This window comes from Mobula hypostoma, chromosome 3, assembly GCF_963921235.1.
Source record: "Mobula hypostoma chromosome 3, sMobHyp1.1, whole genome shotgun sequence".
In the NCBI taxonomy this organism is placed as follows: Eukaryota; Metazoa; Chordata; class Chondrichthyes; order Myliobatiformes; family Myliobatidae; genus Mobula; species Mobula hypostoma.
The window spans coordinates 150,408,759-150,697,116 of NC_086099.1; the positions used below are offsets into that span (position 1 = coordinate 150,408,759).

Sequence of the window (288,358 nt, forward strand, 5' to 3'; positions counted from 1 at the left end):
TCCGCAAACTTGGAGATGCTGCATTTAATTCCCTCATCCAAGTCATTAATATATATTGTAAACAACTGGGGTCCCAGCACTGAGCCTTGCGGTACCCCACTAGTCACCGCCTGCCATTCTGAAAAGGTCCCGTTTATTCCCACTCTTTGCTTCCTGTCTGCTAACCAATTCTCCACCCACACCAATACCTTACCCCCAATACCGTGTGCTTTAAGTTTGCACACTAATCTCCTATGTGGGACCTTGTCAAAAGCCTTTTGAAAATCCAAATATACCACATCCACTGGTTCTCCCCTATCCACTCTACTAGTTACATCCTCAAAAAATTCTATGAGATTCGTCAGACATGATTTTCCTTTCACAAATCCATGCTGACTTTGTCCGATCATTTCACCGCTTTCCAAATGTGCTGTTATCACATCCTTGATAACTGACTCCAGCAGTTTCCCCACCACCGACGTTAGGCTAACCGGCCTATAATTCCCCGGTTTCTCTCTCCCTCCTTTTTTAAAAAGTGGGGTTACATTAGCCACCCTCCAATCCTCAGGAACTAGTCCAGAATCTAACGAGTTTTGAAAAATTATCACTAATGCATCCACTATTTCTTGGGCCACTTCCTTAAGCACTCTGGGATGCAGACCATCTGGCCCTGGGGATTTATCTGCCTTCAATCCCTTCAATTTACCTAACACCACTTCCCTACTAACATGTATTTCGCTCAGTTCCTCCATCTCACTGGACCCTCTGTCCCTTACTATTTCTGGAAGATTATTTATGTCCTCCTTAGTGAAGACAGAACCAAAGTAATTATTCAATTGGTCTGCCATGTCCTTGCTCCCCATAATCAATTCACCTGTTTCTGTTTGCAGGGGACCTACATTTGTCTTTATCAGTCTTTTCCTTTTTACATATCTATAAAAGCTTTTACAGTCCGTTTTTATGTTCTCTGCCAGTTTTCTCTCATAATCTTTTTTCCCCTTCCTAATTAAGCCCTTTGTCCTCCTCTGCTGAACTCTGAATTTCTCCCAGTCCTCAGGTGAGCCACTTTCTCTGGCTAATTTGTATGCTACTTCTTTGGAATTGATACTATCCCTAATTTCTCTTGTCAGCCACGGGTGCACTACCTTCCTTGATTTATTCTTTTGCCAAACTGGGATGAACAATTGTTGTAGTTCATCCATGCAACCTTTAAATGCCTGCCATTGCATATCCACCGTCAATCCTTGAAGTGTCATTTGCCAGTCTATCTTAGCTAATTCATGTCTCATACCTTCAAAGTTACCCCTCTTTAAGTTCAGAACCTTTGTTTCTGAATTAACTACGTCACTCTCCATGTTAATGAAGAATTCCACCATATTATGGTCACTCTTACCCAAGGGGCCTCTCACGACAAGATCGCTAATTAACCCTTCCTCATTGCTCAAAACCCAGTCCAGAATAGCCTGCTCTCTAGTCGGTTCCTCGACATGTTGGTTCAAAAAACCATCCCGCATACATTCCAAGAAATCCTCTTACTCAGCACCTTTACCAATTTGGTTCACCCAGTCTACATGTAGATTGAAGTCACCCATTATAACTGCTGTTCCTTTATTGCACACATTTCTAATTTCCTGTTTAATACCATCTCCGACCTCACTACTACTGTTAGGTGGCCTGTACACAACTCCCACCAGCGTCTTCTGCCCCTTAGTGTTACGCAGCTCTACCCATATCGATTCCACATCTTCCCGGCTTATGTCCTTCCTTTCTATTGCGTTAATCTCTTTTTTAACCAGCAACGCCACCCCACCTCCCCTTCCTTCGTGTCTATCCCTCCTGAATATTGAATATCCCTGAACGTTGAGCTCCCATCCCTGGTCACCCTGGAGCCATGTCTCTGTGATCCCAACTATATCATAATCATTAATAACAATCTGCACTTTCAATTCATCCACCTTATTACGAATGCTCCTTGCATTGACACATAAAGCCTTCAGGCACTCTTTTACAACTCTCTTAGCCCTTTTTAATGCTTGCCCTGGATTTGTCGGCCTGCCACTTTTACTTTTCCCCTTTGTACTTTTTGCTTCTACGCTCACTTTACACCCCTCTGTCTCTCTGCACTGGTTCCCATCCCTCTGTTGTGAACTAACCTCCTCACACCTAGCCGCTTTAATTTGATTCCCCCCCCCCAACCATTCTAGTTTAAAGTCACCTCAGTAGCCCCCGCTAATCTCCCTGCCAGGATATTGGTCCCCCGAGGATTTAAGTGTAACCCGTCCTTTTTGTACAGGTCACACCTGCGCCAAAAGAGGTCCCAATGATCCAAAAACTTGAATCCCTGCCCCCTGCTCCAATCCCTCAGCCACGCATTTATCCTCCACCTCATCGCATTCCTACTCTCACTGTCGCGTGGCACAGGCAGTAATCCCGAGATTACTACCTTTGCGGTCCTTTTTCTCAACTCCCTTCCTAGCTCCCTATATTCTTCTTTCAGGACCTCATCCCTTTTCCTACCTATGTCATTGGTACCTATATGTACCAGGACCTCTGGCTCTTCACCCTCCCACTTCAGGATATCTTGGACACAATCAGAAATATCCCGGACCCTGGCACCAGGGAGGCAAACTACCATCCGAGTCTCTGGACTGCGTCCACAGAATCGCCTATCTGACCCCCTTACTATCGAGTCCCCTATCACAACTGCCCTCCTCTTCCTTGCCCTACCCTTCTGAGCTACAGGGCCAGACTCTGTGCCGGAGGCAGGGCCACTGTCGCTTCCCCCGGGTAAGCTGTCCCCCCCAACAGTACTCAAACAGGAGTACCTGTTGTTAAGGGGCACAGCCGCCGGGGTACTCCCCATCACCTTCCTTTTCCCCTTCCCCCTCCTAACCGTGACCCACTTGTCTGCCTCCCGTGGCCCCGGCGTGACCACCTGCCTTCCACTCCTCTCTATCACCTCCTCACTCTCCCTGACCAGACGAAGGTCATCGAGCTGCAGCTCCAGTTCCGTAACGCGGTCCCTTAGGAGCTGCATCTCGATGCACTTGGCGCAGATGTAGACGTCCGGGAGGCTTGGAGACTCCAGGGCCTCCCACATCCGACACCGAGAACAGCAAACTGCCCTCACAGTCATAATGCCCCTCTCCTCAAATAGCAACAGAAAATGAATGTCAAACCTTCCTCGCCTCACCCGCTTCCGCCTAAGCCCGGTGAGCCGAAGCCCTTAAGTCTTCACTCTGCTCCCGGCTCACTCCGCCGCCCGCAAACTACGCTGCCCGCTCTATGAGGCTCTGTTCCTTTTAAATCTGCCGCGCTGCACTGCCCTACGTCAGTTTTAAAATAGTTATAAAAAGGTACAAATCTGGTTCATAGGTTCATGTTCCAAATAGAGGCAAGGCGAATTTTGATCATGTGAGAAAGATTGCATACAAAGATTGATTGCAGTAAACTGTTTGTGGGCAAATGCACCACAGACAAGTGAGAGGCTTTTACAATTGAGATAGTGGGAGCTCAAGATCTGCATGTTCCTGTCAGATTGAAGAGCAAGTCTGGTAGGAGAAGGGAATCCTAGAATGATGAGGGATATTGCAGCCTTGGCCAGGAAGAGGAAGGAATGCGTCAGGTACAGGCAGCTGGGAACAAATGACTTCCTGGATGAGTATAAAGGATATGAGATGCGCTCAAGAAGGAAATCAGGAGGGCAAACAGGGGACATGAGATAACTTTTGCAGAGAAGATTAAGGAAAATCCAAAGAGATTTTATAATTATATTGAAGGTAAAAGTGTTCATCTTCAAAAAGCTAAGAAGAATGGAGTTTTAGCCTTACCCAATTTTAGGTTTTATTACTGGGCAGTCAATGTACGGAATCTTACGTTTTGGTTATATTATATTAATCGAGAGGACTGTCCGGTCTGGGTTTCTTTAGAAGCTAATTCTGTTAATAAATTTTCTATCATTTCTCTTCTTGGATCCTCAATTCCTTTATCTTTTAAATAATTTAACTGATAATTTTGTAGTTAAACACACTTTGAGGATTTGGTACAATTTACAACATTTTTTGGTTTATTGAGTGTTTCACTTTCGAGTGTGACGAGAATACACATAAATTAAGATATTAGCTGGCCTGGGCTGGCACCAGTGGGATCAGCAGTTGGTCTGCCACCTGTCTTCAGGAGAAAGAGAGATAAGGAAAACAATGGAGCAGCATTTGGAGATGTTAATGAAGGGACGGGAGAGAGTAACAGAAGGAGAGCTGTCAAGATCGGCTCCCCCTTTGAACCCTGAACTGTTTGAAGTGATGGACAGGCGATACCCCAGCAGGGGGATAAAAAGGGACAGGTTCGCTAAGGCAAGACACACGACATCCCGAGGTAACGAGATCCTGGAAGCGGTGCATCTCCCACAAGTCGGTGGGAAGTTTTGGACAGCTGGTCGCGGGACAAGCCATAGATGCACAGAGTGGAAAGGCACGATCGGCAGGAACCTGGTGTGTGTCCACCCTTGCCTGGGTGCCAGGTTCACCGCAGAGAAACGATCAAATCTGGAAACGGAGGGGTCACGGTCAGTGACCTCAGATGACATCACAAAAGGGCTCGCACGAAAGCTGACTGCGAAGAATATCGAAAGTCTGTGTGGAAGCCGTTTTGAATATTCATTCATTTTGCTCTCTCTCTCCTTCCCCCCACTGTCCATTTCCCACGGCAGCGATTACTGCGAACTGAACTGAACTAAATTTAACTGAACTTTGCGTCACTTTGAAACTGGTCATTTACCCCTAGACAACGATAGAGCTTGATTGATCCTGTTATCTTAATTCTGTGTACATGTGTGTTTATCATTGCTGAACTGTTGCATTTATTATCCTTTTGATTAGAGTACTGTGTTGCTTGTTTCTTTAATAAAACTTTCTTAGTTCTGGTAATCCAGACTCCAACTGAGTGATCCATTTCTGCTGGTTTGGCAACCCAGTTACGGGGTACGTAACACGAGTCATTTTTAAAGAGTGGAACAGATTGGGCATGAAATGTTTTCAGGATTTGTTGGTTGGAGATAGTCTCTCTTCATTTGAACAACTGTCAGCTAAGTATAGCCTACCCAAAACCCACTTTTTTCGATATTTACAAATTAGAGACTTTTTGCGTTCTCAAGTACATACATTTCCTGAAAGCCCAGATAAGAATTTACTTGATACAGTTTTTAACTTGAAACCCTTCCATAATGGACCTATATCTAATATTGATGGTATGTTGTTGAGAATGAGAAATATTCCTTTAGACAAAATTAAAAATCTCTGGGAACAAGATTTACAGATTCCAGTTTCTGAGGATACTTAGATTGAAATTTTTAAATGGGTTAACATCTCATCGTTATGTGCCCGTCATTCCCTTCTACAATTTAAACTGGTTCATAGGGCCCACATGACTAAAGATAAGCTCTCTCGTTTTTATTCAGATATATCTCCCTATTGTGATAGATGTAACAATGGTGAAGCTTCACTAATTCATACGTTTTGGACTCGTCCGAGTCTTGAAAAATATTGGAAGGAAGTATTCCAAACTTTTTCGGTGCTTTTTAAATTAAATTTTAAACCTAATCCTTTGACTGCCTTATTTGGTATTGTTGGAGGAAATGATATTATTTTGGAGACACATGATCTGCATATTTTGGCCCTTATTTCTCTTACAGCCAGGAGGGTATTGTTGCTTTAGTGGAAGGATGCCTCTCTGCCTACTGATACTCATTGGTTACATGATGTTATGTCTTGTTTAAATTTAGAGAAGATTCGCTGTTCAATTTCTGAACCTAGACAAGATTTTTTAACATTGCGGGGACCTTTTCTGAATTATTTTCAAAATCTTTGATTTGCTATTAAGCACAGATGTTGGCTAACAATATGTTTTACTATATGATAAGGATTTTTTTTCCTTTTTTTTTAACCAAACAGCTGTTTTCTTGCCAGAGAAAGCAGGATCTCCCAGTGGCCACACATTTTAATTCCACATCCCATTCCCATTCTGATATGTCTATCCACCGCCTCCTCTACTGTAAAGATGAAGCCACACTCAGGTTGGAGGAACAACACCTTATATTCCGTCTAGGTAGCCTCCAAACTGATGGCATGAACATTGACTTCTCTGACTTCCGCTAATGCCCCACCTCCCCGTCATACCCCATCCGTTATTTATTTATTTCCACACATTCTTTCTCTCTCTCTCCTTTTTCTCCCTCTGTCCCTCTGACTACACCCCTTGCTCATCCTCTGGGTTTTTTCCCCTCTCCCCCTTTTCTTTCTCCCTGGGCCTCCTGTCCCATGATCCTCTCATATCCCTTTTGCCAATCAACTGTCCAGCTCTCGGCTCCATCCCTCCCCCTCCTGTCTTCACCAATCATTTTGGATCTCCCCCTCCCCCTCCCACTTTCAAATCTCTTACTATCTCTTCTTTCAGTTAGTCCTGACGAAGGGTCTCGGCCCAAAACGTCGACTGTAGCTTTTCCTAGAGATGCTGCCTGGCCTGCTGCGTTCACCAGCAACTTTGATGTGTGTTTTTTTTTTGGTAGTGGGTTTAGATTTTTTTGTATAATAAAATTATCTCCTTTCAATATCATGTTTAAATTTAATTTATATGGATATGGGGTAATGAGACTATATTTGTGATTCCAATATATTGTAATCGATATATATTATATCCTACTGTACTCTGTATGCTTTTTATGTAAGAAATCAATAAAAATATTGAAAAAGAAAGAAGTGTGACAGAGAGAGAATAGGGGCTTAGAAAGGGGACATCTTTATGTGGACCTGCAAGAGATGGGGAAGATCCTTAACAAATATTTCTCCTGATTTTAATTTGAAGAGACACCGACAGCAGGAAAAGTAAATGGGTGGGGAGTCCTGTTGATAGTCTGTATTACAGTAGAGAATCGGCATCTTTTAAAAGGCATGAGGGGGAGACAAACCTTTATGCCCAGACCATGTACATCTGAGAACATGGTAGGACATTAGAGAAGAAATTGCAGAATGGATGGATAGGTATATGGATGGAAAAGGTTTATTAAGTTATGGCCCACACATTAACAAATTGGGCCTAACTTGGTTGGCATAGGGCCAGTTGGGCTGAAGAGATTGTTTCTGAACTGTCCAATTCTATGGCTCTCAGTGTAAATCAGAGCAAATGCTGACATCTATCTTCTGTGCATTTACTTTCATCTGGAAATGCACTTGGAAAGCTCAGGATTTGCTTGAGCCAACAAATGCCATACTGTTCTTCACTGCCCCCTATGGTACTAAATGAGGTTCCGGCCCGAAACGTCGACCGATCTTTTCCACTGATGCTGCCCGACCTGCTGAGTTCCTCCAGCGCCTTGTGACTGTTGCTTTGACCCCAGCATCGGAAGATTATTTGGAGTTTGAGTTTCTCACTTTGCGCACATTGCGGGGTGACGTCATACGCCGAATGGTCTTCTGTGCGTATCGCGTCATTAATCCCATGGTTTCACTCCAACTCGCGAGCGCTGTGACGCGACGCCGCTGGGGCGGGAGGCATTTTGTTTTGCTTTTGTGCCTAGGTTGCAGTCACCATGAACCGGCTGTTTGGAAGAGCAAAGCCCAAAGCACCTCCGCCTAACCTGACGGACTGCATCGGCAATGTGAGTGTTCCAGCACCGGGCGGGTCGATCAGGATTTTCGAGCACACGGGGCCCGGTAAAGGCCGCTTGGGCCGGGTGTTTGCGAGCTGGGCGCCGGGGAGCGGCCTGACTCGGGCGTTCCTGGGGAGGGATCCAGGATGGAGCCTCATCTTCCCTGGAGGCCTTCCTTCAGACCGGGTTTCCGCCGAGAGTACGGAAACGTCTAGAGTCATTGCTTTTTGTCTGGTTTCAATATCTTCCTCCTTTACCTCTGTGGACATTTCTTGGCGATTACCCCACATTTTCCATATTTATGGTGGATGTATTGATACGTTTGGAATTAACAGTTGCAAACTTATTAAAAAACACTTCCTCCACATTGGGCCGTTTCTCCTGATGGGTATAATACAACACCCATCAATTGTCATCCTTGTAAATCTTGTGTTTTCTCCAGTGCCTCTATAGCTTTTTAAATTCCCCTCAGGCAGTCCCTCTGGAATCAGGATGACTTGAACCTCGCCTGGTTTTGTGGTTTCTACAGTGACTGACTGTCTGAACGGTAGACACCCCCACAGATGTGATAGGCGATACCTGTTGGGGCAACTGAGTGGTCAGAATCAGATTTACTGTCGCTGACGTATATCATGACATTTGTTTTGCGACAGCTATACATTGCAAGAAATAAAAGTTACTGTTACAACAATTCATAAATAGTGAGAGATGAGTTAAGAGGTACAGTGATTCAGATTTATTTAGCTTGTGAAAGTGGGCACATCTGTCATTTATGTCGGGTTCTTTCTTTGTGTTCCTTAATCATTGACCCAATGCATCTTTTCCACTTTAGGCCAGGGGTTTCCAAGAATCAGTGGAAACACTGTACCCTTTTAAAGGAGGTATTCAGCACATTTTTTTCTGTGTGCTTGTCTTTCTGTGACAAAACTCAATGCCTGGAGTTGGCTCGTGCATGGATATTGACAGTGGTTTGCTCATCTTTCTGGTGTATTTGGGAAATTTTGCAGCTATTGTGTTTTGGGGGTGCTTGCTGTAGATAGTCCATGCCTCAGTGTACTGTAGGTCTCTGACCATGAGTTTGGTACAAAGGTGGGGATCTTGACTTAGTGCACCTCTTCCCTCAATTAATCAAAGTTTGTGCATTGGCTTTGAAGATAATTTGGGATTTCATCATCCACGTTCATTTTTGCTAGAAAGTGGCTTCTTTTATGTGAGAATTAGTCTACATTTTCCATGAACCTTTCTTGTCAGAGGGCAGCATTGTAGAGAGGGGCAGGTTGGTCAGAACATTTCTATTGCATGTATTGAGTGTACTCCCACCATTGTATGATTTGGTTTCAGTGAATGTGTCCACAGTAGTTATTAAGTCAGCCTGCAAACACAAGTACCTGTGTGCCGCATCCCAACTAATGTTTGAATGGTCAGGCTTGTGAAGTGTAGACTGAATAGTTCCCAATCAGTTCTGATGATTAACTCCACTCCTGTAAAGTTCTTGTATTGTGACCAGATCTATAGAAAGTAATCTAAATGCAATCTGACCAAGCTTTTCAATTTTTTCTCTTTAGAAAACAATTCTCTTGTTTGGTTTCGCAAACACGAGGAAATCTGCAGGTGCTGGAATTTCAAGCAACACGCATAAAAATTGCTGGTGAATGCAGCAGGCCAGGCAGGATCTATAGGAGGAGGTACAGTTGACATTTTGGGCCGAGACCCTTCGTCAGGACTAACTGGAAGAAGAGAGTAAGAGATAGACTTTCAAGTCTCTTACTGTCTTCTTTCAGTTAGTCCTGACGAAGGGTCTTGGCCCAAAATGTCGACTGTACCTCTTCCTTCCTATAGATGCTGCCTGGCCTGTTGCGTTCACCGGCAATTTTTATGTGTGCCTCTTGTTTGATTTTCTTTTTTTTAAACTGATCTGCTAATTTTTGTAATAATCTACTCCCAAATTCTTTTGCTTCCCTGATGTCTTCAGATTTATATTTTTGCTACCTGATATTTTCTTTACATAATATAATACCTTTCATTTAATAAAATACAGTAATGTTTAGATATTAAGATTTAGTATTACAGGAAAAGCTAAAGGTAACTAATTACTCATACAGGAATTTTAACTCCTCCCTGTCCTACCCCACCCCAGTGTGATTTGAAGTTGGAGTGTCATCTGATCCTGTGAGATACAGGAGTGTAACTTGAGATTTAAAGGAAGTGGAAGAAGTGTTTAACTTGGACATAGACATTTTTACCTTTCTTATGATAATGTTGACATAAGCTTTTCATTTTCAGTATTTTGCCCACCCAGTAGCTTTGATACTCACGTTTGTGCTTAATGTTGGTTGTTCCGCACTGGGAACTTTACACAGAAAATTCTGGAAATACTAAGGAGGTTGGAAAACAGCTGCGGATGAAATGGACAAGTTTGTTTCTCTGTTGCAGTGTTAGATCTGAACTTTGAGGTATTGCAGATGAGTCACATTTAAAATTCAAAAGGAAGGAGACAGACTTACTAGCACCTCTGAGGTAATCTTTCAGATGTATCCAAGATCCTTGATGAAAAAGATTGAGAAGTTAAAGACAGTTGCACAATCCAGTGATTTGAGAAGCTGACGACGTAGATTTTGCACTATGAGTAAGATTACAGAGGATGGGGACGAATAGGATGACAGCAAGGGTACATCCTGCTCTGTCAACTCAGAACTCAGAGAGAGCCTAAGTACAATACCATTTCCTTTACGTCTGGCCCCAAAAAACTAGAAAACACATTGCATGTTACAGGTGCTTTATTGTTCAGAACAAAACATCAGGGAAAGATCTAAAATGGGAAGTTAGTAAAGTTGGCTTTAAATCAGGAAGGTGAGGCTAAAACTGATGGGCGAGGATAGGAATTGATACCATAAGGTCATAACACACAGGAGCAGAATTAGGCCATTTGGCCCATCAAGTCTGCTCTACCATTTCATCATGGCTGATTTATTCTTCTTCTTAACCTCATTCTCCTGCTTCTCCCCATAACCTTTGACACCCTTACTAATCAGGAACCTATCAGCTTCCCCTTTAAGTATACCCAATGTTTTAGTTTCCACAGCAGTCTGTGGCAATGAATTCCACAGAGTGACCACCCTCTGGCTAAAGTAATTACATTCGCATCTCTAAAGAGACTTACTCTGTTCTGAGGCTGTGGCCTCTGGACCAAAGACTCCCCCATGTAGGAAACATCCTCTCCATATCCGCTATCTAGGCCTTTCAATATTCAATAGGCTTCAAAGAATTTGCCCCCACGCCCATTCTTTTAATCTCCAGCGAGTTCAGGGTCAGAGTCATTAAACCTTTCTCCTACGTTAACCTTTTCATTCCCGGGGTCATTGTTGTGAACATCCTCTGGACCGTCTCCAATCTCAGTACATCCTTTCTTAGATAAGGGGCCTAAAACTGCTCTAAATACTCCAAGTATGATCTGACCAATGTCTTATAAAGCCTCAGCATTATATCCTTGCTCTTGTATTCTAGTCTTCTTGAAATGAATGCTAGCATTACATTTGCCTTCCTTACCACTGACTTAGCTTGCAAGTTAACCTTTAGGGAATCTTGTGTGAGGATGCTCAAGTCCCTTTGCACCTCTGATTTCTAAATTTTTTCCCCATTTAGAAAATAGTCTATGCCTTTATTCCTTGCACCAAAGTGCACGACCATACACTTCCTGACACTGTGTGCATCTGTCAGTTCTTTTCCCATTCTCTTAATTTGTTTAAGTCCTTGTGCAGACTCTTTGCTTCCTTAACGTTGCTTGCCACTCCACTATCTTTGTATCATCTTCAAAATTGTCTACAAAGCCATCAATTCATTCATCCAGACCATTGACATATAATATGAAAATAAGCAGTACCAACGTCGACCCCTGCAGAACACCACCGGTCACTGGCAGCCAAGCAGAAAGGTTGTCCTTTATTCCCACTCTTGTCACCTGCCAGTCACAATCTTCAGTCCATGCTAGTATCTTCCCTGTAATACCATGGCCTCTTAACTTGTTTAGCAGCGCATGTGCGCCATCTTGTCGAAGGCCTTATGAAAATACAAGTAAACAACATCCACTAACTCTTGTCTGTTATTTCCTCTTATGTAAAAGAAACAAGGTTGATTTTTGCCTATTTTATCTTGTGCATCCAAGTGCCCTGAAACCTTATCCTTAATAATGGAGTTCAACATTTTGCCAACCGCTGAAGTCGGGCTCACTGGCCGAAAATTTCCTGTTGTTTGCCTCCCTCCCTCCTTAAATAATGGAGTGACATTTGTAATTTTCCAGTACTCCAGAGCCATTCCAGAATCAAGTGATTCTTGAGAGATCACTACTAATGCCTCCACAATTTCTTCGGCTACCTCTCTCAGAACTCTGACTTATCATAATATAAGTCAGACTGACTTATCTCTCTTTAGACCCTTCAGCTTCCTAAGCACCGTCTCCTTAGTAATAGCAACTACAGTCATTTCTGCCCCCGACACACACTAATTTCTGGCATACTGCTGGTATCTTCCACAGTGAAGACTAATGCAAAATCCCAATCCTCCAGCTTTCCACTAATTTTTGCTATATTTATATGCCCTCTCTTTTGTTTTTATGTTGTCATTAACTTTCCTTGTCAGCCATGGTTGCCTCATCCTCCCTTTAGAATACTACTACTTTGGGATCTATTCTATACCTTCTGAATTGCTCCCAGAAACCTGAGCCATTACTGTTCTGATGATATCCCTGCTTGTGTTCCCTTCCAAACAAATTTGCCCAGTTCCTCTTTCACACCTCTGTAATTCCCTTTACCGCAGGGTAATATGGATGCATCTCATTTTAGCTTCTCACTCTCAAACTGCAGCATGAATTCTATCATATTATGATCATTGCCTCCAAAGAGTTACTTTACCTTAAGCTCCCTAATTAAAACTGGTTCATTACGCAACACCCAATCCTAACACAACTTTTCCCTCATGGGCTCACCAACAAGCTGCTCTAAAGTGCCAATCTGTAGGATTTCTACAAATTCCTTCTCTTGGGATTCAACACCAACCTGATTTTCCCAATCTACCTCCATATTGAAATCCCCCATGACTATTGTAATGTTCCCCTTTTTAGATGCCTTTTCTATCTCCAGTTGTAATTTGTACCCCACATCCAGGCTACTGTTCGGAGGCGTGTATACATTTCCCATTAGGAGCTTTTTACCTTTGCATTTTCTTAACTCTACCCACAAAGGTTCTACATCTTCCCATGCTGTGTCACCTCTTTTGAAGGATCTGATTTCATTTTTTTTTTAACCAACAGAGCCACCCTTCGCCTACCTCCCTGTCCTTTTGATACAATGTGCTTCCCAACTACGATCTTCTTTCAGCCTTGACTCAGTGATGCCACAACGTCTAGCTGTGCTACAAGATCATCTACCTTATTCCGTATACTGTGTGCGTTCAACTATAACACCTTCAGTGTTGTATTCATCACTCTTTTTGACATTTGCCCTGTTGCACTTCAACTCATCTCACTGATTGCATTTTTGGCCTATCATCTGCCCAACCTTCCTCGCTGTGTCACTGCATTGACTTGTATACCAACTGCCCCATCCTCAGCCCTATCACTCCAGTTCTTATTACTCTGCAAACTAGTTTAAACTCTCCCCAACAGCTCTAGCTAACCTGCCTGCAAGGATGTTGATCCCCTTCAAGTTCAGGTGTAATCCATCCTTTTTGTACAAGTCATACCTTCCATAGAAAAGTTGCCAATTTCTGCTTGTGGTTTAAAAATGTTAATTTGTGTGAGCTGATGCTTCAAGATGGATGTGGGCACTTCTGGATGATGTTCTGTTCACATTCATATCTGGATGAATGTAATGTTGGGATGAGACCGACAAACAAATATACAGACTACACTACTCCCTTTGCTTCAAAGAATTAAAGATATCAGCACCAACAAACTTGCACATTTGGCACATCAGATTAATACTGTACTTTTACTTTTTTAAATCCTTTGATTTTTGCCTTATTTTGTTGTCTTTGCTTCATCTTTGTTTCCTTATTTTTATCATGTAAAAGAGAAACACAGGTCACTTAATGCAAGAAGCTCAATTGGATTCGGTATGGCAGTTTTTTGAATGAAGTGTGACTTGGATCATTTGCTGTAGAACTACAGATCATTGCTTATTGCTTCCATTTGGATTGTGGTTTCGGAACAAGTTTTGATTAAAGAACTGTAATTTGCTTGCCAGTTACAAAAATTAAGATTTAAACACATGATAAAATCAATATTTCAGAGAAAGGTCACATTTTAAGATTATAGAATTGGGTACAATGCAAATAATGTCTCTCTTCCTTTCATTCTAAATCATTTTAAGGAACTGGCACCTCAGTTTTATGATATGTTTTTAGTTGATTGGATGTTCAGTCAACACAAGGGTAATGTTAATTGACAAAAGCTTTTAGTGTTGGGAACTCGGGTGGGGAATGGTGGGAATCCAGTAGGTAGGTTTCTGAATCAAAATGATAATTAGGAACATGTGCAACTATCACAATTGATGGTAAAATAACTAAAAATAAAACCAGAACTTAAGATTTTTGATAAAACAAACCAGCGACATTTTCCAGCAGTGATTATAATTGTTTACATTTGGGTAAACCTTATTGTTTTCACAATAGAAGCTTCAAGTTCTACCTATAAAGCTCACTATGCCATGTAAACAATGGCTGAATCATTTTGAAGCAGTGACTGCTAGTAACTGGTAGCTTTCTCCTTGCATCCATTACCAGAGAACACTGATATCCATTCATTCAGTGGAGTTCTGGATGTTGTCAGATAAGCATTGATTTTCAAATATTGTATTTTTATATCGGAGTGCCCACACTGATTCCAGAAAACTTTTTCTGTTAATTAAAGTTTTGCTAAAGTGTAATTTGATTTGCATTGATGTATCATGATGTTTTTATTTAATCAAAAGTTAGTCTATGTTAGCATAATTTGTACTTGTTCTAACTGGTTCCCAGAAACTGTAGATTCTGCTTGCAAGTGGTTTCATTTGTCAGCTTTACCCTTGTATAAAGCAGTGTTTGTAAAAGAATCTTATTAATATTTCAGCCACACAAGCACAACAATAGATTCACATTTCTGATTTGATTCTCACAAGATGTGAGTACCTCTGCTATAAATAACTGAAAGCACTTTCAAAAGTCAAAGTCTGTATACTGTACACAGCCTTAAGATTTGTCTGCTCACAGGCAGCCACAAAATAAACCCAGAAGGATCCATTTTTATAAAAAGACAGTAAAACATCCAGTATGCAGGGGGGGAAAAGCATCATGCAAACAATAGAAGCAAGCAAGTAGCATTCAGAACTGAAGTTTACAAGAGTGAGCCCACAGCCACGAATGACCCATGACTCTGTGAAGCAGAGTGCACAACAGCCCCTGATGTCCTTTTGGTACTGCAGTCTTCCTCTGAGGTCTTCAGTGTTACTTTTTAGAGACTGTACTTCTGGGCCCTAAGCTTCAGCTTTACCTGGAATTCATATTTTCTGAGACAATGGACATGTTACCTGACCTTTCAGCTGTTTCACTCACTCCATGGGTGGTCTGGAGTCCTGAGTCTGCCAGTCCTGAAGACCACTAGTTCACATAAATGGATTGGGAAAGAAACGTTACTTACTGCCGTTCTCTATGGCTGCCGATTTCATTTGTGATAGTTGTAAATGAGAATATTTGATGATTCATCTGGGAACTACACATAAAAAGTCACTTCTCTTGGGCCACAAACTGCATCTCTATTGTGGAATCAGTTCTTTGTACTCTAGTGCCAGAAGCTGAATTGACGGGGCAACAAAGAATGTGCTGGAGGAACTTTGGGTCATGCCGCATCGGCGGGAGAGAAGAGGTTGTCAGCATTTTGGGTCAAAACCTTGCATCAGCATATTTTGACCCAAAATGTTGACAGTTTCTTTCCTTGCACACATGCTGTGTGACCCAGGGATCCTCAGGTTCCAGCACAGGCAGCCTCTTGTGTCTTTGCTGAATTGATGGGAGTGCACCTTAAGCTGATGCTGATACTTTTAAAGTATATGGATACTGATGGGAAGGGGTGTATTTCTTTTCATAGTCCAAGAGAACTGAGGCCAACTTGGTGTAGCATTTTCCTGTTCGAAAGCAGTATTGTTAGTACATTATAATTGATCAGAATCAGGTTTAATATCACAGGCATATGTTGTGAAATTTGTTGTTTAGTGGCAGCAGTATATTGTAATACTTTAAAGTTGTAAATTACAGTAAGTACATATAAAAAAGAAAATTAAATTAAGTAGTTCAAAAAGAAAAATTGCAGAGGAAGTGTTGATGGGTTCATGGTCCATTCAGAAATCTGGCGGAGGGAACGAAGCTGTTCCTGAGATGTTGATATCAGCTGATCTTACTTTCTTTTTCCTGATTTAACTCTGTTGGCATTTATTTGGTGTGTCTAGGAGCATCTGAAAGTCATTCCAAGTGTCATACTATCCAAAAATTCATTATTAGTATTTTGAGCAGCTGTAGCAAGATCCACTAAATATAAGGTGTTGCTCATCCAGCCTTAGTGTGGCCTCATCACGGCAGTAGAGGAAGCCATGGTCTGGCGTGTCGGAATGGGAATGGAAGTAGAGTTGAAATGGGTGGCTACAAGGAGATCCAGTTTTTTCTGGTGGATGGAGCGGAGGTGCTTGGCGAAGCTGTCTCCCAATCTAGGTCGTGTCAGCCATATACAGGGGGCCACACCAGGAGCACCAGATACAGTAGATCAGCGGTCCCCAACCACCGGGCCGCAAAGCATACGCTACCGGGCTGTGAGGAAACGATATGATTTGGCAATATGAGTCAGCTGCACCTTTCCTCATTCCCTGTCACGGCCACTGTTGAGCCATTACGCATGCGAGGTCATTACCCACGTGTCATCCATGTCAGCGCGGGAAGGAGATCAACTCCTCAAGCTTGCAAATGACGGCGGGCTGAAAAGTATGTTTGACATAACATCTCTGCCGGCATTCCGGATCAAAGTCAAGTCTAAATATCCTGAGATAGCCACAAAAGCACTGAAAACATCACTTCGCAGAAATATGTTGGAAGCAGAGTTTTCTGCAATGAATGCAACGAAAATTAAACTGCGGAATAGACTGGACATAAGGAACCCCCTTCGAGTATCGCTGTCTCCCGTCACCCCTCGACGGGACCATCTTGTTGCAGGAAAACAAGCCCAGGGCTCCCACTGATTCAGCGATATTGGTGTGTTGCAATGATTTTATATGTTCATACGCGGAAAATATGTGCTGTGTGTTTAATATCCAAACGTTACTTAAAATGTTATGATGCTATTGACTTATATAACCATATAACAATTACAGCACGGAAACAGGCCATCTCTGCTAGTCTTAACTGGTCCCACCGGCCTGCACTCAGCCCATAATCCTCCATTCCTTTCCTGTCCATATACCTATCCAATTTTTCTTTAAATGATAATATCGAACCTGCCTCTACCACTTCCACTGGAAGTTCGTTCAACACTTACTTCAAGCTCCCCGATAATTGACTTATCACTATATTCATGCGAGGAAAATATGCGTTGTGTGTTTAATATTAAATTCGTTAGATAAACCCTTTTAGAAACAAAACTGAGTATATTAGCCACTTATCACCTATATTCTGGTCGTGATTAACACCCCCTCCCCCCGAACAGAATCGCCAAAACGATTTGCAGAAAAAATAGTGGGGAGGCGCACGCATGCGCACTGGTGCCCGCACAAGGCTTCATGGTCATTGTAGCCTTTCTCTGGGTAAACACAACGTATTTGACTGCTACTCTTGTCCGTTGGTAACCCTACCCCCCCCCCCCCCCCGGGTCGGCTGGTCTGCAAGAATATTGTCAACATTAAACCGGTCCTCAGTGCAAAAAAGGTTGGGGACCCCTGCGGTAGATGACCCCCCAACAGTCTCGCAGGTGGTGTACGTTAGTAAATTTGTAGCTGAACCTTCACTAGTAAAGTGAAGATGTATACATTCAGTGGTCACTATTAGATACACTTGCTCATTAATGCATTAATCTAATAAACTAATGTGGCAGCAACTCAATGTACAAAGCATTCAGACACAGTCAAATTGTTCAGACTAAACATCAGAATGGGGAAGCAATGTGATAAAGTGACTGATCGTGGAAGGATTATTGGTGCTAGATGGGTGGTTTGAGTATCTCAGAAACTGCTGATCTCCTGGGATTTTCATGCACAACAAACTCTGGAGTTTACAGAAGATGGTACAAAAAACATCCAGTGAGTGGCAGTTCCAAGGATAAAAACATCTGTTAATGAGGGAGGTCAGAGGAAAATGGCCAGGCTAGTTCAGGTTGATGGGAAGGCGACAGTAACTCAAATAACCACGCCTTACAACAGTGATGAGCAGAAGAGCATCTTTGAGTGTAGAGTACATCGAACCTGGAAGTGACTGGCTGCAGCAGCAGAAGCCCATGAACATCTACTCAGTGGCCACTTCATTAGATACAGGGGGTGCCTAATAAACTGGTCACTGAGTGTATTTCTGCAAGATGTTACTACATAAAGTTATCATACCACTGTCAAGCATACTGCTTTCCATATAATTTATTATCCCTTTCTCAGTTTTCTTTTTTAACACCTTTCATTGGGAATTAATGAACCCACTGTTAGGGTTGTCTGTGCTGTTTTGCTTGAGTGTTCTAGTGTTCCTTTTGCTTTGCCCCCCTACCCAATGTAATATTACAAGTTAATGTCCTTTCTCTTCCACTGTAGTGAAGAAATGGGAGAAACTAAGTCTTTGGTGTTTTTCTTGTTCAGGTTGATGGAAGAGCAGAATCCATTGATAAGAAAATTGCCAGGCTTGATGTTGAATTAGCCAAATACAAAGACCAGATGAAGAAAATGAGAGAGGGTGCATCAAAGGCAAGTATTTAAAATATCTTGGTGTGGAAAAATTACCTTTTGAGCACCGCCTATCATTACTTATCAGCATGAGATGAAAATGTATTCTATTTGATGAGATTTAGAATTTGAGACACACATTGACTAATAGTCTATTAACTATAACTAAACAGTGTCAGGTGGCATTTAATTAATTATTGATTATTTGAGGATTAAATTCAGTGCTTCAGAAAGATCCATTCTTGAGATCTGGCTCTAATTTCATTTAGAGGAGTACCACGAGTTTCTTGTGGAAACCCAGCAGTTGGGATTAACAATAAAAATACTCAAATTTGGCTGTTTACTTTCCAGAACATGGTAAAGCAAAAAGCAATGCGAGTTTTAAAGCAGAAGAGAATGTGAGTATTTTTCTTCAAATATAGGTTAGTGTGTTCAAAATAATTTATCCAGTAAATGTTTTGAATGTATCTGGTTTTCATTAATAGGTATGAACAACAGAGGGACAACCTGATGCAGCAGTCATTTAACATGGAGCAGGCCAACTATACTATTCAGTCATTGAAAGACACAAAGACTACGGTAACAGTGGAATATCTCAGCTTGCCTTTGCTGCTTCCCTGTTGTAATAGAATAAATCATGTTTAATCTGAGCACAATACAGGGAGTAGAATATGGTAAACAGAAAAGTACATCTTTGTTAATGTCATGATCTAAACTCTCTGGTTAATTTCTATAATGATAATGGATTGCAACTTACTGAAATAGTGGAGTAAGGCTGAATTACATTGAATGATGCAATACTATGGTTTCTGACATCTGATCTGTTGTGCAGGTGGAAGCAATGAAAACTGGTGTCAAAGAAATGAAGAAAGCTTACAAACAAGTCAAAATTGATCAGATTGAGGTGATGTATATTTCTGTTTAGAAATTGATGCAAATGACAGGGTTAAGAAATTGTGTACATTGTAAACTTGAATTGTTTATAATGTAGTTAAAATATCTTTAAGAAATCTCTAGGAGTAGGCTATTCAGCCCCTCAGCCCAGTTTTGCCATTTAGATGACGGCTGAATTGTGTCCACCAACCAGTTTGACATACTTATTTCTAGTGCAAATGTATTAGTCTTAAATGTAAAGTCAACTTGGTGAGCATCCACTAGTTTTGCTTTAAAGTGTTTCAGTTGTCAAGAACTTTCTGGAAAAAAAATCTTCCCTGTTTTTTTTCTTTTTATTGGTCAATCCTTTGTATTATAATAATCTGATTTCTTGTGTGTTTCAATTGTTTCTATTTTGTATTACTGCAACTTGTGGCTCAAATATATTCTTCACTGAGAAAGCAGCCAGATGATTTGCTTTCTGGAAGGTCTCAGTGAATCACGCAGCATCTGGGAGAGTGGGGAGGTAGCAGGGGGTGAGGGAAAGAATTGTTGATGTAAAAGTCTTTCTCACAGATGCTGCTTGACCCTCTGAGTTCCTCGAGCAGGTTGTTTATCACTCTAGATTTCAGTGTCTTTTATCTCCTGATTTGCGTTAAAGTCTTGTGACCCAGACTTTGTCTTGAGTAGCAATATTCTATCAGCTAAAATAGATTAATTCATCCCCATCTGGGTTTATTGCTTATTAACATGATTTTTCAGATCAAGTTATTTAGGTAGAGGTGGGAGTCATTTTTGTGTTGTAGTTATTACTACTACACAGAGGAAAAATGAGCCAGGATACGAAGGAAACTGCTTCTTCCTGAAGTGGTCTTGGGATTTTCTACACCTTCTTGAACCACCTGAACAAACAGCATTGGTTTGGCACGATTGGAAGTGTAATGATATTTAGATAATGCTCTAAAAATGTATAGATATAAATCCGCTTAGAGGGTTGAAGCCCCTGTTTTTTCTCCTCCATTGATAACATCTATTTATGTCAAACACTTACCAACTTTGTCTCTTAAACAAATTTGAAGGCAATTTAGCAGCATTAATTTCCTTTTCTTAATTACAAATAATTTAATAATTACATTTTCTGCATTAAACTCAAAACCATTATCCTGTTAACTGTTTGTAAGCTGCTCACTGTTACCTAAAGGATATGAACATCCAGTAGCTCAAGTTAACTGAACATTTTCCAGATGTAATTTATGCAAATGTCTAAGTTGCCAAGTAGTTTAAAACTTTGAACTTGTTTTTCCACATTTAAATGTGGCTAATTGGTGCATGCTCCTGGGACTTTAGTTGATAATGGAGGCCTTTGGATCTCCACGTGAGAATTGTTGTCTACAGTCTCTGGTCTTGGTGATCATATGGATATGATGCTGATTAAATTCATGGAAGGGTATCTATCCAACCAAAGCTAGATCGGGTCACAGAAAGCTTCAACTATTTGTTATTGGAAAGTGAATATTTTTTTAAATCACCTGAACTCCTCTGGTTGCCCTCCACACTGCTTAAATGTAAGGCTAGCAAGTTTAGTAGTTTGCCTCAAACTGTCTACCGTTGCTTTTTTCAGTTGGTTTGTTATGTGCTGTAGCTGTATCATGTCATTACGTGTTAAGAGATTAGCTATTGATTACATTTACAAAATGAAGGATCCTGATGGCCTTCTCTAGGTGCTTTTACATAATGCTGAACACAGTTTGCTCCTTCTCGGCACTCATCTGCTATATACAAATGATATCTACATGAGGGCAAATTATTTCATTGCTGCCCACTACTTGGCTTTGAGAAGCCACAAAACATAATTTTGGACTCTTGTAGCTGTTCTAATATTTGAATTGACTTTTTTTTGCATTATTACAGAAGATAAACTTTTGAGATAAGCAAGATAACATTTTGTAGACTTGGTGTGGCAAATTATTTTTGTTTTCTGAATAATCAGCATTTAGCAGAAGATCTAATCTATCCACTATTGTTCTCTACAGAACTTGCAAGATCAATTAGAAGACATGATGGAAGAAGCAAATGATGTGCAAGAAGCTTTGAGTCGTAGTTATGGAACACCAGAAATTGATGAGGATGATCTGGAAGCAGGTGAACATAGAACAGGAGTGCACAGGAGCAGACCCTTCAGCCCACAATTCTGTGCTGACCCAATGACATTAGTAATGGAATTTCCAACCAAACAAATTCTCCATCTGCCATATTAGCAACTGATCTATATCCTGCTGTATTTTTTTTTGCCAGTCATCTATCAGCCAGAACATGGTCAATCTTGGTGCCATCTGAAAGCTTACTAATCCACCAATCTACATTTTCATCCAAGTCATTTATATACGTCACTAAGAGCAGAGGTCCCAGTACAGACCCCTGTGGAACACCACTAATCACAGACCTCCAGCTAGAATAAGTCCTTCGACCACTACCTTCTGTCTTCTATGGGCAAGTCAGTTCTGAATCTAAATGGCCAATAGATCATGAATCCCATCCATCTAAATCTTCTGGATGAGCCTCCCACGAGGGACCTTGTCAAACACCTTACTAAAATCTGTGTTGACAACATCCACAGCTCTACCTTCATCAATCACCATCATCAAAAAAACTCAATCATTAGTAAGACACAACTTGAGCTAAACAAAGCCATGCTGGCTCTCCCTAATGAGGCCATGGTTTTCCAAATGTTCATAAATCCTATGCTAAGAATTCTCCATGGTAACTTCCCTACTGTTGATGTGAGACTCACTGGTCTATAGTTTCCAGGATTGTACCTGGTTCCCTTTTTGAATAATCGAACAACATTAGTTACTCACCATTTCTCCAGGACGTTGCCTGTGACTAGAGAGGGACAGATAGTGGTCAAAGCCCCAGCAATCTCTTCACTTGCCTCTCTCATAACTTGGGATATACTCCATCAGGTCCTGGAGACTTAGCCACCTTAACGCTCTTTAAAAGACCCAATAGTCCCTCCTCCCTCCTCTACTTCAAAGTACCCTAGCATAATAGTACTCTCAGCACTGATCTCCCTATTCTTCAATAGGCATCCGTTAGTCTAGTGAGAGCATAGACTTGTGCCTTGGAAGGTTTCCAGGGTGCAGGCCTGGGCAAGGTTGTATGGAAGACCGGCAGTTGCCCATGTTGCAAATCTCCCCTCTCCACGCCACCGATGTTGTCCAAGGGAAGGGCACTAGGGCCGATAACAGCTTGACACTGGTGTCGTCGCAGAGCAATGTGTGGTTAAGTGCCTTGCTCAAGGACGCACACGCTGCCTCAGCCAAGGCTCGAACTAGTGACCTTCAGATCGCTATACCGACGCCTTAACCACTTGGCCGCGTGCCAACATCCCTATTCTTCACATCCAAGCAAATAATCCCCCTCTATCCTGGAGTGGTCTTACTTTCTCCCTCATTATCATGTTGCTCCTGATGTATGTATAGAGTGCTATGGGATTCTTTAATCCTACTTGCAAAGGACTTTTCATGGTCCTTCCTAGCTTTCCTAATTCCTTTCTTGAGTTCTGTTGTGAGGATGAACTCTCCATAGTTTATCATAGCTGTGCATAATAAAAATATACTTCCACGAGGCTCCCTGCCAGAGTGTATTTTAGAGCTGTGGTGTTATAGTACCATAACCTTATCCTTGCGTTGGTCAGTTTTAACTATCCATTGTAGAGCCCCCTGTCCACCTCAGTGCAGCTTCCGTGCATGTTAGGATGTCCTCCACTGCATATTTGTAGAGGGTATCAGTGTGTTTAAACCAGCTCTCTTCAGCATCCTCAGAAAGTAGAGGTGTTGGTGAATTTTGACTGTGGAGGATGTGTTCTGGGACCATAAGAGATGCAAGGTGTGCACTCTGAGGATTTTGAAACTGCTTGCACCAACCTACCCATCATCAAGGACCTACAGTATATACAGAAAGGGGCTGGTAAAAGGCCAGCAAAATTATGAAGGATCCCACACACCCTGCTTATGGACTGCCCCACTCCTATCAGGGAAGAGGCAACACAACGTCCACGCCAGAACCACCAGACTCAAAAAAAAAGGTTACTTTCCCCAATCAAGCTGATCAACACCTCCACCCCACCACCCCCCATTAATTTCACATCACCTAGCATCACTATATGTACATACAGTCAGTATATATAACAGTTACTTATACATTATGTTTTATAGGATTGTTTTTATATTTGTATATTTTTTGTTTATTGTGTTCATTATGCTTATTGTTTTTTTTTGCTACATTGGATCTGGAGCAACAATCATTTCAATCTCCTTTACCCTAAAAAGAATGACAATAAACAATCTTGAATCTTTAACACCCTATTTGCATGTGTCCCTCTGTTCATCGACACTCCATCTGAGTTTTATTCTACTTAGAATGATCTTTATAAAATTAGTACAGGTGATATTTATTCCACAAGAGTGCATTTTTATTCCCTATCTTTGAATTGTTTTGGTAATGAATTGTGAATTCTAAAATGATGATTGCTCATTATTGAAACAGACATAACTTTGAAGTCTCTATATACTCTGAAGTGGGCTGTCTAGGCATTATATTAGTGGTTTTGTCTGCATGTGCATTTGTTCCTCACACATAACTAGTTGATCATTTTCGCCCATCTATCTGACAGACTAGCCTTGAATTCTAGATGCTGTGTCACATGGGATTTAAAATTTTGTGTTGTAGGGAAAGGATTTGGGTTGGGGGAGAGATTGTTTATCCATTCAACATGTGTGTATTAAATATGTTTCTTTACTCTGTACTGTCTCATTTTATACATTTAGAGCTGGATGCTCTAGGTGATGAACTTCTAGCTGATGAAGACTCGTCCTATTTAGATGAGGCTGCATCTGCACCATCTATTCCTGAAGGTGTTCCAAGTGACGCTAAAACTAACAAGGTATGTTTCATAATCTGCTAGTGTATTCCTGTTTCCAATCAAGCATTGCTATTGTTGCAGGTGTATTTTACTGTATGAGAATTTTAAAATCTTATTTAATACTGCCACATGTGACATGTTGACATCATGGAGCATTGGGTTCATCTTCATCTTCATCTCCATTTGTATTAAGTAATGCAAAAGCAGCATTTTAGAATTAATAAGTGAAAATCAATTTTCGCATTTTATTATCTGCACCTTGTCAGTCTTTCAGCAAGCTAAACAGTTAAATATGCTCTGTTGGCTGTACGTATCAGAAGTAAAGTGTTTTTTGTCACTAACCAATACAAAGTATTATTTGTTTTCAGGATGGTGTATTAGTGGATGAATTTGGATTGCCACAGATTCCTGCAACTTAACACAGGTTCTCAAGCAAATTTGTAGTCAAGATGTTATTTGTACATAATTGGCCATTTCTCAAGGTTCTCAAAATCAAAAATTTAATTACCTTCACTGCATTACGGAATAGAGCATGGAAACATCTTGGATATCATTGTGGGCTTTTAAGTTTCTATTTAATTTCTTTTAAATAATGTGTAAGAAATACCATGTAGAATTGACCCCTTACTGTCTGTGTACTTTCAATCATTAATTGCACTGTGTACTAATTTGCTTGCAATGGATGCTGAGCATGACAATACGGAAAAGTGGCTTGTGGAAATTGTTGTGTAGAATCCAATTCAGCTAACTTGTACTTTAATAAACTTGCTGCAGAATCAGGTATTTAAGCTCTGTAAATCATTTTCCCTTTTTATTATTGCAATAAATTATTTTCAGACAGTTGTAGTCTTGTAATTAATAAACACACTTTTGCAACTGAAGAACAGGTTTCTAATCAGCTTTGCTGAAAATAAAACTTGCTTGTGTAAAAGTATTGAAAATCTGTTTGGTGAGGTAAAATATATTGGTATTTTAATGTGGGCCAACCAAAATAAGCAAGATAGAAGTTTTTACTCCCAAGACTTCAATGAAACTAGTTTTGACTGCGGCTTTCCAGTTCTCAATTACCATGTGCTCTCAGTAATTTATTTTCTGAAATATTTTAATGTAAAGGAACATTGGCTCAGCACCATTTTTTTTCTTCACATGAACACTGTCCATTTTTTTCAATTAATGAAAAATATTCTTTTAGCTATATTCTTGCCGCTACATAGGTGAAGATTTGTCAAACCTTTTATTTCATTTTTTTTGTAGGAAACTAAATTGTCCATGATCTGAAATGGGTGCAGTTTTAATGGAGGAATTGAGCTAACGGTTTGTTTACAAATAAGGCAGATTTATTTCACATCTGGCAATTATTTCTTGCACTGGGACTATTTGATATTAAATATGCTGTAATACTGATTATCTCTTGCCTTCTGTGAGGACATACTTTATTAACATACAATAATAGGACTGTAATCCTAAAGTAACTTAAGTGTAAAACTAAAGGCCTCAGATATGTTAACAAATGAAAAAGTTTTTAGTGAATTTTTGGTTCAGACCTTTAGTTTTTATTGAAATAAAACAAGTATTTCAGCTTCAAATAAAAAAAAAGTTGAACTGTTATTCTCTTGTTTCCCTGGCTACCCAAAAATGGCTGTTAAATCAGGATACAGTTTTTATCTATGTACAGAAGTCAAATAAGCACAGTTTGTATGTAATGTATAATAAATTTTAACACTGCTAATAAATCTAACGTATTCTATAATAGAACTACAAGTATATTGTTTTATGCTGGCTATTCACTTGATAGATTTATAATTTTCGTGTCATTTGTCCACTATAGTGGATCTTGATTAATTGGGCCATTGGTTAATCAGGGCAGCTGCTTATTTGGGACACTATCCCACTTAATTGTTTCAGAAGACTGTTGCTGAAAAGTTTCTAACTAGCGTTGCAGTTAAACACTACACCATGCTTAAAGTGAACAGTTTTTAAATGACACCATTTGCATCTGCTTGTGTTTAAAAGCAGTGATTTGTGTCACTGATAGTTGGCAGGAAATGCCAGATAGGGCGATCAGACCTGAAGATTTCTCGATTCACAGAATGGATCAAACTGCTAATTCAGAAAATACAGAGGTGTATAAACTGGGTGGTGTTCCTGTGTGGAGGTGTGGAACTTGTGTTCCCCCAACCTTGAACACCTAATGGTCAAATACTGCCTGTTTTACTTACTTAGAGTTCTATTCCATAACCCTGACCACAGTTTACATACCACCAGCAGCTGACTATAATTAAGTGCTTGACATAGTGCATGAGGCAGTCTCCAAACAAGAAACAATCCATCCCAGCACATTTCAGATCATAATTGTAGACTTCAACCAGGTTTGTTTGAGGAAAATCTTGCCCAGTTACCATCAGCATGTAATCTGTAGCACCAGAGGTCCCAACACACTAAACCAGTGTTAGACTAAGATGAGGAAAGCCTACCATTCGATCGTGCCACTTTTCGGTAAATCTGATCACTTGGCTGTCCTACCTGTAAAGAGCAAAGCTCCAGAGATTAGGACAACAAAGGGATGGTTACAGGAGGCAGAGGATCAGAAATGGGATTGCTTTGAGTTGGTGGACTGGGCTGTGTTCAGGGACTCAAAGTCCAAGATACACCTGTTGTCAAAGTACATATTCATTATATAACCTTGAGATTTGTATTCTTAGCAGACAGCCGGAAAGCAAAGAAACCCAAAAGAACCCATTTAAAAAAAAAATCAGACTGTCAAACACCCAATGTGCAGAGAATTAAGCAAGCAATAAAGCAAGCAAATAGCATTCAGAATGAAAGTGAGTCTACAGACATGAATCTAGGCATCACTGTAGCTGGAAAAGGCCACAGCCTCAGTTCAGCACAGAGCCAAGCAACGAGCAGGACCAGCCCAACCCTTGCCTCTGATCCCAACACCCTGCCTGGCATTTAAATCATCCGAGCATCGGGTCGTTCCTTGCTCTATGACCAAGCCCTGTCACTTCAATAAGCTCTGTCACTTCAATGTGCTCTGGTCCAGGAGTTTGCCACCATATTTTGTCCCATAATCAACCTTTCCATTTTGATTAAGTAATCAAACCTTAGGTCTTTCCATGCTATCAGTTTAGTGGACAGACCTCACCTCGACTTTGCCTCAGCTTTGTGCTCATTCACCTCACCTCTGCCTACCTCTCCATTGTTTGCGGTGATCATTTACAAAAGATTTTACCAGCAAAAGTGTTATCAATAAAGTAATCTGTTGTGTTATTGTTTTGTTTGCCACTGTTAAGTAATCACAAGGCTTCACCAGCGCCATCTTAAACAGGAATCCCAAGTGGATCTGAATGAATACACCATGTTGTCGCAGATTTTACTAAAATAGTTGTAGGTGAGTGTGTCCTGCAAATCATTGAGATTCTTCCCAACCACAAGCTTTGGATGAAACTTGACATTCGCTATCTGAAGAGGGCCAGGTCAGAGGCATTCAAGTCTAGTAACCAAGAAAGTTACAAGAGGTCCAGTTACAATCTCCAGAAAGCCATTTCACAGGCAAAGTGGCAATTCCAGACTAAACTTGAATCAAAGAAGGATGCTTGACAGTTGTGGCAGGGCTTGAAGACTATCACCTCATAAAGTTAAATCAAGTGGCATAGGCAATATCTGGGTTTTGTTCCCAGATGAGCTCAATGCCACCTTTGCTCGTTTTAATCGTCAAAATGTGGAAGAACCATCACAAACTTCCACAGCCCCCAATATTCCTGTGATTTCAGTCTCTGAGGTTGACGGAAAGAGGGTGAACCCATGAAAAGCATCCAACCTAGACGGGGTAACTGGCTAAGTGCTAAAAACTTAGTGCTCATCATCTGGCTAGACTGAGCACTGAGATCTTTAACCTATCACTTTAGCAGTCTGAAGTATCCACCTGCTTCAAGGAGGCTTCAATTATACTGATGCCTTAGAAGTTGGTAAACTGCCTCGATGAGAACCATCCACTGATGAAGTGTTTTGAAAAGTTAGTGATGGAACATATCAACTCCTGCCTGAGAAACGACTTGGATTCACTCCAGTTTGCCCAATGGAGCAACAAGTCCACAGATGCCATCTCATAGGCTCTTCACTCAACCCTGGAACATTTGGACATTTGACATGCATCAGGATGCTCTTTTATTGGCCACAGCTCAGCTTTCAATACCATCATCCCCTCAAAATTAATTATGAAGTTTCAAGACCTTGGCCTCAATACCTCCTTGAGCAATTGGATGCTCTGTTTCCTCACTTGCAGACCCCAGTCAGTTCCGATTGGCAACAACATTTCCACGACCTCCATCAGCACAGGTGCACCACAAGGCTCTGTGCTTGGACCTCTGCTCTACTCTAGGTAATTTCTGAAGTAAGTACATGTTTGGCACGGCATTGTGGGCCGAAGAGCCTGTATTGTGCTGTAGATTCTATGTTTCTATACTTATGACTGTGTAGCGATGCACAGTTCCAATGCCTCATTGAAGTTTGCTGACGACACCACTATCATAAGCCGAATCAAAGGTGGTAATGAATCAGCATATAGAGGAGTATCTGTCCTGGGCTCAGCACATTAGTGTTATTATGAAGAAAGCACAGCAGTCCCTCTGCTTCCTTAAAGGTTTGTAAAGATTCGGCATGGCATCTAACACTTTGACAAACTTCTATAGATGTGCAATGGAGGGTATATTGACTGGCTTCATCACAGTCTGGTATGGAACCACCAAGGCCCTTGAATGGAAAATCCTACAAAAATTAGTGGATACTGCCCAGACTTATCACAGGCATCCCACCACTGAGCACGTCACACAAAGCCTTGCAGGAAAGCAGCAATCATCATCAGGACCCCCACTGCCCAGGCTATGCTTTCTTCTCACTGCTGCCATCAGGATGAAGGTACAGGAGTCTCTGTCATAAGGAGGTGGGGTGTTGGGAATGGACCCAAAAACAAGACACAGACACTAAAGTCCTAGGAACAGGGCCGGACAAAGCTAAAGGACGGGGCCGGACAAAGCTAAAGGACGGGACAGGACGCAGACTAGGAGTAGGGACAGGAACACAGGCTAGGCTAGCGGAGCAGGACCAGGACAAGGGACTGGGAACAAGGAACCTGGGCGTGGACTCTGAGCCAGAGACTGGACAAGGACCCGGAACCTGGGTCTTGAATTGGGCTTGGACCCCAAAACTAGGCGAGGACATGACGAGGCTAGGATACTTGGAGACTAGGCAAGGACGTGATGAGGCTCGGGTTCTTGGAAGCTAGACGAGGACATGACGGGGCAAGGGTACTACGAGGCAACTCCTGGACAGGATGCGGGACTCTACCCCATGAAGGCAAGGACAGGGAGGGATAGACCCAACCGCAGGGTAATGGCAAATGGCCTGGCTTACCCAATGGAGGCAAGGGACAGGAAGGGACCTAGGTCCAGGGTGGCTCCAAGACTCAAGGCGGCTGGTAACCTCGGCGGGCTACAGAACAGCCAAAACCATATCTCGATGACTGCACCAGCCTTCCACCGGTGGGCTGTTCCAAGGGGAGACTAATGAGATGAACCAGCACCCACACTTGATCCCAGGGCCACTTATATTCCCAGCCCCAAGATGAACATCAGGTGCTTATGGTTAAGTCCAACCAAAACCAGGGACAGCCAGAAGAGCAGGAGTCTGGAGTCCGTGAACCAGAATGCGGATTTAGGACCGGAACATGACAGTCTCAAGACTCACAGCGTCAGGTTCAGGAACAGTTATTACCCCTCACCCATCAGGCTCTTGAAACAAAGGGGATAATTCACTCAACTTCAATTGCCCCTCATTGAAATGTTCCCACAACTTATGAACTCAGTCCCAAAGACTCGTCACCTCATGTTCTCAATATTTATTGTTAATTTATTTATTATTTTTTCTTTTTGTATTTGCAAAGTGTTATTTTCTGCACACTGTTTGAATGCCCAAGTTGGTGCAGCCTTTCATTGATTCCATTATGGCTATTATTCTGTTATGGAATTATTGAGTATGTCCAGAAGAAAATGAATCTCAGGGTTGCATATTGTACTTTGATAATAAATTTACTTTGAAGTTTGAAATTTACGTTGAACTTTGAGAAAGCAGTAAGACAATTCAGAACTGTTTTGGCCATTGTGGTTTCAAGCTTTCAGGCTTGGAGATGCCAGAAATGGCCAGAAGTGAAAATGAAACAATTTCACTACTTCAGTAGTTTAGGAACTACCAGGAATTTGGAAGTATCGACAATTGTCTTGATTGTTACATTGAAAATGAAAATTTAATTGATCAAAAAAGTTGTTTGAAGGCAGTCCATTGTCTGCACTAGGTGTCTCCTCCAATTTTGTTCAATCAAAAGAATATGGTTACAAACACAGGATGAAGTCTTCTACAATAACTATTGAGAATTAATGTGCAGTTTTATAGTACTGTAGTACTATAGTACAGTTTTATTGAAAAGTCAGCTCTGACGGACTGGCTGGATGAGCTCCACAGTGAGATTCAATGTCTAGGAAGACGGTTCTGCAATACTCCGTGGAAGGTAAAATGCAAGACAGGCGCTGAAGTAATAGTCATCCACTGCAACCAAGGAAAACCCCAATTGTGACCATAACTCATACCACTGGACTTGGGCTTCGGAGGCTGATAGAGTAGACCTGCTCCAGTGTAACACCTTAAAAACTCTCCTGCACAGGTTTCTTGTCGGATACGGCAGACAACCACCACCACAGTACTGGTAGTGCTCTAATTTGTTCTGTATTTCATCTTAATAGATAATTTGTTACTCAGTTAAACAGTAGTTTTTTATACCTTTTTTAACTATTTCCATGAAACATCGGCTAATTGGGCTAAAATGTACTGGTTCCACTGTGTCCCAATTAACTAGAATCCACGGTATTTGATATACTTACAGTATACAGTGCCTATGAAAAATTCCCCCCCCCCCACTTTTAAGTTTTCATGTTTTATTGTTTTACAACATTGAATCACAGTGGATTTAATTTGGCTTTTTTGACACCAATCAACAGAAAGACTCTTCGTTTCAAGGTGAAAACAGATCTCTACAAAGTGATCTACATTAATTACAAATGTAAAACACAAAATAATTGATTGTATAAGTATTCACCTCCTTTAATATGACACACCGAATCATCACTGCTGCAGCCAATTGGTATTTAAAGTCACATAATTAGTTAAATGGAGATCTGTGTTTGGATACAGACAGACAGACAGAGACCTTGTGCAGTCAAGGCGTTTCAATTGATTGTAGTAAAAATACACCTGTATCTGGAAGGTTCAGCTGCTGTTGAGTCAGTTTCCTGGCAAAATCTACACCATGGAGACAAAAGAATACTTCAAGCTACTCTGCAAACAGGTTATTGAAAAGCACAAATCAGGAGATGGATACAAGAGAATTTCCAAGTCACTGAATATCCCTGGGAGTACTGTTAATTCAATCATCAAGAAATGGAAAGAATATGGCACAGCTGTAAATCTGCCTATAGCAGACTGTCCTCAAAAACAGAGTGACCATGCAAGACGGGGACTAGTGCGGGAGGCCACCAAGAGGCATGTGACAACTCTGGAGGAGTTACAAGCCTCTGTGGCAGAGATGGGAGAGACTGCATATACAACAACTGTTGCCCGAGGGCTTCACAAGTCACAGCTTTATGGGAGAGTGGAAAAGGGAAAGCCACTGTTGAAAAAAACACATGAAATCTCAGCTAGAGTTTGCCAGAAGGCATGTGGAAGACTCTGAAGCATGGTGGTGGCTGCATCATGCTGTAGGAATGCTTCACTGCAGCAAGCCTTGGAAGGCTTGTGAAGGTAGAGGGTAAAATTAATGCAGCAAAAAAAAGGAAAATCATGAGGAAAACTTGATACAGTCTGCAAGAGAACTGTGCTTCCTTTCATCACTGTGCTATTCACTTCAATTTTCTTCCATCCTGCCTCAGAATAATTGCTACAGGGATCCCTTGTTTGTAACTTTGCCTTCTCCAGTGCTCTCTACACACTAGCCAACATTCTGCTGCCATATCCTAAGGCAAGCCCTGTCACACACTTTACCTGGATGACTGTGGAAAATGGCTGTGTCTGGTGCTTCGCAGTTAAACCTTATCCTCGTGTTTAAATCCTTCCTTGCCAATCTCCAAGGTATCGCTCATTTCACTCAAGTATTGGTGCTTTTTCTCAGCTGTTTCTGTAAGCTTGAAGATTGGATGGCATGCAATCAAAAATTTAGATAATAATAAAGTCATATTGCCAACTGCACACATTTTCCAGCATGGCAAACTGGACTTTGTGCAGGACTGGAAATAGCTGACTTCCATTGAAAAACTCTGATAAAGAATGACTTCCATAAAATATACATTTTAATACTATTACAAAACCAGCAACGTCTTCAAAATGCATGAAGAATTAATGTTTTGTATTCCGTCTCAGAAAGGTCCAAATAACAGCAAATCATTGTTTAATATTGCAACCTGGATTCATAGCACTACTGCAGTTAACTCCAATAAACTTCTGTTTGATGAACAGAAAGCTTAGCCCAGTGGTGCAAACAGGAAGTTAATCTAGAAAGTGCTTAACATTGCACTGGTTTTACCAAAGTTAGAGTCATAAAGAAATACAGCACAGTAACAGGCTCTTGGGCCCATTGATTTCATTCTGAGCATCAAGCTCCCACTCTAATCACACTTTACTGTTTCTCATTCCCATCAGTGCACCCCACCCACCTACATACAATGGCCAATTAATCTACCAACTACATACTTAGGATGTGAGAGAATTTTGGAGCATTAAGAAAAAAAATACAATCACAGGGATAGATACAAACTCCACAAACACAGCAGCAGAGGTTAGGATTGAACCTGGGTCTCTTGCCCTGTGTGATAGTGGCTCTACTAGTTGCTCCATTGTGCCACACAGTACTAACAAATTATACCTAAGTTCCTACTGAAATTCATCAATGTAAATTTGAATCTATAATGACTTTTTAATTAATGCAATCAAGAAGGGCCATCTTCATCATTATGTGCCATGTCATATCACGAGAGGGATCATGTTTTCCATGTATGACCGTAAATGTTTTGGCAAATTTTTCCACAAAAGTGGTCTGCTATCACCTTCTTCTGGGTAGCGTCTTTACGAGACAGGTGACGCTAGCCATTATCAACAGTCTTTGGAGATTGTCTACTTGGCGTCTGTGGTTGCATAACCAGGACTTGTGATATGCACCAGTTGTTCATACAACGATCCACCACCTGCTCCCATGGCTTCATGTGACCCTGATCAGGGGGCTAAGCAGGTGCTACATATTGTCCCAGAGTGATGTGCAGGCTAGCAGAAGGAAGGAGCTCCCAAGATGTATCTCCAACCCGCCACCCTGCAATCAGAAAGGACGTTGCTTATGAATTCATTAGTGACTGGGCATGCCATAGTAGGATATTCTGTAATGCCATGCAAAAGGGTGATGTGACAGGAAACATCTGACTGGATCTGAATGTTCTTGAGCTTCCTTCAGTTAAGTACTTCATGGTTGCTAATTATATCCATTGATTCAAATTGTCTCATTTGATCGGTTTACAAACTAGTTTAAACAGTCCTAAGAGCTCAAGAATTTAGACGCAACCTACAGCAAATTTTGAAGTAGATACTGGTTTGATGAAGGGATATTTGAAACTATGTGCTTACGAAATCTCTTGTGTTGGTGGCTTAGAATGCTGCAGGCTTTTTCATTTAATAAGATGAGAAAATCTACGTGACTTCCTTGTCCATTCGTTCCTTCCCACTGATCTCCCTCCTGGCAAGAAGGGCAAGTGCTACACCTGCCCCTACACCACCTCCCTCACTACCATTCAGGGCCCCAAATAGTCCTTCCAGATGAGGCGACACTTCACTTGCGAGACGATTGGGGTCATTTACTGTGTCTGGTGGTCTCGGTGTGGCCCTCTGTATGTCGGTGAGACCGAGATAGATTGGGAGACCGGTGAAATCCGGACATGCCTGTCCGAGCATGCAAAGTCAGCTTCTGCGAACTGAGTGGATGAGACCTATAGTGAGACCCAACTGCCAGGATGGCGATACTGCAACGCTGAGAGAGCGCAGGGTATGACAGGGGACAGAAGTGGGTCCATCGACTGCAACCAAGGAAGACCCCGGTTTGTGACGCTTGGTCGTACCACTGGGTCTGGACTTCTGAAGTCGAGAGAGTGGAACTTTCCCAGTGCAACGGCTTTTCTACTTTAAAAACGCTCCTGCACAGGTTTATTGTCATTTTCAGACATGATAGACAAGACCATAAGAGATATTGTTGAGACCACACCTGGAGTACCATAACAGTGTTTGTCTCGGTATTTTAAGGAAAGGTGTTAATGCATTGGAAATAGTTCAGAGAAGGTTTATTAGATCATGATCTAGAATGGGTGGGTTATAGGGAAAGGTTAACCAGGCTATCGGCTGTGGTTTAAAAGAATGAGAGGGGATCTGATTGAAGCATGATCCTAAAGTGTGGAGAGGGTGTTTCCTCCTGTGGGAAAATCTAGAATCAGGAGTTATCTTTTAAAAATAAACAATTTCTTAATACTTTGGAATTTTTTGGTTCAGAGGATTACGACCCTTTGAAACTCTGTGCCTCAAGAGCGTAGTGGAAGCAAAGTCTTTACACATTTTAAGGCAGATGTTGATAGGCTCTTGGTGGAAGATCACTGGGTGTAGATTGAAATGTGGAAATAGACAATAGACAATAGGTGCAGCAGTAGGTCATTCAGCCCTTCGAGCCAGCACTGCCATTCACTGTGATCATGGCTGATCATCCACAATCAGTACCCTTTTCCTGCCTTCTCCCCATATCCCTTGACTCTGCTATCATTAAGAGCTCTATCTAACTCTTTCTTGAAAGCATCCAGAAAATTGGCCTCCACTGCCTTCTGAGGCAGAGCATTCCACAGATCCACAACTCTCTGGGTGAAAAAGTTTCACCCCGAGGTAAATGAGGTAACAATTAGATCACCATGGTCTGGTTAAATGTGAGTGGCCTCCTCCTAATTTGTAAGCATTTAATAGCTTGTAAACTGTAAAGGAGCCAAGCCCCAATCTAACTGGTTGGCTTTGATTAGATACTGGCGTAGCTAACAAGTGACAATGTGTGCAGAGGCCCTACCGATCCTTGGTGCTGCCAAGGATGGACATGAACGTGTTGTTCAATTCGGTTGGGCCACCTGTTCCTTGTAGAAATATTTCTTCCGATAACCACCTTCAACCACAATCTAATCAGGTAGTAATCTGCACAGAATGTCCTCGCAGACCTCCGGGAACAGGAGACAGGTGATCATGGGGACGGTTCCCAAGCAGAGTGCCTCATCGCCAGTACTTTCAGATGAACATCAAGAATGCTGGCTTGGCCGATGGTCTCTTCGTGCGCGCTCAGAATGTCAATCCCACTGCAATCTCTCTGCGAGATGGCTGCCCTGTGGACGAGACTCTCGATCACCTTCTGGACAGTACATCCGCTCCATAAGTCTGGAAAGGGCTCCAGTGTTTTTTTTTTATGGCGGCTTGTTGGCAGCAGCTGTGAAATCTTCAAGTGCTGCATCATTACTATATTATCATCTACTTTTCCTGATTATCCTTTCTGCGGTAAAGTATGGGCACCCTGATCATTTTTCAGTACAGGTATCAGCTTAAGAGTAGGCAGGCCTGACTTGAGGAATTTCTTGTCCTTAATGAGTTCTGCAGTTGCCTGATTGCCCCCTCTCCAGCGTAGAGGGCCATTCGCTCTTTTCGGTTCTATACAGAACAATTAATGCCACAGTTACAAAATGTTTACCTAGTCCCTTTAATCATTACAGAAACGGGAGCTCTCACACTGACTGTTTCTTCGTTAAATCATAAAGAACGTAGTTTTCCTTCTTCCACTATTAATGTTGCCTTCACCTGCATCCACTCCATTTCCCGAACATCCACGCTCACCCCATCCTCCCACCGCCTGAACAGTGATAGAGTTCCTCTTGTCCTTACCTACCACCTAAAGAACCTCTGCATCTAACACATCATCCTCCACAACTTTCACCACCTCCAAAGCGAACCTACTACTAAACATATCTATACCTTAAACCCCCCCCCCCCATCCGCAGGGATCGTTCCCTCTGCCTTGTCCATTCGTCCCTCCCCACTAATCTCCTTCCCAGCGCTTGTCCCTGCAAGCGGCCAAAGTGTTACACCTGTCCATTCACCTCCTCCCTCACCTCCATTCAGGGCCCCAAACAGTCCATCCAGGTGAGGCAACACTTCACCTGCGAATCTTTCTGGGGTCGACTATTGTGTCCGGTGCTCCTGATGCGGCCGCCTCCACATTGGTGAGACGCGTTAAAAATTGAGGGACCACTTCGTCGAGCACTTCCGCATCATCCGCCAAAAGCGGGACTTCCCGGTGGTCAAACAATTTAATTCGGATTCCCATTCTCCCTCCGACCAGTCGGTCCATGGCCTCCTCTTCTGCCACGATGAGGCCATCCCCTTTTATTGCGTCTGGGTAGCTTCCAACCTGATCGCATGTATATCGACTTCTCCTTCTGGTAAAGAAAACCTCCCCATCCTCTCTTCTTCCATTCCCCACTCTGGCCTTTTACCTTTTCGCACCCGCCTATCACCTTCCTCTGGGCCCGTCCTCCTTCCCTTTCTGCTAGGGTCCACTCGCTCTCCTTCCTTCCTTTCCAGCCCTCAATCTTTCCCACCCCCCTGGCTTCACCTATCACCTTCCCCTCCCTCCCCTTTTTATTCTGGCGTCTTCCCCCTTCCTTTTCAGTCCCGAAGGGGGGTCTCGCCCGAAATGTCGACTGCTTATTCCATTTCCTTAGATGCTGCCTGCCTTGCTGAGTTCCTCCAGCATTTCGCGTGTGTGTGTTGCTTTGGATTTCCAGCATCTGCAGATGGTAACCGCGTTTCCTTCGGTGCAGCCCCCACCTGCACAGCCGAACGGCCCTGCCAAGGGTCAAAGACTGCTGAGTATTTGACAGAGTGGGACCGGGGCGTTGGACCCGCGCCAGCTCAGCGTCGAGCCGGCATTTAACTTTGGTCTGCTGGAGGCCGATACAATACTACTCCACCCGATGTTCAACTCAACCCACCTGTCACGTTTCACTTTGACATCGCCCCTGTAGTGACGACCTGCCTTCTTTCACAGAAGGGCAATGGCAGTTGCAGCCGAACCCAACCGATATTTGGGCGCAGTTCGATCTCCTACACCACACCTACAGCATAACGGTTTTGCAGCAGCACGAACACTGTACACACGGGGCGGGAAATATCGGCGTCGTCTCCAAGCGCCCTTGCCATGAAGGAAATACCGCAGTTTGTCACGGCCACAGAATCTGTGGAAACTCCCCGTCTTTGCGCGTTTGAACATGGGGCATTGAAATGAGCTGAGCTGATTAGGCTGAATAAAGGGTACCAGGCACAAACAAGAGAAAAACTGCAGATGCTGGAAGTCCAAGCAACATCCACAAAATGCTAGAGGAACTCAGCAGGCCAGGCGGCACCTATGGCCTGGCCAGCTGAGTGCCTCCAGCATTTTGTGTGCGTTAAAAGTGTACTAGTCACTATTTTTATTGTGGAGAGGTTTCTGCTCTCTCCCCGTTAACAATAACCACGGGGTTTATAAAGTAATAAACTTTATAATTTTTATAAAGTAATTTATAAACATAGTCCGTGCACGAACAACGTGGTAAGTATGCGCCATATAACCAGATATAAAATCATACTTCACATTGGGACATAGGGATTTGGAATAGCTGCAACATGCTATTTAGAACCGGAGGTAGCAGGGAGGGAGGGGTGGACACAGTTGTTTCTGGAGTGCGAAAGTACGGGCGAGAACACGAAGATCTGGAGAAGGAAAACAAAAATTCAGGCCCAAGCGTTTAGCAGCAGGGGTTCAATGTGATCGAGGGAATACGGATCTTTGATGAATTCCTGGATGGGTTCTCCTCCCTACTTTTCTATGGCTAAACAAAGAGACAAAGAGATATCAAGCCAAACTGAATGTTTTGTTTTAAGTTTTCAGGGTTTTTTTTTGTTTTCAATGGCTAACCAAAGCAGTATCAAACCAAACTGAATGTTTTGTTTTAAGGTAAACGAAGTGAAGAAAATGTTAAGCTTAACTTCCACTCCTGACACTTTTCATTCGATGTTGGTATTACAGTCCAGATATTGCACGTTCATTCCAATATATGCATACCATTAAATTGTATGGGGACAAGTTTAAGTAAATATAGAAATTTAACGTAAGAATTAGATTTAAAAAAAATCAGAACTGCATATACTGGAAACAGTCAACCGGTCTGGCAGTATCTATGGAAAAAGAAACGGAATCGAAGACCCTTCATCAGAACTCTTCAGTAACTGGAAATCCAAAAGCTGCAGATATTGAAAGACTGAAATAATATACAAAGCCAGTAACTCAGGTCATAGATACCATGTGACTTTCTGGGTGTTTCTAAGTGTTCCAGCATCTGCCATTGTTTTAATGTTTATAATTGCGTTTGCTTTTGTAATTTTAATATTCTTTGCCAGTCGCTACCGGTCAGGGAAAACTCTGAGCAGCTGCTTCCTCGTTTGTGAGAAAAGGGAAGGTCTTCTGCATTCGCCAGGTAGGTTCACGCAACACAACCCTCTCCATCCCTCCAGTTGTAAACTCCCACCCGCCTCTACATGCCCATCACAGAGCCGTCAGTTTTGCCCCGCACAAAGATGGTGTCCGCTGCGGGGGTTCTTTCACGTCCGCGCGGGCGATCGTTTCCGCTGCGAAGCGGAAATTGTACTCGGGTGCGCGCGGAGTTGCAATGGCTGGCGATGTGGTGGGGCTCACACTCATACACGGTAATGGGAGTGTCTGCTGTCTGCAGTAGATGGCGGGAGTGGTGACCTTCAGAGTAACTTAGGGCCCGGGCAGCTCTTCTGCAGCATGATTGCAGAATCTGTCCTCTCCAGCTGTTAGCACAAGGAGCAGGGCGGCATGAATCTTGCCCCGTCGCTGGCTGCACGTTGGGTCCGGCCTCATCCACTGTCACCTAAATTGTTAATGTACAAACCAATCTGCATTTGAAGAAATTTTTGGTGGTGGGGTGGTGTGAACAGTCGTCGTAAAAAGAGAGGGAGAAATAAACAGTAAATTTAAACATCCCTAAATGTGGTAAACAAATCGGCAGATTTGCTGATGGCACTAAGATTCGGGGCATAGTGGCTGGTGAGGAAGCCTGTCAAAGACTGCATTGTGATCTGGACCAGCTGGGCAAGTGGGCTAACAAATGGCAGGTGATATTCAATGCAGACAAGTGTGAGGTGTTGCACTTTAGAGGACAAACCAGGGTAGGACTTGCACAGTTAAATGTTAGGGCACTGAGGGGTGTGGTAAATCTTAGAGTACATAATTTCTTGGAAGTAGCACCATTAGGTCATAGAGAGCTTTTGGCACATTGACCTTCATAAATCAGAGTATTGAGTACAGGAGTCAGAATGTTATGTTAAAGTTATATAAGATGTTGGTGAGGCCAAATATGGAGTATTGTGTGCAGTTCTAGTCACCTACCTGCAGGAAAGATATCAATAAGATTGAAAAAGTAGAGCAACCATTTACATGGATGTTGCCAACACTTGAGGGCTTGAGTTCTAGGGAAAGGTTGAATAGATTGGGGCTTTAATATCTGGAGTGTAGGAGAGTGAGAGGAGATCAGATAGAGGCATATAAAATTGAGGGGTATAGATAGGGTAAATGCAAGCAGGCTTTTTCCACTGATGGGTGAGACTAGAACTAGAGGTCATAGGTAAAGGGGGAAATATTTAAGGGAAATATGAGGGGGGACTTCATTCAAAAGGCTGTGAGAGCATGGAAGGAGCCAGTGGAAGTGGTGGATGCAGGTTCACTTGTAATATTTTAGAGAAGTTGGGTTAGTACATGGATGGGAAGGGTTTAGAGGGCTATGAACCAGGTGCTGGTGGATGGGCTGAAGGGCCTGTGCCTGTGCTGCCCTGCTCTGTAACTAAACGTTTATTGTTTTGCAGTGTATGGCAATAATGGCACTGCAGTATACTTTTCAAAAGCTTTGTTATATAATGTATTAAAATACAGTGCAAAGATGTCTGCTGACCTGGATGTACATTTCATTATTAGGTAGTTCGAAACACAAGATCGAGATTTCAGCAGAACGGGAAGGTTGTGAGCCAACACTACAGGACATGGCAGCAGTGATTGCGCAAGTTACTGGGGTACCCCAGCAATTACAGAAACTAATTTTTAAAGGTTTGCTGCTAGAATGCACTGTGTTTATGATAACTTGCGTTAATCCTTGGTGATTGTAGCGAGATCTGTGTTCCTGAAATTGGACTCATCTGTGAATTAGTGATAAGGATATTTAGACAATTATTGTTGGTTTTTGATGCAGAAAACCTGTTACCTGGGAGGCCATTCGGCAAATATTGCTGTTAATTAAAAAAAGGATTCACCAGTCCACAACTTTTATGTGTGTTGTTCCAATTGAATGCAGCTTTTACTAATAGGCTGATTTTATTTTACTCTTGCAAATTCAGTGTTTTGGATTGGAGCTGTCTTGATGTAACTTTAGCAGTGAACTATCTCAATGGGGAAATTTGCCTGTGACAGTGTTTAGTTATGCTCAGACAGTTTGTAAATGTGGTCAAAGAGAAGAGTTGCATTCACATCTCTGACTTGTATGCAAAAATGTGCAAACTTACCTTTTTGCATTATGTAAACAACAGGAATTCTGCAGATGCTGGAAATTCAAGCAACACACATCAAAGTTGCTGGTGAACGCAGCAGGCCAGGCAGCATCTGTAGGAAGAGGTGCAGTCGACGTTTCAGGCCGAGACCCTTCGTCAGGACTAACTGAAGGACTCTTCCTTCAGTTAGTCCTGACGAAGGGTCTCAGTCTGAAACGTCGACTGCACCTCTTCCTACAGATGCTGCCTGGCCTGCTGCGTTCACCAGCAACTTTTTGCATTATGTAATTGTTATAAAATATAACACAGTTTAAAGTTTTTATTGGTTATACTTCAAGCCTCTCGATTGCATGATCAATTCAAAAGATTATATATTGTTATTTGAGTTGTGGCCTGTTGTGACCTAAGCAAGATCACTGAACCTGTCGTCTTACGTTGTGTTGCACAAAAGAATGCAGGTTGCTTTAATGGACAGTTTTCTCTTGCACAGAGGCAATGTTAATCCCCAGATTACATGTCTGTGTGTAACAGCAGTGTTGCTGCAGGTAGTGCAACTGTCTCACAGCTCCAGTAACCAAAGTTCAGTTATGATCTCCAGTCCTATGTACTCCTGTGATTGTGTGGCTTTCCCTCTTATTCCAAAGATGTGCTGGTTGTTAGTGAAATTGCTACTGTAAATTACACCTAGTTAATTGGTGAGAGAATATGTTCCAGGCAAATAAGTGTGGGATGGGATTGATCTGAGAGATGATCACTGGTGATTGGTTTACTATCTGAAAGTAACAGCTGTTCAGCTCCATTCCACAGATGATGTTGCCTCTTCTGTTTTAATTATATTTTTAAAATGTTCTTTTAAAATCCATCTCCAAAAGTTTCACCTGAACCTGAGATGTCATGTTGCACAATGTCTCTCCTCCCACCATTGTAATAGAGAAGTAAAGAATTCCATTTTTCCCCTCTGTCCCTGGACGCTTCTTTAGACCAACAAATTACTTTGGTATCCCTAAGTAAAATAGTGGAGATGCTGGAAATATGAAATAAAACCTGAAAATGATGATAATAGTTGGTTGGCAAGACAGAATTGATAGGGAACAATCTTAGATCTCAGATCAGTGACTTTTCATAACCTGAAAGGTTAACCCTATTTCTCCCTCCATAGATATTGCATGATCTGTTACGTATTCCCAACAGTTTCTGTTATTTCAAATCCCTAGGCTGTACTTGGTGATATCATCCGATCCTTGTTATACTATTCCTTTCGTAATTCAAAGGCACATGCTGAATGTTAGTCCAGTTTTTTAACAGTGTGCCAAAATATTGGGAATGCATGCAGTATTTGAAGTAAATGATCAATAATATTTCCAAAAATGTGCAAGTGGAATTAACAACATTTTAATATTTCCTATTTTCTTTGTCATGTAGGTAAATCTCTGAAAGATATGGAACAACCATTGTCAGTTCTTGGTGTTAAAAATGGCTGTAAAATAATGATGATTGGTAAAAAGGTACAAATTTATCATTCTATGCTTCGAATAATTTTCCAGACAAATGTTATAGAACATGTGTGAGATTTTTCCTGAGCATTGTTAAACAATTTATGTGTTACAATTTATAATTACTTTTCTCTTTGTTTCTTCCTTCACTTATTTTTATCTGAGATAGCTCTACGCTTTTGCCAGGTCTGAGGCTCTATCTTCATAAAAAGTACACAAGTATAGTCTGGGGTGACGTGGCCTTTGTTGTTGTCCCATTTCCTTTGGTGAAATCGTGCACGACTGAAATATCTACCTCAATCTATGTACGTACTGGGGAAGAGTTCTGTTACAAAGTAATGTCCAGTTCAATCAACATATCTCTGTTACACACAGACACTGCGAAAGTTTCTTACGGATTAAAACTTGTGCTCTTATCAGGCATTTCTTCCAGTGAGAGAAACAATATTGCTACTCCCTCTGGTGAAAGAAAAAGAAAACAATATTTTAAATAGTAACCTAGGAAACATTAGTGTATGTGGTTTCTGCCGTGAAAACAGAAAGTTCATATACAACTGTAAAGAAGACAAATACCATGTTGTCTTTTATTGCAAATGTTTTTATTGAGTGGCAGTGTAGGCAGGGCTGGATTTAGTGGGGCCAGGGCCCCTGCCGACTTCGTAAAATGCTGCTGTGCCAAGCAAAAAAAGGCAGGAACAAGAGCTAAGGTCGTACTGGTCTAAATATCAAAACTGTGGACCGAGACATTTGTTTAGTACAACACGTAGGCTATAAACTTACAGGCCTTAAGAGAGAGGACCAAAAGTAATGCAGATTCTTAGTTTGAAGGACAGCATCTAAAGCACTCAAAAATTGACCTAGACTTAGATCTCTGACAGAACTTGATCGTTCATGAGCTCAATAAACTCCTCACATGTTTTAGGTGAAAGATATGAAGGGGTGTCTGATCCTGCATTTCCAAATTTCTGTATGTGCACCTTCAAAAACAGGTCAAACTCACTTATTACCTCTAGAATGCCCATGTAGTTGCCGTTATCAGGCCTGCCAAATATGTCACTGGACTGACAGTTACCATCACTGAAGATGCGGCATGCAAAACAAAACACACAGCCAGTGGAAGGGGAATATAAGAGCCATTGCCTTGATATGTACTCACCATTTACGAGCTTCCGTTTGAAGTGAAATTTGGAGGAAAAAATGTCTCTGCTGTGTGTATACTCGTTCTGAAGCTTTGATATCCACATCCTTATTCTGGCAGGACTCCAACCGTTTCTTAGCCCAGTACGCTCGGACTGAATCAGCTAACGTTTCCTTTCCCCAGCAAGCAGGGTCAGTGCTGTAAGGATCCACAGTAACGTTAACATTAATGGCGGCCCGACTTGGTTGTTCGGAGGGCTCTGTAGTCGGGAATCCCAAAGTCATGCTCTCTGCCTCTTCAACGTTAACTGCTGACTGTGGCAAGGACGGTGGTCCTGTGCTGACGTTGATGCTAGTGCTGGCTGTTCAAGTCTCCATTTGTCCACCGGTCTCAAACTATGACAAGAGCAATGGTACTGCTGCATCATCGAGAGCAAGTTTTAAAAATTCTGTCAATTTCAATGTCTTTCTTAAGGCTTCTTTCTCACGGTCCTCTTTCTCTTGTTTCTTTTTTCTTTTCTGTGCTCCACTCGTATTTTTTTTTTGTCCATGATGATAGCTACTTGTACTTTTGTTCATCTTTTGGCATTCATACCTCAGGGTCAGAATGTTATTATCACTGCCTCAAATTTGTAGGGAACTTACAGTAAGGACAAAATTGGTCCTCAGGAGATCAGACTGGTAATCTATGCGTGGAGCCAAAAGAGAAGGATTTTTTTGTATCTGCATTTGCTCAGGAGTGGGACCCAGAGTCTATAGAAGTGGGGCAAAGCAGCAGCGAGGTCATAGACCCTATGCGGATTACAGAGGACAAGATGTTTGCTGTCTTGAGGTGAATTAGGTTGGACAAATCCCCTTGAATCCTGTGGGAGGCAAGTGCAGAAATTGCAGGGGCCGTAGCAAAGATTTAAATCATCTTTAGTAACAGATGTACTGGAAGATAGCTGATGTTCTGTTTTTTAAGAAAGACTCTAAAAGTAAACCAGGAAATTATAGGTATAGGCCGGTGAGCCTGATAATCAGTATTAGAAAAATTATTGGAAGGTATTCTAAAGGACCAGATATATTAGTATTTGGATAGATAGGGACTGATTAGGGATAGTCGGCATGGCTTTGTGCATGGTAGGTCATGTCTAACCAATCTTAGAGTTTTTCGAGGAAGTTGCTAGGAAACTTGATGAAGGCAAGGCAATGGATGTTGTCTACATGGACTTCAGCAAGGCACTTGACAAGCTCCCACTTGGGAGAGTGCTCAAGAGGGTTCAGTGGCTTGGCATTCCAGATGAGGTAGTAAATTGGATTAGACATTGGCTTTGCAGGAAAAGCTGGAGAGTGGTAGTAGATGGCTGCTCTTTGACTGGTGGCCCGCAGGGATCATTACTGGGTCTATTGTTGTTTGTCATCTATATCAATGATCTGGATGATAATGTGGTTAACTGGACCATCAGATTTGCAGATGACTTCAGGATTGGGGGTGTAGTAGACAGCAAGGAAGACAGTCAAAGCTTGCAGCGGGATCTGGACCAGATGGAAAAATGGGCTGAAAAATTGCAGATGGAATTTAATGCAGAGAGGTGTGAGGTGTTGCTCTCTGGGAGGACCAATCAGCTGGGGTAGGTCTTACACAGTGAACGGTAGAGCACCGAGGAGTTGATAGAACAAAGGGATCTGGGTACACAGATCCTTAATTCATTGAAAGCGCTGTCACAGGTAGATAGGGTCGTAAAGAAAGCTTTTGGCATATTGGCCTTCATCAATCAAAGTATTGAGTATAGGTGTTGGGATGTTATATTGACATTGTATAAGATATTGATGTGCCTTAATTTGGAGTATTGTGTACAGTTTTGGTCACCTACCTACAGAAAAGATGTAAACAAGGTTGAAAGAGTATAGAGAATACTTACAACGATGTTGCTGGGACTTGAACCTGTGCTATAAGGAAAGATTGAATAGGTTAGAACTCTATTGCCTCGAATGTAGAATATTGAGGGGAGATTGGATAGAAGTATACAAAATTGTGAGGAGTATAGATAGGGTAAATGCAAGCAGGCTTTTTCCACTATGTTTGGATGAGACTACAACTAGAGGCCATGGGTTAAGGGTGAAAGGTGAAATGTTTAAGGCGAACATGAGTGGAAACTACTTCACTCAGAGGGTGGTGAGAGTGTGAGCTGGCAGCACAAGTGCTAGATTTGATTTTGATTTCATATTTAAGAGAAGTTTGGATAGGTACAGTGATGTGAGGGGTATAGAGGGCTGTGGGCTGGGTGTAGTGAATGGAACTCGGCAATTTAAATGGCTTGGCACGAACTATATGAGCCGATGGGCCTATTTTTGTGCTGTAGTTTTCTATGACTGACTTCCATGAACGTTCGGAGGTGCTGAAGTTGGTAGTCTTTTGTTCTTTTTCTTGCTATTAGATTCTATTGATGAACTTCTTGTGGAATGTGGTCTTAAAATCAAAGAATAAGGTGTTCCCTTATTTCAATGAAAAGCAAAAATTTGGAAGAATGTTATTTTTCTAGTAACAGTTTTGAATGACAAAATCATAGTGCTTGACTGCAGGATACATAGCTAGGCTGAGAAGGATTTTATAAAATTGATTTCATTCAGCTTGTTTCTGAGAACTGTCTCTTGCAATGATTGCATTTTCTGGACCATTATTTTGTCTGGTACATCATGAGAATATTAGAGGAAAATTATCCAATGAAACAATACACAAACAAACAATACACTAGGACCTAATGTATGTTCTACTAGTTTACAGGAATAGTAAATAATTTAATTTAGAAAAGCAGGGAAATTTGGGCAATATTCTGCCATTATCAAAGACAAATGCATTGGTTAACTTCATCAGTGTTTGTAGGAATTTATTACATGAAAAGTGTGATTGCCTAATCTGTTAAGTGAAAGTGAAATAGTAATTCATTTCTTAAAATAATGAAGTACCAAAGTTCTTTGAATAGAATGCTAAATCCTTAATGAATCGATCTATCTTGGCTTGGTTGTTTTCTCTGAATTCACAGAACAGTCCTGAAGAGGAAGCTGAATTAAAGAAGTTAAAGGATTTGGAAAAATCCACAGAACAATTATCCCATAAACTTGAAGAAATTAGCACTGAGCTGACAGGCATTCAAAATGTGAGAATATTTTCTGCTTCCAAACACTTTCCTCCTTTTGCTATCTGAAATGAAAATAATGAAGCTGTTGCTTTGGGTTTATTTGTGCTAACCTGTCAATAATTGTTTCTGTTTTTACCTCACTGGCAGTGATAGGAGGTACATGGTTAAAGCTTTCACTTCTTTTGAGAGCAGATTAATATAATAACCTGTATTTCAAGTTCAAGTTTAATTGTCATTCAACCGTACACTTACATACAGCTAAACAAAACAGTTCCCTGGGATCAGGGTGCAAAACACAATAATTTCAGTAGAAACTCTACATTTGGATAGACAACTATAAGCTTTGTCAAAGACCTTAGCTTGACCATTGTCAGTGTCAGATCACTGTCACTGGCCAAATCAAAGGTGGTGATGAATCAGCACATAGGAAGGAGATTGAAAATCTGGCTGAGTGGTGCCACAACAACAACAACCTCTCACTCAATGTCAGCAAGACCAAGGAGCTGATTGTTGACTTCAGAAGGAGAAAACTGCAGGTACTTGAGCCAATCCTCATTGGGCTTCGGAGCTGGAGAGGGTCAGAAACTTTAAATTCCTGTGTGTTATCAATTCAGAAGATCTGTCCTGGGTCCAGCATGCAAGTGCCATTGTGAAGAAAGCATGTCACCCAAAACTTTGACAAACTTCTGTAGGTGTTTGGTGATATTGACAAGTTGTATCATGGCCTGGTATGGAAACAACAATGTCCTTGAACGGAAGAGCCTACAAAAAGTAGTGGATATGGTCTGGTCCCATCATTGAGCACATCTACACAGAGCAATGTCACAGGAAAGCAGCATCCACCATCAAGGAGCCCCCACTATCCAAGCCACACTCCTCCTTTCTGCTGCCATCAGGAAGAGGCACAGAAGCCTCAGGACCCACACCACCAAGTTCAGGAATTGTTATTACCCCTCAACCATCAGGCTTTTGAACTAGAGGGGATAACTTCACTCACCTCATCACTGAACTTTTCTCACAACCTATGGACTCACTTTCATGTTCTCAATATTTTGTTGGTTGGTTGGTTTGTTTATTTATGTATGTATGTATTTGCAGTGTGTTGTCTTTTGTACATTGGTTGGGAGTGGTCTTTCATTGATTCTATTGTGTTTCTTGTATTTACCATGAATGCCCTCAAGAAAATGAATCTCACAGTTGTATATGGCAACATATAAATTTGCAAGAAAACGTTTGTGAACCCTTTGAAATTATCTGGTTTTCTCCATTAATCACTCATAAAATGTGGTCTGATCTTTGTCTAAGTCATAATAATAGACAAACACGATCTGCCTAAACTAATAACACACAACCAATTGTACTTTTCATGTCTTTATTGACCACATTTTTTAATCATTCACAGTCCAAGCTGGAAAACATATGTGAACCCTTTAGTAACTGGTAGAACCTCTTTTAGCAGCAATAACCTCCACCAAATGTTTCCTGTAGCTGCTGATCAGACTCACACAATGGTGAGGAGGAATCTTAGACCATTCCCCCATACAAAACTGTATCAGTTCATCAATATTTCTGGGATACCTTGAATGAACAGCCCTCTTCAGGTCATGCCACAGCATCTCAATTATGTTGAGGTCTGGACTGACTTGGCCATTCCAAAACACAATTTTTCTTCTTTTTAAACCATCAATTGATTTACTGTTGTATTTCTGATCATTGTGTTGTTGCAATTTCTATTAAGCTTCAGGTGAAGGGCCGCTACCCTAACGTTCTCAGTAAAATGTCTTGATAGAGTTTTGAATTCATTGTTCCCTCAATAAATGCAAGCTGTCCTGGCCCTGAGGCAGTAAAGCAGCCCCAAACCATGATGTTCCTTCCACCATGCTTCACAGTTGGGAAGTGGTTTTGGTGTTGGTGTGCAGTGTTCTTTTTTTCTCCAAACATAGCGATGTGCATTTCTGCCAAAAAGTTCAAATTTGTTTCATCTGTCCACAGAACGTTGTCCCAGAAGCATTGTGGAACATTCAGGTGGCATTACCCCAGAGGTTCACATACTTTTTTGAACCTAGACTGTGATTGTTGAAATCTCGTATTCAGTATTGATGAGAAGAATTGCAATTGTTTGTTATTAGTTTAGGAAGATTGTGTTTGTCTATTATTGTGACTTAGATGAAGATCAGTGCACATTTTATGAGTAATTAATGCAGAAAACCAGGAAGTTGCAAAGGGTTCACAAACTTTTTCTTGCTAATAAATCTACTTTGAACTTTAAGAATATCTTAAAGTAGAAAAGAGAGTTTGAAAAGCAAAGAGATTTAGGGAGTGAGTTCCAGATCCCAAAGTTTTAACATCAAAAGTGGCAAGGTTTGGGTATGCTCTTGAGATCAGAAGTATAAGGTATCATGGAGACCTGTTGGAAATTACAAAAATGGTGTCTGGGGTGCAAAGCCATGGATGGATTTGAAAATGCCTGTCCTGCTTACTTAGGAAGTTCCAGATAATCCCATGGTAAAGGGATGTTGAATGAGGGAGATTGGTCGGGACAAATAGGCAGATTTTGGTAAAAAAAAAATCAAGGGGAAAGTTATGAATTCCAGCAGTGGTAGGTTTTTGGGCAGAGTTATGGTAATATCTGGTCTGTAGCTCATCTTCAAGATTCAAGATTGTTTAGTCATTTCCAGTACGCAAGTGTAAAGGAGAATGAAATAATTGTTACATCATATCTGATGCAGCACCAGAAAAGCACTATAAAAACACAATAATAAAAACACAGTACAGGTATGTGTCGCTTAACGTCCACGATACGTTCTGTGAAATCGGACGTTATGTGATTTGGACATTGTGTGAACACCATATATACTTAGCAAACCTATAAGGAGTACTATAGTGTACCTGTATTGACTAAATCCACGTCATTAGCAATTTCTCCATATCCAACGTAGGTCCCTCTCACATTTTCATGAGCCTTGTAGTTTTCAGTGAAGCCGATCCTTACAGCTTTGAGAATTTTTTTCTTTGTTTTTCAGGATCGTTGTGATTGTCGAGTGTGACATGCCTAAACCCTGAGCAATAGCATTCACTAGTTTTCCACCTTCATATTGTTTAATAACCAACTGTTTCAATTCCAAATCAATATTTTTCCTTTGCCTCTTGCTGCTGCTACCACTAGGAGTGGTTTTGCTGCATTTGGAAGCCGTGATGCACTTTATGGTTATATTTTCGAAAGAAAATTTAACAGAGAGATAACGCTACTACACTCAAGAGTTGCGCGATACACGTGATTGGTTACGTCCACTATGTCACGTTCTCCGATCGGGACTACGGAAGTATATGCGATTGGACGTTGTCCGAATGGACGTTAAGTGGCGCACACCTCTATATATGAAAGTATATAGCTTATACACATTGATTGTATGTCTATAAAGTGACGCTAGGCACAGGAGTGTCAGTATGCAAGGTGACCTTGACACAAAATGATAAAGTAGTGGTGATGGGAAGGATTAGTGGGTGAAGGTGTTGATGAGCATTACTGCTTAGGAAAAGTAACTTTTTGAGTCTGGTGGTCCTGGGGTAGATGCTGCATAGCCTCCTTACCGATGGGAGTCGGACATCTTGTGGTCTGATGTAATATTAAAAATGCAAAACAAATCTGTTTGGTCTGGAGTTATGAGTCAGAAGGATAGCAGGTCGCCAAGGAACAAAGTTTACTACAAGGACTGATGATTTTGGCTTTGGTTTTTTCAATTTATATTTAGAAGAAAATTCAACTCATCAGTGCTATTTGTTGGATTAGCCTTGGCAATCTGAAGACAATGTAGAGACAATTGACGTGTAGGTGATGTTAATAGTGAGGTAGAACTGGCTATCACCAATGTAGATGAAGAAACTTGAATTATGGATGCTATTGCCTGAGTTGTTATGTGAATGAGAAATAGATGGTCAAGTATATATCAAATGGACACGAGATTAACAGCATTGGCATAGGACGAGCAGCCATTGTTGGTGACACATCAATGAGCTAGTTTTATTTGTTGTGATAGTGGTTGGAGAAGACGGTGGAGATGGATTTAATGATGATGGACAGCCAAGCACATATGTCATTAATGGTGAAAGTCAGACTTGGTATCTTCAATATAAGGGTCCTCTATACACAGCCCTGTAGTAGAGCTTAATGGTGAGAGCTAGGGGACTGTTGGCCACTTCCCATATCTTGGGATGCACATCTCATTGAAGGCAGGCTTCAGTGATGAAATGCACCATTGTCTTTGATGTATCATTACAGCCTCTGATACACTCTGGAAAAAGATGTTTGAAGTTCGAGGCTTCAGTTTGGCTACAAAACATAGATTACTGGGTGGCAATATTCCTTGCCCTCATGTATGCTTCTGGAATATGACCAGGTGGCTCCTCAGGTCACTGGAAATATTATTACCAACATTGTCTCTGCAAAATCCTCCAAATTTACTGACAAGATAGGGGAAATACCATTAGCATCCTCCCTCAGGCCAGCATCCCAACCCTGAAAAACAGATTTCTCTGTCTCCCAGTTCTGACAAGTGGTCATCAACAAAAATAAATAAATAAATAAATCCCAGAAGCGACAGATGCTAGAAATCTGAAATAGAAACAGAAAATGCTGGAAGTGTCCAGCAGAGCAGGCACCATCTATGGAAAAAGAATCAAGAGTTAGTGTTTCCAGCAGTTTTGGTTTTTATTTCAGATTTCCAGCAGCTATGCTTCTGGATTTTTTTTCTTTTTTGTTCTTTACATGCTTGCCATCCTAATTCTTGAACTCTATTTTATGTCATGGGAAGAAAAGATTCAAGGAATAAGTTCAAAGCCTCCATGAAAAAAATGTAACAACCTGCTTATCCTTGAGAGTTCTTGACCTATGATCCCTGAAAGAGGGAAGTGAGAAAGAGGAAGGTGTTGATAACATTGAAGCAATGCATTGGGAGTATAAAGAAGTTCTGCATAAACCACAAGCAGTGTCCTATCTCAGAGTACTTACCTGCCTTCTCTCATCAGGTATTCTCTGCCTCAGCTGTAGAAGAATCTTAAGGTTCTCACATTAATTTTTCAGTTACCTCAGGATTTGTCAGAATTAAATTCCATTTGCCAATGTTCTGCCTGACTTTCCAACCAATCTGTATCCTGCCTTGAGTAACTTCTGTTTCACACAATGACATGGTATGCTCGTGTCCAATATCATTCCTTTAACCTAAAGAGCATGCAGTTTTGGAAATTTACTTAAAGAATATTTTGGTTTAGCTTGTTATATTGGATATATGAAGGTGCTGTTGGAAAGAATTTTGAGTTGATAACTTTTTTCTCATCACCCAGGGGTTCTTAGCCCATGATCTCCGATCTTCTGCATTAAGCAAGTTAGAGAAGAAAGCGAAAAGCATATCTGAACAGTATATGAAGTTTCTTGAACAGATTGATGCAATGGTGGGTAAGAGAATAGGTACAGTGCTTATTAATGATTAATACATTAATTGCTTTGCGGGTAAATGTTTATTTAAAAGAATGCTTCTCAGTAGTTTCAGTTCAATGTTTTCGATCAAGGCATTAATTTTAAACTCATCAGGCACTTTTTTGAAATCTTTTCAAGATGGATGGGAATTACTTTTGAGATATTTGTGTGTTGATAATTCATTTCAGTGTAAAAATAATTTTGGGTGTGTTGGCAATACATTTTAAGACATGATGAAATATGCTGAATTTTAGATAAGCCAAGTAACGTTTGAACTGTTAGTGCTACAATTAACTGTTCATGCAATGTAATTTTCTGGAATTTATAATCCTGCTTTCTAATGTTAAAATGCCTTTTCCACAAGGAAGTAAATAATTATAGGTACTATTATTGTTAAATGTCCAGTTAAGTATAATTTCTCCTTGTTTAAAGTATTAGTTACCTTATATCTCATCAAATTTTATTTTATTGTAGATAGTTTAACTTGGGAAATACAACCACTCTCTATTTACTTGAGTCACGCCATATGAAAATCATAGTTATCTGACACAAAGATTGTTTGGATTTGTGGAGGAGGAGTAAATTGTCCACATTTACAGAAACATACAAAGTGTGTGGTTGAAACAAGTGGCTGGGAACTATCAGATATAGTGTGGCTAAATAGGAATATGTCAGGTATGGATTCACAAAGGGCAAATCAAATTACTTTCTGAAGGTGAGAAGTAAGGTGCAGTATGGATGATATCCATGTATACAAATTGGACCCATGTAGGGATTAAGTATTAAAGTGTTATGTTTGCAACCAGCATTCTCGAGGCCTATGCTGATGATCCAGAGATGTGTTCAAATCTCATCATGGCAGCTGAAGAGTTTACATTTATTTAATTAATACATGTTGAATAAAATGCTAGTATCAGTGTGAAACTACTGGATTGTTCTTTAAAAATCCACCTGGTTCACTGATGGCCTGTGTGTAACTCCAGACCCACAGTACTGTGGTTGACTCAACTGACCTACCAAACCATAGAGTTGTATCAAACTGCTGCAAGCAAGCAAGAAGGGGGCTCCCCACCACCAGCTCAGGGGAAAAACCAGATGGGCAAAAAATGCTGGTCTTCCCTTTTAAGAAAAAGCTGAAGTAATGTTGGCATCCATCTCAAGTGCTGGAGTTCAAAAATGAGGAGGTAATATTTTAGTTGTACAAAACTTTGATCAGAACTCATCGAGCAATATGGAGGAAAAGCAGGTAAATGGAGTTGAGGCACTATTCATCTGTTATCCGGTAGAGTGGTGGGCCAGGTTGGGAAATTGAGGGACTGCCTTATCTATGATTTGCCTCCATTGCAACTTTGTGTGTGATACTCAATTCCATTTATCAATAATTTATATATGTTGGGCATAATTTTCCAGAGAACTTGTCTACTAGTGTTTTTACTTTTTTCTGTAACTATATCGTATACTTTTAAATATGACTTTTCTTTTAAAGAAAAAGCCTTCCTAGTAATACTTGACATCTAACAAATTGATTGCAGTGAATGATGGTTCAGTTGATTGATGCAGAAATACATACTGTAACATTATATTCTTAGCCTTAAATGTTTTACCTATCGTAAATATTGAATTGATACCATATATTTAATGCTTGATGGTTAAACATGAGGTGTAAAAATTCATCAAAAATTATCTAACTGATGGGTAATTGGTGCTGTTTTGGATCGCAAGGAAGTTTACCTAAGACAAGGTACAGATTGGTTGGAGAGTAGGGTGGAACGTTAGCAGATGTAATTTAATTATGACAAGTCCAGGGTGATGGATTTTGGGAAGTCAACTAGTAAATGGTAGAGCACAAAGGAATATTGATGAACAGAGAGACATTGGGGTTCAAGTCAATAGTTCCCTGAAAGTAGCAACATTGATTGATAGGGTGGTGAAGGCAGTATATGGCATGTTTGCTTTCATACGTTAGGGCATAGAATATAAGAGCTGGGATGTTGCAACTTTATAAGAGTTAGGCATATTGTGTGCTGTTCTCATTGTCACACTAAAGGAAGTACGTGACTGTGCCAAAGAGAGAGTACTCACCAGGCTGCTGCCTGGATTGGAGGACTGTATTATATGGAGAGATTTGATAAGCTGGGCTTGTTTTCCCCAGACGAAAGGAGTCTGAGGGTTGTACTGATGGAAGTTTATAGGATTTTGACAGCCATCAGTATTAAAGGGGATTTGGGGATGTTATTTTTTAAAAACACAATGTGTTATTGATATGAAATGTGCCAAACAAGAATGTGGTGGAATCAGATGCATCATACAGCATTTAAGCAGACACTTATATAGTCAAGATACAGGATATGGCCCTAATGTGGGATAACAAGATTAGGGGAGGACATTGTGGGCAGAAGGGCTTTTTTTCTGTTCTGTGCAACTCTGAATCAATTAACAATGAACACATTGAGAAAAGGATATATTTTTGAAGCATAGTATTAATTTTAAACAGGAATAACATTCATGTCCTTTGTGCTGTTAATTCTTTACAAACAATATTTTATTTTCAGAGTTTGCCTGACGATTTTACTGACTGTAGACACAGAAGAAAAGGTATAGTAAAGAATATACAGGTGAGATTTTCTTTTTGTATGCTGTGGTTTTCTTTCTCTGATAACAAGTGCTGATTCCTAGACTGTGACACACTTTGTTCAGAATGAAGGAGATATCCTCCTTTTTCAAAGAAAGGGGCTTCCCTTCCTCCACCACCAACGCTGCCCTCAACCACGTATCTTCCATTCATGTACGTCTGCTCTTACCCCATCATCCCGCCACCATACCAGGGATAGGGTTCCTCTTGTCCTCACCTACCACCTCACTAGCCTCTGCGTCCAGCACATAATTCTTCGAAACTTCCGCCACCTCCAATGGGATCCCATCACGAAGCACACCCTTCCCTCCCCCCTACTTTCTGCAGGGATCACTTCCTACGCAACTGCCTTGTCCATTCGTCTCTCCCCACTGATCTCCAATCTGGCAGTTATCCTTGCAAGTGGAACAAGTGCTACACCTGCCCCTAAGCCTCCTCCCTCACTACCATTCAGGACCCTAAACAGTCCTTCCAGGTGAGGCGACATGTCACTTGCAAGTCTGTTGGGGTATATACTGTGTTCGGTGCTCCCAGTTTGGCCTCCTGTATATCAATGAGACCCAACGTAGATTGGGAGACCACTTCGCTGAGCATCTACGCTATGCTGGCAGAACACCCAGTGGCCACCCATTTCAATTCCACTTCCCATTCCTGTTCTGATATGTCCATCCTTGGCCTCCTCCATTGTTGTGCTGAGGCCACACTTCAGTTGGAGGAACAACACTTTACATTCTGTATGGGTAGCCTCCAACCTAATGGCATGAACATCGATTTTTCAGACTTCTGGTAATGCCCCCCCCCCCCACCATCACCATTGCCCATCCCCTTTTCCCCCCTCTCACCTTATCTCCTTTCCCGCCCATTGCCTCCCTCTGGTGCTCCTCCCCTCTTCTTTCTTCCATGGCTTTCTGTCTATTTCACCAATCAACTTCCAGGCTCTTTACTTCATCCCTTCTTCTCCAGGTTTCACGTATCACCTTGTGTTTCTCTCTCCCCCACCCCCACCTGTTGGAAATCTACTCCTCAGCATTTTTTCTCCAGTCCTGCCGAAGGGTCTCAGCTTGAAACATCAACTGTATTAGGTGCTGCCTGGCCTGCTGAGTTCCTCCAGCATTTTGTGTGTGTTGCTCAGAAAAAATGCTACTTGGAATTCACAATAGCATCTGCAACTGAGAGGTTTGTACGTACAGGAAATGGCCATTGGAATATTTTCAAAATCCACAATATTCAAATTTATATGTTTACTGTTATGTGGGCAGTGTACGTTGCTGGCAAGACTAGCATTAGTTCCAAATTGTCCTTGAGAAGTCACTTTGCAGTCCTTCTGGTAACAGTGGCATGGGATGGAATTCCATGAACCAAACCCAATAATGAAGGAATGCAATGTTTTTGCAAGTTGAAATTGCATGTGGTTTAGAGGAAAACCAGTTGTGTATGGTGTTCTCATGTGCCTGTTGTCTGTGGCACTTCGGCTGTTGGAATTTGTGTCAAAAATTTAAAGTAGAAGCAAAAACTATTGGTTTGGATTTCTTGGCTTGGCGGGGCGGGGGGGAGATCAAAGAAATGAACTTAAAAATGATACGAGAGTGAAAGAAATTAGAAGATGTTTGGAATATTTAATTGAAAGAACAGAAAGAGGAGACTGTTTTTAAACATAAATTTAGGATTAATTCTGTAAGTTTAGAAAAATGTGATAACAGAATCCTTGGAATATGGAAAAGATATGATATGAAATTTCCTGATTGGGTGAATTAAGTCAAAATAGGTTTCTTGTTTGTAATGATCTTTTCTGCAAATCCAGATACATCCTACATATTTTAAGTGCCATGATGTCTGGCTAATTTTCATCTCCAGATACAAATAACAAAATCTCTGTGGCCATAATCACTATAATTTGAAGTGTCTTGTGTTTAAGCACATTGTAAAATTTTGATGTTCTTGTAGTAAATATTAATTTGCACTTTAGTTATAACTCAAATAATCAAGAGATCTTACATGTCAACTGTGAGATGGAAGATGAGGAAGTTTTGCAATTTTACCATCTATCATCATCCATGTATCTGGATACTTCAAATTTGCTGCACTTACCACAGTGACACCTAGTAGGTTTATTATTTGATATGACTCAGAGTAACCTGTTTCCCAATTCATAACACAAGATCTCTGCATTAGAATATATTCAGGTATTCAGTGGGTAAGTACAGGACACCAGAGGAAATAAGTACTCCCCTGAATTCACCTACTTCTCAAGCTCAGTTACATATTCCCACTACTTCTGTACTCATCCCAAACAGCAAAACTTATATAGCAAGACGTTGTTGTTGGCTTAAGAGGAACAGAAAAAAAAGTGTTGTTATTAAATCTGCCATGCATTGCCTAGAAATGGTAGGTGGAGTTCTGGCAACAGAATGGCATTGAAATTTATGGACTAGTGCATTTGTTGACCAATTAGGAATATAATTGAACTGGTATTCCTAGCATGTTATAAGTCAGTAATACTAAATTTATTTGACCTCTCGAAAATTTTGTTCCCTGGCTACCAATAATATATTTTGTGTTAATCTTAAAAAAAATAGTGAATAAAGATACCTCAATGATTTTTTTTGATGTATGACTTTTTTTTGGCAACAGACTCACTTGGCTCGTTGTGACATCATTGAAACACACATTGCACAGGAACTAGAGAAACTTCAATCAAAGGGTTAAAGGGTCAGCACAACTTTGTGGGCAGAAGGGCCTGCACTGTGCTGCACTCTAATATATTCTTAAAAAAAACTTTGCCCTTGCTAACTGACTGTATAAAAATAACATAATAGAACAAACCAATCCACAAAACATAAATTATTACTTACATTATTTTGTATATAAATTAAGAATAGAACACTTTGCAATAAAATGCAATCAGCCACTTTCATGGAGAATTATGTGTCTATTGTAATTTTGACTTCATTGTGACTCCAGAAAGTTATCTGCTTTCCTGGGTTTAAAATTGCTTAGTGTGTGTTATGAATAATAAATACCTGAACTTATGACCAAAGTACATGTATAATATTGTTTTTATTTTAGTAGTGCTTGCATGTAGCTACTCAAAATACAATTTGCGTTCAATAAAACACTTCGCTCTATTCATTTATTATGTACTTCAATTATAAAAAGCAATTGTAAATCAATAAATATGTCTAGAATTGTTTTCAAAGGATTGGTGCTAAGTACGAGTGCTCATTCATCCTATAAACTTGTACACAGCTTTTTTAGTATGAATATAAAGATGGTAAAATCTACTGCCATTTGGGTTTCTGATGTGGTGATCGGCTTTTCATTTTCTTTTCTTCACCAAGCAAGTCTGTAGCTGTGTGGAAACATCTTCTTGTGAAGATATCCAACCATCTCCTCTTGGGTCTGCAGCTGGTCAAATTCATAGAATTGAATCTAGATCAAACAAATTAAAACTTTTGCCATTATACTTAAAGGGCATAGTTTTAGAAGTTTAAGATGAGGTACCTAACCAGCGTGCATACCTGAACAACATCATAGCCTAGCAGCTGCAGCTGCCTCTGTTTAATAGCTTCTTTTCCAAGGAGATTTTGACTATTTATGGTGAATCTTTTTTGGTCATCAATGCACAGTGCTATTCTGAAAAAGAACCAGTATCCATAGTTTCAACAACAACATTTGTGATTGCTTTACTTCAAAACTAGCCATTGATGTTGTTCAAATGAAACCAAGATTTCCACAGTACCACAACTGTCTGAGTTAGAGTTACTGCAAAATAGGATGACAAGACTAGAGTCAGGGCTGAGACACATGGAAGCGAGTATAGAGCTGGGTCATAACCTGTTTCATTTATTAAATTTAACAGTTCAATATCTACATCTGCTAGAGGATAGTGCCTTCATGTCCTCAATTGATTTAGGAATAAATTATATGTTGATGGCAAATCATGCAAATTTTATGTTCTTAATTAATAAACTGCAATATGTGTAATTTTATATCTAAAAGTAATCAGTATTTTAGAAAAATACTGAAAATATGCAAAATACTTAAATATAACTACTGATCCCAATTCAACAATTTCAAGTAACCTACCTTTTCTGTTTGTCAGAACACAACAGTTCTGCTACAAGACCATGTACATTTGCAAGAAAAAAAGTTTGTGAACAGTTTGCAATTACCTGGTTTTCTGCATTAATTACTCAAAATGTGGTCTGATTTGTATCTAAATCATGATAATAGACAAACACAATCTGCCTAAACTAATAACACACAAACAACTGTACTTTTCATGTCTTTATTGAACAAATTGTTTAATCATTCAGTGCAGGTTGGAAAAAGTATGTGAACCGTTGTATTTAATTACTGGTAGAACCTCTTCTAGCAGCAGTAACCCACACAAAACACATCCTGTAGCTGCTGATCAGACTTGCACAACAGCGAGGAGGAATTTTAGATCATTCGTCCTTACAAAACTGTTTCAGTTCATCAATATTTCTGGGATACCTTGCATGAACAGCCCTCTTCAGGACATGCCACAGCATCTCAATTGGGTTAAGGGTGGACTCTGACTTGGACATTCTAGAACACAGATATTCTTCTTTTCAAACCATTCTGTTGCTGATTTACTCTTGTCTTTTGGATCATTGTCTTATTGCATAACCAACTTCTATTAAATTTCAGGTGATGGATCATTACCCTGACATTCTCCTGTAAAATGTCTCAATAGAAATTTGAATTCATTGTTCCCTCAGTGATTGCAAGCTGTCCAGGCCCTGAGGCAGCAAAGCAGTACCAAACCATGATGCTCCTTCCACCTTGCTTCACAGTTGGGATGAAGTTTTGGTATTGGTCTAGGCCTGAGTTGACGTAGTAGTAGTTTGGTGTTGGTCTGCAGAGCCCTTTTTCCTGCAAATATAACGCTGTACATTTCTGCCAAAAAGTTCCCAACTTTTGTCTCATCTGTCCACAGAACAATGTTCCAGAAGTGTTGTGGAACATCCAGGTGGTGTTCTGTAAACTTGAGACGTGCAGCAATGTCTTTTTTTTGAGAGCAGTGGTTTCCTCTGTGGAGTTCTTCAATGAACACCATGCTTGTTCGTTTTTTTTCCAAGAGTGGACACAGGAACAGATTTCAGCAAATTCTAGAGATTCCTGTACATCGTTTGCAGTTACCCTTGTGTTTTTTTCACCTCCTTCAGCATTGCACTTTGTCCTCTTGATGTGATCTTTGCAAGAAGCCCACTCCTAGGGAGAGGAACAACAGTCCTGAATTTCCTCCATTTGTAGACAGTTTCTCTTACTGTGGACTGATGAACACTCAGGTCTTTAAAAATGCTTCTGCAGCCTTTTCCAGCTTAATGCATCTCTACAATTCTTCAAATGTCCTCTGAAAGTTGTTTTGATCAAGGCATGTTGCGCATAGACAGATCTTTCTTGAGAAGAGCAGGCTCTGTCAGTAACCTGACTTTGTGTGTCCTTTTTGTAGGGCAGGGGACATCTGTAATCCACGCCTCTAATCTCATCGACTGGAACATCTGACTCCAAATAGCTTTTGTAGAACCCAGAGGTTCATGTAATTTTTTGAACCTAGACTGATTGTTTAAATGGTGTACTCAGTATTGACAAGACAAAGTACAATTGTTTGTAAGTTATTTGTTTAGGCAGATGGTGTTTGTGTATTATTGTGACTTAGATGAAAATCAGGCCCCATTTTATGAGTAATTAATGCAGAAAACCAGGTAACTGCAAAAGGTTCAGAGACTTCTTCCTGCAAATGTACCTCTAAGGATAACTCTCCACAGGCACTACCTGATCTGTTGGATATTTTCAGCATTTTCTTTCTGATTTCCAATCATATATTTTTCTAACTGCTGACCATGTTGCCAAGACAACCTTGGTCTGCACTCTATTCCAGATATTCCCTCTCTACAACTCAAATACACTTGAATTTGAACTTTTTCAGCTCAAATGAAGGATTACTGAACTGAAACAAATGATTTATAAATATTAAAGTTAAGGAAAAAGAGTGGATCATTAATTGCCTCAATGTACTTAGAATGTAGCTGACCTTAAAGACATTGAATACAGTAGAACTCTAATAACGTAGCATTTGACTGTTTGTAAATCTGGATGATTTTGAATCTTGTGCACACTAAGCCAGAGGGGAGTGTTGCATGTAGCCAAAGCTACTGCTGGGATCCAAAGGGTTTGTGTATTTGCTGCTCAAACTCAAAGTTTGACTGAAAAACTGACAGTCTTACTCTGTGACATGAAAGTGAAGATAGTGTCTTGTACATTAATTGCAGTAGTATTCAAAAACCCATAAGATTTAGTAATCTGGCATCAAAGTCCTCAGGGTAACAGATTATCAGAATTTAACAGTAGGGAAACATCACACTTTCACTAGTGGTTGTTAATGATTTTCACGATCTTTCAGAAATCTCAACTAATGCCATCTAGTGCCATAACTTGGTTTTACACTGAACGATTCAGGTTACAATATTTACATTCTGGTCATTCAAGTGGCATTTTAAACCTAACTTTCTGTTTGTACTGTATTCACTATGATTTGATAGAGCTCATTAAAGATGTAAAGAAAAACCCAATGTAATTTTGGGCTATAAATTGCTGTAATAGATTTGCTCTTACGCATTTGTCAATGATCCAGGGGCTCACAACCTGGGGTCTACAGACCCCTTGCTTCACAGTATTGATCTATGGCACAATAAAGGTTGGGAACCCCTACTTTATTTCTAGGGTAGAGACAAAACAAGTGAATTTCCACTTTTAGGGAAGCAGATAACAAAAGAACTGTTGTTGGATTGTGGTTAATGTGGAAAGGCAGTATGATAGAAATGAAGGTTGCTCAGGCAACAATGCTTTTAGTGCAGTTACTTTTTATGGAGAAGTAACTGTTAGCTTAGTGAATATAAAAGTGATCCAAAGTCATGTAAACAATTAGAAACATTGCCTTGGAAAGCTGGTGAAAACCAATCTATAATATGCTTTCAAGTTAAAATTAATAAGCTACAACAGTACTGATAACAGAAATCCTTCTTTTGAACTCTGGCATAATGTTACAAAACCAATGTAATCCAAAATCCTACAGACCAGCAAAATTAGACCTTTGCCTACTGAAAAACCTGGATATCCAGTGTATACAAACATATGATATGAATATTTTAGTGGCTACTATAGGAATGCAAGAGCTACTCAGTTGCACTTTAACATAAAGGGATAGAATTTCCTTGATTGTGGAACTCAGCTGAAGCTGAGAAATCCAACAGAATGTATAGTGACATTATAATATGTCTACCAGTGTCCCACAATGCACACGTTGAAGAATGTCCATTAAAATTTGAGGTTTATGTCAATTCCAGGTTGTCATTAACACAGCATGCATTTTAGTCATGGAAACCCAAACTAAACAAGTCACTAAACTTAAAAGACTACTGTATAGGAGAGTAAAAGCTACATGGGTTCGCACCTCTCCTGTCTGTATTAACTGTGGAATGCAAGAATTGCTCTTTGTATGCAGAAAATAAAATACAAGATAAAGTACTGGATTAAGTTAAAAGATTTGATTTATAGCAGTACAATTTACACCCCCTCAACTGGAATAAATTTATAACAAGTCCTTGTATCGCAGTTTTCTGCCATCTGCACTGTTTTTAATGCCACCTCTTTTACTACGCTGCATTCTGATGTCAAAATATTAAAAAAATTCTGACGGCTAATAGCTTCCTAAATTCAAACAAATTAAGATTCTCACCTCCTAAATACCTCATCATGCCAGGAGGCAGGAAGCACATATCCTTCCTCATCCAGTTTAATCTCAGCATCTTAAAAAAAAACAATTGAACAGATTTATTTGAAAACAGTAAAACCACATTCAAACTTAGCTGCTCTGTGGATAGTTGGTCAAAACCCAATTCAAGATAATAATGCAGTACAACTGGGCTGCTGCATGTGGACAGAACAGCTGTAGAACAGAGGTTAAACACTTTCCAAATCAAGGTAAAGATGGGGGAAAGAGTAATAATTGCTTCTGCAAAACTTATTTCTAAATGGAGTGACCGCAACAGCATGCGAAATTAATGAAAAGTTTTAAATAGCTGCAATATGACTTCCTTAACTTTAGTACTCAAAATGAAGGCAAGCATTCTATTCTTTACCTGTATGGCCATTTTCAGTGAACTATGGAATTTGACCATAAGGTTCTTTGTACTTCAATGCTATTAAGGGATTTAGCGTTAACTGTATACTTCCTCCTTTCATTTGACCTCCCAAAGTGCAACACCTCACACTCGTCTCAAACTCCATCTGCCACTTCTCTATCCATAGCTGTAACTGATCTATATCATGCTGTATTCTTTGATAGTCCTTTATACTGCTCACAACTCCACCGATCTTGGTGTCATCCGAAAATCTGCTTATCCACTTTGTCAGCATAGTTTCCTATAGTTCCATCCATGTTGTCATCAATGGTTTCCTTGCCTGACAAATCTGTTGGAATTCTTCGAACAGAAAGGACAGACAAAGATAGTCTATGAATGTTGTTTATTTGGATTTTCAGATGGCCTTTCACAAGATGTAACACGAGTACACCTAAGAAATAAATCAGGAGGGCTAAAACAGGGCACGAGGTTGCTCTAGCAGACAAAGTGAAGGAAAACCCTTAGGGCTTCTACAGATATGCCAAGAGTAAATGGATTGTAAGGAGAAAAATTGGTCCTCTGGAAGATCAGAATGGTAACCTATGCAGGGAGCCAAAATAGATGGGGTAGATCTTAAATGGATTTTTGGCACCTGTATTTACCTGGGAGATAGACAGAGTCTATAGAAGTGTGGCAAAGCAGTAGCGAGGTTATGGACCCTATACAGATTACAGAGAAGGAGGTGTTTGCTATCTCAAGCCAAATTAGGGTGGACAAATCCCCAAGGCCAGACAAGGTGTTCCCTTGGACCCTGTGGGAGGCGTGCAGAAATTGCAGGGGCCCTAGCAGAGATATTTAAATCATCCTTAGCAACAGGTATTCCAGTATTTGTATAGACAGGGATTGATTAGGGATAGTCAGCATGACTTTGTGTGTCGTAGGTTGTGTCTAAACAACCTTACAAAGTTTTTTGAGGAAATTACCAGGAAAGTTGATAAAGGCATGGCAGTGGATGTTGTCTACATGGACTTAAGCAAGGCATTTCACAAGGTCCTGCATAGGAGGTTGGTCAAGAAGGTTCAGTTGCTTGGCATTCAAGATGAGGTAGTTAATTGGATTATATATTGGCTTTGCGGAAGAAGCCAGAGAGAGGTAGTAGATGATTGCCTCTCCGACTGGAGGCCTGTGGCGAGTGGAGTACTGCGAGGAATAGTGCTGTGTCCGTTGTTGTTTGTCATCTGTATCAATGATATTGATATTAATGTTAACTGGATCAGCAAATTTGCAGATGACATCAAGTAGTGGACAGTAAAGAAGACCATCAAAGCTTTCTGTGGGATCTGGACCAGCTGGAAAAATGGGCTGAAAAATGGAAGATGGAAATTAATGCAGAAAGATGTGAGGCATTGCACTTTGGGAGAACCAACCAGCCAGCATAGGTCTCACAGTGAGTGGTCGGGCACTGAGGAGTGCAGTAGATCAAAGTAATCTGGGATTACAGGTCAATAATTCATTGAAAGTGGTGTCACAGGTAGATAGAACCATAGAACACTACAGCACAGAAAACAGGCCATTCAGCCCTTCTAGTCTGTGTCGAAACATTATTCCGCTAGCCCCATTGACCTGCATCCAGTCCATAACCCTCCAGACCTCTCCCACCCATGTATCTATCCAATTTATTCTTAAAACTTAAGAGTGAGCCCGCATTTACCACGTCAGATGGCAGCTTGTTCCACACTCCCACCAGTCTCTGAGTGAAGAAGTTCCTCCAATGTTCCCCCTAAACTTTTCCCCTTTCACCCTAAAGCCATGTCCTCTCGTATTTATCTCTCCTAATCTAAGTGGAAAGAGCCTATTCACATTTACTCTGTCTATACCCCTCATAATTTTGTATATCTCCCCTCATTCTTCTACGCTCCAAGGAATAAGGTCCTAACCTGTTCAATCTTTCCCTATAACTCAACTCCTGAAGACCCGGCAACATCCTAGTAAATCTTCTCTGCACTTTTTCAATCTTACTGATATCCTTCCTATAGTTAGGTGACCAGAACTGTACACAATACTCCAAAATTGGCCTCAGCAATGTCTTATACAACCTCCCTATAACATCCCAACTCCTATACTCAAAACTTTGATTTATGAATGCCAGGATACCAAAAGCCTTCTTTACAACCCTGTCTACCTGTGACACCACTTTCAGGGAATTATGTATCTGAACGCCCAGAATTCTTTGTCCTCCGCACTCCTCAGTGCCCTACCATTTACTGAGTATGTCCTGTCTTGATTTGTCCTTCCAAAATGCAGCACCTCACACTTGTCTGTATTAAATTCCATCTGCCATTTTCTGGCCCATTTTTCCAGTTGGTCCAAATCCCTCTGCAAGCATTGAAAGCTTTCCTCGCTGTCCACAACGCCTCCAATCTTAGTGTCATCAGCAAACTTGCTGATCCAATTTACCACATTATTATCTAGATCATTAATATAGACAACAAACAACAATGGTCCCAGCACAGATCCTTGAGGCACACCACTCGTCACAGGCCTCCAGTCTGATAAGCAATCATCCACTACCACTCTCTGTCTTCTCCCACACAGCCAATTTCGAATCCAGTTTACAACCTCTCCATGGATACCTAGTGTCTGAACCTTCTGAACTAACCTCCCATGTGAGACCTTGTCAAAGGCCTTACTAAAGTCCATGTAAAGGCAGCTTTGGCATATTAGTCTTCATAGATCAAAGTATTGAATACAGGAGTTGGGATGTTATGTTGAAGTTGTATAAGACTTTGGTGAGGCCCACTTTGGAGTATTTTGAGCAACACACATCAAAGTTGCTGGTGAACGCAGCAGGCCAGGCAGCATCTCCAGGAAGAGGTACAGTCGACGTTTCGGGCCGAGACCCTTCGTCAGGAAATTCCAGCATCTGCAGATTTCCTCGTGTTTGTGTTGGAGTATTTTGTGCAGTTCTGGTCACGTACTGACAGAAAAGATATAAATAAGACTGAAAGAGTACAGAGAAAATTTATAGATATTGGTGGGACTGCAAAACCCGAGTTATAAGGAAAAATTGAATAGGTTAGAACTTTACTCCCTAGAATGTAGAAGATTGAGGGGAAATTTGATAGAGGTGTACAAAATTATGAGGGGTATAGATAAGATAAATGCAAGCAGGCTTTTTCCAGGTGAGACTACAACTAGAAGTCACGCGTTAAGGATGAAAGGTGAAATGTTTGAGGGGAACATGAGGGTAAACTTCTGCATTCAGGGGTTGGAGAGAGTGTGGAATAAGCTGCCAGTGCAAGTGCTAGATGTGATATTCATTTCAATGTTTAAGAGAAGTTTGGATGGATACATTGATGGGAGGAGTACGGAGGGCCACGGTCCAGTTGCAGGTCAATGGGGCTGGACAGTTTAAAAGGGTTGGCATGGACTAGATGGGTTGAAGGGCCTGTTTCTGTGCTGTAGATTTCTACGACTATGAGACTACTAAACAAGAGAGGAGCCCGTGGTATTGCAGGAAAGATATTCATATGGACAGAAGATTGACTAGTAGAAGGCAAAGAGTGATGTATAAAGTGAGCCTTCTTTGGTTGCCTGCTGATGATGGATGACTGGTATTCCCCAGGAGTAAGTATTGGGTCTGCTAATTTTCACGTCACCTGTTAGTGATCTGGATGATGAAATTATGGCTTTGTGGCCAAGTTTCTGGATGATATGAGGGTAGGGTTGAGGAAGAAGGGGGTCTGCAGAAGGACTTAGAGAAGGAGAATGGGCAAAGAAGCGGCAGATAGAAAATATTGCAGGGAAGTTAATGGTCATGCACTTTGATAGAATAACAACACAGACTACCTTTTAAATGGGAAGAGAATTATGAAATCAGAGGTGCAAAGGGACTTGAAGGTATTAGTGCAGGATTCCCTAAAAGTTAACTGGTAGATTGAGTTAGTAGTAAGGTAGACAAATGCAATGCAGCAACCATTTCCAGAGGTCTAGAATGTAACAAGAAGAACATAATCTTCTGAGGATATAAAAGGTATTGGGCAGACCACATTTGGAGTATTGGGAACAGTTATAGGCCCCATTGTCTAAAGAAAGATGTGCTGGTGTTGGAAAGAATCCAGTGGAGGTTTATGAGAATGGTCCTGGGGATGAAAGGATTATTGTATGAGGAAAATTTGATGGCGATGGGCCCGTATTTGCTGGAGTTTAGAAGGATGACGGGGTACCTCATTGAAGCCTACTGAATACTGAAAGACCTGGTGGAGTATTCATGGACAGGATATTTCCAGTAGTGGGAAAGTCTAGGACCAGAGAGCACAGTCTCGGGATAAAAACATGGCCCTACAGAACATAAGGAGGAGCAGAACATAAGGATTAGTCAGAGGATGGTGAATCTGTGAGGGCTATGGAGGCCAAGTTATTGGGTATATTTAAAGCGGTTAATAGGTAAGGCTGTCAGAAGTCGTGGGAGGAGGCAGGAGAATGGGATTAAGAAGAAATAATAATCAATCATAATTGAATGGCAGAGCAGATTTGATGGATTGAATGGACTAATTCTGCTCCCAAGTCTTATGGTTTTATTTAATTCATCCAAATCATTGATATCTATCATAAATAACAGAGGTCCCAACACCGATCTTCATGGAACACCACAGGTCATGGACCTCCAGCCAGAATAACAGCCTACCACCCCTGCTCTATCTTACAAATCCATAGTTCCAAATCCTAACTTGCAATTTACTCTGGATCCCATGCATCATCTTTATCTTCTGAATCAACCTAGCATGAGGGATCCTACCATATGCCTTACTAAAGTCCATCAAGATAATGCCGACTGTCTTATCCTCAAGCTCCTTTACCACTTCAGCAAACTCAAATCAAGTCTGCCCTGCACAAAGCCGAACACTGTCCCTATAAAGCCATGCTTTTCCAAATATGCATAAATCTTATCTCTCAGTATTATCTCCAATAGCTTCTCTACGTTAATATGAGACTTCATGTCCTCATCTTATTCTTGAATAAAGTCTCAATATTTGCTACTCTCCATTATTTCACAATCTTGCCTGTTATTTGTGAGAATACAAATACCTTTGTCAAAGCCCCAGCAATCTCCTCACTTTATCTTTTCAATATTCTAGTATATGTGCCATCAGGCTAAGGGAATTTATCCACCTTGAAGATTTTCATAAGACGCATTACCTACTCTATCTCAGAACAACCCAACAGATTATCATGCTCCATCTGCTGTCACTATCCTCCAAATCCTTCTTCTTGGTAAATACTGATGCAAAGTACTCATTTAGTAACAGAACATGCTGATCCTGAACTCGGATCCCTTCTCTTTAACCAGTTTCCACACGTCAGACATAGACTTGTCCAACAGGAGCAGCTCCCAATCAACACCCCTTAGCTCTTGTCATAACTTACTCTCCCCCAATTTAGTACTTTCCTGCAAGATCCCATTTTATCCTTATTCATAACTATCCTAAAACATCATGTGTGTGGTCAGTATTCCCAAAATGTTCACCCACTTTTCAGATCTGTCACTTGACTTTGCTCATTTTCCAAAACTAGCACCATAGGTTCTCTCCTCTAGTTGTACTCTCCACCTGCTCTTTCAACAACTCTTCTTATATGCACTGATGAAGTCCTGCCCCATCTCTATGCCTCTTGTATTAAGTAAGTTCCAATTGGGTGGTTAAAGCTCCCTCCTCCCCACCCCCATGACAACCTTGCTGTTTCTGCACCTTTCCATAATCTTCCTAGATATCTGTTTCTTCACCTGTCAATGGTTACTGTGGGGTCTATAGTATAATCCCATCTGTGTAATTGTATTTTTAAAAAAAATTAGAACACCATCTAAATTGCCTCTGTGAATGAGCCCTCCTGTAAAGTACTGTTGTGATATTCTCATTTATTAATAGCGCAGTCCCTCCATCTCTTTTAACATCCACTCTATCAGATATAAAGCAATGAAAACAAGGAACGTTGAGCTGCGAATCCTGTCTCTCTAGAAACTACGTTTCTGTAATGACAACAACATCATAAATCTACGTACTGATCCAGACTCTACATTCACCCTTTTTGTACTTGTTCATAACAAATATTCAACATTTAAAAAAAAATCTGATACACCATTTAGACTTATAGGAAAAGCAACTTTCCCCAAATTTGTACCGGGATATATGTTACATGTTCTGGAGGCACTGAAACAAAATCCTACAGATCCCATGCTTTTTAGCGTGCATATAATTTCCAAAAGATTTGACGTATACTTGCAGTACCTAATATATAGCCGTAGGGTGTCAGCACCCGAGAGGCAAAGTAATTCCTCGCTCCTAGAAGATCTGTCAGAGCATTCTTAACTTTGCCATAGAGAGATTCATCTACTAAGCTTTCAAGCGAACGTCCTGGTGTGAAAAATGATTTTACCCGATACTTGGGAGGAAGACTGGGACCCTGTTGAGAAACAGCAATAGTTTATTTGTATATCCAAAGTGCCATTACACAACTGTTAGGTTATTGCAATAAAGAACAATCCCATTGCCACAAGCTAAAAACTTTTAGACCACAATTTTATCAGTATATACAATTATTTCTTATAAGATTTGTACTAACAGCACATAATGTTATAAAATGGTACACTGTGAAAACCCCAAAATGTTACAGAATATATACGCCCATTAAAAAATACCGCTCTGTAAGTGCTTTGGGCAGCATTCATCGATCTTTGTGTTGCAGCACAAGGGAAAGAGCAAAAACTGTTGAATTTTAAGCTGAGATTTTCAGCTTCTATGCTAGCTACCAAAGATTTTCCATTCCTCATTTTCACCATCCCTTCTGATCCGTAATGAACACTCATGAATTCTGACACTGATATGACCTTGAACTCTTCTTCCTCTGCACCTATTTCTTGGTCCAGCAGATTCAGATCTACTTTTCCAACCTCTTCCAGTACATGTTTGACTGCATTCATGTTCCTGCATGAACTCATGCAGAACTTCTCACTTCTGCTGTTTCCACCTTGTTCTTACCTACACATGGTCTCTCTCGGACTCTTCCCTCTCTTGATTCTTGCATATCTCAGGTGATAAGCTAGCCCACAAATTATGCTTTCTTTACCCTACCACCCAGAGTCTTAACTTTACATGTATAAGAAAAATAACAGATATTTAACGAAAACGTTAGATACCTCATACATTCGGCACTCTAGTTTCATCGTCATGAACAGCTGGGTTAGCTGGGCAAGAACAAACTTGTCTAGTCCATTTCCTTGGGCTTTAGTGAAAATAGAAAGCAGTAAAATTAAAATTATCAAGCCAAATGAAAATATCATTAATAACAGTACTGTTTTTATAAAGTCAAACTGTCCTAAAATCAACATGTCAATGGCCAGCAAAGAGAAGTTCATCAGGATGTTGTTTGGATTGTTGAGTACCAGCTAGAAGGAGGGGTTTTCTAATAAAAGTTCAAAGTAAATTTTATTATCAAAGTACTTATATACCAGCGGTCCCCAACCACCGGGCTGCAAAGCATGCACTACCGGGCCGCGAGGAAATGATATGATTTGGCCATATGAGTCAGCTGCACCTTTCCTCATTCCCTTTCACGCCCACTGTTGAACTTGAACGCATGTGAGGTCATTATCCACGCATCATCCATTTCAGCGCGGGAAGGAGATCAACTCCTCGAGCTGGTGAATGACGGTGGGCTGAAAAGTATGTTTGACATAACATCTCTGCCGGCATTCCGGATCAAAGTCAAGGCTGAATATCCTGAGGTAGCCATGAAAGCACTGAAAACGTTGTTTCCAACATATTTCTGCGAAGCAGAGTTTTCTGCAATGAATGCAACGAAAACTAAATTGCGGAATAGACTGGACATAAGGGACCCTGTTCGAGTATTGCTGTCTCCCATCACCCCTCGATAGGACCGTCTTGTTGCAGGAAAACAAGCCCAGGGCTCGCACTGATTCAGCGATATTGGTGTGTTGCAATGATTTTATATGTTCATACGGGGAAAATATGCGCTGTGTGTTTAATATCCAAACGTAACTTAAAATGTTATGATGCTATTGACGTACTTATATAACCATATAACAATTACAGCACGGAAACAGGCCACCTCTGCCCTTCTAGTCCGTGCCGAACGCTACTCTCATCTAGTCCCACCGACCTGCACTCAGTCCATAACCCTCCATTCCTTTCCTGTCCATATACCTATCCAATTTTTCTTTAAATGATAATATCGAACCTGTTTCTGCCACTTTTACTGGAAGTTCGTTCAACACTTACTTCAAGCTCCCCGTCCTCACCTGATAATTGACCTGTCACTGTATTCATGCGAGGAAAATATGCTCTGTGTGTTTCATATTAAATTCATTAGATAAACCCTTTTAGAAACGAAACAGAGTGTATTAGCCACTTATCACCGCTATTCCGGTCATGATTAACATCCCCCTCCCCCCGAACAGAATTGCCAAAATCGATTTGTGGGGGGGTGAAATCGGCAGGCACACGCATGCGCACTGGTGCCCACGCAAGGCTTCATGGTCATTGTAGTCTTTCTCAGGGTAAACACAACGTATTTGACTGCTACGTTGGCAATCCTCCCCCCCGCCCCCCGGTCGGCTGGTCCGCAAAAATATTGTCTATATTAAACCGGTCCGCAGTGCAAAAAAGGTTGGAGACCCCTGGTATATACCACCATACACCACCCCGAGATTCACTTTCCTGTGGGCATCCTCAGCAAACCTATAGAACAGTAACTATAAGAGGATCAATGAAAGATCAACCAGAGTGCAAAAGACAACAAGCTGTGCAAATACTAATATCAATAAATAGTAATAAAAAACGAGAACATGAGACAGTGCATAAAGAGTCCTTAAGGTGAGGTCACTGGTTGTAGGAACATTTCAACGATGGGGCAAGTGAGTGTAGGTGACAGTGGCTGAGACAGCAAAAGTTTGAAGGATCTACAAGGCAACTTTTTTTAAAAATCAGAGTGGTACGTGCCTGGAACACACTGCCAGGAGAGATGCTGGAAGCAGATACAACAGCAACATTTAAAAGCTATTTAGCCAGGCTCACGAACATGCAGGGGATGGGGGAACTCCTGAATCAATAGTAGGTAGATGGGATTATATTAAACTTGCATCATTGTCAGCACAAGGACAGGCCCTTCTGCCCACGATGCTTGTGCTAACAATGGCCTGTTCTTGTGCTGTACTCTTCTATGTTCAAGTTGTTAGCTGGAGAGGGTGAAGAAAATTTGAAGTTTCCTGCCTCCTTCCTACAGGTGAGTTTGTGGCCTTACTCATCACAGATCGTTCATCCACTTCTTCGTCCATCAACCCTCCCTACCCTCGAGGCAACTTGAAACTAGTTAGTTTTCCCTCTCTTCCCATTCTTATTAAAGGTATTGGATCTTCCTTCCCTGGGTGTTTCCTGTATTTTGTGTTCTTATTCATGGAAATAAAAAAAAGTTAAACTAGGAGTATCTGCGCAGGAAGATGACTCTCAGGGTTGTATTTGGTACTTTGACAAACAAGTTTACTTTGAACTTTGGAAAGGTGGGATTTATGTCTAGTGCCAGTGGAAGTGGCTGAGGTAAATGAGGAATTTGCATTTGTGTTTACCAAGGAAAAGGATGTTGACAGAGATCAGTGAGAGGCATGTTGATATTCAGAAGGAGGAGGTGTTGAAACACTTGAGTAACATTACTTTGATATCAGTTTCCTAAATTTTGGACATACTTCCTCTTTTTCTTTTTCACTAAGCTTACAAAATCTCTTGTCATCCAAGGTCACAAATCTTACCATCCTGATCTTTCATCTTCAGAGGATGATGCTGCTCATGGATTTTAACCAGCTGTGGGTTTACTCAATAACTAGCGTTCCAAATCTACTCCCTTTAGTTCCTGATGAATACTGTTGTATTTAGCCCTCCTGAAGTTTAGCATCTCTTCCCCCTTCCCTCCACCACCCTCTCCCCCTCCTGTCAAGTCTTATTTGTATCCGTAACCATCTTCAATCATATTATCACTACTCCCAAAATAATTTCCCACTGAAACTTCAAACATCTATTCAGGCTCATTTCTCAATACAAGGTCTAATATATTCGCTCATTTTCTAGCCCCATATCCTCCCAGTACCTTCCCCTCTCCTCAACCACCTTCCACAAAAGCACTACTATCTGCTGGAATATTGTTTCAAATCTGTCTCTTGCTGAAATGTCCAGCAATTAAATACATTCCTAAAGAACAAAACAAAGTTGCATTATACCAAAACAAATTTTTCAAATTTTTCCAGTTTACCACAATTTTCAGAATTACTCTCCCTTCCAAATTAAGTAGCACATGCATTTTAGTAATATGACTTTGTCATAGCAAGATCACTCAATTCTTTGGGTGGTGGGGAGAGTGGAATCAATAGCAGGAGAAACCCAAGTCATAAAATCCACTAGCATGCAGAAAAAATCCACACCAAGTACTTTATCAATGGTAGTTGTAACCACAAAGTACAACTGTGCATCTTAATCAGGATTGGGACAAACTTACAAGCCTTCCAAAAAATCTCCAATAATTTAATGATCAAAATGTTACTTTACATTTATAATCTGAAATAGTTCATATTCCACAGAGGCATAAATTAATAAAAGAGCACTTCAAACCAGAAAGGTAAGCAAGATTGGAGAAGTTTGTAACTACACAAATAGACTCACCTTCTAGCAGCTGCAGAAAGTAGGGACTAAAAACCTTGGATACAAAGTTCACAGGAAATCGTCCTACTAGTATACAGGAATGAAGCAGATCCAGCAGAGTATGAGGCTGAAATTGGGAAAACCGGTCCCTTAATAGGCTTTCAATCTTTCGAAACAACTGACCTGCATTTGGAGGCAAATAATTTAACCGGCCAAATGGTACTATTTGTAAGGCAATTTCTTTGGTTGTAAAGTTGTCTGAATTGTAAACAAAACTCTCAGCAACTGCATCAAATATGGGTGGTGAAAGGATGCGTAGCTGGTTGCAATATTGCATCACCTTACTGATTGCTTCAGGCTGCATGACAAAGGCTTTTTTGGGGATATTGCGTTCCAGGGCATCAATAAAAAAACGGTCACTGAGTCCAAAGCACATTAGAGCGTTCAGTACTGGTACGAGCTCCTGGTCTGAGAAATGAGGAACATGTCGCACTGAATGCTTACAGAGGCTAATTACCAAAGGAATTGCCTGGGTTTGCTTGAGAACAACCATTGCATTGAGTATGTCACTTTTGGCTTTATGACTCAGCCTTGAAGCTAAATGAAGTAAACAGGAATTCATTTTGTTTAGCAGCTCTTGGTAATTTCCTCCTTCTCCCACACCAGCCGCCAGCAGGTTATAAACCATTATGAATTCTTCAGGTGTCCAGATATCCATTTTCAGTCCTTGAATTTGCTCCATTATTTGCTCAAGTATTTCAGATCTCGGGCCCTCCAATTCCAGAAAGGCCTTGCCCAGCAAACACAAGTCCTTAATGAGCATCTGACCTTTGCCAAGCCTCTCTCGGCTTTCAGACAACAATCTCATCATGAGGGTGCTCTGTGGGTCCACGTACAATTGGACACAAGCACACAGTGCAGTAGCCAGTGCTCGAATGCTCAGCCTCTCTGACTCTTGGTCGAACTGGAAGCACAATGCCTTGACTGTTTCATTCTCCAGCAGTACTGCAGGGTTTCTCAGCCCACTGTCATCTTTTTCAACCTGTGATATTTTAAGCAAGGCTGAAGCAGCCATTATGTCTGTAATGCACTTCAATGATTTCAGCAGTTTAAAAATCTGTTTGGCAGTTTTACTATCGTTCAATGTTTTTAAAAACTCCTCTTCGAAAGAGGACTGCTCCTGTTCGCTGCTCATTTCAATGCTGCCCCCCGCATCTCCATGGAGACACACTGTCCCTGGAGTGGAACCAGGCTGATCTCTGACTGCACTGTGGTATCCTTTATGAGGGATCCATTGATGGTATATCTTCAGATATCCTTTTGATAAAATCTGGCCACATTGTGGATACAAAACTTTGTTGAAGTTTTTGCAAGGGTAAAATTTCCATTTCACAATTTGTAAGATGTTGCAAGTATGAAATTTAGATGAAACGTAATTAAAGAGTCTTAATAAATCCAACGCCATAGCAACTTGAGGAATTTTATTTCAGTGTCCTGTAAAAAAGAAGGGGAAAATGTGATTTAGGAAGAGCCAAAGGTTTTTACTCACTTGTACTGCAGTAATAATTTTCAGCTATTTTTAAGAAAATCAAAAACATGAGTACAAAAAGCACCTTCTAAATATTCCATACAATTTGTTCAATGATTCTAATTAAATAATTTTCCACAGAACCTTTATCACCAAAAATTACAATGCTAGTTGTACAATGGATGTTGATGAATACAGAATGAATAAGCTGGCCAGCTGCTGCTTATACACCACAACAATGTGCTGGAGGAACTCAGCAGATCAAGCATCTGTAGGAAGAAAGAAATTGTTAATGTTTTGGGTTGAAATTCTACATCAGGAGTGAGAGTGAAGAGACAAGATGGCCAGCAGAGAGAAAGGAAGAAAAGATTCTGAGGTGATTGGGGGACTGAGGGGGGGTATAAGACAATGGGCAGGTTGTTCCAGGTAGGGGAGGTGAGTGGGGTGGAGATGGAAATCTGCGACAGGTGAATGATAGATGGATGCAGACAGATAGAGGAAAAAAATACATGGAGCAAGGTGAGGGGAGGTTTTAATAGAACTGAGTGTGACTTCATACTGGTGTTTGGAGGGTGACACCATTCCCTCCCTTGCAGCTTGGTGCCACATTTAGTGTCAAGTTTCTACAAGTTTCATTCATGGCATTGATTTCACCAGTCTTCAGTGGCAAAAGAAATATCCCCAAAAATCCAAAAGCTTCAGATGCTGAAAATCTGTAATAAAAATCAGAGAATACTAGAAACAGTCAGCAGGTGTGGAAAGAGAAACATAGTTAACATTTCAGGGGGAAAAACAACCACAACTTCTCTAGTCTTTCCACATAACTATAATCCTGGCACTATTCTGCACATTAAAAGGCCTTATCATTCTTTCTGTGATCTGGTACTGAAAACTGAACACAACATTCCAGTCAGCATCTAATTCCATCAGTTTTCAATCAGAGTACAGTAAGAGTAGTACCTTTATTTAAAAGAAGGCAGCATGGATAAACGAGGTAATTAAGAGTGGCATGGAAATCATTGGGAATGAGTTCTAAGGGACAGGAATAATCTGTATTTGGAAAGATAGGGTTTAATCAAGAACAGTATAATTTTGTTCAGGGGAAATCCTATCTGAACTTTTCAAAGAGATGGTGATGGATGCTGACATGAGTATTAGTTGATGTAATTGACTTAGACTTCATTAAAGACTTAGACTTCATTTTTGACAACGTCATCTATGGGACATCGATCCAATGCGAAAGAGCCAAAGAGATCCAGGGCAATTTGGCAAATTAGATCCAAAGTTATCTTAGTAAATGACAGAGTACAATGGTCAATAGTTACATTTGCAATTGCAAGTCTGTAATCAGCGGTGTACCAAAAGGATCAGAGTTGGGATCTTTTTTTGATATATACATTAATGAACTCCATACCACTGTCAGAAGTATAGAACAAAGGACCCTACGGAGAATCCTGGCAATTCTGGACAATGTTTCTTACCCTCTGCATGCCACCTTGGCTGAACAGAGGGTATCTTTAGCAATAGACTAAGACAACTCTGCTGCTCCAAAGAGTGCTATACAAGGTCATTCTTACCCTCAGCCATTAGACTCTATAACGAGTCAACCTATAACAGGGGAAGTGATGACCCCTCCTGTTAGACTGTTTGAGGTAATTTTTTTTTTATTCTTTCTTCCTTCTCTTCTAATATTTGTATATCTGTGCACTTGTCATAGCATTTCCTTTGGGATCAATAAAGTATCTATTTCTTTAGTGCATGGATGATACGAAAATTGGTGGTTCTGTTGATAATCAGCTTCAGATTAATACTGATGAGTTGGTAAGACAGACTGAGCAATAATGGATGGAATTCAATCTTGAAAAATGTTACACATTTTGGGAAGGCTATCAGGGCTAGTATGGTTGGTTGGTGATGATTGGTAGGTCCGTATGAAATACCGAGGAAACAAAAGTGCTGGAATACATGCCCAACAATCCTTGATTAAGAAATCATATAGGACACTTATCTTCAAGAGAACTGGAAGGTTTATGTACAGACTTATTAACCATTAGCTGGGCCACAGCTGGAGCACTATGTGCAGTTTGGGTCACCAAACTACAGGAGGGTATGAGTACTGGGTTAGCTCTTCTTGGAGCAGAGAAGGCTGACAAAGGAAATGATAGAAGTGTACAAAATTATGAGAAGCACAGATTGGGTGGGCAGTACGCATCTTACCCCTCCTCGGGAGATGTGTGTGAGATCAGAGAGCATATTATTAAGCTGAGGAATGTGGTTTAGAGAGGAAGCGATCAGGCTGGTTGTGACTGGAATAAGCTGCCCAAGGGTTGATGGAGGTGGAGACCCCCACCAAACCTTTAAGGCTGATTTATACTTGTGTGTCAAATGAACGCCGTAACCTACGCAAGTGGCCTACGCGCGTTGTGAGCATTTATACTTGTGCGTTGGTGTGTCTGCGTCACTCTGCAATTTGGGCACGTCACGCATGCGCACACACTTGCCTGTGCGAGGCTTCATGGTCATGGTAGTCTTTCTCGGGGTAAACAAATTTAAAGTGATCGTCTTTTTTCGTAGAAGTGAAATGTGTCCTCCACAATTTCGGAGGTCTGTAAAGCTTTATGGAAAGCATTGCAGCCAGAGTTCCTTCCCTGCCCTTCAGTCGCCCAATGGGAAGCTATTGCAGCGTAGGAGGAAATGCGATGCTACTAAGTGGACCAATCACAGTTGTTGCAGTCTGCGTTGCTGTGACGCGTAGTTACATTTTGGGAGAGGTACGTGTCAGGCTACGGCGTAGGGATCTGCATAGGGTTCGCAGCGACGCCGTAACGCAGAAGTATAAATCAGCCTTTAGGCTGAAGGGGCTGTTTCTGTGCTGCGCGATTTCATGTTAACATTGATTCTCTCTCCCCACAGAATGTTTCCAGTACCATGTGCCAATAGAAAAAGGCCCAAGAGGTTTGCAGACCCGTTGTCTTGTCCTTCCTGGACTGACCCAACCTTCCCTGGCATCCCTGCCTAGAATCTGCCCCTCCGCCATTCAGCCCTGCCCTGCTTTGCAAACAGCCAGTTTGTCATTGGTCCAGATATAGGATCTTCCCGCACCCACCCCCCACCCCGAGATGTTCCTCAACGCAGTGAGTTTGTTTTTGCCAGTAATTTCCAGATTTATGCTGGAAAATTTGCTTTAGTTTAGACTTGCTTTGGCTCAGTTAAGACAATCTGCCTTGGCTGAGACTAGAACCCAGGACCTTCAGATGGTGAGCCCACACACCACACTACATTGGCTCAGTAACTCTCTGAATTTCAGTGGCGGGACACCACCAATGGAGAAAGCCAAGTTTCAAGTAATTTACATTTTTGAAAACAGTTTACTTCAATATTAATTAAGTATTTAATTTAATTGACTTTTCTAGTCATCAAATACATTTTAGACTAAGATTATTTTTAGGACACAAATGAATTGAGGGCTGTTGTGGACTGGACTGGACTGGACAAATGATTATCAGCTATGATTATACTAAATCATACAACAATTTCAATTATCTTATGTTCCAATGATTTATGTTTTCATACAAGTAATGTACATCTGGATGAGTTACAGAAAATCTGTTAAGAGTCACGGAACTCTCTCCCAATATCTGTGGTTATAAGAAAAGGAAATAAAAAGCACACCATTTCTACAAGGTCAAAATAATATCTCCCACAGTTAGCGATAAAATAGGGTCATGGTTCACACAAATTTCAAGAAAAGGGAGGAGCGTTTTAAAAATTCCTATCTGGAGTTTCCACTTTTCTGGTTTGATATGATAAGGAAAACCAAATCGCATATTCACATCTGTTAATAACACACATAGCTGAAAACAAGCATTTTAAAAGTACATAAACATGACCAAACTGCAGTGAATGTTTACTGTACATAATTTTAATCACTTTATAGTAAGAATGCAACATATTAAAAATCAATAGCTGTTGAAAATGGAGCAATTCTTCATATTTTGTGATTCATCATCTACTGTGCTTATTAAGATAGAATGTTGCATATATCCGAATTGTCAAGTTCCTGCACACCCAAATGAGTATTTATTCATTTGTGCTTTAATTTAAAATTATTCACGTAAGACATTAATGAAGACATGAAAAATCTGATTCTAGATATAACAAATCAAGTAATTACAGGAAATAGGCGTAGAATCCTAGAATTGTCTGGAAGAAGTCCATCAGCTAAACCAGCTCTCTGCAACAGCAGTCAGCTCCACTCCATCCAGACAAAACTGAGAAATTAAACAGAATAGGGGTGGGGGATGGGAAGGAGGACAAACAGGCAGGTGATAGGTGAAACCAGGTGAGCGGGAGGTTGAGAGGGTGGGGGATGGGAAGGAGGACAAGCTGGCAGGTGATAGGTGAAACCAGGTGAGCGGGAGGTTGAGAGGGTGGGGGATGGGAAGGAGGACAAACAGGCAGGTGATAGGTGAAACCAGGTGAGCGGGAGGTTGAGAGGGTGGGGGATGGGAAGGAGGACAAGCTGGCAGGTGATAGGTGAAACCAGGTGAGCGGGAGGTTGAGAGGGTGGGGGATGGGAAGGAGGACAAGCTGGCAGGTGATAGGTGAAACCAGGTGAGCGGGAGGTTGAGAGGGTGGGGGATGGGAAGGAGGACAAGCTGGCAGGTGATAGGTGAAACCAGGTGAGCGGGAGGTTGAGAGGGTGGGGACAGGTGAAATAAGAAGCTGGGAAGCTTCTTTATCCTTCCTATAGTAAACAGAGCAGAACTGAACACAATACAGTATTCCAAGAGTGGTCTAACCAGGGTTTTATAGAGTTCTTACGTTACTTTGTGGCTTTTGAACTCAATCCCCAGACTAATGAAGGCCAACACATCACACACCTTCTTTATTAACCTATTAATTTGAGGAGCAACTTTGAGGAATCTATGGATGTGGGCCCCAAATTCCCTTTGTTCCTCCACATTAAGAATCAGAATGAATCAGAATCAGGTTTATTATCACCGGCATGTGTCATGAAATTTGAAATCGGTTAACTTAGCAGCAGCAGTTCAAAGCAATACATGATAATACTGAAAGAACAATAAATAAATCGATTACAGTAACTATATACACACACACACTCTAAATAGTTAGATTAAAAAATAGTGCAAAAGAGAAATATATATTAAAAAAAGTGAGGTAGTGTTCATGGGTTCAATGTCCATTTATGTCCATTTAGGAATCAGAAGAAAGAGGGGAAGAAGCTGTTCCTGATTCGCTAAGTGTGTACCTCCTTCCTGAGTGTGACAGTTTGAAAAGGGCACGCCCTGGGTGATGGGGGTCCTTAATAATGGATACAGTACCGCCTTTCTCAGGCACCGCTCCCCAAAGACGCCCGAAATACTATGGAGTCTAGTACCCAAGATGGAGCTGACTAACTTTACAACTTTCTGTAGCATCTTTCGAACCAGTGCAGCAGCCTCCCCCATACCATACATTTTTGCAGCCTGTCAGAATGCTCTCCACGGTACATATACATAAGTTTTCAAGAGATTTAGTTGACAAACCAAATCTCTTCAAACTCCTAATGAATTATAGCTGCTGTCTTGCCTTCTTTATAGCTGCATCAATATGTTGGGACCAGGTCAGATCCTCAAAGATCTTAACATTCAGGAATTTGAAGTTGCTCACTCTCTCTACTTCTGATCCCTCTATGAGGATTGGTTTGTGTTCCCTAACCCTACCCTTCCTGAAATCCACAATTTATCTTTTATCTTACTGACGTTGAGTGACAGGTTATTGCTGTGACACCACTCCACTAGCTGTTATATCCCTTGCCCTCTCAACTCCATCTGAGATTCTACCAACAATAGTTGTATCATCAGCAAATCTATAGATGGCATTTGAGCTATGCTTTGCCACACAGTCATGGGTATAGAGCAAGTAGAGCAGTGGGCTAAGCACACACCCCTGATGTGCGCCAGTTTTGATTATCAGCGAAGAGGAGATATTATTGTCAATCTGCACAGATTGTGGACTTTCAGTTATGAAATCAAGGATCCAATTGCAGAGGGAGGTATAGAGACCCATGTTCTGTAGCTTATTGATCAGGACTATGGAAATGATGGTGTTAAACGCTGAGCTATAGTCAATGAACAGCATCCTGACAGGTGTTTGTATTGTTCAGGAGAGCCATTGAGATTGTGTCCGCCGTGGACCTATTGTGGCAATAAGCAAACTTCAGTGAGTCCAGGCACTTCCTGAGGCAAAAGTTGATTCTAGCCACGATCAACCTCTTGAAGCATTTCATCATAGTAGATGTGAGTGCTACTGGATGATAGTCATTAAGACAGCTTATACTACTCTTCTTAGGCACTGGTATAATTGTTGCCTTTTTTGAAGCAGGTGGGAACTTCCACCTGTAGCAGTGAGAGGTTGAAAGTGTCCTTGAATACTCCCGCCAGTTGGTTGGCACAAGTTTTCAGAGCCTTACCTGGTACTCCATCGGGGCCTGATGCCTTGCGAGGGTTCATTCTCCTGAAAGACAGCCTGACATTGTTCTTGGAGACAGAGATCACAGGGTCACTGAGTACAGCAGGGATCTTCACAGCTGTAGTTATATTCTCCCTTTCAAAGTGGGCATAGAAGGTGTTGAGATCATCTGGTAGTGAAGCATCGCTGCCATTCATGCTAACAACAGGAATTCTGCAGATGCTGGAAATTCAAGCAACACACATCAAAGTTGCTGGTGAACGCAGCAGGCCAAGGAGCATCTATAGGAAGAGGCGCAGTCGATGTTTCAGGCCGAGACCCTTCGACAGGCGCAGTCCTGACGAAGGGTCTCGGCCTGAAACATCGACTGCGCCTCTTCCTATAGATGCTCCTTGGCCTGCTGCGTTCACCAGCAACTTTGATGAGTGTTGCTGCCATTCATGCTATTGGGTTTTGCTTTGTAGGAAGTAACGTCCTGCAAACCCTGTCAGAGTTGACGTGCATCTGATGTCGCTTCCAACCTCGCTCAGAATTGTTTCTTCGCTCTTGAAATCGCCCTCCACAAGTCATACCTGCTTTTCGTGTACAGCTCTGGGTCACCAGAATGCCACAGATCTATCCCTCAGCAGACGATGAGCTTCCTGATTCAACCATGGCCTTCTGTTTGTGAATATATAGCAAGTTTTCGTAGGCACACACTCATCCACACAGGTTTTAATGAAGTCAGTAACAACTGCAGCATACTCATCCAGGTTCGAAGATGAATCCCCGAATACAGGGATCTTGCCATTAACCCGGTATTTTGCCTTCAAATTCGACCTTCCAAAGTGAATCACTTGACACTTTTCTGGATTGAACTCAATCTGCCAATTCTCAGCCCAACTCTGCATCTTTTCAATGCCCTGTTGTAACCCATGACAACCTTCTACACCATCCACAACTCCACCAACCTCAGTGTGATCTGCAAACTTACTAACCCACCCTTCCACTTCCTCATCCAAGTTACAAAGAAAATCACAAAGAGCAGGGGTCTCAGAACAGATCCCTACAGATCATCACAGGCAGAAGATGTCCACCTACTACCACCCTCACTGCCTTCTATGGGCAAGCTACTTCTGAATCCATAGAGCCAAATTTCCCTGTATTCTATGTCTCCAGTCTTTCTGAATGAGCCTGCCATGGGGAACCTTATTAAGCACCTTAGTAAAATTCAGATTCACCACATCCACTACTTTACCTTCAACAAGGCACTTTGTCACATCCTCAAAGAATTCAGTCATGCTCGTGAGGCATGACCCGACCCTCATAAAGCTATGCTGACTGTTCCTAATCAGACTATAATTCTCCAAATGCTCATAAATCTTGTCTTTAAGAACCATTTTTTGAAGTAAAGCTCACTGGTCTATAATACCCAGGGTTACACCTACTCCCTTTCTTAATCAAAGGAATAATACCTGACACTCTCCAATCATCTGACACTACTCCTGTGGCCAGTGAGGATGCAAAGATCATCGCCAAGGTGGAGGAATCTCTTTCCTCACTTCCCATTGTAACCTGGGGTATATCCCGTCCAGCTCTGAAGACTTATTTATCCTAATGTTTTTTAAAAGTTCCTGCAATTCCTCTTCTTTAAAGTCAAGTTTATCAGCCTTTTTTACGCTGTCCTCGCAAACGTCAAGGTCCCTCTCACTGGTTAATACAAAGTAAAGTATTCACTAAGGACCTCCCCTACCTCCTCCAACTCCAGGTACGTCTCCTCTTCTATCCTGATCAGTCCTATCCTCACTCTAGTCCTCTTTCTGTTCTTCACATGTGCAGAGAATGCCTGAGGGTCTCCTTCATCCTACTCACCGAGGCCTTTTTATGCCTCCTTCTGGCTCTCTTAGGTCCATTCTTAAGCTTCTTCCGGGTTACCTTGTAACTTTCTGGAGCCCTGTCTGATCCCTGCTTCCTAAATCTTAAGCAAGCTTCTTTCTTCCTTGACTAGATGTTCCACATCTCTTGTCAACCATGGATCCTTCCCCCTACCACCCTTTCCCTGTCTCAATGGGACAAACCTACCCAGAACCTCATGCAATTGGTGCAACTGCTCCCCAAGCAGACGTCACATTTTCATTGTGCATTTCCCCAAGTATCTCTGTTCCCAATTTATGTTTCTAAATTCCTGCCTAATACGTAGTAGAATTCCCCTCCCTCAGTTATATACTTTCCCATACTGTCTGCTCCGAACACCTTCCAGGGTCAAGGTAAAAGTCACAGTCTGAACAGAACACAATATGGCCACCTAATCTCTCGTCATGTGACAGCTGTCATATACTCACTCACCAATGTTTAGCTTGAGCAACGATCTCACTGAAACATGCAAAATTCTTTAAAAATTGACATGAATGATACAGAATTAATGTTATCCCTGGCAGCGGTGGCCAGAACCAATAGTAGTTTATTCAGGACAGTAAGAAAGAAAAACTTCACCCAGAGGGTCATAAATCTACGGATTGTTTTTAGAAGGCAGCACCGGTGAAAGGACTATGACGACGTGGATGGCAGAGACGAAGGACTGAAGTCAGGACTGCTTCAAGTCAGTGGAGAGGACAACTTTTTTTTAATAGTTAGAGAAACAGCACAGTAACCAGTCCTTTCGTCCCAATGAGCCCCTGCCACCCGATTATACCCACGTGACCAATTAACCTACTGACCCGTACCTCTCCGGAATGTGGGAGGAAACAGAGCACCCGGAGGAAACCCACACAGTCATGGGGAGAACAGTTCGACTGAGCGCAGTCGTTGGCGCTGCAACAAAATTATGCAAATCACTACGCCACCAAGTCACCCGCATGTTCCGATTGTCAGTGGAACTAGATGAATATGCCACAGCCATCGCAGACTTCAGAAGTACATGCACTGGGTGAGTGTGTATCCACAAAAAACACTGTGCGTCTTCCCTGGATGCTCTTCATTGACCACAGCTCAGCGTTCAACACCATCATCCCCACAAAACTAATTACAAGGCTCTCTTCTGTGCAACTGGATCCTCAATTTCCTCACCCAGTTATTATGGAGTGACGACAACATCTCCTCCACACCCACCATCAGCACCAGTGCCCCACAGGACTGTGTCTTAGCCCCCTGCTTTATTCACTTTATACACAGGATTTGGTGGCTAAGCTCAGCTCCCAAGCTCTACCTACGTTTGCTGATGGCACCTCTGTTGCCGGCCAAATCAAAGGTGGTCATGAATTGGCATATGGGAGGGAGATTTAAAACCTGTTTGAGAGGTGCTACACAACAACCTATCGCTCAATGTCAGCAAAACCAAAGAGCTGATTATCGACTACAAGAAGAAGAAGCCGGTGGTGTTTATGAGCCAGACCTCATTATGGGAACAGAGTGAGAAGGGTAAGAAGCCTTAAATTCCTTGGCTTTAACATATCAAAGGATTGGTCCTGGGACCAGCACGTAAATGTCATCACAAAGAAGGTTTGACAGTGCCTCTACTTTCATAGAATTTTGCGTAGATTTAGCACATCACCAAAAACTTTGGATAAACTTTTATAGATGCAAAGTGGTTGTGGAAACATCAAAGCCCAGAAACAGAAAAGGCTACAGAAGTTGGTGGAACGGCCCAGTTCCTCACAGGCTGAGCCCTCTCCACTAGCGAATACACTTATGTGGAGTGCTGTTATAAGAAAGCGGCATCCGTCTTCAAAGCACCCCACCGTCCAGTCCATGTCCTCTTCTCACTACGACCACTGAGCAGAAGATACAGAAGCTTTAGGTCCCACACCACCAGATTCAGGAACAGTAATTACCCTACCGCCATCAGGCTCCTGAACTGCTGTGGATAACTTCGATCACCACCACTGTGAACTGGTTCAATATCCACATGAATCACTGTCAAGGGCTCTTTACAACTCATGTTCTCAGCGTTATCTCTATTCGCACAGTTTGTCCTCTGTTGTACATAGGCTGTTTGCAGCCTTTGTTTATGTATAGTCTTTTTGTGAATTTTCATTTTACTTTATTTGGAGATACAACATGGAAGGATCATTGAGGACCCAAGTCACCCCAACCACAAACTGTTCCAGCTGCTACCACCCGGGAAACGGTACTGCAGCATAAAAGCCAGGACCAACAGGCTCCGGGACAGCTTCTTCCACCAGGCCATCAGACTGATTAACTCATGCTGATACAATTGTATATTGACTGTCCTATTGTACATACTATTTATTATAAATTACTATAAATTGCACATTTAGACAGAGACGTAATGTAAAGATTTTTACTCCTTGTGTACGTGAAGGATGTAAGTAATAAAGTCAATTGCTAAGCTACCCGGGTGTCTCTCATGTATTTCTCTTTGTGTTGTAGATGCCCGCAAGCAAGTGAACCTCAAGATAGTATTGCAATTTCAGATTAAACTGAAATCACAGATGGACACTCAAGCAGCGGTAGCAGGGTTTGAACAATATGACTTCCTGCAAGGCAGGATTGGTTGGCACAACAGGCAATAACCATTACTTGTAAATGAGCTCAATGCCTTTTTGTGCATTCTTTGACAGGGAGAACCATGAGACACCCACATCTCCAGATGACGTCAGTCTCTGGGGACCTTCAACAGCGTGGATCCATGAAAGGCATCTGGTCCAGATGGCTTTCTAAGCTGAGAACTAAAGATATATGCGTACTGACTGGCTGGAGTATTTATGGACATATTAAACCCCTTGCTCTGCAGCTGGAGGGTCCCACCTGCTTCAGAAATGATTCTATTCTACTGGCGCCCAGGAGGAGCGTAGTGACTTGCCTCACTGACTACTGCCTGGTAGTAGTTACACCAACTGTAATGAGGAGCTTTGAGAGGTTGGTAAACACACGAGTCAACTTCTACCACGGGGATGACCTGAACCCACTCCAATTTGCCTAACACCACAGCAGGCCAGCAGCAGGTGCCGGTTCCTTTCTGGTTCTTCACTCTGCTCAGAACCGTCTGGACAGCAACAATTCATAAATCAGGCTGCTGTTCCTCAACTGGAGCACATCTGTACACACGGCTGCATGGCTAAGGTCATCTCTGTGCCACAGCAGAACACACATCATAGTACAATAGTCTCTGTTTTATTATTTCGTACATTATCATTGCGTAGTATTGTACATTGTTGCACATCAGTAAATTATTGTTGTGTATATTATTATTCACAATATTATATATTGTGTATATTATTGTGGTCAGCCCGTGTAGCAGTTGATGAGGCAGAGTCTAGATTGAAGCACAAGGAGACAGTTGGGGCTATCCAGCTAGGCCGCCAGGGACTTGGATGGACAACCTACATCTTCTACAGGTAAGGAGCGCCGTGAGCTTGTAACACAAGAGATAGAAGAGGAGAAGAGGTTAGCTAAAACAGCTGGCCTGGCCAAACAAGGGGCTTGGACCCGGTGGGAAAGTGTTGGATGACGACATCTATCTTGGAATGTTCTGTGGCAGATGGAACCGCTCCGCATTTCTTTTCTATGCAGAGCAGCGTACGATCTGCTCCCAACACCTGCCAACCTCAGCACCCGGTATGAAGATAAGACAGACAGGTGTGCTGTTTGTGACGACAAGGGAACACTTCAACATATTTTGAGTGCATGCAGAGTCAATCTTTCCAGCGGCATGTACACTTGGAGACATAACAATGTTCTCAAAGTTGTAACAGAAGCGGTTGAGCAGAGAGTACTGCAGCACAACGTATCTCATGCCCCATGCTGCACAGAACATTGCATATCATTTGTGAAAGTAGGCTCCAAGTCAAGGGTGTACAGCGCAGGCTCACGATCAAGCATACTTTCTTCAGCCAATGATTGGTGTGTCGAGGCCAACCTGGACGGGAAAGGCAATTTCCCGGAGCAAATAGCTTTCACCACATTGCATCCAGATATAATCGTATGGTCTGACACCAGTAGAGAAGTGGTTATTGGTGAACTCACAGTCCCCTGGGAAGACAACATCGATGAAGCCCATGAGCGCAAGTTAACCAAGTATGCAGAATTAAGATCAGAGTGCAGAGACAGAGGGTGGAAGGTCTCATGCTATCCACTCGAAGTAGGCTGCCGTGGGTTTATTGTGTTCACTCTCCAGAAGTGGCTGCGTGACCTTGGCTTCACTAGAAGAGAGATCAAGTCAGCCAGCAGGACTGTAGCTGAGGCAACAGAGAAAGGATCAGCATGGGTGTGGACCAAGTATGTCCAGAGGGGCAGATAGTCAGACAGTGTATACATATCTTGCAAACCCTTCAGTAGTTGCATAGACACCTGAAGAGCAGACTATCTGTTGGATGGAAGTGACCAACAACTCTGATAGAGGTAGATGCCAAGTTTTTAAGCTCACCAGTGGGAGGTGGTGCTTTAACACTGCTGGCCCACCGCCTCGAGGGAGTCTTGATCATAAGCGGGCCGAAACTCCTGAAGACAGGTGGCAGATCAACTGATGACCCCACTGGATAGCACAGGACAGTTAACATCTTAGTCCATGTGTATTTTTTAACTCTATTCTGTGATTTATTAGTTAATATTATTATAATATTTATTACTATTGCCAAGTGTGTTTTTAAATGTTGCTGCTGGAAGAAATAATTTCCCACTCCGGATCAATAAAGTAATTATTATTAAGCACAGCTTTGAGTTCACCAGTAGCTTTATTGTTGTTGGACAAATCACAGGTGGAGACGAGTCAGTGGGATAGGACACCTGGCAACAACAACCTCTCGTTCAATGTCAGCAAAACTAAAGAGCTTGCTTGAAGAAATCTTTGCCCAATTACCATCAGCATATAACCAGAAGACCCAATACACGGCACCATTGTTGTACAGTACTAAGATAAGGCATTCTGCCTGTCAGGCTGCCCATCTAAAGTTACTCACCGGAGAAGAATGGCAATTGTAAGAGAAGTTACTGTGACGCTAACAGTCACTCTGAGTGAGCTACAGAAGTTAGCTCAGAACTGGAGATGAAGTTCCGGCCTCCACAATCTCTAAGGCTGCACAAAACGGGGATCTAGGGAAGAGTGGCGAGAAGGCTTGGCTAAAAAATAAAGCATATCCTTGTCTGTGAAGACTTTGCAAAGCCTCACTTACAAGTTGCTGTAAGTATTTGGAAAAGGTCTTGTGGTTGGATGACACTAAAGTAAAGCTTTATGGCCTTAAAACTAAGCAGTGCGAGTGGGGTAAATTTAACTTGTTGAATCTATTTTAACTACTGAACTGACTCCCTTCAATCCAATGCAGGACCCTGTTTGATATTATCTGAGTTTGTGTATCCAATTTACTGATGTCAACTTGAATCCCAAAAGTGGTTCCTGTGTACCTCTGATGAACTACAACTGTTTCAGTCCCCACAGAGGCTGAGTGCTACCCGAACTTCCCACATATCCCAACATCTGTGATATTTTATTTACTTTTGTACCTACACGCAACCCTCTCTTTTTAAGCATGCGGAAACATCTTTATTCTGCCAGTCACATAAGTTAGAAATGATGTTAAACAGTAAAATTATACCTGTATTTATAATGCACCTTTTGTACAGATCATGTAACACGGAACAACGTCCCGCCAATCCGGCAAGTAGATAAACCTCCAGCTGCTAACGTAATCGGGAAACGTTTTGTCCTATTCTGTTTTCCAGGTATCATCTGACATAGCTTCATGAAAAACAAACTTTGCAGCCAGGTTTGAGATAGCAGCCCCTGCTTGGTCTGCGATAGCCCCGGGATTACGTCATTCCTCCTACCGGGAACTCACGCGCGCATGACGCATCAACGCCCAGCCTTCATTCATTAGCTGACTATTTTTTGCGTTCGAGCCAGGATTGGCTAGTTGTGCTGCCTGAGTGGGCGGGGCGTTGGGCACTTCCGCCGCGTGCTGATGTTGAGACCGAGTGGAACCTTTAAAGTATCCAGCGGGAGTAGCCGTGGGTTCAGGCTGCTTGTCCACCGGCTGCCGGTAAACTGGAACCGCGTCCTCCGCTGCCCTGCCTCTCAGCCCAGGAGATTTTGTGATCATTTACCATTTCCCACTCTAAGAGGTGTTCTTACTGCGGCTCTCACAAAACGGACTTTGGTTACTATCAGTCCGCCAACGTAAGTAGCATTCCGTGTTTTTTGCCTTTCACTGAGTATTGTGGTTTACGTTACGCTAAATCTTTGGAATAATCGGTGATACGCCAGGATTCACTTGCAATAAATAACTTACTCTTTTAAACCTGATACTCCATCCCTTGATATTTGATTCACATTGCACTTTATATATCACTTAGCCAATCTAACACAGTGTTCTGCACTGCCTAAATTGCTAGTGAATGTTAAATAAGCGGAGCATGTAAGAGGGACGTGGAAGTTATATAATATGCATATAGTACAAAGTTGTAGTTCAGGTGTATGTGTCCATATGTTGGTACTAGTGAATCAACAGGTAGACGTTCCTTAACCAGTGTTAGGTGTAATTGGTGACATTGCCGGCTTTATTACTACAGTCAACAAACATGCCCGATGCTTACGGAAGATTTGCATAAATATCCACAAATTAATTAACAAACTGCAGTGTCGTCAGCTCATCACTACGAATGATTTGTGCATTAGAATCAGGATTATCATTGAAATCTGAAGTGAAGTTTGTTTTGTGGCAACAGTATAATGCAAGAAATGGTGCACAGAGCAATAGAGAGGTTGTATTTCCCAAGTGACTTTTCAGAAATCTAACGGCAGACAGGGAAGAAGCTGTTCCTAAAATGTTAAGTGTGTGTCTTCAGTCCTTTGTACTACAGTACTTTCCTGATGGTACCAATGAGAAAAGGGCATGCCCTAGATTGTGAGGGCCCTTCCTTGGGCACTGTCTTTTGAAGATGTCCTCAGTGGTGGGGAGGGTTGTGGCCACAATGAAGTTGGCTGAGTCTACAACCATCTGTGGCCCTTCCCATCCTGTGCATTGAAGTCTCCACACCAGGCAGGGATGCAACCTGTCAGGATGCTCTCCAAGGTATAGCGATAGAAATGTGCTTCACAGGGGACTGTCTTGTCTCCCTTTCTCTTCACCATTTACATCTCGGACTTCAACTACTGCACAGAGTCTTGTCATCTTCAGTAGTTTTCGGATGACTCTGCCATAGTTGGATGCATCAACAAGGGAGATGAGGCTGAGTACAGGGCTACGGTAGGAAACTTTGTCACATGGTGTGAGCAGAATTATCTGCAGCTTAATGTGAAAAAGACTAAGGAGCTGGTGGTAGACCTGAGGAGAGCTAAGGTACCGGTGCCATCCAGGGGGTCAGTGTGGACATGGAGGATTACAAATACCTGGGGATACGAATTGACAATAAACTGGACTGGTCAAAGAACACTGAGGCTGTCTACAAGAAGGGTCAGAGCCGTCTCTATTTCCTGAGGAGTCTGAGGTCCTTTAACATCTGCCAGACGATGCTGAGGATGTTCTACGAGTCTGTGGTGGCCAGTGCTATCATGTTTGCTGTTGTGTGCTGGGGCAGCAGGCTGAGGACAGCAGACACCAACAGAATCAACAAACTCATTTGTAAGGCCAGTGATGTTGTGGGGATGGAACTGGACTCCCTGACGGTGGTGTCTGAAAAGAGGATGCTGTCTAAGTTGCATGCCAACTTGGTCGATATCTCCCATCCACTACATAATGTACTGGTTGGGCACAGGAGTACATTCAGCCAGAGACTCATTCCACTGAGATGCAGCACAGAGCATCATAGGAAGTCATTCCTGCCTGTGGCCATCAAACTTTACAACTCCTCCCTTGGAGGGTCAGACACCCTGAGCCAATAGGCCGGTCCTGGACTTATTTCATAATTTACTGGCATAATTTACATATTACTATTTAACTATTTATGGTTCTATTACTATTTATTATTTATGGTGCAACTGTAACGAAAACCAATTTCCCCCGGGATCAATAAAGTATGACTAATCTTTAGTGACAAAGATATCTAGTGAAGTATAGCTGCCTTGTTTGTGATTGCAGGTGAGATGAGGAGCATTGAAGGAAAGGCAATTCAGGGATTGGGGGGTAGGAACAGTAGAAGACAAGGTGGGTAAAGGAAGAGGAGGCAGTGGGTGAGGATGTCTCTGCTTGAGCCCACAAAGGAGTTAATACACGTGTGGGAGTGAGTACCTGCTGTAGCTCACTTTTCTAGTACATGCCAGTTGTGGGCGTGCGTGCGCGCGTCAATGTCTATGCAGCAGTATAGCAGAACTTGGTCTCCAGTTAAACTGAATCCTTTTCCTACTGGGTCAAGACCTTGATCTATCAAATGCATATGGTACCTGATATGCAATGGCCATTCCAAGTTATAGGAAGTCATATGCAAGTAATTTCCGTTCTTCAGTGAGAAAGCCCATGGACAGACATAACTGTAACAAACCCAAGATTCATTCTGCTATTCCAGAAGATTTAATATTGACATCACTACCCTGGAGTTTCACAAAATGTTCAGGAGATGGCTATCTCAAAGAACCAAATGGTTGTATCTTCTTTTCCAGGGGCAAATTAGAAGAACATTATCTTTCTCAGACAGATTCTGTCCTCAAATATGAACTACATCCCTGTAGATTTACTAAACACCTGTGACCTTTGTGCTCCCTGGAATGCAGAAACAGTGCACTACAGTCAACACCAAATAAGGCCCCTCCCCATAAGCTAGAGGGGAGGCCAAGGAAGTCATCTACTCTCATCTGGATGAGCCTGTGCCCATGTCTCAAGAAGGAGACAAATTGGTCTTTTTTGATATCACCAGTACCAGAATCAAAAAAAGTTACAATTTTCTGTACAGATGAGATTCTGAAAATGAGACTACAATGAAAACTAACTCTCAAAATTTCCACCTTATGATGAAATGATTGGAGCATGGTCTTGTGACCAACCCCGTTTCGTTAGAAAGATGAGTACAAGTTCATTGCACACTCCCAGATTAGGCACTGTTGGGCTGTATCATTGGTGAATTGAGGGACTGCACAGACATCTGCATTACCTGCACTGCACCAGGTATCAATGATGAATCACTCTGCAGTCCACTAACTGAAGTCCATCTCCTTCGGTTCTACCTCCACTCATCCCATCACAAACTACAATAGTAATTTAAATACTGTTGCAGAATAATAATATTGAATCTTTTAAAGATCCTCAAAAATGCCTCTTCTGAGATAGCGTTCTATGGGCAGGAACTGCAGAGAGTCCACCATAATGTACAACATAATGTGAAGAAGCCAGTAAATGTGGTGTTCGTAGTTGCCTGAATTGTAGTCGTAAAAGTGGACTGAAGAATTGTGGATTTTTTTTTTGCTATACATGAGGAACCATGGTCCTACCATGTTCAGTTTCTGAATACTATGTGTAAGGAGCAGCTGTGCATATTTCAAATTGCACTATGTTTATTACTAGTATGTGTGCAGGAGAATCGATCATTCAGTAGGGGAAGCTTTTCTCTTTGATATGAGAGGGAATTGAAGACTTGTGCCAGAATTTTGAGGTCCTTCAATCTAGGTTGCCACTCTGGTGTGGGAATGCCATGGTTCTTAAAACCCAGACCAAGCCTGAATGATAGTTTCTTCCATTTCCTACCTGATCTAGAGTCTTTGCAGAAAATGTCATCCAATGTTAGATGTACATTGTAGTTAATCAAGCACAAAGGAGGTATGTCAAGTAACTCATCCTTGCCTGGATAAATCATTGGCCAGGCTAGCAATCGTCAGACTGGCCGATCCTGACAATATCTGGAATGTTTTATCAAACCATCAAAACCAAAGATTCTATCCAACTTAAGGAAACAGCATTAAAGTCAGAAGGCGAGTCTGAAGGTTGATGAAATTATTATAAACTTGCTATAATGGCTAATAAGAATAAAAGAGTTAGACAGAAATAATATAAAATGTTTCTATAGAAAATTTTTAAAAAGTTAGTAAACATTGGTCCTATAAAAAGCAAGTTTGGGAAATTAATAAAGGGAAATAAAGAGATAACAGGTGAATTAAACTCGTATTGTGTATCTCTGCTCATAGCAGAGGATATTAATAACATCCTAGAAATAACAGAAAATCAGAAATTAGTAGGAATTGAGGAGCCAGAGGAAAATGACAATACAAGGGAAGTGGAACTGATTCATTTGTTGGAGCAGGATCCTGATGATTTTTATCCAAGTCATAAGAGAAGTGGACACAGGTGTCTCCTGCTTTTCGAATGTTCACTTTATGAAACCTCACTGTTACGAAAGACCTACATTAGTACCCTGTTTTCACTTTCAGAAGGTGTTTTCACTGTTACGAAAAAAAATTCAGCGTGCGATAAAAAGCAACGCGCGCCCCAAGCAGCCGCTCTCCCCGGATTCGGAACGGCGTTCTCACCGGCATTGCTTTAACAGGAGCCTGTGAGCAGTCGTTTGCAAGATGAGTTCTATGGTGTTGAAAAAGCCTGAAAGAGCTTGTAAGGGTGTTACACTTAGTGTAAAACTAGACATAATTAAGCGTTTCAATCATGGTGAACGAAGCAAGGACAAAATGAGTTTGGCTTGTGGAAGCTGGCGAAGATGATGTTGAAGAGGTTTTGGCATCCCATGACCAAGAACTGATAAATGAAGAGCTGATGCAATTGGAAGAGGAAAGGATAACAATCGAAACCGAATGAGTAATGATAAAGTACGACTTTAATTTTGAAAGGGTACGTCTGTTTAGGAGATATTTGCAGGATGGTTTGAGTCCTTATTAAAGAACTGTGTGATAGAAAAATGCGCGAGGCTCAGCAGTCAAGCAAGCCTTCCACATCAGCCACAGCATACGACGAACCTCGATCTTCGACATCGAGGCGGGCAGTCATAGGAGAAGATGAGCTGCCTGCCCTGATCGACGATGAGATGACACCCCCATGTCCCACCACCCCAACACCCGGGCCCCGGACAGATACTGTACGAATTCGCGGAGAATGCAGTAGTAGCCGGGAGGCACACAGCACATCTTTAAGAAAAAAGCCGAAATAAGCATGCTAATTAATTTGATGCCGCTCCACATGTAATTGTCGGCCCAGACCAGGGGCGGTGCAATCGGCACTAATCTGGCCTGACAATTACATGTCGGGCAGCACGTAATTAATTAGCTTGTTTATTTCGGCTTTTTTCTTAAAGATGTGCTGGGTGCGTCCCGACTACCGTTGGACCCCTGCACGCTTCGCGGATAGGTATCAGTTGGTGGCCTGGAGGGTGGGGGCCACTGCACCACCCAGCTTGCGACAACTCAGCCTAACACACCATCATCAGTGTGCTCTGCCCTGTCCCGATTCTGGTAAGTGATACTACACTGTACATGCATTATTTCTACTTTATATTGGCTGTGTATTTTTACATGTTATTTGGTATGATTTGGCTGCTTCATAGTTTAAAGATTACTGTGGAGCGCTTGCGCTGAGTTCTTGCCAACAGCGTTTGCGCTGTGTTTCTGTCGATGGCACTTGCGTGAGATTTTCGCTACGGAGATCTGTGCCGGCAATGATTGTGGAAAAGTATTTCTACTTTATATAGGCTGTGTATTTATCATATCATTCCTGCTTTTACTATATGTTACTGTTATTTTAGGCTTTATGTGTTATTTGGCATGATTTGGTAGGTTATTTTTGGGTCTGCGAACGCTCACAAAATTTTCCCATATAAATAAATGGTAATTGCTTCTTCGCTTTACGACATTTCGGCTTATGAACCGTTTCATAGGAACGCTCTACCTTCGGATGGCAGGGGAAACCTGTAATGGGATAGTTGATGAGTTGGTTTAATTTTCATTTTGACCTTCAGGAAAGGTTCCATTAGATTGGAGTAAGTGAAGGAGAAAAGAAATGGTGAAAACTATATGCCACTTAACTTGGGTCATTGGGAAAATGTTGGTTGTTATCAAATTTCACTTTATATAAAAGAAAACTTACTTCAAGGACATTAATGTTCTGTTAAAAATAGGAATTTACAACACGTGACTGATGGGGGTGGGGTGGGAGGGGGAGAGAAAGGATTTGCCTTATTGGAAGTCACAATAATGAAAGGTTTGCAGTCCTCGGATTTTCAGTAAGCACATGATAATATGCCAATCAAAGGTTATTGGGAAATGGAATAACTCATGGATTGAAAGGTGGTACAGGTGTCCCCCGCTTTTTGAACGTTCGCTTTACGAAACCTCGCTGTTATGAAAGACCTACATTAGTTACCTGTTTTCGCTAACAGAAGGTGTTTTCACTGTTTTGAAAAAGGCAGCGTGCGAAAAAATGCAGCGCGCGCCCCGAGCAGCCAAGCTCCTCCCCCGGAACTGCATTCTAGCCGGCATTGCTTCAACACGTGCCTGTGAGCAGCCGTTAGCAAGATGAGTTCTACAGTATCAGAAAAGCCTAAAAGAGCTCGTAAGGGTGTTACACTTAGCATAAAACTAGACATAATTAAGCATTTCGAGATAGAAGAAGATGACCTGCCTGCCCTGATGGAAACAGACGACGATGAGATGATCGCCTCTGATCTGGGCTGACATTTACGTGCCGGGCGGCACCTAATTAATTAGCTTGTTTATTTCGGCTTTTTTCTTAAAGATGTGCTGGGTGCATCCCGGCTACCACTGTACCCCTGCATGCTTCGCGAATTGGTATCGGTTCACTGCCTGGAGGGTGGGGACCACTGCACCACCCCAGCCTCCGACGACTCAGCCTAACACACCATCATCGGTGTGCTTGGCGCTGTCCCGATTCCAGTAAGTGATACTACACTGTGCATACATTATTTCTACTTTATATCGGCTGTGTATTTTTATGTGTTATTTGGTATGATTTGGCAGCTTCATAGCTTAAAGGTTACTAGAGAAAGTGTTTCTGCCGAGAGCACTTGTGTGAGATTTTCACTACAGTGGACAGTGCGGCAATGATTGTAGAAAAGTATTTCTACTTTATATAGGCTGTATATTTATCATATCATTCCTGTTTTTACTATATGTTACTGTTGTTTTAGGCTTTATGTGTTATTTGGCATGATTTGGTCGGTTATTTTTTGGGTCTGCGAATGCTCACAAATTTTTACCATTTATATAAATGGTAATTGCTTCTTCACTTTACAACATTCCAGCTTACGAACCATTTCATAGGAATGCTCTACCTTCGGATGGCAGGGGAAACCTGTACTTTGTTGTGGATAGAAGATTGGAGAACTAATAGAAGTTTTTTTTAGCAAGATGTAACAAATAGCCACAGGGGTTGTAATTTTTTACAGTTTATATAAATGATGTGGATAAAGACAAGATATGGTTTCAGGATTTCAAGGGTACATTTAATGTCAGAGAAATGTATACAATATACATCCTGAAATGCTTTTTCTTTGCAACCATCCACAAGAACAGAGGAGTGCCCCAAAGAATGAAAGACAGTTAAATGTTAGAACCCCAAAGTCTCCCCCGCCCCCCCAGCTCCCCTCCCTCCCGTGCATAAGCGGCAGCCAGCACAATCCCCCCTCCCCCTACCGGCAAAAAAAAGTGTCGGTACCATCAAGCACTCAAGCGTGTGCAAAGCAACTATAAAGACTCAGGCTTGCAGTACTGCAAAGACTACAGTGTTCATCCAGCATTTGACATAACCACAGGCTCTTTCTGTCCCTAATAGGGGAGAAAGGTGTCTCAGTTTCATAGCGAGAGGGGAGACATAACAAACAACTCTGACAGAGGCGGAATTAAGATGGCGCTAAACGGCGATTCCTTTGCTTACATCTTCGGAAACAGCTCTATTTCCATCTTTAATATCTTTATTTTTCCTTTTCAGGGTTCTTTTGAAGACCCTGACCTAGAGTTACATGCTGACTTCGGTTCTTTGCGGGAACGGGAGCCGTTCTTGGGGTTTCAGGACCGGCCGATGTTCGGCACTCCAAGGGGTCGGCCTGAGAGGCAGCCTAGTGTTTGGAAGCCTAAGATCTCGGGGCTCTGGAGACAGGCTGATCGAGGGTCGGTGTCACAGTAGGAGACTCGTGTGTCATGAGGAGGGCAGAAAATCTTTTGCTGTGGGCCCAAGGACCCGAGATCTTTGCGATCTTCGGGCACAGAGCTTGTAAAAAGTGATGAAACAGACTTTTTAACATAGTAAACCAGCAGATTGTTGTTATGTCTCCCGCTCACTGTGAAAATGGGGGACACCTCCCTCTCCCTTGCTAGGGAGAGAGAGAACCTGTGGGTTGCCGAATGCCGGATGAATTGCGATAGTCTTTGGGGTAACTGCAAGGTCTGTGTCTTTGCTATCGCTTGGCTCACGCTTGTGCTCGGTAGTGGGTGCGCTTTTTATTTTTGCAGGTGGGGGGGATTGTTGCTCGCCGCCGCTTACGAGTGGGAGGGGGGACCTGGGGGGGTACTTTGGGGTTCTCACGTTTAACTGTCATTCATTCTCTGGGGCACTTCTGTTTTCGTGGATGCTTGTGAAGAAAAAGCATTTCAGGATGTATGTTGATACATTCCTCTGACATTAAATTGAACCTTTCAACTGGCTGGTTTATGATGTTAGAAGGCCATTGTGTCACTTTTTCAAGCCCTGTGCCCAAATATCTCAGGTCTCTGGGCACACAGCCGAAGATGATCCAGCTCCCACGATACACCTGTCTGGGACACCGACCTTTCATCCGCCTGTCTCCAGAGCCCTGAGATCCTAGGCCTCCAAAGCCGACCCGAACTCTTAGACTGAGCCCTTGGCGTGCCGAACAATGGCCGGTTGTGAAACCCCGAGAGCGGGTCCCATTCCTGCAAAGAACTGTAGTCAGCGTGTAACTCCAGGTCAGGGTCTTCAAAAGAACCCTGAAAGAGAACGATATTAAAGATGGAAATAGAGCTGTTTCTGAAGATGCAAACAAAGGAATCGCCGTTTAGCGCCATCATCACTTCACTCCGCCTCCAGTTCATGGTTGCAGTATGGTAGGTAGGAAGGCGAGTTATGAAGAAAAGTTGGAGGCTACATGTAGATGGATTCATTGAGTGGGGAAAATCACCCGACAAACAAGTGTGTGGGAGGGGGTGAGGGTGAAATGGTCCATTTTCGCAGGGGAAAAAAACCATAATTGAAATGATGAGATTGTGGAGATGGCCAAGGTATTCGTACGTGTTCACAAAAGGTGAGTGTGGAGCTGCAATGAATAATTGGGAAACATAACAAAACAGCATCATTTATTGTTAAAGGAATGAGTATAGAAGTAGGGAGTTTGTACTTCAGTTGTATCATGTATTAGTGAGACCATGCCTGGAATACTACATAGAGCATTGGCTTCCTTCTTTAACAAAGAATGTTAAGGCATTGGAGAGATATCAGTGAACGCTACTACTCGATTAGTGCCTAATTGGGTGAGTTACTTTATGGGAACAAGCTTGTTTTGAATATGCTGGAGTTTAACAGAGTGAGAGGGGACTTGAGTGAAACATGAGATCCTAAAAGAATATGGAAGAAATGTTTCCTGCTGATAGTTGAAAAGCAGGAATTATTGTTTTCAAAATACTTAAAATATGGATTGCTATTACCTAGTAGCTGTGTAGTACAAATACAACTTGCCATTTATCAACTTAAACCCAAATGTTGTTGAGATCCAGGTGTATGTAGGCATGGAATGGTTTAAAAGTCACTATCACCAGGAAATCCTTTGTAAGTGATTGCCCTCCAACAAGCAGAAACATTTATTTTTGTGGTTGGTATGATTCTTGTTAATGGAGAGTTTTCTGTGTCTGATTTATTACTCAGTGAAGGCTTCAACTCCATTGACCATATTTAGACCAAGACTGGGAGTTGAGTGGTCCCAACAGAAAACAAACTGAGGAATTGTAAACATATTATAGTTTAGATAAATGAGTAATTGTTTATTAATAATGCATTTAATCGTTGCGGTTAATTAAGAATGTCTGAAGGAACACACAGTGACTGGATTGGTTTTGTCCTGAGCAGTGTTTCACACTGTGTTGGGTTGATATTGTCTTGTATCTATGTTGGAACAAGCAGCTTCATAGCTAAGATACTGTAACATGACAAAGTTTTTATTTTGCTCAATCCGATACACTTTTTTTTTGACACTGCATTTTGATTTGAATTGACTGAAGACTGGCTTTCATGATGTAAGAGTTCTGTAGGATGCAGTTGAAATGGATTATGTGTTCAGCACCTCTTCCTCAAAGTGGTTGTTAAGTGTTTCAGCCTTATTTTCTCATTGACACATTGGATTTTACCATACATTGAAAGTTAAAATGTTCTGGACCCACCTCTTTCCCTCCTGCCCCTAATCCTCACTCATAGCCCATTTGCTATGTCATTTTTGACCACTGCTTACGAAGAGAACTACGATGATATCAAGGAGACACGGGGGATTAGAATTAAAGGAGCTTCGGAATCTTGAATCTGCAGGAGATTAGAAATGGGAAGCTCTTTGAGGGTTTAAGGAACAAGGATGAAAATTTTAAAATTGAGCTGTTTAGTGAAAAGCTGGATTGCTGAAACAGGTTGTCAAGTCATCTACTTCACTATTTGAAGGACTTTGCAGTGTGCAAATTGATGGCTGTATTTAAATACAGACTACAATTCAGCAATACTTTGGGATTCCGCTTTCTTTTTCTCAGTAAGTATGCTACTTGAGTGAGACATTTTTCATGCATTGAACGAACTTCATCTGTTGAATGTTCTGCAACTGGAAATAATAATCATTGTGACTGGCAAATAATTTTCTCTACCTACAGCTGGTGCAGTACGATGCCATTAGATGCCAAATACCGATTCTTGTTGCTTTATGCCACTGAAAAAGGACAAGCAAAAGCAATTGCTGAAGAAATTACTGAAAATGCAGATGGAAAAGGATTTGTAGCTGATCTACATTGTCTAAGCCAAATGGAAGAGGTAACTGAAAAATAACCTTGTGATAACATTTGTTGAATTATGCTGCCTGTACTTTGAGCAAAGGGGTATAAAATATAGGAGCAGAATTAGGCCATCAGCCCACTGAGTCTGATTTATATTCCCTCTCAATTCCATGTTGCTGGGTTCTCCCTGTGATCTTTCATGCCCTTACTAATCAAGGACCTGTCAACCACAATATAGATACAACATCAGGGGTTTCAAAAGGGAATTGTATTGGTGGTTGATATAATAATTCAAGTACAGGAAAAGAGTAGGTAGTGACACTGACAGGATTGTCCTACAAGTTGGGTGATACGTCTGTTGTGTTACAGTAGGTTGATTCTATGAAAGTTTACTAACTCCATATAATCTATGTCTAATGCTAGATTTCCCATTCTCAGTGTTAAGTAATCACCTTGAGTAACCAAAACACTCACTCTTAAAATGCAATTAGGAAGATGGTGGGCAATTACTTGAGGGAAAACTATGCTTCCATTTTGGTTTTAACCATCGCAAGAAAGTCTTATAGATTGGTGGGGAAAAAATGGGTGGTGAATGAGTTCTTCTTTTGCTTTCTGGTAAGGATCCTTTTTCTGAGGGGGGAGGCTGACTCATAAAACCATCTGTCAAGGTAATTCCTTGTGTTTTGCTCCTTGTTAGTAGAACTCTGTAGTCTGGTACAATCTAATACATTAATTCGAGTTCAGCCTCTCGTAGGAACTGTTTTAAAATGGGTATGTGTTGGATATGAAGTGGCACATGAACGAGTGATGTGTTGGATATCATTTTATTATCCCAACCACTGATTCACTTACCTGAATTCCCTCTTTAGTGTGGCTTCCCATGTGGAGTACAGTTGGTTTGAATTTGCGCAGTCTCTTTAAATGTTTTGTCCTTCATTATGACAGCACTATTGACTATATATCTTATGACATGTCTTTGAGAGTAAGCGATTTTTAAGATCTTTTATGAAGGACTGCTAAAAGAGCATAATGTTGGGAAATATTCTGGTGCATGTGGCGAGAATTAAGTTGATTATTAATTCTGATTGACAGCCTGAGATTAGCAAAAGAAACAGATTTTTAATGACTGAATAAATGTAATTTCATTTTCTTATTACTTGTTCAGTTTAACTTGGAGAAAGAACATGCTCCAGTTGTTATAATTACCTCCACGACTGGTAGTGGGGAGCTCCCAGAGACAGCAAAGCAGTTTTTCCAGGAAGTTAGTGGCATCTCAGCACCTCATCATTATGCACACATAAAATATGCAGTATTAGGTAAGCAAAATCCTGACTTCTGTAGATTGTTAACAACTATGCCTATAATTTTTTTTGTATTAATTTAAAATAATGTATTCTCTATAGCTCTTGGAGACTCAAGTTACACATTTTTTGCCAATGGTGGGAAGATGATTGACGAGCAGCTTCAGCGGCTTGGTGCAGTTCACTTCTATGCGACTGGATATGCAGATGATAGTGTAGGGTAAGGCAAATATGAGTAACTTTTTCCAGCTACCGTTCAGTTCTGCAAGAAGAATGTTATTTTTGTTACCCACATCTTCTGAGAGCGCAAGAGTATGGAATATTTCAAAGATAATCCACCATTGATGGCTGATCTGTAAATTGACTTCTATCAGAACGAGAACTAACACCTAGTTGTGAGTTTTGTCTGCTCAAATCAATCCATCTTAGATTTTAAAATCAACTTGCCATCAATTGCCAATCATAAGCGCATTGCCAGCTTTTTTTTTAACACTTTCTGTTGGAAGTAATTGCTAACTCAGACTGGTCGCTGATGAAATCCTTTGAACCAACTCGTTAACTTTTCTCAAGGAAAATGACTGCTTCCCTTGCCTAAATGATTTTGTTTCAGTGTAAATCTCCTTTTCCCTTTTGTTTAATGTTTCAATTAGTTTTATTTACTTTTAGGTTGGAGTTGGTTGTCAGTCCTTGGACTGATGGTCTTTGGGATGCCTTGAAGAGCGCATGTCACAAGCGTGTAGAAAGGAACAGTGATGGAGAGGGAATGTCTGAAACAACTGATGGTTCAGGGATAAGTAAACTTCATGCCAGCGATCCTGGTCTTTCATCAGAAATGAAATTATTGAAATTAGATGCAACCGTTTCAGCAGAGGTTGACAATTCAACTACCACACCTGAGAACTTGGAACAGAGCACATTGGTGGCAGGATCACGGGAGTATTTACCAGGGCCAGCCTGGGTACGCTCTGAGAAACCACTGTCAGAAGCTCCTCTGAATATCCCTACCCTGCCAATAGAGTATCTCAATGTGGAATTTCAGAAGTGTACAGAACAGGTAAGCCTACTTATACCAAACAGTTTCCCTTCTTTTTGTTAGCATCATTTAAGTACTTGAACGAACTTCGAAAGAATTTCAAACCAGTTTTGCTAAACACTGATGCCAGCTGATTGGTTGAAATGTCCCACCAATTATGTCCATTGTTTCTGAACTTCAGATACTTGCCTATACATTTGTACAAAAAGCAAAAAAAAACTGTAGATGTGATAATAAAAATAAAAAATGCTGAACACACTGAGCAGATCTGTGAAGGGAAATATAGTTTGCACTTAACTGACTAACTGATTTTACATTCGTATGTCTGTGTACTTTTAATGCTACTATAGCACTGTAATTTCCTTTGGGATCATTAAAGTATCTATCTATCAACACTTCATGATCCAGGTACTCAAAGTTCTTGTAGAATAACATGCAGTCAATCCCAAGTGCTAGCCTCTTGCTGGTATCTCGTATGTTCTTAAGCACTTAATGTATCTCCCTTCCCTTGCCAGCTTCCATATTATTCTGAAAAATCTTGGCAGCACTCGCTGGTGAATATATTGTTTATTTATTTCTAATGGTTAGGATACTAATAGGACCTTTGGAGCCCTTTTGCTTAGACTGTCAAACCTTGCCAGTTGCAGACAGATATGAAAGTAGTCTATCATATAATATCAGATGTCTGTATAATTTTTTATATAGTAGTCCTACTATGTCTAAGATTTTTTTTAATCAGTTCTTCATAAAGGAGATGATGTAATACTAAGTTTAATTGTATGTATTCCGGATGCATCGTTAGCTGGGGGTGGGGGAGGATTGTGGTTGTAGAGTTAATTTCTAGGTTGGGCTTTGTATTTGTTTGTAAAGCTATCATAATTTCTGAGATCATCGCCTTTTAAAAAAAAAGGACATTTACATTGTCATTGTAAAGATAAGAGGTTGGATTTTTAGTTTTGACGAAATTGATGAACCAATTCCCAATTTTGTTCTTTTTGAAGATGTTTGTTTTTCTTGAATTACTTCATGAATATTTGCCCCAGATCCCTTGCCAATCAAGAATATTGTCCCACTGCATAATAAATCCCATATTAAATAGAAATAAAGATCATACTGTGGTTTCTACTTTGGTTCAAGAAATGTAGCTTTCGTGAAATACCAGGCAGGAAAGGCTGTTGTGCTATTAGAATTTCTTTATGACGTGGTTAAATCGCTACCTGCAAATAATGAAAAAAAGCTAACTTGAAGAAAATGTAGATATCTGTTGACTGTATTGCAGAGATTGTAATTTACTATGAAAGAATAAATATTGAAATGCTTTAAAGGACTCAAACAAGTAAAACAAACAACTGTAAAGTTGATTAAGTGACTGACAGAACCCCTCTATGATAGATGCTATAGCATCTGTCATGCACCTGGAAAACAAGGACACATGTTGGAATGCTGTTACTGGGCTTCAGTTCTGCATTCAACACTACTGTCCCATAGATCTTGGTGAACAAACTCCTACTCCTTGATCTGAATACACCACTGTGCAACTGAGTGTTGACTTCCTAACCAACAGTCCTCTGATAGTTAGGAAGCACAACCGGTCCTCTTTCCACATCATCCGCAACATGTTTGCCCCTCTGGGGCTGTGCGCTGAGCCCACTACTGTACACTCTGCTCACACGTGAGTGCACGGCCAAACGCCCGAGCAATCACATTGTCAAGTTTGCCGATGACACGATAGTGGTGAGTCTCATTGCCAACAGCAGTGAGATAGCCTACAGAGAGGAGGTTGAAGAGCTCGAGGCCTGGTTCCAGGTATATAACCTCTTCTTCAATGTCAGCAAGACAAAGCAGGTGGTCATTGACTTTAGGAGAACTCTCACCATGTACCTCTTTAAGTAGATGGGCAATGGAAACTGCGAGCTGTTTCAAACTTCTGGGAGTGCATATCTCACAACCTCCCAAGGCCCCAGAACATGTCCTACACAATCAGTAAAGCCCATCAACACCTCTGCTTTGAGGAGGCTGAAGAGAGCTGGACTTTGCATGTCCATACCCATTTCCTTCTACAGATGTGTAGTAAAGAGCACTGGTCAAGTTTGGTATGAAAACTGCAATGTAGCGGACAGAAAGGCTCTGCAATAGGTATTCAGAACTGCCCAATGCATCACTGGCACTCGCTTACCTGCCATCAAGGACATGTATGCAAAGAGTTTCCAGAAAAGGGCCAGTAACATCATGAAGGGTCCCACCCACCCTGCTCATGGATAGTTTGTCCCACTCCCATCAAGGAGGAGGTTACGTAGCATCCATGCCAGGACCACCAGACTCAAAAGCATTTACTTTCCCCAGGCAGTAAGGCTGATCAACACCCCCACCCACTAACTCAACCATTGCTTTATTATTTCCTGTCAGTCACCTTATGTCCAGCCTAGTGTCACTTCATTGACATGTAACCCTTCACCGGGCTCGAATGCAAACTTGGCTTTGCAAACAGCCACGGGACTCAGCAGTGAGAAGGGCACCTTTCATAAACAATGTACATCTAGGGTCAGTATGATTTAGGTTCAACCAAAGAGGAAAGTTCAGATGTTTCAATTAGCGAAACCCGGATTTGAGCGAATGGGCTGTGTAAATGCTGGCCATGCCCAATTATCTGTCAGCAAGAAATAACAGATTGTACATTACATACAATTATAAATAAAGTGTATTTACTAATTTCAGCTTTATCAAACAGAAAAAAAGAAAAAATAAATAAAAGATTCCATTACATTTATACTAGTCTAAATCTGCATATGATGTTGGAGCTCGAATTGTCCAAAAGCTGGGTATGACCGTTGCATATCACCAATCACCGGTAGAACTTCCCGTCTTGGAGTCCTTCATCTCACGAAGCACTCATTGCAATTGCGTCTTCTCGTCGGATCTAATCCTACGGCTGCCTCTGCCAATCTTCTCTCTGCATCTCCTGCCAAAAATCATGAACCCCACCAGTGTCTGTCACAAATCTCTCTCCATCCAGCATTCTCTGGAACCTTCTGTCATTTCCACCATGCTGATTGGCTGTCACAGCAGTCCTAAGTTGAACATCATAGCCCTTTTAGCTGAAACCAAAACATTCTACCAGTAGGACACATTGCTTCTACCGAAAGCTATTAAATGAAATACCTTACAGCATTAGCAGTAAAAATCTTAATCGGGGCATTACAGACATACAGTCAATCTATGTGTAGGTAAGTGATCTTGTGCATTCATCTTTATTGTCTTTTTTTTTAAAAGTACTGTTCTTTATATTTTTTTGTCACGTCGGATCCGGAGTAACAATTATAGCTTTCTCCTTCACACTTTGTACAGGAAATGACATTGAACAATCTTTAATTTTTGAAACTTGAAATGAGGGGCTACTTCTAGGTCTTGTATTTTTAAGCATATTTAATCTTTAGTTGCATGAAACATAGCTTTTGGTTAAAATCCTTGGTTTATATTATTCTTGGCTAATTGCAAAGTAAAACCGCAGGGGGCAGACCAGTGTTGAGATCATTTTACTAATATAATTCTTACTAGTTGAAAGTTGTCATGCAGCATGTTCCATTCTGTGACAAAGATACAGTATAGTATGTCCCTTGAAAACTGGGAGATTTTCAAAAAAGTATTTTGAATTCTGCTTGGCCTGGAAAGAATAGAAATCCTGAATAGTGCAAATGGGGAGGTGTAGGGTTCAGGTTGTAATTGGGTTGAAAGTGGGAGATGTGGCGTTCAGGTTGCATTTGGTTTGAATGTGGGAGGTGTGGGGTTCAGGTTGCAATGGGTTGAATGTGGGAGGTAGTAAGCAAATTATCACCAGTACATTGCAGGCACTTGAAGTTGGGAGTATGTCTGTTCTTTCTAAATCTTTCTCCCCGATCATTGTTTCTTCCTCAGGATTCTTCGCAAGAATGTTTCTCCCTTGTACCAGGCTCCAATGTGTTTCGGGTACCAGTGACCAAAGCAATTACTCTGACCCGGGAGGACGCAGTGAAAACTGCACTACTCATAGAACTTGATATTTCTGTAAGTTCTGTTAATGTACCTTTTGGAGTTTCCATCAGAATTAAAACCTAATGTATGTTGCATAGAGCAGTGGACCACAAAGTTCTATAGATGGAGATTGTTAATTTCCTTTGTGTCGTTTTTCAGAATAACTGAAACAAATTATCTGGTCATTGTTCTCATTCTTATCTGTGAACCCTTGTTGTGTGTAAATTGGTTGAAAATGTTCCTGTGTTAGTGTAGTGATCCCATTGCTTAATTGACATTGGGAAGGTTCATTCCTATACTCATTGTGCTTACTGAAGGTGGTAATCAGGAAATAAAGGGGAAAAAGTGGTGTTGCAAATTATAGGCACAGAGCTGAACTCGGTGATATGGTGCTATGAACTTTGTGTCAAAATAATCTGCTTGACCTTCTATCTTAACACAGTTCTTTGCAGGCTTTGGTTTGTAAAACAGTCACTTTGCTTTGTTAATGTCTCAGTCTTTCCTGCATTCAAATCTGGTCACAAACCATAAACTTGAGCCTCACATACTAACTCTGACATTGAAGTATCCATCTTGGTGAGGTGATTGCTGGCATTGCTAGATTAACAATTTAGATGCCCAGGGCAAAGTCCTGGTGACTTTAGGTTTGAATCCTACCATGGCACATTGTGATAAATTCAAATTTGAATTCGGGATTTAGAGGTTCCAAAAATGATCATGAAAACCATTGTGAATTGCTGTAAAGACCATCTGGTCCTATAGGGGAGGAAATCTGCCGTCCTTACCTGGTCTGGTTTACATGTGACACCAGACCCACATCAGTGATTGTTTACTGCCTTCTGAAGTGACTCAGCAAGCCATTCAGTTGTAATAAACTGCTAGAATGTGCAATTTAGCATGAGGCAAAGATTAGAGAGTCTGGTAGAGTGGTTATCTGTCTCGAAATAGTCACTGCATGGTTTTCCAGCACTGATGGATTGAAAATTGTTTTGTTTCTCCCTGGAATAACAATTTCCATGTTGTTTCATGCCTCTCTGGAAGCTATAAACATGGAAGTTGCCCTCCTGTCTTTGATGTGAATTTTTTTTTATGAGGGATATGTGCTTATTCTGCGGCATTTTGGGGGAGCCTGGCCTTGTCTTTTTATTTCTTTGTTTAGCCACTCGTGGGGTAACCTATCAGGATGGGATAGGGACCACTTAGGTTCTTTGTACAACACTGCACTCCCTACTAATCCCGATCTCCATTCCAGCCAGGCACCAACATCCAGCCCTATTGCGTGATCTAAGGGCTGTGAGGCCAAGGGCTAAATGTTGCTTCCTCACCATCCCCAACCCCAACATTTTTGTGGCCCAGGAAGTGACTACACTTCCACAGATACTGATAACAAGGCCTAGATATCCCTTCCCTACCCTCCCCAACCCCAACTTTTTGAGGCCCAGGCAGTGATGTCGCCACTCCTGCACAATCCATCCAGGCCCAGGCACGGATCCTGATCCTTGGAGATATTTCACATTCCCTTCTCTGCAATTTGTTCAGGTCACACTTGCTGCAGTGCCTAACTACAGAGCCGTAGCACGGATCGGCTGAAGCCGATGAATACTGAACACCCTGAAATGGTGCTTTCTTTGCCTCCCACCACTCCCCAGATATTCCACTTGCACTTCCACCTGCTCATCAGAATCAGCCCTGTGTATAACTGTTGGACATCAAAGAGAAGGTAGGGATAGTTGAAAACCTGGTTGTTCTTAAAGTAAATAAGTCTTCCTGATACCAATGGTATTTAGTTTGGGTTGCTGAGGAAGGTAGAGATGAATATTAGGGAAGGACTCCTTTAATCTTTCTCTACTGCCCAGATACATTGGAGGTGGGAGAAGGCTGGATCATGACAAAAATGATGTCCTTAATCAAGAAGGAAAGATAAAACATGCCCGTCTGGTTTACTGTGGTGGCAGAGGAACACGTAAAACTCTTGGTGCTGCTGTCTTGCAGCTCCCACGACCGTGGTTCAATCCTGATCTGTTTCTGCCCGTGTTCTCACGTAACCCGGGTGGGTTTTGTCTTATGATCCACTTCCCTCTGACATTTGGTAAGCTAATTGATGGTCTGAAATTGCCCCTCGTGTGGTTAGGTGGCAGGAGAACAGGAAGAATAAAATAACACTAAAATAAATAAAATTCAGTCGGAAATGAAGCTAGTGCCAGTTTGGAGTTTGATTTTTTTTAATCACATTGTCTTTTACTAATCTAATTGAAATTTTTTGAATGAAATTAAATTTTTAAATAACCAAAGGAATGCAGTAGAAATCACCTATATGGACTTTCAGAAGGCATTAAATCACACCAGTTGTTTTTAACAAAAAAAAGATTGTTTAGCGGAATTCATGTCTATGGAATGAGAACAAAGTCATGATAAACAGATATGTTTCCAAATGGGGGGTAAAATTAGGCACATTGGTTGAAAACTGCACTGTCTGTTTCCAGCATTTCTTATGCCTTTCCCTTTCATGTCTCTCCTGTCCTGATGGTATTAAATAAGAATGCACATTGTTTCCGTGGGCAGCAATAACTCTTTGGTGTAGTCCAGAAAATATCTGCCACTGGTGGGAATGCGTTTCTGGAAAGGTTTGCTTCGTAGGGCTTTGTTCAGTTGGTCAGTGCTGACACTGCACTGGTAATTCTTTAATTGAACGGTGTCAAGAGCAAGAATCAATATATTACCCTATCTGTGAGGCAGCACACAGGATATAGCTGTGAATTTCATTTCTCTCTTGGGTAGAACCTATAATCTTTTCTTGTTCCTCATGAACTCTGTTATCTTCCTTGCCATAATCCTTTATGTTGCGAGAGGCAACAGTCCTCTGTTATTTCCAAAAAAAAAGATAACTATGACAAAATCATAATCACACACAATATGTGTGTGTGTGTATGTATAATTTTTTTTTTGAAATAACAGAAGACTGTAGCCTCTCGCAACATGAAGGATTAAGGGAAGTTTCTCCAGCAATTTGTGTTTGTTGACCATGACAAAATTGCTTTTCTTGATAGTTTCCCATCATTTGCAGAGATATAAGATTCTGATGTACTTTTCAAATATGACATTGTTCTCTGCTTCACTGCAGTCTTCCTTGGTTCTTGATCTATTTTCAGTACTTTGAAATTGAGGAGCATTTTATCTATCAAGAAATCCTAATTTTGGATTTATTCTCTATAGTAATTTTATAATCAGAAATAAGACCACAACCTAGCACATTCAACAGCAATACAGCTAAACTTTAAAACTGAAAAGTGAAACAGGGAGATTGGTTATATTTCAGTGAATCCCAAGTATACCTGACTGCTTTGAGAGAGACAAATAGATATTTCTGATACGGATACCATTTTTGTCTCAAATTGATTTTTACTTGGCTCCCAATATCAGCCAGTTGGTTTGAAAGTATAAAAGCAGTTTATTTTGTAGAAAAGTAATTCCCTCAGAATACTGGGCTCTTTTGACCCTAAATGTACATCTATACCTGAATTGTTACAGTTTGCTGTATGATGATTGGGAATGAGATTACTTTTTGGCCTGCTGCGTTCACCAGCAACTTTTATGTGTGTTGCTTGAAATTCCAGCATCTGCAGATTTCCTCGTGTTTGCATTACTATTTTTCTGTTTGTTCTCCACCATAGGCAAGCTGAGGCTAACTACTCAGCCTCGCTGATGAGCAGTGTAGACCAGTAATGAGTTAAGTTCTCTTTTTGGAGGGTGGTAAAGTTGCAGTCTAGCAGTTTTGATGATTATTTCACTTAATATAATTCTGCAAATCCACTTGATTTAATTTAAAATCCCAAATCTGCTTGTTTGCATTTGAGCACACGCAGCCTCAAGCCTATTACAGAGGTTTGACAAGAATGGCTGCTGGGATGTTCTGGAGTGTGGAAATTTCAAATGGGATAGGGAGGAAGGTGAAAGGAGTGACGGAATGCCATTGCTAATCAGGGTTAGTATCACAAATGCAGAAAGGGAGGATGCTGTGGAGGGATAGGTTACTGAGTCAGTGTGCGTGGAAGTCCGAAACAGGAAGGGAGCAATCACTCCATTGGGAAATTTTACAGGACTCCACCACCTCAATAATAGCAGGTACACTGAGGAGCAGATTTTGGAAAGGTGCAAAAAAAGCAGGGTTGTTGTCACAGGTCACTTCATCTTCCCTAATATTGATTGGCATCTCCATAATACAAAAGGGTTAGATGTTTGTTACGTTTCCAGGAAGCATTCCTGACACAATATATGGATAGGGCGACTGGAGCAGAGGCCATACTGGATCTGGTACCAGGCAATAAAGCTGGTCAGCTATCAGATCTCTTGGGTGAGCATTTCGGAGACAGTGATCACACTCCCTGATCTTTACCATATCCTTGTACAGGGATAGGAGCACACGTTATGGAAAAATTTTTAGTTGGGAGGATGCGAATTATGATGCTATTATCAGGGACATTGGAGCATAAGTTAGGAATAGATGCACAACAGAAATGTAGAGACTGTTTAGGAGGCAATTGCATGGGGTTCTGGATAGATCTGTTAATTGAGATGGGGAAAGGATGATGGTGTGAAGCAGCCATGGTTGACAAGAGAAGTGGATCATCTGGTGGAGATGCAGAAAAAAACTTATTTAAGGTTTAGGAAGCAAGGATTACACAGGGCTCTAAGGAGTTGTGAGGTAGTCAGGAAGCAGTTTGAGGGTTCTTGGGAGAGTTAGAAGGGGACATGAGAGGATTTAACAGGTAGGATTAAGAAACCCCCCCCCCCACCCCCAAGGCATTCTACATGTGTGAAGAACAGAAGGATGACTAGAATGAGAGTAGGGTCTAACAGGGGTAGAGGGAACGTGCCTGGAGTCAGAGGAGATAGGGGAGGTCCTTAATGAATACTTTGCTTCAGTATTCACCAGTGAGAGGGACTTTGAATGTGAGAACAATGTAGAACAGGCTAATGTGCTGGAACATGTTGGTGTTACAGAGGATGTGCTGGAACTTTCGGAAAAACATTAGGATAGACAAGGCCCTCGGGCCAGACAGGATGTTACGACAGGGAGGGAGGGAAGAGATCGCTGCACCTTTGATCTTTGGTTCCTCCTGGGCCACAGGAGTAGTACCAGATGATTGGACAGTAGCAAATGTTATTCCTTTGTTCAAGGAAGTAAAGATCACCCTGGGAATTGTAGACGTGTGATTCTTGCTTCATTCGTAGGCAAACTGTTAGAGAGGTATGATTCTGGATTTATGAGCAGTTAGAGAAGCTTAGACAGACTGAGGATAATCAGTTTGGCTTTGAGAGGTAGCTTGTGCCTCACAAGCCTGTTGAATTCTTCAAGGAAGTGACATATATATATATGTGTCTCTCTGTCTCTCTGTCTCTCTGTGTCTCTGTCTCTCTGTGTCTCTGTGTCTCTGTGTCTCTGTGTCTCTGTGTCTCTGTGTCTCTGTGTCTCTGTGTCTCTCTGTCATGAGGAAGTAGAAAGGAGGGTTAGTGAGTGTGCAGGTGACATGATGTTTGGTGGTGTTGTGGATGACGTAGAAGGTTGTCATGGGTTACAACAGAACATTGATATGATGCAGAGCTGGGCTAAGAAGTGGCAGATGGAGTTCAATACAGAAAAGTATGAAGTGATTTAATCATGGTAATATCCTCAATGCATTTTCCTTTATAGCCTGTCACTGAACCCGCATATTCATCAACATGATGATTGTAGATAGTTGCCTCCCTAATTATGCTCCAGGCCTTGCTTTCAAAACAGCAATGCAGTGGTGAGGTGGCACCTGGCCAGGCCCTGAACACTCTGTGAACCTCTTTGACTTGTTTAACCAGTGCTCTGTATGCAGAGATAGGCAGAGTGGACATGAGGTTTGAGTAGCTGAGGTGAGGGTGAGGACCAACCTTGTAGGCTCCATGAACATTGGGATAAACCAGGTCTAACATATTCTCTTCTCCGATTGTGAAGTTAACATGCTGGTAGAACTTTGGCAGGATTGTTTTGAAGTTGGCGTGACTGAAGTCACCAGCAACAATGAAGAAACCATCAGGGAGAGTGGCTTCAGGGCTGCAGATGGCACCGTAAGAGTTTCTGCAGCACTTCCCCAGCACTAGCGCAGGGTGAGGGGAGATGTAAACAGCAACAATCACAATCACAAAATACGCAAGGGCCTAACCTTTCCTTGGTAAGGTTAGACTCTTGTATCTTTTAATAAAGTCAACTTTTCTTAACTTCAAGCTATAGAGACCCAAACTGTGTGGCCTGTCACTCAGTAAAACTCTGGTTAAGTTCTGTGCCTGGTTCAGCAGACACTGTTTCCATTGATCCTTTGAGACACAGCAAAGCCTCATTTCCTGCAGTCCCTTTCAACGAAGCTGGCCTTGTTTTTCACACTAACTGTGTTCACTGAAAATATCTATTGCCTTTTGTGTACCATTTAAAAAAAAATTAATAGTGCTGGTACATTAAAAGTAGTAACATCATGGGAGCACAATGATGTATACAGTATTTAGGTGTTCGCAACCCGAGAAACAGCTGTACTTCGGGATTGATTCAGCATTTACAATATTCGAGCATCCATCAGAATATTAGATCACTGACATTTTGTTACTGTCCTGAAAACAATTTTGTACAATTATTGCAATTATTTAAACTATTTCAAACTTAAAGATAACATGATAAAGTTTAATAATCAGCTTGCCCTCATTCTGGTATCATATGCACATAAAGTGCATACTTATCTATTTTGCACTCAACTTAAAGTAACAGTGGAAGAAGCAGAAGGTTCAGGACCAATCAAAGTACCTGAAGAGTTCAACTGCTTCAAGGCATTCAATCAATTCCAACAACCGGCCGAAGGTGATAAGAGGATAAATCTAAGAATGGCCGTGTTTATTAAGGTCATGCAAGAGGTTACTGAATATTTTTACATTTTTCTACTCAATTCTGTAGTTCTTGGAGCAGAACTGCAGAGCCAATGAATCTATCGAGGAAGATAAGTTGCATTCTTAGCTAAACATTGGATAAAACAGCAGAGGAATTAGCCTTTCAGCCCACGATATCTGTGCCAGCCAAGATGCCAATATAAATGTGCCTGCAAGTGGTCTACATGCACCTTTCTCCCCGTCTGTCCATGTGCCTGCCTAAATGCCCCTTGCATATTTCTATTGTATCTGCTTCCAACACTCCCCGACAGAACTTTCCAGGCACTTAACACACCCTGCATTTAAATAAAAATATCTTGCCTCTCCAATCTTATTTCAACATCCCCTCTCATCTTAAATCTATGGCTTTTCTTATTTGATGTTTCTGTCCTGGGGAGAAAGGCTTTGACTATCTACCATGTGTATGCCTGTCATAATTTTATACACTTCTGTCAGGTTACTCCTCAACCTCTGACGCTGCAGAAGAAACTTTCTTTATATTGGTAAACTCATTGTATAAGTGTTAAACTTTTCGTGTTCATATCAGTGCAGAAAATGCAGAATATTTAATCATTTTTGTTTAAACTTTATTTTAATAGTTAAGGATAACTGAAGTATTTCAAAATATTCTTTTAAATTCACCCATTAAATTCTGTTGTAAATGAGGGTCTCTTCCTTAAGCTTGCCTTGAGGATAGAAATGGCTGTAGATTGGATGGGGAATTTATAATGGCAGGCAACTGGAAAGTTCAGGATCACTTCTGTGGGCTGAGTGCAGCTATTCTGTACAGCATTCACTCCATCTGCAGTTGGTTTCTCCAATGCAGAAGGGATCACATTGTGACCACTGAATGCTGTACATTGTGTTGGGAGTAAGTATAAGTGAATCTGGAAGGACTGGATTCTGGGAAGGTGCAGAGTGAAGAGACAGCTTTACACATTTGTGAGAAAGCACAACGAGGAGAGTGTTTGGTGTGGATGGGAGTTGCAAAGCGAATAGTGTGCTTTGAAATACAAAATGTGCAGATAATCAGTGAGTGCAGAAGCTGGTAAGGACAAAAGAACCCTATCCTCCCTCTGACTGTGAAGAGAGGGATAACAGCAGAACTGAGGAAAATAGATAAGATGCAGACAAGGGCCTTGTCATTTCTGGTAGAGGTTAGCCGATGGTTAGGAAATAAGGAAGACATCTCCGAGGCATCATCGGAACTTCTCGGTAAGAATTGCAGGCGTAGAGGAACAGAGATAATGGAATGGAGCCTCTGCAGGAAACAAGATGGGAGGAATTGCAGTTGAGATGGTTGCAGGAGTCTGGGAGATATTGGTGGTTAACCTGTCCCATGAGATGGAGACAGAGAAACCCAGAAAAGGAGAAGTCAGAAATGGACCGTGTTAAAGTAATTGTGCCTTCACTGTGTTCTTGTACGAAGATTTGATCAGACCAGGCTCCCTTCAATATGTCAAATGAAATTGTAAACTGCTGCAGTTTTTAAATTGTGTGGACATATGCTATTAGAAATAATAAAGGAGCTCTTGTTCGATGAATTAAAGTTAAACAATACTTTTCTTCGGATATCCTGCACTCCCTCTTAGCCAACAAACTTGACTGAGAACATATTATCTCTGGAATAATCTATGGGTCAATATAATAGTAGTAATTCAGGTGTGTTATTACGTTGCAGAATACATCAATAACATATGAGCCTGGTGATGCTTTCAGTGTTATATGTCCTAATTGTGAAAGTGAAGTGGAATACCTAATTCAAAGGCTTGGGCTTGGAGACAAGAGAGACCACATTGTTGATTTCTACATCCAACCAAACACCAAGAAAAAAGGTATCTGAAAATAAAAACAAAATCAAAATAAATATCTGTAATGTTCTAATGTTTGTATTTGTTGAAGGGTCTGTATTGTGCTGTAGGTTTTCTATATTTCTAAGCTTACTGACTCAATTGATAGAATGTGGTATGCCTTTTGAAGAATAAATCATTAATTATCCGACTTTGTTTGCTCAGCAGAAGGCTATTGGAAGCGGAGAATTTTCCCCAGTTAGTTAACAGACGCATTTATTTGCTTGGCTAATGTTGAAAAAGTGACGCTGTCACTTGGCTATTTAAGGTTGGGTAGTAAAGGGTATAACAAATAAGTGACCGCAGATCAATTAATAGGATGCCATGGGATTGAAATTGTATTTTTATATGTTGATGTTACAGAATAGCTATTACTTCAATATATGTAAATCAGTAATTAGATCACAGAATACACATGGTCAACAAAAAGCAGCAAGAATCTGATGGTTTATAAACAATCTACAAGAAGGATATCGGTTACTGAAAAAAGATCGCTTGTGTTTTAGTTGGAAGGTGTGAAGCTGAGGGAAGACCTCATTGACATGCATGGGTATCTTGAGAGGCTTGGTGAAGGTTGTTCCTACCCATTATTCCTCTGTCAGTAGAGATGTTGATAACTTGGGACACAGGTTTAAGTAACTGGAATTGCCTTCAGTCTTTGAAGCAGCAAGGTCGTGGTAGTCATCGCTGCCCAGAAATCCAACTAAACCAACCTCACAAATCCTGCTGTTTCATAAGCGTGCTGGAGACTGGCGATCCTGCCGCAAATGACTCGTCTGCTCATGATCTGAAGCATTTCCACTGTCCAGGATGCTCTTCAGCTTAAGATTGTTTTATCTAACTTCATCAACATGAGGACAGTATTCCAAGACACTCCTGAATTATGATCTAGCCAAAGTGTCTTGACTGGAGTACCTTCATATTTGTGTTCTCCACTAGAAGGTATTTAGGCACCTCAGGTGGGCCTACTCTAGATGAATTAATAGAGATTGATTTCCTTAATTAGCCACCAACATTTGTTGTGCTATTTAATTTCTAGGATATTGTGAAGTGAACTCAGCAGATAATGTTGCATCTCCCGCAACTGCACTGGAAATGTTGTAGGAGGAGGAGTAATTCATGGGGATTGAAGAGTAGATGAGGAAATTATTGAAGGGACAGAGATTTTTTCTGGTTCTCATCTTCCACCCCACTGGTCTTCCGAGTTTAACTGGTTATTCTTTGTGGTTTTCCCCCCAGCTTCATTTTCCCCTTTCTACCTTTCGTGCCTTCCCAGTCTGCTCTTCTGACCCACTAGATGGTTGGCTTCTCATGGCACTTTCCCATCCAATTGCAGGACGTGCAACACCTGTCCTTTTTCCCTCTTCCCTTCCCACCATCGAGGGACTAAAATAGTCCTACCAAGTGAGGCAGTAATTCTCTTCCACTCCATCCAATCTAATGCACCGTACTCCGTGTCCACCATGTGATCTCTTGTACATCGGGGAAATCAAGTGCGTATTCTGTGCCTGCTTTGCAATTCAGTCCACAGAGGCAATTCAGAGCTTCAGTTGCCTGTAATTTTAAAATCTCTATCTCACTCCTATTCTGATATCTGTCTATGGCATACACACAGTAATAATAAATAAGTTTCAGGAACAGCACACCATCCTTCTGGACATGTTGAAATCTTCTGGACTCTTTCGAATAAAACAATTTTCGGTAAACTGAGAGCAGGAGCAGGAAACCTGGTGCCTCAAGCCTGCTTTGCTATTCAGTACAGTTATGGCTGACTTAGCCCAGGTCTCAAGTTGACTTCTGAGCCAATTCCACCAGGCCCTTGAATCCCTGATCTTTCAATAAAAATATCATCTTTTAATACCTCTATTGATCTAGCACCATAACCCATTGGGGCAGAAAATTGAGAAAGGATCTTGCAATATTTCAGTAAGATCACCCTTCATTCTTCTAAACTTCAAACGATACAGGTCTAACCTTTTCAGAATCCGGTATAATATCACTGGCATATGCCATGAACTTTGCTGTTTTGTGGCAGCAGTATATTGCAATACACAATAAAAACTATAAATGACTAAGTATGTATAAATTTAAAATTAAGTAAGTAGTGCAAAAAGAGAAGGAAAAATATTGGGGTAGTGTTCATGGATTCATAGTCCATTCAGAAATCTGATGGCGGAGGGGGAAGAAGCTGTCGTTGAAATGTGTATGTGTCTTCAGGCTCCTGTACCACCACCTTGCTGGTAGCAATGAGCAGAGGACATGTCCTGGGTGATGGGGGTCCTTAATGATGGATCTTGCCTTCTGGAGGCATCACCTTTTGAAGATATACTAGATGTTGAGGCTAGTGCCAAGATGGAGCTGGCTATTTGCTCCTGTCAGTAGCTTTATCCAATCCTGTGCAGTGGCTTCTGCGTGCTAAATGGTGATGCAACCAGTCAGAATGCTGTCCCAGTACATTTGTAGAAACTTGAGGATGTGTTTAGTGACATACCAATTCTCCTCAAACTCCTAATGAAGTACAGTGCCTTGAAAAAGTACTTGGCCCCCAATGCTTTGTTCACATAAATGAGTATTACAATTAGGGATTTTAATCAATTTAACTGAGAATTTTATTTGTGAATCACATGTTCCTTTTTCTCCCCCCACAGTAGAGCCCAAAAAAATCAGGGAAAATTGTGAAGCATGCAAAACAAAAAATTCAAAACCTGTAATATTGGAAGTTCAATAGTATTCATCATCATGAAGAAAGCTAATGGCATACTGGCTTTCATAACAAGGGGAGTTGAGTATAAGAGCAAAGAGGTCCTTCTGCAGCTGTACAAGGCCCTGGTGAGACCACACCTGGAGTACTGTGTGCAGTTTTGGTCTCCAAATTTGAGGAAAGACATTCTTGCTATTGAGGGAGTGCAGCGTAGGTTCACAAGGTTAATTCTTGGGATGGCGGGACTGTCATATGTTGAAAGATTGGAGCAACTGGGCTTGTATACACTGGAATTTAGAAGGCCGAGAGGGAATCTTATTGAAACATATGAGATTATTAAGGGGTTGGACACGCTGGAGGCAGGAAGCATGTTCCCGCTGATGGGTGAGTCCAGAACCAGAGGTCACAGTTTAAGAATAAGGGGTAGGCCATTTAGAACGGAGTTGAGGAAAAACTTTGTCACCCAGAGAGTGGTAGATGTATGGAATGCTCTGCCCCAGAAGGCAGTGGAGGCCAAGTCTCTGGATACTTTCAAGAAAGAGATGGATAGAGCTCTTAAAGATAGTGGAATCAAAGGTTATGGGGATAAGGCAGGAACTGGATACTGATTGTGGATGATCAGCCATGATCACAGTGAATGGTGGTGCTGGCTCAAAGGGCTGAATGGCCTACTCCTGCACCTATTGTCTATTGTCTTTCCTTTGTTCAGTAGTTAGTTGATCCACCTCTCACAGCTATTACAGTCAGTAGTCTTTTTGGACAAGTCTCTATTGTGATGGAGCAAGATTTGCCCATTTCTCCTCGGAAAATTGCTCAAACTGTGCCAGATTTGGGGAGTGGCAGTGGACAGCAATCTTGAGACCTCACCAGAGATATTCAGTCGGATTAAGGCCAGGACTCTGAATGGGCCACTCAGGAACACAATTTTCTTCATTTACAGCCACTCCAGAATTGCTCTGGCAGTGTGCTTTGGGTCATTGTCCTGCTGAAAGACTAACTTCTTCCCTCGTCTAAGCTTTCTGGCAGAGGTTAGCAGGTTTTAATCCAGGATCTTGCTCTGTATTTAGCAGCATTCACCTTCACATCAATCCTGATTTCCAATCCCCGCTGCTGAAAAGCAACTCCATAGCATGATGTTGCTTCCACCATACTTTACCGTAGGGTTGATGTTACCTGGCTGATATACAATATTAGAGTTACGCCACACATACCACTTAGTGTTGAGTTCCACTTTAATCTCATCAAATCAAATTACCTTTCTTCCACATCTTTACAGTATCTTTTAAGTGACGCTTTGCAGTCTTTACGCGTAAGGATGTGCTCCACTTTTTGTGATTTTTATTAACGACCTGGATGTGGGGGTAGAAGGGTGGGTTGGCAAGTTTGCAGACGACACAAAGGTTGGTGGTGTTATAGATAGTGTGGAGGATTTTTGAAGATTGCAGAGAGACATTGATAGGATGCAGAAGTGGGCTGAGAAGTGGCAGATGGAGTTCAACCCGGAGAAGTGTGAGGTGGTACACTTTGAAAGGACAAACTCCAAGGCAGAGTACAAAGTAAATGGCAGGCTACTTAGTAGTGTGGAGGAGCAGAGGGATCTGGGGGTACATGTCCACAGATCCCTGAAAGTTGCCTCACAGGTGGATAGGATAGTTAAGAAAGCTTATGGGGTGTTAGCTTTCCTAAGTCAAGGGGTAGAGTTTAAGAGTCATGATGTAATGATGCAGCTCTATAAAACTCTGGTTAGGCCACACTTGGAGTACTGTGTCCAGTTCTGGTCACCTCACTATAGGAAAGATGTGGAAGCATTGGAAAGGGTACAGAGGAGATTTACCAGGATGCTACCTGGTTTAGAGAGTATGCATTATGATCAGAGATTAAGGGAGCTAGGGCGTTACTCTTTGGAGAGAAGGAGGATGAGAGGAGACATGATAGAGGTGTACAAGATAATAAGAGGAATAGATAGAGTGGATAGCCAGTGCCTCTTCCCCAGGGCACCACTGCTCAATACAAGAGGACATGGCTTTAAGGTAAGGGGTGGGAAGTTCAAGGGGGATATTAGAGGAAGGTTTTTTACTCAGAGAGTGGTTGGTGCGTGGAATGTACTGCCCAAGTCAGTGGTGGAGGCAGATACACTCGTGAAGTTTAAGAGACTACTAGACAGGTATATGGAGGAATTTAAGGTGGGGGGGGGGTTATATGGGAGGCAGGGTTTGAGGTCGGCACAACATTGTGGGCCAAAGGGCCTGTAATGTGCTGTACTATTCTACGTTCTATGAATGCAATCTCACTGGCTCTCCCATCGGCCTTTAGCTACCTAGACAATACTAATACCTATGTGAGGCTGCTGTTTATTGACTACAGCTCAGTGTTCAACACATTGATACCCTCAGTTCTGATCAACAAGCTCCAAAACCTCGGCCTCTGTACCTCCTGCTGCAAATGGATCTTTAACTTCCTCACTGTGAGACCACATTCTTTGCGGATCAGAAATAACATTTCCAAGCTGAAAATCAACACTAACACATCTTGAGGATGCATGCTTAGCCAACTGCTCTACTCCCTCTAAACCCATAATTTTGTGGCTAGTCACGGCTCAAACACCATCTACACATTTGCCGACGATATAACTATTGCTGGCAAAATTTCAGATGGTGACAGGGAGGTGCACACAAGTGAAATAGATCAGCTGGCTGAGTGCTGGTGCAGAAACACCCTTGCACTCAACATTAGTAAGGCCAACGAATTATTTGTGGACTTCAGGAAGGGAAAGTGGAGGCGACACACAACAGTCCTCATCAAGGGATCAGAAATGGAAAGAGTGAGTAGTTTCAAGTTCCTGGGTGTCACCATCTCTGAGGATCTATCTCAGGCTGCTGGTGACTAGTGGTGTTCTGCAGGGGTCAGTGTTGGGATCGCTTTTCATGTTTTATGTCAATGGTTTGGGTGATGGAATTCACAGCTTTGTGGATGATATGAGTATTGGTGGAGGTGCAGGTAGCGTTGAGGAAGCAGGGAGTCTGAAGGAGTTAGACAGATTAGAAGAATGGGCAAAGAAGTGGCAGATGGAACATAGTGTAGGGAACTGTATGGTTATGCACTTACCATAGACTATTTTCTAAATGGAGAGAAAATTCAAAAATCAGAGGTGCGAAGAGACTTGGAAATTCTTGTGTGGCATTCCCTAAGGGTTAACTTGCCAGTGATGAGGAAAACAAGTGCAATGTTAGCATTCATTTTGACAGGAGTAGAATATAGAAACAAGAACATAATTCTGAGGCTTTACAGGGTATTGGTCAGACTGCCGTTGGAGTATTGTGGCCAGGAGAATGGGATTGAGAAGGATAATAAATCAGCTGTGATGGAATGGCAGAGCAGACTCGGTGGGTCAGATTACCTAATTCTGTTCCCATTTCTTATGGTCTTATTGTCCCTCTCCCATACAACTTATCCCTGTGCAAACCTCTCCTCACTCAATCCATTCCTTCCCCCAACCTCTCAGTAATATAAGATTAACCTGTTTTCTCTCATCTCCAGTACAGAGGAGGGGAATTTTCTTTTCATATTGGCTCTGTTTCTCCTGCTTGATTACAGTGTGTGATTTTTCTTTCTCGTTATTACTCTTATATTAATCCAATATGTGACTGATGTCATTTCGAGATAGCTTCTTTAACCCACATGTTTTGGTCATGTCCCTTGTTGGAGAAATATTGGAAAGATATTTTTGATATTATTTCAACGGTCCTAAACATAGACTTACAACCTCATCCAATTACCGCTATCTTTGGACTACCAATGATAGACTTAAATAATTTAACCTCTTCATCACGAAGGATGATTGCATTTCTTACTTTAATGGCTAGAAGGTCCATTCTGTTGAGTTGGAAAGAGATTAACCCTCCTAAGGTATTTCATTGGTTTTCACAAACTATGGTGTGTTTGAATTTGGAGAAAATTAGAAGTGCAGTTTATGACCCCTCCATTAAGTTTGAAAAAACTTGGAGGCCATTCATTCAGCATTTTCATTTGATGTAATTTGATCATTTCCAAACTTGTTTTATCTCTCTGTACTGTTGTTGGAAGGGAATGGAGTCGTCGACACTAAGGTTTTCTTCTTTTCCATTTTTAAGTTGTTAGTTTTGCCCAAGTCTTTAGTTTAGTTGATTAATTTTGTTTTTCTTTGGGAATGGGGTTTTTTTTTTGGTTTTGTTTATTTTTCTTTTTCACGATTTTTTTTCCAGTTTTTTTTGATTTGTATTATCCGTTGTCAGTTCTACATGATTGGGAGCTTTGTTAACTTACACTATTTGATTTTACAATTACTTTTCCTAAGTGTAACAATATATCTCCTACTATTTGTATTATTGCTATGTTTTGTTTCTATACTTCAAAATTAATAAAAAGATTGAAAAAGAAAAGATTTTTCTTTCAGATCCTGAACAATTAAACTTTAATTTGGGTTGTTTTTCATTCAACAATGATATGTACATTGAATCAATGCTCACTGCATTTTATGGCAAAAGAGGTGCTCCTATTGCCACAAACAACATGGCTAGTTCTCTTACTGGCTGTGGAATTTTAACCAAATGATTTTCAAGTGTCAATTTCACATCACTGCACAGGCATTTGCCCAGTTCAAGAACCTGTATTGTATTATGTGGAAGTGTTAGGAAGGATTTATGGATCAGTTGACTTGATTCAATGCTAATAATGTATAAACATCTGGTTAAATATTAATTTTGGAATTAGAGACAAACATATTTTATGATTTAAGCAAAGTTTTGTGTTCATTGTTGAAATTAAAATTCATGTTGCTGTTTTTATTGTTGTGTGAATTCTGTTTGAAAGGCTTAGCAAAATATGTACATTATTTTTAAGGTGCACACCTGCCCAATTACATACCAAAAAGCAGAACACTGCAGTTCACTCTGACTTGGTGCCTGGAAATACGAGCAGTTCCTAAAAAGGTATGTGACTACACTTTGTAGAAATGCTGTACTGGAAAGGACTGATTTGAATTTGTCACTAATGGCCATCGTTAGGTTCTCATCTGTTTGCTCGTTTGTTATATATTATATGGGCAATCATGTCTTTCCTTGACCGTGATTGTTCTTGGCAAATTTTTCTGCAGAAGCGGTTTGCCATTTGTTGCCTTCTGGGCAGTGTCTTCACAAGATAGGTCACTCCAGCCATTATCAATGCTCTTCAGAGCTTGTCTGCCTGGCATCAGTGGTCGCATAACCAGGACTTGTGATATGCACCAACTGCTCATACAACCATCTACCACCTACTACCTGCTCCCATGGCTTCACTTGACCCTGACTGGGGACGAAGCAGGTGCTGCACCTTGCCCAAGGGTGACCTGCAGGCTAGCGGAGGGAAGGAGCACCTTACACCTCCTTTGGTAGAGACATATCTCCACCCTGCCACCCATCTGTATGGTACATATGAAGTCAAAAATTATATTTTAGCGGTGGTCTTCAATCAACCAAATATCATCTGGAAAACTAGAAATAATTCCAGGATGAAATGATATTTACTAAAAACACATGAATTCTCTTTAATGCAAAAGAAACACACGCTAGAACTCCCAGTGGCATTTAAAAGGCGATGGATCTTCAGCAGACAAGCTGAACCAGCTTAAAACAAATAGATTTCTCTGGGGTATTGCAGTGAATGGCCATTTATTTCGGAGCAAGTTCAGTTGATTAGAAACTGATTAATGAGTTGTCCATATATAAATGTAGTGACAAATCACACAGGCAAACTATTCCAAATATATTAATGGCTGTAGGAAGAGAACAAGCAACATTATAACAGCTGCCAAACGAAGTGCAGGAATTAACTCCCAGTGCTCAAAGAACCATATGTTGAGTTCCATAACCAAAATAAAGAATACTAACTATCTGATTTTCATAATACATTAAAATACTGATAATCTAATCTGCAGTTGTTTAAAAATACAGATGATTTGGTTCACCAGACAATCTTTCCAACCTTCCCTTGAAATACACCAGGCTCCATTTCCCACCTTCCACTGAAACTTGCTGGGGCACTGTTCCCTAATCTCTATTGAAATTTGGTTCACTGGAGGATTTATGTTACGGCCGGAAGCTATCTAATTAGTAGGATTAACATTTTCTGGACTCAAAGATGTGCCTTTCTTGTACCAGTAACATTCTGAATGTGCTGAATTAAAGGAAGTTTCCTGTCGTGACTTCTCTTAAAGAAACAAATGAATCGGGGCAGGCCACCCATCCTAGGCTCAGTGCTAATCTTGGTGAAGATATCCTAGTTATTCCTGCAGAATTTTCCTCACCTCTGGAAGCCAGTGCCAGGTTTTGGAGAGCAGTTCTAAGGATAAATGGAGCAACAGAACGCTGCTCCTTTCAGGCAAAGTCCTGCTCACCTGTTGTCAGCATGCCCTCTGTATCTTCAGGGCAGACTGACATGAGTGGTAGCACTGATCTTGATCTAGGGATAAAGTGAAAGTTGACTTTAGCCTCAATTAGTTCTCATGAAAAATTATGCCCATCTGTTTATCATCTTTTGTCGTCTTTAATCAGTCAATTTTTTGTCAATGCCATGTGAAATAACCCTCGAGGTATTAAGGGTAAAGGAAGTATCCTGAAGGAAGATTTTAATGTTTATTCCAAGTGTAGCTAAGTGGCATCACTATTTGCCAAGTGTGTCAAATCCCAACAGATTGGCTGCCTGGCTTGGGTCATGGTGGATGGTGAAATAGCAGGCATCAGGGATAATCCTTTTGGCATCCATCCTTGCTCTTTGATCTTTTTCCAATGCATCTGCCCATAATGAAACCCATCAATTATATTTAAAAAATAATTAATAAATCAAGGCAAATGTTAATTCACAGAATTAACTGGGGCAGCGGGGTAGTGCAGTGGTTACTGCAGCCCATTTACAGCGCCAGCAACCCGGGTTCAATTCCTGCCACTGTCTGTAAGGAGTTTGTATGCCCTTCCTCAGGGCAGCGTGCGTTTTCTCCCGAGACGTACCGGTCAGTAGGTTAATGGGTCACAAGGTGTAATTGGGTGGCAAGGGCTCGTTGAATCAGAAGGGCCTGTTACTTTGCTGTATCCTTAAATAACATAAATAGGAGGAAACACTAAAAATAAAACGGTTGTATTTGGAGGCACACAGTATATCCTACATTGTGTGGCACTGCCACTGTGCTAATTGAGATGGATTCAGAATCAGAATCAGGTTTATTATCACGGGCATGTGACGTGAAATTTGTTAACTTAGCAGCAGCAGTTCAATGCAATACATAATCTAGCAGAGAGATAGAGGGGGAAAAATAAAAATAATAATAAAATAAAACATAATAAATGAACAAGTAAATCAATCAAAACAGACTGAGGAGTTCAAATTAAAATCAAAATGCTGCCGGTGCTAAAAACGTGAAATTAAAACCAGATAAAGCTAGAATCTCTCTGCAGGTCAAGCAGTAGGTATAGTGGGAAAAAGTGTTAGCAGTTAAGGTGGATATTTTTTATATTCAGATCCCTCTTGACTGATGCGGTCTGTCCTGCTGGGTATTACCAACTTTTGTTCTTATTCTAGTAACTTAAAACCTATGCTTCATGATGACTGATTATCAGTAGCAGCGGAAGTGTTATCCACCATGATGTGTACCCATGTGGGCTGGTGCATTACTCAGTCAGTCAATGCCATGCAGTCAAGGAATCGCCCTGGGTTAATGAATACTGTCAAAAACCGTTAAGGGAACATGAGAGATACATATACACAGTGGCAATTTTATTGAGTACATTTCATTAATGCAAATATCTAATCATTCAGTCACGTGGCAGAAACTCAATGCATAAAATCATGCAGACATGGTCAAGAAGTTCAGTTGTTGTTCAGACCAAACATCAGAATGAGAAAGAAATGTGATCTAAGTGCCTTTGGCTGTGGAATGATTGTTGGTGCCAAATGGGGTGGTTTGAATATCTCAAACTGCTGATCTTGTGGAATTTTCACACACAACAGTCTCAAGTTTACAGAGAATAGTGCAAAACTTATGCAGTGAGTGGCAGTTCTGTGGGCCAAAATGCTTTGTTAATGACAGAGGTCAGAGGAGAATGGCCAGACTGGTTCAAGCTGACAGGAAGGCAACAGTAACTCATATAACCACACATTACAACAATGGTGTGCAGAAGAACATTTCTGAGCGCTCATGTCGAACCTTGAAGTGGATGGGCCACAGCACCAGAAGACCACAAACACACACTCAGTAGCCACTTTATGAGACATACATCCTGTGGTGCATTTTACTAAATATTTAATCGATGAAAGGATGAAGCTCCATAAACATCTTCATCCTCAAAGAAAACCTAACCCAAATAGTCAAAATTGTCAAGTAAATGATGTATCTCAACTTGTTCTTCATCTTCATAGATGCCAGTCTTGGCCAATTCATGTCAGTTCACGTGATGTCTAAATTAGTCTGATGGCACTGTGTACAGCAAAGTCTGTGCTGTACACAGTTTAGTCTCTGCAGGCAGAGCAAAGAATATCCATGTTCATCCCCGATGTCGAGAGCTTAAATAATGAGGAATAGCTGTAAGCAAAATAACTTCGAAAAGTAAAAATGTTATGCCAACACATGAGAAATGATGATGAGCAACTATTTACTTAAAGGTAATAAGAGAGATTTTTAAGAAAAGGGGAGATAAGAGGCATTTAGAAACATAAATTCAAGAGCATGGATTTTGGCTAGGCAGCTCAGTATTGCTCGAGAAAGTGAAGCAGGGGTGTTTTTACTGGTTTTATTCGCTTCATATTTATACTTGAATTTCCTTGTGATGTAGCAGGAGGAAATTATATATAACAGCTCTCAAAGCAACCACACCAGTCCCATTCCAAACTTGTTTTCTTGTAACCTCTTTCACATGCTTTTCACCTCCTGCCCAGGTACACTAGAGGTAATTCACAGTAGCCAAGGACTGAACTAAACAGCATCAACCTGAGATGTGGTAGGAAGCACAAGCACCTGGTGTACATCCTTGTGGAACGTTTAATCTCCACACAGGCAGCACCAGAGATCAGGATTGAGCCCCTCCCTGGAGCTCTGAAGCAGCAACACTTTTAGCTGCACCGTTGCCAGTCTCCGTCCCTTTGAGGAAGGTATTAAGAACTAATTGCTTATGGCTTTCATTGTAGGGTTTCTTGATCATCTAAAATTGTGTTTTTAGGCCTTTTTGCGAGCATTAGTTGAGTACACATCTGACCCGAGTGAGAAACGGCGATTGCAAGAACTATGCAGCAAACAGGGTGCAGCAGACTACAACCAGTATATCAGAGACTTCAATGTTTGCCTGCTTGATATCCTGAGATCAGTTCCATCATGCCATCCACCATTTAGCCTACTTGTAGGTAAGTTTTTTTTTAAATCCCTGTTTTCCTTGTATTCCCAAACTAAAAAAAATGTTAATAAAACCTTTCAGGATTGCCCAAAGTTATTGAATTAACATGAAATCTAACTTTATTAGTTTTGTCTCAATAAAATCTCTCATTGCAAGAGCAAATATTGAGGAAATTTTTAACTTGGTATTATTTCTGCTTTAGTTGCCCTGCATTGTTAAGCAAGTTTTGTAATCTCATTTTAGATATTCAATGTGGAGCTGTGTGTTAAGTATATAAGGAATTCCATGTAGAAAGGAGATAATTTTTACTTTATGCTGGCAGATCTCGTGCAGCTTTACTCAAGGTAACTCGGAAAATGAATTCTTATTTGATAGGAACAATGTTTGTACCATTTGGGGAAGAACCCAAGAGCTGCTAATTTAATGTAACAATCACTGTCGACTCAGGCAAGTATGTAGCGTGTGACTTCGAAGCGCCATTTACAGATCTTGCATACAAAGGATGGAAATGCACAATCACAGACTAATTATAAAGAGAAGCAGAAAGGCTCGGGTTTAATTACTGCCCGATACGCCACTGGTGTTTAGTACAGCAATGAAGGCCCTCCTTCTCTGTCTGATAATATTGTTTCTTCATTGCTGTTCCCATGACAATTGTTTTTTTTTCGTGACCTGTTGGGTTGTTAGCCCTGAGCTGAACCCCTGAACCTGGAGGACCAGTAGACCACTCTTAGTCTAGCCTCTACCCTTTGATCTGTTTGGAATAGATGACCCTGCCAAAGCACAAGGCCCTGACTCAGCCAGCTTAGCGTTGGTCATTGAGGTATGCAAGCCTCCAAACCACGACAAACTTGTGGTCCTCTTGGAGGAGAGAGTCTAGAGTGACCACACATTGAGTAACAACACTGTAAGATTGCTCAGCTCCAGGATTGGGTGTTTTTCTGGTGATCATCCAGAATTATGTTTTAGGCCTGTTTGTGAGCATTAGCGGATTGCGCATCTGACCCTAGTGAGAAACGACAATTGCAAGAGCTATTTATTTTTCAGTTGATGAAGATGTGGTAGAATCTGAGAGTTGATGGGAATATGGAGTCAATAGAAAAAGCAGAGGGATGAGTGCCAATGGGTTCTTGATGGTCAGCAGAGACTCGATGGGCTGAAAGGCTCATTTCGTGCCAGCTGACTTTACAAACAGTGCATCGTGGGTCCTGGTCGATAGTCCAACTGTTCTGCAGCTACAGCACAAATGCACGTTCTGGTGCAGTAAGAGCTAAAATACACATCGGTGAAGGGGAACTGGAACCTTCGCTGTGCATTGATCAGCACAGTGTAGTTATCGGAACAGAATGGAGTTCAGGTGGGAAGGTGGTATAACTAGGTGGTGATACTAAACAAGAGTATAACTATTTCGATGAACTATGCGTAGAAAGCATTCTTCTAGGGTGCATCACAACCTGGTATGGAAATTATCCTGTCCAAGACCGAAAGAAGCTGCAGAAGATCGTGAACACGGAACAGCACATCACACAAACCAATCTTCCGTCTGTGGACTCACCTTACACCGCACGCTGTCGGAGCAGTGCTGCCAGGATAATTAAGGACACGACCCACCCAGGCAACAGACTTTTTGTCCCTCTTCCCTCCAGGAGGAGGCTCAGGAGCTTGAAGATTCGTACGGCCAGATTTGGGATCAGCTTCTTTCTAACTGTGATAAGACTGCTGAACGGATCCTGACCCAGATCTGGGCCATACCCTCCAAATATCCGGACCTGCCTCTTGGTTTTTTTTGCACTACCTTACTTCCCATTTTTCTATTTTCTATTTATAATTTATAATTTAAATTTTTAATATTTACTAATTTTAACTATTTTTAATAATATTTATAATCCAGGGAGCGTGAAGCGCAGATTCAAATATCGCTGTGATGATTGTACGTTCTAGTACTAATTGTTTGGTGACAATAAAGTATAAAGTATATAAGTATAAGTTTATTCACCTTTCAAAGGGGAGCAATGAACTGTACACTTGTATGCAGAGTTTCATTAAGAATATTGAGTGATGTGATTCTGATACATTCCTGTACTCTGAACTTTAATCAAAGTATGTATACGTCACCATATAGAATCTTGAGATTCATTTCTTTGCAGGCGTTCACAGTAAAATTAAGAGATACAATGAACTCTCTGAAAAATCATACATAATGACTGACAAACAACAGATCTTCAAAGAAAGACAAGTTGTGCAAATAAAACAAAATGATGAGAGCATGTGATGTTGAGAGTCCCTGAAAGTGAGCCAGTTCAGAGTAGTGGTGAATGAAGTTATCCACAATGGTTCTGGATCCCAATGGTTGTAGGGTAGTAACTGTTCCTGAACCAGGAAGTGCGGGACATAAGGGTTCTGTATCTCCTGCCCAATGGTAGTATTGAGAAGAGACCAGTGCCTGGATGGTGGAGGTCCTCGTCGAATGCTGCTTTCTCGTGGCAACGCTCCATGTAAAAGTAACTGATTTGTGGGCACGGCTTTTCCAGTGATGGACTGGACAGTGTCCACCACTTTCTGTGGCCTTTTCCATTCCTGGGCATGCTTCCATATCAGACCTTGATGCAACCATTTAGGATATCCTCCACTGTGCATCTGTAGAAGTTTGTCAAAGTTTTTTGTGACATGCTAAATCTATACAAACTGCTAAGAAAGTCCAGGCACTGTTGTGGCTTCTTTGTGATGGTATTTATGTGCTGGTCCCCGATACGTTGATGCCAAGGAATTTAAAGCTATTGACTCTCTCCACCTCCATTTCCACTAATGAGAACTGGCTCATGGACCTCTGGCTTCTTTCTCCTGTAGTTGATAACCAGCTCTTGGCTTTGCTGATGTTGAGTGAGGGATTGTTATGGCACCACTCAATAGATTTTCAATTTCCTGGATACTGAATATCATGAAATGGAAACAGATGAGAACCTCCATAGTCACCTTGTGCTCCAAGTTTCAGCATTTCCATTTAGTAGGAGTAAGATGCCAACCAGAATGAGGAGGATTGCCAATACGGATTCTAGATTATAAGAAAACAAACTGTTGTCAAATCCATCCATTTGTTACTGAACATAGAACAGTACAGCAGAGGAACAACCCCTTTGGCCGTGATGTCTATTCTGACCATGATGCTAATCCAAATTGTCTTTTTGTTGTCCTTATTCCTCCTATAATGCACCAACCAGCAGTGCCCACAATGCTTCAAATGTGGCGTAACCAAAGTTTTGTGTAGTTGCATGATGACCTCCCCACTTTTATTCTCAGCATCCTGACCTATAAAGACATTTATTCTGCACGTCAACTTCAGTGTTTTGTCTACTTGTCATGCTGTTTTCAGGGAGCTATGGACTTGCACTCCAAGATTCCTGCATTCATCAATGCTCCTGACTGTCCTGTTGTCTACTGTATATTTTCCTCTTGCATTTGACATCCCAAAGTGCAACACTGCACACTTGTCCAAACTGGTATTGGTTTATTATTGTTACATGTAACAAAAAAGCTTCTGTTTGCATGCTGTCCAGTCAGATCATAACTTCTATAATTGCAGAAAATAGAATGCAGAATGTACTGTTGGAACTGAGTTTTAAGAGTAGAATGATTATAATAGATATTTTAATTGTCACAAAGCTTCCTTCTTTCCTTCCTTCCTTCCTTGTGCCCGTAACTCCTGGTGGAGTTGTCGGGGCGCTGTCATGACAAGCTTTGCACCAGTCTGTTCCATCTGTCGCGGTTGTGTGTCAGAGCCTGGGTCACCGCAAATGTTATCCCTGTCCATCCTTTAATGTCCGTCCATCTTTTCCTCTGTCTACCTCTCCTTATTCTCCCCTCCGCAGTTCCTTGTAGAGCGGTCTTTGCAAGGCCACAGATCTTGTTATGTGGTCATACCATCTCAGCTTTCTTTTCTTCACCGTTGTGAGAAGGTCTTCACGGGGGCCAATGTGGTGCTGGACAGTCTTGTAGACCTGCTCGTCTGTGATATGGTCCAAGTATGAGATGTCCAAGATGTTGTGATAGCATCTCATTTCCAATGCCTGTATCTTCTTCTGTAGCTCTGTTGTGAGGGTCCATGTCTCACATGCATACAGGAAGATGGAGAATACTAATGCATGCAGGAGTCTGATCTTGTACTTCATGGTGATGTTGCTGTCCCTCCATATTGCCTTGAGTTTGGATACACAAAGCTACAGTTTATTAAATATCTGTACAGTTTGTTAAATAATCTGTTTAATTCCTAAATGCTTTTTCTGAATATCCCTCAGATTTAAAACTAAGTGCTGACGCTGCTAATATTTTGTTTAATACTAGTATGAAACCTGGATGGATTCATTTCCAACAAGTTCCTGGTCAATAATGTTAATGTTTTTCACAGAAGTACCGTAAATTCAGGTGTATAAGCTGACCCCCCCCCCCATTTTCAAGGTTAAAAAAGTGACTTTTTCATGTTACCCTTGTATAAGCCGACCCTTTTTGTAGAGGTTTTTGATTTAACCAGAAAAGATCACAAGATCTCACATACCAGTACTCAGCTTTGCCAGATCTGGAACCTGGAAATTTTGTGAACTAGTACCTGCTAAGAAAATAGGCCTACACATTGTAGAGCGTTATAAGCGAATTCTTAATAAATAAAACGGAGGGAAGTTTTGGATTAGGTTCCCAATGGTAAAGAATCCTCTGAAATGTAAGCCCCATGAAACCATTTAGTGCCTATCGTAATCTCGTTAAAACAACACGGGGTGGCGGGATCAGTACGTGTACTCAGTATTGAGTTTGTGACCACCATGTACAAAAGATTAAAACAAATGCGATACGATGCTGGCTTCAAGCTGAAGGTTGTTGATTTTGCTAAAGGAACAAATAATTCTGCAGCTGCTAAGAAGTTTAGTGTAAACGAGAAATAAGTGAGAGAATGGAGAAAGGCAGAGGACACGCTGAGGGAAATGCCAAAGACGAAATGTGCAAACCGCGGGAAAACATGAGAGTGGCCAGAACTGGAAGAAAAAGTTTGAGAGTGGGTGAATCACCAGCGATCGTCTGAATACATTGTTACCAGAGAAACGATTTGAGTTCAAGTGTTGAAATGGGCTAAAAAACAGTGAGGTCAGCGAAAATTTCAAAACTACGCGAAGTCGGTGCACCTGATTTATGAATAGACGTGATTTTGTGTTGAGACAAAAAACAAAGATTGCTCAGAAGTTGCTGAGCGACCTTGAGAATAAGATTATGGCCTTCCAATCGTTCGTAATCAAGCATCGAAAGGCACATTCTTACCCGCTCTCACTGATTGGCAATATGGACGAGACACCAATGTTCTTTGATTTTGCTGGCAACCGCACTGTCAGAAGGGGGGGAAAATAGTCCTTGTCAAAAAACTGGACACGAGAAGCAACATTTTACTGTCGTGTTAACGTGTATGGCTGATGGGACCAAACTACCACCGATGGTGATTTTTAAGAGGAAAACAGTCCCAAAGAAAGAAAAATTCCTGCGGGGTGTTGTTTACATTCAAGAATGCGGCTGGATGGACGAAGCGGGTTGCTTGAAGTGGGTTAAAGAGGTGTGGCATCGACGTCTCAAAGGTTTCAGGAAGGAGAAGTCGCTACTTGTCTGGGACATGTTCAAAGCGCACTTGTCAGGTGAGACAAAAGCAGCATTGAAAGCTGAAAATACGGACATTGCAGCCATCCCCGGTGGTTTGATGTCCGTGCTCCAGCCACTAGATGTGAGTTTAAACAAACCATTCAAAGAATTCACACGTCGACAGTGGAACGAATGGATGATGTCTGGAAATCAGTCATTCACTCCAGCGGGAAATATGAGGGCCACATCTCTAGCTACAGTTTGCAAGTGGGTAGTGCGATCGTGGGAGGAAATGGAGGCTGAGTGCATTGTGAAGGCCTTCAAGAAGTGCAGCATCAGCAATGCTTTGGAGGGCACTGAAGATCATTTGCTTTGGGAAGAAGACGATGGAGATTTGGCAGTCAGTAAAGCTGCAAATGGCGATGTTGAAGCCGAAATTGACGATCCTTGCTATGATATGGTGACTGCTGAAGAATGGGACATGATTTTCGGAGAGTCAGATAATGAAGAGTGTGAGAGTTTCAAGCTCTGAACGTTTGACGACAACAGTGTGTACAAGTAAATTGAGAAACAGAATGTGTTTTGTAGATCTTTTCTTTTGTGTAGATTTCATAAGCATTTGTATTTGACTCAAAAACAGCCAATAAATACGACCTGTCTTCCGTGTATTCGTTTTTCCAAAGTTGGCACCCTCTGTATAAGCCGACCCCTAATTTTAGGGCCAAAATTTAGCCAGATTTTTGGCTTATACATCGAAATTTACGTTGATGCAGAGACAGAAGTGTTACTTTTAATCCAGCTAAGAAAAAACATACCAACAACCGGTTTTTTTTGAGATTGTAGAAACAGATAATCTTGCTCTGAATCCTTTTTCATTGCCACTATAAGTTGAAAGGTTGCTTCTTAGCAACTTCCTCAATAATTAGAAACCCTTGAGACCTGGAGGTTCTTTTGATGAATATGTGTTTATCATCAAATCAAATTTTTATTGGGCAGTTCTGATTTATAATGTACACGATCAAGTAAAACAAATCTTCTCTGTATTCAATCATCTCTCACACCTTTGCACCAAAAGTGTTAATATATTCTGTCTCTGCTCTGCCTTGATCCTACCAATTAGTCCTGCCCACATCTCAGCTTGCCTTTGGTGTTACGAGGTTAGTGTTTATCAGATTAAACTTACAGTATTTCATCAAATATCCCACAGTGGGTTTCAGAGCCATTTCAGGTGTAATGAACGGAGATTTTTGAGGCTGTCCTTTCGCTCTCAGTGTAGTATGCTACAGGGTGCAACTATACCCGAGTGCAAATAACAATTGCTTCTGTTTCTGCACTTAACCCTTTAGTCTAACCATTACTTTTGCTAAATTCTACTACTTGTCCCCTTCTACACCACTGCTTGACTATTTTTGTGAATTATTTGGTTTTACTTGTGGAAGTTAATTGAAAATTGCCATTTTAGAAATGCACATTGATAATATATTAGCTTATAATTTGTCCATTGATAATCTGATTATGGCTATAAAGTTCATTAGCACAACATGTTAATAGTGTGCTTTGTGACACTGATTTTGCTGGGAGAAACTTCTCTGAGAGAGATCATACACAGCTTGCAGTTTTATCACATTTTGGCAGAACATTTTTTTTTTAAATTCCTTCAGTTATCTGTAGCTCCCGTGTAATTATGGTCTTGCAAAATATGATCAGCATATAGGAGGGAGATTGAAAATCTGTCTGAATAATGCCATAACAACCTCTTACTGAATGTCAGCTGATTATTGACTTCAGGAGGAGAGAACCAGAGGCCATGAGACAGTCCCCATCAGAGGATCAGAGTTGGAGAGGGTCAGCAGCTTTAAATTCCTTGATGCTATCATATCAGAAGATCTGTCTTGGGCCCAGCACGCAAGTGCCATCACAAAGAAGGCCCAACATCGCCTCTACTTCCTTAGACGTTTGCAAAGATTCAGCATTGCATCTAAAACTTTGACAACCTTCTGTAGATGTGTGATGGAGAGTGTATTCACTGGTTACATCACAGCCTGGCATGAAAGCACCAATGCCCTTGAATGGAAAATCCTATAAAAAGCAATGGATACGGCAGAGCCCATCACAGGTAAAACCCTTCCCACCACTGAGCACAGTTACATGGAGCTTTATCGTAGGAGAGCAGCATCCACCATCAGGGATGTCCACCACCCAGGTCATGCTCTCTTCTCACTGCTTCTATCAGGAAGAAGGTACAGAATCCTCGAGACTCACACCCACAACCATCAGGCTCTTGAACCAGAAGGATAACTTCACTTGCCCTAACACTGAACTGTTCCCACAGCCTATGGGCTCACTTTCAAGGACTCTTCATCTCGTGTTCTCAATATTTATTGCTGATTTATTATTTTTTTTGTTATATTTGCACCATTGTCTTTTGCGCACTGGTTGTCCAGCTGTAGGGTGCGATCATTCATTGATTCTATTATGGTTATTGGATTTACTGAGTATACCCTGAGGAAAATGAATTTCAGGGTTGTATATGGTGACATGTAGATTAGATTAGATTCAACTTTATTGTCATTGTGCCAAGTACAGATACAAAGCCAATGAAATGCAAAGAATAGTGTTACTTACAAAATAACTGCGAATAAAAGGTGCTACAGCACACAAAAATATAAAAGTGCTGAGATAGTACAGTAGGGGTGCAATACTACTTAGTGCTGTGATGTGAGGTTTAGCAGGGTCACAGCCTCAGGGAAGAAGCTCTTCCTGTGCCTGCTGGTGCGGGAGTGGAGGCTCCTGTAGCGCCTACCAGATGGGAGGAGAGTTAAAAAGTCCTTGGTTTCGGGTGAGATGCATCCTTGATAATGCTTTTCGCCCTGCCCAGGCAGCGTTTATGGTAGATGTTCTCAATGGTGGGCAATTGGGTGCCAATAATCCGCTGGGCAGTTTTTACCACACGCTGGAGTGCTTTATGGTCCGATATGGGATAATTGCCATACCACACTGAGATGCAGTGATATACTTTGATACACTCAGTGATACACTGAGATACAATTTGATAATAAATTTACTTTGATTTTTGAACTTTATTGCAGGCTTACTAATCAGCCAAGTCTGGTGTGTTGTGAAGAATTTAAGATCTGTTTTTGTTTACTTAATAACCATTTCAAGGAAGCTACTGTACCTTTGGAGAAAATGTTCTTACGACCTCCCCAATCCTTAATTTATCCTTCCTCATTCAATAGCTATCATTTTAATGCCTACAAATGTTTAATTATGTCAGAGCATTCTGCTTGTATGCTTTCAAATTTTTTTACTGATGCCCTCACTACGGCCCCTCAGACTCACAAGCCCCCTACATCTTAATGGGCAGGAATATCACAGGCCTGTAAGCTCAGGAATGAATAACCCAGTTGCTTTTTGAAAGGTGAATGAATTTGAAGTATGCACATTTATTTTAAACTATATAATTATTATAGCCCAAATCAATTGAAGTCTAATTGAGCTAGTGGAGAAGAATGAATGGGTGTTGCTTTTGGACCAAATCCTATATTGGAAAGAATGCAGGGTTTCATAATAGCTGCAGTGTGTCGAAGCTAAATCTACCAGGTTAGATTTCATTTAGAAAAGGTGATTATCATACAGCTTCTAATTTTTCTAGATCAACCATGACCTGACTCTTGAAGCTTCATCTGAAATAACGTCTGAAATTTTAGTTCTGCGTAACAAAAAAAGGTTCTTATTATAAATGGAATTAATGAGCCTATAGGTACTTAATAAAAGTTTAACATTTTTGGCATGCTTTTGTTATTGCATTCCCGGACACTTTTAACATCTCTTCTCTTTCAGAACACTTACCAAAGCTGCAAGCTCGATCTTATTCAGCTGCAAGGTAGTATTTTGTTTACTTAAGAAATTAATATTGGTAATAATGTCATCTGTAAAACTGTTGTATTTATAAAATCAGAAATCAGTGACCCACTACTACCATTCCCTTAAATTTGGTATCTTTTGTTAAACAACTGGTCATGGTGTAGAAGCCAGCCAGCATGTTTGGAGACTCTGTAGAGTTGATCTCCATGCCGTTGATGGTATTCCTTCCTTTGACTAGTCTGAACGGCACAAACCCAAGCGTCCAGTCCCAAACCTCACCTAAAAGCCACCTGCTCACAGTTATGTACCATTGCTGAACTCTGCACAATAACAGCCCATCTGCTGTAAGTATCCGGGATCACTGTCATCTCCAGGCTCAACTGTTCCAATACATCTGTAGCTAATCTACCTGCATCTCCAGTATTCTATTTTTAAGGCGTACTTTCTCCTCAACATTCAACAGTTTATCATTCCATTGTAACTTCGTGTTTAATTCCTTGATGCAAAATTTTAGCTTCATAATTTAATTTTAATTCCTTCATAAACTCTGCCTTGTAGTGCACCACTATCAAGGTTGAGTTTGTCATATACATAAGCATATACATATACATACACGTAAGCACATGTATGCACAGGTGCAATGTAAAACTTACTTGCAGCAGCATCACAGGTGTATAGCATCGTGTAAGCCGCATTATACAGAAAATCATAAATTAAAGGTAAGTTGTATCCAATTTTTAGTGTAAAATATGATTAGAAGAGAAAACAAAGTGCACTTTAGTGTAAAGTGGTCATAATGTTGCTGAAAATCTCCCATCTCCAAATACCATCAATTTCAGTTTACTGTGCATCCCAAAATCCTCTAACTCCAGCAATGGCAGTTGTGCCTCCAGCTATATCTTGAATACTAAACCTTTCAAATTTGTTTCTAAAACTTTGCCTCCTCCTGCAATGTCATATAAGCTTTATTTTAAACCACTTTTTGTTGCCTGGATATCATTTCCTTTGGTTTAGTGTTGATTTTCTATTTCTGCTAACATTTTTATGGTAAACCTTGATATTTTTTCTGCACCTCGAGCATTACATAATTGCCAAGTTGCAGATGTCATCTTTCTTTGAGCATTTTCTAAACTTCAATTGCAAGTCCAATTTTAAAAAAAGCCATATTGTTTCTACTGTTCCTCTTACAGAATGCTTTATATTCCTATTCCATAATTGAATGTGGAATCAAATTAGGATTAATGTCTGGTTCGTAATGGTAACTGCTAGCCAAGAGTTTATTCATTTGGCTACCTTCACCATCTTCGACTGAAAGGGAATAAATTATGGATAAATTGTGCATTTTATTTTCACTATATTAAAAACATTCTTTATAATTTGACTGTAATGTGCACACCATTCCTGTAATTCTAAAGATATCACAGATAGGATGCAGTCAGGGAAACACTGTAGCATAGTGCTAACAGTACTTGTGACCTAGGTTCAATTCCTGCTGCTACCTATAAGGAGTTTGTACGTTCTCCCGGTGACTGCGTGGGTTTCCTCCGCGTGCTCCAGTTTCTTCCACTGTCCAAAGATGTACCAGTTGGTAGGTTAATTGGTCATTGTAAGTTGTCCTGTGATTAGGCTAGGGTTAAATCAGGGGATTGCTGGGCAGCGTGACTTGAAGGGCGGGAAGGACCTATTCTGTATTTTACCTCAATATTCAATAATGAAACAATAAATAGAAAATATCAATAATAAATATACATTGAACAGTATTTTAAACATGCTAGATGATCGTCACACAATGGTGGCTGAAATGAGTGACGCTATCTGAAACAAAATTTTAAGAAGCTGATTTTGAGAAACACTACATGCATAAATGAGGAATGATAATTGATGAGAATATTGTTGAATCACTGTCATTGATTAGGGGGTAAATTGGCCATCACCTGTAAAGCAGAGAATCCGAATTCCACTCACAAGATAAACTTAAAAATGTAGTTGCAATTATCTGAAACTTTATAACTCTTATCCACACTGAGAATCCTTTTAAACCAATTAAAGATTTAGAAACAGCATTCATTGCAAAAAGCATATAACATACAAAAAAAAATCCATGCTGTGTAGGATTTTTTTTGGAGCAAACTGTTCCTAATTACGTCTCAGATGTTTGTTGCTGCAGATTATAATAGAACAGTTTCTGTTTGTCATGAATTGATTCATTTTGGTGAAATACATGAGTAGGTCAGGGACATCTGCTTTTGCCTTTTGTTTCATTAATGTGAAATTTAACTGCATATGATATTTACTTTGGTTTTGTTGAATAAAGGATGAAGTATAAAATAATTAGGAACTATTTTAAGTTGTCAAGTATCCTAAATACTTAACAAGTTTTCATCTCGTTTGGTTTCTCTGTAGCTCATCCAAATATTATCCTGGGAAGCTTCATTTTGTTTTTAACATTGTTGAGTTTCCATCTTCGGCTGTGCAGCCTACCGCCCGGCGAGGAGTTTGCACAGGTTGGCTGGCACAGCAGGTAGCTCCAGGGCTTCAGAGCTATGACAGTGAAGCTGCAATTGCCGACTGTTCATCGGATAGGTTTGCAACAACACAGGTAAGTACTGTGTACTAAATTATTAGAAGCATAGCCAGGTTTTATATAGTCTATATTCAGGCATATTTTACTAGAAATGTATTTGTGAACCAGGATTTCATTTGCGGGCATCAGAAATTTTCAGTGTTCTTCTCCCTACCGCATTACCACCTTCCGCTTGCTCAGAGCAATGAAGCGCAGAGCAGTACTTTAGACTGGGACAGTTGCATCCGATCAACACTGCAATCACAACAGTGAGCAAAGTGAATGGAAGTGGGAAATGATGATCTTGGAATTATTTAGGAATAATTCTAGTAATTATGCTAACAAACTTTTGATTGTTGGTACTCTGAGAGTCACAACAATATTAATAGCTGCCAGTCTATATCGTTTGAGCAGTGATCCTTAAATACTCGGGTATTGGATGTTGTTACATGTATGCGATTGGTTAAGTGGTTCTATAGCTACATAAATTACATTGCATTCATCACAGAACAGGAAATTATCAGGAGAAATATAACTTTCAAACAATATACATATGTTGCATGTTAGTTTTTTGTTTAATACTCTGATTAGCTGATGGCTGAGATGGATATTTGAGCCTATTACAGCACCTGATGAAGTCGTAACAGTCAAGTGAGTACTTTCAGTAAAGGATAACTTGGAGTACTGTGCTCAATTCTGGTTGCCTCGCTACAGGAAGGATGTGGAAACCATAGAAAGGGTGCAGAGGAGATTTACAGGGATGTTGCCTGGATTGGGGAGCATGCCTTATGAGAATAGGTTCAGTGAACTCGGCCTTCTCTTCTTGGAGCAACGGAGGATGAGAGGTGACCTGATAGAGGTGTATAAGATAATGAGAGACATTGATTGTGTGGATGGTCAGAGGCTTTTCCCCAGGGCTGAAATGGCTAACACAAGAGGGCATAGTTTTAAGGTGCTTGGAAGCAGGTACGGAGGAGATGTTGGGTAAGTTTTTTACACAGAGAATGGTGAGTGCGTGGAATGGGCTGCCGGCGGCGGCGGTGGAGGACGAAACGACAGGGTCTATTAAGAGACTCTTTGGATGGCTACATGGAGCTTAGAAAAATAGAGGGCTATGGGTAAAGCCTAGATATTTCTAAGGTAGGGACATGTTTGGCACAGCTTTGTGGGCCGAAGGTCCTGTATTGTGCTGTAGGTTTTCTATGTTTCTATAACAAGGGGGTAAAGATGCTGCTTTTGAAGAAATATCATAGAAATAGATTCAGTTGAAGTATTTTATTGAAACGACTAGGAAGGGCTTGCTAATATCAAGTGAATTTCCTTTTGCAGATTTCCATTTTCAGTCGGCAGAACACATTTTTCCATCTACCCTCTGATACTGCAGTTCCTATCATCATGGTGGGGCCTGGAACTGGCGTTTCTCCCTTCATAGGTTTCTTGCAACACCGGTAGGTGACCTGTCAATAATATAATTTAGAGTAAAAAGCCTTCTTTCAAATAAAGTGGAGTCTACTGAATATTGAAGTACAGTGGATTCTGGTTAATTGGGACATATCGGGGCCAGTACATTTTGAACCAATTAGCCTAAGTTTCATGGAAATGGGTAAAAAGAGACAAACAGTTTAACTGAGTAACAAATTATGTATTTAAATGAAATATAAAACAAATAAACAAATTAGACCATTGACAGTCCTTTTACGGTACTTTAAAATTGTGTATTAGTTCGTAATAGTTATCAACATAATGTACGCTGCCGTGTTCATCTGATTGATTGTAAATGAACAAAATCAGTGCAGGCACCTATTGCAGATAGTGAACTGCCTTCACACAATGCCATCAATGATTGTATCTTCCAAACCTTCATTTTCATTGTAACCTTCAAGATGATTGTCGATACCTTCAAATTCTTCATAGTTCCTAACTTGTTGAAGTAATGAAATCATTTCCTTTTCACTTGTTGAGCATTTCAGGCATTTCCAAATCTGAATGCTTGAAATCACTGAGCAAAACAGTTCTGAATTGTCTTACTGATTATTCTTGCCACTATGAGTGACAAAATTTCTGCGTTTTGCACACACATACATGCAGCTGACACTATTTATAAACTATTTGCTCAAAGCATGGTGGGTGTTTTATGGCCACACAAGTTCATGCAACTGACGCTAGTCAGAAACTGTTCTGCAACAGTCTCTTGTCCTAATTAAATGGCATAGTGTCCCAAATAAACGAAGAGAATCTTGGCTATTTACTCAATTAATTTTTGTTCTTTAAGAGCTGTCCCAAATAAGTGGCTACTCTGATTAATCGATGGCCCAATTAACAGGGATGCACTGTATATAGTTTGAAACAGATTTGATAGCTCCTGTGTGTGTGTGTGTGTGTGTGTGTGTCTCCTTTTTTTCCAAGAAGACTCAGCTGTATTTCCATTCTTGGATAAATTTGGTTCAGCAAACAGGAGGTTAAGTAGACTGAAGTAGGGGGAATGATTTGGGAAGAAGCTAGTGAAATAGGGTGATTTATTGCTGGAAAAGAAAGTAAGTAGTTGAGAGGAGAGTCATAAAGGGAAAACAGCTACTTGATGGTGGTTATTATTATGCTGAAAACATTTAATAGTTCATGACATTATTCAAAGATCTTGCAAATTTTTCAACTTCTATGCGAGTCAAATTTCCTTTGGCAAATCATTATTAAATGGGCTTCCAGTAAGTTTTCACAGAACTTCCTGTCATACCTTGCTGTTAAAATCATTCAACTACCTTCTGAGGACAATTGGAATAATCTTTGTATTGAAGAGATTTACTGTTGAAACGTTAGATAATGAATGAAGTTTACATTTTTTTAAGAGCTTATTATTCTCAAGTATGTAACTGCATTGGAGTGTAAAAGATATTCTGCTTGATGACTGAACTAAATTGATTGAAATAGTGTGTGGAAATGAGATTTATAAATAGGAATTGTATACTAGTTTTTCCTTCCCTCTCTGGCATTGTCTGTGGTGTCAGTACAATAGAGTCAGAGAGGAAAATAGCATGGAAATTGACCCTTTGGAACAACTTGTCCTTCCCAACCATGAGCAAAGTCGACGTAAATTTCCTATTAAAGTATGTCTGTCACCATATACTACCTTGAGATTAATTTTCTTGCCATCATTTCCAGTAAAATAAATAAAATGGAATTTATGAAAGCTATGCATAAACCAAGAATGACAAACAATCGAAAGACCATAAGATATTGGAACAGAATCAGGCCATTTGGCCCATCGAGTCTGCTCCGCCATTTCATCATGGCTGATCAAATTTTCCCCTCAGCCCCAATCTCCTATCTTCTCCCTTTATTCCTTCATGCCCTGACCGTTCAAGAATCTAACAACCTCTGCCTTAAATATACATAAAGACATGGCCTCCACAGCTGCCTGTGGCAAAGAATTTCAGAGATTCATCACCCTCTGGCTAAAAGGGTGCAATGTGCAAAAGAAGACAATTCTGAAAATAAAAGCATAAACAAATATTATTGAGGACATGTGATGCAGAGTCCGTGAAAGTTCAGTCAGTAGCTTGTGGAATCAGTGGTGAGTGAAGTTATCCACACTGGTGCAGGAGCTGATGGTTGTGCAGTAACTGTTGCAGTGGGAAGAGTGCATGGTCTAGAACGTGAAGGTCCTTGATAACGGATGCCCCTTTCTTGTAGCAATGCTCATTGTAAATGTGTTCATTTGTGGGCAGGGTTATGCCTGTGGTGGAGTGGGATGTATCGACCACTTTTCTCTTCCCGGGTATTGATGCGATACCAGGCTGCGATGCAACCAGTCAGGATACTCTCCACTGTGCATTTATAGAAGTTTTTTCAAATTTTTAGATCACATGCTGAATCTACGCAAACTTCTAGGAAAGTAGAGGGTGCTGCAGTGCCGCCTTTGTGATAACACTTGCGTGCCGGTCCCAGGACAGGTCCTCTGATATGATAACGTCGACGAATTTGAAGTTCCAGACCCTCTCCACCTCTGATCCCCTAATGAGGACTGGCTGATCGAGCTCTGGCGGCTGCTTCCCGTGGTCAGTAATCAGCTGTTCGGTTTTGCTGACATTGATTGGTACCTCAAGGGAACAACTGGTCACTCAAACCGATTTCCAATCTCCCTCCTTTGTCACCACCGTCGATTGGTCCAGCAACAGTAGTGCCGTCAGCAAACTTGAATAAGGTGTTGGAGCTCTGCGTAACCACACAATAAAGGGTATAAAGTGAGTAGAGCAGGGGCTAAGCACACAGCCTTGTGGGGCTGCTGTGCTGATGCTGATTGTGGAGGAGATGTTGCCCATCTGAACTGACACACGTCTGCAAGTGAGGAAATCAAAGAAATCAAAATGAGTTGCACAGGGACAAGCTGTTAAAGCTCAGTGATTTGTTGAGCTATTAACCTATCTAAACTAATCACTAAGCTGGTTACATTTGCCGGTGTTTGGGCCATAGCCCTCTAAACCAAAGCCACCTATTCCAGTTTAGTGTTTTTCCAAAAACAGGACAATCATGTAGAACTGCAATGTAACATCCCAATTTCTGTACTCAATGCCCTGACTGATACCAAAGTACAATAATGGAATTTCTGGGTATATGTTGAAATAATGGAATCCTGATACACTCACAGAGGTGAGGGAAGACGTAAGGATAAAAACATGTATTGTATTGTCTTTAGCTGAGCTTCACTGCCATCGATTAACTCCAGTGCACCAAGGCACAGTGAGTTATGGGCTGATCAAGGAGCTGTTGATCACTGCATGCAGTTCCTGGGGAATAAAAAGCTGCATGCAGTGAATATAATGAGGCTGGCAAATTCCACAAGCCTCTCAATTGCTGTATCAGTTCTGAATCCTGCCCAAGGTGTAAATCTCTGCTGAGATGAGGTGAAGGGCCAGGACAATGTTCCGTGTGGCACACATCAAAGTTGCTGGTGAACGCAGCAGGCCAGGCAGCATCTCTAGGAAGAGGTACAGTCGACGCTTTGGGCCGAGACCCTTCGTCAGGACTAACTGAAGGAAGAGCTAGTAAGAGATTTGAAAGGGGGAGGGGGAGGGGGAGATCCAAAATGATAGGAGAAGACAGGAGGGGGAGGGATGGAGCCAAGAGCTGGACAGGTGATTGGCAAAAGGGATATGAGAGGATCATGGGACAGGAGGCCCAGGGAGAAGGAAAAGGGGGAGGGGGGAAAAAACCCAGAGGATGGGCAAGGGGTATAGTCAGAGGGACAGAGGGAGAAAAAGGAGAGAGAGAGAGAAAGAATGTGTGTATATAAATAAATAACAGATGGGGTACGAGGGGAAGGTGAGGCATTAGCGGAAGTTAGAGAAGTCAATGTTCATGCCATCAGGACTCTCACAGCTACCTGGACTATTCCTCTTCTCACCCTGTCTCTTGCAAAAATACCATCCCCTTCTCGCAATTCCTCCGTCTCAGCCGCATCTGCTCTCAGGATGAGGCTTTTCATTCCAGGACAAGGGAGATGTCCTCCTTTTTCGAAGAAAGGGGCTTCCCTTCCTCCACCATCAACGCTGCTCTCACCCCATCCTCCCGCCACCCCACTAGGAATAGGGTTCCCCTCATCCTCACCTACCACCCCACCAGCCTCCGGGTCCAACATATTATTCTCCGTAACTTCCGCCACCTCCAACGGGATCCCATCACTAAGCACATCTTTCCCTCACCACCTCTCTCTGCTTTCCACAGGGATCGCTCCCTACGCGACTCCTTTGTCCGTTCGTCCCCCCATCCCTTCCCACCGATCTCCTTCCCAGCACTTATCCTTGTAAGCGGAACAAGTGCTACAAATGCCCTTACACTTCCTCCCTCACCGTCATTCAGAGCCCCAGACAGTCCTTCCAAGTGAGGCAACACTTCACCTGTCAGTCGGCTGGTGTGTTATACTGCGTCCGGTGCGGCCTCCTATATATTAGTGAGACCGTTTCGCTGAACACCTACGCTCTGTCCACCAGAGAAAGTAGGATCTCCCAGTGGCCACACATTTTAATTCCACGTCCCATTCCCATTGTGATATGTCTATCCATGGCCTCCTCTACTGTCAAGATGAGGCCACACTCAGGTTGGAGGAACAACACCTTATATTCCATCTGGGTAGCCTCCAATCTGATGGCATGAACATTGACTTCTCTAACTTCTGTTAAAGCCCCTCCTCCCCTTCTTACCCCCTCCCTTATTTATTTATTATTTTTTCCTTTTTTCTCTCTTTTCTCTCTCTCTCCCTCTCAAAATAATTCCTTGCCTGCTCTCCATCTTACTCTGGTGCTCCCCTCCCCTTTCTTTCTCCCTAGGCCTCCTGTCCCATGATCCTCTCCCTTCTCCAGCCTTGTATCCCTTTTGCCAATCAACTGTCCAGCTCTTGGCTCCATCCCTCCCCCTCCTGTCTTCTCCTATCATTTCAGATCTCCCCCTCCCCCTCCCACTTTCACATCTCTTACTATCTCTTCTTTCAGTTAGTCCTGATGAAGAATCTTGGCCCAAAACGTCAACTGTGCTTCTTCCTATGGATGCTGCCAGCCTGCTGCGTTCCACCAGCATTTTGTGTGTGTTTGAAACATGACCTAAGCCGTGCAAAATGCTTTTGTATGTAATTTTCACATAGAAGAATGCATGCACTTGCATGAAATTTCCAGAATACTACATCATATTAATCTGGATGTACAAAGTAAAATCATTTTTCAGTCAGTATGTCTAGTCAGAGATGCATTTTTAAAAAAAAAAGTCTTGGTGTGTCTGTTGTGTCTGAATTTGGTTCCTGGTTTGGTGTTCGATGACCCCGTTCCAATCACTGAATTAGTGGCAGTACTGACATCATTTTAATAGTTTCATAAGGCATTTGAGAGTCAGCCAAATTGCAATTGGTTTGGAATCATCAGATAAACTAGAACAAGAACTTTAGATTTTCTAAGGGGAACTAATGAAGCAAGTGGATTTTTGCAAGTATTTCCACCATAATTAGTACTTGAATTTTCCTCCCTGGATTTATTTAAATAATTACTCACCTGTAGTGGTTCAGTTTGAATTTTAGTCCAAGTTTCCAGTTTATTAATGTAACAGTGCTAATGTGTATATAACATCGAATAAATATTGAAACATCTTGTATTTTGTAAAAGTGGATCATGTTTGTTTGTCACACAAAATCCTGGAGGAACTCAGCAGCATCTATGGAAAAGACCCGATGAAAGGTCTCGGCCCAAAACGTTGACTATTTACTCCTCTCTCTATAGATGCTGCCTGGCCTGCTGAGTTCCTCGAGCATTTTGTGTGTGTTGCTTAAATTTCCAGCATCTGCAGATCTTCTCGTGTTTGTGAAATGATCGTTCTTATTCCAAATGATGTAAAGACGGGTGGAGTAGGGAAATGCACCAGTTTTGATCAGTTACCCTAAATGTCATCTCTTATAAGGAAGACATGATAATTCCATAATCAATAATAAAGAAATACAATCCTTTTGACTGGCATTCTGGTGACCTAATAATGTCCAGAATCTACCAATATTCGTTCCATTCTACTATGTTGCAGTACTGTTTCTAGAAATGGGATGCTTTTGAAACCAACTTAATGAGTTGGGAGTTACAAAGCCATTTTCAAAAAGGGACCTGCTCTATTCTACAGCTAGTAGGTTTGTATCTGAAGGAGTGCATTCAAGCAGAGAATTCATTCAGTGGGTAGGCACTGAATAATGCCACAGAGGTCATGGTGAATACTTATGGGCTATAAGCAACGTTTGAGAAAGTGAAGAGATGTTCAAAGGGTCAGACCTGATGAAAGTGAACCATGGGTAAGTGAATTATGCAGTTGTGATCTGAGAGCCAGTATTAAACTGTCGCAGCTACCAAAATGTAGCAGTGTGTCTGAGGCTTGACACACCTACATGTCAGGCAATGTTGGGCTGTATCCTGGTCCTGGATTAGCAGAGATGTACATGCTGTGCTGTGTTGTCACCTGCAGACTGTAACTGTACATCTTTGCACGGCAGTACTGCCTTATTGGATAACGGCATGCTACTGCAAAAGCCAGCCATTTGTGGCAGGGCACTAGAGTCAAAGCAGGAGCTGTGAATTGGGCTTGGGTGCTGGGATACTCTACTATCTGTCTTTACAATTGCCTCAGAATTCATTTTGAGAAAGACTACCACTTATTCTTTGAAATCTCCACCAACCATAATATATGGCTGATTGGAGGGCTGTAAAAGGCAATACAAAGTATTTTTAATTTTTGAATCTTCATTGAGAAACTCTGTCTCTTCTTTTTAATTTGATTACATGCACTTTTCATGTACCACCACTAGAGGTCTCCTTAGGGCTGCAGATGAGGTTGTGATTAAAGGCAACAGCAGTATTAATATGCAGAAACATTCTAAAGCAGAGGCTCCTAATCTGGGCTCCACAGACACCTCAGTTAATTAAAAAAATGTTGGGAACCCCTGTTCTAAAGAACATAATGGGTGCCATGCTAGAGAAAGAAATGTTACAAGAGCTGAAGAGCCCCTTGGAGAAGGGGTTAGATGGAGAAGTAGGGGGTCATAGGAGAAGGATTCTTGGTGTGAATGCAGAAAAGGCTATCCTGGGTAACATTTTGACAGGGGAGAGATTGTAGTGCTGGAGTAGGGAAGGGTGAGTTACAAAGAATTTGTACGTGATTTTGTTACTTACTTCCCTGAGATTCGGCATAGATCACTTAGGGGAAGAGTGATGGTTAAGCCAATTTTTAATAACTTCTGTACAGCATTACAGAGAGCATTTGCACCATTGAATCTATGCTGGCTGTCAAAGCAACCCCATCAATCCTATTCCCCGAAGTCCTGATTCAGGGTCTCAACCCAAGATGTTGACTTGCACCTATTGCCGCCAGAGATGCTGAGGGCAGCTTGGTTATTCTAACATTCAGTTTTTGTCCTAAATCCTATTTCCCCCCCCCCCAACTTAATTCTCTACAAACTGTTCTCGGTTGTGCCTATTAAAAATCCCCTGACTCTGCCACACTAGGTGGTAGTTTACAGTTGCCAATTAACCTACCTACCATTGTCCATGAAATATTGGATGAAACCAAGCACCCAAGGGAAAACCAGGTTCTGCAAACTCCACTTCCCTACAATTGAACAGTGAAGTTTTTATTTTATTTATTGAGATACGAAGTGGAATAGGTCCTTTCCGCACTTGGAGGCCCACTGCCCAGCAATTCCTCCAATTTAATCACAGTCCAACCACAGGACAATTAGCAATGACCAAGTAACCTACTGACCAGTATGTCCTTGGACTGTGGGAGGAAGCCTGTAGTCGCTGAGACAACATGCAAACTCTTTACAGGCTGTGGTGGGTCGCTGGTACTGGAAAGCGTTATGCTAACTACTGCACTTACTCTGGCTTATGGAAGCACGAAAGAGGAATTTTCGGCAGATAATTGAGATGGTGGTAGCTGTAATAAGGGGAGGTTGATGGGATCAGAAACTCTGCTTTGGAAAAGATGGTGAGAGGTTGCATGTGTGCCTTAGTCTTCCGAAGGAATGTTAACTGAAACTGATGAAAACATGAGGGAGATGATGAGTTATAGTTGTCTTGTGGGATGTGATAACTGAAAATCTAAGAACTGCCACCATCTCCTTTCAAGTGCTGAAATAAATTTGTGAGAGGAAGTTGACATCCTGCTTCACCAGCAATAATATTTGGTTGTGAAAACTCCTCAGAGACATGCAGCTGAGAAGGAGGCTTTTTGACCCACTACGTCCTTGGCAACCATCAAGTCTCTATCAGCACCTGCTCTGCAGATTCCTATGCATTGGTGATTTCAGTCCTCATCTCGGTGGTGCTTAAATTGTGGCAACCATCAACATCGTTCACTCAGGCAGTGTTCCAGATTCCAGCTACCACCTGGATGGAAAAAGTTCCTTCTCCCATTTCCCCTCAACCCAACCCTATGTCCTCTAGTTTTAGATACTTCTGCTAATTATCTGCTTATGCCACTGCCTTACTGAAGTAGTTCTGTGGAGGATTTTCAACTAATTCCAGTTTTGGGGGGTGGGGGGGAGTGTTGTCGGTATTAGTGAATATGAAATTGTGAGGCTTTTCATTTCAAAGTACCCAGTAACCAGTGCTAAAGTTGAGTAATATAATACTGAAATCTGATGCAATGCTCAAGCAGAGTGAAAACACTTTCCAGTTTCTTCATTATTATTAACTTCTAAATTTGAGATTTAGGATGCACTTGTAATAAATTTAGATTGTCAGTATGACAGTGGGTGCAGCTGTTGGACACCTCTGCACTCGAGTGATTGCTCTCTCGCTCTTGTCTGTTGGCTCTGAGTTACGGGAACTTGATGTAGCGACGCTGCAGATTGAAACATCGAGCTGTTGGTCTCCTCTCTTGTGGTGGCAGGAGCGATATATTCTCTGTCTCTCTCATTGAGAGAGGGCTGTTCAGATGAAGTGTTGGGATGGACAGTTTTTGGTCTCTAGATTATGGTCTCTGGGGGTTTTGCTATTGCTTGCATGGTAGGTAGTAGGGTTTTGATGCTTATGCTGAAACAAGGTGGGGGGAGGGTTAATGCTTGTGCTTGTGAGGGGGGCTTTGGGTTTTTTTTCCTCTCTGTTTCCTGGCTGTCTGTGAAGAGTAAGAATTTCCGGTTGTATACTGTATATATTCTCTGATATTAAATTGAACCATTGAGATGAAATGTTTCTAAACAAAATTAGAGCCCATGGTATTACAGGAAAGACACTAGCATGGATAGAAGATTGGCTGACGTGCAGGAGGCAAAGAGTGTGGATAAAGGAGGGCCTATTCTGGTTGGATGCCAGTGACTAGTGTTCCAGAGGGACGTTGGGACTACTGCTTTTCACTTAATATGACAATGATTTGGATGATGGTATTGGTGACTTTGTGGCCAGGTTTGTGAATGATACAAAGATAAAAGGGGAGGGTTAGATGGTGTTGAGGAAGCAGGGACTCTGCAGAAGGTCTGGAACAGATTAAGAGAATGGCAAAGAAGTGGCAGATGGAAGATCGCGTATGGAAGTATATGGTCATGCACTTTGATAGAAGGAATAAAGGCATAGACTACATTCTAAATGGGGAGAAAACTCAGGAATCAGAGGTGCAAAGGGACCTGGGAGTTTTTGTGCAGAGTTCTCTAAAAGTTAACTTGCAGGTTGAGGAGATGGTAAGGAAGACAAATGTAATGTTAGCATTCATTTCAAGACGACTAGTATATACTATAAAAGCAATGTTTTGGCTTCATAGGGCATTGGTCAGACTGCACTTGGAGTATTGTGAACAGTTTTGGGCCCCTTTTTTAAAAAGGATGTGCTGACGTTGGGAGTTCAGAGGAGCATTTGATAGCTTTGGGCTATACTCACTGGAGTTTAGAAGAATGGGGAGGGGATACGGGGATCTCATTGAAACCTAACAAATACTGAAAGGCCTAGATGGAGTGGATGTGGAGAAGATGTTCCCTATAGTGGGGGAATCTAGGACCAGCGGACCCTGTCTCAGAATAAGAAGGATGTCCACTTAGAACAGAGATGAGGAGGAATTTCTTCAGGCGGGGAGTGGTGAATCTGTGGAATTAATTGTCACAGATGACTGTGGAGGCCAAGGCAAGGGACATATTTAAAGTAGAGATTGATAGGTTCTTAATTTAAGATGTTTAAGGTTATGGGGAGAAACAGAGAATGGGGCTGCGAGGAATGATAGGTCAGCCGCAATGGAATTGCAGTACTGACTCAATGGGCCGAATGGCCTAATTCTGCTCATATGTCTTATAGTCTTAAAGTGCTTGGTACTAAATGCACAGTTGTAGGAATATTGGAGACATGTTGATGGGAAGAGTTTGAAATGAGGCAGAAAGAGAGTCTGCGGGATGGAGTGAATGATAGAGGAGTTGTCTATCTGGGCAGTGAAAGGACAACCCAACCTGATGCGCTTAATTTTTTATGAGTGATTTAAATAGAGCCATCAAACTGCTTCTAGGTGTTCTGGGAATAATACAGTAACAGCCAAAGATGCTGTTATATGATTGCATTTAAAACCATGAATCATGATAAAACAGTCTTTCATTTTAGCTGAATACCTCTCATACAAACTAGTTTTGTTTGATACAACAAGTTCTGCATCTAGTTCAAAAAAAATACAACTTTTGTCCAAATTGCTTATGATTTCCTGTATTTACACCACTGCAGAAACTGGTCACGATATGCCTTGAACCACAATAAGAACATAATAATATGGTATGTGGTTACCAATGGCCTCAATTAAAATTGTTTACTTTCCCAGCACGAATGATTGTTTTCAATTTTATTTTTCAAATACTTTGAGGGATTTTTTTGATACTCCTTCTACTCATGAAAAGTGGGGGTGAGGGGGAATAAAGAAGCTAAAGATTGAAATACATATTGGAAGTTTTATTTCTCCAGTTCTTTATGTCTTTATATCATTGTTCATTATTCTATTGAAACAAAATTTTGTATTTGGATTTCATTGTTAATATTTTGTTTCAATAGAATAATGAACAATGGTTCAAAGCCCAGCTATCTTGATATTCTATCTGAAGAGAACAAATGGATTATAGGGACAATCGTGCTTAATCTTGAAAGCACTCATATCAAATGGGATGCCAATGTCTAAATATTGAAGATCTGAAGTTTTCATGAAGAAATTCTTGGGAGTGGCATGCATGTTCTGTATTTAATCCAAACATCATTGTAATTTCTATATATTAACAGTATGCTTTATGCAGATGTGTACTTTATACTTTATTGTCGCCAAACAATTGGTACTAGAACGTACAATCATCACAGCGATATTTGATTCTGCGCTTCACACTCCCTGGATTACAAATGTTAAGTATTAAGGATATTAAAAATAGTTAGAATTAGTAAATATTAAAAATTTACATTATAAATCATAAATAGAAAATAGAAAAGTGGGAAGTAAGGTAGCGCAAAAAAAAATTGAGAGGCAGGTCCGGATATTTGGAGGGTACGGCCCAGATCTGGGTCAGGATCCGTTCAGTAGTCTTATCACAGTAGGAAAGAAGCTGTTCCCAAATCTGGCTGTATGAGTCTTCAAGCTCCTGAGCCTTCTCCCGGAGGGAAGAGGGACGAAAAGTCTGTTGGCTGTTTACATTCAAACATGAAAACTATCTCATAAAGCCTGATCCTGGAAAACTTTCCATGACAAAGGAATACTAGTGGACGTGCTCGAGTCTCATGCTGATTCTGTGGGAGTTTCCCAACAACATAAGCATACTCAGTGATCTTGCATTCACTGACCCACAGTAATAGGTTTAACTGTGGATGTGCGATGAGCTGTAGATTCCTGGAGAAGGGTGTAGTTTGAGGTCAGGTTGGGGAAGAAAGGACCTGATGGTTGTGGAATGGAACAGCATCAGGGATCAGGGAGATGGGTGTAAAATTAAATGGTAGGAGTATGTTTCAGACAAGTAACTGGGCGTGATAGAACATTTGGACCAGGAGATTGCATATGGACCATGCAAATAGGTCTGAATCAGATGTTGAATTATCTAATGAAGACACTAAAGGTAGCAGCAGCAGCAGGGGGTATGCTGAGACTGGCTTCTAAGAGGCTTGAAGGACTGTAAGCTGAAAGAAGGCATTCACAGTAGTGGAGCAAGTAAGCTCAATCTCCTTCAATTAATACCAAAGTAGGCCTAAAGTGTTGCACAGGAACAATTCTCTGATGAAACTTGGCTATTTGGCAAACAAAATTGCTTTCTACATTCTATCGTTTCTGGCCCAATTTATTTCCATTAAGTGGAGTGAATTCAATCCTTGAATTTCCCAAAAATCTGTTATTTTTTTTCCCAGAATGAGCACCTTGCTTTATGGATTCCCAATATTCTGAAGGCCTGGGTTTGAGAATTTGTGATGAAATTGGAGCCACTAAGAACTCTGAAGATAGGAGGGTTCGTTATCAGACTGTTATCAGAATTGTAGCAGCCATAAATCATCAATGTCAGGAAGTGGCCTGGCCACATCTGAGTCTGAGAGTTCAGCCATGTCAGTCCTGAAGCAACAGCAGTGTGCCTGTCTTTGGAGAATGTTCAACACTAGTTGATATTAAAAGTGAGATTTTCCAAAAGAAGTAGCTGTTGTTCAGGGGAGAAATAAACTCTGTACAGTTTTGTATAGTGTCTTGGTGCCACAGACACTAGTCTGGTTTCTCTGTCCTGCTTCTAATAATAGGCCCCTGTCTAACACTTTCTGCAACATGTTTTTGACTTAACGGGTTTTAACCAGCCTTTGAGAATTTGAGATTTGCCAATATAGGAAACAACTGGTTTGGTTCAGGATGCTCTGAATTTAGACATCACAAAGCCTTGTGTTTCATTGCACTCCATAGTTGATCAGTAATTTTGTCTCAGTTTTTGGAATTTCATTGGAGGGCATTATATTTGTGGAGGTATGTGTAACAATTTTTTTGGAAGGTAAGGCTGAGAGAAACCTGTTCAACATTAGGTTTTAAAATTTTACTTGAACTTTAGCACGAATGAAGCTAATTACCTGCTGAAAGCTGCATTTTATTTCACATCAGGAGATAGTATGCTATTGAAAATCAAAAAAAAAATGGCACATGCTAGAAATCTGAAATCAAAACAGAAAATACTGGAAATATTCGATGGATCAAACAGCCTCTGTGGAAAGAGAAACAGTTAACATTTCAAAGATTGTTTATCAGAATGTGTGCATTAAACAAATTCCTTGCATTAGTTAACTTGGTGACCTGCCACAAAATTACTCAATTAACACATGGCCACCGCAAGGCATCATTCAAAAACTATTAAACACAAATCAGTTAGTTTTACATCAAAACTTGTTTTCCCTTTCATTTTGGTATTCTGCAGTTGTACATAACAAATAATTAAAATCATTTCTGTCAATGGAAACACAAAGGACTGCTGTTGCTATTACCTGGAGCAAGACAAATTGTGGCCGGAACTCACTGGCTCTAGGAATAGTTGGTGTTTCAGGTCAGAACCCCGCATCTGTTCTTTTAATGTTGTGCCCTGCTGACTGGTACTTATCAAAGGATAACTTTTCACATTCATTGTAATTTTTTAATGAAATCATTTTTTAACCATAAAGATATTTACTTGTTTGTGTGCACTGATATCTTTTCTCCTGGGGTAGTATTTATGCACAAATACATTAGTAGGACTTCAATAAGATGCTGTTAGGTTCTTCATTTAAAATTAAAATATCAGAAATCGCAGTACAGGACATTTTTGTGCAAGATATTTTTAGCTAACTGATTTTATCCAGCCTTTGAATTCTGCCAATAAATGAAATGACTGGTTGAGGCATGTTTAGTTATTGGAGCACACAGTTTTTTTTTCTGCACTGAAATAGTCTGCATGTTCTGAGATGTTTCTCAGCCTGTGGTCCAGCCTGTCACTTACCAGCAAGGTTTCCCCAATTCAGTCCTTCAGCTGTGGCTCAGGTGGTTGTCTTCTCATCTGAGTTAGAAGGTTGAATTTAAGTCCTGATAGAACAAAACACCAAATAAGGCATTAAAAGAGGCGGTTTTCTGCCCTTGTGGATATAAAAGATCCCACGTACCATTTTAATGAAGGACATAAGGTATCTCTTTAATCCACAATCAAAATTACAAAAATAACACCAGCTCATTTGGGTTGCTTCTTTTGGAAACTTGCTTCTATATTTTCTGAAGTACAAACAATTCTGTGTCAAACGATATTTTCATTCACTATAAAACACCACAGGATATTCCAAGGCCTTAAGAGCTGTCCAAGCCCAAGACTTTAATTCAATCTATCCTACAGCTGAGTTCCAGCAAGTTTTGCCTGGAAATACTTTCCTCTTTCTCTTCTATCGGGTTTGATTTATTTCAGGAACTCGGGAGAGTTAATTAGAAACAGCTGTTTTTGGGCAAGTCTGCATATGTGACATGTGGAAGATATTTAAAGACCAAGTGTACAGAGTAGAAGATCGGTATGTTCCTGTAAGAAAGAAGGACAATGATGGCAAGTTAAGGAAACCTTGACTGTTGAGAAATATGGTGAATTTAATCAAGAAGAAAAAGGAAATGTATGTGAGGTTTCAGAACCTAAAATCAAACGGAGCTCCTGGGGATTATAAAGATGATTTTAAAAAAAAAGAACTCAAAGGGAATTAGGAAAGCCAGGAGGGAGCATCAATGCTACAATATTGTACTGTACTGTGGAAGAGTGGTAACGGATACAGGGGATACATATCAGTTGCATTTATAGAAAGAGAAATGGCAGGTAGAGTTTAACCTGGCCCAGTGTGAAGTGTGGTGCTTTGGAGAGCAAATGTAAAGAGACGTTACACTGTTAGTGGCAGTACGCTTAAGTGTTGATGTACAGAGGGATCTTGGGATGCAAGTCCATGGGTCACTGAAAGTGGCTACACAGGTTGATAAGATGGTAAAGAAAGCATGTGGTATGCTTGTCGTTATTAGTCAAGAAAGTGAGTTCAAAAGTTGAGATGCTATTTCTCTGCTTTATAAAGTTCGAGGCAGGCCATATCTGGAATATTGCCATGTTATAGGAAGACTGCTAAGGCTATGGAAAGGGTACAGAGGAGTTTCACCAGGATGCTGCCTGGATTTGAGGATGTGTTACAAGGAACGGTTGAGCAAACTTGGGTTGTTTTCTCTGGAGTGACAGAGGCTGATTGGGGTTTCAAAGGTTGAGAGACATGGATGGAATAGACGGTCAGAATCTCCTTCCCGTGGTTGAAATATCTAAATATCAGAGGACATGCGTTTAATGTGAGAGTGGTAAGTTCAAAGGAGATGCATGGGGTGGGTTTTTTTACATAGCGTGATGGGTGCCTGGAATACGCTGCCAGGGTTGGTGGAGCAGGCAAGTGTCATCAGAGGCTCATAGATGGGCACATAAATGATCAGGGAATGGAAGGATGTCATTGTGTAGGCAGAAGGGTTTAGTTTAGTTGGACATTTAATCACTAATTTGTTTGGCTCAACTTTGTGGGCCAAAGGGCCTGTTGCTCTACTGTACTGTTCAGTGTGCTACATAGCAAAATCCTCATTGTTGCTGTTTCCAAATGCTCTTGCTGCTCACTGATGATTCAGTACAGAGACACTAGAAGGACACTCGAGTTAGTTTCAACTTCTAATTTTTACAAATATTTTTGAACTTTTTAAAAAGGTCTCTGATCATATTTGTTTAATAGGTGTTCAATGCTCTTTATCACCTACAAGCTACCACACGTCCTTCAGGATAGTCTTAAATCCACCATCAGAGACGAAGGGCCCTGCTCCGTTACATGAACATTTTGTAGCAGAAGGAGCTGGAAATGAACTAGTTCGAGCATGACCTGGCATATAATTGTGTACATTTTCTCTCTGCAATCTGAATAAGACATGGGAACAGAACTAGGCCAATTGGCCCATCGAGTCTGTTCTGCCATTTCACCATGGCTGATTTCTTATCCCTCTTAATCCATTCTCCTCCCTTCTCTCCATAACCTTACTAATCACGAACCTATCAACCTTGCTTTAAATATGCCTAGTGACTTGGTCTCCATAGCAATCTGTGGCAATATGCTCCATAGATTCATCACCCTTTATCTAAAAAAAAACATTCTTATTTATGTTCTAATCGGATGTCCTTCTATTCTGAGGCTGTGTCCTCTGGTCTTGGACTTCCCCACTATAGGAAACATCCTCTTCACATCCACTCTATCCTGCCCTTTTAATATTTAGTAGCTTTCAATGAGATTTCCCTCGTATTCTTCGAAACTCCAGCAAGTAGAGGCCCAGAGCCATTAAAATATCTATCATGCACTAACCCTTTCTTTCCTGGAAACATCCTCGCATGAACCTCCTCTGGACCCACTCTGAAACCAACACATCCTTTCTTGGATAAGGGGCACAAAATTGCTCACAATACACAACCTGAGGAATAATATTTACTTCCTGAGCTCAATGGTGAAGAAGAAAGCCCTTAACTCTGAGTGGAGTCATTGGGACGCCATGCAGGCTTTCTTATTTTTACGAGGCTGAGTTGCTAGCTCGACACTCAACCCAGCACGGATAGAAAGCGTGCAAGGGAGCCGGCTGGATTCGAACTTAGAAGCCTTCACTCCGAAGTCCAGCACTGATGCCACTACGCCACCAGCTGGCTATGAGCCCAATGGTGCTTACAGTTATTTGAAGTTGTCATCGGGAGCACATTTGGTTCCACTAAGGTATTCAATCTGTGCAAAGATTTAGTGATCTTGGCAAGATAGACTTTGAAATTATTTCCCAATTAATAAAGAGAAGGTATATGAACATCACCCTTAGGCAAAAGTCAGCCAGTCTTTCTGTTTGCAATTTGGAAGGAACTACCCTACTACTATGAGAATCAAATAATGTAGTTGCTGGGAGAAAAGCTAAATTATTAGCAGCATGGCCTCTACTTGGATCGTATTTTTAATTTCTCGCAAATGTGGCTACGCTTTGAAATGAAACCAGTGAAGTTCTTTAAAGTTCAACGAGCACTATAAGATTAAGGAGCTATATATACATTGCATCTTCCTTGATGTCTGCTGTTTAGAAATCTTTGATTAGGTAGCAATTTTGCTGCCATTCAGTGGTTGAATAGCCTCTGGTGTATGCTGAAGAAATGGATCACGGCTACAGAAGCCATGTCCACCTTTCAATAACATTCTGGCTGTTCTGCCCAGGCCTCAACTCCCCTTCTGTGCCTGCTCTGTGTAGTCTCCATTTTCTGATCCTTAAAAAATGATCGATCTGTTTCTTATTTGAACATATCTGAAAAGGCCTGTAGGTCCAATGATCAGATTGTTATCGTACTCTGGATTGAATGTTGCCAAATGTTGTTGGAGAAATTCCTGAATTTCCCTCTTCAGCTACTTTTCCTAGACTGTATTATTTTATGTATAAAAGCTATAGAATTTGGAGAAAATAAAGAAAAAATCTTCCATTTCAGTGTTGTATGCATCCTTGTCCAAGTGATTAATTTTTAATTAGATTATAAAGAATATAAGACATAGGAGCAGAATTAGGCCATTCGGCCCAATCAAATCTGCTCTGACGTTCCATCACATTAGATTTTCCCCCTCTCCCCCTCTCCCCCTCTCCCCCTCTCCCCCTCTCCCCCTCTCCCCCTCTCCCCTCTCCCCCTCTCCCCCTCTCCCCCTCTCCCCCTCTCCCCCTCTCCCCCTCTCCCCCTCTCCCCCTCTCCCCCTCTCCCCCTCTCCCCCTCTGATTCACCACCCTCTGACCAAAGAAATTTTTCCTCATCTCTGTTCTAAAGGGGCATGCTGTATTCTGAGGCTGTCGACTCTGGTCCTAGACTTCCCTCAATGCAGGAAGTATCTTCTCCCCACCTACTGCACCTAGATGTTTCAATATTCGATGGATTTCAGTGAGATTCCCCCCCACACCACCCACTGCCCCATATTCTTCTATGCTCCAGTGGATACAGGCCTAGAGCCATTGAAAACTTCTCACATGCTAACCTTTTTATTCCCAGGATCATTCTTGTGAACATCCTCTGGACCCTCACCAATGATAGCCCATCCTATCCTGGATAAGGGGCCTAGTTCTGAGAGACCCCACGATAATTCCAGGGACCTAGGAACCCAGTCCCAATATTTGCATGGAAGAGAATATGTCTTTGGATTGAGTTCATGATCAGGAGTGGAAGGTGTAGTGGTCTCCTTTACATATGGTTATGATTTGTTCCAAATCAGTGAACCCTGTGTAATATGGGCTCAGACTTTTTCTCTCTCCACAGGCACAGCCTGATGCAGCTTTTTCCTTGTGGTCTCTCTCTGAGCCTTATTAATCTTATCAATTAAATATCTCTATCAATGGCTTATTCCATGAGATTTTTGACCCTCCCTGTATTCTTTGCCCTAAACATCCCGTGCCCACTGTCTCTGTAACTGGAACTGTCAGTATCAATAGATATCCAGCAAAAGTTCAGCTGTCTTTGCTCTCATCAGTTCACCACCAGGCTGTGTGCTTAGCCTTAGTCATAAGTATAAAGCAGGTAGAACGGGGGGCTAGGTTTAGCTCCAATGCCGCATTTAAGTTTGCTGATGACACCACTGTTGTTGGCTGAATCAAAGGTGAAGGTGAATCAGCAAAGAGGACAGAGATTGAAAATCTGGCTGAGTGGTGCCACAGCAGCAACTTCTCCCTCAATGTCAGCAAACCCAGGGAGCTGACTATTGATGGTAGGAGGAGGAAGCCAGATGTCCGTGAGGCAGTCCTCATCAGGAGATCAGAAACGGAAAGGGTCAGCTACTTTAAATTCCTTGGTGTTATAATTTCAGAGGATCTGTCCTGGGTCCAGCATGTACAGTGAGTACCATTACAAAGAAAGCATGCCAGCTCCTCTACTTTCCAGAACTTTGCACAGATTCAGCATGGCATCTAAGACTTTGACAAACTTCTATGCAGTGGTACTAGAAAGTCTGTGAACCCTACAGAATTTTTTTCTATTTCTGTATAAGTATGACATAAAATGTGATCAGAACTTCACGTAAGTCCTAAAACTAGATAAGAGAATCCAATTAAATAAATAACACAAAAAGCATTTTACTTCATTTATTTATAGAGAAAAATGATCCAATATTACATGTATTTGTTGGAAAAAGTATGTGAACCCTTGCTTTCAGTACAGCAATAACTTCAACCAGACATTTCTAGTAACTGTTGATCACTCCAGCACTTGAGTTTCGAGGAATTTTAGACCATTAGTCTTTACAAAACTGCTTCAACCCTGGGATGTTGGCAGGCTTTCTTACCTGAACTGCTTACTTCAGGTCCTTCCACAATGTTTCTATAGGATTAAGGTCAGGACTTTGACTCGGCTATTCCAAAATACGAATTTTCTTCTTTTTAAACCATTCTGTTTTTGATTTACTCTTGTCCTTCAGATCATTGTCTCGTTGTATCATCCAACTTCTATTAAGCTTCACGTGACAGACTGCTACCCTGACATTCTCCGGTAAAATGTCTTGATACAATATGGGAATTCATTGTTCCCTCAATGATTGCAAGCCGTTCAGGCCCTGAGGCAGCAAAGCAGCCCCAAACCATGATGCTCCTTCCACCTTGCTTCACATTTGGGATGAGGATTTGGTGCAGTGCCCATTTTCCTCCAAACATAACGGTGTGCATTTCTGCTAAAAAGTTGAACTTTTGTCCCATCTGTCCACAGAACGTTGTAGAACATCCAGGTGGTCTTTTGCAAACATGAGATGTGTAGCACTATTTTTTTTGGAGAGCAGTGGCTTCCTCCATTGTGTCCTTCCATGAACAGCGTTCTTGTTCAGTGTTTATCTTATAGTGGAATCATGAACAGAGATTTCTGCAGGTCTTTTACTATTATCTTTGGGTTCTTTTCCACCTCCTTCAGCATTGCACATTGTGCTCTTGGTGTGATCTTTGCAGGATGCCCACTCTTAGGGAGAGTAGCAACAGTACTGAGTTTCCTCCATTTGTAGACAATTTCTCTTACTGTGTAATGGATGAACACTCAGGTGTTTAAATGCTTTTGTAGCCTTTTCCAGCTTCATGTAGCTCTACAAATCTTCTAAGGTCCTCTGAAAGTTGTTTTGACTGAGGCATGGTGCACATAAACAGATCTTTCTAGAGAAGAACAGGCTCTGTCAGTAACGTGACTTTGTGTGTCTTTTATGGGGCAGGGCATCTCTGCAACCCACACCTCCAATCTCACCTCATTGATTGGAACACCTGACTCCAAATAGCTTTTGTAGAAGGCATTACCCCAGAGGTTTATATACAGTACTTTTTCCCTCAACAAATACATGCAATATTGATAATTTTTCTCAATAAGTAAATGAACAAGTATAATGTTTTTGTGTTATTTAATTAATTGGTTTCTTTTTATCTAGTTTTAGGGCCTGCGTGAAGACCTGATCACATTTTGGGTCATATTTATGCAGAAATAGAGACAATTCTACAGGGTTCACAAACTTTTAGCACCAGTGTAGATGTATGGTGGAGACTATATTGACTGGTTGTATTACAACCTGCATGAAAAGTCCTCCCACCATTGAGCACATCTGTGTAAATACTGTTGCAGGAAAGTAGCATCCATCATCAAGGACCCCCACCATCCAGGCCATGATCTGTTCTCACTGTTGCCATCAGAAAGGAGGTACAGGAGATCAGGATTCAAACTGCCAGGTTTCAGGAAGTTATTACCTTTCAACCATTAGGCTCTTGAACCAGCATGAATGACTTCACTCACCCCAACACCGAATTGATTCCATGAATTATGGACTCACTTTTAAGGACTCTACAATTTGCGTTCTCTGTTTATTACTTATTATTATTATTTTGTATGTTATACATTGTTGTCTTTTGCACTCTGGTTGTTTATCCATCTTTGTCGTGTGTGGCTTTTCATTGATTCTAGCGCCACTGTATTTGTATTTAGTCTACAAGATAAAGGAGCAGAATTAGGCCATTTGGCCCATTGAGTCTGCTCTGCCATTTCATCATGGCTGATCCATTTTCCTCTCAGCCCCAATCTCCTGCCTTCTCCTCGTATCCCTTCATGCTCTGACCAATCAAGAATCTATATTTGCTGTAAACGTCTGCAAAAAAACTAATCTTAGGGTAGTACAGTGGCATGCAAAAGTTTGGGCACCCCGGTCAAAATTTGTTACTGTGAATAGCTAAGCCAGTAAAAGATGACCTGATTTCCAAAAGGCATAAATTTAAAGATGACACATTTCTTTAATATTTTAAGCAAGAAAACTTTTTTATTTCCATCTTTTACAGTTTCAAAATAACAAAAAGGGAAAAGGGCCCGAAGCAAAAGTTTGGGCACCCTGCATGGTCAGTACTTAGTAACACCCGCTTTGGCAAGTATCACAGCTTGTAAATGCTTTTTGTAGCTAGCTAAGAGTCTTTCAATTCTTGTTTGGGGGATTTTCACCCATTCTTCCTTGCAAAGGGCTTCTAGTTCTGTGAGATTCTTGGATCGTCTTGCATGCACTGCTCTTTTGAGGTCTAGCCACAGAGTCTTGATGATGTTTAGGTCAGGGGACTGTGAGGGCCATGGCAAAACCTTCAGCTTGCGCCTCTTGAGGTAGTCCATTGTGGATTTTGAGGTGTGTTTAGGCTCATTATCCTGTTGTAAAAGCCATCCCCTTTTCATCTTTGGCTTTTTTACAGACTGTGTGATGTTTGCCTCCAGAATTTGCTGGATTGAATTCATTCTTCCCTCTACCAGTAAATGTACCCCGTGCCACTGGCTGCAACACAAGCCCAAAACATGATTGATCCACCCCCCGTGCTTAACAGTTGGAGAGGTGTTCTTTTCTTGAAATTCTGCACCCTTTTTTCTCCAAACATACCTTTGCTCATTGCAGCCAAAAAGTTCTATTCAAAAGGTTCAAAGGAACATCTAAACAAGCCTGATGCATTTTGGAAACCAGTCCTGTGGACTGATGAAGTTAAAATAGAACTTTTTGGCCACAATGAGCAAAGGTATATTTGGAGAAAAAAGGGTGCAGAATTTCATGAAAAGAACACCTCTCCAGCTATTAAGCACGAGGGTGGATCGATCATTCTTTGGGCTTGTGTTACAGCCAGTGGCATGGGGAACATTTTCTGGTAGGGGGAAGAATGAATTCAATTAAATACCAGCAAATTCTGGAAGCAAACATCACACTGTCCGTTTAAAAAAAAAAAGGCTGAAGATGAAAAGAGGATGGCTTCCACAACAGGATAATGAACCTAAACACACCTCAAAATCCATAATGGACTACCTCAAGAGGCACAAGCTGCAGGTTTTGCCATGGCCTTCACAGTCCCCTGACCTAAACATTATCAAGAATCTGTGGCTAGACCTCAAAAGAGCAGTGCATGCAAGACAACCCAAGAATCTCACAGAACTAGAAGCCTTTTGCAAGGAAGAATGGGTGAAAATCCTCCAAACAAGAATTGCAAAACTCTTAGCTGGCTACAGAAAGCGTTTTCAAGTTGTGATACTTGCAAAGGGGGTGTTACTAAGTACTGCCATGCAGGGTGCCCAAACTTTTGCTTTGGGCCCTTTTCCTTTTTTGTTATTTTGAAACTGTAAAAGATGGAAATAAAAAAGTTTTCTTCCTTAAAATGTCAAAGAAATGTGTCATCTTTAACTTCATACCTTTTGGAAATCAGTTCATCTTTTACCTGCTTAGCTATTCACAGTGGTGTTGGTGCCAAGCTGTATCGGCCCTAGTGCTCTTCCCTTGGACAACATCGGTGGCGTGGAGAGGGGAGACTTGCAGCATGGGAAACTGCCCATCTTCCATACAACCTTGCCCAGGCCTGCGCCCTGGAAACCATCCAAGGCGCAAATCCATGGTCTCACAAAACTAACGGATGCCTATATTCACAGTAACTGAAATTTTGACCGGGGTGCCCAAACTTTTGTATGCCACTGTATATGGTGACGTGTATGTACTTTGATAAGTTTAAAAATTCGAAGTAAACTTTTGTCTTGATGACTCATCCACTGACAGTTTTAGTCAGCAGAGAATATGACGGATTACTTGATTATTCAAAGGGGGAATTTGTAAACCCATGGGAAAATTACTGGGGAATTGGATTAATTTACTACTAAAAGTAAAGCACTACTTTTGAAGTGCTGTGACTGCCATTTCATCTCCTCTGTTCCGTTGTTCTGCGTATACGTGCACCGATGAGAATGTGGCAGAAAATTCCAGCCCACAATTAATAGCAAACATAATGGGTACTTGAAAGGGCCCAGGGATGTCCAGTATGAATTGGTACAATGTTGGATTTAATGCAATAATCAAGTTAAATCTTTCTGAGGGAAAAAATTACAAGTTCAATCTAAAAATTATCAGTTTTGTTCCTTGCACTTATTGAATATGTTGTTTTCATTTTTGTATCGGATATGGGTTCCATTAGCCTGACAAGGCATTATAGAAACATAGAAAACCTACAGCACAATACAGGCCCTTTGGCCCACAAAGTTGTGCCGAACATGTCCCTACCTTAGAAGTTACTAGACTAACCCATAGCCCTCTATTTTTCTAAGCTCCATGTACTTATCCAAAAGTTTCTTAAAAGACCCTATTGTATCTGCCTCCACCACCGTTGCCGGCAGCCCATTCCACACACTCACCACTCTCTGCGTTTTTAAAAAAAAACAAAACCTGCCCCTGACATCTCCTCTGTACCTACTCCCCAGCACCTTAAACCTGTGCCCTCTTGTGGCAACCATTTCAGCCCTGGGAAAAAGCCTCTGACTATCCACATGATCAGTACCTCTCATCATGTTATACAGCTGTATGAGGTCACCTCTCATCCTCCGTCGCTCCAAGGAGAAAAGGCTGAGTTCACTCAACCTGTTTTCAAAAAGCATGCTCCCCAATTCAGGCAACATCCTTGTAAATCTCTGCACCCTTCCTGTAGTGAGGTGACCAGAACTGAGCACAATACTCCAAGTGGGGTCTGACCAGGGTTCTATATAGCTGCAACATTGCCTCTCAGCTCTTAAACTCAATCCCACAATTGATGAAGGCCAATGCACCGTATGCCTTCTTAACCACAGCGTCAACCTGCGCAGCTGCTTTGAGCGTCCTTTGGACTCGGACCTCAAGATCTCTCTGATCCTCCACACTGCCAAGAGTATTACCATTAATACTATATTCTGCCATCATATTTGACCTACCAAAATGAACCACCTCACAGTTATCTGGGTTGAACTCCATCTGCCACTTCTCAGCCCAGCTGTGCATCCTATCAATGTCCTGCTGTAATCTCTGACAGCCCTCCACACTATCCACAACACCTCCAACCTTTGTGTCATCGGCAAATTTACTAACCCATCCCTCCCCTTCTTCATCCAGTTCATTTATAAAAATCACGAAGAGTAAGGTTCCCAGAACAGATCCCCGAGGCACACCACTGGTCACCGACCTCCATGCAGAATATGACCCATCTACAACCACTCTTTGCCTTCTGTGGGCAAGCCAGTTCTGGATCCACAAAGCAATGTCCCCTTGGATCCCATGCCTCCTTACTTTCTCGATAAGCCTTGTCAAATGCCTTGCTGAAATCCATATACACTACAGCTACAGCTCTTCCTTCATCAATGTGTTTAGTCACGTCCTCAAAATATTCAATCAGGCTCATAAGGCACGACCTGCCCTTGACAAAGCCTTGCTGACTATTCCTAATCATATTATACCTCTCCAAATGTTCATAAATCCTGCCTCTCCGGATCTTCTCCATCAACTTACCAACCACTGAGGTAAGACTCACTAGTCTATAATTTCCTGGGCTATCTCGACTCCCTTTCTTGAATAAAGGAACAACATCTGCAACCCTCCAATCCTCCGGAACCTCTCCCATCCCCATTGATGATGCAAAGATCATCGCCAGAGGCTCAGCAATCTCCTCCCTTGCCTCCCACAGTAGCCTGGGGTACATCTCATCCGGTCCCGGCGACGTATCCAACTTGATGCTTTCCAAAAGCTCCAGCACATCCTCTTTCTTAATATCTACATGCTCAAGCTTTTCAGTCTGCTGCAAGTCAGCCCTACAATCACCAAGATCCTTTTCCGTAGTGAATACTGAAGTAAAGTATTCATTAAGTACCCCTGGTATTTCCTCCGGTTCCATACACACTTTACCAATGTCACACTTGATTGGTCCTATTCTTTCATGTCTTATCCTCTTGCTCTTCACATACTTGTAGAATGCCTTGGGGGTTTTCCTTAATCCTGCTCGCCAAGGCCTTCTCATGGCCCCTTCTGGCTCTCCTAATTTCATTCTTAAACTCCTTCCTGTTTGCCTTATAATCTTCTAGGTCTCTAACATTACCTAACTTTCTGAACTTCTTGTAAGCTTTTCTTTGTGGTTAGGTTTACTACAGCCGTTGTACCCCACGGTTCCTGTATTTCCTACCATAACTTCCCTGTCTCATTGAAACGTACCTATGCAGAGCTCCACACAGATATCCCCTGAACATTTGCCACATTTCTTCCGTACTTTTCCCTGAGAACATCTATTCTGAACTTAAGCTTCCAATTTCCTGCCTGATAGCCTCATAATTCCCCTTACTCCAATTAAACGCTCTCAGCAGAAACACGGTGCAAGCGCTCGTGGCAGAAACACTCTCTCCAGTAACCTTTAAGCTATGAAGCTGCCAAATCATACCAAATAACATGTAAAAATACACAGCTGATAGAAATAATGTATGTACAGTGTAGTATCACTTACCGGAATCGGGACAGTGCCGAGCACACTGATGATGGTGTGTTAGGCTGAGTCGTCGGAGGCTGGGGTGGTGCAGTGGCCCCCACCCTCCAGGCAGTGAACCGATAGCAATCTGTGAAGAATGCAGTGGTGCAGTGGTAGCCGAGAGGCACCCAGCACATCTTCAAGAAAAAAGCTGAAATAAACAAGCTAATTAATTAGGTGCTGCCTGGCACATAAATGTCAGCCCAGATCAGAGGCAACGCAATTGGTAATCGCCTCTGATCTGGGCCAACATTTACGTGCTGGGCAGCACCTAATTAATTAGCTTGTTTATTTCGGCTTTTTATCTTAGATGTGCTGGGTGCGTCCTGGCTACAGCTGCATTCTTCGCGGATTAGTATCTTTCCGCAGCCCGGGGGTTGGGTTGGTGGGACACTGGGGTGTCATCTCATCGTCGATCAGGGCAGACAGGTCATCTTTTTCTATCTCTGCCTGCCCTCGATGTCGAAGGTCGAGTTTCATCGTCTGCTGTGGCTGATGTGGAAGGCTTGCTTGACTGCTTAGCCTCGCGCATTTTTAGATCATACAGTTCTTTGGAAGGACTCAAACCATCTTGCAAATATGCCCTAAACCGACGTACCCTTTCAAAATTGAAGTCGTACTTTATCATTGCAGCGAAAATCTCACGCAGTTGCTTCACGTTCAGTTCCTGGATGACTTCACTTTTGGTCCGTTCGCTACTGCATACGGTTTCAATTGTTATCCTTTCCTCTTCCAATTGCATCAGCTCTTCATCTATCAGTTCTTGGTCATGGGATGCCAAAACCTCTTCAACATCATCTTCGTCAACTTCCACAAGCCAAACTCACTTTGTCCTTACTTTATTCACCACGATCGAAACGCTTAATTATGTCTAGTTTTACGCTAAGTATAACACCCTTACGAGTTCTTTTAGGCTTTCCGATACCTCATTTTGCTAACGGCTGCTCACAGGCACATGTTTAAGCAATGCCGGCTAGAATGCAGTTCCGAATCCGGGGGAGGAGCTTTGCTGCTCGGGGCGTGCGCTGCTTTTTCTCGTGCGCTGCCTTTTATCGCACGCTGCCTTTTTTCGTAACAGTGAAAACACCTTCTGTTAGTGAAACAGGTAACTTATGTAGGTCTTTCGTAACAGTGAGGTTTCATAAAGCGAACGTTTAAAAAGCGGGGCACACCTGTACACGAATGCTCCGGATGGCTCTTGACATGAGTTGGCAACAGCACATGATGAACGTCGAGCTCTATGACGACCTACCGATGCTCACCACTAAAATCAAGGCGAGAAGGCTGCAACTAGCGGGGCACTGTCTATGCCAGCCTAGTCATCATATGGAAGCCCAAGCATGGGAGGATGAACCCTGGGCACCCTCTCAAGACTATGGTCAACACGCTCCTAGAAGACAGCAGCGTGGCTAATGTAGATGAACTGAACACACTGATGAGGGAGAGGGAGAAGTGGAGAGTCCGTCATTGTGCCCCTAGTCCTGAGCCGATGTAGTAGTAGCCCTAGTGACGAGACTTCAGTGGTCGCAGGGTATTCCTTAGCCTGGCTGTCCTTGTCCTAATGCTCCTGTGCTTCCTTCCTGATAGTGGGTCAAAGAGATTGTGGCATGGGTGGTAGGGATCCTTAACAATGCTTCGTGTCCTTCGTTCCCAGTAAATGTCACAAATAGGGGGCTGTTTTGGTATGAATGCTGACATGTTTTTGTGTTGCCGATGCTCCATTCATCTTGACAATTAGCACGTCTTTGGTGGGTTTTAGTTGCACTGCGTTGAGAAGGGAGGCTGGTAACATTACAGATGATATTCAGCTTCTGATGGATAGCTGCAGCCAGAGTGCTGACATGGTTCATTTATGAGTTCAGTAAATATGATCCTTTAAGATATTAGGGGTCTGCTGAAATCTTTGATTGAAACAGTGAAGTACTTGAATTACCACTTGTTAGAGATGGGAATCTCCCAATACAAATGTAACCTGTCAGTTTTTAGCCGAAAATTGAACATTGTGTTTTGAGCTCATCCAAGGAGTTGACAATGGATTTAAACCATTTAAACCTGATGTGATGATCGATGAGCATTCTCACTATTGACACTAATGGAAAGAAAAGGTAGTTTTTTAAACAGGCTGGAGACTTTGGGGAGCTCTCACAGCAATAATTGTTGTGGCAGTATATTTTCACTGCCTCACTTTTCATGTTTTGCAGGGACTGCTCAATTCCTGACTCCCTGGTCCATTCCTCCCTCACCATTCCCTGTTCATACAGCACCTCTTCCCTTCGCACTGTCCAAATGGTCATTCCAGGTGAATCAGTGACTTGCTTCCACACTCGTACACCATGTAAGCAAGGCGTTCAGTCCACTTCAACCACACTGAGCAGGCTGCCCACCTGAGCTATTCCCCTTTGCCTGTTTGGTCCATGTCCCTCTCAACCTTTCCTATCTGAGTACATGTCCTAATCTTTTTTTTAACTGTTGTAATTGGACCCATGCCGACCACTCCCACTTGTTTGATATACTCACCTTCTTGTGTGGAAAATCTTGCCCTTCTGGTCTTGCAGCACAGAACAGTACAGACAAGTACAGGCCCTTCGGCCCACAATGTTGTGCTGAACCAGCAAAAAAAACCAAAACCCCCCCAAAATCTAATTCCTTCTAACTACACAATGTCGATATCCCTGCATCCTCATATACATGTGCCTATCTAAACGTCTCTTAGAAGCCTCTAATGTATTTGCCTCTACCACCATACCAGGTAGTGCTTTCCAGGCATCCACCACTCTCTGAGTAAAATAACTTGCCTCTCACATCCCCTTTGAACCTTCCCCCTCTTGCCTTCAATGCATGGCCTCTGGTATTAGACATATCTACCATGGGGAAACAGACACCCACTGTCTACTCTGTCTATGTCTCTCATAATCTTATAAGCCTCTATCAGATCTCCTCTCAGCCTCCACCGCTCCAAAGAAAACAACCCGTTTGTCCAGCCTCTCGTAATAGCATATGGCCTCTAAACCAGGCAACCTCCTGATAAACCTCTTCTGCATCCTCTTCCAAAGCCTCAGCATCCTTCCTAAAGCACAACAACCAGAACTTGTCTGCAATACTCCAGATGTAGCCTCAGCAGAGTTTTATAAAGTTGCAACATAACCTCTTGATTTTTGACTCAAAGCCTCAACTAATAAAAGCAAGCATTCTATTAGTCACCTTAACCATATGTCAACCTGTCTAGCCAACTTTCATGGAGCTATAAACTTGTACGCCAAGATCTCTCTGCTCAGCAACACTGTTAGGGGTCTTGTCCGTAACAGTGTACTGTACTGTCTCCTTACATTTGCCCTACCAAGGTGCAACACCTCACATTTATCTGGGTTAAACTCCATCTGCCATTTCTCTGCCCATATCTGTAACTGATCTGGATTGTGCTTTATTCTTTACCAGTCTTCTACACTATCCACAACTCCACCAATCATGGTATCATCCACAAGCTTACTAACCCACCTTTTGACATTTTCATCCAGGTCATTTATAAACACCACAAACAGCCGAGGTTCCTTCACAGATCCGTGTGGAACACTACTAATTACAGGCCTCCAGCTAGAGTAAATTCCTTTGACCACCACCCTCTGTCGTCTATGTGCATGCCAGTTCTGAATCCAAACAGCCAATTCGCGGTGTTACCCCATGCATCCTAATCTTCTGGATCAGCCTCCCATGAGGGATTTTGTCAAACGCCTTACTAAAATCCATGTAGACAACATCCACTGCCCTACCCTCATCTAACTCTCTTGTCACCTTGTCAAAAAAACTCAATCAAATTGATAAGACACGACTTGCCCCACACAAAGTCATGCTGGCTCTTCCTAATTAGCCCACGGGTTTCCAAATGCTCATATATCCTATCCCTAAGAATTTTCTCCAGCAATTTCCCTACAACTGATGTGAGCCTTGCTGGTCTATAGTTCTAGGATTTTCCCTTGTTCCCCTCTTAAATAGAGGTACAACATTAAACACTGGCCAGTCCTCCGGACCTTGCCTACATCTAGAGAGGACACAAAGATACTGGGCAATACTCTAGCATTTTTGACTCTTGCCTCCCTTGATAACCTGGGGAAATCCCATCAGTCTTTAAATCCTCCCTCTCCACCTTAAAACCTATGCTCCCTAGTTCTAGATTTCCGTACCTTGGGGAAAATGACTGTGGCCATCCACTTTCTCTGGACCTCACATTATTTTCTCAGCCTCTGTAAAGTCACTCCTCATCCTCCTATGCTTCAGGGAAGAAAGCCCCAGCCTGTCCCATATCTCCCAATAACTCAAGCCCTCTAAGTCCTGGAAACCTCCAGCAAATCTTTTCACTCTTTCTAATTTCTATCCTATAGCCAATGCTCCAAGTCTGGTCTCACCAACACTTTGTACAGCTGTAACATGGCATCCCAACTCATACTCAATGCACTGGCAAACAAAGACGAACATGCCAGCTGCCTTCTTCACCATCCTGTCAACCTGTTTTGCCACTTTCAGGGAAATATCTACTCGTACCTCTAGGTCTCTCTGTCCTACAACACTACAGGGCCTTGCCATTCACTGTGCAAGTCCTACCCTGGTTTTATTTTCCAAAATACAACACTTCACACTTGACAGTTAAATTCCATCTACTATTCCTTGGCCCACATCTCCAGTTAATTTAAGCTCTATTGTAATCTTATATCACCTTCCTTACTGTCCACTATACCACCAATTTTGGTGCCATAAGCAAGCTTGCTAGCCACACTAGCAGCATTCTTATCCAGGTCATTAATATTAATGTCAAAGAACTGTGGGTCTACTGATCCCTGCAGTACTCTGCTGATCACAGGCCTCCAGTCATTCCACTACCACCCTCGTCTCCTTGCATGTCATCTCATCTTCTGGTCAATCCACCCTTGTCAAAGGTCTTGCTAAAGTCCATGTTGATAACATCTAATGCCATGCCCTTGTCAATCCTCTTGGTCACCTTAAAAAAAATCAATTAAATTCTTACAATCTAATCACTCTACCACTCCTTCTGTCTGTGTGTGACCTCCTCCACTGCCATTGTAGGTCCAATGTAAGTTAGGAGAACATTTTATCTTCTTTCTAGGCAGTTAATTGCTCTCTGGAATGACCATTTGAATTTTCCAGCTTCAGGTAAACCGCCCTCCCATTGATTCCTATTGTCATGTTTACGCCAGTGGAGCTTTGAGAGGAATGCGGGGCTTCAGTAAGGATGTAAGTGGGATTTGTGCGAGGATATAGCTGGAAGGATTGTGGGAGTTGGTGATAGATGTTGGCAATATGGCTGCTGCTGATGGCAAGAGGACATTGATAGGACTCTGGGGACCAGTGAAAGGTTGTTGGAGATGAGCCTGTGGGGTTACTGAGAGAACATTGGTGACAGTACCTCGGGGCCTACCGAAAGGATGTAGGCGGGACTGCAGCAGTTTGTGTGGTTGAGACCACAGGCTGTGACAATTAGAATAATTCAAAAGACATGGAAGGTTGCACATGAAAGTAATCTTTAAATCAGATTTTTTTTAGAATTTTGAGGTAGAAATTAATTACTTCAATATGTTTGGCTATTTATTATGGAATGATGATTTCTTAAAAAAAAATCCGACAGGTTTCTTCACTGCTTGGTGGATGTTTTAAAAGTACTTCAGAGCCAGATTTCTTCTTTATATTGACTTAGTTTATCTTACCGGAGGCAGGAGGAGTTCTCTATTTGCCTTGGCGTGTGTAGCTAAGGAGTTTGCCCATTCCTGATAAAGGCATAGATCCTCCAATGCACTAGCATAATGCTGACAACTGAGAGCTCTGGGTTCAGCTGCAAGTCTGTCCACAGGCAAGCAGCCAGCTGATCTTGCGTGCACCGGGGAGTGAAATGGTAGTTCAAATGAGGCAATGCAATTCTTGTAGAACATTTTCCTCTGGCTGAAAGAAAATATCACTGAAAATTAGATTGATTTTGATTGCTTTCAAGAATCTGCAACAAATATTTGTTTTTGTATTGAGCCATTAGCATGTTGGTAAGTTTAAGTTCGAGAGGCAGAATGGGAAATCTGGAGCCAGGATACTGCAGTTGAATTGCCAGGCAACTGTGAATGTAGATCTTGATTCATTGTCTTTTTTTGTTTCAGACAAAAACAAAGAGAAGAGAATCCTAAGTGTACTTTTGGAGAAACCTGGCTATTCTATGGCTGCCGGCATTGTGATCGAGACTATCTGTTTCGGTAACCATAGTGTTCTAATTTTATTTGTGTCATTTATCCTCTCTATGGTTGAGGATCCGTTCACAGAGAAACATAACGCACTGTTCAGTCTGCTGCCTTTATCTCCTGATATTTTCAAAATATTATTCCCTCATCTGTTACTGGAACTAAAGTTCTGTGCAAACTTTTTAAAACTTGTAGAGTTCTGATTGAAGTTTTTTAAACTGCTAGACTGAATTTCAATTTACAATACATTCAAGAATTTAGTAAGGAAGCACTTTTTAAGATTCCTGACTGTGGAGTTAAATTTAATCAAACCTAATATTTATCCTGTAATGGATTCACACCAGATTTGGGATTTGATTTTCTGAAGGTATGTTTATATTGTATTGGATTGGGCCCTTCCAGAATTGTGAATAATTTCTGCAAGCTCCTGTTCCCTTGGGGTAGATTCAGAGGTTTTGCTGGCCCTCTGCACACTGGAGTCCAGTGGAGAAGTCTGGGTTGTGGATATGTAGTGCAGAAGTACTGGAACACCCCTGGGGACCAGAACTCCCGCTTCATGGATTTAGGTATCCCTTAAGTGACATTTAGAGACATTTAAAATTGGAGTTTACTTGCCTTCCACTCATTACAAGAGAATTCCAGCATGACTGGGCATCACAGTCTTTCTTGAGTAATCTATCCATGGGAAATACTGACTGATTTGAAATCCCTCAGCTGACAAGACTGGCCTATTGATGCCCTATGATGAACATGGCCAATTTGCTCTCTTGGCACAGGAGCACTGTTCTATATCTCTGTGCAGTTGACAGCATAGACACTGAGCATCTATGCATCTTCGTCTATCTGTCCCAGACAGATGAGTAAAATTTCACCTGGTGGAATTTCTGATTTTTACACTTTTACACTTCTATTGCCATTTTTTTTCCACTTCTCAAGATTTATTTACTGGTTTTAAACCTTATACGATGGTAATTAATCATTTCCATTTTTAACATAGAAGGATCTATCTCATCTGCAGATGATTTCACAGTTGGACTCAACTGAAATTAGAGGGTAAAATAAAGCATGTGCTGATGATGTACTTCTAACGTCCTCTGAATAATTATTAGTGGAAAAATATAACTCAGGCCGAGACAGAGCTTCGAGTGACACTACTCCTGAGGTGCTATTTCAAATCAAGTTGAATTGTTTCCTAGGGAAGGGCCATCACATTTATATCATTTAATGTTGCTCAGCTTTCTTTTTTGGAGCACTGCAGTTGAGGAGGCGTAGAGTCTTTGCTGGAGACTTTGCCAAAGTAGGCCGTGAAGTAAAGATAGCCTGTCATCAAAAATGCAGCCTAGTTGTTTTAAGCTCTGTTTCTTCCCTATATTGTGCATGCACAAGATTGCAGTTCCTCAGTGTGTGGGACAGCATCAGTTATGTTATTGGGGGCGTCCCTTAAATTGAATTAACTCTGGAGACTTAATTAGGTTTATGCAAAGCTTCTGATTAGAAGCACAGACACTGCTTTATGCTTTTCAACTGCACTGAATATTGTTAAACCTTTTAAAGCACGCATCTGTAAAAAGGGTAACTGGTGCTCATCGTATCAGTGTACTGTAGTCATGGTAACAATCATATCATTGGCCCTTATTTGTTTTCACTTTTAAACTAGTTATTAATAAATTTTATATAGATCCACATATGTTCACCATTTCCTGATGCTGTTTTGGTTATGGTCTGAATTAGTGGGGGTAAAGATTTGTCTTTGGTGGTTTGGGCAGGATGCCCAATGCTGCAGTGGCAACAAGCTGTACTCAAGTTCTGAAATTCAGTTCCATTAAAAGGTGCTGGAATTACCACTCTCTGTTAGTCTTTAATAATGGGGCAAAATACTTTAGAAATGATTAAAAATGCTTAATAAGACACATGGATATTTAGAACAAAAGCAGGAGGCTTAAAAACATAGGAATCTACAGCACATTATAGGCTCGTTGGCCACGATGTTGTGCCGACCACATAACCCACTCTGGAAGCTGCCCAGAACTTCCCTATCACATAGCCCCTAATTCCTAAGCTCCATGTGCCTATCTAAGAGTCTCTTAAAAGACCCTATTGTATCTGCCTCTACCACCTTTGCTGGTAGTGCATTCCACGCACCCGCCACTCCCTGTGTGAAAAACTTACCCCTGACATCCCCCTTGTACCTATTTCCAAGCACCTTAAAACTATGCCCTCTTGAGTTAGCCATTTCAGCCCTGGGAAAAGCCTCTGGCTATCCATACGACCAATGCCTCTCATCATCTTGTACACTTCTATCTGGTCACCCCTCATCCTCCGTCACTCCAAGGAGAAAAAGCCAAGTCCTGGAAGTGCTTTAAGTCAGTTCATAAATTCTGCTGGAAAAGTATCCAGTTTAATGTGTGGGGTTAGATCAAAGCTAGCAGACGCTGCAGATGGATAGAATAGAAAGTCAACTGAAAGGGGGCAAAATCCAAATGAAAACATGGAAGTACACAAATACACAGGAACAGAAATAAAGTGAAGCACTTAAAGGCCAAAGATGTATTTGTTTTTGTCTCTGCAGAAAAGAATTACAAGATTTTCTAAGTAATGGCACTTTAACGCAACTGAAAGTCTGTTTCTCAAGAGAGGTGACAGATGGAAAACCAAAATATGTTCAACATTTACTCCAGCACTTAGCCCATGATGTCGCAAAAGTTTTGCTGAATGAACGTGGCTATATGTATGTTTGTGGGTGAGTAGAAATGTAATGATGTCTGTGGCTGATTGTGTATTTTCTGAACTGTACGGAATAGAGTAGATAATTCATCCGTAATTGTGTATTAGGACAAATGTATGTGGTTATATCATCTGAACTTTGCTGCATTCTACTCCAAAAAGGTACAAGAGGAATTTGGGTACTTAATTGAATACAATCTTCTGAGGTAGATGCTGTTGTCAACATACATTGCTGATATTGAATATAATGTGCTTTGCTTTGTGGTAGGGTATTTTTCTGAACCAAAACTGAAATTGCTAAAATCTAATTTAGTTGAATGGAAAATGGGCTTTTCAGGTTCGTAATGCAATAAAAACAGCAAAATAATACAATATAAACAGCACCTTGAGCAAAGGAAGCCTTTGAAAATATTAATCAAATGTTTAATTTTGCAGCAGGGCAATAATGTAGTAATTACAATGTAATAGTTTACTTCGTCAAGCATTAGTAAGATGACAGTAAATGTATTATCTGCAGTTTTTTTTTATCTTTTGTTTCTTTGGAGAAGATGCTAATGTGGTAGAGGAGAAAGTCGTAGAGCTCTGAGACCTGCTTGTGTGTAAATTTAAAATTCCACCCAAAGCTGACCCAAGACAGTTGAAGCCCAGGTACATGTAATCTTTTCCAGAAACCAATCCAGCTCAGAGCAGTTCACTGAACATTGTCTAGTCTCGTGCTGAACCACACTTGACATCCACTCCTGAGCTAAGCGTCCACCCGCACCTTTTTCCTATGTCTCATCCTTGCCCTGAAAATGTATCCCATCCACTGTCTGAACATGGCACCAAGCCAGAATGGAAACAGACAGCTGAGAAAGCACACCACAAGTCCATGCAAGATACCACCTGCATTCCCTTCCTGACTGTCATATCTAACCTCCAGGGTCAAACCAAGCTCAACAAACTGTAATCTAAGCCCAGGTGAAGTACTTTGCCCACTTCCCAAAGAAAGGACAATACCACTTGATCAAGGCAAACTTAAAACCAACATCAGGAAAAACAAGGATGAGAAAAATTCCCAACATCTCTCTTCCCTGATGTATCACATCCAGTTGCTGGCATTCACAAAATTTAAAGTCAACAACCAAAAAAGCCTTACTGGATCAAGTTCTGTCTCTTGTCCCTGGCTAATTTAAAGTTCAAAGTAAATTTATTATCAAAGTACATATATGTCACCACGTACAACCCTAAGATTCATTTTCTTGTGGGCATTCACAGTAAAACTGAGAAACACAATAGAATCAATGTTAGACCCAACAGGACAGACAAACAACCAATGTGCAAAAGACAACAAATTGTGCAAATAAGAGGGCATGGCCTTGGTGGTGGGGGATTGATGATGTTTGTCTTGCAAACACCACCACTGCTGACACTGAGGCACATTGATCTGGAAGAACTACTGAACCAGTTTACTCCCAACCCAATCTGAACCTGAATGTTCCTGGATCTCACCTGGACCTCGCATGGTCTTTGTACCTGGGGTGGGGGGAGGGCAGGTTCTAATTTGTGTACCTGGTAAGAAGAAAAGCGAAAATTTTGGATGTTTTTTAGCAGACCACAAAGGATAATTGGCTGATTTAACCAAATGGGTTAAATTTCTGAAGGTGGGATAAAATAGATATATAAACTCTAAGACTATTATTCATTTTGAACAAAAGGAACTAAATATAATATATAGAAGAGGTTCTGGGCATGGGAAGTGCGAAGCCTCTTTATGTAAAAAGTTGTGAGTTCAGAAAATGTAGTACGATAGTTGATATTTGAAAACTTTTAACTGAATAAAAATTTTCATCCAGAAGTACTCAAGGAAATTTAAAACAAAACCTATTTCTACGTGGTTATCTTTATTTGAATGGTAATATTAGAGTTCTGATTTAATTGATTCATAATAATTTCTGGAGAAAATGCAGTTGGAGCGCAAGTGCGGTGGGGATGGAGTTACATGGAGGTTATAGCATCATGCAGTAAAGAAACAAGCCTCTTGATCCACTGAGTCCATCTACACTAATCCAACGTTAATCCCTTTTTTATTCTCTCCACATTCACAACATCCACTGCCTTGCTTTCATCTGCATTCTTGGTAACTTCCTCGAAAAACTCTATAAGATTGGTTAGACATGACCTATTGTAGCGATGTGCTACACACAGCGTTAGAATAACCACACAGAGTCGGTGAGTTAGAGTTGCGATGAAAGAGGTTTATTCAAACTTCACGGCCCGCTTTAAAGCCTTCCCGTTCCCGCCCTCCCTGGGCGGGACTACTGTGGGGAATGCATATTCCCAGACCCTTTCTGCGCGCGGGATTTTCCCGCTGCTGGTGAAGATGGCCTGGCGCCCTTTTTGCTGCCGGCCCTCTGCCTGCGCGCGCTGTTTCGTGAGCCGGTTCGTGGGTGCCAGAAAGTGGGTCGCCACATAACCCCACCCCAGAACCGGCGATACCTCCCCCAATGTCCACAGTCTGGATCGGCCTCTGTTTGGGAGGTCTGCCCCTGCGCTGCGGTGCCTGAGCCTGGACCGGTTGCGCCAAGTCCACATGGGCCGGTTTGAGTCGGTCCACCGTGAATACCTCCTCTCTCCCCCCAATGTCCAGCACGAACGTGGACCCGTTGTTCCTGATCACCTTAAACGGCCCCTCGTAGGGCCACTGTAGCGGTGCCCGGTGTCCGCCCTGTCGTACAAAAAGAAACTTACAGTTCTGCAGGTCTTTGGGTATGCAGGTCGGGATCTGTCCGTGCTGTGAAGTGGGTATGGGGGCCAGGTTACTGAGCCTCTCACGTAGTCTGTCCAGGACTGCTGCGGGTTCTTCCTGTTGCCCCCTTGGGGCTGGTATGAACTCTCCTGGGACGACCAGGGGCGCGCCGTACACCAACTCGGCCGACGAGGTGTGTAGATCCTCTTTGGGCGCCGTGCGGATTCCGAGCAGGACCCAGGGAAGTTCGTCCACCCAGTTAGGCCCCTCCAGGCGGGCCATGAGAGCCGATTTCAGGTGATGGTGGAAGCGCTCCACTAGTCCGTTCGACTGTGGGTGGTAGGCAGTTGTGTGGTGTAGCTGTGTTCCTAAAAGTCTGGCCATAGCCGACCACAGGCTGGAGGTGAACTGGGCGCCCCTGTCGGAGGTAATGTGGGCCGGTACCCCAAAGCGTGCTACCCAGGTTGCGATCAGTGCTCGGGCGCTGGATTCGGAGGTGGTGTCGCTGAGCGAGACTGCCTCTGGCCATCTGGTGAACCGGTCTATCATAGTTAGGAGGTACAGCGCTCCTCGCGACACTGGCAGGGGCCCCACGATGTCCACATGAACATGGTCGAACCTCCGGCGGGTGGGTTCGAACCGCTGCGGTGGAGCCTTGGTGTGCCGCTGCACCTTGGCCGTTTGGCACTGCATGCACGTTTGGGCCCATTCGCTGACCTGTTTACGCAGTCCATGCCACACGAACCTGTTGGAGACCAGCCGGACAGTTGTCCTGATGGAGGGGTGCGCTAAGTTATGAATGGATTCGAACACCCGCCGGCACCAGGCTGCTGGGACTACGGGGCGGGGTTGGCCGGTAGCTACGTCACATAATAGGGTCCTCTCACCTGGGCCTACGGGGAGGTCTTGGAGCTGCAAACCGGAGACTGCAGTCCTGTAACTGGGGATCTCAGCGTCTGCCTGCTGTGCCTCTGCCAGCGCTGCATAGTCCACCCCCTGGGACAGGGCCTGTATGGTAGGTCTGGAAAGTGCATTTGCCACGACATTGTTCTTTCCAGAGACGTGCCGGATGTCCGTCGTGTACTCGGAGATGTAGGACAGATGTCGCTGCTGGCAGGACGATCAGGGGTCGGACACCTTAGTGAACGCAAAGGTAAGCGGTTTGTGGTCTGTGAACGCGGTGAAGGGCCTACCTTCTAAGAAGTACCTGAAATGCCGGAGTGCCAGGTATAGTGCCAATAGCTCCCGGTCGAAAGCACTGTATTTGAGTTCGGGTGGTGGTAGGTGTTTGCTGAAGAACGCCAGGGGTTGCCAGCGACCCTCGATGAGTTGTTCCAGCACTCCACCGACTGCTGTGTTGGATGCGTCCACCGTGAGGGCAGTAGGAACGTCCGTTCTGGGGTGCACTAGCATCGCGGCGTTTGCCAAGGCTTCTTTGGTTTTAACGAAAGTGGTTGCGGCCTCTTCGTTCCAGGTAATGTCCTTGCCCTTACCCCACATTAGAGTGAACAAGGGGCGCATGGTTCGGGCTGCTGAGGGGAGGAAACGGTGGTAGAAATTCACCATACCCACGAATTCCTGCAAGCCTTTGATTGTGTTGGGTCGGGGGAAGTGGCGGACCGCGTCTACCTTGGCGGGCAGCGGGTTTGCCCTGTCTTTAGTAATCCTGTGGCCCAGGAAGTCGATGGTGTCGAGTCCGAACTGGCATTTGGCTGGATTGATTGTAAGGCCGAATTCACTCAGGTGGGAGTAGAGCTGGCGGAGGTGGGACAGATGCTCCTGCCGACTACTGCTGGCTATGAGGATGTCGTCCAAATAGATGAATGCAAAGTCCAGGTCGCGTCCCACCGCGTCCATTAGCCGCTGGAAAGTCTGTGCGGCATTCTTTAGACCAAACGGCATTCGGAGGAATTCAAAAAGTCCGAACAGGGTGATAAGTGCTGTTTTGGGGATGTCGTCCGGATGTACAGGGATTTGATGGTATCCCCAGACAAGGTCTACCTTGGAAAAGATCCTTGTGCTGTGTAGGTTTGCTGCGAAGTCTTGAATGTGCGGCACAGGGTAGCGGTCTGGCATTGTAGCCTTGTTCAGTCTGCGGTAGTCACCGCATGGTCTCCAGCCCCCCGTTGCCTTGGGCACCATGTGAAGGGGGGAGGCCCATGGGCTGTCGGACCGTCGTATGATCCCTAATTCCTCCATCTTCTTGAACTCCTCCTTCGCCAGTCGGAGCTTGTCCGGGGGAAGCCTTCGAGCACGGGCGTGGAGGGGTGGTCCCTGGGTCAGGATGTGGTGCTGTACTCCATGTCTGGGCATGGCTGCCGTGAACTGCGGTGTCAGTACTGATGGGAAATCCGCCAGGACCCTGGTGAATTCATCGTCGGACAGCGTGATGGAGTCCAGGTGTGGGGCTGGCAACTGTGCTTCACCCAGGGAGAACGTTTGAAAAGTCTTGGCGTGGACTAATCGCTTCCCTTGCAAGTCGACCAGCAGGCTGTGGGCTCGTAGAAAATCTGCCCCCAGCAGTGGTTGGGCCACGGCGGCCAGTGTGAAGTCCCACGTGAACCGGCTGGAGCTGAACTGTAGCCGCACCATGCGGGTGCCGTAGGTTCGTATTGTGCTGCCATTAGCGGCCCTCAGGGTGGGTCCCGGTTCTCTGTTGCGGGTGTCGTAACTCGTTGGAGGTAAGACACTGATCCCGCTCCGGTGTCGACCAAAAAGCGGCGTCCCGACTGCTTGTCCCAGACGTACAGGAGGCTGTCCTGATGGCCAGCCGCCGTAGCCATCAGCGGCGGCTGGCCCTGGCGTTTCCCGGGAATTTGCAGGGCGGTCTGCAGCGGTGGGCCTCCGTGCCCCACCGCTGGTGGTAGAAACACCATTGTTCGTTGGGCTCCTCACTCCCGTCGCCGGGTTTTGTAGGCTCTGCTGCCGGGCCTGGTCTGGTCTGTCATTGGGCACGCGGCTTGGTGATCTGTGCGACGGATGCCCCTCTCTCTTTCCTGGCATTCCACAGCACATCTGCTCGGGCCGCCACCTCCCGGGGGTTGCTGAAATCTGCGTCGGACAGCAGCAGGCATATGTCCTCGGGCAGTTGCTCTAGGAACGCCTGCTCAAACATGAGGCAGGGTTTGTGTCCTTCAGCCAGGGCCAGCATCTCGTTCATTAATGCTGACGGCGGCCTGTCTCCCAAACCATCCAGGTGCATTAAGCGGCGTGCTCGTTCGCGCCGTGAGAGTCCGAAAGTCCTTATGAGCAGGGCTTTGAATGCTGTGTATTTGCCGTCCTCCGGGGACGACTGTATGAACTCCTCAACTTGTGCAGCAGTCTCCTGGTTGAGTGAGCTCAGCACGTAGTAGTAGCGAGTGGACTCTGAGGTTATCTGCCGAATGTGGAATTGTGCTTCTGCTTGTTCGAACCATAAATGGGGTCGCAGCGTCCAGAAGCTTGGCAGTTTTAACGAAACTGCGTGAACAGATGCAGCGTCGGTCATCTCTGGTCCAAATATCGTTTGGGCCGTCGGGGTCACCAATTGTAGCGATGTGCTACACACAGCGCTAGAATAACCACACGGAGTCGGTGAGTTAGAGTTGCGATGAAAGAGGTTTATTCAAACTTAGCGGCCGGCTTTAAAGCCTTCCCGTTCCCGCCCTCCCTGGGCGGGACTACTGTGGGGAATGCATATTCCCAGACCCTTACTGCGCGCGGGATTTTCCCCCTGCTGGTGAAGATGGCCTGGCGCCCTTTTTGCTGCCGGCCCTCTGCCTGTGCGCGCTGTTTCGTGAGCCGGTTCGTGGGTGCCAGAAAGTGGGTCGCCACACTATCACGCACAAAGCCATAGACTATCCTTAATCAGTCCATGTCTATTGTTAATCCGGTCCCTTACCATACCTTCCAATGACTGTCCCACAACTGATGTCAGACTTGCCGGCCTATAATTTCCTGTTTCTGTTTAGTCTTTATTAAACAGTGGAACAACATTGGCTATCCTCCAATCGTCTGGTACCTTTCCTGTCGATAAGGATGTTTTAAATATCTCTGCTAGGGCCCTGGCAGTTTCTGCACTTGCCTCCTGTAGGGTCCAAGGGAGCACCTTGTCAGGCCCTAGGGATTTATCTAGCCTGATTTGCCTCAGGGTAACAAATACCTCCTCCTCTGTAATCTGTGCAGGGTCCATGAAGTTGGTGCCGCTTTGCCTGAGTCTATAAACTCTGTATCCATCTCCCAAGTAAACATAGTTGTGAAGAATGCATCTAAGATCTTCCCGAGCTGTTTTGGCTCCACACGTGAATTACCATTTTAGTCTTCCGAAGGACCAATCTTACCCCGACAATCTTTTGCTCTTAACATACCTGTAGAATCTCTTAGGATTCTCCTTCACCTTGTCAACTGGAGCAATTTCATGCCATCTTTTAGCCTTCCTGATTTTTTAAGTGTTCCCTTGCATTTCTTATATTCCATAAGCACTTCATTTGTTCCTACCTGTCGGTACTTGCTATGCACCTCCTTTTTTCTCTTAACCAGGGTCTCAATATCCCTTGAAAACAGAAATTCCCTACGCCTGTTATCTTTATCTTTTATTCTGACAGGCACATACAAGCTTTGTACTCTTGACATTTCATTTTTGAAGGCCTCCCACTTTCCAAGTACACCTTTCCCCGAAAGCAGCCTGGCGCAAATCACGCTTGCAGATCATTTCTGATACCATCAAAACTGGCCTTTCTCCATTTAGAATCTCAACCCATGGATCAGACCTATCTCTTTGCATATTTACTTTGAAAATCATGGCATTGTGGTCACTGGATGCAACGTGTTGCCCTGCACAAACTGTTGTCACTTGCCCTACCACATTGCTTAATAGCAGATCCAGTATCACACACTCTCTCATTGGAACTTCTGCGTACTGATGGAGAAAACTTCCTTGAACATATTTGAACAATTCTATCCCATCTAGCCCTTTTACAGTACGGGAGTCCCAGTCAATATGTAGAAAGTTAAAATCACCTACAAGAACACCCTTGTGTTTCTCGCAACAGTCTGCAATCTCTTTGCAAATTTAAGTCCCTAGGACTAATGTGTGGTCAGCAATATAGCCTCATTAACGTGGTCATACCTTCCTTATTTCTCAGTTCCACCCATAGAGCCTCACTAGTTGAGTCTTCAGTCTGACTTGACGGAGCACTGCCCTGTCATTTTCCCTGACTAGTATGGCCACCTTTCCTCCTTTAATCCCTCCTGCAACCAAGTCTCACTAATGACTACAACGTAGTAATTCCATGTGTTGATCCATGCCCTGAGCTTGTCCGCCTTTCCTGCGATACTACTTGCGTTGAAATATACACAGCTCAGGGCATTACTTGCACCACGCTCAACCTTTTTCCTGAAGTTGTCTGAGGTCTTACCAACATCTGCTCGACAACCTCTCCACTATCTATTCTGGCACTCTGGTTCCCACTCCCCCTGCAACTCTAGTTTAAGCCCCACCATGCAGCATTAAGAAACCTTCCCACTAGGATATTAGTCCCCCTCCAGTTCAGGTGAAAACCACCCCTTCTGTACATTGCCCAGCTTCCCTGGATGAGAGCCTAATGATCCAAAACTCTTATGCCCTCCATCCTACATCAACTCCTTAGCCATGTATTAAACTGTATACTATTTCCTAGTTCTGGCCTCAGTAGCACATAGGGCAGGTAGCAGTCCTGAGATCATAACCCTGGAGGTCCTGCATCTATCTCCTTGAACTCCCTATGCAAAACCTTGTCATGTCCTACCCATATCATTGGTACCTACATGGACCATGACCTCTGGCTGTTTGCCCTCCCACATTATCTATATTCCTTGCCTGTTCCTGTGTCTGCATGAATGATTCTTAAACATTGCTATGATATCTGCTTCCACCACCTTTCCTGGCAATGGGTTCCAGGCACCTAACCATTGTGTAAAAGTATATAAACTTTCCTCACAAATTAAGTTTAAATGTTCTCCCCCTCACCCTAAAACCATTCCCCACTAGTATTTGACATTTTCACCCTGGGAGGGGAAAACAATTGGACTATCCATCCTATCTATGCCTGTCACAATTTTGCACTGTATACTTGTATCAGGTCAATTCTCAGCCTCTGAGCCTCTGTTGCTCCAGATTTCACCAAAGTTGTCCAACCTCTTCTTATAGCTAATATGTTCCAATCCAGACAAGATCCTGACGAACCTGTTCTGTACCCTCTCCAAAACCTCCACATCCTACTTGTAGTGTAATGACCAGAATTGCACACAATTCTGCAAATGTGGTGTAACTAAAATTTTGTATGGCTGCAACATGACTTCCTGAGCAATGAAGGTCAGCATGCTCTAAACTTTCTTTGCCACACTATTCACTTTCAGGGAACTTGGGACTCGCATCCCAAGTTCCCTCTGTATATCAATGCTCTTCTGGATCCTGCCATGTACTAATGTTTTCTCTCAAGTTTGAGCTCACAAAATGCACTTGTTCAGATTCATCACTGTTTGCTGCTTCTCCCTTAAAGATTCCAGTTGATCTGTCTTGTTGCATCCTTTGACAACTTTCCTGACAATCCATAACTCTGAGTTTTGGTACTCCCTGCAAACTTACTAATCGGACCTCCTGCATTTTCATCCAAGTCATATATGTAGGTCCTAACACTGATTACTAATTATGGATTTCACTGAGAGAAATGTCTCTCTTTCACTACCTTCCGACATCTATGGCCAAGTTAATTTTGTATCCAATTTATCAACTATGATGTAATAATGTCCAATACTTTACTAAAGTTTATTTTGCCTAAATATTTTTAATTTAGAGATACAGTGCAAAATGTCTGGTCCTTCGAGCTTCGCCACTCAACAACCCCCGAATCACGGGACAATTTACAATATGTTACGTAGACCATGTGAGATTCTGTAAACAAGACTGATTCTATGCAGAACTGTTTCTGCTGGAAAAAATGTGACTGAAATTCCTTTCAGAAAACTTTGAGAAGGTAATCGTAGGAAATTTCTTATTTTGGGAATATGAGAGTTAGATTGTGGGTTAAAGAGAACATAAGATACAGGAGCAGGAGTCGGCCATCTGGCCCGTTGAGCCTGCTCTGCCATTCAATAAGATCATGGCTCATCTGGCCATGGACTCGTCTCCATATATCTGCCTTTTCCCCATAACCTTTAATTCCCCTACTATGCAAAAATTCTGTCCAGCTTTCTCTTAAATATATTTACTGAGTTGGCCTCCACTGCTTCATTGGGCAGAGAATTCCACAGATTCACCACTCTCTGGGGAAAAGCAGTTCCTCTTCACCTCCATCTTATGTCTACTCCCCTGAATGTTGTGGCTATGTCCCCTACCTAGTTCTAGTCTCAGCTACCAGTGGAAACAACTTTCCTGCCTCTATCTTATCTATCCCTTTCATAATTTTATGTTTCTATAAGATCTCCTTTCATTCTTCTGAATTCCAGTGAGTACAGTCCCAGGCGACTGAATCTCTCCTCAGTCTAACCCCTTCATCTCTGGAATTTGGGACTAAAAGATTTTTAAATACAAAATGAATTAAACATTTAGTAAGAAATTGAGCCAAATTCTGGTAAACATCAACCTGTTTTCTTTGCTGTTTGGAAATTCTTTAATTTGAGAAATTGTAGCCAAATTATTAATTTCAAGCAGTTGACAACAATAAGAGCCAAACTTTGAAAAGCTTCAGAATCATAACCAGGTTTGACATCACTGGAATATGTCATGAAATTTGTTGTAGATCTTATCTGTAGTAGTAACGATTTATCTAATTTTGAATGCATTTTGCAGAACCTCGACTTACATCAAAATTTGGGATGAAGCCGTCTCCTATAATGCACTGTGATCGATCAAAAGGTGGCACCACCAAATAGGAAACTGAGTTATCTAGCACTAAATAAACCACAATGCCAGAATGTTGCATTTGATAATGAAAAGTGGGCGTTTGAATGACAGTCCCAATTAGCATTAACATTTGCATGGTAATTGACTTGCTGGTGTGGAGGAGTGAAGTAGATCTATTTCGGGGAAGGGAATATTGTGACATTCTCACATGACTTGTTGAAGCAACTCTTGTAACAATAGCATGTGACAATAAGTAACGGCATGAAGGCAGCAAAGTTGTCTTGCCAAAATATAAAATCTGCAAACATACAGAAACAGTTTACTCAACTTTAGCTGTGTAGCCAGATGTTAAGAATGGGTATCTGGAGATTTGTTTTGCCCGTGCCCTCTAGCATTTATCTTTCATAAATTTACACCAAGATCAGTGTAGTGGAAGATAAGTTTATACCAGACTTTTAAAAAAATTTTCTATAAAGCCATGTGTGTATTTTTGTGTATTTTTAAAAATTTTCTTTAAATATACACCATGCACTTTTATTTTTCCAATGACTGGTGCCTAAACTGATGAGTGAATCATTCTCTCATATTTTATAGGCATTGTTTGTAGAATTTGATTAGTTGCTGCTCTGTGGAGGCAAAACATGTCCCCATAGAAAGCGGTGCAGAAATTCTCGTTGGTAGCAGGAGTCAGTGATGTCTTCGATCAAGCTGTGTTCGAAGCTGCATTAGAAGAGTGTATTTTATTAAATCACCGTTCGGTATAAACTAGAAATATTTCAGATTTTAAAATGCCCTCTGTGTAGATTAATGTTTATTTTGTTAATAGAAATATTAACAGAAGTACATTTTGTCAATTTTTAAAAGGAATATTTTCGTGATTCGATTCTACTCAGACACAGAGAGACTGCTATTTTAACTGACAGACTGAACGTTTTAAATTTCCTCTCACAGAATGCAGAAATAAAGAAATAATAAAAAATATTATCAAAAAAAATAGGAAATTTAGACAAAGAAAAGAGAATGGAACACAGAGGGCTAGTTTCTCCTGACCTAATATGCTGGATAAATACAAAACTGTTTTTAAAAAAAAACCTAGGTATGTAAAAATGTGGATGAAAAGTCTGATTGCAAAGTTACTGCAAGTTCACAATGAAGTAGTAAGTACGGCTTCTGTGGTTAATGGAAAACAAAGCAGTCAATTTAAAATCAGGATTGTAAAGTTATTAGAAACTATTATTAAGAATAGCATAGGTTAATCATGGAGCTTTAATATGGATAGCAGCAAACTGTGTGTGTCTAACTTTATTAAATTGTAGATGTACTGTACCTGTAACACACATCAAAGTTGCTGGTGAACGCAGCAGGCCAGGCAGCATCTGTAGGAAGAGGTGCAGTCGACGTTTCAGGCCGAGACCCTTCGTCAGGACTAACTGAAGGAAGAGTGAGTAAGGGATTTGAAAGTTGGAGGGGGAGGGATAGAGCCAAGAGCTGGACAGGTGATTGGCAAAAAAAAAAGCCTATCACCTGTCCAGCTCTTGGCTCTATCCCTCCCCCTCCTGTCTTCTCCTATCATTTTGGATCTCCCCCTCCCCCTCCAACTTTCAAATTCCTTACTCACTCTTCCTTCAGTTAGTCCTGACGAAGGGTCTCGGCCTGAAATGTCGACTGCACCTCTTCCTACAGATGCTGCCTGGCCTGCTGCGTTCACCAGCAACTTTGATGTGTGTTGCTTGAATTTCCAGCATCTGCAGAATTCCTGTTGTTTACTGTACCTGTACTTGTGTTGGCGCGTGGCCAAGTGGTTAAGGCGTTCGTCTAGTGATTTGAAGGTCGCAAGTTCGAGCCTTGGCTGAGGCAGCGTGTTGTGTCCTTGAACAAGGCACTTCACCACACACTGCTCTGCGACGACACCGGTGCCAAGCTGTATCGGCCCTAGTGCCCTTCCCTTGGACAACATCGGTGGCGTGGAGAGGGGAGACTTGCAGCATGGGCAACTGCCGGTCTTCCATACAACCTTGCCCAGGCCTGCGCCCTGAAAACCTTCCAAGGTGCAAATCCATGGTTTTACTCACGTTACTCACGAGACTAATGGATGCCTAAAAGAAATAAAAAAGAACTGTACCTGGAAGGTATTTAACAAAATGCCACACTGAAAGCTGATGAAGATAAAACACTGATTTAAGACGGAAGTGGCATTTTGGATACAAAAATAATTAAGTACCATGTACAAAGGACGGTGTTGAATGAATACTTTTCAGACAAAGAAGTGGTGTTCCCCAAGGGGCAGGTTATTTAGGTGCCACGGTAGTGGTTAAAGTGACGCTTTTACACCTCAGAGTGTTCTAGAGTTTGGAGCTCATTTCCAGCGCCATTCTGTAAGCAGTCTCTGTACATACTCACCGAGGAATGCATGGGATTTCTCCGGGTGCCCCAATTCAAAGATGCGGGTTCATTGGTTACTGTAGATTGTCCCATGATTAGATTAGGGTTAATGAGGTATTTCGGAGGCTGCTGGCGCTGCGAAGCTCGAAGGGCCAGAAGGGTCTGCACTGGTCTGTATTGCTAAACAAATAAAACTATATAAGCATGAGTGTAGGGACTAGAATTCTAAGTTTACAGACATAGGGAGCAGATGATACAAAGCTAGCAGTTACTCGTGAGAATGGCTGTATGTTCCTGAATGCTGTGAACTTGGCGAAAAGAGTTCAAACGGGGGGTATGAGATGGTACACTTTGGGAAGACTAACATCAAAATACATTTGGTATAAATGGCATTATTTTGAAGGGTATATATTCATACATCCTGAAAGGTGAGAGAATAAGATAAGAATTCTAAAGTGCAAACGGAACTGGATTTAGAGAATGCAAGATAAAAATAATATGGCACCTGATAATAAAAGAAGAGCTTTGGGGCTCAGATAGATTAAAATTGGGCACTTGGGGGGGGGGGGAAAAAGAACTTGGGTAGAGTGGAGTATTACTGTGACCTCAGTGGTCCTTTCAAGAATGGAAGATTTCAGTTCAGAGTAGAGGTTTAAAAATGTTGGTGTTATTTTACTAGATGATGACCAAATAAGTTTTGATAAAGTAGATAGAGAATATTTATTTTATCAATAACCAGGCAATAAGAGTTCAAAGTTATTGGCTCAAGATAACAAGAAAGATGAGGACAAAATACTTTCATCGAAGGATATCAAGCAACTAGAAACTGGGCAGATCTTCAAGATGAGGAACTTGAAGTACTGCAGAGATAAGACAGGCTTGTGGGATTAAGCATCAAAGTTCTAAGTACATTTATTATCAAAGTATGTGTACGTCATACAGCTTTGAAATTCATTTCCTATCAAGCAGCCATGAAACAAAGAAACCCTAAAAGAACCCATTAAAAAAGGACTGTCAAAAACCCAGTGTGCAGAGAGAGAGAAAAATCAGGCAAACAATAAATGCAAGCAAATCGAGTTCTGAACTGAAGTCCGCATAAAGTCCACAGACCCTTAGTTCAACGCAGAACAGGGCAGCGAGCTGAACCGGCTGCACCCTTGCCTCAGGCCCTGACACCATGAACTTTTTAATCTGGCCCAGCGCATAAATTGTCGTCCAAACGTCTGGTTCAGTTGCCTTGATGCACTCTGGGGCCTGGGTCCCACTGTGTCGATTTGGCCTGTATCTGACTTTTCTGATGTAGCACAGCTTAAATCGTCATCCAAACAGGACTACTGTCAAAAGTCCTGGGCTTTCTCAAAAAACTAACATATCTCACATTTTATTCTTTCAACAGAGATGGCAAGAATATGGCTAAAGATGTGACTACCGCTCTGACTGAAATTATATCCAAAGAGCTGGGAGTGAATACTCTAGAAGCCATGAGAGTTGTAGCCAACCTGTGTGAAGAGAAGCGCTACTTGCAGGATGTCTGGAGTTGAATGAGCCTTGAGAAGAGGATTCAAAACCAGTTGCATGTCTTTATTTAAGATATTTGCAAAGACATGAGACATTTTTAACCAGTGATAAGTCTAGGGGAACAAATTGGAAAGACTATTCTTTTAGGCGAGATGTTTGGATTTTTTTTTCCAGCACAGGCCGTGTTGAAAACATTAAACATAATGGTGATGTCCCTCTGTTGAAGAACACTATGTTGACAGAAGAAATGATGATAGCTTGTCAAACATCTTTCTGTGAAATGCTCTTCCAGATGCAGGCACTTCTTGAAAGAGTTGTTGGTGATTATTTTTCTGCTTTTTGATGGATTACCCCATAAAACAGCAATTTTTCTTCACATGTGTAACTGAATGGTATATTTGATAAAAATCAATGCAAGTTGTAATATTTATTTATTCAAGTTTTAAGATGTGTCATTTGAAACCATTTAATTAGTAAGTTATAGTTGTAGGCAACACAACTGTAATTAAAAACTCCAGCACTTTCAGTACATTTATACCATGACATACAAATTTCAGTTTTAGAAATTCTCAGGAATAGTCGTGGACCATTGTTTTCCCACATTTCATCATTCTATTTATCATGCTGTCATTTTTTCTGTCTTTAAGTTAGATACGAAGTATGTTTTTTTTAAACATCAAGGACATTACACTTTCACCACTTGACTCAATATTGCTATTGAATCATACAGCATGGAAACAGCACACGTTTCCTATGTCAGCTGTGTTGCTTATCAACATTAATTCCATTTGCCTGTATTCCTCTATGCCTGTCCTGTCTTTTAAAAGTTATAATGGTATCTGCACCTACTACTGTCTTTAGCATCTCTGTCCATCTCTGTATGGGAAAACCCTATTGGTATCAGATATCTTTTAAATTTCTCTCCTTTTTTTTATTGTGCTCTCTAGTTCTAGACTCACCTGCTGTGAGAAAGATTCTGATTATATATCCTATCTATGCTCCTCAACATTTTCATTTCTTCGTTATGTGCCGTATCACATGGCGTGGGTGACCATGGTCTTTCCATGACCAAGATCTTTCTTGGGAGATTTTTCTCTAGAAGTGGTTGGCCATTGCTACCCTCTGGGCAGTGTGTTTACAAGATGGGTGACCCCAGCCATTATCAATACTCTTCAGAGATCGTCTGCCTGGCAGTAGTGGTCACGTAACCAGGACTTGTGGTTATGCACCAGCTGCTCATATGACCATTGACCACCTGTTCCCATGGCTTCATGTGACCCTGATCAGGTTGGGGGGTGGGCGGTGCTAAGCAGGTGCTGCACCTTACCCAAGGGTGACCTGCAGGCTAACAGAGGAAAGAAGTGTTGATAGAGATGTGTCTCCACCCTCATAATTTTATAAACCTCTATAACATCAGCGATCACCTTCCTTTGTTCCAGTGAAGATAAACTCAGCCTATCCCATCTCTCCTCATAACTACAGCCCCCAATTTCAGGCAATGTCCCGTTGAATCTCTTTTGTTTTCTCTCTTTTGCTACCACACCCTTGCTGCAGTGTGGCAGTCTTACACAGTGCTCCAAGTGCAGTCCAATCAATATTTTGGATTGTAAGACATGCCAATTGTTGAATTCAATGCCTTGCCTATGAAGGCAAGCATGCCATATGGCGTCTTTACTATCCTATCCACCAGCGTTGCTACCTTCAGCACACTGTAGACTTGCACCCCAAAATTCTCTGCATCAGTGCTCTGTTTACTCTTGTGCCCATCAGATTTTACTGCATGATGAAATTCCATCTGCCGCCATTTCGCCCAATGTCCTGAGATAGCCTTCACTATCAATAACACCATCAATTTTCATGTTATCAGTCCATCTAAATTTTCATCCATGTCATTTATATCTGTTAGAAACAGCACAGGTCCCAGCACGGATCACTGTGGTCCATCTGGTTACAGATTTCCATTAAGGAAACATAAACATCCACCACTACTGTCTGCCTCCTATCACCACGCCAAGTTTGGACTCAGTTTGCCAACACACCTTGGGTTCATCATACCTTCACCTTTTGGACCAGCCTGCCATGTGGGATCTTGTCGAATGCCGTGCAAACTATGTCTACTGCTCTGCCTTTACCAATTTTCTTAGCCACTTGCTCAAAAAACTTTTTCCGATTTGTGGGACCTAATTTCTTCCACATAAACCTATGCTGTGCACAGAACAAAACTATACTTCTCTGACAAACTTCCATGCTATTTATGCAAAGCTCACAGGTCTATATTTTAGAAGGGCTTGTATCTATTGCCCTTCTTGAATAAGGAAACGATATTGGGTATCTAGCTTCTGTGATCTGTGAAATTTATCATATTATCTTGTACTTCTCTTTGCGCAGGGAGGCTATTTGGCCAATTGAATCAATGCTATCTCACAATATTCGCATTAGTGTTGTTCCCACACTTACTTATCTTGAATCAGCTCTCCACTGATTGTCCTGCTGTGCAGCTGGACAAGAGCTAATTTGGAGGATACTGGAGCACTTGTGGAAATCCACGCGTTGCAAGGAGAACATGCAAACTCTGCATGGACTGCACCAAGCATCAGGATTAAACCCAAGGTCCCTGGAGCAGTGAGGTATCACAATGCTACACAATTTGTACCACACCAGAACAAGTGGGATCTCCCACTAGCCACCCATTTTAATTCAATTTCCCATTCCCATTCTGATATGTCCATCCATGGCCTCCTCCGCTGTTGGGATAAGTCCACATTTAGGTTGGAGGATTAGCTCCTTGTATTCCATTTGGGTAGTCTCCAATATGATGGCATGAACATCGATTTCTTAAACTTCCAGTAATGTCTCCCCTCACCCCCTTCACCATTTCCCATCCCCTATCCCTTTGTCTCTCGTCATGTTATCTCCTTGCCTGCCCATCGCCTCCCTCTGGTGTTCTTCTTCCCCCCCCCCACCCTTTTTTCATTCTTCCTTGTCCTTCTGTCTCCTTCATCAATCAACTTCCTAGCTCTTTGCTGCACCCCTCCCCCTCTAAGTTTCACCTACTGCCTGGCGTTTCTCTCTCGCCTCCCCCCACCTTTCGGATCTACTCCTCAGCGTTTTTTTCTCCAGTCCTGCCGAAGGCCCGAAATGTTGACCGTACTTTTTCCCATAAATGCTACCTGGCCTGCTGAGTTCCTGCAGTATTTTGTGTGTTGTAACACTTGTGGTCCTTAAACAAAGGAGATGAACTTATTTCATAACTTCTAAAACAACTAGACATATGAGACAATGTGTATTATCAAATTTGAAGTTTAAAGCATAGAGATCATAAAGGCCTGTTGATTTTAAGCCAGATTATGAAATTCTCCAACCTTCGTCTCCTCATTCTGCAGGTTTTGCGAATGGCTTTAGTTTTAGTTTTGCATTCCTTTGTATTCTTCTTGGGTAGAGTTGGTGTTTTTATTAAAGGATGTGTACTTTTGTTTTTTTTTTGTGGATGTGTATTTAAATATTTTAAGATTCATGTGGACACCCAGATGTTAAGTTTTACACATGAATGCTTAGCTTGTGATTGATGAATATTTTCTTGTTATTTTGCAGTCGTGAAGGTATTTGGGCAACAAGCTTGATGAGCTCAAGAGAAGTGTACAGGAATGAGGAAACCTCTAATGATTAGAAAGTAAATAGCAACACATAGATCATGGAAGCAATTCAGAATTCAAACTGTTATCACAGCCTGGAATTTCCAGCCATTAGTTAAAGAACAGCTACTAACATAATGTAAACTGGCTTATAAGCAGCAAACAACAGGAATTCTGCAGATGCTGGAAATTCAAGCAACATACATCAAAGTTGCTGGTGAACGCAGCAGGCCAAGCAGCATCTATAGGAAGAGGTGCAGTCGACGTTTCAGGCCGAGACCCTTCGTCAGGACTAAGCAGCAATGTCATTTTTGCCGCCTTTGGAAGAGATGGGATGCACACAAGCAAGTGAAGACCTTCTGTGGCTCTTCAGCCAGTCTTCACTGAGAAACCTGATACTGTCATCTTTTTCAGGGCTGTAGGTGGGAATCTCAACTGTGATTTTCAGTAGCTGAATTATAATTCTGCACATTAGTAGTACGTAGAGAAGGCTGCAGTCTATACTCTGGTGCTTGTCCTCCAGATTTGAGGCGGGCGTTTACACTTCACGCAGCCCACAGGAAACGACAGGGATAACCCATTGATAAAGTTTGATGGGAACCTGTTACACTCATTGAAAATTTAAATTTGATCTGTAAGCATTGCTCAGGTTTGTATAGAAAGTAGAGGCGAGGTGAGGCTTCCTTTTTATAATATCTGGGTGGTTTTGCTTCTTCAGGGCTTTCAGCATGTCTCTGAGTGGGCTCAGAAGCAAGACCATTGCCCCAGTGACTGTAGTGGAGTAAGGAGTAGAAGGGCTCTGCCTAGACAATTCCATCCAATAATACTTCAATCTCCACCTAGTCTTCCATCTTTCCAGAGGATGGATGTTCAAAGGAAGTGGTTATTGCAAGGTGCTGCAGTAACTGCATTGCATGTCACCCTGAAGCCCACAGTAGACCTAAAATCCAGATCATTGCAATGTAATTTATTCCATATTTTGCAGTTTGCAACCTATATTTTCCAGTGGAATTTGAAGCTTATCACTGAGCACTTGAGGCCAGAACATTAGTTTTAAGCATGAGCGGCAAGTGAGATAGAGAGGGCAAGAATGGTTGAATTAAGGGAGGGAAATAAGACATATAAATATAAAAATTTTGTATTTCTAGCACTAATTAAATTCTGAAAGAGTAAGACTCATCAACCCCAGAGGGGTTGATTGGCAATAATTAACACTTAACTGTCCTGTGAATAATACCTTTTCACCTGTATGGTCGATTGATTTCCCAATGGGTAATTATTGATATTTCACAACTTTATTCAAAGTTTTGCTGTTTTTAGCCTGACATAAAGCTCTCTATCGATTGTGAATAATTTGTTGAGTGAAAACTTTACAAAAGTGTTGAGATATTTTCCATTTGTTCCTGAATAATTGCATTAGATGGGGCAATGAAGGCTGGACACATCTCCAAGAAAAGGAGAGGTGATGGAAGTAAATGCCTAAAATCTTGCTGAGGGGGAGGAAAGAATGTAATTGCCTAAAATAAACTTTTTTTCTTTTTAAACAAGTTTTATTAAGTCCCTAAATTATGAAAAAAATATGAATATGTAATAATTTCCTTTAACCTGCAAAATATTTAATATCTTTCAAACATTCAAAATTTATAAACATGTGAAACTAACATCACTTAAATGCACAATATATTTTAAAATATCCAATCTTGCATTTAAAAAAAATTTTGGCAATTGGTCAAGCTTGTTTCCAGAAACTTGATGTTAATTTTAACATTTTTTTGTCTTCTGCTTGTCTCCACTCACTCTTAGCTTATAGGTCTAATAGAGACGCCAGAGGATTTTTTTTTGAGGGTATTAAGCCATGTAAAGCTTCCTGCCCCCATTCTAACTATTTTCTACAGGAGCACCACTGACAATGTGTAGTCTGGCTGCATTGTATGGTACTGCAAGGCTTCTGACCACAAGACTCTACAGAGGACAACAAGCTGTTTACTTACTGTTTACAGTTTACCTGTGCTGCGCACTACCTGAATTTTGAATTATATTTTTATTAACTTTTGGTAATATTTTGCTGAATGTGCTGTGTGTGATATGTTTTATGAGTGCACTGAAGTCTGCAGGAATGATGTGTATATGTACAGTCAAATGACACAAACTTAAACTTGAACGTAATAGCCTCTGGATCTCAGCCACATGGACAGAGTTCCTACATTGGTGACAGTTGCCTGGTGTAACGATGGGAAACGATGAACATCCCACCATCATTCCAGCCACAGAATCTTGAATGTATTGAGATATTGGTACAGTAGCCCTCTGACTCTCAGTTCAGCAAGAAGAAAGTTAGTGTTTGTAAGCTGGTTTCCCATAGGAGTTCGTGGTGGTATGGACTTCTTGGGGATTAACAAGAAGGGGAAGTCTCAAGTAGCTGAAGATCCTTCATGTGCTCATGAAGAGGCCCACTTCTTAAGGACTGGATAAAAGATGCCTCTTTGCTGACCTTACCCATCTAGACAAGTTGCATGTGCTCTGTTGAGTATGCTTGGAACTCCATACCCACTATCTCGGGGACTTCCAAAGGGCTTCATGGCAATTTTGTTTTTGCCCTGTTTATCCCAGGAGTAGAGGATATTGTTCTTCTGTAGTTTGGTCATCAGGAATACAAGTATTCAGTAGGTGTTCATAAACTGTTGAATGTTGAGACAATGGCATTGAAATGAATGCATTGCTTCTTCATACAAGCTGGTTAGGAGAGCTTTGTCTCATATTTATTCCACCGTAACAGCAATATCCATCTTTGGTGTAATAAGGTATATTATCCCTGAATCTACATTGTTTAGAAATTGATATTTTTAGATTTCAGTAAGGCTCTTGACAAGGTCCCACATGAAAAGTTGGTCCAAAGTTTCAGAGTCTGTGGGATCCAGCACACATTGGCAAATTGGATCCAAAGTTGCCTTGTTACCAAGAAACGGAGGATGATGAAGAGTTGCCTTTTGTGATCTGAAGCTCGTGACTGTAAGTGTACCACAAGAACTGGTGCAGAGACCCTTACCATTTGTACATTAACAATGTACAGTAGATATGAATATAGGAACTATAATCAGCAAGTTTATCAATAGCATTAAAATTGGTACTACAGTTGACAATGAAGAGAATAGACATTCTACGGAATGTCATTTAGCTGGTAAACTGGGTGGGAGCCAAAAAAACTTAATTTAATCTCAATAAGTGCAAGGTGATTGTTTTGGGAGGTCTAGTAAGAGCAGGACATGCCGATGAATGGTAGGGAATACTCAGAAATAGAAGGACCTTGGTGTACTGATGTTTAGATCCCCAAAGATGGCAGACTGGCATAGATAAGGTGGTGAGAAAAGCAAATGGGATGAATGGCCTTTTATTAGCTTGGGCATAGAATACAAGAGCATGGAGGTTATGGTGTAACCTTTTAAACCTTGGTTAGGCCACAGATCGAGCAATTCTGGTGGTCATCCTATAGAAAGGATATGATGCAGAAAAGATTTACCTGGATAGAGTGTGCTTGCTTTTCCTTGGAGTGGAGGAGGCTGTAGGACTATCTGATAAAATTATGATGGGTGTAGATAGGTAGGATAGTGGGAATTTTTTCCTTGCGTGGATCATCTAAAACCAAAGAACATAGGTTTAGTCATTGTCACTGACTTGTACGACATGAATTTTTTTTGCGGCAGAAGTACAGCGCAAAGACTTAAGAATTACGATAAATAGTGTAAGATAAACAAGAAGTGAAAGGGAATCTAAGGATATATTTTCAACTAAATTGTAGTTGCAATGTGGAAGGTACAGTTTGAGAAGGTGACAAAGGCAAGTGCTCTTTAGTAGCCAAGGCACCAAAGGCTACTGATCCAATGCTCATAAATGAGATGAGAAGCGATAACTACATGATGGTGGTTGTAGGAATGTTGGGCCAAAGGGCCTATTTCTCTGCTTATGACTAAGACTCGATGAAATTAGAACAGATTATGAATTCTGTATTTTTAAGAACTAATATCCATTGTTCATGCAGATGACAAAACGTTAAAATCAAGATATGGGTTTATAAAAGACTGAGATACTTAAGTAAATATTTTTACAGTGCTGTTGACAATGTTATAGATGCTGTACTAAGACTTACACAGTACTGTAATAATTTTATGAATTTTACTGTACTGCCACACACAAAAAAAAACAAGTTTCATGACGTGTGAGAGATGGTAAACCTGATTCTTATAGGGATCTCTTGATATGGGTCTCTATTGTGGACTGAGAGTGGGAAGGGAGCACGGAGAGAAGGAAAAGGAGCAATAAACACCAGAGAGACATTCTCTCATGATCCATAAATCAATCATTTGGAATCAAATGACCTTGCCTGATGTCTAGGGGCTGGGTATGCCCGGACCTGCTCCACCCAACCTTCTCTGTCACCTGTCCTACTCCCCTCCCGTGGTGCTCCACCCTCACCACCCCCAATGTCCTTTGGTTCTGCCAGCATTACAAACTCCCTCTCCACTCCACGTTGACAACTACAGTAGGGTACTGTGCAAGAATCTTAGGCATCCCAGCTATATACATGTGCCTGGGACTTTTGCTCAGTATTGTAAATTTGGATTTTAAAAGTGCTCTCTGCTTCTTTTCTAATAGATAATCAAAAATATATGGTTAAATGGCACGCCAAAGAGAAGTTCTGGATGTTTGAATGAACTAGATACAGAGGATGGAATGAATCTGCCTAGTTTCTCCATAGTGCTACCCACAATGCATTAGTCAGACTCGAGTTGCATACAGTAGTTCAGCATGGAAACAGCCCTCAGCCAAATTTGTTGCTGCCAACTATGGTGCCCATCAAGCTAGTTCCACTTCCCTGTGTTTGACCCATGATATCCCCCGAAACCTCTCCTATCCATGTACTTATCTAAAAGTCTTTTGAATGTTGTTAACGTACCCGCCTCAACCATTTCTTTCAGCAGCTAATTCCACGTATACATCATCAGCTACCCTTGGGTGCCTTTTGAATTTTTCACCTGGTAAACCTTTGTCTTCATGATTTTATTCCTGTTTCCCCGAGAATAAGACGGCGTGTATTCATTGTATCTATGCCCCTCGTGATTCTCAGTGCTGAGAATAAAATCAGCAGATTGTATTGTTATTTTTTATTCACCCATTCAGTAATGTGAATGTGGCAGGTTGCTCTGTCCATTTAAATCCCTCATCGGACATGTGATGGAGAATATCATACCATGTATCAGTTGTCCATCCTGACATCTTTCTTCTCCCTCAGGGAAGGTGAGTAAATGTCTTTTAAAGTGTAAGCACTATACTTCATTTGGAATTAATGTCTTGTAAATCTGTTAAAGGTAATGCAAAAGCATGTTTCTCAGTGAATTTGGTGCTCAGGTTGAGATGTTAACAGCAGGAAATGGAACGACTACTTTTTATGGCATCCATTACTATTATTTATGCGTTCTCAGGTCAAATACAAAGTAAAGCTGTTATACACTGAATTCTGTGTAAATTTTCAGGCTTGCTTTCCACTTTGTATACCAGCTCTTTATTCACTCGATGAAATAGCTCCCACCACAAACAAAAACAACCAAAATTTGCACTGAATCCTTCTGCGTGACACACCCCCATCAATAATAACAATTGTAAGTAGATTTACAAAATGCTGAAATTGGATTTGCATCTGACAACCCAAATGACTTTTGAGCATTTTTTGTCTCCCAGATGCCCAACCACTTTCTCAAATTCCTCGTCTTTTGGTTTCAGCTGTATTTGAAAATAATAACTGCTCTTAACCACTTAAACTAATTATCAACTACAAAAATTGCACCAAAAATTTTAGGGTATAAATATTTTGATTTAATTCTTTGACAAATAGTTTTGTTTACCCTGAATTATATGCTGCATAATATATTGGGAAGATCCTGGATAAATATAATAAAATCTCCTTTAAGCACTATGAAATAATTTGTAATCCGCTAATTGCTTCGTGTGGTCAAGAATTCACAGGCATATTTCTCCAAGTTGCCGCTCTTTTATTCACACAAGTGAGTAGAGGGTTAAAATAATTAAATCCAATTCAACTAATTAACTAACCGCAGCAGAAACTGCTGAGCAGATGATGAATCATAGTTACAACATGTGGGAACTGATGGACCCCATTGTCGTTCAGCGATCACGCCTATAGCGCATATTGAGTGCTCAGAATCTCAGTGCAGGTTCGATGAGCTGGAGTGTGAGCTTCAATCATCGTGACACATCGGGGATGGAAGAGTTTGCAAGGATGCTGCGTTCTGGGAGAGAGAGCACAAAGGCAAAAGTAGATTAAAGGATCATTCTGGGGGCGGGGGGTAGTGATCTGTGAGAGTGGCAGCTCAAACCCAATCTAACAAAGATTTTGCTCCCTGTTTGGATAGGAAAGGAGCTGCAGGGACACAACAAACTGGCCACGGGGAGCAGAAAGCAGAAATGTGCTCATCCAATTAAGGGAATGTGCATTGTTCTCTACTGCAAAGGTTCTCTCCTGAAGGCTGCGTTCTCTACTTTTTTTTTAGCAAGTTTAGAGATCCAGCAGTGGCCCACATTGGGCACTATTATTGACATAGATAAAGCTAGGAAGAAGGTTTGAGTGAAGGATTACAAACAGCTCTGGAAAATTGTAAAACAACCACACAGATGATAATCTCCCGATTGTCACTTGAACCATGTGTAAATCAGCAGAGGGATTACAAGATAGAATGGTAGATGTGCCGTTTGGAGATCGGTGTGGCAGAAATGCGTACAGATTCGTGGGACTAGTGTAGGAGGAAGGGATGGGCTTGAACTGAAGTCTGAACTTTGCTTGAATCAGTGTCCAGATGATTTATATTATCGAGGTAATGTAATAGGTAAGATTTTTAACCAGTTGTGTGTATGTGGCGAGGGGGCGGGAGAAATTCAGTCAATTAAAAATAAATGAGAAATGAATGGCATAGCAGAATGAGGGGGAGATTGGAAATCCAACCGTGACAGGGAGATTCAGAAAGTACATGGGAATGTGCCTGACAGAATTCAAATCCACAACAGGTAAATAAAACTGTTAAACATCAAAGCTTAATGCTCTTTTCCTGAATGAATTGCAACACTTGCACTAAGAAAATGGAGCTGGTAATACAAAAGCAAAGACATTATTTTGATTTAACTGCTGTGCCAGTGGCATGCTTACATTGGGGCCAGGGCTGGGAATTCGCTGTTCTGGGTTATTTGATTGTTTTTCAAAATAATAAGCCACAAGGGAAAGAAAGCAGAGATGTGCCATTAGCCAAGGAATGTACCCTGCTGGGCATTGACAGAGTAGAGAGATCTTGAAGCAACACACATCAAAGTTGCTGGTGAATACAGCAGGCCAGGCAGCATCTCTAGGAAGAGGTACAGTCAACGTTTCGGGCCGAGACCCTTCGTCAGGACTAACTGAAGGAAGAGTGAGTAAGAGATTTGAAAGTTGGAGGGGGAGGGGGAGATTCAAAATGATAGGAGAAGACAGGAGGGGGAGGGATAGAGCCAAGAGCTGGACAGGTGATAGGCAAAAGGGATACAAGAGGATCATGGGACAGGAGACCCAGGGAGAAAGACAAGGGCGGGGGGAACCCAGAGGATGGGCAAGGGGTATAGTCAGAGGGACAGAGGGAGAAAAAGGAGAGTGAGAGAAAGAAAGTGTATAAAAATAAATAACGGAGGGGGTACGAGGGGCGGTGGGGCATTAGCGGAAGTTTGAGAAGTCAATGTTCATGCCAGCAGGTTGGAGGCTACCCAGACGGAATATAAGGTGTTGTTCCTCCAACCTGAGTGTGGCTTCATCTTTACAGTAGAGCAGACCGTGGATGGACATGCCAGAATGGGAATGGGATGTGGAATTAAAATGTGTGGCCACTGGGAGATCCTGCTTTCTCTGGTGGACAGCTTTCTGCTCAAAATTCCTGAGGACAAACATTCCATGCTGAGCTCTCTGAAACAGTAGTGTACATAGAAAAACATAGAAAATAGGTGCAGGAGTAGGCCATTCGGCCCTTTGAGCCTGCACTGCCATTCAGTATGATCATGGCTGATCATCCAACTCAGAACCCTATGCTTGCCTTCTCTCCATACCCCCTGACCCCCGTAGCCACAAGGGCCATATCTAACTCCCTCTTAAATATTGCCAATGAACTGGCCTCAACTGTTTCCTGTGGCAGAGAACTCCACAGATTCACCACTCTCTGTGTGAAGAAGTTTTTCCTCATCTTGGTCCTAAAAGGCTTCCCCTTTATCCTTAAACTGTGGCCCCTTGTTCTGGACTTCCCCAACATCGGGAACAATCTTCCCGCATCTAGCCTGTCCAATCCCTTTAGAATTTTATACGTTTCACAAAGATTCCCCCCTCAATCTTCTAAATTACAGTGAGTATAAGCCTAGTCGATCCAGTCTTTCATCTTATGAAAGTCCTGCCATCCCAGGAATCAATCTGGTGAACCTTCTTTGTACTCCCTCTATGCAAGAATGTCTTTCCTCAGATTAGGGGACCAAAACTGCAACAATACTCCAGGTGTGGTCTCACAAGGCCTTGTACAACTGCAGCAGTACCTCCCTGCTCCTGTACTCGAATCCTCTTGCTATGAATGTCAGCATACCATTTGCCTTTTTCACTGCCTGCTGTACCTGCATGCCCACTTTCAATGACTACATTCAGCACTGCTTAATGGCTAGAGTATTGCCTGAGGCTGATCTCAACAAATCTGTGGTACCGATGGATGATTATAAATGGTTGATTTACCATACGGACTTGGGCCAAAGGGCCTGTTTCCGGACTGGTATATTTCCATGTCTTTATGACCTTGTCTCCAAAACCAGGGTTCACAATTTACAGTCTTTATGCTGGATAACAATACAGGCAAAACCTACATCATGAGATGTGGGGAAGGGATGTGTTCCTTTTTAAAAAAAAATGGGCCCTGTCACGATATTTCATAATGTAAAACTACCCTATCTGTGCATGTGTCAAGAAATGTGTTGAAATGGAATAAATTTGTGTCAATTTATCATTATTTTTTATACATAATCTCTAGTGAATTTTATTCTATACCTCAAATTTTTGGATAGTGATTTGAGAATTCTGTAAGTGCAAATTTCTGTAACTTGAATGGCCGTAACATGGAGGTTGCATGTACAGGTATCCTTGGGAAAACAGGCTAGATTCAAGTTGAAAGGAAGAACTTGTTGCCTTCCCTATCACGTTGGGACAAATAATTGGAAAAGTGTGTCCAGGACGGATTCCTGTCACAGTATGTGGACAGGCCGACCGGGGGAATGCCATACTAGATCTAGTACTAGGTAATGAACCAGGTCAGGTCACAGATCTCTCAGTGGGTGAGCATCTGGGGGACAGTGACCACCGCTCCCTGGCCTTTAGCATTATCATGGAAAAGGACAGAACCAGAGAGGACAGGAACATTTTTAATCGGGGAAAGGCAAATTATGAGGCTATAAGGCTAGAACTTGTGGGTGTGAATTGGGATGATGTTTTTGCAGGGAGATGTACTATGGACATGTGATCGATGTTTGGAGATCTCTTGCGGGATGTTAGGGATAAATTTGTCCCAGTGAGGAAGATAAAGAATGGTAGGGTGAAGGAACCATGAGTGACAAGTGAGGTGGAAAATCTAGTCAGGTGGAAGAAGGCAGCATACATGAGGTTTAGGAAGCAAGGATCAGATGGGTCTATTGAGGAATATAGGGTAGCAAGAAAGGAGCTTAAGAAGGGGCTGAGAAGAGCAAGAAGGGGGCATGAGAAGGCCTTGGTGAGTAGGGTAAAGGAAAACCCCAAGGCATTCTTCAATTACGTGAAGACAAAAATGATGACAGGAGTGAAGCTAGGACCGATTAGAGATAATGGTGGGAAGATGTGCCTGGAGGCTGTGGAAGTGAGCAAGGTCCTCAATGAATACTTCTCTTCGGTATTCACCAATGAGAGGGAACTTGATGATGGTGAGGACAATATGACTGAGGTTGATGTTCTGGAACATGTTGATATTAAGGGAGAGGAGCTGTTGGAGTTGTTAAAATACATTAGGACAGATAAGTCCCCGGGGCCTGATGGAATATTCCCCAGCCTGCTCCATGAGGTGAGAGAAGAGATTGCTGAGTCTCTGGTTAGGATCTTTATGTCCTCATTGTCCACGGAAATGGTAACGGAGGATTGGAGGGAGGTGAATGTTGTTCCCTTGTTCAAAAAAGGTAGTAGGGATAGTCCGGGTAATTATAGACCAGTGAGCCTTATGTCTGTGGTGGGAAAGCTGTTGGAAAAAATTCTTAGAGATAGGATCTATAGGCATTTAGAGAATCATGGTCTGATCAGGGACAGTCAGCATGGCTTTGTGAAGGGCAGATCATGTCTAACAAGCCTGATAGAGGTGACCAGGAGGTGACCAGAGGGGACAGAGTTTAAGATGTTCATCTTCACTGATAATGTAACAGGACATACTTTGAAAGTATATTTGGATTCTGCAACAGGATGTAGATGGTTAAGTGGCAGGGGAAAACTGGAAATTAATATGCAAAAGTGTGACATCAACTACTTTGGTCAGAGGAATCAAATGGCTAAATAGAAACTGGAAGTGAGTGAAGCACAGTGTTCTCGCACATGAAACTCAGTTGGTAGGTGGCAACAAATAACTAAAAAGCCAAATTGGCGTGTTGGCCGGTATCACGGGTCGGAGTTTAAAATTGTTACAGTTGCACAACTCACTGAGATCACACCACTGTACGGTTTTGGTAAACCTATTCAAGAATGTTTTAGCATAGGAAGGAGTCCAGAAGAGATTCATTGCACTAATTCTGGGAATGAGAGTGTTTTCTAACTGCAAACAGCTAAAATTACAAGATCCTGCAGATGCTGAAAATCCAGAGTAACACACACAAAATGCAGGAGGAACTCAGTCAGTCAGGCAGCATCTATGGAAAGGAACACATAGTCAATGTTTCATTTTTTAAAAATAAGATCAATATTCTTTGGAATTCTAAAGAATGCAAGATGACACTATTGAAGCATATAAGTTCATACGGAGTGTTCTCAGGTAGGTATCAAGTTGTTTCCACTAGAGGGAACATGCCAAATGAGGGGGCTATAGCTGTTTAATAAGGAACAATCATTTAACATTGCTGAGTATAAGGGTGAGTTCTCGTAGATGGCAATGAGCATTTGGTAACCTCTGCCCAAATTGTTGAGATAGGGATCACTGGGAGCATTTAAAAAGGATGTAGATATTGGAGGAGGAACCAGGCCTGGGGCAGATCAGCCACTATCATATTGAAAGGGCAGGTTTGAGGAGCAGAATGGCTCCCCTGTTTATATGTTCTTGTGTTCAGCTTCCAGCTTGACTTTCCTGTAAATAACTTGCTATAATTTCTTTTTAAAAATGTGTAGCATGAGAGCATGTTAATCTTGTCAGTGATTAGTTTGTCCTATGGCAATAGGAGAATAATAAAAAGCAATTGAAACAACCAAAGCACCACCTAATTGATTTATAAAACAATACTTCAGGACTCTTCAGAGGTGAATATAATTTGCAAATGAATTAACTTGTGCCTTTGTTTAAAGTGCTCACATCTGTTCATTTAATAGATCACTTTGTCCTAAACAATTTGTATTGGAATTGTTTCCTCATTAAAATCCATGGGGAAATAATTGGTTTCTTGACAGTTGTGCCAATTAAATGGTATACGAACATGGTTGTAGCTTTGTTTTGAAGTTTTTAATAAATTTATTCTGATTGCCAGAATGTTGTGATGGTTAATTGAAAGGAAATATGGACACTGAAGATATAAACAGCATTTCAATATTTAGGAGACATTTATTCAAAGCAGCTTTATGCTGTTTAATTAAGTGGATAATATAAATTAATAGTTAAAACTGTATCATGAAATCTTGGAATATGCTATTTGATTTAAATCTGACAGATGGTTTTGCTTTAACAAATTATCTATTACATTTGTATCAAAGTAGGCCAGTTCTATTTTTTTTCCTCTACAAATGCTGTCTGTTCTGAATACTTCCAGTATTCTCTTTGTTTCATATTTTTAGCGACTGCACCATTCTATATGTCCCAGTTCCAGCATGTTCTTTTGATTTTAGTTCATTCATCTATTAACTAGATTGTTCTTCAATTATTGTCAACCCATTCAATTACCCACATTTCATTTACTCTTCCCTGTCTCCTCTCTCTTTGTAACTTAAAATGCATTTGGTTTCTCACTTTCCCAGTTCTGATAAAAAGGTCATTAACATCATTTTTCATTTTCTTCAATCACTAAGAACTTCTGACACATTTTTAGATTTCCGACATCCACAGCATAAGACTTTCAAGTTATTTCTATTCTGTGTGCAATTTGCTTTAAACTATATTTAAGTTGTCTTCAGAGTAACTTTTTGAGGTGCTCGTTGTGTATTTTTATGTAAATATATTTGAAACATTACCCCGATTGGAGGGTTCAGAAACTCCAGATGTGTTTGGTTAATAGTGTTCCACCCTTCTGATCCCGATCCCACAGGGCTTTTTTCCATTGGGTCATAAACAGGTAAGTGAATGGGAAATCACATGGAGCATCAAATGACTTGAGAGGTGTCTCTGGATTAAATAATTTCATTCGACATTATCCTGTTCTTTTGGTTGAAGAGTATGGCACAGCAGCAAATGATCTACAAATGGTGAATAATAAAAAAAATACAGTGAAAGCCAATGTAACTAGATTTGAATCAGGATAAAATTGTTTGCTAAAATGTTGTAATAAAATATTTGCATTCTTAACAAAAATAGGTTGTGAATGGTTCGAGGAACTTAACAGAACAAAGTATTGAACAAATAGTACATTTCATCAAATTCTTATCCTACAATAAGGTGACCAAACACTGTACTCAATACTCAAAAGTGCAACTTCACCCATGATAACTGCAGCATGATGTCCCCCTCCCAAACTTGATGCCCTGCCTGATGAAGGCTCACCATCTTCACCCTGTCCACTTGTGCAGCTGCTTTCTGAAAACTGAGCACTTGCACTTTCAGATTCATGTCCACAACACTTGTTAGTACCCTACTTTTCACTCTACAAGTCCTACCCTAGTTTAACTGTATAAAATGTATCACCTCATACTCATCAAAGTTGAGATATTTTTGCCATTTGTCAGCTCATCCCCCTAATTGATTAAGATCTGTTGCAATTCATTATAACCTGCTTCACTATCAACAAGACCCTCTAATTTAGTATCATCAGCAAATGTGTTAGTTGGACATTCATATCATTTACATACATAATGAATAGCACAAGTCCCTGGGGCACTCCACTAATCATAAGGTTCCAGTTAGAGGATCTATCTCCAACATCACTCTTTGCTTCCCATTGTCGAGGGAATTCTGAATCAACTTTGCTAGTGCTCCCTGTTTCCCATGTGGCCTAACATTTTGGATCAGTCTGCCTCTTGGACCTTGTCAAAAGCCTTACTAAAATCTATATAGACAACATCCACTGTCTTAACTTCATCTATCTCCTTAATTACCTCTTTGGAAAAGCTCCAGAAGTGTTTCACATATGACCACTCATGCACAAGACCATGCTGACTATTCCTGATCAGGCCTTGACCATCCTTCCTGTGTAGAGCTCAAACATTTGCTGCTCACTGAATGGAGTTTGTGTAGTGCACATCAGAATGTTTTCCCAGTCCTTCGAGCAAGAAAGCCTTGAGTAATGCATCCTAAACCTCTCTTCCTGGTGATGCCACAAACCCACATCCAAGGGTGAATATAATTTGTAGTGAATTATTTTTAAATTGTAGATTATATTGAATCCAAAAAGTAGTAGGCAGACATGTTCATAGAACTAAATAAAATTTCTCTTCAAGTCCTGCTTAGAATATGGATATTAACTGGCAGACACTCAAATTCCTGACTTGGTTAAACATTAACTTTAACCTAGAGCAGGACTTCTGGGCAGAAGCCACAAACAGCAGGAAGCCATCCGTGTGCCTGGGAAATGTTAAATCCTAGTTGCACAAGTCCAGTGAAACCCTTAATTGGTGGGAATTGCTTAAAGGTCAGTGAGTGGGAGCAATGCTTGTGATATAGGATTCTTCAGTACTTCCAGGAATGAGGAAAGGCAGAATTGAGAACTGGCTGAGCATTCCTGTTATTCCTCATTCACAGGGAAGCAAAAATAATGCACTTGGTTATCTTGGGTCTCAGAATTGGCATTTAATTGCTGACATCTCTACCTGGCTGAAATGCTATGATTTTATGGTAACTCTGTTAGAATAGAATTGAATTTTATTTCTTGCATCCATCTCACGCAGGAGAGAGTTAAAATCTTTGTGCATCTCTGTCGCGATGTACAAGCAATAAGGAAGGGAAATGTAGGAGGATATTGCCTAAATACTGAGATTATATACAAATCTTTTATGTATACAGTCAGATAGAAACCATAGAAACTACAGCACAGAAACAGGCCTTTTGGCCCTTCTTGGCTGTGCCGAACCATTTTCTGCCTAGTCCCACTGACCAGCACACGGTCCATATCCCTCCATACACCTCCCATCCATGTATCTGTCCAATTTATTCTTAAATGTTAATAAAGAACTCACATTTACCACCTCGTCTGGCAGCTCATTCTATACTCCCACCACTCTCTGTGTGAAGAAGGCCCCCCCTAATGTTCCCTTTAAACCTTTCCCCCCTCACCCTTAACCCATGTCCTCTGGTTTTTTTTCTCCCCTTGCCTCAGTGGAAAAAGCCTGCTTGCATTCAGTCTATCTATACCCATCATAATTTTATATACCTCTGTCAAATCTCCCCTCATTCTTCTATGCTCCAGGGAATAAAGTCCTAACCTATTCAACCTTTCTCTGTAACTGAGTTTCTCAAGTCCCGGCAACATCCTTGTAAACCTTCTCTGCACTCTTTCAACCCTATTTATATCCTTCCTGTAATTTGGTATGCAATCAGATCAAGGTGTGTTGATAAATCTGATGGCCTGGTGAAAGAAGCTCTCTTGGAGCCTATTGGTCCTGGCCTTAATGCTGTGGTATTGTTTGCCAGATAGTAGCAGCTGATACAGTTTGTGGTTGGGATGGTTGGAGTCCCTGATGATCCTCCGGGCCCTTTTTACGCACCTGCCCTGAGTAGAGAGAAAGTTCACATCCACAGATGTGCTGGGCTGTCCGTACCACTCTCTGTGATTGAGGGTAGTATGGTTCCTGTACCAGGCTTTGCCATAGCCAGTCAGGGTGCTCTTGATGGTGCCCTTGTAGAAAGTCCTGAGGACTTGGGTACTCAATCTGAACCTCTTCAGCCAACAATGTTGTAGTCCAACTTGCATAATTTCATTAAAAACCCTGTGGTATTAACCCTAGAACAGGCTTCTCAGAATCAGGTTCATTATCACTGACATACGACATGAAAGTTGTTTTGCAGCAGCAGTACAGAGTAATATCCTATAAATTACAATAAGAAATATAAATAAGAAGTAAGTAGAACAAAAACAAGAATATTGAGGAAGTGTTCATGGGTTCAGAAATCTGATGGCAGAGGAGAAGAAGCTGTTTCTAAAATGGTAAGTTTATGTCTTCAAGCTCCTGTATCTCTGATGGTGATAACGAGAAGAGGGTATGTCCTGGGTGGTGGGGATTCTCTTCCCATTCCTATATGTTCCCTTATCCACTGCTCTACATTGAATGCTACCATGGTTTAATCTCCTTGTAACTCCTTCCAGCTTACAATGCCCCATCAATACTGCTTAATAGAAGAAGCTTGTTATAGTTTAAGATCTTGAAAACATAACACTCCTGAGGGGGGAAAAATCACATTGATTAAAGCTGTGCAACTAGTGTAGCTTTATTATTAATAACTCTGCTTTAATACTTGGGCAAGACGGAATGACAATACAATAGAATAATCAATGGGCTCTGAATGGTGGTGGACCTGTGAGCTGTAGGGCAATTATTTTGATAGAATGATAGCAGAAATGAGTGAAAATTTGAAGTGGATAAGGCTGATTGTTCTGGGCTGTGAAGCAATTTAGCCCAACTGGAATGGAAGCTGCTGTTTGACAGGAAATCAGTTACTGCGTACAAGAGGACCAGGTCTGCCAAATACCGTTAATCTAAAAATATAAAAAGCCAAAAGAAGATACTTTGTTAATCACCAGAGATGCAACACTGTAAAAAGCCCAGAAGAATTAAAAAAATAAATTTTCCTTATTTTGAAGAATGAAAGTTAACCAGTAAATTTCCATTAGTTCACAGTTCATTACTCAGCCCTTTGCTTTTTTGTTTTACATGCCATTAATAATTTAGACTAAATGCAGGAGAAATGTTAATGAATTTTGCTGATAATACAAAATTGGCTGTGTGGTTCACAGGAAGGAGCAAAGTGTTAGACTTGAGGAAATTATATACTTAATTAGCCTGAAGGGTGACAAATAGTATTCTAATCTTGGGTTAAATGCAAGTTTAAGGTGATCTGGAGCTATCTGCAATAAGGTAAAGGAATATACAAGATTGTGAAGATAGTTAGGGATCTGGATGGGCCTTGTGTAGCATGGGACCAGAGGTTAAAATAATTAGAGGTAGCACCTTGTATAACTTTACCAGCTAAGGTATAATATATAGTCAGGGAGGCTGTGCTGTAGTTTATTTACAATGTATGTAATGCCACAGCTTGATAATTATGTACAGTTCTGGTTACTGCAGCCCAGGAAAATTTGAATAAATGAGATTGGGGGCTGTGGGAGTGTGGGGGGCTGGGGGGGGGCGTGGGAAGAGAGGTCTATAAGAATGTGACCAGGAACAGACACTTACAGTCACGAAGGAAAATTAGATAAGCCAGGAACAGATTATAAGACATAGGAGAAGAATTAGGCTCTTGCTAATCAAGAACCTATCACCCTCTGCTTTAAATATACCCAATGACTTGGCCTCCACAGACATCTGCAGCAATGATTTCACAGATTCACCACCCCCAGCTAAAGAAATTCTTCCTCATCTCTGCCCTAAAGGGATGTTCTTCAATTCTGAGGCTGTGCCATCCGGTCCTTGGCTCTCCTACAATATGACACAGCCACTCAGTTTAAGCCTTTCAATATTTGATAGGTTTCAGTGAGTTCTCCTATAATGCTTCTGAACTCGAGTGAGTACAGGCCCTGAGCAATGTGTTAACCCTTTCATTCCCAGGTCATTCTAGTAAGCCTCCAGACCTTTTCCAATGCCAGCACATCCTTTTAGATATGGGCCCAAAAATACTATCAATATTTTAACTGTGATCTCACCAATGCATTATAAAGTGTCAGCAATACATCCTTGCTTTTATATTCTATTCCTCTCAAAATGAATGCTAACATTGTATGTTAACAAAATTGCAAGTTAATCTGGGCAACACACAAAATGCTGGACGAATTCAGCGGGCCAGGCAACATCTATGGGGTGGGGGTGGGGGTGGGGGTGGGGGGGAGGTACAGTCGACATTTTCTGCCGAGACCATTCGGCAGAACTGGAGAAAAAAAGATGAGTATGTTTAAAAGGTGGTGGAGGGGAGAGAGAAACACAAGGTTCCAGGTGAAACCAAGAGGGAGCGGGATGAAGTAAAGAGTTGGCAAGTTGATTGGTTAAAGAGATACAGGGCTGGAGAAGGGGAAGTCTGATAGGAGAGGACAGAAGGCCATAGATGAAAGAAAAGGGGGGAGGAGCAACAGGGCAGCGATGGGCAGACAAGGAGATAAGGTGAGAAAGGGAAAAGGGGATGGGGAATGGTGAGAAGGGGGTATTACCAGATGTTTGAGAAATCGATGTTCATGCCATCAGATTGGAGGCTATCCAAGTGGAATATAAGATGTTGTTTCTCCAACCTAAGTGTGGCCTGTCACAAGAATGGAGGAGTCTGTGGATTGACACATTAGAATGGGATTGGGAAGTCCCGCTTCTTCTGGTGGATGGTGCGTAGGTGCTTGGCGAAGTGGTCTCCCAATCTACATCAGTCTCCCCGATATACAGGAGGCCACACTGGGAGCACCGGACACAGTATATTACCTCAACAGACTCGCAGGTCTCACCTGGAAGGACTGCTTGGGGCCCTGAATGGTAGTGAGGGAGGAGGTGCAGGGACAGGAGTAGCACTTGTTCTGCTTGCAAGGATAAGTGCCAAGAGAGAAATCAGTGGGGGGGAGGAATGAATAGACAAGCGAGTCACGTAGGGAGCAGTCCCTGCGGAAAGCAGAAAGTGGGGGGGAGAAGGGAAAGATGTACTTGGTGGTGGGATCCCACTGGAGATGGCGGAAGTTCTGGAGAATTAGGTGCTGGACGTGGAGGCTGGTGGGGTGGTAGGTGAGGGCACGAGGAACCCTATCCCTGGTGGGGTGGTAGGAGGATGGGGTAAGAGCAGACGTGTGTGAAATGGAAGGGATGTGGTTGAGGGCGGCTTTAATGGTGGAGGAAGGGAAGCCCCTTTCATTGAAAAAGGAGGACATCTTTGTTCTGGAATGAAAAGCCTCACCCTGAGAGCAAATGTGCAGAGACGGAGGAATTGAGAGAAGGGGTTGGCGTTTTTACAAGTATCGGTGGGAAGAGTTATAGTCCAGGTAGCTGTGAGAGTCCCTGCATTCATAATAGACATCAGTAGATAACTAGAGCAAAAAAATCTTTAAGGAATCCTCCATTAGGACTCTTCACATCTCAGATTTCAGAATTCACTTCCCATTTAGAAAATAGTCTCCGCCTTTATTCCTTCTACCAAAATGCATGAGCAAATATTAGCTTTATTTGTCACATGCAGTGAAGTGCATCTTCTATTTGCCTTGTAATCAACACAGCACAAGGATTGTGCTGGGGACTCCCCAAGTGTCACAGATCTCTTTCAAAGCTTTTGCCTTTAGTATTTGCGCTAACTGCTATGCTACTGTGTCACCTCACTACCATGTCGAGCACACACTTCCTTATACTCCATTCCACTATCACTTCTTTGCCCATTTTCTTAATCAGTCCAAGTCCTTCTGCAGACTGCTTCCTCAACACTATCTGCCCCTCCATCCACCTTTGTATCGTTTACAAAGCCATCAATTATGTCATCCAAATCTGTAAGCAATAATGTGAAGCATAGTGGACCAAATACCAAACCCAGAAAAATTCCACTAGTCACTGGCAGCCAACCAGAAAAGGCTCCTTCTATACCTGCTCTTTGCTTGTTGCCAGTCAGTCAATCTTCAGTCCAAACTAGTATCTTTCCTGCAATACCATGGGCTCTTATCTTGTTTATCAGCCTCGTGTGGCACCTTGTCAAAGGTTTCCTGTCAATCTAAGTAAACAGCATCTATTGATTCTGCTTTGTCTATTCCAACTGTTATTTGCTCAAAAATTTCCAACATATTTGTCAGGCAAGCTATTCCCTTAAGAAAAAACATGCCAACTTCAGCCTATTTTATTGTGTGCCCTCAAGTACCCGGAAAAACCCACACTTAATGGACCCTAACGTCTTGCCAACAACTAAAGTCTGTAATTTCCTGACTGGCCTGTAACTTCCTGTCTTCTGCCTTATTACCTTTTGACATTTTTGACATTTGCAATTTATCAGTCCTCCGGAACCATTCCAGAATCTATTGATTCTTAAAAGATAACTACTAAAGCCTCCACAATATTTTCAGCTACCTCTTTCTGAACCCTGACATGTAGCTCACCTTGTCCAGGTGACTTATCAATCTTCAGACCTTTCAGCTTCCCAAGCACCACCTCTTTAGTAATGGCAACTAAACTTACTTCTGTCCCCAATACCCTTGAATTTCTAGCATACTACTGGTGTCTTCCACAATGAAGTCTAATGCAAAATATTTCTTTCGTTTGTCTGTCATTTCTTTGTTATTCCTCCCCTTACTACCCCTCCACCATAATTTTCCAGCAATCCAATGCCTCTCTTTTACTCTTAATATATCTGAAAATACTTTTGATCCTCTTTTACATTATTAACTAGCTTACCTTTATATTTCATCTTTTCATTCCTCACTTCTTTTTTAGATGCCTAATGTGGTTTTTAAAAGCTTCCCAATCCTTTAGCTTCCCATTAGCTGGGGTAAATTTCGCTGTATTGTATGCTCTCTATTTTGCTTTAATGTTTGTCAGCCACAATTACTTCATCCACCCTTTAGAATGCTGATGCTTCTTTGAGATGAAGCAATCTGCATCTTTTCAATTGCTCCCAGAACCTCTAGCCGTTGCTCCTCTACCACCGTCCCTGCTAGTGTCCTCTTCCAGTCAACTTTGGCCAGCTCCTCGCTCATGTCTCTGTAGTTACCTTTAATACTGTATACAGATGCATCTAATTTTAGCTTCTCTCTCTCAAACTACAGGACAGATTTTATCATATTGTAACTTCTGCCTCCCAAGTGTTCCCATATCTTAAGCCTCCTAAGCAAATCTGGTTCACTATACAACACTATACAAGGAAGGTAGGGAGGAGAAGATGGAGGCGCGACGCAGCGCGCGCGGCCGTTCCGAATGAATATCGATATGTGTAACTAAGGGGCTGTACATCAATCCAGATTTGATGGGGACAGCCGTGAAAGCGCAGAGGAACATCTGGAACAACTTCTGAAGTGCCTGCTTCGCTGCTGCTGCTACTGTGCGATCGAGAATCTCCAGAGACATAGGACCCAAATCTTAAGCTTTGCTTATCACCTGTTGCCGGGGCTGGGGTCGAAACGCTCAGCAGAGATGGTGCTTGGTGCATCGGTGTTGGGAGGTGGTCGGAGGCTCGGAGTTTTCGGACGGACTCGGAGTCAGACTGTGGTCGGATGCTTCCAGGATGCTGCATTGGCAAGTTGGCGGCACTGGGGGTTTACCGTCTGCGTGAGATAATGGGACTTTGAGAGACTCTGAGACTTTTACTGTGCCATGGTCTGTTCTTATCAAATTACGGTATTGCTTTGCACTGTTGTAACTATATATTATAATTATGTGGTTTTTGTTAGTTTTTAAGTAGGTTTGTCATGTGTTTTCGTGATATCATTCTGGAAAAACATTCTTATCATTTATTAATGCATGAATTACTAAATGACAATAAAAGGGGACTGTGTGCCTTCATAATCATAATCATAAACACCCAATCCAGAATTGCCTTTTCCCTAGTCGACTTGCTCAGAAGCTGCACTACAGTACACCCAAGCTGCTCTTTGGGTAAAGGGAAGCTGAGAGGAGAATTAATTGAGATGCATAAAAGTATTTGTATATTTAAAGGACCTTTTTTCCTTAGCTGAGCACATCAACACACAGTAGGTTATGATTTTAAAATAATTGATGTGAGGGGAGCTGAGAAGTATTTTTACCCAGGAAGTGGTGGGGGTCTGGAACTCAGCTCTGGATACTTCCGGTAAGATGGCGGTGCATTCAGATGAAGTAGCCTCTCAGGGACCAACCAAAGGTGTTTTTCTCCTTTGTTTAAAAAAAGCCATTTTCACAATCGCAGGACAATGCTGGACATTAAAAACTTCCAGTACTGCAGGTTTACCTCATCAGTGAGCTGCCCGTTGGCAGAGGAACTGGACTTGGTGCGGACAGAGTTACTGACTGCTACAGGAAACCATTGGAGTCAGTGTGCAAAGGCCCTCTGCAGTTCAACAGCGAGTGATTTTCTTCGATGTTTCTCTTGCTATCGCAAGACCCTGTTGGACATTGATAATGTAAGATGCTGCAAGTCCATTTCCCTTGTTTATTGATGAGACAGATAGTGGGGGAGCTGTGTGGCCTCAGTTATGGTGAGGATTAGGCCTCAAGCTGCCGGCTTACCTGTTGCAGCCGTACAGGAGAGCAGACGCTGGAGGTGGTGTAGCATAGCATCCATGCTGGGTTGGGGGCTGGGCCTCCTGTTGGAGCTGCCCTCCAATGTTCGTTTGGTGAAACCTCCAGGGTCCCCGACAGCTACAACTGCGAGAAGTGCACCCCCTGCAGCTTCTAACAATCCATGTTAAGGAGTTGGAGCTGGAACTGGATAAACGCCGGATCATTCGTGTTGTAGTGTGGTCGAAATCACCGGAGAGACGGAGTCACCGGTAGATACAAAGCAGCTTCTTTATTTGACACAACAAGGTACAGCAGGCATCATACGGACGGAGACGCTTTCGGTAGAAAGGTCTGCTAGCCCAATGTGGGCTCGATATCTATATGCTAAGCACAAAGGCAATCGCTACTTTAAAAGTTATAGACAATGCTTCCTTTTGAAGCTACATACAAAACATCACATCTCCTAACTTCATCCTTTCCTTCTGACGCCAGCATATCTGGTATCCACAGCCTTTAGGAATGCAAGTTAAATCCACAATACATTTATTTGGCATTTTATGTGCTAACATAGAAGACAATTAATATTTGTGAAGTATACATAATACTGTCTTCGAAACTACAGCATCAGGTCAAACTACGGCACCAGAAGCATCTGGTATTCGCACCTTTTTAGGAAGCGCATTGTTGTGGACTCAGTCCACAGTACTTTGTCAAGTAGAAGTCTGGTGACCAAAGTCATTTAAGTGTAAATGAATCACCTACCCAAAAAAACTCACTCTAACAATTTGGAAAGCTGAGGGGGTGATAGATGGGACGTATAGAGAGGTAGTTAACCCAAGGTGTTAGACACAGGATACTGGGTGATAGTCAGGAAGGAGAAAGGGGTTAAGGAATTAGTGCAGAGTACCCCTGTAACCATCCCCTTTAACAAAAGGTACAGTCGGGGGGTGGGGTTGTAACCTACCAGAGAAAAGTCGCAGTGGGTGAGTCTCTGGGACTGAGTATGCCTCTGATGCAGAGGGGAGAAGAGGTACACTGTAGTGAGAGGGGATTCATTAGTTAGGGGACCGGACAGGGGGTTCTGTGGGTGAGAAGGGGATTCCCAGATGGTATGTTGCCTCCTGTTGTAGCAAAAGGGCAGGCAGGAAGGCAGAAGGGGTGGCGTTGCTTTGTTGGTAAAAATGAAATCAAATCATTGGAAAGAGATGATATCGGGTCAGAAGGAGTTTAATCATTGTGGATTGAGCTAAGGAACTGCAAGGGTAAAAAGACCCTGGTGGGATATGTATACAGACGCCCAAGCAGTAGTAAGGATGTGGTCTATAAGTAACAACGGGAGATAGAAAATGCATGCCAAAGGGCAATGTTACAATAGTCATGGGGGATTTCAATATGCAAGGACATTGGGCAAATCAGGTTGGTGCTGGATTCCAGGAGTGGGAGAGTCTAGAGTGCCTATAAGATGTCTTTTTAGAGCAGCTCATGGTTGATCAGCTATTTTGGATTGGGTGTAGTGTCATGAACCAGAATTGATTAGAGACCATAAAATAAAAGAAACCTTGGGGGCAAGTGATCATAATGTGATCAAATTCACTCTGAAATTTGAGAAGGGAAGCCAAATTCAGATGTATCAGTATTACAGTGGAGTAAAAGGAATTACAGATGGATGAGGGAGGAGTTGGCCAGAACTGATTGGGAAAAAAACACTGGCAGGGATGACAGCAGAGCAGCCATGGCTGGACTTTCAGGAAGCAATTCAGAAGGCACAGGATATATATATCCCTAAGAGGAAGATGTATTCCAAAGGAAAGATAACACAATCTTGGCTGACAAGAGAAGTCTACGGAACATAAAATCCAAAGAGAGGACATATAATAGAGCAAAAAATAGTGGGAAGTTAGAGGATTGGGAAACTTTTAAAAACCAACAGAAGAAAACTGAAAAAGTAATTAAGAAGGAAAAGATGAAAAATGAAAGTAAGCTAGCCAATAATAAAGAGGATACCAAAAGTAATGATCTTTGATAAAGATAAAGATGATAAAGAGGCATTAGTAATGATCTTTCAAGAATCACTAGATTCTAGAATGGTTCTGGAAGACTGGAAAATTGCAAATGTCACTCCACTCTTCCAAAACGCTCAGAGGCAGAATAAGGGAAACTATAGGCCAGTTAGTCTAAATTCAATGGTTGGGAAGATGTTGGAGTTGATTATTAAGGATGAGGTCTCAGGGTACTTGGAGGCACATGATAAAATAGGCTGTAGTCACCATGGTTTCCTCAAAGGAAAATCTTCTCCAACAAATCTGTTGGAACCGATTATGAGGAACCTCGTCGCATTCATCATTGCCCTGCCCTTCTACTTCCTCAAGAAACTCCATCAAATTGGTGAAGAACCCTGCAGAAAGCCATACTGACTATCCTCACTACATTGATGCTGTTCTAAATGAGAGTAAACCCTGTCCCTAGGAATCTTCTCCAATAATTTACCTACCACAATGTAAGCCTCAACAACCTATAACTTTCGGGCTTGTTCCTGTAGAGAAACAACACTGTGCATCGGCAATGTTCCAGAGAACTGGAGAACAGCCAAAGATCAAGACACCAGCAAACTCCTCATTTACCTTCTTCTGACATGGATCCCATCATTTGCTGAGGACTTTGTTTCATCTTTCACTTTCATGCTTTCAAAGACATCCAACACCTAAGTAATATTAATATGCCCTAGAATATTTTACGATGTATGTCAATGATTTGAACTATGGGATTAATGGATTTATGGCCAAATTTTCCGATGATACAAAGATAGGTGGAGGAGTGGGTAGTGTTGAGGAAACAGAGAGCCTGCAGAGAGACTTAGATAGTTTAGGGGAACGGGCAAAGAAGTGGCAAATGAAATACAATGTTGGAAAGTGTATGGTCATGCACTTTGGTGAAAGAAATAAACAGGCAGACTATTATTTAGATGGAGAGAGAATTCAAAATGCAGAGATGCAAAAGGACTTGCGTGTCTTTGTGCAGGGTACGCTAAAGGTAAGTGAGATGGTGAGTCAGTGGTGAAGAAGGCGAATGCAATGTTGGCATTCATTTCTAGAGGTATAGAATATAAGAGCAGGGATGTGATGTTGAGGCTCTATAAGGCACTTGTGAGACCATACTTGGAGTACTGGGTGCAGTTTTGGGCTCCTTATTTTGGAAAGGATATACTGATATTGGAGAGGGTTCAGAGAAGATTCACGAGAATGATTCCAGGGTTGAAAGGGTTTCTGTATGAGGAATGTTTGGCAGCTCTTGGGCTATATACCCTGGAGTTCAGGAGAATGAGGGGGGATCTCATTGAAACATTCCAAATGTTAAAAAGGCCTGAACAGATTAGATATGACAAAGTTATTTCCCATGGTAAGGGATCCTAGGACAGGAGGACACAATTTCAAGATTGAAGAACGTCCATTTAGAACAGAGATGCGGAGCAATTACTTTCATCAGAAGGTGGTAAATCTGTGGAATTTGTTGCCACAAGTGGTTGTGTTGCCAAGTCATTGGGTGCATTTAAGGCAGAGATAGATAGGTTCTTGATTAGCCAGAGCATCAAAGGGTATGAGGAGAAGGCGGGGGAGTGGGGATGACTGGAAGAATTAGATCAGCCCATGATTGAATGGTGGAGCAGACTCGATGGGCTGAATGGCCTACTTCTGCTCCTGTATCTTATGGTCTTATTATCAATATAGCCCTCCTTCATCTCACCATCATCAATGTCCTTCTCCCTAGTGAGAAGTATTCAGTAAGAACCTCACCCATTTCCTCTGACTCCACAGATAAATCCCCTTTTTTGTCCTTGCATCTCTCCATGACTTCCCCGCATATCTATCCTTTATCTCCCACTAGCTACTTAGAGGCCAAAAGTATTAGCCCGTCATAGTGACGGTAACTTGTTTTATTCATGAGCTGTAAATGTCCTTGCTTTTGCATCAGTCTTTATCATGTGTGAAATACTATACCTTGAAATATTGAGCAGAACTCTTAGAAATGCAGTGGCCTCAAAGGTGTACATTTATTAAAGCACTGATGTAGCCATGCCAGTGCTCTTTGCAAAAGTCTCTCAAAGAGCAAGGATGCCAATTACACGATTCACACAGCAGTGCTGTTAAGTTTCATTGAGTGATGTGGCACTCAATGCAATGCAAATAACATTCTTCCAGCTTCAGTGAAATGCTATTACTGACAGATGCTGCAATGATAGAGAGAGAGCAGAACTCCCCAAGGGGCCCAAGACATGCTGGAGAAGACTCTTGCTTGAAGGAGTGATGCTTTTTGGTCATGAAAGCCTTGGCAGCGGCCCCCAGTGCTACTGCCAGGCACTTTTGATAAGAAGTTGCTAGGGGAGTCTCCGTAAGAACACTGGACCAGTCTATGAACACTTGCAGTGCGGGGAAATGTCCGTGCTCAACTTTGATCTTATGAGCAGTTGAAGTCTCGTCCTCTTGAATATGGAGTTTAGGGAATCCTCCCTAATGCACGTGTGAGCAACAACTGTGATCTGTGTTGGAGATCAGTAGCAGTCTGGATTGGTCCCGAGGCTACAAAACGGTGTGATCCTGGGAGGCAAAGTGACCAGGACACATTTATGAGGATGCACATGATGATTTAGGAGCCCAGGTTTCCCAGTGGGAGTAGGGGTGTAGTTTGAGTGTTGGTACTTCAAACAGCACAATTTCAAGGGAAATAGAAACAGTAGAAGTGATAGTTTTGTCAGTAATTGAGACATGTTCAGGAATGTTAAAAATCTACTGGGGAAGTATTTTGCACATTGCACTATGGTTGTTGTCATTTGTGGGATTTCTAAGTCAGAAGAAATTGTATATAAGGTGAGCAAAATCCAACAAAGAAACATGGCGATATGTTTCAGAATGGCTGCTATGACCTTGCAGACCCATGTGCAAAACTCCTCTGCGCTGGATTAAATTAGATTGTGATGCAATTTTCTTGTGCATACACAAATCCTCTGTGTTTTCTTTATACAGGACTCTAGCTTCCAATGTGAGCAGACAAGGCCCAGAGATGGTGCATTGTTTCAAGGAAGCTTTCAGCATATCCTTGCACCTTTAATTGTCCTGTCCCCTAATTCTGGAGGGAAGGGTTGGATCGATCTTGGTGTAGATTAAAAGGTTGGCACAGCATCGTGGGCCAAAGGACCTGTACTGTACTGTACTGTTCTCTGTTCTATGTCCTGCCTACTAATAGTTGAGGAGAAGATGGCAGCGCGACGCAGCTCGCAGCGGCCACTCCGGTAGTGATGTCTGTTATTTGTCAAGTAGGGTGCCGTGCACAATCCCGATTCGATGGAGACGGACGTGAGAGCACGGAGGAACATCTGGTGAAACTTCTGAAATGCCTGCTTCACTGCTGCTGCTACTGTGTGGTCCAGAATATCCGGAGGGGAAGGCCCCGAGTCCTCAGCTTTGCTTGTTGCTCGGCGGCCAGGGTGAGGTCGAAGCGCTCGGCAGAGGATGGTGCTCAGAGAGGCTGTGTCAGAGGGCTGGTTGGAGGCTCAACGTTTTCGGACAGACTCAGAGTCCACTGCGGTCGGGTGCTTCCAATGGTGCTGCATCGGCAAGTTTGCGGCGCTTGGAGGTTCATGGCAGCAAGAGTTTCTCCCTTCTGCCACCTGCGTGAGATGATGAGTCTATCAGGATTTTGAGACTTTTTTTATCGTGTCCATGGTCTGCTCTTTATCAAATTATGGTATTGCTTTGCACTGTTCTAACTACATGTTATAATTATGTGGTTTTGTAAGTTTTAGTCTTGGTTTGTCCTGTGTTTTCTTGTGATATCATTCTGGAGGAACATTGTATCATTTTTCAATGCATGCATTTCTAAATGACAATAAACGAGGACTGAGTGTCCTCATAATCTAATCTAATCTAATATGTTCCCTCAAAAGAACTTAGAATGGCGAATTAAATAGCTTGGAACAATTAAATCATTTCTCAATATTTGATGTCTGAACAGATTTTACGAAGGTACTTGAGAGCTGATGCAGGCCATGGAAATGTAGTCAAAGTGAGCCGTTATCTTTAGGAGAAGGCAGAAATGTGAAGGGGAGAGAAATAGATTAATTTTGCATTGTCTGGAATATCACAAGGAAAGGGTTGCATTTGTATACTTTTCAGGAATTCAGTCTTCCAATGAGAGACTTGGAAAACAAATGATTTATTTCCCAATACAGTGCTATTTGTATTTGCATTGGATTATAAGTTTCTTACTGAGAATGGTAGGGCACTGAGGAGTGAGGTAGAATGGAGGGATCTGGGAATGCAGATACATAATTGCTTGAAAGAGGTGACCAGGTTGATAGGATTGTAAAGAAAACTTTTGACACATTGGCCTTCATAAATTGAAGTATTGAGTATAGGAGTTGGGATGTTATGTTGAAGTTGTATAAGACTTTGTTGAGGCCTAATTTGGAGTATTGTGTGCAGTTCTGGTCACCACCTGACAGGAAGGATGTCAATAAGATTGAAAGAGTACAGAGAAGTTTTAATTATTCACTGAGCAGTACAGCACAGCGTAGTCCCTTTCAAACCACCACACAACCCCGATTAACCCTAACCTAATCACAGGACAAGTTACAATAACCAATTAACCTACCTGGTGTGTCTCTGGGCTGTGGGAGGTAACTGGAACACCCATGGAAAACCTACACCTTCCACAGGGAGGACGTAGAGAGACTCCTTACAGGATGATACGGGAACTGAACTCTGGAGAGCCCCCCCACCCCCACCCCGACTGTAATAGCATTGTGCTTGCCACCGCACTGCTGTGGCACCATGGAAAATTATACATTTACAGGAACGTTGCTGGGAGTTGAGGTTGAACAGGTTCGGACTTTATTCCCTGGAGTGCAGGAAAATGAGGGAAGATTCGATAGAGGCGTGCAGAATTGAGGGTTATAGATTGGGTAAGTGCAAGCAAGCTTTTTCCACTGAAGTTGGGCGAGACTAGGGTGAAAGGTGAAATGTTTAAAGGGAACCTGAGGGGGAGCTTTACTCTGAGGGTGGTGAGAGTGTGGAATGAGCTACCAGTGGAAGTGGTGAATGCAGGTTTGATGTTAAGTTTTAAGAGATATTTGGACAAGGACACGGATGGGAGCAGTGTGAAGGGCTAGAGTGCAGATGCAGGTGATGTGAATCAGAAATCAGAATCAGAGTCACGTTTATTGTCACCGGCATGTGTTGTGAAATTTGTTAACTCAGTGGCAGCAGTTCAATGCAATACATAATAATATAGAAAATATATATATAAACAAATCAATTACAGTAAGTTTATATATGCATATTGAATAATTAGATTAAAAATAGTGCAAAACAGAAATAAAATATATTTTTAAAACGTGAGGTAGTGTTCGTGGGTTCATTGTCCATTTCGGAATCTGATGGCAGAGGGGAAGAAGCTGTTCCTGAATCACTGAGTGTGTGCCTTCAGGCTTCTGTACCTCTTCCTGATGGTAACAGTGAAAAAAGGGCAGGTTCTGCGTGATGGGAGTCCTTAATAATGGATGCCACCTTTCTGGGGCACCGCTCATTGAAAATGTCTTGGATAATACGAAGGCTAGTACCCAAGATGGAGCCGACTAATTTTACAGCTTTCTGTAGCTTCTTTCGATCCTGTGTAGTAACAACCTCACCCCCCTCATACCAAACAGTGATGCAGCCTGTCAGAATGCTCCCCACGGTACACCTGTAGAGGTTTTTAAGTGTTTTAGGTGACAAACCAAGCCTCCTCAAACTCCTAATGAAACATAACTGCGGTCTTGCCGCCTTTATAGCAGCATCAATATGTTGCAGAATAACAACTCAACACAGATCAAATGGGCTGAATGGCCTCTCTGTGTGCGGTAGTGCTTGATGGTTCTATAGCAGATAGAGAAGTCTGAAGTCCTGTGATAGTTCAAAGTAAAATTTATTATCAGAGTACATACATGTCACCACATCCAACCCTGAAATTCTTTCTCCTGTGGACATACTTAGCAAAGCTATAGAACAGTAACTCTAAACAGGATCAATGAACAACAAACTGTGCAAATGCAAATGTAAGTAAATAGCAATAGATAATGAGAGCATAATAAAAAGATAGAGTCCCTAGATTAAACCCTTCAGTTGTGGGAACACCAGAAATAGAACGAGTGTATATCCCCTTTTGTTCAGGAGCCTGATGGTTGAGGAGTAGTAACTGTTCTTGAACCTGGTGGTGCAAGTCCTGAGGCTCTTGTACCTTCTACTTGATGGCAGCAGTGAGTAAAGAGCATGGTCTGGTTGCTGAGGATTGTTGATGCTGGATGCTGCTTTTCTACGGCAACTTTTCATGTCGATGTACTTACTGGTTGGGAGGGCTTTACCTGTGATGTACTGTGCCAGATACCATACCTTTTGTGGGATTTTCCACTCAAGGGCATTGGTGTTCTCGTACCAGGCCATAATGCAGCCAGTCAACACACTTTCCACCACACATCTGTAGAAGTTTGTCAAGGTTTTTGATGCTGTGCAGAATCTCTACAGACTCCTGAGGAAGTAGAGGCACTGTCGTGCTTTCTTTGCAATTACATTTATATGATGGGTTCAAGACAGGTCCTCTGAGACAGTGACACTAAGGAATTTAAAGTTACTGATCCTCTCCACCTCTCGTCCTCCGGTGAGTACTGGCTCATGGACCTCTGGTTTCCCTCTCCTGGTCTGCAATCAATTCCTTGGTCTTGTTGACATTGAGTGAGAGGTTGTTGTTATTACACCACTCAGCCAAATTTTCAATCTTCCTCCAGTATTCTGATTCATCGCCTCCTTTGATATGGCCTGGAACAGTGGTGTCATCAGCAAACTTGTATACGGTGTTGGTGCTGTACTTAGCCACACAGTCATAGGTGTAAGCTGAGTAGAGTAGAGCAGGGGGCTAAGCACACATCCTAGTGGTGCTCCTGTGCTGATGGAGATTGGGGAGGAGATGTTTTTTGCCAATCCAAACTGACTGGGGCCTGCAAGTGAGGAAATTGAGGATCCAATGGCACAAGGGGGTATTGAAGACTGGGTCTTGGAGTTTACTGATTTGATTTGAAGGGATGATGGTATTAAATGCTGAGCTGTAATTGATAAAGAGCATCCTGATGTACGCACCTTTGCTGTCCCGATGTTCCAGGGTTGTGAGAAAAGCCAATGAGATGGCATCTGCTGCGGACCTGTTGCCACGGGAGGCAAATTGAAGCGGAGTCAAGATAACAGCCGGGCAATTTCAGAGAGGGCAAATTATTGACTCGAATAAAGAACCATGCAGATAACAGTCTTGTATTGATTGTGATAAAAGTGATAGATAGATCTAGAAACTAATTTATCCCAAGTATAAGGTATTTCATGGAGTGGAAGCTCTACTGGCCGTGAAGCAAGATTCCAGTAAAACTCCTGTGGCTTAAAGAACAGATGATGGGTGGAGAAAGCACAGGAGGTTTAGTCTGTCACTGATAGCCATTTTGAGTATGCGTTCCTCGGTGTTGTAAAAGCTCACTCATGCGCCACTCCTTTGAGAGCAAAAAACGACGACAAGCTCAACAGAAGACCTCCTCAACTGTGACTCTGTCTGGTAGCCTCGACACCATCCCATAGACGCCAGCTTGCGCCAAGCCTCCTGCCACATCCACCTCAATGTTAACAAAGTCCCAGCTGCATAGTTTCTAAGAGCATAACCAGTCATATTCTCTGTTGTACATTGAAATTTGTGCAGGTAATCCTCCTGTAATAGATTGAATTGTGTAACACCAGTACAAACAACGATGCATGGAAAAGCCAGTGCATCATTAAAAGTTGAGAAGAATATGATACATGCTAATATTTACATTATCTGTGTCATAATAGGTGGAATGAAGAAATTAAAAATATATACAAACTGGGCTCCAAGCAGTTTCATGCAAAACATTGCAATTGAACATTTAATAAAAGGTGATTCACATCGCAAACAATTTAGTAATTAAAAACTGTCGTGAGTTCTTCCTCCTGTGGCACTGGGAACTTAACACTGAATGTAATGAGAAAGATATGAGGCTTGGTGCACAGAAGCCACTTAATTAAATTAACTACTTCTATAAACTATTCACCACATAATGGTTCTTTCAGTAGGAGTATAAAATTGTTTTGTTCCTTTGTGCATTGAATCATAAACAATGCGCAATCCATCAGAGATTATCCATCTTACATAGTTAATGTCTTAAGAGTAGCATTTCAACTCTGGTTGCTGAGGTGTTCGTATGAAGTGGCTGTACCATCTTTGGTCCAGTTATTGCAGAGAAAATGGAACAGTCACCAATAAGGTAATACTTTATTGATTCTATCGTTAAATACCACTGAGGCTATGGAACCACATATACTTACAGATAGATATTGAAAGGGCAGTTAAAATTCCCAAGTTGCTTGGACCATCTATATATTAAAAAAATGCAGTTTATATGTTCCAGAATGTGGACACACCCCAACTCCACTTCCAACACTTCGGTTTTGAGAGGATTTGCCATGTGCTTTCTCCAAAGGATACTTAGTTGCAGTTCCAGCCACTGACATAATGCACTCCTTCCCTGGAACCTGAGAAAAGTGGGAGGAGATTCATGTGAATCTTGTGCACCAGTACAGAATAATTAGGTAAACGAGCCTGTGTTCACCTGGTCTTCAACCACTCCTGAGTAATTTCATCCCAAAATTGACGGACCAGGATAAGGTGAGTGACAGATACAGTATGTTACCTATCTCCTTTTCAGGGTTTGAATCATAAGCAGAGGATGGACATACCAGGGCTCCCCAGATTTATACAGGACTGAGGTATTTGCTCTTGCAATCCTATTCCAGTCAGACTTGGTACTAGAATGAAAGGGGAATTGAAGCAAACCTCTCCTCCTCTCCCTGTTAGAGCAGTGGGGATGCCAGGTAGGACAGCAGACTGCTCCTTTGGCAGGGTGTGGGGAGTTGCCTGCATGAAGTGCATCCAGCAGCAGCTTCTTATAGACTGTGACAAGGCACTGGAGCTGGACTGACTCTGGATCATTCGGGATGCTGAGGGGTTAGTCGACAGGACATACATGGAGATAGCTATGCCCAAGGTACAGGACACAGGTGACTGTCAGGAGGGGGAAAGGGGATAGGCCATCCGGTGCAGAGTAGCCATGTGGCTGTTTCTGTCAATACCAGGTATAGTATACCACTTCAGGTACCGTTTGTTGGGGGTGGGCGGAATGACCTATGTGAGGAAAGCCACAGTGGACAAGTCTCTGCACTGAGTCTGACTCTTTGGCTCAGAAACAAAGGGGGGAGAAGAGGTGAGTTGTAGTTACAGGGAATTCAATGGTGTGGGGAACAGAGAGGAGGTTCTGTGGATGAGAACGAGGTTCCTGGATGGTATGTTGCCTCGTGGGTGCCAGGGTCACAGACATCTCAGATCAAGTCCACAGCGTTCTTAAGTGGGAGGGTGTGGTCCATATTGGTACCAATGACATGGGTAGGAAGGGTGACGAGGTTCTACGAAGTGGATTCAGGGAGTTAGATGTTAAAAATCAAAGGACAGAACCTCCAGAATAGTGATCTCAGGATTGCTACCAGTGCCACATACCAGAGAGATCAAAAATAGGAAGATCATACAGTTTAACACTTGGTTAAGGAAATACATAATTCAGGATTGGGGGCTTCAGATTTTTGGATCATTTGGCTCTCTTCCCGGGAAGTTGAGACCTGTACAGGTGTGACAGTTTGCAGTTGAACTGGAGGGGGACTAATATCCCTGCAGGAAGTTTGCTAGTGCTGTTTGGGGGGTGGGAGGGGAGAGGTTAAACTTGAGTTTCAGGGGATGGGAACCAGAGCAGATAGCAGAGTGGTTCTGGAGAAGGATGTTATTAAGTCTACATACAGGAATTGAAGGATTGAGCATAGTGGACTAATGTTCTGAGTTGGTATATTTCAATGCAAGGAGTATTGATGTGCTTGGGTCATGTGGAATTATGACATTGTAGCCATTAGAGATACTGGTTGCAGGAGGGGTGGGGTTGGAATCTCACTGTTCTGGGGTTCCATTGATGCAGTGGAGGAATTAAAGGGAAAGTGGTGGCATTACTAGTCAGGGGAAATGTCACAGTGTTGCTCTGACAGGACAGACTGGAGAGCCCATCTACTGAGGCTATATGGATGGAATCAAGGAATAAGAAAGGGATTAATGGAATTACAGTACATTTTAGACTACCCAATAGTCTGCGAAATTTAGAGGAGTAAATTTGTACAGCGATTGCAGGCTTTTGCAAGAAATACAAGGTTGTGATAGTAGGTCATTTATCTTTCCACATACTGACTGGGAATCCCATACTGTAAAAGGACTAGATGGGATTGAGTTTGTTAAATGTGTCCAGGAAAATTTCCTTAATCAATGTATAAAGATCCCAACTAGAGGAATGTGATACTAGATCTCCTATTAGGGAGTGAGACGGAGCAGGTGACAGAATTTTGTGTAGTGGAACACTTTACATTTAATGATCATAATGCCATTAGTTTCAACATAATTATGGAAAAGGATAGATCTGCTCCTCAGGGGATGTTGTCTACATGGACTTTAGCAAGACATTTGACAAGGTCCCGCATGGGAGGTTGAATAAGAAGGATCAGTTGCTCGGCAGTCAAGATAAGGTAGTAAATTGGATTAGACAGTTGCTTTGTGGGAGAAGCCAGAGAGTTATAGTCGATACTCTCCTCTCTGACTGGACAGCTGTGTTTAGTGGAGGGACGCAGGGACCGGTGCTGGGTCCATTGTTGTTTGTCATCTATATCAATGATCCGGATGATAATGTAGTGACTGGATCAGCGAATTTGCGGATGCCACCAAGATTGGGGATGTAATGGACAGTGAGGAAGACCATCAGAGCATACAGCAGGATCCAGACCAGCTGAAAAAATAGGCTGCAAAAATGGCAGATGGAATTTTATGCAGACAAGTGCAAGGTGTTACAGTATGGGAGGACAGACTAGGACAGGACTTGCATGTTAAGCAATAGGACACTGTGAAGTGCATTAGAACAGAGGGATTTGGGATTACAGATTCATAATTCCTTGAAAGTGGCGTCAAAACTAGATAGGATTGTAAGGAGAGCTTTTGGCACATTGGCCTTCATAAATCAAAGTACTCAGTACAAGAGTTGGGATGTTGTGTTGAAGCTGTATGAGACGTTAGTGGGGTCTAATTTGGAGTACTGTGTGCAGTTTTGGTCACCTACGTACAGGAAAGATGAAAGAGTGCAGAGAAAATTCACAAGGATTTCGCTAGGGCTTGAGGACCTGAGTTATGGGGAAAGGTTCAAAAGGTTAGCACTCTAGAGTGTAAGAAAATGAGGGGAGATTTGATAGGGGTATACAAACTTATGAGGCGTAGAGATAGGGTAAACACAAGTAGACCTTTTCCACTGAGGTTGGGTGAAACTAGAGCCATAAGACAGAAGTCATGGGTTAAGGGTTAAAGGGGAACATGAGGAGGAACTTCTTCACACAGAGGGTGATGAGAGTGTAGAATAAGCTGCCCGCAGAAGTGATGGATTTGAGTTTGATTTCAACATTTAAGAAAATTTTTAATAGGTACATGGATGGGAGGGGTATGGAAAGCTATGGTCTGGGGCCGTGTCGATCGGACTAGGCAGATTAATAGATCAGCATGGACTAGTTTCTGTGCTATAATGTTTTATGACTCCATGGCCATTGTAGCTGCTGGTCTAGGAATTCAGATGCAGTGCAAATACTCTGACTCGGCTGTTTCTCATTGTAGGTTTACTGAGTGGAACACAGCTGAGAGCAGTGCAGATTAGTTCAGAATAATTACAACACAGTTACAATATTTCAAACTGAGACATCTATACAAAAAGTTTCAAGCTCCTCTCAATTTCTTCATCACAGATTTCACAGTCAGCTGACAAAGACTGAGTTTCAATGGTTTGGCGACAAAGGACTAACCATTACCACATCAAACTGCCGCCTGGAGTGCTCCAGAGAGTGGAGTCAAAACCCTTACTATCTGCCTCAGCAAAATGGATTCAAAAGCTCAATGCACATTTTCAGCATTCTGAAAGAGCAATGAAATCTGAGGGGGCAGCTTGGGAATTTCAAATCAAGAGGACAAAAGAAAGGGAAAGATAATTGTATGAAGGAAAAGAAAGTGGCCAGTGTTTAGAAAGTTCAAGCATGAAATATAAACTCCTATTAAACCTCACAGACTCATGCAGAACAGCAATCAACAAGCCAAAAAACTACTTAGGTTTTCAGTTTTGTGTTCATAACATTCCTCCAATTAAAATCTGGTTGGATGTTTGTGGTAGCCAACATAGCTGAGCACACATAAGAACTTGATAATTTAGTTTGAAGAATTGTCACCGAAGTGGCTTTGCAATTATCCCATGTACATTGTAAATAACCACACAACGTGAGGTAAAGATGATAGGAGAAATGTTTGTAGTTACATTGTCGGGGACAGGGTGGTTCTTGCTGTGGGATTATGGAACAGTGCAGATTAGATCCAGGAAAGCCACAATACAGTAAGATGTCAAGGTATTTTCATATAAAATCTCTCTCTCTGCACAGGCAATTTAATAAGGTTAGCTGTTAGATTTCTCCAAAAGGATAAACAAGGCTAGTAGACTGAGCATGTTAAATAACCATGGTAAATAACTGTTACAATTACAAGTATTGTAATCTGAGAGCTGGGCCATTAATGAACTCAGTACTCCCTGGCTTAGACTCAAATTCTTTATCTCTCTTGTTGTCTTTCTTCTTCATTACACTAACAAGTTCATCTCAAGGAATTTTTGAGAGCTCATGACGGCAGAATATGAGGACTGTATGGTCAATTCATAAGGGATTGGATGAAGCATACAGCTGAGATTTACCTCATCTATATACCACTCACCATGCACTCCAAATTTTCTTCAACACCTTCAAGGATTTGATCCTGAAGAATCTTTTTGGTACTGCCCTCATTACACACCAGTTTTCCGTTACCTTCGTTTTCTAATGGGACAATTGAAGATTGTTGTCTGTTGAAGATGAATGACAGCTGTTAAAAAGTTTCAATCTTGCCCAAATCTATAGCATGCAGCATTCACAAAATACTCAATCAAGCTATTTTTCAGCACGAAGAATCTGTTTGCTGAAGGTGAAAATCTTATTTCAGAAGTATCAGTGATCCAGCTGGTCCGATGAACTTGTGGTCCAGTGAAGCTGGTTCAGTGTGACCAACACGTGGATAAACCCAAATCAAATACTGCTAAGCTTGCACTTTGTGGGGAAATTGCAAACAGTAATTCCAAGAATGCCTGAGGGACACACGTATCTCTGTGAATGCAGGAATTAAAAAAAGTGTGCTGTGAGCAACTGATCCAATCTCCATCCTCACTGGTTGAAAACCTGCCACATTTACAATGTTGTTGCAGAATTGATGGTAAACTTGGGTGAGGTAATACAAGTTTGCACTGGAGCTTCTTGAAACATCACTTTGACACTCTTCAGGCATTTCATCCTTAATCCATTGTGGCATTAAACACTTACTCTTTCATGGTTTTAATATTTTTACATAAATCACAAATAATTGCTTTATATTTACAGAATGTGGGCTTTGGACTGCAGAATGTGAAACAATAATGCCATTTTCTTTGTAATACTTCCCCTGCAGAATGTGGCAGCATTTGTAAAGCGAATCACATATCACATCTCTGAAAAGAGAATAAGTCTTAGCATAATTTCTAAAATAAATTATTGAGATTAAACTATGTTGAAAATTTCAATAGTGACATCTCAGAGGGAATTAACTTGACTATAACTTATTTATACATGGATGTCCCAGATATTGTGACCACAGCCCATCTTTCATTTTTTAATTAAAATATTATTGATATTTTCTAATATATTTGCTGACATATTGGTACTTGATAATCAGCCCCTTTTGTGAAAGGAAATAAAAAATACATTTCCTAAGTTATTGAGCATTCTACTCCCTAGAATATTGGAAAATGAAATTTTAAATGAAATTTATTCTGTGCTCTTCAAGTGATTGAAACTGACTGGAATTACAGTAAAAGTAAATTGCAGCATGTCACTCAATATTATTGGACTTGGCTTTCACATGTGAATAGTCCCACACTTTGAATGAGTGGAATCAGAGAACAATGATATCCATTATTAGCAGTTAAAAATCAAAGGATTAATGTAGATTGAATAAAATAGAAAATATACCATTCAGATTTGTTCCTTGCTATTAAATCACTGAAAAATGCAGCATTGATTCCTGAGTTAACATTGCTGATATCAAACAGCATATTCAAATTGATAGATACTGCTGTAATCTGCATGCAACTCTGCTGTTGGTTTTCCCCTGTATATTGCCAGGAATTTACTTTAATATTTATATTAAACATAATCAAACCAGAAGCTGTGGATGAACCAGAAGATTTACAGTCTGTTGAGGGCTAGATCTGTGGCATTGAAGACCGGTGATCCAGACCTCTACAAGTAATCCAGGTGCAACCTATGGAAGGCCATGATATGAAAGAAAAAAAAACAGTGCAATTTGCCTAACTCCACAACAGGTCTCAATGGGTCTTTACTTTCCTTTGGATCAACTGGACAACAGTAATATCTATGTCAAATTACTATTTATTGATAACAGCTCAGCTTTCAACAGCATCGTCTCCTCAGTACTAATCAACAAGCTTCAAACTCTGAGCCTATGTACCTCCCTCTGCAACACACATCAAAGTTGCTGGTGAATGCAGCAGGCCAGGCAGTGTTTCTAGGAAGAGGTACAGTCGACATTTCAGGCAGTTAGTCCTGATGAAGGGTCTCAGCCCGAAAGGTCGACTGTACCTCTTCCTAGAGATGCTGCCTGGCCTGCTGCGTTCACCAGCAACTTTGATGTGTGTTGCTTGAATTTCCAGCATCTGCAGATTTCCTCGTGCTTACCTCCCTCTGCAACTGGATCCCTGATTTCCTCATTGAGGGACCACAATAACTTCTCCTCATCTCAAGGACGTGCTTAGCCCACTGCCCTACTGTCTCTACACTCATGACTGTGTGGCTAGGCACAGCTTTACTGCCATCTATAAATCTGCCAGTATCACCACTGCTGTTGGCAGAATCTCAGATGGCAATGAGAAGGAGTATAGGAGTGAGATCAGTTGGTCGATTGGCATTGCAACAACAACCTCACACTCAATATCAGGAAGACCAAGCAATTTACTGTACGTGGACTTTCAGGAGGAGATCTTCATCAAGGTGTCAGTAGTGGAAAGGGAGAGCAGCTTCAAGTTCGTCGGCATCAACATCTAGAAGATTTATCTTGGGCCCACACATTGATGCAATCAGGAAGAAAGCAGACCAGTGGCTATACTTAATAAACATTTATTAAATTCTGTTCAAAATTAGTAAAAAGATAAACAGATGAAAACCTTAACCGGAAGTAAACTGCTGTGCGGCCATTTAACAAACCTCCAAACTCAGTACTAGTTCTTAAAGCGGTAAATACGAACACAGTCTTAAAGTGGTAAATTAGAACACGGTTCTTAGAATGCTAAACTTGAAAGTCCAAGAGATTTATACAGTCAATTAGGAGAGACTTTCCTGAAGTAAAGAATTCCTCGAAGACTCGACGTTACTACCGATCCAAGCCAGAATCTGCCTTGTCCGCAGGACTCACGACGACGGAAATAAAACAGTTTAAAGGCACTGACCTTTTTCCTTCGTAGACTAGATACTGCACAGCCTTTTCTGCTGCTTTAGCAGAGGTTATCTCATGCAGATCACTCTTATTTGAACGAATTCAGTAATGGTCGATCCTCTCCAAAACTGCCGAATGACTCCTTCAGGTTCCCGTCTTCACTCTCCAATACTACTGAAAAGATACATCAACAAACCTGGCAGCGATTGGTGAAACTACCAGCCCAACACTTCTGTACCTTACAATAGAAGGTAAAACTCTGTTTTAAAATGAAACTGCATCATAAAAAAATACGCAGCAATACGGTGTAACTGACGAACTAAACTTAAAACTCAACTGGGAAAACTAACTGCATCTTCTTCTTCTTCTTCCTCTTCCTCTTCTTCTTCTTCTTGTTTTACGGCGGTTGGCATCCAACTTAATGGTGCATTACCATATAACCATATAACAATTACAGCACGGAAACAGGCCATCTCGGCCCTTCTAGTCCATGCCGGACTCTTACTCTCAGCTAGTCCCACCGATCTGCACTCAGCCCATAACCCTCCATTCCTCTCCTGTCCAAATATCCATCCAATTTTACTGCCACCTTCTGCTCCGCAGTGTGCAATAGACTTACATTCCAAATTCCTTCACCCAATCATACACACATATATACCCTAACCTACATTTTATCCTCTCATCTTTGGCCATCCTAGTACCCTATTCCTGCTTATTCATTATATCCTATAAAAAACCCCTGTACCCCTTAAGAAAGCTAAAAATACCCTGACCTGTGCTTTTTCACCCATGCCCAGCAACCCTTTTAATGTGAATTCCTGCATCCCCAATTCCCTTAGATTAATTCTCATCATCGCTCTCTGTATCCCATACTTCTTGCAACACAGAACTACATGTTCTACTGACTCCTCTTCCTGACATTCCTCACACAATCCTGTCTGGTGTTTCCCGATCATTTTCAATGTTTTGTTTAACGTACAGTGCCCCAGCCTTAACCTAGTCCTCTCTTCTGTATCCACTACCTACCCTAGTACCTGCAACACTTTTTTGTATTTGATATAAATACCTCCCTTTCCCCTCCCTGTCTCATCTTTCTTGCCACGTTTGTTTGATTTTTTTCCCAGATTACACACTTAACCTGTGCTTTGCTGATACTAATGTGCATTTCTATATTTTCTTTCTTTAATGCCCTCTTTGCCAACTCATCCGCCCTCTCATTCCCCTTCACCCCTACATGTGCTGGAACCCACAAAAATTTTACCTGACCTCCCTGATTTGCGTCCCTGAATTCTTGTGATTGACTGAAGGACTTCATAAAGTACACCTTGCTGACTGTTTGAGTGAAAAGACCTTGAACTTGCTAGAACTGAGGATGAATCTGAGCATATCAACACTTTGACTTGTTTGGCTTTCTCCACCCATCACAATGCAACCAACACTGCCAGCATCTCCACTGTATACACCCCTAATTTATTGGGTGTTCTTCTGCTATATCCAATTTCTTTTGCTGGTATAGCCACCCCAAACCCTGTCACTCCTGTTTCAGGTTCCTTAGCACCATCTGTATAAATCTGAGTATAATCACTATATTTTTCCATCACATGACAGTTAAATGCACTTACCAAATCAGTTTTATATTTTCCTTTCCTTTTTACCTCTAACAAATGCCAGTCTATGTTAGGCCTTACTAGCTCTCCATGGAGCTACAATCGGATAAGGACTTATCCTTAGATCAAACACTCCACATTCTTTAGCAATATCATTCCCTACCCCACTAAAGTTATCCCTCTGAAACCTCCCATTTTCCCAGCACTCCTGCAACACTCCTTTTGCAGGGTGAGAATCATTGTGTCCCTGCAAATTAGCCCAGTAGTTTGCCATCAATTGCATCCTTCTTAGTTCCAAAGGCATTACTCCCATTTCTACATGTAGGGCTGATGCTGGTGATGTCTTAAAAGCCCCACTGCACACTCTCAAAGCCTGAGCCTGAATCACATCCAGTTTTCTTATAACAGACCTTGCTGCTGATCCATATGCTATATTTCCATAGTCCAACACAGATCTTAATAAAGCCACATACATTCTCTTCAACGCTGAACAACTTGCTCCCCATTCCCTACCAGTCAAACATCTCATCACATTTATTACTTTTTTACATTTCTCCTCAACTTTCCTGATATGTTCTGCCCATGTTAATCGTGAATCAAATATAACTCCCAGAAATTTAAATGATCCAACCCTTTCTAATTCAATCCCATACATCATTAACCTCTTCCCTACCTCAATTCTTTTCCTGGTGAAAAATACAGTTTGAGTTTTTTTCTACTGAAAATCTACATCCTCAATCATAACTCCACTCCACCACTTCATCAATTGCACCTTGTAGTTTCCTGACTATATGCTCCATGTTCCTGCCTCTTTTCCACAAGGCCCCATCATCCGCAAACAGTGACCTACCTATATCCACTGGTACCTTTGTGAAAACATCATTGATCATAATGATGAAAAGTAACAGGCTAATCACACTACCTTGAGGTGTGCCATTTCCCACTATGTACGGTTTTGATAATTCTGATCCAATCTGAACTTGAATTTTTCTACCAAACAAAAAATCTTTAATGCAATTACAAACTCTCCCACCAACTCCCATCTTGTACAGTTTAATTAACAATCCTTCCTTCCACATCATATCATAGGCTTTTTCAATGTCAAAAAACACTGCAACTACTGACTCTTTATTTGCCTGGGCCTTACTTATTTCAGTCTCTAAACTTATCGCTGAGTCCATGGAATACCTTCCCTTCCTAAAACCACTCTGGTAATTTGCCAGCATTTCCCTCTTCTCAAGCTCATACGATAACCTTTCTGTTAGCATCCTTTCCATTATCTTACATATATTTGATGTTAATGCTATTGGCTTGTAGCTAGTGGGTTTTGACGGATCCTCACCAGGTTTCTTTATTGGAATTACTATTGCTTCTTTCCATGCACTTGGTAATCTGCCCTCCTCCCACATTCTTGTTACAAAAATTCAGCAACTTCAAGAGCACTCCTTCTCCTAGATTTTTTAGCATAATATAGCATATCAGATCTTTCCCTGGGGAGGTTAGTCTCAACCTCTTTATTGCTCTCACCATTTCTGCCAACGTAAGTGGATCATCGATTATATCATCTGTTTCTTCCCTCCTGTTTAACACACCTAGGTGTTAATTCATTGTTCTTTCCCTTCTCCTTCTCCCTTCCTCAGACAAATTTTCTGAACTGTGTATTTGTACAAATGACTTGGCCATGATCTCAGCCTTATCCCTACTGGAGACTGTAGTTTCCTCCTCAGATATCATTACTGGATATTCCCATTCCCTTCTATCTCCTCCCATCCTCTTAATCATTCCCCATATCTCTCCCACAGGTGTTGTTCTTCCTATTTTGTTGCAAAAACTCCTCCAACTTGCCCTTTTAGCTTGACGTATAGTTCTTTTCACCACTGCCTATGCTTTCTTATATTGAATCAAATGCTGCATATTATGGGTTCTTTTAACTAGCCTGAATGCTCTATTTCTGTTTTTTACAGCCTGACAACATTCCTCTGTCCACCATGGTACCAGTTTTCTATTCATCCTATTTTTACTCCTGGGTATAGATCCTTCTGCTGCCATAGTAATTGCTGAAGTCACCTGACTGTTTAATTCATCTATATTTCTGGAAATGTCAATCTTTGTTAATGCCTCTTAACTCAACTTCTGGAACTTATCCCAATCTGCTTTTCCAAACACCCACTTTGGGATTCCACCACCTGGTCTTACTTCAGTTATTGCACCCATTGGACATAAAACTGGGCAGTGATCGCTGCCTACTGCTGAAGCAGTCCAAACTCCCCAATTACTAACACCAGCCAAAGTATTAGACACTAACGTAATATCTAATAGATATCTAGTAATATCTAATAACGTAATAGATTATGAGAGAAAGCTGGCAGGGAATATAAAAACTGACTGTAAAAGCTTTTATGTGAAAAGAAAAAGATTAGTTAAGACAAATGTAGGATCCTTACAGTCAGAAACAGGTGAATTGATCATGGGGAACAAGGACATGGCAGATCAATTGAATAACTACTTTGGTTCTGTCTTCACTAGGGAGGACATAAATAATCTTCCAGAAATAGTAGGGGACCGAGGGTCTAGTGAGATGGAGGAACTGAGGGAAATATATGTTAATAGGGAAGTGGTGTTAGGTAAATTGATGGGATTAAAGGCAGATAAATCCCCAGGGCCAGATGATCTGCATCCCAGAGTGCTTAAGGAAGTAGCCCAAGAAATAGTGGATGCATTAGTGATAATTTTTCAAAACTCTTTAGATTCTGGATTAGTTCCTGCGGATTGGAGGATGGCTAATGTAACCCCGCTTTTTAAAAAAGGAGGGAGAGAGAAACCGGGGAATTATAGACTGGTAAGCCTGACATCGGTGGTGGGGAAAACGCTAGAGTCGGTTATCAAAGATGTGATAATAGCATATTTGGAAAACAGTGAAATCATCAGACAAAGTCAGCATGGATTTGTGAAAGGAAAATCATGTCTGACGAATTCCATAGAATTTTTTGAGGATGTAACTAGTAGAGTGGATAGGGGAGAACAAGTGGATGTGGTATATTTGGATTTTCAAAAGGCTTTTGACAAGGTCCCACACAGGAGCTTAGTATGCAAGCTTAAAGCACACGGTATTGGGGGTAAGGTATTGATGTGGATGGAGAATTGGTTGGCAGACAGGAAGCAAAGAGTGGGAATAAACGGGACCTTTTCAGAATGGCAGGCAGTGACTAGTGGGGTACCGCAAGGCTCAGTGCTGGGACCTCAGTTGTTTACAATATATATTAATGACTTAGACGAGGGAATTAAATGCAGCATCTCCAAGTTTGCGGATGACGCGAAGCTGGGCGGCAGTGTTAGCTGTGAGGAGGATGCTAAGAGGATGCAGGGTGACTTGGATAGGTTAGGTGAGTGGGCAAATTCATGGCAGATGCAATTTAATGTGGATAAATGTGAAGTTATCCACTTTGGTGGCAAAAACAGGAAAACAGATTATTATCTGAATGGTGGCCGATTAGGAAAAGGGGAGGTGCAACGAGACCTGGGTGTCATTGTACACCAGTCATTGAAAGTGGGCATGCAAGTACAGCAGGTGGTGAAAAAGGTGAATGGTATGCTGGCATTCATAGCAAGAGGATTCGAGTACAGGAGCAGGGAGGTACTACTGCAGTTGTACAAGGCCTTGTGAGACCACACCTGGAGTATTGTGTGCAGTTTTGGTCCCCTAGTCTGAGGAAAGACATTTTTGCCATAGAGGGAGTACAAAGAGGGTACACCAGATTGATTCCTGGGATGGCAGGACTTTCATATGATAAAGACTGGATCAGCTAGGCTTATACTCTCTGGAATTTAGAAGATTGAGGGGGGATCTTATTGAAACATATAAAATTCTAAAGGGATTGGACAGGTTAGATGTAGGAAGATTGTTCCCGATGTTGGGGAAGTCCAGAACGAGGGGTCACTGTTTGAGGATAAAGGGAAAGCCTTTCAGGACCGAGATGAGGAAAAACTTCTTCACACAGAGAATGGTGAATCTGTGGAATTCTCTGCCACAGGAAACAGTTGAGGCCAGTTCATTGGCTATATTTAAGAGGGAGTTAGATATGGCCCTTGTGGCTAAAGGGATCAGGGGTATGGAGAGAAGGCAGGTACAGGGTTCTGAGTTGGATGATCAGCCATGATCATATTGAATGGCGGTGCAGAATTGAAGGGCCGAATAGCCTACTCCTGCACCTATTTTCTATGTTTCTATGTTTCTAATACTGATTCAGTTCCTGTTGTTAAATTTATCCTTGTTCCTCTACCATCATTCATACACATCAAATCCCTTTCTTCCATCAAATCTTTGATTACCTTTCCATCTGAATCTGTAATCGTATCCCTCCCATATTGTGCTATGAGCATTGAAATCTGCACACTACACTACTTTATGTCTGTTTTGTCCTTGTATCCTTAATAGGCTGTCCAAATCCAACCTTTTACATGGATTGTAGTAGTTAATTATAACCACTCCCTCCCCTCTCTCCCACACTTCCACCACTATATATTCCTGATCATCTCCTTTTTCCAATATCCTATATGGTATACCTTGTTTGATTAACATTGCACAACCCCTCCTCTCCCTAGAATTCTATCTTTCCTTATCATTGTATACCCATACACCACAAAGTCTAAAGTTGGTTTCAACCAAGTTTCCTGAATACATACTACATCCGGTTTTACAACCATTTCTTTAATAAAGTGCTTGAATTCTTGGCTATTGGCCAGTAAGCTCCTTGCGTTCCATTGCAAAAGAATCACCATAATTAGTATTAACCAACACATGACACTTCCTGGCTTGACTGATTAGTGAGATTCTCCCTCACTTCTTCCCATGTCAGTCCTACTAACCCTAAACGGTTTACTGCTGCTTTGACCACTAGTTGAATGTTATCACTTTATGACTTTACCTCAGCTGTACTATTAATCACTCCTGCAATGAATGCTACTAGAGCCTTTTTGTCTACATAAATCCTGTCATTTGTTCTTTGTTGCAACTCTCACATCCCTATTGCTCCTTGTTCATTAGGAGCATTATTCTGTTCTCTTGACATTCTTACAGCTTCTGCATAAGTGATCTTTCTTTTCACTCTTATTTCTTGAATTTTGTTCTCCCGTCTCATAACCTCACACCCACTATATGCCACATTATGAGCTCCCCATCAATTGCAGCATTTTGGTTACACTCCTGTTCCGCTCTTTCCATATTCATGATCACCCCCACATCTAGCACATCTCCTCTGCCTTTTACAGTTTTTAGCTATGTGTCCAAACCTTTGACAATTATAGCACCTCAATGGCTTTGGCACATACACCCTTACTGGGTAACTCATGAAACCCAGGAACAGTTTCCTTGGCACTCTTTCTTCTTCAAATTCAATCAATACTGTTTCACTTTCCTTTTTCACTTCCTTATTTATTGTTTTCAGTCTTTGAAAATTTATTACTTTTCCTCCTTTGATATTCCTCTTTAACTGCTCCATATTTGTACTTATTGGTAACCCCGTGATCACTCCTTTACATCCACCTCCATTTCGTGCCCCCACCCTCCTTGAGTATTCCACCTTGCATTTTCTTATCTCTTTTAGCTTGAGTGCTTTCTTAAGTTGTTCCTCATTCACACATCTTACCAATAGGTTGCCATCATTAAGGACTTTTGAAAATACTATTTCCCCTATCTTATTTGCCAGAGTTGTTGTTAGCACAAACAGGTTAATTTTCTTCACGTTTCCTTGAGCCTTCTCATTAAACCTAATTATGACAACATCTTGTTTCGGAACTTGTTTATCTTCCTCACTTTCAGAGCTCTCTCCACTGTCATTTCTTATTCTTTCATTCCCTTTGTCTCGGTTTTCAATCATCCATCCCCTCACTATCTCCTCATTCCCTTTATTTCTCCCTTCACAATAATCCATTTCTCCCTTCACAATATTCCATTTCTCCCCAGCTGCCTACCTCTGATCCCAAATCCCTATCTGGCTCCTTCTCCACTCTCTTTCCCTCAACCCCCCCCCCCCCCCATTACCACCATTACCGGACCCACGCGACCCCCTACTAGCAATTCCTCTCCTTCCCCACTCTCTTTTCCTCTTTGGTTTCCAACACAGCAGACTTTCAAACCCCCCTATTCAAGCAATTCAAACAATACTGTCGACACAAAGTAAGAAGATACTCCCCTCTTCGGCGGAGAGCATTCCCCCCACAGCCATCAAAATATTTAACAGTCCCAAACTTCGTTTTAAAATGAAACTGCGTCATAAAAAAAAATACACAGCAATACGGAGTAACTGACGAACTAAACTTAAAACTCAACTGGGAAAACTAACTGCATCACCAGGGGTCTACCCTTATATATACACCTGTTGAGAACAGGTCATCACGTGACCTCACATCGGCGGGAAAATTTACATCATGTGACCTCTGCAAGACCATTACATCCTCCTCATAAGACAGTCACAAGATATTCATGAGGTATGTAACACTGCTATAGACCTAGCAACTCTAGCATGTGCACAAGCCTTCCCTGCTGTCGATGGCATTTTCAGAAGACGCTGTCTTCATCATGAAGGACCCTCACCTTCCAGGACATGCCCTCTTCAATTTTTAAAAAGTTCAGCGAGAAACAGTCAAGTGAAAAAAAAACAACACAGCAAGTGCAGAGACTTTTTAAAGTTTTTTTAAAAAAAGACAAAAAACAGAAGTATTCATGGGTTCACAAAGAGTGAGAACCAGGAGATAATATCGTAAATTAAAAAAAGAGAGAGAAGAAATTGCTGGGTACATTGAGAAGATTAATGTATTTCAACTGCTCCAACCAAACCAGCCAAGGTGAGCTTTGCTGATATCGTGAAAGTAATGTAGAAGCATTTAGAACCAAAACCATTGTTGATTGCAGAACACTTTAGGTTTCATAAACAGAATCAAAAGGAAAGGAAGTCCATTTCAGCATATGTGGGTGAATTGATGAGATTTTCTAAGCATTGTCCATTCAATGTTGAGCTGAATGATGCACAGAGAGATTGGTTAGTTTGTGGAATCTTACAAGAAAGCAATCAAAAGAAGCTCTCAATTGAAGAGAAGCTAACATTTAAAAGAGCAGTTGAACTTGCTGTATCAATAGAAACAGTACACAGAGACACAATTGAGTTGCAGTCAGGAAAAGTCTGGAGTATTGTCAGAGGTTACAGTGGGACATTGTTAGGATGCAGAACTGGGTTGTGAAGTGACAGATGGACATCAACCAAGATAAGTGTGAAGTGGTTCATTTTGGTAGGTCCAATTTGAAGACAGAGTATAATATAAATGGTAAGACTCTTGGTAGTGTGGAGGATCTGAGAAATCTTGGGATCCATGTCCATGGGACACTCAATGCTGTTGCGCAGGTTGACAATGTTTTAAGAAGGCATATGGTGTATTGGCATTCATCAACCATGGGATTGAGTTCAAGAGCCATGAGGTAATGTTACAGCTATAAAAGACCTTGGTCAGACCCCACTTGGAGTACTGTGTTCAGTTCTGGTCACCTCATGACCAGGGAGGATGTAGATACTATAGAAAGAGTGCAGAAGAGATTTACAAGGATGTTGCCTGGATTTGAGGGCGTACCTTATGAGAATAGGTTGAGTGTACTTGGCCTTTTCTCCTTGGAGTGACGAAGGGTGAGAGTTGACTTTCTATTCTATCCATTTGCAGTGTCTGCTAGCTTTGATCTAGCCCCACACATTAAGCTGGATACTTTTCCAGCAAAATTTATAAACTGACTTAAAGCACTTCTAGGACTCGGCCTTTTCTCCTTGGAGCGACGGAGGATGAGGGGTGACCAGATAGAGGTGTACAAGATGATGAGGGTCATTGATCGTGTGGATAGCCAGAGGCTTTTTCCCAGGGCTGAAATGGCCAATACAAGGGGGCATAGCTTTAAGGTGCTTGGAAGTAGGTGCAGAGGGGATGTCAGGGTTAAGTTTTTCACACAGAGAGTGGTGGGTGTGTGGAATGTACTGCCAGCGGTGGTGGTGGTGGAAGCAGATACAATAGGGTCTTTTAGGAGCCTCTTAGATAGGTACATAGAGCTTCAAAAAACAGAGGGCTATGCGCTAGGGAAATTCTAGGCAGTTTCTAGAGTAGGTTACAAGGTTGGCACGACATTGTGGGGCAAAAGATCTGTGAAGTACTGTAAATTTCTATGTTCTATGAATGAAAGTAAGCATGAACAAAATTGCAACATCTAAACATAAACTTACCTGGCCAAACAAATTCTGTTACCATTGTGGCAGGGGCTCACATACACCAGACCAACACAGGTTTAAAGGTGAAATTTGTAGAAGATGTAACAAAGTAGGACACATAAAAACAACATGGTAGGCAGACACAAATAAATGGACTGCACAGGAAAGAGAAAAAGCTAAAATGTCAAGTTGCAGTTTCAAAAAGAGCACTAATCTGCAGGCTGTGGATGAGAAACTTGATAGTGATGAGAGTGACACAGGATTGAGTAGTCTTGAGATTTACAATGTGAAAACTAGCAATAGACAAGCAATATGGCTTCACCAACGAGAAAAGCAAATTAGTTAAAATGGAATTAAACACTGACTCAGTCATTTGTCATTCCACAAAATGAGTTTGAATGACATTTCAAAGATACTGAACTGAAGCCTGCAGATATCCAATAAAGAACTTATACTGGAGAAAAGAATGACATTCGTCACAGTGAAATACAACAGCCAAAAAGCCACGTTGGGCTTGTATGTGGTGAAAACAGGAGGGCCAGCGGTGTGCAGATGTGAGTGGCTGAGACAACTACAACTTGATTGGAGATCCAACCACCATTTGGGTACCCCATCCTTTGTAAATGGGTCAAATGGAAGTGAATTAAGAAAGCTACTGGATGATGCTACAACTGTCTCTATGCTGGAAACCATGAACTGTTGCCCAACAGAGGACAAACAGGTGCTGGTGTCAACCTCTGTGCCTCTGGTTGGAAAGCATATTGGACCAAGGACCATGCTGCTCAGTGGAAGCATGGAAGTGACAAAGGCAGAGGTCCAACTACAACAGTTTTCATAGGCAACGTATCTGAGAAGGTTTCGGATAGGTTAATCAGGCAGTTACTTGTGAAACATGGCTTGGTTTTAAGCTGAAAGAGAGTTCAAGAAAGCTGCAAGCATTCGGCTTTTGTGAGTATAAAGAACCAGAATCTACTCTGCATGCATTAAGGTTATACTTTATACTTTATTGTCGCCAAACAATTGGTACTAGAACGTACAATCATCACAGCGATATTTGATTCTGCACTTCACATTCCCTGGATTACAAATATTAAATATTAAAAATATTAAAAATAGTTAAAATCAGTAAATATTAAACATTTAAATTATAAATAGAAAATAGAAAAATGGGAAGTAATGTAGTGCAAAAAAACCGAGAGGCAGGTCCGGATATTTGGAGGGTATGGCCCAGATCCGGGTCAGGATCCGTACAGTAGTCTTATCACAGTAGGAAAGAAGCTGTTCCCAAATCTGGCCGTACGAATCTTCAAGCTTCTGAACCTTCTCCTGGAAGGAAGAGGGACGAAAATTCTGTTGGCTGGGTGGGTCGTGTCCTTAATTATCCTGGCAGCACTGCTCTGACAGCGTGTGGTGTAAAGTGAGTCCAAGGACAGAAGATTGGTTTGTGTGATGTGCTGCGCCATGTTCACGATCTTCTGCAGCTTCTTTTGGTCTTGGACAGGACAACTTCCATACCAGGTTGTGATGCACCCTAGAAGAATGCTTTCTACGGTGCATCTATAAAAATTAGTGAGGGCTTTAGGGGACAAGCCAAATTTCTTTAGTTTTCTCAGGAAGTAAAGGTGCTGGTGGGCCTTCTTGGCAGTGAACTCTGCTTGGTTGGACCAAGTCAGGTCATTTGTGATATTGACTCCTAGGAACTTAAAGCTTTTGACCTGTTCCACTTGCGCACCACCGATGTAAATTGGATCATGCGGTCTGCTACTCCTTCTGAAGTCAACAACCAATTCCTTCATCTTGCTGACGTTGAGGGATTGTCTTTGCACCATGCCACCAGGTTCTTAATTTCCTCTCTGTACTCAAACTCATCATTACCGGAGATACGGCCTACAATTGTTGTGTCATCAGCAAACTTATATATTGAGTTTGATGAAAACTTGGCTACACAATCGTGGGTGTACAGTGAGTACAGCAGGGGGCTGAGTACACAGCCTTGTGGGGCACCAGTGCTCAGAGTGATTGAAGAGGAGAGCTTGTCCCCTATTTTTACAGCCTGGGTCCTGTCTGTGATGGAGTTGAAGATCCAGCTGCAGATCTGAGTGCTAAGGCCCAGGTTCCGGAGCTTAGGAATCAGTTTATTTGGAATGATGGTATTAAAGGCAGAGCTGTAGTCAATGAAAAGGAGCCTTACGTATGTGTCTTTATTCTCCAGGTGTTCTAAGGAGGAATGTAGGGCAAGAGACATGGCATCTGCCATTGACCTGTTGCTCTGGTAGGCGAATTGCAAAGCGTCGAGGTTGACTGGTAGGCTGTGGTTGATGTGTGCCATAACCAAACTCTCGAAGCACTTCATAGCAATAGTCATTCAGGCATGCCACCTGGCTCTTCTTCGGCACTCGGATTATCATTGCCTTCTTAAAACACGAGGGGATCTTAGATTGAAGCAAGGAGCAGTTGAAGATGTCAGCAAACACTTCAGCTAGCTCGCTTGCACAGGCCAGGAGAACCTGTCCTGGGACGCCATCTGGGCCTGTCTCCTTCCTTGGATTTACCTTCAGGAAGGCCCTTTTAACGTCCTCCTCGGTGACGATGAATCTCGATGCCACCAGGTCCGGTTCATTCGGAGGGAGCGGGACGCTCCTCTTCTGTTCGAATCTTGCGTAAAAGACGTTAAGTTCATCAGGGAGCGAAGTGTCACAGTTATTGATATTCCCAGCCTTTTCTTTGCACCCAGTGATCTCATTTAGACCCTGCCATAGTCTACTGGCATCCCTCTGGTTAGCCTGGGCTTCCAACTTGGCTCGATATTGCCTCTTGGCGCCCTTAATGGCTTTCCGGAGTTCACGCCTGGATTCCGTGTAGCGACTGGTATCCCCGGTCCTAAAAGCCGCAGCTCTAGCCTTTAAAAGGGACTTGACCTCATAATTCATCCAGGGTTTCCGGTTAGGAAGTACCCAGATTGTCTTGTGAGACACACAGTCCTCCGTGCATTTCCAAATAAAGTCCGTGACAGCTGAGGCATACTCATCGAGGTTAGCTGCCGAGTCCTTGAATACTAACCAGTCCACCGATTCAAAGCAGTCACGGAGGACCTCATCCGTTTCCTCCGTCCAACGCGACACCACTTTTGACACAGTGACCTCCCGCTTCAGTTTCTGTTTGTAAGCCGGGAGGAGGAGTATGGCCTGATGGTCCGATTTTCCGAAGTGAGTTCATGGGACGGAACGGTAGGCATCCTTGACTGTTGTGTAGCAGTGGTCAAGTATATTCGGGCCTCTAGTGGGGCAGGAGACATGTTGGTATAACTTTGGCAGCACCTTTCTGAGGTTGGCCTGGTTAAAGTCCCCGGCTGTAATGAGCAAAGCCTCCGGATACCTGGTCTCAAGTTCACCGATGTTGGCATACAGTATGTTCAGAGCACACTCCACATCCGCCTGGGGGGGAATGTAGACCACTGCCAGTATGACCGAGGTGAATTCCTGTGGCAGATAGTAGGGACGACACTTCTCTGACAGGTGTTCCAGGTCCGGGCCGCAGGAGCTTGTCAGTGCCACTGCGTCCGAGCACCACACAGTGTTGATCAGTAGGCAGACACGACCTCCTCTTGTCTTGCCCGAAAACGCCGTGCAGTCCATCCGATGGATTGAAAATCCCTCCGGTCGGATGGCACAGTCGGGGGTGGCAGGGGAGAGCCAGGTCTCGGTGAAACAGAATACATAGCAGTTCTGCATCTCCCTGCAGTAGGTGAGTCTCTCTTTAAGATCATCCACCTTGTTCTCTATGGCTTGCACATTAGCTAGTAGGATGATGGGTATAGAGACCCTGAAGATCCTCAGCTTCAATCTGACCAGCAGCCCAGCTCTTTTCCCACGTTTCCTCGGTAAATAGTGCATCTTTCCAGGTCTCCATCAATGCAGTGTGTTGTTGGCAGCTCTTTGAGGTTGGTGGACGCGTCCCACGGGGATCGACCGGTGGGTTGCATCGTCCGACACTCTGGGTCAGGCTGAGTAATGGGGGAGGCTCCGCTGCCACTTCCAGCTGCCGGGGGCCCGGGCTGTCGATTGGGTTGGGCCCTGAAGCCGACACTTATTCCTGGATGGCCGGGCTCCTTGCTGAAACAAGTCCTTAAGCTGAGTCACGCTTGCGGAGGCCTCCGCTCCAGTTGAGCCTCGGGCTCAATTTCTGACGTCGGCGGTGGAGGCCTCACTTCCGGCAGCTGTGGATGGCCACCAACAGAGCTTTACGGTGGTCGCTCCGGGGAAGCGTCTGGGGCACCTTGAGGTCTCCGCTGTCACTTCTGTGTGGTCGTCTGCTCCGGAGAGGTGCTGGTCGGAATGGGCCGTGTCTCCAAGCGTTCTGGCACGGTAACAGACCGCGGGTCTCCGGGAACGTGGTGGGCCTCGATGGTCGGGTCCAGGTGCAGTCCGGAGTTTAAGAAGCAGTTCTGGCGTGGTGGTCTCCAGCTGGGTCAGTAGCTTCGCCAGGGTGTTGTTGATCTTGATCTTGCTAGATTGAAGGTTTAGAAAGGTTTCTTTGGTATAGAATAGTGGAGGGGGCAGTTTGCTCGGGAGAGCACACGCAAAGTCGCCAGTTACCGGCACCATCTTAAGAGGCACATTCAGGTTATTATTTATTGCATGAACTTCAAGTGGGAGACAAAAAGCTGCTTGTAAAAGTAGATGCAAAGACCCAAGTCTAGCTGGATGAATGGAAGGCCAAAAAGAAAGGAGTCAATGGAGACATGAAAACAGAGGATTGATCTGATGATGTTGTGGATGAGGAAACTATGAGGAGAGACCAGATTGTAAAGGGAGCAATAGAAGGATTAATAAGGGACAATTCCAATTAACTAAATGATCTTTCCAAGATCAAGATAACAAACTAGAAAGAAGAAAAAGGAAAAGTAATATGAGGATCAAAGTAGATCCAGAAAGAAGAGCCTAGAAAAGGAGAGAAAAGGTGGCCACCACTGTCAGTCCTGGAGTCAGCTCCTAAAACCACCCTGAAAGAGCCTCAGAACCTGAGATTGTTTCACAGCCACAAGTGTCACCAGCCAAGCAGAGTGATTCCCCTGGTCAGGAAAAACGTTCTTCGTATTTCAGTAGTATTTGAGTAATATTGTAAATATATTGTTTGATTAAGTATCTTCCATTTAAATAATTCCTTATGGGTTATATGTAAAAGTAAGCAAATTGCATACATCATGATGCTATTACATGATATGTTTGTGCCTCGATTAAAATAAAAACAAGTTAGATTCTCATTTTGGAATCCTGCCTTTTGCTTTTAATTAGTCTAATGTTTTGGAGTTACAAACCATATTTTTTTATTGTAACTTATAGTAATATTGTATGTCTTTCACCATACTGCTGCCATACAATAACAAATTTCATGACATATGTCAGTGATAATAAACCTGTTTCTAATATTTATCTATTAAACTGTTATCTGGTGTATATCAGAAGGTCTGTATATCACACAGGCTTCTTCCTCCTCATTGCTGTCTAAAATGGACGACCCTTTATTCGAGAACTACTCATCCTAATTCTGGATACTCACACTTGGAGAACATGTCCTCAGCATCCATCCTGTCTTTCCACCCATAGAATCTTACATTTTTCAACAAAGCTCACCTAAGCATTAACATGTAAAGTGCAACCTGCTCAACCTTTCTCAGATAATCGACACTTCATCTCAAGAACCAATAGAATGAATCTCCTCCAAGCTGGCTTCAATACAAGTATTTCTTCCTGTACTAGTGAGATCACAATTAACTTCGAAGGTTGTACTGGAGATCTGATGACACAAGAGACAGCAGGTGCTAGATTCTGAAGACACAATCTGCTGGAGGGACTCAACAGTTTGAGCAGGATCTATAGGATAGGGGTGGGAGTGGAGAGGAATTGTCAATGTTTCAGGTAGAAACTCTGCATTGGTACTGGTGACAAGTTTGGTGAATCTAGGCTGGTAAAACTAGGCTAATCAAGCTGAGCCAAAGGCAAATGTGAAGATCTCCTTGGTAAAATCAGTTTTGAACCCATGAAGGAACCACCCAGTCAGCCAAAAAAATTAACCACACTCTAAATGCTCAATCTCTTCACCTCTGCAAAGAGAAGCTAAACATCAACACCCAGGTCTTAAGATCCATGAGCCTAAATGTCCACAGTATCAGATTTGACACTTCTTTTCCTTTGATACCAGTGATCTCACAACCCTTGCCTACATGCCTCCATGACAATTTGTGTGACTGAATCCAGTGCAGCATCCTCCAACTCATAATCTAGCAAAATAAGCCAAATAATGGGAGGAGAAGATGGCGACGCGACGGCAGCGCGCGCGGCCTCTCCGGTGAATGATATCTTTAATCTGTCAAGTGGGGGACCCACAATTCTGGTATGATGGAGAAGGACGTGAGAGTATGGAGGAACATCTGGAGAAACTTCTGAAATGCCCACTTCACTGCCGCTGCTACTGTGTGGTAACCGGAATCTCCGGAGCAGAAGGCCCTCGAAATCCTTGGCTTTGCTTGTTTCAGCGGCCAGGGCGAGGTCGAAGGTGCTCGGCAGAGGATGGTACTCAGGAGGCTGTATCGGAGGGGCTGGTTGGAGGCTCGAATGGACGGACTCATTGTCGGCTGTGGTCGGCTGCTTCCAAGGCATCGGCAAGTTGACGGTGCCTGGAGGTTTATGGCAAGGAGTTTCTCCCTTTTGCCACCTGCTATCGGGGGCTCGGGGGTCGATCGACTCGGGGACTTTGAGACTTTTTTTTTACCGTGCCCATGGTTTGTTCTTGATCAAATTATGGTATTGCTTTGCACTGCTGTAACTATATGTTATAATTATGTGGTTCTGTCAGTGTTTGTCTTTGGTTTGTCCTGTTTTCTGTGATATCACTCCGGAGAAACATTGTATCATTTCTTAATGCATGTATGCATTTCTAAATGACAATAAAATAGGGCTGAGTTCAGTGTTTAAGACAATTAAGAAGATATATACTTAATCTATTCATTTTGGGAGAAAGGGTCAGTGGGGAGATTCAAAGTGGAAAGGGGATTGTGAAACTAAGTGAAGGAAACTGAGATTTTCCTAAGAGGAAACAAAAACAAGAAGCCAGTGGTTATATTTAAATAATCTGAAAAGTATAGACCCTAAGAAGATTAATAGATAATATCTCCTTAAGTATCAGTTACAGCCTAGTTGGATAAGCAAGTATTTTACACAACAAATCAAATAAATCTCTTTTATGAAGCCAATGGAGGTGTTCCTAATTGAAAATAGAAGGAGCCAGCTAACAGAGTGACACACCACAATCCTGCTCCATGCATATGGTTCCTTCATTATCCACTTGGTGATTTGATGTTTTTGTTATGCCATGTGGCAAGTTGCCGAGTTGAAGGAAGGAAATAGGAGGACCAGTCACCTACTTCTGATAATGGATTAGAATGCTACATGCTTCCCCTACCCAAAGCCCCCTCAATTTTCCCCACTTGTAATGCACTTTCCCTGAAAGGAATAACTTAATGGGCTAATCTGAGGCTCTGTAGCTGAAAGTTGCAAAAAGAATAGCTGAGCCTCGATGGGTCAAATGGCCTAATTCTGCTCCTGTGTCTTATGGGCTTGCATCTTATGCTCGCAGGTCAAGGAATCGTAGGGCACGATGCCAAAGCAAATGCATCTTCATGCTAACTCTGTTTCTCATTCAACAGGTGCTGCCTGCCCTGTTGAATACTTCCTGCTTTCAAGTATATAATACTTTCTGTATTATATACTCGAAACTTCCAATAGTGTTTAGTAAGATTCTGTGCAGGAATGTTGTACAGACTCATTTTGGGGAGGAGGTGCTGTATCTTCCAGTGATGATTTGGGATCTGTTGAACAAGAAAAGGGTCTGTATACCTCCTTAACCAAACAGACTGGTGAATCATTAATGCACAGCATATTGTCAGAACAGTTAGAATATTTAGTCGGGTATTGTATAATAGGGAAGAAAAAGTAGGAAAGAAATAAGCATTTAAAAGGAGAGATAAAGGAAAAATTAAAAGAAATCGTAATTCCCCTATTGTTTTGATATCACCACCAATATCGAAACGCTGAAGGAATGATGCCCCATGCATGTAAATGCTGAGTTTCAGTACCAGCTTAATTATCAGTGATCAGGACTCTAAAACCCATCAAACAGTTCTGATGTAAGTACAGCAATAACATCTCTCCTTTTGTATTTCATTTCAGCAGAGCTTCTGGTTATAGCAAAGTCTCTACAGCAGAAATTAGGCTGCAGTTTCCTGACCTCTATATCTAATTGTGTATCTCTATCCAATTCATAATTTAATAATAGTAATCTTCAATGGCATGCCATCACATAATCTATATTATTAAATGTATGTCAGTATTAATATCTTATTGCTGTCTCCTGAAGGTTAACATTCTTGTAGGTACCGTCATTCTTTGTTGATATTTTAAGTTGCTTTCTTCAAATTCGTGCATAAAACCATAAATATACAGTATATCATTTAAAAAGTGAGTGTATATCAGGGTCTTCATCGCTGTTATAAAAACAGTACATCTTCCTCAAACAGTTATATATTTCGGATATAATTCCTAAAGATAAAAATCATCACCTTCATCATTGTGTGCCGTGTTGTATGGCATAGGTAATCATGGTCTATACATGACGATGATTGTTCTTGGTAAATTTTTCTACAGAAGTGGTTTGCCATTGCCTTCTTCTGGGCAGTGTCCTTACAAGGTGGGTGATCCCAGCCATTACCAATACTCTTCAGAGATCGTCTGCCTGGCATCAGCAGTTGTATAACCAGAACTTGTGATATGCACCAGCTGCTCGGACGACCATCCACAACCTGCTCCCATGGCTTCCTTTGAACTTGATCCGGAGGGGGTCGGGGGGGTTGCTAAGCAGATGCTACACCTTGACCTTGGCTAGTGGAGGGAAGGAGCGCCTTGCACCTTCTTTGGTAGAGATGTATCTCCACTCTGCCACACAAAATATAAGAATAAGTCAAATAATATAATAATTGCATTTGCAATTTCCTCACTTAAGTCTCAAATTTGTCATTGAATTTGTTTGGCAAAACCATTGGTCAGATGCCCAAATAAGAAAACTAATCACAAATTTATATGAATGCAATTTATATCTAAGGTTTAATTACAACTGAAATAGACAGTAAGAGAAAGAGACATGTCACTTAGCTTAAATTGCCCAGGCTAACTGTGCATTACAACTTTGCGCACTCACCTCTGCACGGCACAGATTTGAAAAGTATAATGAAAGGATTGCTGTGAGGGTGATTGACAGTGGATAAATAGTTGTCATTCCATCTCCAGCTGTTCTTGCGCTACACAGAGAAAAGACTTTAGAAGACCCAGGTGCCGGAAATGAAACATTGAGATAGTGCAGGGTTTCAGAAATGAATTGCTCAATCAGTGGGGATGTGAAGGAATTAGAAAAACAAAAAATTTAAGAAGATACTGAGCACTCCGGAATGACTGGGTTTAGGATTTAGGGAGGAAATCGTAAGTAACTGAAGCAAACATATTTGTGTGAATAACACTCTTGATCGTAGATGAACTTAATTTATTACTTAATTTGATTTAAAGATACAAGCCTTTCCTGCCCAATGAGCCTGCACCACCCAATTATGCCCATGTAACCCTTACATCTCTGGAACGTGAGTGGAAACTAGAGCACGCATAAATAAAACCCTCTGTCACAGACAGCAGCGGGAATCAAAGACGGGTCGCTGGCGCTGTAATAACGTTATGCTATCCACTACCTACTTTGAAACTCAAATACACGTTTAAAAGAATTTTACTCTCCATATGATGGATTACTGTCTTGTTGCCAAATTGGAAACTAAGTTGTGGAATATTTTAAAATCACCTTTCGTACTTACCTATTAAAAGTTGAAGCTCTTCCTGATCTGGAGTCTCATCTGATGGAATAGAGTGGATGATTAAACTGGGTCTGTGCTCTCAGTTTTTCTTGCAAGACTTTCTATTGTGGCCATTGGGTTCATCTGCTCAGATCAGTTCATTCAGCACAGTGCCTGGAATGACAATGGTTTTTCATTGAGGCTTTCTAGAAATAATTATGAGGAGATTCAGAACTCTTATTTGTGGTGAATTAGATTGTAGAACATAGAACAATGCAACACAGTAACAGCCTCTTCTACCCACAATGTTGTGCCGAACCAGCTAAAATGTAAGTCAAAAACACCCGTTAACTAATCCCTCCTACTTACATGATGTCCATATCCCTTCATCTTCCTCACATCCATGTGCCTATCCAAACATCTCTCAAAAGCCTCGAATGTATTTGCCTTTCCCACCATAGCAGGCAGTGCATTCCAGGCATCCACCACTCTCTGAGTGAAAAAACCTACCCCCTCTCATCTTCAATGCATGCCCTGTGGTATTAGATACCTCTACCCTGGGAAAAACATACTCCTTTTCTACTCTATCTCTGCCTCTCATATTCTCATAAACCTCTATCAGATCTCCTCTCAGCCTCTGCAACTCCAAAGAAAACAACCCAAGTTTGTCCAGCCTCTCATGATAGCACACGCCCTCTAAACCAGGCAGCATCTTGGTAGACCTCTTCTGCACCCTTTCCAAAGCCTTAACATCCTTCCTATAATGGGGCAACCAGAAACGTATGCTATACTCCAGATGTAACCAGAGTGTTATAAAGTTGCAACATAATCTCTTCACTTTTGAACTCAATGCCTTGACTCATAAAAGCAAACATTCCATAAGCCTTCTTAACCACCCTGTCGACCTGTGTAGCTACTTTCATGGAGCTATGAACTGGAACCACAAGATCTCTCTGCTCAGCAACACTGTTAATGGTCTTGCCCTTAACAGTGTACTGTCTCCTTGCATTGCTAAATGATGAGGAACTAAAGTCTCTATTGGATGTTAGATGCCAATTGAAAACTGATCAACAGATAACTGTTGGTGACACAGTGACAACACAACAGGTCTATATTAAAGCTACTTCAAGCTTCTGACAGTTACGGCTTCACCTTTGGCCATAAAGGGATGGCGTGTCTGAGAAAAGATAACAATAACAAATGTTTCAAAGTTATAAAAAGCCCTAGCAGAATCTATGCAATAGTGTTGGACTATAAATTCCGGACTTGAACATCAACAGCCAGATGAACTTGCGTTGCAGAGGTCAGCTATTGAGCACATCCTGCTTGGGTTGTAATGGATCTTCCTCATCAGCCAGTGGCCACATCTACTCCAGAAAGTATGGGCTCTTACCTTGTGCAAAGTCCTATTCTAGGTTGATGCAGGATCCCTCTATGTCCTTTGACATTGAACCCTGAATCTCTGGCAAGCTTCCCCACTAACAAGTACTTCATTGGGCACATACTTCTTCTGCAGACAGACTGCCTCATCAAAGTCTTCAACTGAATTTTATTTTTGTGTGGCTGAACTCCCATGGGATCTCACCTGTCAACTCAGCAGCTACGGCACCCTATCCCTTGACTTCCTCTTCCTAGAAATTCAACAGCTGCAAATCCAACCCTCTGCTCTGCCATGGATTACACAAAATGCTGGTGCCTGGACAGGTGATAATTCTTCAGCATTGCTATTTTCATTCTGCTCTTCCACTGCTGGACCAGAATGCATTGACTGGGTAACCTAAAGGAGAAAAGCACCAGATGAAAGTTGTCACGAGGGAAGCGATGTAAAATCCTTCCATGCATCAGGAGAAATTGAGGGATGCAGAGAAGGCAGAATGAGGATTAAGTAAAGGATTACATCTTGTATGTTTTCTCGGCTGCTGTTTGTTAATTGAACTTCCTGCCTCAGATCTGTGATGTTTACCATTTGTCTTCATTCCCTCTGATTTGATGAATAGTGTAAATTGTTTGTACAGAGCAAACGTGTACCAATGCATGATGAGGTACAATAATTACCTAAACCTAACAGTTTATCTGATTTCTCTTACAACATATAATGGATGCTACCACATCTCAAAAAAATTCCTTTCAAGCCGTAGCCACCCATATCTGTTCCACAAACTATTGCATATTCAGATTTCTTTGCAGTCACCTTATGCTGTTTCTGGCTGTACTGCACCTTGTACTGAAAGGTACTGCTCTACAGTCTGTTTGAGTGACCTAGGTGTCCTAGCTGCATAGTTGACAGTGTGTGGAAGCTCAAGGTATGGGCATAGCCATGTTGAAGTGAGAGTGTCTTGAAGTATATGTGTAAAAGGTCTGACCTTGTTTTTAAAGTTAGAAATGAACAGAATAATTTGAAAATTATCTGATGCCAGTGGTACTGCTGGTGAGATATTGGCCGTCAGTGATCTTCTTATTCTTGTCCAGTGAACTTGATAGAGATAGGATGATCTTTCCTTCTGATTTAGTGAGCAGTTGACAAAGGCTTTGAAACTCTCCTGTGTGTAGCATTCATTCTAAGTCATGGCGAGTTGTATTCCAACGTGTATTTCATTGTTTGCCTCGTGCAGAATCACAGAGAAACACAGAAGTTTGTCTGGGAATCTATAACTTTGCTTTACAATTTCCGTCTTTTTAAGTTTTATTTCTTATTTTGGCTAGGTTTATCTGTGAGGGGCAGGTGATGGGTTGTGGAGATAGGTACTGTATGCTTCTGACGACCAACAGGACATGGCATCAGTGTGTTTGAGGAGAAAGAACAAAGACTTTGCTTGGGAATGGACATCAGTAAATCCATTCTTTAAAAATTCAAGACTCTTTATCAGTGATTTTGGTTGGCGTTGGTCTTTAAATCTAAACTGGAGCAAACCTTCACCCTTTGATTATTACTTGCCCCTGATCCAGGCACATACTTTTCCATTGATGTCACTTTTGATTACACAGCATTGTCTGTTCTTAATTGTGTCATTCATCTGGTGGACTGCCCTACAATTCTGCACAGCACACTTTGCATAGATGGAGTTGTTAAGTACACTTAACTATTGCATTATGCCAAGTAAGGAATTTTTCGGCCAAAACAAAAGGGAATCAGCTTATTTGAAACAGAAAAGAGCACAAAGGTAGTCAATATGTTGTAATGGGAAGCTGCAAGTTAGTAAGGAGGTGAGTCTGGGAACTGGGATGGCTTGTGAAAACAAGGTGAACGTTCTATTCACTATACAGGAGGGAGTAACAAACTACCATTATTGTTTGTATAATGGAAAGATTGTCAGAAGGGTATAAAATGTCTTGGAACTTAAAATGTTTTGTCACATCTATAAGCGGCTTTCTGATTGAGTTTGACCCCATCCGATCATGAATTTGCTCAAGTGGGGACATTAATATCCTGTTTCAATCAGAAGGGGATGCTATTGTTATGCTCCTGGGCTCCACCAAGTTGAATAAAGGTGGGGTAGATCAGGTATCAGGAAATTAATATGCTGCACCATTTGTGAGACAGCTTTGAAGTGAAGAAATTCTTTGCACAGGAGATAAGAAAACTAGACCTGAGTTCAGTTCCTTTTCACCTTGTTATAACCAAATCTGTTCCAATAAATGTTACTGTCAGAGGGCTCTTCGTTGTGTTATTAATAATGCAAAGAATCTTCTGGCACAGAATTAAAACTTGAACTCTTTTCAATTTACATTATGTTAATTAGTATATCAGTTCAACTACCTTTTCATCTATTGTTATTATAAATTAGTTCATGTAAACTGTGAGGTATGACCTGAGTTTCAGGATATCTTCCTCAGGTTGATAAATTATTCCTTTCAGACTCCATCTGTGTTCCACTCTAAGATGATTAATTAACATATCCATGGTTACTAGAAACTATCATATCGAGTAAAGCAATAACATTACAAGAAGACTTGAAAAATGAATTTTAATAGTTTTCCATACTTTCACTAAAGTTTTTTTTAATAATTCCTCAGTTATAGTATTATTTATCATCCTTTAGATATCCTAAATCCATACTTTGGGATTATGGTGTATTTGAAATAATTGTAAAATATTGAGAAAGTAGCATAGAATGCATGCTAAATAACAAAAATGTAATTCAGTTTACAGATTACTTAGTACTTTAGAAAAGTTAAAACTTTGTAATCATGTCAGCTCTAAACCCCTTAAGAAGTTTAATTGAAAATTAATACCTTTGATGGAAACCTGGAAGTTAAAAAGATTTTCCTCATTTTCTCCCATATCTCCTGAAATAATGGATGAACTTGAATCTATTCCAAGAACAGGAACAGTGAGGAGTGCTTGAAATAAGCTCTTATGAACTCTCTCATTTCCAGTTTAATTTATAGGTTTGAGGTAAATCAATTTGAGAGGTTGGTGATGACCATAACTAACTCCTGCCTAAGAAAGGACCTGAACCAGATGCGATTTATTTACCGCCACAATAGATCTACAGTGGATGCAATTTCTCTGGTTTTCCACTCAGCCTTGGACCGCGTGGACAACAGCAATACCTATTTCAGGCTGCTGTTTATTGATTTTAACTCAGCGTTTAACATGATCATACCCTCAGTACAAATCAATGAACACCAGGACTTGGGCCTCTGTACCTCCCGCTGCAACTGGATTGTTGACTTCCTCATCGGGAGAGCACAGTCAGTGCAAATCGGAAATAACATATTCTCCTCCATGACAATTAACACCGGTGCACCTCACGAATGCGTGCTGAGCCCACTGTTCTACCCTCTATACCCACGACTGTGTGGCTTGGCACTGTTCAGACACTATCTATAAATTTTCCGATGACCCAACTGTTGATGGCAGAACCTCAGATGAGGAGGCGAACAAAAAAGAGATAGATCAGCTGGTTAAGTGGTGTCACAACAATAACCTTGCACTCAATGCCAATAAGACCAAGGAACTGATTGTGGACTTCAGGAAAGGTAAGTTGAAGAAACACACATCAGTCCTCATCGAAGGATCAGCATTGGAAAGGGTGATCAGTTTCAATTCCTGACTGTCAACATCCCTGAAAATCTATCCTGAGTTCAATGTATTAATTTAATTACAAAGAAGGCACAACAGTAACTATACTTCATTAGGAGTTTGAGGAGATTTGGTATATCACCAAAGACTAGCTATTTTCTACAGATGTACCATGGAGAGCATTCTAACAGGTACATCGCTGTCTGGTTTGGAGGGGCCACTGCACAGGATCAGGAAAAGCTGTAGAGGGTTGTAAACTCAGCTCATCTTGGGCATTAGCCTCTCCAGCACTGAGAACACCTTCAAAAGGTGGTCCCTCAAGAAGATAGCATTTATCATTAAGGCCCCCCCCCCATCACCGAAGACATTCTCTCTTCTCATTGCTACCATCAGCGAGGAGGTACAGGAGCCTGAGAACACATACTCAAAGTTTTAGTAACAGCTTGTTCCCCTCTGCATCAGATTTCTTAATGGACAGTTAACCAGCCTATGAACACTGTCTCACTATTTTTGCAATACTTACTTAATTTATATATTTTGTACTGTAATTTTTGCAGTGTTACACAGTACTGCTGCTGCAAAACAACAAATTTCATGACATATATTAGTGATATTAAATCTAATTTTGATTCTAATTCTGATTTTAATAAGCCTTTAGGATCATATGGTAATCACAGTACTAAACCAGAACTCTCAATGTTGGGTCTGAATACTGAAAAGAGGTAGAGAGTTTTGAAACATGGTATCATGACAACAACCTTTCCCTCTGTATCAGTGAAACAAAAGAGCTGGTTATTGACTTCAGGAAGGGACCCACTGAACCTGCGCCTGGTTACATCAATGGTGATGAGGTTGAGAGCTTTAAGTTCCTCGAAATGATTGTCACCTATACCCTGTCCTGATCCAGCCACCTCGATGCCACGGCCAAGAAAACTCACCAATGCAGCTACTTCTCAGGAGGCTAAAGAAGTTTGGCAAGTCCCCTTACCAATTTTCATTGATGGAGCATAGAAAGCATCCTATCTGGATGCTAACAGCTCTTAGACAGATTAGGAGAATGGGCAAAGATGGAATACAGTGTTGGGAAGTGTATGGTCATGCACTTTGGTAGAAGAAATGAAAGGATAGACTGTTTTCTAAATGGAGAGAAAAAACAAAAAAATGAAGTGCAAAGTGATTTGGAAGTCCTTGGACAGGATTCCCTAAAGATTAATTTTCAGGTGAGTCTGTGGTGAGGATGGCAAAGGCAATGCTACCATTCATTTCAAGAGGACCGGAATATAAAAGCAAGGATATAATGATGAGCCTTTATAAAGCACTGGTGAGGCCTTACTTGGAGTATTGTGAGCAGGTTTGGGCCCCTTATCATAGAAAGGATGTGCTGAAACTGAAGAGGGCTCAAAGGAGGTTCTTGAAGATGATTCCAGGATTGAATGGCTTGACATATGAAGAGAGTTTGATGGCTCTGTGCCTGTTTTCCCTGGAATTCAGAAGAATGAGAAGAGATCTAATTCAAACCTACCAAATAGTGAAAGACCTTCATAGAGTGGATGTGGAGAGGATGTTTCCTATGGTGGGAAAGCCTAAGACCAGAGGAGACAGCCTCAGAATAGAGGGCTATTCCTTTCAAAATGGAGAATAGGAGGAATTTTTTTAGCCAGAGAGTTGTGAATCTGTAGAATTCTTTGCCACAGGCAGCTGTGGAGGCCAAGTCTTTATGTATATTTAAGGCAGAAGTTTAATACATTCTTGATTTGTCAGGGCATGAAGAGATATGGGGTTAAGGATGGAGAATGGGGCTGAGAGTGAAAATGGATCAGCCATGATGAAATGACAGAGCAGACTTGATGGGCCAAATGGCCTAATTCTGCTCCTATATCTTATGGTCTTCTGCATCAGTCTTTACATTGGGAGCATGGCAGAAATTCAGGAGTATCGGGGGGAAGAAGTAAAATTAATTGCTATTAAAAAGGTGAAGATACTTGGGAAGCTGAAAGGTCTGAAGGTAAATAAGTCAGTTGGACAAGATGGACTACAATCCAGAGTTATGGAGGAGGTGGCTGAAGAGATTGGGACAGTATTAGTAGTAGTCTTCCAAGAGTCACTAGAGTCTGAAATTCTTTCAGAGCACTGGAAAATTGAATAATTCACTCCACTCTTTAAAAAGGGGAGGGAGGCAAGATACAGGAAATTATATGCCAGTTAGCCTGACTTCAGTGGTTGGCAAGATGTTAGAGTCCATTATTAAGGATGTGGTTTCAGGGTACCTGGAAGCACATGATAAAAGAGGCCAAAGTCACCATGGTTTCCTTAAAGAGAAATCTTCCCTGATAAATCTGTTGGAACCCTTTGAGGAAGTAACAGGGATTTTCAGAAGGCCTTTGACAAGGTGCTGCATATGAGGCTGCAAAACAAGATGAGTCTTTCCTTGTTAGCAGCATGGACAGAATATTGGCTGACGGGCAAAATGCAAAGAGTGTGACTAAGGCGGGGGGGGTGTGGTTTCTGATTGGTCACAGAAGACTCGTGTTGTTCCACAAGGGTCAGTGTTGGGCCTGCTACTTTACACGTTATATATTAATGATCAGGATGACATTTTGTGTACGGGAAGGGTATAGTCATGCACTTCTGTAAAAAAATAAAGGTGTAGATAATATTCTAAATGAAGTGATTTCAGAAATCAGAGGTGTTAACAGGGAATGAACTAAGAACTCACAGGAGCAAAGGGACTTGGGAGTCCTTGTGCAGGATTCTCTAAAGGATAACTTGCAGGTTGATCCAGTAGTAAGGAAGGCAAATGCAATGTTAGCACTCACTTCCAGAGGTCAAGAATATAAGATCAAGGATATAATGCTCAAGCATTATAAGGCATTGGGCTGACCATATTCGGAATATTCTAAGCAGTTTTGGGTACCATATCTACGAAAGGATGTGCTGGCGTTGGAGGCAGTATAGAAGAGGTTTACAAGAATGATCGTAAAGTATGGGGAGCATTTGCTAGGTTTGGGCCAGTGCGCTCTGGAGTTTAGAAAAATGAGGGGGGTATCTCATTGAGAGCTACTGAAAGGCCTAGATAGAGTGGATATGGAAGGATGTTTCCAGTAAAGGGAGAGCCTAGGATCAGAGGTTTCAACATCTGAAAAGGATATTGCTTAAGAACAGAGATTAAGAGAAACTTCTTTAGCCAGAGGGTGGCGTATCTGTGGAATTCATTACCTCAGACAGCTGTGGGGGCCAAGTGGTAGTTGCTAAGTTCTTAATTACTAAGGGCATCAAAGGTTACAGGGAGAAGGCAAGGAAGGGAAAATAAATCAGTCACAATTGAAGGCAGGAGCACACTCGATGGACCAATGGGATAATTGTACTCCAGTGCATGGTCTTGTGGTCTTATGGCTCAATATGGCAACTGTTCTGCCCGTGACCTCGAAGCTGCAGAGAGTTGTGGTCACAGCTTGGCACATCATGGAAGTCAGCCTCCCTTGCATATAGTCTGCCTATTCTTCTCATTGCTTCAGTAAAACGGCTAGCATAGTCAAAGGCCCTACCAACCCTGGACATCCTCTCTTCCATTGGTCAGGAGATACAAAAGCCTGAAAGTAGGTGTCACAGGTTCAACGGCAGCTTTTATCCTGCTGTTATGAGACTACTGAATTGTTCACCAGAACAATAAGCTGGAGTCTTGAACTAACAATCTTGCGCCATATTGTTAACCTGCACTACACTATCTCTGTAGCTGTGTTACATTTTCGTCGCGCTGTAGTATAACGGTTGGCGTAACACTGTACAACACCGGCAATCAGAGTTTAATTCCTGCCATTGCCTGAAAGAAGTCTATACGTCCTCTCTGTGATTGAACAGGTTTCTTCCGGGTGCTGCAGTTTCCTCCCACACTCCAAAGACGTAGGAGTTAAGGTCAGTAAGTTGTGGGCATGGTATGTTGGTAACGGAAGTGTGGTGATGCTTGCGGGCTGCTCCCAGCACGTATTTGTACTGTGTTAGTTGTTGACACAAATGCCACATTTCACTGTAAGTTTCAGTGTGACAAATCTCCAGACTTTAAAAATCTATTCTGCATTGTTATTGTTTTGCGTTGTTTTACCTCAATGCCTTGAGTAATGGTCCAATCTGTGCAAAGAGTATGCAGGGGAAATTTATCACAATTGTACATGTGACAATAATGAACTAGTGCCAATTCCATTAACACTGTTTGCAAAATGCCTCAGGGCTCTGGGAGCTGCAGGAGGTGACAGAAAAGTGCAGTTGCATCACTCGTAGGGCTGAAAGAGATGAAATGTTTCCTCATCTCTTGGGGAATCTATTTAGCAAGAACCACCAGTATTTCACTCTGTAATAAAAGCAATTCTCTTGGACACCCACGCCCTGTAATCAGCACCATTAAGTTAAATCATGGCTGATCTTTTACCGTAGCGCCAGCACTAAACCCTCTTTTATCGAACCATCTCTGCCTTCAATGTACTGAGTCTCTCAGCCTCTTCCTAGGGAGACAATTGCAACAATTCAATCTGGGTGAAAAAATTCCTTTCTTCTCCCCTCTGAATGGCTACTCCAGTGACCCCTGAACAGGGGACACATCATCTCTGGTTAACCTTGAGCATACATAGAAATCTGTAGGCCACACTTATACCATTCTTATCCTACGTTCTGATCAGCTCTAACGTTTGTAAAACATTCCTTGGACTCAGATTCCCAAAAGGACAGAGTTCAGGGAATGAAGACCCCCAGTGACTGGGTGCTTCCCCCTGCCACTCCTTCCAGTCTGAATACTTCTAATCTTCTCCTTTTAAATAATTGACTTGAGTTCTATCTTAACAATGATTTGGTGCAAAAGATCTAGCTGAGGAATAGGATACCACTTGGAGCTGGAGACAGATGTAACAAGCCTTTGATCAATATGAGTTCTGATGAGAATCTCTGCATGAGCTGGAATGAAGACAATGGCTGACAATGGCAGAGTCACTACATTCACATCCAAATTGTTAACGTAGATAAAGAACAATAATGGGCCCAACACTGATCCCTGTGGCACACAACTGATCTCAGGTTTCCAATATGAAAATCAACCTTCCAATACCACCCTCCTACTCTTTCCAGTAAACATATTTTGTTTACAATCGGTTAGCTGATCACCCAGGCCTTGCCTTGCTTTCACTGTTACCATCAGGAAAGACATACAGGAACCTGAAGGCACACACTCAATGATTTAGGAAGAGCTTCTTCCCCTCTGCCATCAGATTTTTGAATGGACATTGAACCCATGAACACTACCTCACTATTTCGTTTATTTTTAGTTCTTTGCACCACTTATTTAATTTAACTATTTTATATATATTTGCTGCAATCCACATTTTTTCTATTACGTATTGCATTGTACTGCTGCAGCAAAGACAACAAATTTCACAACACATGCTGGTGATATTAAACCTGATTCTGATTCTAATTACATGTAACCTGACTTTCTGCACCAGCCTACCACACGGGACCTTGTCAAAGGCCTTGCTATACTCCAAGTAGAGAATATCTATTGCCCTATCCTTGTCAATCCCCTTGGTCACACTTCAAACAAACTTGATTAACTTCATAGCACACGATTCCCTTTGCATAAAGCCACGCTGAACATCAATAAGAACATTTATTTTTATCCTGGTGGATAGCTAACCATTTACCCAATTCTACTGTCCTGCACATGAGTCTGAGACAGAAGGCTACCCCAACCCTTTGTTAGTGATACCATATACCCTCACTTTCACACATGCTTTGACTATCCACACACCTATAAAAAGCCCATTCGTCTATGGCCCCTCATCCTCTAGTTTCCTGTGGTCCTGATCCTCAATCTTTAAAGTAGATTACAATTCTTATGCCGAATACAGTCAGGGTTAGCTGCTGATCTTGCTGTTTCTAACTAGCTTGAGGAGTTTATTACTTTTGATGATATCCCTAACGTTCTATGGTTAAGTTACATTCATAGATTAGCATAGTTTAGAGTACATAATTATGACTGAGACGTTTATCATTGAGATTTTAATACAATTCAGTGATTGCAAAGATCAGAGGCTGTTTTTTCACTGTATATAAAACACCAACCATCCCTTTCTAAGCTGTCTCTGTGAACTACACCTGCCCCTAACAGATCTCTCGATCTAACAATCCACTCTGTAAAAACATCCTACCTCATTGTCTCCTTGGTTCCATCCTTTTCTTGTTTCTGCTATTTCAAAATTCATATCCTACAGCTATGACAAATGCTTATGCAACGGTATGCAGGATTATTTGAAAAATTTAATACCTCCTGTGATTAATTTGGTTTGACTTAGTCATATTAATCTGCAGATACAGAAGGCAAAAGAATCATGCTAAGTCTGAAACAGGCACAATGGCCTCCATCTCAGTAGCAGGCACGATGTTCTGCAGCAAACTTTATTCATGAGGCTGATTCAAAATGAAAGACGCATCTCTCAGTAAAATGTTTTACTGAATTTTAAATGAGGAATGAAGTTGTAGTAAATTAGGCAGCAAAGATAACAAACTAAAGCAGAAGAAAGTTAAACATGTAAATGGATTAAAATGATAGATAGAATAAAGAGGGCAAGTCTCTCTGACTCATTACCTCTGAGGCCCCTGGTTATGGGAATACAGCCAATAGAAATCGGAACAGTTTTTTATGCAGACTGAGGAGAAACAGTAGTATAATATTAATATTGTTGCAGTACATTGTATCCTGATGGGAAATCTCCGAGCTTCTGTCACTGATTCTTCCAAGTGGTTAAAGAGTTTGAGCATTAGTGAGATAATGTCCTTTGAAATTTATGAAAGAAACGCAATAGTCTGGACATTTTGAAATAAATTTTCATAAAGATGCATGTCAACTGTTTATTCCCTTCCGTAGATAATTTTGTGTATGTTATTTATGAGAGGGACCTGGCTGGCAAGACAAGGCAAAATCCAAAGTGATCCTATAGGGACATGAAGAGTAAAAGGGTGGTGAAGGAGGTAATAGTCCCTTTAAATGCCAGTGTGGCTATCTGTATGTGGAACTGAAGAAGGTTTTAATGAATATTTCTATTCAGTTTCTCTCTGGAGATAACGATAGAAGTTAACGAAATAGGGAAATGGCCACATACAGAATAAACTGCACAACACAGTATTTCTATTGTATACAATAACACACTTACTGAAACCTTCTCTTCCCAATTTAGAGAATTCTATTGCTAGTTAGTAATAGCAACATTTCATACTTCAGATTGGGTTATCATCATATAACACGTATGAGATTTAGCTTTTTCAGATATAAAATTGGAATGATGATTTGTTTCAATATTCTTCGAATTAAGAATATTCAGATTAAATTTGATATACATTTAATAATCTGATCTCAGATTTCATAATTATATCTGTGAAACATATGCTTTGTGAATTGGCAAGGTTTAAGTCAGCAAAGTTATCTGGACTTCTATAAACATTAAGGCTTTATTCTAATAATTTAGTAAAATGACGTTTTACTAAGGCAACTGTAGGAAACATAAAGTTGTGGTGGTAGGGGATTTTAATTTTCCATACATTGATTGGGACTCCCATACTGTTAGGGGTCTAGATGGTTTAGAGTTTGTAAAATGTGTTCAGGAAAGTTTTCTAAATCAATATATAGAGGGACCAACTAGAGGGGATGCAATATTGAATCTCTTGTTAGGAAACGAGTTAGGACAAGTGACGGAAGTCTGTGTAGGGGAGCACTTTGGTTCCAGTGATCATAACACCATTAGTTTCAATTTGATCATGGACAAGGATAGATCTGGTCCTAGGGTTGAGGTTCTGAACTGGAAGAAGGCCAAATTTGAAGAAGTGAGAAAGGATCTAAAAAGCGTGGATTGGGAGAGGTTGTTCTCTGGCAAAGATGTGATTGGTAGGTGGAATGCCTTCAAAGCAGAAATTTTGAGAGTGCAGAGTTTGTATGTTCTTGTCAGGATTAAAGGCAAAGTGAATAGGAATAAGGAACCTTGGTTCTCAAGGGATATTGCAACTCTGATAAAGATGAAGAGGGAGTTGTATGAAATGTATAGGAAACAGGGAGTAAATCAGGTGCTTGAGGAGTATAAGAAGTGCAAGAAAATACTTAAGGAAGTAATCAGGAGGGCTAAAAGAAGACATGAGGTTGCCTTGGCAGTCAAAGTGAAGGATAATCCAAAGAGCTTTTACGGGTATATTAAGAGCAAAAGGATTGTAAGGGATAAAATTGGTCCTCTTGAAGATCAGAGTGGTCGGCTATGTGCGGAACCAAAGGATATGGGGGAGATCTTAAATAGGTTTTTTGCGTCTGTATTTACTAAGGAAACGTATGAAGTCTATGGAATTGAGGAAATCAAGTAGTGAGATCATGGAAACTGTACAGATTGAAAAGGAGGAGGTGCTTGCTGTCTTGAGGAAAATTAAAGTGGATAAATCCCCGGGACCTGACAGAATGTTCCCTCGGATCTTGAAGGAGACTAGTGTTGAAATTGTGGGGGCCCTGGCAGAAATATTTAAAATGTCGCTGTCTACGGGTGAGGTGCCAAAGGATTGGAGAGTGGCTCATGTTGTTCCGTTGTTTAAAAAAGGATCGAAAAGTAATCCGGGAAATTATAGGCCGGTGAGTTTAACGTCGGTAGTAGGTAAGTTATTGGAGGGAGTACTAAGAGACAGAATCTACAAGCATTTGAATAGACAGGGACTTATTAGAGAGAGTCAACATGGCTTTGTGCGTGGTAGGTCATGTTTGACCAATCTCTTGGAGTTTTTCGAGGAGGTTACCAGGAAAGTGGATGAAGGGAAGGCAGTGGATATTGTCTACATGGATTTCAGTAAGGCCTTTGACAAGGTCCCGCATGGGAGGTTAGTTAGGAAAATTCAGTCACTAGGTATACATGGAGAGGTGGTAAATTGGATTAGACATTGGCTCAATGGAAGAAGCCAAAGAGTGGTGGTAGAGAATTGCTTCTCTGAGTGGAGGCCTGTGACTAGTGGTGTGCCACAGGGATCAGTGCTGGGTCCATTGTTATTTGTCATCTATATCAATGATCTGGATGATAAAGTGGTAAATTGGATCAGCAAATTTGCTGATGATACAAAGATTGGAGGTGTAATAGACAGTGAGGAAGGTTTTCAGAGCCTGCAGAGGGACTTGGACCAGCTGGAAAAATGGGCTGAAAAATGGCAGATGGAGTTTAATACAGACAAGTGTGAGTTATTGCACATTGGAAGGACAAACCAAGGTAGAACATACAGGGTTAATGGTAAGGCACTGAGGAGTGCAGTGGAATAGAGGGATCTGGGAATACAGATACAAAATTCCCTAAAAGTGGCGTTACAAGTAGATAGGGTCGTAAAGAGAGCTTTTGGTACATTGGCCTTTATTAATCGAAGTATTGAGTATAAGAGCTGGAATGTTATGATGAGGTTGTATAAGGCATTGGTGAGGCTGAATCTGGAGTATTGTGTTCAGTTTTGGTCACCAAATTACAAGAAGGATATAAATAAGGTTGAAAGAGTGCAGAGAAGGTTTACAAGGATGTTGCCGGGACTTGAGAAACTCAGTTACAGAGAAAGGTTGAATAGGTTAGGACTTTATTCCCTGGAGCATAGAAGAATGAGGGGAGATTTGATAGAGGTATATAAAATTATTATGGGTATAGATAGAGTGAATGCAAGCAGGCTTTTTCCACTGAGGCAAGGGGAGAAAGAAACCAGAGGACATGGGTTAAGGGTGAGGGGGGAAAGTTTAAAGGGAACATTAGGGGGGGCTTCTTCACACAGAGAGTGGTGGGAGTATGGAATGAGCTGCCAGATGAGGTGGTAAATGCGGGTTCTTTTTTAACATTTAAGAATAAATTGGACAGATACATGAATGGGAGGTGTATGGAGGGATATGGTCCGTGTGCAGGTCAGTGGGACTAGGCAGAAAATGGTTTGGCACAGCCAAGAAGGGCCAAAAGGCCTGTTTCTGTGCTGTAGTTTCTATGGTTTCTATTTTCACATTGAAATCACATTGATCATAAACTACTGACCAAAGTGCAATTTTATTGCCATCTCACTGCAGTATTATTAACATCCAGCATGCTAGATGATGACTGATTGTGTTTTTGTGTTTTGAAAATTGCCTTTAGTTATTTCAACAGAAAATGCTATTTGGATCTATTTCGCAATATAATTGCTGATAAACAATTTATTCTAACTTTTATGCATATTTGATTGTAATTACTTACAGAATTAGAAAATATATTAGTTGTTAATGTTAAATTTACATTTAAGATTCAATTTTAAGTTATGGAAGATTAGGCATCTATTTAAATAAGAATATATCTATTTCAGGCTACTGACTTTGAATATGCCAGATTTCTATAGATGCTATGTGTTAAATATATAATTTATTTCAAATGTTGTTATTCTTTTTTATTTATTTAGTTATTTAGAGATACAGTGTGGAACAGGCCCTTTTGATCCAACATGCTGCACTGCCCAGCGATCTGCCTAGTCCCATCATAGGCAGCTTACAATGACCAATTAAGCTACTAACTGGAGCATCTTTGGACTGTGGGAAGAAACTGGAACCTGATTTCATAGCAGACAAGAATACATAACCTTTCATCTTTCTATTTTCTGTTGCCAGGAAGGTAGAATCCGAGGTAGTTCTAGAAGAGAGGGTTCCCAACCTATGGTCCACAGATCCCTTGCTTAACGGTATTGGTCAGTGGCATAAAAAAGGTTGGAAATCCCTGTTCTAGAAGCTTAGCTAGAGGACATGGCTTCAAGATTTGGGGGGAATAAATTCAGGATGGAGATGAGGAAAAACTGCTTTTCCCAGAGAGTAGTGAATCTGTGAAATTCCCTGCCTAGGGGAGCAGTGGAGGTTACCTCATTAAATATATTTAAGACACATTGACTGTATATTGAGTTTTGTAGTGCTGAGCTATTGAGGATTATGAGCAAAAAGCAAGTAGTTGGACTGATTCCATGGTCAGAACAACAACGATCTTACTGAATGGCCAAGTAGGCTCGATAGGTCGGATGACTGACTCCTGCTCCTATTTCCTATGTTATTTTGTTTAAGTTTAGTTGCTTTTCTATCTTTTCAAAACTGTAATCAACTTACTTCCAGGATCCGAGTGGATTCTCTGCAAAAGGAGGTACACTCGGCACTATTTTTTTACATCAAATGCAAGCAAATTTTGGAGGGCAGAATGAAAACCTCCAATTAGTCCTAAGAGACGCATTGAAAATCTTTGAAAACTTAGCAAACTTAAGTTGTAGAAAGTTCAATTTTGAGTTTATTATCATAAGCACACATAGCCAGGTATAAATGATATGAAAATTAACATTTTTTTTGCAGCAGCAGTATTTTTATATGCCCAGGAAGTAATGGTCAGATTGTTTGCCAATTCAAGGATGCGAACTGAGCTGAATAAATGCAAAATGTTCTCTCTGATTTTCTTTTTAATAGTTTTATGAAGGCCAGGACTGGTTGTTCAATTTTCCAGGATACAGAGGATATCAGGGTGATAGAAGCACAGTTAAGAGTACAGGGGAAGTTGAAAGAGCACAGAACAAGTGTCTTTAGTGAGGACATCCAGTGAGGCTATATGGATAGAATGCAGAAATAAAAAGAGGGCAGTCACTCTGAAGGGAATGCCCGCCCCAGTAGTCAGCTGGAATTGGAAGAGCAGACTTGCAGAGATTGTAGTAAGCTGTGAGCAAAGTAGGGAAGTATTAGTGGGAGAGTTTAACTTCCCTAATATTGATTGGACCAAGTACGGTGTATTAAGCAGACAGAGAGAAACTTGCAACATACCATCAGTCCTGACGAAGGGTCTCAGCCTGAAATGTCGACTGTTTCCTGTTTTCCATAGATACTGCCTGACCTGCTGAGTTCCTCCAGCATTTTGTATGTGTTACTCTGGATTTCTAGCATTTGTAGAATCTCTTGTGTTTGCGGAATTTGTGAAATGCTTGCAAGAAAGTTTCTAAAGACCATAAGACCATAAGACATAGGAAATGAATTGGGCCATTTGGCCCATCAAGTCTGCTCTGCCTTTCAATCATGGCTGATCTTTTCTTCCCTCCTCAGCCTGACTCCCCAGCCGTCTCCCTGTAATTTTTGATGCCATGTTTGATCAACAACCTATCCAGCTCTGCCTTAAATACACCCAATGACCTGACCTCCATAGCTGCCTGTGGTAACGAATTCCAGAAATTCACCACCCTCTGACAAAAGAAATTTCTCTGCATCCTTTTTTTAAATGGATTTCCCTCTATTCTGAGGCTGTGCCCTCTTGTCCTAGACTCCCCCAGCATGGGAAACATCCTTTCCACATCTACTCTGTCTAGGCCTTTCAACATTCGAAAGGTTTCAATGTGATGCCCCCCATCCTTCTAAATTCCAGTGAGTAGACCCAGTGCAATCAAAAGTCCCTTGTATGACACCTTGTCAAAGTCCTTCTGAAAATCCAGATATACAACATCCACTGCATCCCCTTTACCTATCCTACTTTTAATCTCCTCATAGAATTCCAACAGGTTCGTTAGGCAAGCTTTTCCCTAAAGGAAACCATGCTGACTTTGTCCTATCTTATCATGTGTCACCAAGTACTCCACAAACTCATCCTTAGCAATTGACTCCAACATCCTCCCAGCCACTGAGGTCAGGCTAACAGGTCTATAACTTCCTTTCTGCTGTCCTCATTCTTTCTTAAAGAGCGGAGTGACATTTGCAATTTTCCAGTCCTCTGACACCATGCCAAGAGTCCAACGATTTTTGAAAAATCATTACTAATGCCTCCACAATCTCTATCGCTACCTCTTTCAGAACCCCAGGGTGCAGTTCATCTGGTCCAGATAACTTATGTACCCTTAGGTCTTTCAGCTTTTTGAGCACCTTCTCATTTGTAATCGTAACTGCACTCACTCCTCTTCCCTTATACCTTTCAACATCAGGCACACTGCTAGTGTCTTCCACAGTGAAGACTGATGCAAAATACTCATTTAGTTCATCAGCCACTTCTTTGTCCAGCCTCATTTTCTTGTGGTCCTATGTCCACTCTCATCTCTCTTATTTTTTGCATGCTTGAAAAAGCTTTTACTGTCCACTTCAATATTGTTTGCCAGTTTGCTTTCATATTTCATCTTTTCCCTCCTAATGATTCTTTTAGTTGCTTTCTGTAGGTTTTCCCAAGGCCTAATCCTCCTGCTAATTTTTGCTTTGTTTAATGCCCACTTTTTTGCTTTTACATTAGCTTTGACTTCCCTTTCAGCCATGGGTGTGCTATTTTGCCATTTGAGTATTTCTTCATTTTTGGAATACATCTATCCTACACCTTCCTCATTTTCCCCAAAATCTCATGCCATTCCTGATCTGCTGTTATCCCTGCCAGCTTCTCCTTTCAATTTACTTTAGCCAATTCCTCTCTCATATCACAGTAATTTCCTTTAATCCCCTGAAATACTGCTACGTCAGACTTTACTTTCTCCCTATCAAATATCAAGTAGAACTCAGTCATACTGTGATCACTGCCTCCTAAGGATTCTTTTACCTTGAGCTCCCTAATTACCTCTGGTTCATTATGTAAAACTCAATCCAGTATAGCTGATCCCCTAGTAGGCTCAATAATAAACTGCTAGAAAAAGCTATCTCACAGCGATACAAACAAACTCACTCTCTTGACATCCATAACCAACCTGATTTTCCCAATCAACAGTGCAGAACTGGCTTTCCTCTTGGGGAGTGAGGTAAGGAAAGTGATGGAAGTGTCTGTTAGTACTTTGGAACCATTGACCATAATTTGTATGGTTTTAAAATAGTTATGGAGAAGGATACATTAGTTATGGAGAAGGTTAAGGTCTTGACCTGGGACAGAGCAAATTTTGGAGCCATTAGGCAAGATCTTGCTGAGATTGATCTGATGAGATTGTTTGCAGGGGTAGCAGTGTCTGCCAAGTGGGAGGTTTTTGAAAGCATGCTGGGGCCTGGTTATTTCTGTTCATGTGAAGGAAAAGCAAGGCTGGTAGGTTTTAGATCCCTGGTAGACAAAAGAATTGGAGGTCACATTAGAAAAAGAGAGGCATACACAGCAATAAACAATTATAAATGAGTGAATCTCTTGATGACTACAGAAAATTTAAGACTGCAGTTCGGAGAGAAGATAAGAAAGCAAAAAGAGCGCATGAGAAGGTAATTTCTCACCACTCCCCTTCTCTCTCTTTCCATTCCCCATTCTGGTTCCTCCCTCACTCTTCACCTGCCCATCACCTCCCACGGTGCCCCTCCTTCTTCCTCCTGTTTTCTGGTCCACTGTCTTCTCCTACTAGATTCCTTCATCTTCAGCCCCTTACCTCTCCCACCTGTCGCTTCCCAGCTTCTAACTTCATCCCCCTCCCCGACCTTTCTATTCTAGTTTCTGCTTCTTTCCTTTCCAGTCCTAATGAAGGGATTCAGCCCAAAGCGTCAACAGTTTATTCCCTTCTATGGATGCTGCCTAACTTGCTGAGTTCCTCCAGCATTTCGTGCGTGTTTTATTTGAGAGTGATCTGGCTGCCAGGGTGAGGCAAAATCCCAGGTGAATCTACAGGCATATTAAGAGTTCAAAGTAAATTTATTAATAAAGTACATATATGCCACCATAACCAACCCTGAGATACATTTCCTTCAGGGCATACTCAATAAATCCATAAGAGAATAATAACCATAGTAGAATCAATGAAAGACTGACCAACTTGGGAATTCAACCAGTGTGCAAAAGACAGCAAACTGTGCAAATACAAAAAGAAGAAACAATAATAAATAAATAAATAAATAAATAAATAGATGGCTAGATAAATAAATAAATAAATAAATAAATAAGCAGGCAATAAATATTGAGAACATGAGATGAAGAGTCCTTGAAAGTGAGTCCATGGTTGGTGGGAACATCTCACTGATTGGACAAGTGAAGTTCAGTGAAGTTATCCCCTTTGGTTCAAGAACCTGATGGTTGAAGGGTAATAACTATTCCTGAACCTGGTGGTGTGAGTCCTGAGGCTCCTATACCTTCTTCCTGATGACAGCAGTGAGAAGAGAGGATGGCCTGGGTTGTGAGGGTTCCTGATGATGGATGCTGCTATCCTGTGACAATGCTACGTGTAGATGTGCTCAATAGTGGAGAGGGCTTTGCCTGTGATGGACTGCATCGTATCCACTGCATTTTGTAGGATTTTCCGTTCAAGGGCATTACTGTTTCCATACCAGGCTGTGATGCAGCCAGTCAACATACTCTCCACTACACATCCATAGAAGTTTGCCAAAATTTTAGACGTCGTGCCAAATCTTCACAAACTCTTCAAGAAGTAGAGACACTGCCATGCTTTCTTTATAATTGCACTTACTGGTACGTGCTGGGTCCATGACTGATCCTCCAAAATGATAACACTGAGGAATTTATTGTTGCTGATCCTCTCCCACTCTGTTCCTCCGATGAGGACTGTCTATTTGATCTCGGGTTTCCTCCTTATGAAGTCAATAATCAACTCCTTGATCTTGCTGACATTGAGTAAGAAGTCATTGCTACGGCACCACTCAGACAGATTTTCAGTCTCCCTCCTATATACTGATTCATCACTGCCTTCGATTCAGCCAATGTCAGTGGCGTTGTCAGCAAACTTGAATATGGCATTGGAGCAGTGCGTAGCCAGACAGTACTAAGTGTAAAGCGAGTGGTGCACCTGTGCTGATGGAGATTGTGGAGATGTTGTTGCCAATCAGAACTGACTGGGGTCTGCAAGTGAGGAAATCAAGGATCCAACTACATAAGGAGATATTGAGGCCAGAATGGTATTAAATGTTGAGCTATCATCGATATATGCATCTTTGTTGTCCATGTGTTCCAGCGTTGAGTGACAGGCCAATGTGATAGCATCTGTGGTGGACCTGTTGTGCCAGTAGGCAAATTGGAGTGCGTCCAAATTCCTTCTCATGTAGGAGTTGATATTTTTTATAAACAACCTCTTAAAACACTTCATCACTGTGGATGTAAATGCTACTGAATAATAGACATTGGGGCAGGTCACCACTTTCTTCTTAGGCACTGGTATAAGTGAAATCTGATTAAAACAGGTGGGTCTCTCAGATTGCCGAAGGGAAAGGTTAAAGCTCTCAGTGAACACTCCAGCCAGGTGATCAGTACAGGTCTTTAGTACTTGGCCAGGTACGCTGTCTGCGAGGGACAGATGCTTTTAGTGGGTTCAACCTCCTGAAGGTTGCTCGCACATCGACCTCAGAGACTGAAATCACAGGATTATCAAGTCTGCGGGTGTTCGTGATGATTCCTCCATGTTTTGATAGTCAAAGCAAGCATAGAAGGCATTGAACTCTTCTGGAAGTAAAGTCCTGTTGAATATGTTGCTTGATTTTTCTTTGTAAGAGGTGATAGTATTCAAACCCTACACAAATGTTGAACATCCTTTACTTTTCAGTCAGGAATTGTCACTCCACACGTGAGATAGCTTTCCAGAGATCATACCTCAACCTCTTGTAACTTTCTTGATTGTAGATCTCATAGCTCATCCTGGGCTCCTTTTTGGGGAAGACTCTGAATGATTTTGTGGGGGCGCATTCTTCTACAACTGTAAAAGGGTGACAAATGAGAGAAGAGCCCCCTTAAAGGTCAGTGTGGCAATCTGTATGTGGAACCAAAGGAAATTCAAGAGATTTTTAATGAATGTTTCTCTTCAGTTTCTACTGTGGAGTAAATAATGGAAGCTAATGAGATAGGGATGTAGTCACATATGGAACAAAGGGCAAGTGCAGAGTTAGCCGAAGGTGGAGTCATGGGTAATCAGGGTGGTGAAGAACACATTTGACATGCTGGCCTTCATCGGTCAGTTTAGGAGTTGGTGCAATCATTTAACATCTTTGAAATGCCTTATATGGTGTATAATGTACAATTTTGGCCACTCTGTCAGAGGAAAGATGTTATTAAACTTGAAGAGTGCAATGAAAATTTACCAGGATGTTGCCTGGATTTGGGGACCTGAATCATAAGGAGAGGTTGTGTAGACAAGGACTTTATTCTTTGGAATGTAGGTAATTGAGGAGTGTCCTGATAGAGATGTATCATAAGATCATGAGGGGAATAGATGTCGTGAAAGCACATTGTCCTTTCCCAGGGAAGAGATACTAAAAACAAGGGACCATAGGTTTAAGATCAGAGGCAAGAAAATTAATATGGACATCAGGGGCAGCTTTGTGATGCATATTTGGAATGGACTGCTGGAAATAGTGGTTGAGGTGGGCACATTAGCAATATTTAAAATTCATCTGGATAAGTGCATGGATAGGAGAGGTTTAGAAGTCTAAGGGTCAAAGGCAAGCAGAGGGGACTCACTCACTAGACAACACTGGAGGGCAACTTCGAACAAACGTCAGATGGCAGCACCAAGTGAACACTGAGGGCAGCACTGAGCGAATACTGGAGAGCAGCACTGATGGAATCCAAAGGTCACTGCTGTATCCCACACCACCTCGGTATCTCCTCCCCTGCGCAAGTTACCCTATGGCATAGGCCTATTTCTCGCTGCAACTAAGGGAGTGCAACTCCTCTACCATTGGTCTCGCCAATGAACCATCCCAGAGGGGAGGTCTGCATCCGTGATGGAGCTTGCTGAGCCTGGAACCCCCAGAAGTTTCTTATGATCTTGTGTATTGGTGTCTTTATGCCAGATGGTGATACAATCAGTCAGAATGCTCTTCTCAGTGCACTTGTAGAAATTTGTTAGAGTCTTTGGTGACATACCAACTCTCCACAAACTCGTGATGAAGTATAGCCACTGGCATGCCCGAGGTGGATTCTCTGAGAACTTAAAGCTGCTCACTCTTTCCACTGCTGATCCCTCAATCAAGATTGGTGCCTGTTCTTCCAACTTTCCCTTCTTGAAGTTTACAATCAATTATTTTTCTCTTGTTGATCCTGAGCGCAAAGTCGTTATTAAAATACCACTCAACCAACTGATCTATTTCACTTCTGTACACCTCCTTGTCACCATCTGAGATGCTGCCAACAGGACTGGTGTCATCTGCAAATTAACAGATGGTGTCTGAGCTGTGGAGAGGGTAGAGCTGTGGGTCAATCACGCATCCTGTGTTGATTCTGTTGAGCTGCCCACTAGATATAGACAACCCTACCATCTATCCCTGGATGTCTATCCTATCTATCCCTGTCATTACTTTATATATTTCTATCACGTCTCTACTCAGTCTCCTCTGCTCCAGGAAAATAGACCAGCCTATCAAATCTCTCTTTGGAACTCAAGCCTCCCAATCCAAGCAGCATCCCTGTGAAGCTTTTCTATACTCTCTCCAGCATAGTCACATCTTTCCTGTAGTGCTGTGACAAGAACTGCACATAATACTCTGTGTAGATTATCCAGCCATTCCTGTGTCTAAAATATGACGACCCAACTCTTGAATTCATTGCTGTAATATACTTCCTCACCACCCTCTCTACTCATACTGCTCTTTTCTAGGAACCATGTATTTGTATCTCTAGGCCTCTTTGTTCTCCTATATTCCAACACAGTGTTTTAAATTCTCTCCAATCAATGTTTGACCCAAATGGTTAACAACAATCCTTAGGGATACTTAGAGATTGATTTGATTTGATCTATTTTCTTGTAGTCAACTGAAAGCACTGCTGTGTGGTAAAAAGTTTAACGTTCTTTCTGTTACTCCCCTTTTGCAGGTGTTGGTACATGGAATATGCCTGGCAAGTCACTATTGCAATAAATGGATGCTACAAATACAGCATTAAACATAGTGAGAAAGAGAATCTTAAAAAAAGAAATTAAAGGAATGGGGTCTAGATCCACTACTCTGGATTTTTCCACCACAATCTGTTGAGGATTAATTGCCTTGCACCAAATTCCTGTTAAATAAAGTCAGGCAGGTACATTTTATTTGTGCTCACTGCTGCAGCTTTGAAGTTGACTGTGAAGTTGAAGCCTTGAACAAGCATGGATAGCAGAGTGATCTGACAACAGAAGCAATGATTATGGAGTCTAAACCCACAGGAGTACTTTGTGCAGCAAAGTGACAGATAGAAACTAGCAATAAGGAAGATGACAGTAATTTGATTCTGTTTATATCACACCACATAAAGGTTACTGTAGTTGTGTGGTCTCTGGTCTCTTTGTGCCTTCTCAAATGGATTTTTTTTGTATTGGTGTGATTTACTGAAGCTGCAGAGTTGCTCCTGCTGTTGTAGACCTTGACTGTGTGCCCATCTATCAGTGGAATGGATATTGGTGTGCTGGTTTCAGCAAGATACTGCAAATCTTCCAATAGAATGGATGGTATTAATTATACCTCCTTCATCAGGAATTATACACAGCGAATACATGTAACAGTATTTCATTATTTCTGGGTTTAATATCTCTGATCTGATATTCCACAGACTGAAAAGATGACACCTATCTCTGGTTAGGTCTACTTTGAGGTAAATGCAGAATATCTGGCAGGTCATGTACCTCATGGGTGAAGAAATTTAGTGGCACTGCCTGTGAAGCCTTCACAAAGGTACTGAGACACAACATATACTGTGTATTTTCAAAGAAGTAACGGTTTATATGTGGGATACCAGACTTAGATTATTCACAGCCTTACTATTTTAACCTGAACCGGAGGGGCTGACTACTTTAGAGTTGGTTCCTGAAGCAAGTGTAGCCCCCCTGGCCAGCCTCAGGGTCGCTCGGCTCACTGTGATCTAGGGAAACAGCCCTCGGCCCCACCAAACTGGGTAATAAATTTGTGTGACACACATCAAAGTTGCTGGTGAACGCAGCAGGCCAGGCAGCATCTATAGGAAGAGGCGCAGTCGACGTTTCAGGCCGAGACCCTTCGAATAAATTTGTGTGGATGCTGTGTGATGTACCTCACCCCGCCCAAATAACAGACAATACACCAGATACGATTAAATGATTTACAGTTTATAGATATTACTGGAACTATATAATTAATAGAGAATAAAATATAAAAGGAAACTAAAAGGCGCCACACTTATCAAAGTTCAATCTCTTCGTGCACAAACAGTTGGAGCTCAGGACCCTTCTTCTTCACCCTGCGACCCCTCGGACCACCTCGACCGGCTGTCTGAGACCAACAACAGTGGTCAACCAGACGCTCCACACGAGTCCGTCTTCGTCTCCTCTCCTTGCCGAACACCCCGCTCGGGGTCTGACCCCGTTAGCGGACTCACAGCACCTGGTCCATCCTCTGTCTCTCTCCTCCGCCTTCTGCCCCAAAACCCCGCGCACACAATATCTTCAGACACACCAAAAGCATAACAACGATCGCAATTGGTTCATTTGTCCTCCTATCAATAGATAATCCAAAACAAACTGCTAGCGGGAAGGACTTTCTCAGCAGTTGACATAACAAAGAAGCCCTTTTAATTATAACATAACAAAGAAGCCATTTTAATTAGACTACGCGGTGACATGAAAAAAAGAAGCCCCTTACACAAGTAAGAGAACTCACAACTACAACTCTGTTACTTGGACTGGTCACAAAGAGCTGAGTCGTGCACCAAATCTTTACAATCGTGTGTAAACGACCTCGGCCCAGACATACATGGCATAAATTATAGGAGAAGGGAGGTGAAAGAGGAGAAGATCATGGAAAAGTAACACCTCCCACCTGTGCTCCTATTGCAAGAGAGTAACTGGCATATCTAGCAGAGCTTCCTCTCCTTCCCAGTACAACACATCTTTATCGTCCCCATTCCAACAGTACCACCTTCTTCCCTTTCCTTCATTGCAACCATTTGTGATCTGTCCTTGTCTCACTGAAAATATTAAAACAGCACTAAGTTCTGGCCAAAAGTAAGGTTCACAACAACCATGATCAGAATCAGGTTTCATGTCGTGAAATTTGTTGTTTTGTAGCAGCAGTACATCAAAGGTTGAAAGGTCCAATGTAATGTCAGAGAAATGTATACAATATACAGCCTGAAATGCTTTTTCTTCGCAAACATCCACAAAAACAGAGAAGTGCCCCAAAGAATGAATGACAGATAAACGTAAGAACCCCAAATTCCCCCCTTCCACGCAGAAGTGGCAGTGAGCAACAATCCCCTCTCCCCCCACCAGCAAAGAAAAGCAGGCATTGGCACCATTGCCCAGCACTCGAGCGTGAGCAAATCATGGTATGTCTGTAGAAACTTGCGAGGGTCTTTGGTGGCATATCAATTCTCTTCAAACTCCTCATGAAATATAGCTACTGCCATGCCTTTTTTTTTGTAATTGCATCAATATGTTGTGTTCAGGATCGATCTTCAGTGATGTTGACACCAAGGAAATTGAAGCTGCTCACCCTTTCCAATACTGATCCCTCACAGAGGACTGGTGTGTGTTCACCCATCTTATCCTTCCTGAAGTCCACAATCAGTTCCCTGGTTTTACTCATGTTCAGTGCAAGGTTATTGTTGCAACACCACTCAACCAGCTGATCTATCTCACTCCTGTACGTCTCCTCATCACCATCTGAAATTCTGCCAACAATAGTAGTATTGTCTTTGGCAAATTTGCATATGACGTTTGAGCTGTGCCTAGCCATACGGTTATGGGTATAGAGGTAGTAGAGGAATGGGCTAACCACACATCATTGAGGTGCGCTGGTGTTGTGTATCAGCAAGGAGGAGATGCCATTTCTGATCTGCACTGACTGTGATCTCCTGGGGAGGAAATTAAGGATTAAATCACAGAGGGAGGTACAGAGGCCTTGCTACTTAGAACTGAGCACATGATTGTGTTGAATGCAGAGCTGTAGTCAATAAAAACAGCAGCCTGATATAGTTATTGCTATTGTCCAGGTGATCAGAGGCCAAATGAAGAGCCAGCGAGTCCACATCTCTCTGAATCTAATAGGCTTAGTTATGAATTAGGCTTGTGCAAGACCATGCTTGTTTTAAGTGCTTCCTTTCTTAATCTAGAGCTCTTACGATGCCTTGTCTTAGTAATACCGTGGTTCGTAGGGCAGTGGGCTCCGGTTCAGAAGACTTCAGATTGCTGACGTAGGCAATCCTGGGTTGAGAATGTTCTACCATCTGCGGTACTCCAGCATTCTGGTTTAGGATTGACATTGATAAAGAGTAGATATACTGACGCCCTCAGATTGAAGTGCTCTCCTTGTCCCTTGGATTCCCAAGTACATCCTCCATTTTAATGCTAGAGACTATTGTAATCATTTTTAATCAACATTAATTTGACTGAAAATTACTTCTTGTATTTGCAATTATGCACTGATATGTAAAGAGTTGAAAATCTCTTTTAGTCTCTGTTTTAACACCGAAGTGGATAACAAAATCTGCAGCAGTATTGTTATGATTTGGAGGATGCAGGTTTATGCAGTGAGTTGATTTTGAATGCAAAGCCTTAGGCAGTGAAGTGCGAGGACATGAATTCCAAGCAGTGGAAGAAGGATTGCAGGTAAATTATCAGCCAGATTCTTATATAAGCAATCATACAGCAGTTGCCATTATATGAAAAGTTATTTCTTCCCACTTCCTGGAACAGGGATAGTGGTTAATTTTTCAATCTACGGCTAGATTTCCATTATCTAATTCACTGCTACCATTTTCTATAACTGTATAGGTGAAGTAAAAATCAATTAAATATCCATTAACAGAAATATTTTATTCTTGAACCTAGCTTTATAACTTATTCCACTACTGAACTTCCATTATCATTTACCTTCTCTTTTTCTTGAAACATTATTTAGTATGATGTACTTTATTCTATTATTTGTGTCCCATTTACTCTTATATTTAATTGCCACTTTTGAATCACTTGCTGCATGTGGAAGTTTTAGCACTTATTGTGTTCAGCATCATTACTTTTTATCACCAGCCTCCTTTCTACTTTCCTATTAATGGCAGCATTTCAATTCTTAGTCAAGTACTTGAGTAAACTGTACCAACATGAATGCTTCTACTAATGGGAATTTTATCAATGTTATGTCCCAGAATTCAAAGTCAAAGTGAGAGTTGAAGTTATAATGCTCACCATTATTTGAGTCAAGTTACACAGCAGTTTTGGGTGAGGACAAGTTCAAGGATGTAGAAGTTGCCATCCAGGATGCGTCACGCCTTCATTAGTCTTGCATAAACAATATCTGGTCCCATTGAATGGCCTAGAATTCCTGGGTTTTATGGAAGACGAGAAGAAAATGTGATGGAACAGTGGGACTTGTCCGTGTATGGGATATGCTCATCATTAGGTGTTTGCAGGAATTGCACTGGACCCGATAGGTAGACACTTGGTTCTCTCCTCCCCGTTCCACTAAAATGAAGCTGCCAGCACCACCCAGGCTGATCCCGACATTGAGAGTTCTGCAACTACACCGCCCTCTTGGTCCACCAATGAGCAGCAGGTCGCCAGACTTTCCTGCATCACCCCTGATATATTACTGGACCAGATGGAGTGACCTCTTTATGACATACCGCCCATTCTGAAACCTAAATTGATGCTCGGATTTCCAGCATCTGCAGATTTTCTCTCCTTTGTTGATAGAAATGGATCCACTCTGTCAACATCACCACATGCAGGACCCTTCCCCGTCTCTAATTCCCAGAGTCCGCCCTTTCATCGCTAATCACAACAGTCTCTCGCCTGCCACCCAACACCTCAAACCAAGTCCTGGCTCTCTTTATCCAGTTTCAACAGCAAGATTTGATCAGGGACTCAGGCCACTGGGGTCTCAAGATGAGAGCGAGAGGGTGTCAATCCCTGGCATAGTGTTAGAATAAGACGGGGAGAGTGAGGATGCCTCACGTCCCAGACATTGTTGGGGATCAGAAAGGGAGAGGCTGGAGCTGGAAAGGAAGGAACAGGCATCTTATTGGCATCAGATGGGAGAGACAGGATCTAGGTATTGAGATAAAAGGGAAAGATTTTTAGAACTGGTTCTTGGGGTTGGAGGGAGAAGTACTGAAATGGATGTTGAGTTGGGTGGAAAGGGAGTGGCACTGCCAATTAAAGGTAGATCAGAGGAGTAGAGACTGTGATGTTATTGGGATGGAAGGGGAAAGGACTTCCACTGAGGCAAGGACTTTAGGAGGAGAGACTGATACTGATTAGATCAGAGTGGGGAAGTGGAGTTAGAGATTGGCACCGGGTATTTGGATTTGATGGGGAGAAATGAGCAAGATGTGTTGACCTGGGAGTGGAAGATTGGCATTGGGAGTTTCTGTAGTTCATAAAATGGAATTATTCAACAATCCACTGATGTTTTCTTTTACAGACTCCACACTGTATACTTACAATCCTTGAATTTGATTGATTAGGGAGAAGTATAGTACTCTTAGTTCCCAGTAGCTCCTAAAGACTGCTTTAAGCCTTGCGACATCCTCTGAAGCAATTTATCATGCAAAGGCTCAAGAATATTCAATGGACGCAGGGGAATCTATGCATTCATTCCCTGGTTTTAGGACGTGCTGGTGATCCATAAACTGTGTTGTACTATGAGAGGGGAAAAAAAGAATGAATTTAGTCAAAGTAGTTGAAATAATGCTTTGTGATTAAAAGTTAGAGATTAAAATAAACAGAAATACTGATCATCACAAAGATTTTCTAACGTAAGATTTTCAGTCAAATTTCAGTCTATACTCTGAATTGATCTATCTTTTATTTCTGCATTAATATTTACTGTGGTAAAAGAGATTGTTCTTTTTGTCCTCCAGCTCCTTGTCATAAGATAACAAAATATAATTATAAGATTGGGATTCATCAAAGGCTAGCAAGTATTAAAGAAAGATTACCTGCCAGATGAAAACTTCAGGCTGTCGTAAACATATAAAACTCCTTTAAGGTAGTGTTTTGCTGGGACCATTTTGACAGGTAACTGATCTTTAAGATATAATTTAGTGAGATACAGTATATGTTCTTGGGATAAATTATTAAAGATGATTAAGTTTCAACAATACCTGCCTCTCACTGCTGTGAGAAGAGACGGCTCTGCCCTGTATCTGTAGTTTACAGCAGGTAAGAGCAACGAAGGGCATTTGGCCTGTTGGAGATGTACTTCCATTTTGTTAAAATCAGCTGGTTGCAAAATGACGTTGTTAACTCTGCAAAATGTCTTAGTAGCAATCAAATAAAAATTTAATCCATTGTTATGATCCATGTTTTTCAACTCCGGTTAAGTGCATTGCAGCACATTACAAGACCCTTGGTGACATGGGACCCTGTTTCCAAATCTGAGAGGGCGAGTAATCAAAGAACTTAGATTCAAAATGACTATTGAAAGGAAGAGAGAGGAGTTTGGGAAGAATTGTTTCACGCTGTCGTCTAGAGTGCACTGCCTGAAAGAATGATGGATGCAGCTTTCAAGAAGAAATTTCATATAAAGTAAAAAAGATAAATATCTGGCAGGACCATCAGAAAAATGCGAGGGAGTTGACAGAATTAAGAACAAAGAAATGAAAGCAGAAATAGACCATTCAATAAGATTGCTGCTGATCTTTTGCCTCAGTGTCGTGGTCTTCCACTAATCCCATTTCCTTTGATTTCTTTAATATCAACCCCAGCTTTGAATCGACACAGTAAATGAACTCCATACTCCTCTTGGTTAAAGAATTCTATAGACTAAGTGTCATCTGGATAATGAAATTTGTCCTTAACTCTGACCTGAACAGGCAACCCCTAATTTTTGAGACTGTAACCCTGGTTCACGTTACCTGAGCTAGGTGAAATTATCATCTTCACATCAACACAGTCGAGCCTCTAAAGAATTTTGCACAATATGTTGCAATAAGGTGCATTCTCCTAAACTCAAGGAATGAAATCCCAGTCTGTTTAATCTCTCCTCATATGATAAACCTGCCATCCCAAAAATCAACCTGATGATCTTTCGCTGAAGTCATTCTATTTCAAGCATTTTCCTCTTTAGCTAGGGATTTAGACCTGCATGCTGTATTCCAGATGTGGTCTAACCAGGGTTCTACACAATGAGAGCAATACACCCTTTCTCTCATATTCAAATACTCTAACAATAAATGTATGACCTCACACTTCCAGAGTTATTCTTTTTGTACTATCCATCCATTCCGCACCCGCTCTTCAAACTCAAACTAACCTGTTTACTACATTCCCAGTTCTGATAACGGGTCATCAACCTGAAGTTTTGACCCTATGCCTCTCTACAGAAAAGCTGTCAAAACTGCTGGCTATTTCCAGCATTTGCTTCCTAATACCTTATTGAGACCACAAGTTAACTTTCAATGATTCCTTTACAAGGACACTCTGATCCCTTTGAACAGCGATGCCTTTGAATTGCTCACCATTTAAAAAATATTCAGCCTTTTTATTTTCTCAACCAAATGGATGACTACACATTTTTTATATATTATATTACCCATTCAATGTACCTCTCAGACATGGTTTCCCTTTCAGAAATACACACTGACATTTTAGACCATAAAATTATAAGATATAGGAGCTTAATTAGGCCATTTGGCCCAACGAGTCTGCTCCCCCATCATGGCTAAGCAAATTTTCCTCTCAGCCCCAATCTCCTGCCTTCTCCCCGTATCTCTTCATGCCTTGATCAATCAAGAATCGATCAATCTCTGCCTTAAATATACATAAGGACTTGGCCTCGACAGCTGCCCATGGCGAAGATTTCCACAGATTCTCCACTCTCTGGCTAAAGAAATTCCTCCCCATCTCCTTTCTAAAAGGATGCTCTTCCATTCTGAGGCTGTGTGCTCTGGTCTTAGACTCTCCCACGATAGGAAACAACTTCTCCACATCAACTCTATCAAGGTCTTTCACTATTCAATAGGTTTCATTGAGGTCATCCCTCATTCTTCCGAATCCTAGTGAGTAAAGGCCCAGAGCCATCAAATGCTCTTCATATAGCGAGCCATTCAATCCTGGAATCATTTTTGTGAACCTCCTTTGAACCATCTCAAGTTTCAGCACATCTGTTCTAAGATAAGGGGCCCAAAACTGCTCTCAATACTCCAAGTGAGGTCTCACCAGTGCTTTAGAAAGGCTCAGCACTACATCCTTGCTTTTATATTCTAGTCCTCTTGAAATGAATGCTAACATTGCATTTGCCTTCATCACCACAGATTCCATCTGCAAATTAACCTTTAGGGAAACCTTTATAAGAACTCCCAAGTTCCTTTGTGCCTTGTTTTTTCTGTATTTTCTCTTCATTTAGAAAATTGTTAACCTTTTCATTTCTTCTACCAAAGTGCATGACCATATACTTCCCTACACTATATTCTATCTGACATATCTTTGGCCATTCTCCTAATCTGTCTAAGTCCTTCTGTAGCCTTGCTACTTCCTCAAAACTACCTGCTCCTCCACCTATCTTCATATCACCTGCAAATGTTGCAACAAAGCCATCAATTCCATCATCCAAATCATTGATATATAACGTAAAAAGAATCAGTCCCAACAGAGACCCCCATGGAACACCACCAGTCACTGGCAGCCAATCAGAAAAGGCCCCCTTTATTCCCACTCTTTGTTTCCTGCTAATCAGCCACTGCCTTATCCATGCTGGAACCTTTCCTGTAATGCCATGGGCTCATAGCTTGTTAAGCAGCCTCATGTGTGGCACCTTATCAAAGGCCTTCTGAAAATACTAGTCCAAGTGGCCTGTTACTGTTACCTTAATAAAGATCCAGCTATTTCCCTATTGCCGATCTTTCACAGAAAGGACACAAAGGGCCACCGGGGTTTCCTCAATACTGTATATTTCAGTGACTTTGCTCCATGAGATGGTTGACATGCTATAGTTGAATTCCAATATTTAATCAGAAATTATCCAGTTTATTTCTTTCAGACTCAACTTCAAAAGTTTAGCATATCACTAATTAACAGCTAAAGCAGGAATGTAAGAAGTATATAAATGAGAGATTCAATGAAAAACAGCAAATACTTTTCAGAGGCTGAATTGAGTGACTTGCATTTATGAGGAAGTGGACTTAACAGAATTTAATTTACTGCAAGGGAATTGACAAGAGCCATATTGTAGGTAATGGTAAAGACATAATGATGAAGACAGATAATGTTGCAGGTGAGATTGGAGGAGAGGCAGGGATATAGGAGATTGGATGATCATTGATTGATAAATTGTTTAAAATAATTCAAGACATTGAAAGATTAAACAAGGTAGCCAATAATGGATATACAGATTATCAACACTAAATGAAGTGAAAACTGTAATTGTTTTGGAGAGAGCAATGGAACTGATAGATTTTACTTTGTTAACAATATAGATTGGAAAACTAGAGAGTTATTAAGGTCAAAAGAATGATAGAGATACCAGTTGAATTTAATTATAAAGGATTCAGATTGAGTGATTCAAAAATAAAAGAATTTGGAAAATAGAAGATTTAAAATCAGATTTTGTCATTTAGAGAGAAATGAGAGATGAAAGTAAAATATCTGCAAATGCAAACTAACTTAAGAAATCCGTGAATTTTGAATAATCTTGAGAAAATTATTGCTTTCATGGGGTGGAGAATGGCATATATGTGATGGCATACTCTATGGCCTTTCAAATAACAACTCAGAGAATCAGGTAACTGTGCAGAAATGAATCCAAGCTGCTATCAGTGCATTCAGTCTTTTAATGGTCCAGTGGCTGTGCCATAGACCAACACGAAAATGTTCTTCTCTAACTACAAGAATTATCCCAATATTTTGGTTGAAGGACAAAAGTGGGTTAAGTGCTCTGCACTGGAAAAATATAAATCTGAACTACAAGAATGTGTCTGTAAAAATAAGTGATGATGGGAAGATAGAGAACAAAACAATGATCCCAGAACATGATCATGTAAATGTTGTAACTTTATGTACCATTGTTTCTGTTGTTTTACAGCATAAAGTTAAGCAGGACTGATTAGTGAAGCATAATTAGTTACAAGAAATAAAAATGAGTTGGCAGAAGAGGTAATCAACAGTGGTGGGAAGACAAACAATGTGGAAAAATTTGGCCTGATCTGAAAAAAAGCCAATTATGGATTAATTCCTTGATGTTGCTTTTACTGTTATGTTAACAGAGTTGAGGCATAGATACAGATGATTAGTCAACCAATTTTATCCTTGCAGAAAGAAAACTTTAATTCCTCCGCTTCATGTAATCAAACTATATCTTGTAATAATCTAAAGTGTTAGCCTCTGTTTTGACCCCAGATGTATCAGTCCAAGTATTGACTGGTTCTTGGCACAGAGGAGTTAATACTATGCTTTGATCTGTTTTGGTCCACGCCTCTTCACCTTACGTTAAAGCATCAGAATCATCTTATCTATGCTGTTTATCAAATGGCATAAGACAGAATTTGCCTTTTTACAAAGTATTAACAAAACTTCATAACCTTCCATGGATTTTATATTCAATGCATTTCTTTTGAAGTTGAGTCATAATCGGAAAACAAGATGAATGAACTCTTAGGTTGAGAAGCATCAGGAAAACTCTCTCTGTAACTTTCAAATAGTGCAGGAGGATCTTTTACATCCACCTCCAACAAAATGTCACCTGAGATTATCAATTCATTTGAAAAATAGTACCTCCAAATGAGTAGCACTTCCTCAGTATGAAGCTTAAATATCAATGCAAATTGCATGTACAATGTTGGAGAGACTCAGAAGATCAGGCAGCATCTATGGAGGGA

The 288,358-nt window shown here is 41.6% G+C and overlaps 4 protein-coding genes across 10 annotated transcripts; 3 read left to right on the forward strand and 1 right to left on the reverse strand.

Moving 5' to 3' along the window:
• The first annotated feature begins 7,465 nt into the window (after nt 1-7,465).
• Nucleotides 7,466-25,189, forward strand: chmp5b (charged multivesicular body protein 5b). The gene is made up of 8 exons (XM_063043853.1): nt 7,466-7,630; nt 18,469-18,573; nt 18,904-18,950; nt 19,038-19,131; nt 19,385-19,456; nt 21,459-21,567; nt 24,255-24,370; nt 24,718-25,189. The coding sequence occupies exons 1-8, from the start codon at nt 7,562-7,564 to the stop codon at nt 24,766-24,768; spliced, it is 663 nt and encodes a 220-aa protein (XP_062899923.1). The 5' UTR covers nt 7,466-7,561; the 3' UTR covers nt 24,769-25,189.
• A 13,997-nt stretch (nt 25,190-39,186) lies between these two features.
• bag1 (BCL2 associated athanogene 1) lies at nt 39,187-58,198 on the forward strand. 2 transcript variants are annotated; one of them, XM_063043857.1, is made up of 7 exons: nt 39,187-39,250; nt 40,542-40,670; nt 42,530-42,612; nt 46,764-46,877; nt 52,200-52,307; nt 54,885-54,947; nt 57,596-58,193. In XM_063043857.1, exons 1-7 carry the CDS (start codon nt 39,214-39,216, stop codon nt 57,668-57,670), a joined length of 609 nt encoding a protein of 202 aa, XP_062899927.1. In that variant the 5' UTR covers nt 39,187-39,213; the 3' UTR covers nt 57,671-58,193. The 2 variants fall into 2 exon arrangements, with proteins under 2 accessions (XP_062899927.1, XP_062899928.1); XM_063043858.1 differs by lacking the exon at nt 46,764-46,877 and having other exon boundaries at nt 57,596-58,198.
• Nucleotides 58,199-58,237: 39 nt separating this feature from the next.
• fastkd3 (FAST kinase domains 3) lies at nt 58,238-89,558 on the reverse strand. Of its 2 annotated transcripts, XM_063043854.1 has the most exons (7): nt 89,346-89,558; nt 73,836-75,308; nt 70,307-70,392; nt 69,399-69,573; nt 62,730-62,799; nt 58,483-58,597; nt 58,238-58,393 (listed from the first exon to the last, which is right to left on the reverse strand). In XM_063043854.1, the coding sequence occupies exons 2-7, from the start codon at nt 75,277-75,279 to the stop codon at nt 58,295-58,297; spliced, it is 1,989 nt and encodes a 662-aa protein (XP_062899924.1). In that variant the 5' UTR covers nt 75,280-75,308; nt 89,346-89,558; the 3' UTR covers nt 58,238-58,294. The 2 variants fall into 2 exon arrangements, with proteins under 2 accessions (XP_062899924.1, XP_062899926.1); XM_063043856.1 differs by lacking the exon at nt 58,483-58,597.
• Nucleotides 89,559-89,661: 103 nt separating this feature from the next.
• On the forward strand, nt 89,662-195,808 carry mtrr (5-methyltetrahydrofolate-homocysteine methyltransferase reductase). Of its 5 annotated transcripts, none has more exons than XR_010017413.1 (16): nt 89,663-89,926; nt 100,553-100,709; nt 101,838-101,988; nt 102,076-102,193; nt 102,640-103,027; nt 106,919-107,047; nt 115,635-115,788; nt 123,383-123,471; nt 127,726-127,906; nt 137,350-137,392; nt 139,777-139,972; nt 141,266-141,384; nt 173,395-173,487; nt 176,042-176,212; nt 190,564-193,312; nt 194,277-195,808. XR_010017413.1 is itself a non-coding variant. In XM_063043859.1 (15 exons), the coding sequence occupies exons 1-15, from the start codon at nt 89,712-89,714 to the stop codon at nt 190,706-190,708; spliced, it is 2,349 nt and encodes a 782-aa protein (XP_062899929.1). In that variant the 5' UTR covers nt 89,663-89,711; the 3' UTR covers nt 190,709-194,241. The 5 variants fall into 5 exon arrangements, 2 of the variants coding, with proteins under 2 accessions (XP_062899930.1, XP_062899929.1); XR_010017415.1 differs by having other exon boundaries at nt 190,564-191,005; XR_010017414.1 differs by lacking the exon at nt 194,277-195,808 and having other exon boundaries at nt 190,564-191,005; nt 193,074-194,232.
• Nucleotides 195,809-288,358: the final 92,550 nt, after the last annotated feature.

What these genes read in the sequence shown, in the direction of transcription:
- chmp5b (XM_063043853.1), top strand. Translation starts at nt 7,562, where the DNA reads ATGAACCGGCTGTTTGGAAGAGCAAAGCCCAAAGCACCTCCGCCTAAC. An exon ending in GTTTTAAAGCAGAAGAGAAT is followed by an intron (nt 18,951 to 19,037) that starts GTGAGTATTTTT and finishes TTTCATTAATAG; the next exon opens with GTATGAACAACAGAGGGACA. An exon ending in TGAGGATGATCTGGAAGCAG is followed by an intron (nt 21,568 to 24,254) that starts GTGAACATAGAA and finishes TTATACATTTAG; the next exon opens with AGCTGGATGCTCTAGGTGAT.
- bag1 (XM_063043857.1), top strand. Translation starts at nt 39,214, where the DNA reads ATGGCTGGCGATGTGGTGGGGCTCACACTCATACACG. An exon ending in TTGAACAGATTGATGCAATG is followed by an intron (nt 52,308 to 54,884) that starts GTGGGTAAGAGA and finishes TTTTATTTTCAG; the next exon opens with AGTTTGCCTGACGATTTTAC. An exon ending in GTATAGTAAAGAATATACAG is followed by an intron (nt 54,948 to 57,595) that starts GTGAGATTTTCT and finishes TTTTGGCAACAG; the next exon opens with ACTCACTTGGCTCGTTGTGA.
- fastkd3 (XM_063043854.1), bottom strand. Translation starts at nt 75,279, where the DNA reads ATGGCGTTGGATTTATTAAGACTCTTTAATTACGTTTCATCTAAATTT. An exon ending in TAGAGTGCCGAATGTATGAG is followed by an intron (nt 69,574 to 70,306) that starts GTATCTAACGTT and finishes GTTTCTCAACAG; the next exon opens with GGTCCCAGTCTTCCTCCCAA. An exon ending in ACCCTACGGCTATATATTAG is followed by an intron (nt 62,800 to 69,398) that starts GTACTGCAAGTA and finishes TTTTTTTTTAAG; the next exon opens with ATGCTGAGATTAAACTGGAT.
- mtrr (XM_063043859.1), top strand. Translation starts at nt 89,712, where the DNA reads ATGTTGAGACCGAGTGGAACCTTTAAAGTATCCAGCGGGAGTAGCCGT. An exon ending in CATAAAATATGCAGTATTAG is followed by an intron (nt 101,989 to 102,075) that starts GTAAGCAAAATC and finishes TATTCTCTATAG; the next exon opens with CTCTTGGAGACTCAAGTTAC. An exon ending in GGCTATATGTATGTTTGTGG is followed by an intron (nt 176,213 to 190,563) that starts GTGAGTAGAAAT and finishes TTCTTTCAACAG; the next exon opens with AGATGGCAAGAATATGGCTA.